Source organism: Vulpes lagopus, chromosome 8 (genome assembly GCF_018345385.1).
Source record: "Vulpes lagopus strain Blue_001 chromosome 8, ASM1834538v1, whole genome shotgun sequence".
In the NCBI taxonomy this organism is placed as follows: domain Eukaryota; kingdom Metazoa; phylum Chordata; class Mammalia; order Carnivora; family Canidae; genus Vulpes; species Vulpes lagopus.
This window is the reverse complement of record NC_054831.1, coordinates 84,439,032-84,727,389: the sequence shown is the minus strand read 5'-3', so window position 1 is coordinate 84,727,389 and position 288,358 is coordinate 84,439,032. Positions and strand designations below refer to the sequence as shown.

Genomic DNA, 288,358 nt, shown 5'->3' with positions numbered 1-288,358 from the left:
GAGACATGCGCCAAGTGTGTTATAAGCACAATGAACAAGTCTAAGGCAGATAAGATCTTTGCATCCTGTGTGTTTTAAACAACTGCAGGGCTGGGGGCATTGAGGATGGAGGAGCATAGAACCTTCCTGAGTCCGTCCTGCTCTCTCCTCAGCTCTGGAAGAGTGGGCCAGAACCTGGGGCAGAACTGGGCAAGAAAAGCAGAGGTTAAAAACAAACAAGCAAACAAACAAACAAACAAAAACAATGAGCAGAGTTCAGACAGATGTACAGAAGACACTGCCCTGTAAGGCCTTGGCTTTGGGGGTGAGCTGGCGTGCTGGGGCAAGAGCAATGGTAGCCCAGCTAATCCACCTCCTATAGGCTCTGGAGGCAGTCAGACTAAGTATGAGTCCTGACACTGTCACTTAGAAACTGTGTGGCTTTGGGAGGTCACTGAAGTGCTCTGGGCCTCAGTTGCCTCATTTGTAAAATGGGTTCATTAAACTTCACAAGTTTGTGAGGATTTAAAAAGATAACAGATGGAAAGTGATGTGATGTTCTTTGCGTGGCTGCTGCGGTGGCTCCTGGCACTGTCATTAATGATGGCTTGGAGATAAGGCCACACAGAGTTGCATGGAGTTTGGCCAGCCCCCAGATGGGGGTCAGCCAGGTCAACTAGGGGAGGTTCCCTCCCTGCACTTGCTGATAATGACACTGGGTCCTTGGGCCCTGATACAGGAAGCTCAGAGGTCCTGCAGGGGAGAGTCACCCATGCTGAGCTCACTCCAGCATCCCACCTGCTTACCTGGCCAGCCTGTGACATGATGGGGACCTCTTCTCCTGAGGCCGCATAATCTCTTTTCTTCCCTCTCATGGCTTCTGTCTTTAACTTTTGCCAATGCCACAGCCCAGCTTCTAGGGGCCAGGGAGCCAGAGAGGAGAAGGTGGGAGCTGGGGGAATGAGACAGAGGAGGCTCTTCAATTGCAAAGAGGAAGGGGTCATCTTTGTCTTTTTAATCTCAGGCAGAAATGGGTGATATATTTGCTAGTGGACTTAAGATACTGGTCCCCACACCCTGAAAGTGCTGCCCTTGAAGGCACAACACTGCTAATAAGAGAATGGACGCTTTCACAAAGAAATAAAAATTGTTAACTTAAACCAGAGTCTGCAGTTCAGGTGGCTGACCAGCACCCATTTCCAGGGTCAGGGGCTGTGCTTCTCTGTCCCCTCCCTTCCTTGTCCCCTGAGAGTGGCCAGGGCTGGGCTGGGGGAGGGCAGTGGTGCTGACTGGGACTCAGGTTGGGGCTGAAGTCCTGCCCCTCAGCGCTTTCTAGAAACATCAGCCTGAGCAGGGGCCTCTTGAGAACCTATCACTCCCAGGTCCTGTTCCACAGGCAGGATCTTTTGGGTGCAGGTGGGGCCTCTGACTCCATTTCTATTCCTCTCCCCTCCATCCCCATCCAGTTCTCCCACTCTGGGCCTCCAGCCTTCTGAGGGTCTGGAGGAGTGTCCTGGGACCTGGGGACCCCCACTCCAGACCGGCTGGGCAAGGAACAAGCAAGCTTGGGGGGCATTTGGATGGGGGATGGAGGGAAGTTGGCCCCAGTGCGTGTAGCCTCAGGGACTTGCCTATCTGAGCTTTGATTACACTGGAATGTTCCCGGTCCGGTTCACAGTGATGAACTCGGGGAGATTGTGGGAGAGTGTCTGGCTGTCCTAGGTTCCTCAGGCTTAGAAACCCGCAAGCCCTGCCTTTAGGGTCTGTGATTTCTGGCCTGCCCACCCACAGCCCTCTCCTTTTGCTTCTGTCTGCCTCAACTGCATCTCTTAGCAGCCGCAAAGGACTTAGGCTTCTGGGGCTCTGCTCCCCATCCTGCCCCGCCCCCACCGTTGCCACTTTTGACTCACTCATTTAGCTCCTTCTCTTTCTTTAGAACTTCCCTCCAGGAAGCCTCGCTGACCCCTGCCTGTCCCAAGCTGCGTGGGCTGGCTGTCCAGGCCATCTAGCACTCCTGCTCTCTCCAGTGTAGGTGCTTTCTGAACTATCTGTCACCTCTCACCACTGCCACCTGCCTCAGGACAGGGCTGGTGCCATTGCTGGGTCCTGGTGCTTGCATAGGACCTGCATGTGAAAGGTGAAGTGCTCCAGTGGACTTGGTGAGTGAGTGGGGACCACCTCATTCATGGCTTTAGGAGTTCACAATTTATTGTGGGTGTGGGGGGTAAGAGTGGGGGTGACTCTGGTTTCTTCCCAATATCCTGGTTGAGACCCCATTTCTCTTCCCCTTCATCCCAACCCCCTGTCACAAACCTAATAAGGGCTGTGGTACAGCAGAGGGGCTGACCATGGGGCCACATGCCCACTTCGGGGACGCGCTGCAGCTTTCCTCGTCTGTAAAATAGATAATTACAGCACCTTCATTGTGTCGCTTTAAGGACTGAATGTAATAATCTCCAAAAAGACCCTCTTTTTTCCCCCTGGCTACTCTGGACAAGGGGTGACTGTCTTTCCCAAAGGTCTGTGATCTCCTCTGGTGAGGGGTGGGTGCTGGCGGGGCACCCTATTTGCAGCACTTCTGTACCCCTCATTCCCACTATGCCCTCTGTAGGGTCACACCTTCCCACGGTGCAGAAGCCAGGGCAGTTCTGGGTCATGTGGCAGGGGTGCCTAGGTGGGCTCCTGGACACATGGCACAAACAAGTGGCTGCAGTGGAAGGTCCTCTGCTCACTTTTATTTGGCTTTGGGCTCAGAGGGCACCTCTGACCTTCTAGGTGGGTCCTCAGTCTCATGACTACCTGCCTGCCAGGTGCCAGGGTCTGGAAAATCACCACCTAGGCCCAATGAGAGGTGTGGTGGGGGCAGTAGAGTCGGTTAGCCCAAGTGCCGGGGGAGCTCAGCCATCAGAAATATGGGCAAGCTGCTGTCACCTGGTCATGATATCTGGAGGCCTCATTGTCCACCCATCAGGCCACCATCTCCAAGACCAGAAAGACAATCTGTATGGAGGCAGGATGAATTTGACCAAGGGTGGAGGCCAGCATGGCACCAACCTCTTCTCTTCCTCCAGTGCCCTGGGGGATAGTAGGTAGGAAGGATGGAACATATGAACCCTGGAGACAAATAGGCATCAATTTTAATCCTAACTAGCCATGTGTGACCTTGGGCTGGTAATTTCATTTCTCTGAGCCTCAGTTTCCCAAGCTATAAAATGGGGATAATGACAGCACATGTCTCTTAGAAAGTTGTAAGGATCGATTCTGAAAATTCACATAATTCACTGAGCTCAGAGTACATATCTTAAGAGAATAATAAATGGTGATATTACTATTATTACTGCATCCCTAGCATCTACCCAGGATACTTTAATGCTGTCCAACCTAACAGAGTCAGAATTAGCTGAACATTCATCATGCCTTAAAGAGGGGCTCAATTACCCGATGTGAAAAGACAAGAGGGCCCACCAGGTGCTAAGGCAGAAGCCACTCTCGTTTGCTCCCCACCCCTTGCCTGGAGCCCCAGGCTTGTGTGTGTGTGTGTGTGGCGGGGGGATCCTGCTGCTATCTTTACCTCTTCCATGTTCAAAAGCTCAAGGGAGGACTTGCTGCATCTTCTGATGTGGGAAACTCAGACAAGTGGGCAGCCCTACTGACCAAAAGCCAAGGGTCCGGGCCTGAAGGCCACAGGGCACCCCAGCTCAAGAATGGAGTGAGATCCAAGCCCAACCAGAAAAGTGATAACAGGGATCACACCTTTGCTCAGTGCATCCTTCTGGCTTTGCACTGGGGATTCTCCAACTTTCCTCTCCATTTGTCCATGCCCCTTGGACAAAGACATCAGCAGCAGAAGAGGCCCCTCTGCCTGTGCTGGCGGCCTTCGGGGGCACCCAAATCCAGCTACAAAGCTTTGTAGCCACTGTGGAGGTGGAGTAGCTGGCAGCGGGGAGGCTGAGAGACCCACATCCCTCATAGCCTGCGCCACAAAGGAAAACCGGGACATCAAGCATTCCACCAGGTCCCAGGCTCTGGCTTCACAACGTGGAGGTTACACCTGCCCCCACGACACACACATCAGTCTCATCCACATCTGTAGAGACAAAAGGAAGCAACATGCAAAGGACACAACTTCCTGGGGTCTAGCCCACCTCATTTCCTCAAGGCTGCGTCTGGTTACTGTGTGGCTATGGCAAGGGCACCTGCATGTCAGTTGGTAGACCCTGACATTCCCAGGCAGGCCACCCTGCAGTTCCCTCTTGAGGAGACCAAGGAGGATGAGGGAGAGGCTATGCCCAAGGACATAGGTCAGCTGGTGGCCCTGGCCACGCTGTTGCCCCTTAAAGCTGAGGCCTAAGTCAAGCTCCCCACAGTGGACAGCACTCACCTCCACCCCCTCCAGGTACCAGCCATGGGTGGTACTGGACTCCCCACTGCCATTCAGAGGGAGTAGAGGGCTCCTCAGCCTTCTCTGAGCCAGTCCACAGGTGGGATGAGCTACAGAGGGGCTGCCTCTAGCCTCTTTGCTGTGGTCCCAGTGTTCCCAGGGGAGGGGAGAGCCCCCCTCCCCCAGCTATCTGGGCAGTGCAGTCCTTACCTGGAGGCAGGGTAGCCAGTCCCACCCAGACGCAGGCCAGAATGTGTGGTGGAAGAGGAACCAAAGCTAGGTGGATCCAGGTGTTTAGAGTGGCTGTCTTGTCGGATAAGTTCCAGGCCAGGGTCTTTGCTGGCCCTCTCCTGAGGGGTGAGGGTGGGGGATTTATCCTGGCCAGGTCTTGTGTAATGAGATGGTCAGAGAGACGATGGAGTGGCAGGAAGTGTGAATATGAATGTGCCCCAGCTCTTTGCTCCTCTCCTAGAGGTTCTTTTGTTAAATGCCCCAATCCCAGCTCCTGGGATGTGGTTTGAGAGGCTGGGACACAGCGGCTCCACTTCCTGAAGGCCCATCCACCTGCTGACCTGGGAACTTGAATCAGTGGCCATGAGGGGTACTGAGACCTCCTGACACCAATCAATAGGTACCAAGGAAAGGTGCCTGGCATCCCCAGAGATGGAACCATGTGGAGGGGCTGGCAGGTTTCCTGGATGTGGGGGTGATGGTTAGGGTATAGGGAGGAGCATCCTGGAAGCTCTGGGGTCATGTTTTAGAAGAAAGGCAAGCACCATACCCAGACCCTCACCTCCCACTAAGACTTTCTCCCTAACCTTTTTATATGTACTTAAAGGATCCTGTGACTCTCTTTATCATACTTGTAATTCTCTACTTGGTTTGATTAATTAGTCTGTCTCCCCTATGGGCCATGAGTCTAGGAGGTGGTACTATTAGGATGGCTGGGGCTAGCTTTTCTTCTTCACTGATTCCCTTAGCACTTGGCATGGGCCCTGGCATATAGTTGGTGTTTAATACACATTTGGTAAAGTAATGAATTTCAGGGAGCATTCCTCCATCACATACCACAAGCTCTCCAAGGGCAGGGACCACTTCTGGTGATTTTGTATCCCTGACCCTGGTGCCTGGCACAAAGTAGGGACCCACTAAATTGCGTGGGATGGAAGACTTGCTGGGAGTGAGAGTGAGGCAAGAGGAGTCTTTCCAGGGGTGTTAATGAGACTCGTGTCTTCCCTTCTCATCTTGAGAAGGCAGGGAGGACACAGCCTCCTCCTCTAGGTAAGTCTCCTGGTAACAAAGGGCTCCCCAGCAGGGCTGAGAACGGAGAGGGTAGTACTGATTCAGAAGCAAAAGGGAGTTGAGCCTTGAAGGGGCTCAACTAGGGGTGCTCTTCCAGGCAGGTTGCTGCATTTGGGTAAATGGGGAAGCTCTGTGGGAGCCACATGTGAAGAGCATTCACTAGTGGGAAAGCTCAAGGAAGAGCTGGGTAGCAGCAGCACAGTAGGCATCTGGGCCAGGAACTGAGGCCATGTCAAGCAGGCTATTCAACAGACACTCCTAAGGTTGAGGACTTGGGGCCAGAGCCCCCACAAGTGCCACTCTTCCAGATCTGAGGGTCTTATGGTCACAGGAGATCTGGATTTCAGGCCATTCCTTGCCTTCACAGAGCCAGGAAGTCTCAGACACACATGGGGCAGAGGGCCAGGGGTCGGATGTCATGCTGGACATGCAGTGGATGCCCGAAACTCTCAGCAGAGTGTGAGCACTGTGTCCTGGGAGGTGAGGCACCCTCAGGGCTGCAGTCACCCAGAGTCTCTGATTTCTGAGCCTACCTTCCGTGTTCAGATAAACAGAGGAGAAGGAGGAGGGAAAGAGTTTCCTGGGACCCAGATCCTGGATGCTAAACAGATTTGGAGTTGGCAGCCCAGCCCCAAATCTCAGAGCTTAAAAGTGACTTGCCATTTAGTGATTACCCCTCCGAGCTGACAAACCAGTTTTATTTTGTCTGCTGGTGGGCAGAAGAATGCACTAATTTGGGAACCTCTCCCCAAAGGTTTGTCTGAGCATCTCTCTGACCTACGTGAATCAGAATAAAGACTGATACGTACCTGCCCTTGTACTCCTACTGTGGAAATCTGTGCTGGATGGTAGGATTTGAAACCAGAGCTTATGTGCATATAGAGACATCATTTAACCTTTCATTCTTGCTCTGAGTTTTGCAAAAAACCCCAAATCAAACCAAACTGAACCTAAATGTGGGTGACTGACCAGCAGGCAACTAGATAGGTACTATTTCAGGGACACCTTAGTGGCTCAGTGGGTTAATCTACAGTCTCTTGGTTTCAGCTCAGGGTGGTGAGATCCAGGTCTGTCCTCCCCAGCACTCGGTGCTGGGTGTGGAGTCTGCTTAAGATTCTCTGTGACTCTCTGCCCTTTGCCCCTTGCTCTCTCTCTCTCCTAAATAAATAGGAGGTACTGTTTCAAAGACTCCCTTTGAAATGAAACATAAACTTGACCTTCTTTTATTCAATGATAAAACTATATACCCAAAATAGATGCAGGCTAGTGAGTGGACACTGAGAGGATCTCTCTCTCTCTCTCTCTCTCTCTCTCTCTCACACACACACACACACACACACACATTTATCAACTCTGGCAGGCCTGACATGTTTTGATAAAGGCTGACTTGGACTTGAGTCCAAAGAATGGAACTCTTTTTCTATGTAAACAGCATCTCATCAAGAGGAGAGATCCCGGGGCATCTGGATGGCTCAGTCCGTGGAGCATCCAACTCTGGAGCTGGGGTTGTGAGTTCCGTCGCACATTGGGTGTAGAGATTACTTAAAACCTTTGGGGGAGGGGAACACCTAAAGATCCCCAGCAGCGCCGAGGCGGGAGGGCGAGGGCAAGTCTTCTTGAGCCGTGGAGCCCACAGGCGTACCAAAATAGGTCCTCACCACTAGCTGACCCAGAGGGGGAGTCGGTCGACGTGTGCAGCTGCAGGCCCACTTTTTTGTTTTGTTTTCCTAAAGCCAAACGTGACCGCTTCAGTAGGTGACCGCAGCGGGGGTGGCGTGTGTCTTGGAGGCCCGCACGGTGGAGCGGGGTGAGGCGGGCTCCGACAGGTGCAGGGGCGGAACGTGCGTGCCCGCCGGCCTCGCGCGGGGTCTCCCCAGGCGTGGGCATCCGGGCGGCCCGGGCCGCAGGGCGCGCCCGCGGCCGCCTCGGAGGGGTTGGGAGAAGGCGTGGGGCCGAGCTGCGTCCTCCCTCGCCCCGTCCTTCAATGCTAGCGTCCTCCATTTGCTGCGCCCGGGGTGCGGCCTACTCAGCCACCCGCAATCCGGGCGGCCGCCTGAGCAGAGCCCGGGCTGCCGAGAGGGCGGCCGCAGGGGCGGGAAGGCCAGCAAGCCCGGTGCGCGCCGAGCCGGGCGCGCTGGCGGCTCCGCCACCTGTGAGGGCGCCCGGCGGCTGCGCCCCGCCAGGCCCGGGGCTCCCGGAGCGGCCGAACCGGCCTGAGGGCGAGGCTGCAAGCAGCGGCCCGGCCCGGCCGCAGCGGCGGCGGCGAGAGCAGAGGCAGCCGTGGCGGGCGCGCCTTCCCCGGCCCGGCCTCCCGGAGCGCAGCGCCCGCGCGCCCGGCGTCCCAAGAGCGGGCGGGCACCCTCTTCGCCCCCTGGCGGCGCCGCGGACTCTCCGGGCGCCGCCGCCGCCGCAGCGGAATGAGCTGTCCACAGCAGCACCGGCGCCGCCCGAGGTCCCGCCAGAATCTGTCCCGGGGCTGCGAAGCCGGAGGCAGGCGGCCCGCGCAGACTCGGGGAACGGCGGGAGGCGACCCCGGTGAGGTTTGGGGGTTTCCCCTGGATCCGCGTCCTCCACGTCTCACGTGGGCTTCTCCGCCAGCGTGATGACGGACGCCCGGGGACCTCATCCCCTACTGGTCCTCCCTCCTCTCACCCAGTCTCTCGGGAAGTAAAAGCCATTCTCTCGTTTTTATTTATTCTGGGCAGGGTCCCCACATCTCCCCTCCTTCTGCAGTGACCTGACAATGATAACTTTGGCCAACTTAGCCACCGCAGGACCCGCCCCACCGAGACCGTGCGGCCGCGGAGGCTCTGAGGCCGTGCTAGGAGGTCATCCAAAGATCAGCATTCAACACGGTCCCCAGTGCCCCTTGGGAGCGCGGCACTGCCCCAGGTATAGTGGGAGATCAACGTTCTTGCCCTCTAGGTACTTCCAATCTCAGAAGGCAAGGACACTCAGGAGACTACTGGCACAGCAAGTGGCCTGGCAGGAGCAGGAGCTCCAGGGGGAGGGCATGCTGGGGGTGGGCCGGAGAGTGAACACTGGAGCCATTCGAGTTTGCTGAATGGGCAAGATTTGGAAGAAGGAGGGAGGGAAGAAGACAGTCCCGGTCCAATGTGGAGGGGAGGGCTGCTGTGGAAGAGTTGGGGTGGCCCATCCCAGAGGCTGCGTAAAGGTTGGCTTTTGCAGTGGGAAAGGCAGAGGGAGGAGAGCTGGGAGCTGGGAGCCCCCCTGGGAAACGGCAGCCAAGGCTTGCTCTGATGTGCAAGCCTCTCCTCTGGGTGAGGAGGGATGCCGCTTGCTGTCTAAGGGGTGTGTATGCAGGTGGGAAAGCAAAAGGCAGTTGGGCCATACACTACAAAGCAAAGCAAAGCTTAGGTTAGATGCAGAGGTTTCTGTCGGGCGAAGGAAGCCCAGGTTATGGGAGGCAGACAGACAGCTGCAGCTAGGTCCGAAGGCGAAGAGATGAAAGAGTGAGGGGAAGCGCGCCGGTGATGTAGCGCTGGGAGGGGAACCCGGCTAGGCTGCCTCCGGGGGGCGGGGAGCAGGCCCCGGGCAGGCGCCACCTAAGGGCCAGCAGGGGGCGCAGGGCCCTCAGGACCTCACATCTCTTCCTAGAGGGCCGCAGTGACAATCTGGCTGCCCTGATTTCTCCCTTTCCCCATTCCACTTTCTTACCGAATACATCTTAGGTAATTGGAAACCCCTCCCGCCCAGTCTTTGGTTCTGTACAGAAAATGTGGCAAACCTAGAATGAAACCTGCGGACCTCCCTGTGCCCTCCTGCCCAAATCTGTCCAGGTCAGAGGGCTGCTGTTATCCTGCCTCATTTTTTACTTAGGCCACCTTTCTGGCGGCTGGAGACAGACTAACCACTGGGTCTTGTTTTAGTGGCATGACTTCCCACTTGGCCTTGGCTTCCAGAAAGGCCTGCCCATACCTGGGGCTGCACTGTTTCATGGTGACCTCTCAACCTAACTCTGGGACAGGCTCTCATGGAGACATGGGGTCAAGCCTGGCAGACAGACTGAAGAGCCCAGACACTGGCTCTGCTGGCTGCTGGCACTTCCACGAGGAAGGCTGAGGTCGTTCAGGTGATGAGCCAGGAGAGTCAGGGCTGGCTGGCCAGAGGGGTTTTGGGGGAATGGGACACCTTGCAGCTCAGAAGTAAGACAGGGCAGGCTGTGCACTGCTCGTCAGGCATGGCAGCCCAGGAGGAGGCAGAGAGAGAGGGCAAGCACTGTTACCAAATCCTGCCACGGTGATGGCTCTGTCAGGGCACTCCACAGGAGAGGGCCTGAAGAGGAAGCACCATCTGGAAGAAGGGCCAGAATCAGAAGTCATCTAAGAGTGGGATAGGGGTATGGTATGTGCAGAACTGGGCTGAGGAGGGGAAGGGTCTTGGCCTAGCATGGCCACACTGGTGCTCCTCTGCCAGTGCTCCTTTGCCCAGGCCAGGTTTCCTCACCTTTGCAGTTAAATCACAGCTAAAAGAGAGCTTCCGTTTATTCATGCTCTGCTTGCATTCCTCCAGTGTCAGCCACCCTCCACTTTCTCCCTCTTCTATCAGAAGCCTGGTGGAACTAGGGAGACACCTGCCTACTTTGTTCATGAATGATGCTTATGTGCATGTGCAGGGGGCGTGCATCCCTTGTAGCATCTGCTGCCATTACCCACTTCTCCGTAGGAATATATCCCATAGGGGCACATGGTCTCTCAGCCACCTTTCCCTGTGGCCCCCTTGTAAAATTTACAAACACAGCTATCAATCTCCACGTCCTTATTAGGTGCCACGTGCTGTGGTAGGTATATCAGGTGAATGACCTCATTTGTTCCTCTTAGGAGCTCAGGGGCTCATCATCCCTACTCTTTGCTTCCGGTTCCCAACCCCAGGCAGGCGCAAGGGGTTGAAGTCTGTTCCCTAAGCTGATATAGAGTACACAGTCCAGTCTTGGCGTCACTCACTGTGTGGTGGCTCAGTAAATATTAATTAACTCTGAGGACAAGCTGCACTTTGACTCATCTCTGGCTAATTAAATAAACCTGCCATGTAAATCAGCAGTGGGGACAAAGAGATATTGGGCTGTGCTGAAAAGAAATTGGGCTGAGGGTCAGGTGGCCTTCAGGCAGAAATCTACCTTGGCCTGCTCTGTCTCTCTTTGTGTTCTTTGAAGCTAGGGCCAGAATGGTGGGAATGAGGAGTAACCTACTTCTCAGAGAAAGCCTCAGCCCTGAAGTCCTGGAGAACAGGGATGAGGGAGGCACTATGCCCACTGTGTCATGCAGGGCCACAACCATGTGGGAACCAAGACAGAGCTGCCCGGGCTTCCCTGCTCCTCACCCACTATATCCCCATCCCTGAGGCATCCCATTCTGGAGGTTGTGGGTAAGCTGTGGGAGACCTGGGGCCCAGGAAAGACATGCTGTGAGAGACCCTTCCCACAGTACCTGGAAGTTTGAGCCTGGCAGGGCTGGGGGGCACCTCACCAGGTTCTGCTTCCTTCTGCTCCTTCCCCAAGAAAATGAGCCACAGCAATGTCCCGGATTATCTGGAGGCCTGCCTCCCACTCTGACCAACCTAGGGCAGGCCTCTTCACCTCAGCAGGCCTGGACTCTACTTTGTCAAATAGGGAAATAGCAATGTCAACCCCACAGTGGGGGCTGTGCACAAAGGAAGGGCTCAGTGAGTGGTAGCTATTCAATGATGACAATAATGATTGTATCCGGTTCATAACAGCCAACTGTATCCCCCAGTGACATTGGGCTGTCTTGAGATACAGTCAGGGTAGCTACTGTGTTTAGCCTTAAGCTGTCACTTTGAAGGTGGTTATTCTTTATGTGGAAGAAGAGACAACATCATCCCAAAATAATGTCAGGATGTGAATATATAAGAATAAAATGAGATAAGGTCGGGGTGAGGGCAGGGGCACAGTGAGTGTGAGTTGCTGAGAGAGGATGTAACAGTGTGCCCCTTACCCTCCCCTCATGTGGGAGCCCTCATCCCTCTGGGCTTGCCTGTCCCTTCCCTTGCCCTGGGCTTGAGTTCCCAGCACTAGCATGGCTCAGAAGGTTAAGGCCAACTTTGGGGGCCTGTGGTTCATTCAAGCAGATCCCCACACTGTCCTCTACTAGCGGGAGCCACACCCATCACCATGGTGGGCCACAGGAGTCCTACAGGGTCCACTAGAGCTGCCAGGCAGGTACAGGACAAACATTTGTATCCAATGCATTGGAACAGATCAAATGTGGTTCTCAAAAGTTCAGACTTGCAAGCTTTGGAGAAGGCCCAGGTTTGGCTCCTTTTAACTCCAAACAAATTCTTGTGGGATGTTGCAATTACTTGTGACAATCCCTCTCCCTGCCTGGGACTTTGATTTCAGATTTAGACATGTCAAACTGGGTGGCTGGCTGGGCCTTGAGCAGCTTTGGGGGTAGGGTAGGGGAGAGCCAGGGAAAAAATCTTTGCAGCACATTGTGTCTAAAAGAAAGATCTCAAGGAATCAGACACTGTAGCTCTGTTTGTGTTACCAGAACTTTTTCAGCCACTGCGGCAGATTTCCTGTCCCCAAAACTGGTTTACTATGCTGGAATGGCTCATCCTGTCCTTTGAAACACAAATGTCTAGAAATCATCTTCTGTAATAGTCTTATGTTAGAATAACTTTCCAATCACTGTTAAAATTCTGCAGTCCCAACCCTGAAATCTTGTCCTCCGGATAAGTAGCAGATGAAGATTTGTCAAGGCCAGGGGATGTTTTAGTGGTAACTTGTGCTGACCTGACCCCAAAGGAGTCCAGAAGCAGGAGGGGGTGATTCAGAGAGAGCCAAGTGGTCATAGAGACAAGAGAAGAGAATGGCTGGGCAAAGTGTGTCTGGGTATCTGGGACCCTCTCTGGGTACTGAGTACATACGCAAGCACTCTGGGCAAACTGCCTATGTCTTTGTGTTGCTACTGTACCTGGCTTTAAAGCATAGCTATTTTGGGGATGAGGCAGGATCCCAAGTTGGGCTGCTCTTTTTCTACTTCCCAGCCACCAACCTGGCCTGAGAGCCCACACAACCTTAGATCTGGCTCCTTTGGCTTTCAGAGTGGCAACAGAACTGCTGGATACTGCTGTCCCTGAAAGGGTTTTGAGCAGAAGGGCCTTCTTTGCTTCACCCCTAGGCTTTTGACAGTCAGTTGGACCTAACAGCCTTCCTCCTGAGGCTGATGTATATGACAGAAATCAAGGATCATAAATGGCTAGGAATTACTAGACGCTCTGTGGTATCCAGGCTGATGTGCAGAGTCATAGGTTGCTACCTGTTGGCAGATCTGGAGTCATAAGCTCCTGCCTTTAGTGTGAGTATCTGGCATAGAATCACTAATACTTCTATTCCCTCAAATACCCTGTGAGTTCTTCTCTCCTTCCATCCATCTTGTGGGGACGAAGCTTAGAAATTACATGCAACAAGATGAGAAGAGAGGTCAGAATGAGGGGTTGTGTTTCAGGCCAACCAGATTGCTCCCCCCTCGCCCCCCGCCTGACTAAAGGAAACATCGAGCTGTCCTACTCTAGATTAGAAACATTGCAATTCCTTAGGGAGCAAGATGAGAAGGGAGATTCTGGGAAGGGGATGTAAAGGCAGGGAATAAAGGAGATAGGATAATCCCCTTGGAGTTCTTCTGAGTCTTAGAAAGATAAAGCTTGGAATGCCTGAGCAAAAGCAAATGCTCAGCTGCTTCACTCATATCTGAGTAGGAAGAGGGAGTGAATAAGCTAGAATCATAGGACATGGCAATAAGAGGATCTGGTGGCTCAGGGCACCAGCCAAGGGATGCTGAGGGGACTGCAAGCATCAGCAAAAGAGGGAATGTCTTCCCCAGAGGCCTTTAAGAACATAGCTGAGACATTCTGTTTCTGGATGAGAAGACTCAACATTATAAAGATATCCACTCTCTCCAACTTAATTTATATAATAAAATCAAATCCCAACCAAATTCCTAATAGGACTTGTTAAATGAAATTTGATAAGCTGATTAGAAAGTATATCTAGAAGGATAAAATATGTACAAATAATAAAACAACTTTGAGGGAAAAAACAAAGGAGAAAAATATATTGTATTAAAACATACTCTAGGGATCCCTGGGTGGCGCAGCGGTTTGGCTCCTGCCTTTGGCCCAGGGCGCGATCCTGGAGACCCGGGATCGAATCCCACATCGGGCTCCCGGTGCATGGAGCCTGCTTCTCCCTCCGCCTGTGTCTCTGCCTCTCTCTCTCTCTCTCTGTGTGACTATCATAAATAAATAAAAAATTAAAAAAAATAAAAAAAAACATACTCTATTGGCTAACTGAATTTACATTAAAAGAAAAAAGAAAAAAAAATTCTCAAAAACTACAACTGACACGGTGTGCTACTGGTCCAAGGACTATGAAACAGTTCAATGCCATGAAACTGAGAATCCAGAAACAGTCACATGTATTTATGGGAATTCTGAATATGATAAGAGTAGTATTTCAAGTCACTGGGAAATAGATGGCCTATAGAATAATTCTGGACAGCATGTGACCCTGTGGAACAAAAATGAGATTCCTAACTCACACCATATATGAAAACAAATTCCAGATGGATTAAAGAACTAACAAAGAAACACAACTATAAAAGAAATACAAGACAATATGGGAGAATATGTTTATTATCTAAGGATAGGGAAGCCTTATTTAAAGACCATAAAATACCAAGGCCTAAAGGAGAGGACTGATACATCTCATCAGAATAAAAAGCCTCTGTATCACCCAAGGAAGCCTTAAGGTTAGGAGGACTAGTCAGCTGGACTGAGGGGTGGCTTGTTCTGCCTACAAGTGGACCGCGAGATCAGATGGCCTTTGAGGTCTATCTCTTCCCTCACAATTCCTTCTCAGAAGTCACGATTTGGGAGGAAGCAAATAAACACCAGAGGATGGCTTACTCCCCATTGTTTACCATCCCCAGGGCCCTATAATCAAGAGGCAATTTAATTCACGTCATAGTTATTAAGAGCTAGCTTAAAATGAGTGGGTTAAGGGGATATCCAGTGACGATGGATATGTCTATGTCCTTGAATGAGTTGAGTGGCCTTGTGTGGTCTGATGGCTTCAAGTCAGAGGCCTGTGTCCTGGAGACTTGACTATTTCATGTTTAGAGAACAAGGCCTCCCAAGCAAAGTGAAACTCTTGTCCTGTGGAGCCTTCTTCAGCCGATTCACTCTATGGGGATCAGGCTCTCCTCCTGGGGGAGCCCAGGGAACCACTGTGCTCTTGTCCTCTCAGTCTATACTACTCACTTACGACCTGACTCTGAGCTCAGAGCATGTCTGCCTGATTCGGGCAGGAGGACAGCCAGGGCTTGGGAAACCTCTGATTCATTCTAATGCCATCTGCTAAGCTGGGCTGAGCACATGGACCTGAGGTTTGAGAGGAGGATGGAAAGTCTCAGCAGGGCAGTAGATGCCATCTTTGAACATGAACAAGAAACTACAACAAAGAATGATGGGTATTGACAACAGCAGGATACAATATCAGGACTGCTTAGAATAGGAGCTTAGGCTCTGTGATGGAATCATATTCCAAAAAGCATCAGATAATCTCACAGGCCCCAAGTAGGCTTTCAGAGACTCCGTTCAGAATTTGTAGGGTGAGAAGTAAGGAGTAAGCAAGTACAGCTGGAAGTAAGACCAAGGCACCTGACCCTCCTCCCCAACCCTAAGGAAGAATGCCACAGGGGTAAGAAGAAGCCACCAGGCTCCAGGAAGTTAAAAAAATAGACTATGGACCTTAGATTTAATGTCTTCAAAAGAAAGGAAACAACTTGACATCAGGACACTATCTATGGCTGAGTAGTGATTATGTATCAAACTTTCAGATGAGGGCGACATAATGAGATTCTTGCATCCCCTACCGCTATGACCACCAAAACAACTTGAGAAGCACCCAACCCTATCTCCCGGTTCTGAGATGATGCCAGATCAGACCCTCATACTGTAGCACAATATATGACAGTTTAGAGTGCCTTAAAAGATTGTAACCAAATTTAAGGGAAAAGAGTTATTTAGCTACCTCAAAACTACCAACTTCCCAAGTGGCTATGGCAGGCTCCAACCAGCCAACACATGTCCAACACAGAAGGCAGCTCTCTTTCCTCAGAGCCTCAGCAATCCTTTCAGCCCTTCTCACTAACAGTCCAATCAATCAGCGGGCTGAAGCTTCTTAGAGACCCCTAGAGGAGGGTTCTCTTTCTACTTTCAGATCAGGACCAGAGATTCTGAATCTATTTGAGCCATGACTTCCCTTAAGAGTTTTGAAGAAAAATACGGATCCTCTTCTTAGAAAAATGTACATTGCACATGCAGGTGTAACTTTGTATAAATTTTCAGGAGCTTTATAGAACACCCCCCCGCCCCCCACCCAACACCCAAGCCCCAGTTTAAGAATTTGCCCCAAAGGTAAGTCACTCCTTTTTTTCTTACGCAAGAGCTGTTTCCCAGGGCTGATTAACTGCTATCTTAGATGTCCAACAGGTGAATTAATATTCAGCATTGACCTCTAGTCATCTCATACCCTTGGCAGATGGCAGTCTCTGCTGTTGCCTTTAGCCAGAAGGAAGCAGAGTCCCTAGACAGAGACCACATTTTGTTTTTCAAAAAAGCACTCATATTTACCACCACCAGAAAATCTCAGACACCCCAGGTCCAGAACAGAGACACAAAATAACAGACCGGGGGATCCCTGGGCGGCTCAGCGGTTTGGCGCCACCTTCAGCCCAGGGCGTGATCCTGGAGTCCCGGGATAGAGTCCCATGTCAGGCTCCCTGCATGGAGCCTGCTTCTCCCTCTGCCTGTGTCTCTGCCTCTCTCTCTCTCTCTCTCTCTGTGTGTGTGTCTCTCATGAATAAATAAATAAAATCTTAAAAAAAAAAACAGACCAAAATAAATCTGGTTCAGTATACAAGTAAGTCTGTGAAGTCAGAGCTATGGACTGATCCCCCCTGGACTGGCAGGAGAGAGGTATGAGGGTAGGCCTGTACCTAAGCTGAAATGGGAAGGGGTCAGAACAGCTTGCTTTCTCTTTAGCTAAATGCAGACTAGCTATTCATTCTAGAGCCATCTGCTCTTTGCATGGTTCCTCTACCTAGAATGCAGAGGCTGCTCGAAGCAGTGCTCCTATTGACTACTCCATTTCCACATTTCTCTCCCTTTTTCCAATAACAACCACAACAGCACAGTGACAAGGATGATGATAATGACTTATTGAACACGAGTCTGTGCCAAGAACTGTGCTATAAGCTCTTGACATAAATTACTTCATTTAATCTTCCCAACAATCAAATGAGGTAGGCACTCTTATTCTATTTACAGGTGAGGAAATTGAGACTAAGAGAGATAAGGTAGCATTGCTTAAGGCACAGAGCTAGTGAGTGACAGGACAGAACCTGGATTTGCACGTAGGCCTGATTTCAAACCTAATACCCTTTTTCTTTTAAAGTAGGCTCCAGGGATCCCTGGGTGGCGCAGCGGTTTGGCGCCTGCCTTTGGCCCAGGGTGCGATCCTGGAGACCCGGGATCGAATCCCACGTCAGGCTCCCGGTGCATGGAGCCTGCTTCTCCCTCTGCCTGTGTCTCTGCCTCTCTCTCTCTCTCTGTATGACTATCATAAATAAATAAATAATAATAAAAAGAATAAAGTAGGCTCCATGCCCATTGTGTAGCCCAGTGTGGGCCTGAATTTACAACCCTGAGATCAAGACCTGTCTGAGATCAAAAGTCAGATACTTAACCAACTGAGCCACCCAGGTGCCTCCCAGACCTAATACTTTTAACCCCTGCCTCCATCCTCCTTTCCAAAAGACTAGGACTCAAAGACCTTGGAAACCCTCCAGAGTGAGAGTCTGGTCTCCCAAGTTCTTGCTCCTCACTCCCCCCTCCCCATCCTCTGCTCACCATGCAGCAGCCTGGTTCTCCTCAAGGACTCACTTTATGGAGAAGTGGTTAGAAACCCTCAAACTCTATATCCTCTGTCTGACTTAGCTATGATTGTATGACTCCATAGCCTGGAGCCGAAATTTATTTTAAACTCAGCTGAGCTCAGGAGCCTCATTTCCTCCTCAGGTTTAGAATCAAGGAGGAAGGCTCTTTTCTGTTTCTTCTCTGTAGAGTTGTTGTGGGGGAGGGGAGGTCACCACTCCCATCTTAAAGACTTGGGGGATGGCCAAGGAACAGAGAGTAGAAGATCTGGGATTCAGTGAAATGTCACCAATGATGCTGGTGCTCTGTGGAGGCCACACATTTCTGGATATCTCCTACCTCTCAGCATTTAGAAACAGGGCACATCACCTCTCGCTGATAGCTAGTCTCCTCCCTCCTCTCAATGAGTGAGTTACCGGCTCATCAAGTGAAAAGCCCAGGTGAATGTGGCCAAAGGGCCCCCAAATGCATGCTGAGTGGCTAGACCCCCAGCTAATGATGCTCTGGGGAGTTTTGGGGGGCAGAGTGGACATTAAGGTATCTGTTGAGTCTGGGGTTATTGTCCTTTCCCCAGAACCTCATCTAGAGACAAAATTGCTAGGGAGAGGAGATACTGAGCCCTATACAGAGGTGGGAGATAGAGGATGCTAAGGAAGGTTGGCAGCAGGCAAAGAAAATCATCTCATACCCAGGGCCCCTGTCCTATGTCACCTGTGGGCCAGTGGTGAGAGTAAAGAGTGACAATACTTGCATTCAAAGTGGATGAGGAATTTAGCCCCAGAGGCACAGCTGACTTTCAGAAATGGCCTGTACTTGCTGGAGTCCAGTCATTTAGGTAAGAGATGTTTACTGTCTGCCACGTGCCAGACTAATTCAGACACCGGGGATGCTTTAGTGAGTCCTGCCCTTGTGGCAATAGCCTATCAACAGAAAAAGATAGAAAAGTCACTCTTGTACAGTGATAGGTGCTAGGAAGAAAACTGAAATAGAGTAGTGAGGGAGAGTAATTGGAGGGACCATCACATAATTTGGGTCATCAGAGGGAGCCTCATTGAAGCAAGAACATGCAAGCTTAGGCCTGATTAGGACAAGGGCCAGCTGTGTGGGGATGTGGAGGGAAGTACTTTTCAGGCAGGAGGAAGACTTTAGATTTTTTTAAAATTTATTTATTCATAGAGATGCTGAGGGAGAAGAGAGCCCGACATGGGACTTGATCCAGGGTCTCCAGGATCACGCCTTGGGCTGCAGGCGGCGCTAAACCCCTGCGCCACCTGGGCTGCCCCTAGGCAGGAGGAAGACTAAAGCCAAAGACTCTTAGGTGGCAAGGGGCTCCACGCACTCAAGGTACAGGAAGATTACCATTTGACTTAAGAGAAGTGAACAGGGAGGTAAAAGGTAAGAGACAAAGCTGGAGAGTTAGACAGGGGCTGGCTCAGAAGAACCTTGAAACCATATTTACAAGCAGGCTGTCGTGTGGAGAATGGATTGCAGGGGGCAAGGAACAGCAGTAAGGAGACCAGAGAGGAGGTAGTTAGGGAGAAAATGGGTGACCTCACAATCTGTTGTCCAAAATAGGACACTTGTGCAGGTGAATGGGGGGGGGATGCTACAAACTATCAGTTACAACTGGCAGAGCCAGGACTGGCCATTGACAGAACTCTACCTGCAATCAGCCAGCTCCAGCCAGGATTACCACAGGAAGTCTAGCAGTTTTTAACAGTTCTGCTCTGAAACACAGAGCTCCCAACCCTAGGAGAAAGAATCACTTTTCTATTTGGTCCCAGGCTCCTGGCCTGGTGCCCCATGCCTGAGCATTTGGTTTTTGTCTAGAGGCCATGGGTTACAGTTGCAGCACATACATGGAGCGTGCTCTTTTCCCTGTGCGCTCTGGTGCACTCTGGGCAACAACCAACAGTACACAGATGAAAGAACAAACAGGGGAGAGGGTGGCTGGGTGGCTCAGTTGGTTAAATGTCCAACAATGATCTCAGGGTCGTGAGTACGGAGGATGAGGGCCCCACACTGGGCATGGAGACTACGAAGAGAAGAGAAGAGAAGAGAAGAGAAGAGAAGAGAAGAGAAGAGAAGAGAAGAGAAGAGAAGAGAAGAGAAGAGAAGAGAAGAAAAATAGGGAGATGTGGCCACCCCTTCTGGAGGTGGTATCCAGGGGGTAGAAGCCAGAGAGGGATGGGCAAACTCAAAGTCGCAGAACAAGGATTCTTAACTTGGCCCACAGGGGGATCTGTGAAGCAAGCGAGAGGGCCATAAGCTTTCACCCAGATTCTCAAACCTAAGACTCGAAAAGACATACAGAACCTTGCTTCAGAGAGCAGTGGCTCTCACGCTTCCACGCACGTGCCTTAGGGTCACCTGGTGGGCTTGTTACAACAGGGATAGCTGGGCCCCTGAAGAGCAAGGTGGAGGTTCTGATTCAGTTCATTCCAGAGTTAGGCCCAGGAATTTGCATTCCTAACAATTTTTAAGGGAATGCTCAATGCTCTTGATCCAGGAGCCACATTCTAAGAATCACTGCTACAGAGGATACAAAACACATGAAGGGTTCCAGTTTAAATGATGAACTTCTTTTCAGACAAGAGTTCTAATACATGCCACAGCCATCTAAACCACCCCAAGTCCCTGGGAATTTCATATTTTATTTTTGGAAGAGGCCCTTGGAGAGTGACAGACTCTGGACCTCCCCTTGGAGGTCAGGAAGCATCTGGAAAATAGCATTTTTAGAGGATGCAGGAAAGTGCCTTCAGAAACATAAAAGTCCTAAGCGTAACTCTGAGCTAGAAACTACAGGACTAGGCCTGGCTGATCCAATTACTAGGCCAATACTGGTGAACAGTGAGGTTTTGGGAATCTGGGCAGACCCGAATCCTTTCCTAAAGGCTGCCTCCTGATCCTTTATGAGCCTATATCTGAACCCAGATGGGCCCAGATAGGCAGTGTGCTGTGAGCAGGACAGGGTGTCTTTTGGGGGCCAGCCTTGGGGACATAGAAAGAAACCAACAACTCCATTAGACGGAATTCAGGGGCTCCATTCACAGAGCTCTTCGGTCAAGTCATTGTGGTGAGGGTGTCAAGAAGCAAGAGTAATATTTAGGGCTGTGTAAGAGCGGTGGAGAGGCCTGGAAGGGCTATTGCCAGCTTTCCTCAGCCCTGCTCTGAGTAAGTCACTCCCCCATAAAAGAAGACAGAGGGTGGGGGGATAGGGGGTCGGAGGGTGGATGGAAATGTGAATTCATTAATGAATCAACTGTCAGAACAGGAAGTGTGGCTTTTGAGCTCTATAGGGAAAATAAGCTTTGCCATCCAGCTAAATACATCCTGAGGTGAGGCAATGTCAAAGTTAGGGGGACTCTACATGTTAGGAGAGGAGGCGGAACCTGATAGGGTAAGCAACACGCCAGAATGACTGAGACCAAGGGTGTGCTCTGGCATCAGCCTGGCAGAATTTGTGACTTGAATTCTGACTGTGTGGCCCTGGGCATGTTACTTAATCTCTCTGTGCCCTCAGTTTCCCTCTTCTGTAAAATGGGGGTAAATAGTACCTATCCCATAGTGTTGTAGTAAGAATTAAATAAAATAGCCTTGATAAAACACTTGGTTTGGTGCCTTGCATATTTTAAGAATTCAATGTTAGTTTAAATAATAAAAAACAGTAGTGGGCTTGGAACAATTTAAGATGGTAGCAGTAAAGACCCACCCTTAGTGTCACTGCCAGGGACACAAAAAGTGGAAGTAGGTTAGACCCACTGCCAATCTTCCCAGGAGGATGACAAAGAAACTCTTGCTTCCTGGGGAAGGTATAAGGTATGAGCTGGGTATGCAAGGAGAATCCAGATTCCTAGGATGGTGGTAGGTTAAGAGACCTCTCAAGCTGTAAGGTGGGTCTAGCCTGCTCTTTTAAACACTGCAACATTCACTGACTCTGTTTTGTGACATTTCTTCACTGCCCACCTCTGTCAAATGGCCTGATTTGAACAAACCAAAATAAATAAAAATCAATGTTGATAAGGGACTGGAACAACATTACTAAAAACATTCTGGAGACTTGCAATATGAAGGGAGAATCCCCATTTTCAGGGGGAAAAAAAGTGGCTCCTCTTCCTCAAGTTCCAGAAGTGTGGGGGGATGGTGCTGAAGTGAAAGCAGTGGTGATGTGTGCTGGCCCTGAGGTTAGCTAGCAGTCAAACAGTGAAAAAGAGATCTCTTCTTTCCTCTGATCCTGAATGAGCAGAACCTCTTCCAAATCCTGTATGTTAAATCAAAAAGTCCTGTCTGCTTAAAAAGAAATTCTTACTGGAACTAGGAACAAAGAGATTTCTAAAAACCATGCAAAAGAGCCAAAGTAAATGACATACCACATGGTTAAATAAAAGTTAACATCTATTAGAGGTGGGGGTAGGAAGAGTTTGCCAATTACATCACTTTAGAAAACAAAGAGCTAAATAAGTATGACAAATAGTTCTGTTGAACCTGCTGGGCCTCTTTCTTGAGGGTCTCCTGTGGCACTATAAGCCTTGTCCTGTAGTTCGGCAATCGTCACCTGTAGCCTTACAGAAGTCCACTACTTGCTCTTTAAAATGACCACAGGGTATATTTAATCATAGTCCCATCTGGAGTCTTTAAAAGAGTAATAAAGTCACAGATAGTGAGGAAGGGGCCTAGCTTCTGACTTTTCCTTCCCTTATACTTACCGCAAATCATGGCTATAGAGTTTCCACCTCAAGCTCCTATATCTAGAGAGCCCAGTTCTTCAAAAGGGACCCAAGGGTTTGTCTGGTTCCACCTTGAGCCCAGAAGGGAATCTGGTCTCCTTTTCAGGAAGTACTCACCTGTTCTGTGTGTGCTTCCCAAATTAAAAGCCCTGCAGAACTCAAGGAAAACTTTCTTCGCATCCCACCTATCTCCTCCAAACAGTAACAGCCTCAGCTTTAAGTTTTCATAAGTAAAGTTTCTGCATTATTTTTATTGGAATGGTGGTTGTCAGATGAAGAAGCTAGTCCAACAGCTAGTCTGCTGTTCTCTACGAGGGCAGGCCACTTGAGCAAGAAAAAAACCTTTAACAGCAAGAGCAAAACTTTCTTGGGATTCGCCCAGGAAAGCCTGAAACTGTAATACTATGATCTTGAAATATTTTTATGGCCATGCATCAGTTTTTAAAAAATAACCAGTCACGTACATATAAATAACACTGAAAACTTTTCTATGGCGTGATTTTTGGCAGGTATCTTGTCCCTGCAACTGCAACCACTTGTTCCAAGCCTCCTTATATCCAGCCTAAAGTAAGTGAAAGCATCAGCAAAGATAAAATGAGGAGAAAGCAGAAATAAAACTTGCAACGCTATTCTCAAGGTTGGGGAAAATGTGGGCACCTGGATAGCTCAGTCAGTTAAGCTGTTACTGGTCTGCCTTCGGATCAGGTAATGATCCCAGCCCCCATCAGGCTCCCTGCTCAATGGAGAGTCTGCTTCTCCCTCTCCCTCCCCCCTTGCTTGTTCTCTTTCTCTCTCTCAACTAAATAAAATCTTAAAAACAAAAACCAAAACCACAGGTTGGGGAAAATGTCATACACCTAAGGCCTTCGGTGTTTTTTTGTTTTGTTTTGTTTTTTAACTAGATGTCAAAACTGGGATTTTTTGGGGTCCAATAATCTAATCTTCTATAAGAAAACCCCATTAAAACTATTCTGAAGGATCACATCTGAGCCACATTTTCATTGGTAACTTCATTCTCTACCACTCCACTCACTAGGAAAACAGTTTTGAAAGGATCTAAATCATAACCTCTAATTTCTGCAGAAGATTCTCTTCTCGTTTAGTCAAGTACTCTTTGGTAAGTCTTCCACTAACCTAAACCAACTTCAAATTTTTGTGATGGGCTAGAGAATTTTAAAAACTGACTCAAAAAAATAGGCAAGTCATTCACATAAAATCTTTAGAATAAATAAATGTATTTTAAAATAAAATAGAAAGTAAAGTTTTCCAATGTGAGAGAGCACACTTAAAGCTTGCAGCCAGTTAACGATCAAGCAAGTATGCCTGTTACTGAGTCCTAAAAATGGTTTACATAAAAAAAAAAGCAAGAGCAACCAGATCCCCCCAAAGACACTGAAACAAAAGACTGATCTGTTTATATAGTCACATGAAAAATAAACATCTTTATTTTTTTGCCTACTTTATTTCATTTTTTTTCAAATAAAATTTAAATCTGTACAAAGTATACTGTTACAGTATATATTTTGTAAGAATCAATGCCTAAAAGAATCACAATACTTCAATAAGCAGTACAGCAGACCTCGCTAGTTTCAGCTTTGATATTGAACAAACTCAAGCCGGCTGATGCACAACACATTTGCTTGGTTTCCACATGGTGAGTTCCCAGCACTGAGATGGGAGCACATGACAGCAAGTATGGTTATATTACAGCCCGACACACTGCGCTTCTTCATGTGATAATAACTGCACATATTTAATACAGAATGCTCAAATTTATTTTTTAAATTGCATTTGCTTACTTCTTAGTTGGCAAAATTCAGCATTCTTAATGGGGTCCTCAAACAGTGCAAATTAATGGTATTCTACTAATTGGCACATCTCCAATAAGGATTAACTTGTAAACTCAAAGAATATCACAACTTTGGCCTAAATTTTAACTAATATACATCTGGTCCATTTAACCAAAGTCAGTTTGGAAAGATATTAAAGAACAATTCTATATTTGAAAGGATACTGTTTTGACCATTCTTTAGAGAAGTAAATTTTTAAATTGTCATTAAAATGTTTTACTATAAAAATTTTACAAACTTGATTAGAAATTTCAAGATTATGATTCACAGCAGACAAATACAAACTTTATATTCCAACAATACCTACTCTTAGACTTTCAAACAGTGCACAACCATGTCAGCTGTGTTAACTAAAATTCTGAACAGTGTACTAAATTTATAAGTGGTGCTGGGTCTAGCAAGTGTAAATACACAGTATATTTTAATGAAAAGAATTGTCTTCTTTATACTTTATTTGTTTTCCCATAAGGAAACATTAATGTTTACATTCTTTAATAAAGTTAATCTTACATCAGAATATAACTTAATACTGTCAGCAACAGGGACCACACACAGTAAATAAGAAGCACATTTAAAATAAGTCTGAATTCACATAGATTAACATTTGTTGGTTAATAAAATATTGACAGTATTACAATCTTACAATATTTACAGTAAGAAAAATCTAGAGCAATATATACCTTTCACAGCAGGATTCCTTTTTTTTTTTTTTTAATTATTTCTTCCAGTTTGGGATTGTGTATACATGAAAAGCTCAAATAAAGCAACTCTGCAATATAATCTTAAAATAATGGCTACCGGGGGGAAATTCTATCACAACCATTGAAAATAATGGTGACTTTTCACGGAGTCTGTGGCATCTGAGAACCCAGTTAATTAACCAAAGTCTTGCCCCAACCAGCCTCAGTTACCCAGATTAAAGCTGCAGAACTCCGGCCTTCCCTGACTGCTGAAAACCCAACAGATTTTTCTCAACATGCTGTAAGAAAAGAGGGAGATAGGTTTCAATTCACACCTCATGGTTGGAAGCCTCCACCAGTGCATATTCCCCAACTTATGCTAAAAGGGCCCTGCTTCACTTCCAAAGCATCACAAGAGTTCCCCTCTCACTACAGGACACTTTGATTTGCTCACTCCTTCCTCAACTCCTGTGCATTAAGATAAGGCATGAACTTGGCCCATATAATACACGCCAGCATCTTACTTGGGACCAGGGCAAAGAAACAGACTAATGCAGTTTGCACTGAGGTCAACAGGGAAAATGGGAAGCGATGCACATTTCCAATTAGAATGGCAAGAAGAAGACCCACATCCCTAAACTGGAATTTGGCCAGGGCCTCAGAGTTAGCACCCCCTCTCTGAGTACCACAAGCGACTAAGGATGTATGCTCTGGGCTTCCTCCAAGAGAGAGCATCTACAGTAAGTAACACTATGTGGGACATTAGTTCAGTGATGACTCCCAAGAAAAGAGATACAATTCTTGAATCTGGGGCTGTCCACAGCACCTGAGGTCACTCATCTGAGCTGTGACCTGACCTGTCCCAACCCTGCTTACTTTAAGAGATCTGATGGGCACAGAGCACTCCGGGATATGGCTGCTGGCTACTTTGGACTCTAGATCTCACAGGTAATCAACAGGTATCTGGGATTGAATTAGCAAACTGTACCATAGCTCCTTAAACAGACACTGTCAGGTTTGAAATCATGTCAAGCATGAATCTTCACTGTCAGGTCAGAAATCAAAGTGGGTATCTTCCCACATCAGCCAAGGTTATTTTGTCAAAACCTTAGAGGAGTTGGACAGTTTTTCATGTTCCAAGTGATTAGTTTACTTAGTCAAGCTGGATTGGCAAACCAGACTGATCTATTTAGCTAGTTTTGTGTTTTTTTGCTTTTTGTTTTTTTTATTCTTATGTATGTGTTAACCCAAAGCTGTTGTATTTGGGCTAAATACACTGACAGAGAAAATTCAAACAACAAAAGTTTTCAGCAAACTTCTGTGGTATTTTCTTTTTGGAAGTCAATGCAAGATCTAAAGGTATTTCTACCCAACAAAGTCTGTTTAAGTGTTTAATGTTATTTCCTTTTTGGTCCTATACAGAATGCTATGACTTCTATATAGGTCTGAATGCTGCTCCATGTAGATTCCTTCTGTATATCTAAAAATATATACTTTTCAGTAGTTCAATACATGGTTAATCTTCCCACAGAGGAAGATTTTTGTAATCACAAGTTGCAAAGTAGAAAAAAATCTCCTTTCTAAGAAAGGAAATACACTTTCCTATTATACACTTTTGAAGAAGCCCAAAGGCATGCACCAAAAATCATTATGAAAACTAATACATGCATTAAAATGGTGTAAAGTTAGACTTAAAGTGCTGTTTCTCAATTTTTAAATTTGGAAAAGACATTTTGTCAGTTGACTCAAAGATCTCCCCTCACGCGCCCCCCCCCCCCAACTCCATGGCATTAAGAGAGAAAAGTAAAAAGTATGCATAAATCTTTAAACTATTCTTTACATAGGGGAAAGGACAGATACAACAACTACTCTATTTATAAACTGGATTCCCAGTTTTAAATAAAACCAATATTTACTGGCAAAAATTGTCAAAGCTAATACATCCAAACAAATGTTACTAGTAAATAATGTTCTACATAGAGAATAATTTACTTTGGTTTTATGTACCTTCTCACAAATAATACTGGTGTCCCGTACGTCACCGAACTGATGTGTTCCAGCAAAGTTGTAAGGCAAATCTTTTTTTTTTTCCCAGTGACATCTTTTTTTCTAATAGACAAAACTAAAATCTTTTGGTGAGGAAGGGGTTAAGATAATGGTTAACCCCTTGGCATCCTGAGCATTGTGGTTTATCAAACTCTACCCTGCCAGAAGCTGTCAGGCACCCTGACCCCTGCCTTGAACCAGGAATGGCTCCCACATCTAGAGATGCCCTGACTTCTTATAAATAGCTCTCGAACATTGCTTCTTTTTTCCTTCTGTCTGGATGTCTAACAAAGCTGGTTGCAATGTCACATTTTGCTAGTAGGGGCCACCATCTCACAATAATTCCAATCTGAAACGTTTTAAGCCAATAGTTCTTAATTTCATTAATTGAATTTTTTTTTACTATAGAGTTGACTCAGAGCAGAGATCCTTAACTTGGGTTTCAGATGTGTGATGCCCCTGAGGTTGTATGGAAAATTATTGGTGTATGTGCATTTTTTTTTCTGGGGAGAGGGTCCATCACTTTCATCAGATTATCAAAGGTATCTGTGATCTCAAAAAGGGGTTACAGGGACTTAGAGGGATACCCGTAATTCATTTTACACTAGGGCTGGGAAATGGGGGCAGAAAACTAAAAATGGCCTCAAAAAAAGGGGGCCAAATTACTGATCTTTTCCCTTTATTCAAATTTGGGAAATAAGTGCTTCAACCTAGGAAAAATAATTAATTAAGCTGATTAAACTCCATTAAATAAGCAAAGCCACTTTCTAAAATATTTTCATTTTGCACATATGGTAAGTTTAGTCTCCAAGAAAAGGTTTGGAGATTGAATTTTTCTCTTTTCCCTAAGGAAATTCATAAACATAATGCTGATCAACATCCACATTTAAAAGATCTGACAATCTAAAACTTAAGATAATTCTAATACAATAAGCCTTTAATTTACGATTTTGGGTAAAAGATTATCTAGAGTTAAATATACATTTGTCAATCATCATTCCCCAAAATTGGTCCATAGTTAGACAATTACCAGGCACAATTCCACTAGATAAACCTAAAATTTGAACAAAGGAAGTTTAACTTTCTATCCCAATTCAACACAAAACCACAAGGTTCTACAATAAAGGCCAGCCACAAACATTCACACTATGTCATAGAGGACTTACTCATTTCAATACATCACTGAATTATCAACAGAATTTGCAAACATGAGATCCAGAATGACCACCAAAACATGCTGAGAAGAGCATGTCAAGAATTAAAACACCATCCTCTGCCCCCACCCCCCCTCCCATTGAGAAACACACTCAGGCATTCCAAAAATAAACCAGATCTAAAGACAGGCCTCTCACTTGTTAGTTTTAAGTATGAAGAGCCCAAAAGGATATGGGAAAGGGAATATAAAATGAAATAATAACTTACAAAAATTAATTTTAACAAAAACGCATTTGTTCTATTGACAAAACTATTGACTTTTTTTTTTTTTTTTTTTTGCAATTTTGAACACTGTGTTATACAATCTCACGAAAACAAAAAATATGTTCACAGGTACACATTTTGTTTTCCTATCCTTCCTAGAGCACATCTTGAGGTTATAAGAATGCTTCTTAGTTAAAATAAAGTCTCTTATCCCTTGCCACCCTCCCCCCCTCAAAAAGTGAGTGAACCTTGAATTCCAAAAAGGAATATTCATTTAACGTAATTATTTCAATACCAGTTATATCACATAGACCATGATGAAACTCTATGAGCATTATGGAAAACTACATGAAAGAGGGAGCTGTCACTTGCCACCCACTTCACTTCCAGCTTTTTAAGCCAATACTCGGCTAGACTCAGATCTCATTGACTTTAGTGACAACAAATCAACACTCCAAAACCAGGCCATCTCAGGCTGGAAGCTGGATCTCCAGACATTGTTTCATATACACACACATATATATGTATTTTCTACTCTAAGCTTTCACTTTGTCTATTCAAATAGTTTAATAAAGCTCACATTTATAAAGGATTATATTGGCAAATAAAGGCCCATATTAAAAACTTTATCAAAACAAATTTTTTGTTCTACATAGCTAACACTAAGAAATATTTTCTTGGACTTATAAAGCATATTTAATTGCATATAAGTTTTGCTTTGGGTGGGATATTGAAAACAATTCTGTAAGAAATTAGAAAAGACTAGAAACAAAAGTGAAAGTGACTAGTCTTAACTTTCAAAAAATCAAGTGCAAAGATAAATAGTGCAAATAATGAAAACTAGAAATTTTATAGGCAACTTTACATCTTTCCTGCTTTTGCACTTTTACATATTGATAACTTTATAAACCCTAACAACTGTATGCAGCATGGAAATGGGCTATCATTTATCTCCATTGACTAGACTCAAGGAAGCCTTTCAAAGGCAGTCATTTAAATCACTGGTTCTTGAGTAGGTTTGGGAATTCACTTTTTAAAAAACAGTTCCTAAGTGAGGGGCTATTTTAGAAGGCTTTACACAGACTTCAATAAGTTATAGAATGTAATTGTATCATAATTTAAAGTTGGTAAGATGGGAAAAGCATACTAAGTGCTAACTCTAAAAAATAAATTATAATAAAAATAACTCTATTGTTAATGAACTTGACTTTGTAAAAAAAAAAAAAAGTTACTTTCCAGATACAAAATCAAAACCTCTTTTTTTAGCTAAGAAATTTTATCACTAATGTATAGGGATTTGGGTACAATGAAATAAATAATGTCAGGATCACTGAAAAGAAGTCCATATTAAACTAAAAATGAGTCCAAATACACTTGAATTATATAATCTATAAAACAAAATATTACAGCAATTCTTTATCTTAAATAATTAAAAATGTTCCTGGGATACTGGGAACAGAAATCTAAATACTATCAGTTCATCCTACAAAGAACATAAGAACTTCCAAGATATACTAAATTATATTAATATTATATGCCACCACTAAAAACACTGGGGAATTCCATAATTTTAAAGTAACAGAGAAAGTGGAAATACAAACAGAAATTTGAGCTTAAGGGGGTACATTGTCTAAATTGAAAAATACAGTATTATAGAGGGTCTCATAAGGTCTACAGTCTTAAAAGATGGGACTGCAAATGTAAAAGAAATGGAAAAGATACCTAAAATTGCAGTTCAGTGTTTTTACCTAGTTTACTCTTTTGTAAGAAATTAATATGGACCAAAGGCTCAAGGTTCTGTAAAATCAAGATAGGATATGGATCTTTGTGAACTGTAAAATCAAATGATTTACTCTAAGGGCCCTTTTCAAAAGTAAAGCTAAACTACAGTATAACATGAGCCCAGGAAAATAGTCTGTATAACAAATATTTCTGATAATTTAAAAATTGTAACTGAAAAAGTTTGAAATTTTCTTCTTTCCCTTGAAATAGCAAGTCCCCAGTACCAACATGCTTTGACCAGAGAAGCTGTCATTCCATAATTGTGCTATTTAATTTGTCCAGAAAAGCAAATATCCTACACCTGAAAGCAGATTTGTATAATGCATCATCATCATAACATCTAGCTACAGACCAACAGCTTTCTCATAACCAGCAAGGGACCCATTTTCTCTGGCTTATTGAAACTTCATTAGTGAAGATCAACTTCATTGTCCTTAGCAAACAGCGCTCATTTAAGACTCCATTTTAGTATCCTTCCCTACCTCCAATAAAAATTTCTCCCACTTTACCTTCAAATCATTCCCTTATAGAACTCTCACACTCCCATGCATGAACACATTAAACAGTTCTTCCCTTTCTGCTCTCAAATTTCCAAACCAGTAAATATCAGCCCCCAGTAACTTACCTAAAATACACATACTTCTTACTCTCTTCAATACACAAATTTCTTAACAATTTCACCGCTCTTCTGATTGCCAACTTAAGACTATGGGGAAAATAGCAGGCAGAAAAACTGCCCAATTAGCTCATTATACAGAAATCTTTCTGAGATCAGTTAGCCATGTGCTAAGGCAGGAGCCAGCAATTTCTTCACTTTCCCTTTAAAGGGGTAAGTTTGAGTGTTACTGGCAGGCCTATGGCAAGAAGAATAAAGATGGAGAGAGAAACAAGGAAAAAGGAGGATGGGCGGGGGAAAAAAAAGCCAAATGTATACGGTAGGGAGGTAGGTCAAATGCCACCAACAACTACCGACGCTGGAAACTGCCAATCCACTCCAGCTGAATGAGAGCTTGACCCAATACCAACATGTGTCCAATAATTCATTAGCTGATACTCCTAACTGGTTGAGCTAGTCAAGGTGAATACATTAAGTCATCTGTCCCATAAGTTTGCTACTTCACAATAAGGACATCTTAAGTCCTCTGAGGATCCTTCTGTTTTAATCCAGTTTAGACTAAAACAGATGTTAAAAAGAGTACTTCCATGATTCTCAAAACTCCAGAATATAAAGATTTGGTCCTTGAACTTGGAGGCCTCTTGAATTATTAAAGTGCACCCGAAATCAAGACAATTAAATTCTTAGCTAAAGTTTTCCCCATGAAATGCTATAAAATTTTAATCAATAAGAAAATTGTTAATAATCATCAAAACAAAGTATGCTTTCATGAAAAATTCAAAAATCTTGCAATTCCAAAATGAGTAAAATATATCTGGTCCTTAAAAATGAACTTTATTTTACATCGAAGATCACCACCATGTTTCTACCTATCAAACAAGACAATTTTCCACAAAAGCAAAGCACATCAGGGGAAAAAAAGAAAAGAAAAATACAAATACCAAACGTAATGTAGGGACAAAATAAAAATACATGAGTAACTATGAAATTTTTTAAAGAAAAGGATTTCTAACAAATGACCTTTGCCATACTCAAGCTTTCCTAAAGACATAAATTACCTAGACCATTCAACATCAAAACTTGGTAGTCAATTTAGCAGCTGTAAGATGACAAATTGTTGGCTTAAAACCATTATCTTTTACTATTCTCTTGGCTGTTTTTCCATTATGAAATTCTACCTGACATGATAATGCTAGTTTAGATGATCTTCACTTAACCCATAATAAAGAAATTTCTCTTTGAAAAGAGTCTATCAAATGGCCTAGGCCTTAAATTTAGGTTTTTAGGATCAAATAACTCCCTAAATATTAAAATCAGCTTTTCTTAAAAATATATTGCAAATTCTCTATGGTAATTAAAGCAGCTAGATGGAAACAGTAATTATAATAGCAGTGATCATTTTAGTTTAATAGTGTACCCTATTACAAATGGTTTAAATTCAGTTAATTTGCAATTAAAAACCCAGAAATATTATACATACATTATAATAATAATGTATGATTTAAACATGGATACATTTTAACAGAAAACTGCATAAATCAGTGAATTTACTCACTTAAGCGATTCCAATAAATTCTTTCTTATTCATTCCACTCCCATGAAAAAGTATGTATCTCTCCAAATTATTAAAATATTCAAATTTAAGGATAACCAACTATAAAATTTATACTCAGTTATCACCAATTGTTCTATACCTAAGTTGCTAAAAATTCCCTTTTTTAGCATCCTTTTACGTAGAAAGCAGGATCTCATTCTGATACTGAAAAAACTCAGAAAAGGGAAAAAAGTCATTAGATTTGGTATCTTATTTTTTTTAATGGAGAAAAATATTAAAAGTATGTTCACATGTAAAATAAAATGAATTGTGGAGTTATGAAAACAACTACAGCAACAACTTCAGAAATCTCCATTCTAAAATCACCTGGAAGCGTGTGTGCATGCGTGTGAAATATGAAAAACTGAGTGGGAATATTGAAGAAGAAAGGGTGAACCATACGTGGGAGATAGAAGTAATAATCATGCCCATGGTGAGCTCACCATGGCTGGCATGTAACCCAAAATGTCATAAAAGAAAAATATGTTTAGAAAGCTTCAACAGTGCCCAATGCAAAATGTTAAAGCACAGAAACAATGAATGAGATAACCCTCACAAACATCAAATTCTGTATGAAAATAGGAAGAAAAAAAACTGACATGCATCTTTTCAATACCAAATCTTAACTGACTCAAAGATTATATAAAGTGTTTGGGGCCATGGTACCCACCCAGATTCTCATTATCAACGGACTTATCTTTTCCCCTCCCTTCCACCCAAATTTAGTACAGTGTTCCTGCAGAAAAAGTATAGCATTCCTATATTAATAAGAGTAAGAAATGAAAACAGTGAGTACAACTGATATAGATCCATTGACTTTTATTACAAATGTACTTGATCACTTGGCTTCAAAAAGTTTAAAATCAATACCCTATTTTCTGTATGCCAGTACAAAGCAAACTTTTACAAATTAAATACCTAAAAATTTGACAAAAATATTAAAATTTGATGAAAAACAATTATAAAAATCCTTAATCTTTCTCTCTTCAAAAAGGAGGCAGTCTTCCCAGTCCTATTATACAATATTAATAATATTCACCATTTTTAGAATAGGTAGCTAAATTATACTTTTCTGTTAGCATACAAAACTCTTAGACTAATAGATTTCATTTGTATATGCTCCAGTTAAGTTTGTGAATGCCATCTGATTGCAATATAATCAACTATCTTTAATTGAGTCCTAATTTACACTTATTTAATAATTTGCATAGTTTAAAAGGGATAAAGGTTATTCTACAACTAATTATCATAGGCTATTACAGTGCTATTTTTCAAGGCAATAAGTATTTGCTCCCAAATGAAATTATCTGTCTTCTTTAGGCAGGGGTTAAAATTACTAGCAGCTTTCTCCATTACCTGAAAAATCAAATTGGAATAGTTATCCTTCTCTAGATGTGAAGACCTAAAAAACAGATTGATATATTTTCCACTTTGAGTCAAATTTCAACCCCTGCATGGGACTAGAAAGTGAGACTTTCAAGGTTTTTATTTCCCTGTTGGTTTTGGTTTCTACTCTCCATGGCTTTTAGGAAGCTGGGAAAGTTTGTCTTTCCTGACTCACATTGTCTCTCCTTTCCATTTGGCAAATATTCATCTACCTTCAATCTGTATCTAGTAGAGGAAAAGCCGACATGGCTTTTCTTATGAACTTCCTTTGTTGTCAAAGGCATGTATGATTTCTACAGTTCTGGTTAGTTAACTTTAGCTCCCTCTGTGGCTGGATGACTGCTGCTTCTAACATCAGCATGATAAATAGGAGGCACAAATAAAAAGTAGCTTAAAAAAAAGATTTGGTGATTTAAAAAAAAAAAAAAAAAGAACAACACCAAACACACACACACATATGGGCATTTCAAATCTGGTGGCTGATCTCTGGATTAAATTACTTGACAGTGTCTCTCATTGTAAAGAACGTCAATATTGCAATGCATTTCAAGTTTTCTGTTATACTTAGGCAAATAATATAGTTTAACCAAGCTCTTGGACCTTAATCGTAAGACAAAGCAGATCATTAAAAATAAGGCATACATCTCAGGAATTAAGTTTTGTTTGCTTGTTTTTGGCACATTTGATCATACTGTCTTCTGTGAATAACACATATGGTCAAATATACCATTTCCTTTTTCATTTCAGCACAAACAGGGTTTACCAACTAGTAAAATAAAAACAAGGAAAAACTCCAACATAAAACACTGATATAGAACCTTGGTAATGTACCGAGCACCTGGGAGGAAGGGTAGGGAAAGGATGAAACAGTATAGGAAAGGGAAGGCTGGGAGGGTGCTTGGGGAGGTAAAGTGAGATGCAAAAAAGAGCATCTTTATACAGTCACTTAGTCTTTTCTAAGATCACCTCTTAAGTCTTAAAAGATTTGCATGTGGATTTCTTTTTAAACCCACTGACCATAAATCAGACACTGGTTCCAAAATCTTAGTAAGATTGTGTTTAACTGTTATAGTGTAAAGACAATTGCACAATACATGTGCTTATTGATCCGGTAGGATTCCAAGCAGAATCTGAAGTCTGTAGGTAAGAAAGGCTTCACTTTAGGTAACTATGACCCTAAAGAAAACCTCATGAAAGAACTCGCATCTCAAAGAAAGGACACTTTGCCTAAGTTTGCTGTGTTTTTGTTGACTTGCACTACTTATTGCTGGCTACTATGAAACACTGATCTAGGAGTACTCCAACAACCTGTAGTACAAGGCTTAACTTTAAGAAGCTATAGTAAACAAGAGACAAAATCAAAGCAATTCTCTTTCCTAACTAGTAACAGCACAGAGAATGCAGTCTTTTCCAAATCACAGTAAAAGTACAGTGAACAAAACAGCTCAACAAACCTTAAGACAAAAAAGTGCAGGTTATTAATGTTTACATGCAGTTGATAAGCATTCCAAATGTCACATTATGCACTGTAAAAGCTCAACTTTACTATATGGAAATAAGAAAAATGCACCTTGGGGGAAGGGGAAAAGCAATTTAATAATTTCCAGTGATTTTTGTAAGTAAAGAAATTCCTAACTATTGTACGGTCACCTCATATTTAACATTGTATGAATATTAAAAGCAAACAATTTAATGGGAAAATGCACAGTACAATGGAAATAGCTTGTTATTCAACACATACAGTAGATCTCAAAAACAAAGACAACACACTCAACCAGGGAGCTTAAAATATCAAATCAAAACCCAAAGAACCAGCAGAAGAAAAAAAAAATCCTTCAAAAAGACAAATCTTTCACCTTCCTAGGCCAATGCTTTACAATGTGAGAAGCACTGATACCTTCCAGCTCCTACAGGTGGTGTCTTCTACATACAGCAGTAAGATCTATATGGCTGGATTTGCCAAGAAACAATTCCATCCCCAGAACTCTCTATATCAGACAAGATCCTTTTTTTTTTTAACCAAAATATTTTCTACAGAATTCCAAACCAAAATGTACTGTTTAAGGCATCTTTTTTTTTTATAACATTTTCTCTTCACTCAAAGATGATAGTCATGCAGCAGTTTAATGATAAAAATATATTAATATTTTACTATACAGCAGCAAGAAGTTAGTTGTCAATTAAAAGCACACGAACATCTTTAAATGAAAACCTGTAAAAGACTATCGTTACAAACAATTTCAGTTTGGAGGACACCAGCTTGGGAAAGTGCTCTCCTAAGCTTTGCATTTTCATACCCTACACCTTGAATATATGAGTTATAGAACACACTTTTGATAGAAGGCTTGTACACTTGGGGAACACAAATACACTTAGCATATAATGTAGCCAGTAATAACTAGCACCACAGCTACATGGAAATCCTTTACACATACCAACTTGGCTTTCACTTTTAAAATGAAACTCAGAATCCATGGCTCAGTAGGATAACTATAATTGTGTTGCTCTGCTTTTTAACAGGTCTACATAAGTTAATAGCACTGGCAAAAATCAAAGAATAGCTTCAGACCTCTTACTAGTTTAGGAGACAGTGCTAGTGACCACAAATAGACTCGCTACCTGATGTCCAAGTACAGGTTCACTGGAAATTGCTGCACGTTAGTTTTTAAAATCTTTCTACACATAATAAAAAAAATATATTATGAACGATACATCTCATATACACAATAATGACAAAACACCTACTCAGTCAAAGCAAACAGATGCAGAAAAATATCATGGGAGATTTCCTTTTTCTTTCTTTCTCTTTTTCCTTTTACTATCTGAATAACTTTGGTTCCAACCATAAAAATCACAACTTAGCAAATTTCATTTAAATGCCTTTTTTAATAATTTCTTCATGTTCACAGAAGTTTCACTGACCATTTTTATGTTTAAGGTCCAGATGCAATGCATATTGTATAAAAGAGAGCACTTATTGTTTACCTTGCATGAATTAAACCTACGTACCTTTAACTCTACAAACTTCTGCATAACATTTAGACAAAGCTCAGACACACAGCATGCCTAGCCCTCATATATATACACATCTCTAATCACAGGTATATAGGGTGTCAAATATACTATAATAACCTCCATGTAAGGTTTGAAATTTGGTAACAAAATGAGAAAAACTAAAAATATTATTTTACGTGTTCTAAAATATCTCTTTTTTTTTGTGCTAAAGTCAAATGTTAGCTCAACATGAAAAGGACTTTTATATAATTCAGCAATATTATAATCTTGACCATTTTGCAAACACTTTTAATAATAATAGCTTAAACGTGTACAAAAGTTCTTGGTTAATTAGGGAAATAAACACTCAGTTCTTTATATTTTTTAATCAAGTAGGAAACACAGTTCATATAATGTTATTACTTTTTGTATTTTTTTTGTTTTTTGTTTTTAGCAGCTGCTTACTGTTTTATATGGTGGATAAAGTGGACAACATCCAGCGATGGGTGGCAAGTCAAGAAGAGAAACTGTCAGTTGGTGGAGGTTCTGTGGGTGGTGCTCCCTTGGAGTTAACAGTTATTTCTTTTTTTTTTTAACTTTTTAACTTTTTATTTTCTCTCTTTCTTTACAGTATATTTTCTGTGTGTGGCTGTGTGTGTGTGTATGTGTGTGTGTATGCATGTGTGTGTGGGTTTTTTCCATTCAGTTTGATCAATCTTCTTCCCCTTCTTCCTCCCCCTGCAGCAACAGGGTGGCAGCGGCGGTCTCCTCCTGCTGCTGCTGCTGCTGCTGGTGGAGCTGCTCACAGGCAGCTCGCTTCTCCCTCTGCTTCTCTTGAATCTTCTTCATCTCCTCCGAGTACTTGCAGAAGGTGTGTCCGAACTTGGCCCACACCTTGTAGGGCACGGTGATGGAGTTGCGGTAGGTGGGCTTCACCTCGCTCACTCGCATAAACACGCCGTACTTGTTGGAGCCCACATCGAAGAAGAAGCGCTTGTTGTCCACAGTCAAGGAGGTGCCCTCGGGCAGCTCGGCCGGCTCCTCCTCCACTCCGTAGTCATCGATGAGCTTGGCCAGAGCGTCGCGGAACTCGATGAGCCCCTGTGCGGGCAGCGCAATGGTCTGGCCCTGTGTGGAGCCCAGGCCGGGCCCCCGGTTGACCGTCTGGCGGATGCGCAGGAAGCGGCCGCGCTGGTTCTCCTTGAGATCCATGTAGTACTTGCGGTTCTCGCGCACCAGGAACTCGCTCTTGAGCGCCCGGCGCGGCTCGTCCTGCGCCTGGGCCAGGTCGGGAGGCTGGCTGGGGCCCAGCTGCGCGTAGTGCTCGATGAAGTCGCCCAGGTAGTCGCGGAACTCCACGGCCACTGACATGGAGAGAGTGAGGCGGCTCTTGTTGCCGCCCGCGCCCACCTCAGCGATCTTCAGGAAGCGGCCCTTGGCGTTCTGCTTCACGTCCAGGTAGAAGCGCTTGTTCTGGATGTCCACCCGCTTGGAGGCCAGCTCCTGCGTCTCGTGCTGCAGCCCCCCCGGGGCCCCGCCGCCGCCGCCGCCACTGCCGCCGCCGCCCCCGCCGCCACCACCGCCCCCGCCGGAGCCCGAGCCCGAGCCCGGGTGCCCCAGGGAGCCGCCCGAGCCCAGCGCCGCACCACCCTGCTCGCTGCCGCTGTCTCGGTCCGCCATGATGCTGCGCTCCGCCGCCGCGCCGCCGCCGCCGCCGCCTGCCGCTCCGCCCGCCGCCTCAGTCGCCTCAGCCGCCGCTGCTTTCCCTCCCCGGCTCCGCCTGCTGCCGCCGCAACCCCCACAGCCAGTCAGCCACTCTCGCGAGATCTGCGGGAGAGACGAGACCCGGTAACAGGGCACTGACTCCCCAGTACAGTAGCAGGGCGCCCTACTGTACGCGCCCACCCGCCCGCCGGCACGTGACATGCGCCCCCTCCCTGATGCCAGCCCCCTGCCCGCCCGCCCGCCAGGCGGCGCCCACCCGCCGGCCCTCACCCCACACCCCTGGCTGGGGGGGGGGGGTTGTGGGACGCGCCGCGTCGCAGCTGCTGCCGCCACCACCACTGTGGCTGTCGCTGTTGGCCAGACCCTGGGCGGCCTCGGCCCAGGGAGTTGGGGGACCAGGGGTGAGAAGGGGACTGCCATACTAAGCACAGGGAGCAGGCCTGAGCCCTGCTTTTCAGTGACCCCAAAGAGAGGATGTAGGGGGAAGGGCCTGTGAAGCGCAACTGAGCTCACTGCAGACAGGGGACACCGAGTCACGGCCACCCCCTTCCTTGTGGGGCCCAGCCAGACCCAAACCCAAACCCAGACAGGCCCACCCATTGCCTGACTGGGCTGTCTCCTACCGCAGAGCCCTGGCCGCAGAGGCGGGCAAGGAACAGGAGAGGTGGTGCGGCGGTAAACCTTAGCTGCAGAAGGGGCTGCCTGGGATGAGGACGGGGCGCCGGCAGCAGTGGCGCGGAGGAGCAGACACCTAGCCCGTCCCTCCCCTCGCTCCCGCCGCTCCCCCTCCCCGCGCAAGGCAGCGGCTCTGGCCTCAGATGATCCCGCTCCCCCCTCCCCCCAACCGCAGCCCCGCACAGTCGGGCGGGCGGCGGGCGGCGGGCGGGCGCACTCACCGGCAAGGGGGGGGGGGGGAGCTGAGCATAGGACAGCAGCCGCACCGGGGCCCGGGTGCCCGCAGTGCCTGTTCCTGTTGGCTCTGCCCTTCCCCCCAAGCAACAATCAAAAAGAAACCCCACACTCACCCAAAAACCTTCAACCAGCCCCCTTTGGGACCACAAATGCCCGCCTGCCTCCCCCTCCTCCTTCGGAGATTTGGGGAAGGGGGGCACCCTGCTCAAGGCTGAGCCCAGCCTGGGTTGCCGGCCAGCTCCGCGGATGAACCAGGCCCTGCCGAGCTTTCAGCCCCCAACTCACTCTTCCCCTCTGGAAGGACCCAGAATGGAGGAGAAAACCAAGCAAGATTTAGGAAATTCACGAGCTAAAAATGTCAGGAATTTCCTGGGAAACGCAGTTCCTTACGGGTTTCATTAACACAGGTCGCTCTCCCCTTTCACCCCTCCTCCCAGAAACAACTAAGTGTCAAAGAGAGCTCCCACCCCTCAAAAAGTAAAACATTAAGTAAGTAATGGTTTTTAGGTGGACAGCTAGTTTACCAACCATGAATTAACCAATGAATCTTTGGATAGTGACAGCCAAAGGGGGTCCCTGGTCTCTCAAAGGGACTCGGAAATAAGTGAATTCTACTTTCCTAGATCTAAATCATCATCTGGGGCCTGTTTTCTTTCTCCTAGATATACAGCAAATGCTCATACTCCCTCCCTGCAGTCTATAGTTCTAACAGTCGAAGGAAAGCTAAGGCCTATCTCCAGGGGAACTCCTGCCAATCCCCCTACATTCTCCTTATCACCTTCCGTAAGGGGCTCGGGATACTCACAGCTTTACTCCTGGCTTTCTCAAACAATGGATTGCTGCCTCTATCCTTAGAAAAATTTGTCTGTCCCATCTGTGGGCTCCATTCCCACTGAACATCCCTCAACCCCCAAAGTAAGGAGCCTTCCTTCCCTCTTTTAGCCCCAGAGACTGTTGAGTACATAGTTGTTCAGGCTTCCTGGAAAAGAAAGGGGTAGAGAGGACTAATGATCAAGAAACCTAGACTAGTCTAAGACATAAGCCTTTCAATGCCTGAGCCCTCAAAGCCCCCTAATATATCCTTTCATCACCTAGGCAAACCTGCCTGCTAAGTATTCACAGCTTCCTTCTTCTTTTAGCCGGGGCCCCGTTTTAGCCAGCAGAAGCTTCTTTGGATCTGGGCTGATGTTTGCTACTTCCCGCTAAAGAGCAAGAAACAGGGCAAAGCACGATGGCTACCAAAGAGTAAACTGGAGTGGCCCTGTGGGAACCAGCCCCAGAACCACCCACCCATCCAGTGGTCCTTGAAATGGTTCCCTGAAGAGGAGGCCCATTCTGAGAGAAAGAAATCCAGACTTTGGGCCCCATAAAGAATTTCTCCTTAGTTGGGCAGGGGCATTCTCCAGCATTGCGTAGTACACTTTTAGTGCGGATTTTTCTGAACTCCCTCCCTTGTCCCCAAGTCTGCAGGGAAGGGAAGAGAAGACCTGTTGGTGAACTTCCCACCCGGCAAAATTTCAAGTGAGAAAAAGGCAGTGGCACCTCCAAGCTCACACAGTAGCAATCAGGACCCTGGATAGACCCTGGCCCCAAACTGGGACATAAAGGATGAGTGGCAGGGTCTCCGAACAGAGCAGAGCCGGGTATTATACTCCCAGCTGTAAAATGAGGCTAAGATCTGTTTAAGTCTGATATAGAAGAGCCGCTGTTCTTCTTCTCAGGTTTACCTTGCGCAGAACCAAGCTCTTGCCCCTTTAAGAGAGCTAACAGGAGCAAGAAGCCCAAAGAGATTGCGACGAGGGGGCACGGGCTTATGGGTCCCTGCCATTCTTTTACGCTAATGACTGCTTTCTCCAGGACAGAAAACCAGGGTTTAAAACTTCTTGGACCAACTTTAGAGTCTAAATTTCTTCACTGTCCCAAACTTTTACATCCAGGGTTCTGAAACAGTTTGAGTTTGGGAACACCCTGATTTTCTGAAAAAGTGTCTGTCACCAGAAACTGAGTTCTTAGTTCCCCAGCGCAGAGGCAAATGATGAAGTTTCTAGGCAAAACACAAGTTAAATATCATTTGCATGCTTACTCTGGGAATTTTAAGCTCAAATCAGCAAATGACTGAGACCTGGATCTCTCCACATAAATAGGCACTTATGTTATGCTATTTATTATATATATACAAAATTTCTGCCATTATATACCAGTTTCTCTATTTTACAAATGGTATCTAAAAGGTAAACAAGGTTAACAATGGCTTTTCCAAAAACAATTCAATGATAAGTGGGATATTTAGCACATTTTCACTACTCAAAAAGTTAATTTCAGGATAAGCCTGTAAATGTGGGGCTTTGGTCAGACTGGGGAGGGGATGGTGGTGAAAGGCGGCTTTCCTTAGGTTAGATAATATAGTAGCCTTAAAAGGCAGCCGGGGAAGAATGAATATTGACTCGAAAGTCTTAAAAAGTTTAGAACCTTCAAAAGAATTTCAAAGTTAGATTTGCATCTTAACATTGAAACTCCATTAGAAAATTTGTAGATTTGAAAAGACTTCTAGCCATTTGTTAATTACCTAAATAATATACTTAGTAAATGAAAAGTCAGTTCCAGTGTCTGGCTTTTTGAATTTGTTATTTTGAAACAAACAGTTGTAAAATTAAATTGATAATTTCAATACAATATGGGAAAGGCAAAGGGGAAACGAAATATATCAATATGCAGCAAAATATCTGTGTTAATTAAAATTCGTCAAAAATATTCCCTTTCTACTCAAAGTTTGCTTATTTTAAAAAATCTGATGTCTTTATATTTCTTGTGCTCTTTTATTAATACTACACACACATTTTGAGAACAGAGATTGCTTTATTTTCAATCCCCACTATCTCTGTCGTTAACAAACCCTTACTAACAAAAAATTGTTCACAAGTGAAACAAACATTAGACAAAACAAGAAGGAAAAAAGCTCCACTTTTCCTCAGCCTGAACTATGGGTGATTCTAAATAATTTAGTTTTGAAAAGTAAAAATTAACACACACATTTATAAAATAAACTTGGAAGGAGGGAATCTACCTCTGGGTAATAAACCCTTTTGACTATATGGAGTTCCCAACAGACAATATGCTGATTAATACCACAGATTACCAAAATAAAAGAGAAGCAAGAACATTAGAAATTGTGTTTTCAAGTGCTACTTTAAATGCCTTTTTAAAACTAGACAATTATCTTCAATATCCAAATCATTAAAACTAAGTGGAATGTTGAATTCCAAGTGTTCATAGTGGAGGAATTACCCATTTCTTCTCATGGCTATCTTCCAGGAAAATGAAGGGTAAATGTTCACGTTTAACAACAAAGACTAATAGTAATAGTATTTCATCAATTATTTTTTAAATGCACATTGTCCTTCTATAGCTCACCTAATCTGTAAAATTATACCTCTCCAATGCTATTTTAATGTTTAAAGATATGAATTAAACATCCAAAATCTAAAGAGAACAATCCATGTGACAGAACCCTCGCATTTCACAAAATGTTTTCATTCTAAGCATTTGCAAAAGAGTTAAATAAACGTAGCACGCATTCTAAATTCGATCAAAGATTCCAAGAACCCGATATTTTATGTACCCAAAAGGCCCAAACAGAACCGATGCAAATGTCAATAGCTCATTCTCTTCCGGCTGATGCTTAAAAGGTTTTACTAGTACCCAAAGGAATGAAATCAGCAACTCTCCACACTCTAGTCAACAGTCCAATTTTCAAAGCAGCAATTCGCAAACGTTAGTTTGGGCTGGAAGCAGTGGGGGGTCTTGAAGTAATAAAAAAAATTCCTTTTCTCCTCTGACAGTCTACCAAAAGAAGTCAAACCAAATTCCGTCTATTGTAAAGCACTGGGACCTCCCTTCCAAGGACACGGGAAACAAGCATAGACACCGCTGCCAAAAAGCTCTCCGAAAGCACCTGGCCCGACAGAACGAATTAGAACCCTCAAGAGGGTCCCTCACAGACAGCGGAAATGAAGGTGGCATTAATTCAGGGGCAGACAGCAACGAGCCAAAGAAAGTTGCCCTAGCCGGACTTGGGCCTTTCTCTACCCAAGTTCAGAATCAAGGCAGATATATTTGTGAGGGTCCCTTCTACAGACATATCAGCTGCCTCCGGAGCCCACTGTCGCTCAAAGGTAAGACCCCCAACTTCGCATCCGTTCCTTTTGCCCCCGAACAAAGGCAGACGAAGCTGTAGAGCTGACCTAGCTCCGTGGGGCTGCGAAAATGCCTTGTTCGGGCCACTCATCCTTGGGCCTGCCTTCATTTGCGATGTCAGTACCAATGTATTATTTTTTATTTTTACAACGCATCCTGGGCGGGTGTATGCATTGCGGGGGTGGGGGTTGAACAGAGGAGAGGAGGGGTTGGTAGTGAAGCCTAGAACCCTCCTTCTTCTCCCCTCCTGCCAGGGCTGCTGTGCAGGGAGTGTCAGCCACGTTTGGCGCACTGTCCCAGGCCCGGGGCGAAGGTGGTCAGGAGAAATGGGGCTTAGGGATTGCTAAGCAAACGGCACCACTGGTGGTCTACAAGCGTCTGCGGAGGTAGGATTGTCTTTTTTTTTTTTTCCCCCTTTTATTAAGTGGCGTGTGATTTTGTTCTTTTTTGGAGGTGGGAGTTCGTTCGTTCGTTCGTGCGCTACGGGGGGGGGGGGGGGGGAATGTTGCTGCACTGCCAGAGTCCCCGGAGGGAGGGTGCGAGGATGTCTACAATGGTACAGTAATTATTCCTGGGGCATAAGAGCGCAATTAGAGGGGACGGGGTGGGCGGCACCTCGAGTTGTGGCAGTGGCAGCACGGAAGGTCGCGAGGGGCTTACCCGGGCGGGCGGGCGCTGTCCTGCCGCAGGTGAGGGAGGGCGCGGGCTGGAGGGAGGGAGGGCGCGCGCGAGGCAGGCGCTAGGCTGGCGCGAGGAAAGGGGGAGGGGAGCAGGGAGAGGAGGACGCGCGCGCGCACACCTGTCCTGGACAGCGGCGCGAGCCGAGCGGCGCCTCACTCCGGCTCCGCCGGCTGAGGAGGAAGGAGGGCAGGCTGGCGGGCGGGGGCGGGACGCCGAGGGGAGGAGGAGGAGGCGGCTCGGACGGCTGGCTCGGCTCTCGCTCGTTCTCCCTCCCGCGGGCAAGTTCGGCTCACACCCTGCCTCTCCCGCTCACTCACAGCCCCCTTGGCTCTCCCTCCTCCTCCTCCTTCCCCTGCGGGATCCGCTCGTCGCCGCCGCAGACGGCAAGTCGTGGCAGCCAGACGTCGGCGCGTAACCCGGCGCTCCGTGCGTGACTCCGAGCGACGTCAGCGCGCGTTCCGCGTTACCCACCATCTCTCCCCCATCCTCCCCCCGTGGCTCGCGCCCTCCGCCCTCGCGTCCCTCCGTTTCAGTTGCCGTGGCGGCGGGCGGCGAGCGCGCTCCCGCCGCCTCCCTCTTGCGCGTGCGCGCGCCTTCTCCGCCGTTGGCGCGTCAGCAGCCGGCGGCCGAGGCCTTGAGGCGCGTCCGAGGAGAGGGCTGCCTGTGGCCTCTTCGCCCGCACTTCCTCCACTCACCGCCCGTGGCGCCCCTAGGAGGACTCAATCCACCGTTGGGCTTTGAAGGCTGGAGCGAGGCTCAGGCGGGGCAAGAACCCCGTTGGGCCTGCATCAGCTCCAACTTAGGGCCCTAAGCGGCGTTACTGGTGCAGCTACCACCCTGTCGCCCTCTCCCCCCGCCCCCGTTCCGCCCGCACGTCTCGGGAGGCGATAGGCCTTTCATCTCCCGGGAGGGTCTCACCTTGGCCTTCAGTCGCCCGCCGAGAGGGCTAGAAGGGCAGAATTAGCATAAAAAAGAAAGCAGCGAGACCACGTTCAGGCTCTAGCCCCAGGAATCCTTGACAGGAAGCGTGGGGCTGCTGCCCAGCCTCCCACGCAGTGTAGGTGAAGCTGGGCCCCTTTGAGGGACTGTGACTAAGGACAAAACCCTGATAAATATTATTTATGCGTCCTTGGGCTGAGAGGGAGAAAGTGGAAGAGACGAGTTATTTTTCATAAATTGCTACGCAAGAACGAAATGCAGAACTATTAAATGTCCTTTAAGAGTTTTCTTGAAATCTTACCAGTTTGACAGGATTTTTGGTGCATAGCAACTTTTCCCCCTCACTTTGTATGCTGTCACATCTCCCATCGTGTAACACCGCGTACGTGGAAGATGGATCAATTAAAGATTATCAGCTGCAAATAAATAGAAGGTGTCATTTATTTAAATAGGTCTCAGAGAAATTAGTCTGCACTTTAGAAAAATTTAGTCACTGTCCTAACTTATTTAACTGAGTATATTTTATTTCGAAGTTACCTTGCAATACACAGTAAAATATCCTTTTAATAGGCAGTATTAGACTTTTAAACTCATTTATTATAGGCCCAGACCTTTTTTTTAAGGAAGCTTATCTAGTTAAGCCTCTGAGGCAAGTAGGAGTGAGATGAAATTAACCCCATTTTATAGATGAGAAAATCGAGTTACAAAAATGTAAGTCAGTTGTTCAGAGTTGCAAGGAGTCTGTCACCGATAGAGGGAAACACCTTAGGTCTTTTATTACCTACTTTATCCACTAAGCCAAAAATCCCTCAATTGTTTACTTGTAGGTGTCTTTGGATGCCCCTCTCCCCCTCCCCATGTATTATAAGCAGTGCTTAATTTGGTAGGTATTCCTGGAGACCCCCAATCCCAGAGGACTCTGGTTTGAGGTTGGAATTTTCTGCCATAGAAAACTATAGCTGAGCAATAAGTTATTGTGAAACAATTCGGATTCCATACTAACAGCAAAATGTTTATTAATCCCTAGTTAGGGGTAAAATTTTTTAGACAGGTTTAAGAATGATGGGTCATTTCTTTTGAATTGCTTCTTTATTCACCTCATCTTTAGGTGGCAGCACTACTATATAAATATCTTTAAAACTACAGTCTTCTGCAACTTGATATCCTAAAGAGTGTTTTGTCCTAAATACATCCAACTCTATTGTGGAGATTAGAAATATGAAATCATACCTGAGAATTAGAATACTTAAGAAGTTCTAGAGGAGGAAAAGCAAAGACTTTCAAAAGAGAAATTAATACATGGAGTTACTGAAGGAAAAGATTTGAAGGTTTTTAAAAAGCTTTTTTTTTTTTAGCTGTATAAGGAGCAAGTAGCATCTTCACTCTAAACCTGATCTTGTATTGAACCAGCACAAAATAACCTTTCAAAGCAAACCATAGTTTCTCAATACTGCATATTAAGAATTTTATAAGTTTAAACTTGCTAGTTGTATAGTTGCTAGTATTCTAACTACAATTTTATTTTTTAATTAAGTGCTATACCCAACGTTGCACTTGAACTCATGACCTCCAAATCAAGAGTCGCATGTTCTACCGACTGAGCCAGCCAGGTACCTGTACTTACAATTTTAGATTTGGGGTGCAATTTTCTTCATTAAACTGCATCAAGCTTGTGAGAATCCCAAATAGCACCTTACTGTTGACCCATGTGGAAGAGAAGAACTCTTCTTGGCTCCTTTCTTTGCTTCCTAAATTGTTCATATACAAACTAAACCACCATTACTCAAACTCAAAAAAGTGGTAATTTCAGCTAAACTATATATAAACTGATAGCAACTCACAGATATCCTATATCTTATTGCTGCAGTGTTTGAGGGTAATAAATTGTGATGTATGGGGCTATTTGGATAAAAAATTCTCTAAGTAGAACTTTATCATAATTTTGTGTATTTACAGTAGTTCTCTCTGTACCCCTTTGTCCAAGCTACCAAACAAAATTGAATTTACATGCGTTTCAAAATAGACTGCATTAGATTTATGGTATGCACTATGAAAGAATATAGAAGTATGACCATCAGGAGTGGGAGAGCACATTATTTCTGGGTAGAGGATGAAGGGTTAATAAAGTCTTTCTTGATGGCAGCTTCCATCTTTCTCAGGTTAAACTTGGAGAGAGTCTCAAGCAAACTGGTAGAGCCCAAACTCAGCAGTATTCTGTTAAGATTTTTAAGCTCTCTGGTGCCAGCAAATCATGCAGCCTGGGGGCCTTTGCTCCAAACTTCTGCCAACTCCATTTTGGCAGTAGGGTGTTCTGTTGAACAAAGTTTGCACGTGTTTGGGGTGTGAAGTGGTTCCTCAGGCATTTATCTGGTTTTATTCCAGTTTGGGGACTTGAAGACAAGAGTCAGAAGCACGAGACTTGTCTAGTTCATATGTGCCCTGACAGACTATGTTAGTTATCTTGAATTTCCCCTTAAGCAAGGGCAGGTTTTTCTTTGTTGGTGTAGAATTTATTGAAGTGGACCGCTTACTTCTTAAATGCTGACATGATCTTGAACCAGTTCTCAAAAGCAGGTAAGCAGAACCCTCTCTTGTTGAGGGCACAGAGCTGTGGCAAATCACTCTTCATCCTCCTACCTACATTATCACCATATATCGCTTAAGAGCAAAAAGGCGAGTAATTATTTAACTTGATCTCACTGTCATAATTATGAGCCTCTGATCTTTTTGGTATTGATTGTCTGGTTTCATCTTTTTTACCTACTTTTTCCCGTCCCAGAGTCATTGGTTAACACCACTTGACCCAGATATGTGTGCTAATTCGTGTTATTTCAGGGAGCCTCTCTTCCTGTGGGAAACATATACATTCACAATTTCCATTATTTGTTTCAAATAATCCTGATAGAAAATCCTTCCATAATCTGGGTTAACAGAGTTTGAAAGCCATTAAACTGCTATTGGATTTTTTTTTCTTTTTTGTTTTTGTCTTCCTAGTTTAAGAGTAATGGAAAGAAAAAAGTGCAAAAGTAAAGGTTACAGATAGATATTGGAATGATGCTATTACTTTTAACCATGATCAGTGGAATGTCAATTTGTAAGATATAGTATGGTAACTTGAAAATGGTTGTTATATTTGATACTTTTACCAAGAGTGTGGCCTAAATTCCAATTTGCACCTTTCCCAAGTCAAAACTGCCCTATGGGAGAAGTTAGAAAGGAAAAGGAAACCTGGGCCTTTCCAAGGAGTGAATCTATCTGGAATGAAAGTACTATTGAATGTTATTGCACATTTTATGATGACCCAAAATTCCTTTGTTTACTTTAAAATATAAATGAGCTGTTATTTTACTACCTGGAGCAGTGTGTACATACAACCAGATTACACTGCCCTCTGAAGCTAATTTAGACGATTTTTATAACCAAATGCAGTGGCACTTTGCAATTAGATGATCAGTTGGTTTCTTTCAGTAGTGAGTAAAATACATCAAGGGAAAAATCAAGATAATCCTCCCTGGGAAAAATACAAAGTAAGTTCTTTCTTTAATATTTTGTGCTCTAGTATTTTTATCTTTAAGTATATTTTTTCTTATCTACTTAGATACTCAAAATTAATTATTAAATGTAAATGGAATGTAAGTATATTGATTAGTTTTTTTACTTCCTAGCTAGTAAATCGATATTTACTTGATAAATATGTTTATAGAGAAGAAATCCTTTTATTAACCTTTAACGTTTATTTTTTTTAGTAATCACTATACCCAAGGTGGGGCTCAATCTCACGACCTCGAGATCAAGAGTCACATGCTCTTCCGACTGACACAGCCAGGCACCCCGAGAAGAAATGTTTTTAAATTACTCTTCTGGAATTCTATTTATGTGTATATATATATTCTATAAACATATTACAGGTGATGTTTAGATGGCATTTTATTTATTTATTTTTGCCTCGAATTTCCTTTTGGAAAGTATTACCTGCTATATGAAGACAAGTTCTCAGAACTCACCACTGTTTATCAGTCAAGCTTATTTTCTTAAATCATTTATTGAACAATATCAACTGCCTGTTTGCCAGCCATCATAGCAGGTGCTTCAACATAACCAAATCCCTGTTCCTATAGAGTTTCCAGTTTAGTAAGACAGAAGACAGGTAATAAACAAATATATAATGCTGGATAGTGATAAGTACTAAAAAGAAAAGAAATGCAGTAAAGGGGCAAGAGTTCATTGTGTGATTGTGTGTGTGCATGCCTCCCACCCGATATTTTAAATAGCATGATCAAGGAATGTTGAGGAAGTAACATTGGGGCAGAGAGCTGAAATAGTCATGAGAATATCTAGGGAGATGTTCTAGACATAATGAAAAATTTATGCCTCATAAAGTCACCCAACTATAATCCAGGTAACAACCCATGTGGCAACTATGTATACATCTTTTTTTTTTTCTTAAGGGAGAAAAACTCTTCAAATTTCCTGTGTACACATTAGGTTTTCAGAAAAGTTTATCATTTAATATCATTATTGCTCTGTATTTCCCATGGTTATTATTCCATTACTTAATACAGTAAGATTTATGGTAGATAAAGCTTCACAATTCCTTATCTGCAATTCCAAATTCCAAAACATTTTTTTTTCTTAATTTTTTGGTGTAAAAACTGATCTGAACTGACATGACTCTATTTAAAGTCTTCATTATTCCATTTGGTGTGATATTGATGCATTTCATTATGGAAACGTGTTTGATTAGAGGCCACTGCCAGGACAACATAGGCTATGTAAAATATAGATGGCATAATATGTTACATTTCTAAAATATAAAAAAAAAATTAATTCAGAAACCTATCTGGCCCCAAGAATTTTGGATAAAGAATTGCATATCTACCAGATTTATTTTTGTTTCTCTCATTAAATATCATTATTGATGTTAATCTTTAGATATCTTTTATTCAAAGTATAATGTTTATATAGTGCTTTTATTATGTACATGGCACTATGTAAATATATTAGCTCATAAACTCCTCACAACAGCCTTATGAGTAAGTTTTACTTTCCTCATTTTACGAATGAGAAAACTAAGGTGCAGACAGATTAAGGAAACTGCCAAAATCACACAGTTACTAAGTGACAGAGCTAAGAATTGAACCTAGACAATTTTCCTTCCTAGCTTGCATTCTTTGCCAATAAACTAACTCTCCCTCTTCCTATCCCTTTCTCTCTCTCCTCTGCTTTGGAGAAGTTTAAATATCAGCCCTTTCTAAAAGCATGGTTTTTTTACTATGAAATATCATACGTCAAAATTTTACATTTTCTTTACAAATATCCTTCAACATATTTTTTTTTCATTTTATTTTATTTGGCCCTGGTGCAATTTCAGCCAATTTGTTTTCAATTGAGATCACAGATTTACTTATCCTCATTCTCAGTCTGATAGACTCTCATGTTAACCTCATCTTTAACCACCCTTTTCTTCACTGAATATCCTTGCATAATGATGAAACACCTCCCTTATTATTATGGCCTTGTCAGATGTCAGATCACATTTAAAAATTTGCATCTCGTTTAATGAGAAGTACCACCTGCTAAATAAAGCTCTGTCACTGATGTGTAGGTTTCTTTCACTCAATGGATTACATAACTGCTTCAGACCACTTTATTCTAGGCATATTAAACTCACATTTTTGAATTGAAACTGATTTGGTTTTCATTAGTTTGTCCTCAGGTAAGAATTCTCCACTACCTATTAGAAACTGGGATCATTTTTATATTGATTCATTGATTGATTGCAAGATTGAGTATATTTTATGAAGTTACCGAAAGACTATCATAACTGTGTAACACAGGGTCACTTTGAGTAAGTATATTATATTGAACTTTCCAAGTATCTATTCTTGATCATCCTAGAAATACATTGTGAGACATTAAAACAAGTCACTTTAGTTCTCTGTGAAAATGAATATGTTGCCCTTGAATACAAAGATGAAGGTTCTGACACACACACTCAATGAAACATTATCTTTTGTGTAATGTTGATAGACTTGTTCTGATCCAAACAATTTCTCAGAAGTCATTCAGCAGCTCATGTTTGCCAAGTTTAGGGATGTAGTCAATGGCCACCAGAGCTAAAATGGAATCAAACCCATCAATTTTACCTCATTAGCATCATTTTGAACCAATGGAGCCAACAAGTCAGTTATTAAATTGCTGAGAAGGAAAAAGGAGACTAAATATATATGTGAATTGAGATTGGTGATAAAGTACACCGTTTATATAAAAAATTGAAGACTTTACGAAGGATTACCTTCTGGACCTTTCTGCCTCTATCTCCTGAGGGATCAAGAAGATGACCTTTTCTCCAAGACCATGTTGAGGAGACACAGCTTGTCTCCAGCTAGTTCCTCTGAAATACTCTACATTGGTAGTATCCAACAAAATCTTTGAGGCACACCATATTTACCAAAGTGTAACAGTGTCTTGGAGGTGAAAATTTCATATTTATAGTTCATTCATCTCAACTGATTATAAGCAATGACTTCAATGAATTCAAGTGATGAATAACAGCTCTTCTGTTTTTCCTAACCATTAGTTAAGAGATTCCTCCTCCATTCAGTGTGGTAGTCAAGAACATGGTTGGGGTAATCCAAGTTTTCTGATTCAAAACTCTGCTCTCAGATTCCTAACTATGTGATTTTGGGCAAATTACTTCATCTCTATAGGTCCGTTTCCTCATGTGTTTGAAATGTGTTTGATTAGCGGTCACTCTAATACCAAATAAGGTATTACCTTATTCTTAATACCATAAGAAATGCCAAATAAGGATGTTAATATCAACAGCCACATAGGTATAGTATGAAGATTGAATTAGTTAATTCATAAAAAGCATTTACAAGAGGATCTGGCACATAGTAAGTGCTCCATAAATGTGAACTCCCACCCTGTGGCACTAACTTTTCCTACCTCTCTTAAGATCCAAGCCAAGTTCTTGGTCTCTGTCTGTCTCTATGTCTCTTTTCTTCATTCAAGTCACAGGCCTTGACCTGATTAAAACTCCTCTTCCTCATAACTAGATTAATCAACTGCATTGTTCTCAAAAACCTTCAAGTATTCTTTCCTTTTCTTGATTTTGGACGACTATACTTCCTCTATCTGAATACCCCTTAATGGCTTCTCTAGGTAGTGTGTCTTCCATGTACACATTGAAAGGTTTTTCCTCATTACTACAATATCAGTTCCTTGAGAGTAGGGACTGTATCTCAATTACTCTATTACTCCAGTGCCTCCCCTCCCTGCTGCACAGTTTATGTTAAAGAAAAGTTTGTTGAATAAATAAATTCATTTGGCCTTTGTATTTTCTGCCCATTTTGTCCTGGGTATTCTATTCTGAACCTCCAGGTTTCCTGAAAGTTCTCTTGTTCCTTTTACATCTGGAAATTTTAAGTTCACCTGGTAATGCTGAGATCCCATCCTGGATCATCACAGTTTTTTGACTGACAGATATAAGAGGTTCATTTTGCCACACAATCCATTCATTTGTTAGAAAGAAATTTCTCATTTAATTCTCCTAGATTTTGAAATTAAATTACTTAAATTAATTAAATTAAATCACTTATAATCTCTTGGCTCCAGCTAGGACAATTATCCTCTTTAAAATCTATCATTAGATGGGATCCCTGGGTGGCGCAACGGTTTGGCGCCTGCCTTTGGCCCAGGGTGCGATCCTGGAGACCCGGGATCGAATCCCACATCAGGCTCCCGGTGCATGGAGCCTGCTTCTTCCTCAGCCTGTGTCTCTGCCTCTCTCTCTCTCTCTCTGTGACTATCATAAATAAATAAAATTTAAAAAAAAATTAAAATCTATCATTAGGGATCCCTGGGTGGCGCAGCGGTTTGGCGCCGGCCTTTGGCCCAGGGCAGGATCCTGGAGACCCGGGATCGAATCCCACATCAGGTTCCCAGTGCATGGAGCCTGCCTTCTCCCTCTGCCTGTGTCTCTGCCCCTCTCTCTCTCTCTCTCTCTCTCTCTCTGTGACTAAATAAATAAATAAATAAATAAATAAATAAAAACACTGTGAGTAAAATATAAAGACTTCAAAAAGCAATGGACTTCTTAAAAAATTTAAAAAAATAAAAAAATAAAAAAAATAAAATCTATCATTATCTTTGAGAGAGGGATTCTATTTTGTAGAACTCTTCATCTGATTACTTATTTGAAGATATGGCCATACTACCTTCAGTTTCTTTACCTGCAGAATAAGCATCAGCTTCAGGTGCCTGGCTGGCTCAGTTGTTGGAGCATGTGACTCTTGATTTGGGGGTTGTGAATTCAAGTTCCACACTGGTTATGGAGATTACTACTAAAAAAGAAGCAGCAGAAACAGCAGCAGCAGCAGCAGCAGCAGCCCTCTCTCACTTGGAGTAGGTCAGGATGAACTAGATCAATCTCTTAACATTTTTCTTTTTAAGACATACAAAAGACCTATGTAACACATGTATTAGCTATAAAGCTTAATAATATATGATAATATAATGAACTATCCAATCAAGAACTAGGAACATTTCCTAATAACTTGCATCTACCTCCACCTGGGCTTCTCCTCTATCTCTTCCTTTGTCCTCAAGGGTGCCCAGTGTCCTGAATTTCATGCTTATCTTTCCATTGCTGTATTCTTTTTAAAATTTAGTTTTATGACAAGTGTACCTATGCTAAAACAATATTTTGTTTGACCCATATGTTTTTGAGCTTTAGAAAAATGCTGTCAGCATGGGAGAAGATATTTGCAAATGACACATCAGAAAAAGAGCTAGATTCCAAAATCTATAAGAGTTTATTAACACCCAAAGAACAAATAATCCAATCAAGAAATGGAAGAAGACATGAACAGACATTTCTCCAAAGAAGACATACAAATGGCCAACAGACACATCAAAAATGCTCAACATCACTCGGCAATAGGGAAACACAAATCAAAACCACAATGAGATGCCACCTCACAATGATCAAAATGGCTAAAATGAGCAACTCAGAAAATGATAGATGTTGGATAGAATGCAGAGAAAGGGGAACGCTCTTACACTGTTGGTGAGAATGCAAGCTGGTACAGCCACTCTGGAAAACGGTATGGGGGTTCCTCAAAAAGTTAAAAATAGAGCTATCCTATGATCCAGCAATTGTACTACTAGGTGTTTACCCCAAAGATACAAATGTGGTGATCTAATGGGGTACTTGCACCCCAATGTTTATAGCAGCAATGTCCATGATAGCCAAACTATGGAAAGAGCCCAGATGTCCATTGACAGATGGATAGACAAAGAAGATATGAGATATATATATATATCTTGCCATTGAAATCTTGCCATTGAAATCTTGCCATTTGCAACGATGTTGATGGGACTAGAGGTTATTATGCTAAGCAAAATAAGTAATTCAGAGAAAGACAAATACCGTATGATTTCACTCATAATGTGGAATTTAAGAAACAAAACAGAGGAGCATAGGGGAAAGGAAGGGAAAAAAAACAACACAAAATTAGAGAGGGAGACAAACCATAAGAGATTCTTAATCATAGGAAACACACTGAAGGTTGCTGGAGGGGAGGCGGATAGAGGGATGGGGTAACTAGATGATGGGCATTAAGGAGGGCATATGATGTAATGAACACTGGGTGTTATAGAAAACTGATGAATCACTGACCTCTATCTCTGAAACTAACATATGTTAATTAATTGAATTTAAATTTAAAAAAAGAAAAAAGAAAAAAGAAAAAAGAAAAAAGAAAAAAGAAAAAAGAAAAATGCTGTCATCCAATATATAGTTTTCTGGGATTTCCTCCCTGTTTTTTGCCCTTTTTACTCAACACTATGTTGCCAATATTCATTCATGTTGTATATAATGATTGTTGATTTTCAGTATCATTTTCAATATCATTCTATTATATGAATATATTGCAGTTTACTCTTATATTGATAAAGAGTTGAGTTGTTTCTAGCCTTTTAAAAAATTATAAACATCATTGCTATAAAAATTCTTATGTATGCCTCCTGGTCATACATGTGAAGTGTTTCTCCTGGTTATATATCTAAGATTAGGATTGCTGCGTTGGAGAGTATACAAATATTCAACTTTGTGAGATAAGTAATGCCAAATAGTTTTCAATTCTCTCACAGTTTACAAGAATCCTACTTACTCCCAATATTTGGTATTGTTACATGTAACTTTTGCCAATCTGGTGGGGGTGACATGTTATATATCTGCTTTTAATAGGATGGAAGAAGGAGTCCTCTTAAAGCTTTCTAAACTTCCTCTTTCTTTCTATATATTAAGAGCTTGCAGCCTCATTTGACATTACTGTGCTTGGGAGTTCCTTTGAGAGAAAATATTTATTTGTGTGATAGTTTCTGCTAATGGTATAGAAACTGAGATGGGATGGAGTCTGCTAACTGGATAGTTTACATGTTGCTTTTAAGTTGATCTTGCATACACATACTAAAATTTCTTGTTAATGCTCTACAGAAATGGAAATTACATTCTTTAATATTGGCCCATTAATTGGATCTTGAGTTTACTGCAAAACTATTTTAAATAAAAGCTTTCTTCAATCTGTTGATCTGGAATATTTCCACTGAATCAAATTTAGTAAATACATCTTTGTATATTTCTTTGTATTTTAGTTATACCAAAGAGATCCAACTTACCTTCTTTTGATACAGTTACATTTACATGATGTAGCACAAATTGATCTCTATTTATATAGCTAAAGGAATTTCAAAACTCCAAATGATTATCTTACTCCTGTTACCCACTGAGCTGACCCAAACATGTTAGCCAGGGAAATAACTCCAAACAGATGGTGCTGATACACTGTGCCCTAAAATGTGTGGGGTTTTTTTTTAATTGAAAAAGCCATCTTGTATATAAATAGTTTTCATCAATAACTAAAAACATATAGAGATGAAAAAGAAGAATTCAAGACAAATGGCAATATATATATATATTTTTAAAGAACTTGTGTTTTAAAGCCCCTTGTGTTTATTGTCTTTAAAAACAAACACCAGTTTGTCATTTGCCTATTTTTTCTTGCCTTTGAATGAAAGATTTTTGAGGGGGGGGGGCTGTGTATTTGTTTTATGTTTCTTATGTTTCTTTATTATATTGTTAAATATAGTATTATATCCCAAAGGGAACTCAGAATATTAATTGAGTGCAAAAGTCCCTGCTGTACCATTAATATTTGTTGACTAACAAAATGACTGAGTGAATATTCATGACCAAACCATAAGAAAGTTGTAGCTACTTTCTTTCCTATGGTACAGCATTTATTATTGGAAACAATCATCCATCAGGGTGAATACATTTATGTCAGGTGAGTGTTTTTCAACTTTATTTATATAGCTAACACTGTATTTAGTCAAGTTGCTATCAGCCATTGGTTTCTTTAAGTCCAAGTGTTAAGCTTCATTTCCTCATTCCTATAATGCCAGGTATTCACATTCTGTATTGATCAAGGGACATCAGGTGCTTCTGTGACAAGACTGACTTCTTCCACAAGCTCCCTCTAAGTAATGCCTTTTCTTTGTATCATGCATCATGTGAGAGATTTTTTGTTGTTTGTTTGCTTTTGGTATTTTGTAAGTGGTGATCTATAAGATGGGGCAAATCCAGAGGTTAAGTCTTTACTTCTCACATGAATTGCAACATGACAACATCCTTACCTGTAGTAGCCAGCCTGCAAGATGGCCCTCAGTGATTCCTACTTCCTGGTATTCAAATTCTTGTGTGTTCCCCCTCCCCTATATTGTACATGGGTTGGTCTGTATAACCAACAGAATGTGGCAGAAGTAGTGGTATGTCACTCGTAAGATTAGGTTATAAAAGACTGTAAGAACCCAGGGGCCACAGGCCAAATCAGAACCTCAGCTGGTTCTATAAGGTACTTTCACTGAGACTGGGAAGTGCCAACCCAGATCCTGAGCCAAAAAGGCCCAAGTCTTTCTTGGACCTTGAAAAGTAAAAGACAGAAAAACGTGTATATGTAAATAGAAGTAAGTAGGAATTTTACTAAAAGATAGCGGGAAAAAGAGAGCACCTAATAAAAAGAAATGAAATACTGACAGAGGCTTGTACATGGTTGAATCTTAAAAAAATCCTAAGGGAAAGAAGCCAGTCACAAAAGACCAGATATTGTATGATACTATTTGTATGTAATGTCCAGAATAGGTGAATTTATAGACACAGAAGATAGATTGATAGTTGCCTAGAACTGTAGGGATGTGAGTAGGGGGAGCTTGGGGTATGATAGCTTAGTTCAGAGTTTCTTTTGGAAGTAATGAAAATGTTTAACATTGAGTGTGGTAATAACTGGAAAACTGTAAATATACTAAAGCTATTCACTCGTATATTTTGAATGGGTCAGTCATAGTATATGAATTATATCTCAATAAAGCTGTTAAAAAAAAGACTTTGGCTTCCATTTTGGGCTTTCTAGCTCTTCCATCACTTCCAACACTCTGGAGGAAGCCAGCTTCCATGTTTTGAGGACACTTAGACAACCCATTCATGGAAAGGCTTATGTAGTGAGGAAACTTGTGAATGATATTTGCTAGTTAGTTTGTAGCTTCCTATTATGAGTGATATTAGGCTATTCAATATGTTTATTTTTATTTGAGAGAGAGAGAGAGAGCAGGAGGGGTGGAAGAAGGAGAGGGAGAGAGAGAATCCTCAAGCAGACTGCCTACTGAGGATGGAGCCGGTGGTGGGGCTCAATCCCAGGACCCCAAATTCATGACCTGAAATGAAATCAAGAGCTGGCAGCTTAGCTGACTGAGCCAACTAGGCACCTTAAGCCAAATTTAATATTTTTAAAGACATTTGTAGGAGGATAACAAGAAATATAAACATGAAATCCATATTCCATGACATTAAGAGACATCTTTAACCCCAATGTATAGTACATGAAGGCCAAAAGTGATCGAGAAATGACAAATGACTTAACAAGCCAGAGAATGGTAAAACTTAGAGACTGCAGAGGAAAAAGACAACAGTAACAAGCACATGGATTTGTTCCATGGAACCTGAGAATGCCACAGGATTTGGAGGGGTGAAGAATATATGCAGGCATATTGTGGGTTTAGTTCCAAACTGCTTCACTAAAGAAAGTATCCCAATACTTTCTTAACCAGTGCAAATAAAAGTTATGTTTATACTATTACTGTAAGTATGCAATAGCACTATGTCTAAAAAGCGAATGTACATACCTTAATTTAAAAATGCTTGATTGCTAAAAAATGCTAACCATAATCTGAGCTTTCAGTGGCTCATAATCACTGATTATAGATCACTGTAACAAATATAATAAGGAAAAAGTTAGAAATATCACAATAATTACCAAAATGTGGGGCATCTGGGTAGCTCAGTGGTTGAGTGTCTGCCTTTGGCTCAGGTCGTGATCCCGGGGTCCTGGGATTGAATCCTGCATTAGGCTACCCACAGGGAGCCTGCTTCTCCCTCTGCCTGTGTCTCTGCCTCTCTGTGTCTCTCATAAATATATAAATAAAATATTAAAAAAAAAAAAAAGAATTACCAAAGTGTAACACAGAGACATTAAGTGAGCAAATGCTGTTGGAAAAATGGTGCCGATAGGTTTGTTCAACACAGGGTTGCCACAAACCATTGATTTGTAAAAAACATTCTCTCAGCTAGCCCATTAATTTCCTTTATATCTTGCTCAAAAGTAATCTTTTTTTTAAAGTTTTTATTTATTTATTCATGAGAGACACAGAGAGAGAGAGAAGCAGAGACATAGGCAGAGGGAGAAGCAGGCTCCACACAGGGAGCTCAGTGTGGGACTCGAATCTAGATCCAGGGATCACACCCTTAGCCAAAGGCAGACACTCAACCACTGAGCCACCCAGGGGTCCTGCTCAAAAGTAATCTTAACAGAGAGACCTTCCATGGTCACCCTATATTAAATAGCACCCATCATCATCATCTTCCTTAACTTGCTTTATTTGTGTCACAGCATATGGTTAGAGATGTTATATATTTACTTGCCTAATTATTATGTATCTACCTTGACTAAAACGTAAGTTGTTGCTGACAAAGACTTTCTCTGTTTGTGCTCACTACTGTATCTTCAGCACCTACTATAGCATCTGGTACACAGTAGATACATGATGAAAATTCGTTAGCTGAATGAATCAATCAATACACTCAAAAGTGTTGATAATATGCTTTTTCTCTTTTAATTAGTTAATATGATTAGTTATCACAATAAATTCTCTGATCTCAAACTATTCTTGCATTCCTGATGTGATCCTACTCAGTCTGGTATTTAATTTTTAAAAAATGCTTCTGAATTTTATTTGCTAGTATTTTAGTTAATATTTTCTCAGTAGCTTTTTAAAAATTGTGGCACCTTTGTCAGATTTTGTTTTTGTATTTACTTTGGATTGAAATAAATGAATGTCTTTTTTTCCCTCCTCAAGGCAGCCTAGATTTATTTTGCTAACAGAAGAGAGATGAGTTTGCTCTATTTTGTATAACCAGGATTATTTCAGCCCATATTGTTCTTTACTGTCTGAGACTGAGTTTTCTCTCAACTTTTCTTTTAAATGTATTTCTTTTGTAAAAAAAAAAAAAAAAGATTTTATTTATTTGTGTGTGTGTGTGTGTGTGTGTGAGAGAGAGAGAGAGAGAGAGAGCATGAGCAGGGAGAAAGGCAGAGGAGGAGGGGGGGAGGGAAAGAGAAAGGGAGAGAATCTCAAGCAGACTCCATGCAAAGCCCAACACGAGGCTGAATCTCACAACCCTGAGATCACAACCTGAGCCAAAACCAAGAGTCAGACACTTAACTGATTGTGCCACCCTCTCACCTCCAATATTTAACTGATATTTAATTGATGACTAAAGATAATTGTTAGGAATATCATTTCTATGTGTTGGCACAGTGATACCCTCATTGGCTGTTGGGAGTAAGTAGGTATGTTTACTGTGACCTGAAAGACACCCAGACTTGCTATGCATTTTAAATTTTGTCAGCATTCTCATTTTTGCTGTTCCTTCTTGTCTTTTCTCTCAGAAATCTGCATGTTTATTTGTTCCTTATCATCTCCCATGGGTTCTAAAAATAACCCACTTGTTAAAATTGTGCCTAAGATAAAAGTCAATAGGCTTTAGCCTGAAGGAATCCTTTGTGGCAAAATGAAAGACATTAACAAGTTTTGACATCTTTTTTGGTTGTTTAGTTTTTTCCTGTATGCTTACTATTCTATTCTACATTACTATGCTATTAGATAGAATATAAGAAGAAAGGCAATACAGAGTTACCTGGGTTCAAATCATGGCTAATTCTGGGCTTTTGGGCAAGAAGCATAAATTTTCTAAGCCTCAGCAAAATGGGGAGAACGATTATATTTACTGCATATGGTTGTTATAAGGCATAAGTGGCTGAATACATGTAAAACACTTAGAATGGTGCCTAGAAGATAGCCCCCGAGTTTAACTTTTATTATTATTATTACTATATTCCCAGAGTAGCTTTGCCTGGTATTCTTCAAGTGCCTGATGAACACAGATGAAGATGTTCAAGGCTCTATTGAAATGTTTTTGCATCTTAAGTTTGGTGTTATAATTTTATAGTATTAACAGCATCCTTATCATATTACCCTTAGCCCTCTATAAGACTCTACTTAGCTAGGCCAGTCTATTTATTTCTCCTAAACCATCATGTATATTTGCAACTTTCCTGCATTGGGGGATGTACTCTTATCCAACTTCTCTCCAAATGCTACCCATCCTTTGAATTCTTCATGGAATCTGTCCTGGATATATCAATCTTTCCCTTTTGAGAATTCATAACTAAACTTCTCAAGTAAGTATATATAAGGATGCAAATAAATGAAAATGATTTATCTAGGAATTACCTTCAATTCTGTGTGTGTGCAGGTATGTGTATGAAATAATGTGCAAACTATGACATCTTAACTATCAGGGTGCACATTATTGTGATATGATGAACAATTTATAGTTACATACCATTGTACTGAGGCACCATCACTGAGATCTGCCAATCTAGGCAAATCATCTGGTCCTTGTCTTAGATCAGAGATCTTGTGCTGTGAACTTGTACTGTATTATTTTTTTCTAATGTATTAATTTTATATAATTTAAAAATAATCACAAGATTGGAAAGTGTGATTGAAAGTTTTACGGCTATAGAACTTAATCCCAACCAAGTGAGAAATTTCTTTCTCTGCATTAAGTAGGCAGTCAATAAATATTTATAAATGAAGGAATCAAAAGAAACTAGTGATGGGGAAATACTATAAAAAATAGTTTCCAGATAATTATAGTGGAAATTTAACAGATCTATTAAGGAAAAAAAGAGCCTTCCTATTATTAAACTTGCCTTACTCTGGTATTCCCACAGTGTTTTATTCACATTTTTATTACTGCATTTACAGTGTTGGATTATAATTTATGTTTAAAAATAACTGTCTCCTTTTCTAAACTGTGAACAATTAGAGCACAGCATCTGGATCTTATTCCTTCTTATAATCCTGGGACACATTGACAGTTGATTTTGAGATTAAAATATTATTTTTTTTCTCTGATAAAAGGATATCTCTCCTTACTCCTTTGTTCTCAAATATATATATATATATATATATATATATATATATATATATATATATAAAGATTTTATTTATTCATTCATGAGAGACACAGAGAGAGAGAGAGGCAGAGACACAGGCAGAGGGAGAAGCAGGCAGGGAGCCCCACGCGGGACTCAATCCCAGGTCTCTAGGATCACATCCTGGGCCGAAGGCAGGCGCCAAACCACTGAGCCACCCGGGCTGCCCTCTCAAATATATATATATATATATATTTTTTTTTTCCTCTCAAATATATTTTAACTCAGTTTTCCTTCTCATTCATCTACAGTAGAAGCAGTGGGTAAAGCTGGCTGATTTTGATTTGATCAAAGAGGGGCACTTGGAGAACAATCCATTAAGTATCTGACTCTTGGTTTTTGGCTCAGGTATTGATCTCAGGGTCATGAGATCAAGCCACACATCAGGCTCTGTGCACAGTAGGGAGTCGGCTTGAGGATTCTCTCCTTCTGCCCCTCCTCCAATTTGTACTCACACTCTCTAAAGTAAATAAATAGATCTTCTTAAAAAATAGACAAAGAACTTGAATAGATATGTCTCCAAAGAATATATACAAATGGACAACAAGAACATGACAAGATGCTCAACATCATTAGTCATTAGGGAAATGTGAATCAAAACCAAAATGAGATAATACTTCACATTCACTAGGGTGATCAGTAAAAAACAACAATAATTTTTTTAAAAGGAGGGGGTGCCTGGCTGGTTCAGTCAGAAAAGTATGCAACTCTTGATCTCAGGATCATGACTTTGAGCCCTGTGTTGGTATAGATTACTTAAATGAATTAAAAAAAAAAAGAATTTAAAGCAACATCAACAGAAAATAACAAGTGTTAATGAAGATGTGAAGTAATTGGAACTCTCCTACATTGCTGATGGGAACGTAAGTGGATGAAGCCTACTGTGGAAAAGTTTGGCAGTTCCTGAAGAAGTTAAATATAGAATTACATATGATCTGATAATTCTACTTCTGGATATATATCCCAAAGAACAGAAAACAGATGTTCAAATAAAGACTTGTACATGAATATTCAAAGCAGCCAAAAGGTAGAGGCAACCCAAATATCCACCAACAGATGAACTGATAAACAAAATATGATATATCCATATGAAATTTTACTCAGTCATAACAAGGAATAAATACTAATATATGCTACAACCTGGATGAAGCTTGAAAACATTACACTTAGTGAAAGAAGCTAAGCACAAAAGGTCAAATATTCTATTTATATGAAATACCTAAAATAGGCAAATCTGGATACTGATACAAGTCAGTTTCTATGGCCCAATGGAGACAGAGAGCAGATTAGTGGTGCCAGGGGCTAAGGGAAGGAGGGAAGAGGAAATTACTGCTTAACGGGTACAAGATTTTTGTTGGGGATGATGAAAAAGTTCTGAAATTGGATGATGTTGACTGTTGCACAACATTGTAAATGTACTTAATACTACTGAATTGTATACTTTATTTTTTTTGAATTGTATACTTTAAAAAGTTAAATGGTAAACTGTATGTTATATATATTTTACCACAATAAAAAAAAGTAACACCTTACCCTTTGACCCAGGAATTTCAAATTTAGGAATCTACTAAGAGGAAATAATAGGATGGATAAAAAGATATAGCCCCCCCTCCCCAAAAAAAAGTCCAGCTGGGACAGTCCAGAATTAGAGTTAGCCAAGTAAATTATGATATCTCCATATTATGGAATACTGTGAAGTTATCAAAAATCATATTGGATAATATTTTATGTACCGGAGGAATGTTCTGGATAATATGTCTAACAAACAGAAACATAGATCACAGAACAGATATAGTGATTTTTTTTTTTTTAAGATTTTATTGTTTAAGAGAGAGGGAAAGAGTGGGGAGAAGCAGAGGGGAAGGAAGAAGGACAAGCATATTCTGCACAGAGCCAGATGTGGGGCTGGATATGGGGCTGGACGTGGGGCTTGATCCTAGGACCCTGAGATCATGACCTGAACTGAAACCAGGAGTTGGATGCTTAACCAACTGAGCCACACAAGAGCCCCTATAAGGATTACCTTTTCAACAAGATAAAAATTATTGTGAAGGGACCAGAAGGATATACACAAAAAAGTTAGCCATGGTCATTTTTGGTTGCTGAGGTTATTATAGGTGAGTTTTCATAGTGTTCCTTTAATTTCATGTGTATTTTCTAGGTTTGATACTTTGAAAATGAGTTACTTTTGTAACTTGAAAAGAATAAACAGGGGCTCCTGAGTGGCTCAGTCTGTTAAGCATCTGCTTTTACTTCAGGTCATGGTCCCAGGATCCTGGGATGGAGCCCTGAGTCCTCCTGGCTCCCTGCTCCTTGGGGAGCCTGCTTCTCCATCTCCCTCTGCCTTTCCCCCTGCTTGTACTCTTCTGTGCTCTCTCTCTCGCAAATAAATAAATATACTTAAAAAAAAAGAATTAACCATGAGTTCTATTTACAGCAAGGAAGCTATCCCAGGATCATTATAAAAATCTAGAAAAATCGCATTTATGGGAGAAAATAAAAAGCACTTAGCATCCAACTACTTAATGAGAAATACTATAATTGGCATATTTTCTTTGTTTTCTTTTCTTTTCCTTTTTAAAAAGATTTTATTTATTTATTCATGAGAGACACAGAGAGGCAGAGACATAGGTAGAGAGAAAAGCAGGCTCCCTGTGTGGAGCCTGATGCGGAACTCAATCCCAGGACCCCAGGATCTTGCCCTGAGCCAAAGGCAGATACTCAACCACTGAGCCACCTAGGCATCCCTGGCGTGTTTTCTTTCATATGCATTACTGCTTATACCTGCACTCACTTTGTGTGTGTGTGTGTGTGTGTGTGTGTGTGAGTTAGTAAATCGTATATAGAATATATTAATTACTTCAGTTACTATACATCAATCACTGTAAATTAATAATCAATATAAAAGGACTGCATGACCATCGTAAATGTGGTTACAGAAGTACTTTATAAAAGTCTACGGGTCCCACAATACTTCCTCAAGACCATTATAAACAAGTAACTAAGGCCCCCAACTCTATGGTCAACTAATATTTGACAAAGCAGAAAAGACTATCCACTGGAAAAAGGACAGTCTCTTCAATAAATGGTGCTGGGAAAATTGGACAGCCACGTGCAGAAGAATGAAACTAGACCATTCTTTTACACCATACACAAAGATAAACTCAAAATGGATGAAAGATCTAAATGTGAGACAAGAATCCATCAAAATCCTAGAGGAGAACAGGCAACATCCTTTTTGAACTTGGCCACAGCAACTTCTTGCAAGATACATCCATGAAGGCAAGGGAAACAAAAGCAAAAAATGAATTATTGGTACTTAAGCAAGATAAAAAGTTTCTGCACAGCAAAAGAAACAGTCAACAAAACAAAAGACAACCTACAGAATGGGAGAAGATATTTGCAAATGACCTATCAGATAAAGGGCTAGTGTCAAAAATCTATAAAGAACTTATTAAACTTAACAGCAAAGAAACAAATAATCCAATCATGAAATGGGTAAAAGACATGAACAGAAACTTCACCAAAGAAGACATTACACGTGGCCAGCAAGCACATGAGAAAATGCTCTGCATCACTGGCCATCAGGGAAATACAAATCAAAACCACAATGAGATACCACCTCACACCAGTGAGAATGGGGAAAATTAACAAGGCAGGAAACAACAAATGTTGGAGAGGATGTGGAGAAAGGGGAACCCTCTTGCACTGTTGGTGGGAATGTGAACTGGTACAGCCACTCTGGAAAACTGCTGTAGAGGTTCCTCAAGGAGTTAAAAATAGACCTGCCCAAGACCCAGCAATTGCACTGCTGGGGATTTACCCCAAAGATACAGATGCAGTGAAACGGCAGGACACCTGCACCCCGATGTTTATAGCAGCAATGTCCACAATAGCCAAACTGTGGAAGGAGCCTCGGTGTCCATCGAAAGATGACTGGATAAAGAAGATGTGGTCTATGTATACAATGGAATATTCCTCAGCCATTAGAAGTGACAAATAGCCACCATTTGCTTTGATGTGGATAGAACTGGAGGGTATTATGCTGAGTGAAGTAAGTCAATCGGAGAAGGACAAACATTATATGTTCTCATTCATTTGGGGAATATAAAAAAATAGTGAAAGGGAATAAAGGGGAAAAAAGAGAAAATGAGTGGGAAGTATCAGTGAGGTTGACAGAACATGAGAGACTCCTAACTCTGGGAAACGAACAAGGGGTAGTGGAAAGGGAGGTGGGCAGGGGGGAAATGGGGTGACTGGGTGACAGGACTGAAGGGGGCACTTGATGGAATGAGAACTGTGTGTTATGCTATATGTTGGCAAATCGAACTCCAAAAAAATATATACAAAATAATAAACAAGTGACTACTAATATTGATATTGTTTCAGAAAAATTTGATCATAAACAAATATCAGACACACACATATATGTATGTATACTTTGTTTTACCTAAATTGGATCATAATATTTATACTGTTCTGAAATGTAGATTATTTAATAATACATCTTAGAAATATTTCTATATTGTTACATAAAAATATATTTTACTCTCTTTAGTAGTGTCGTTGGAGTTTCACATAGTATGAATCTACCATAATATATTTGTTTATTTTCCACTTGAATATTTTTATTTTTTAAAATTTATTTAAATTCAATTAATTAACATATGATGTATTTTTGGTTTCAGAGGTGGAGATCAGTCATTCATCAGTCTTCTACAACACTCAGTGCTCACTGGCCCACTGGTTTGTTTCTTTAGATGAAATTCTGTAAGGTGGAGATCAGTCATTCATCAGTCTTCTACAACACTCAGTGCTCATTACATCACATGTCCTCCTTAATGCCCTCACCTAGTTGTCCCATTGCCCCACCCCTTCCTCCCCAGCAACCCTCAGCTTGTTTCCTATGATTAAGAGTCTCTTATGGTTTGTCTCCCTTTCTGATTCCATTTTGTTTTATTTTTTCCTTTCTTCCCCTATGATCCTGTTATCTTTCTTAAATTCCACACGAGTAAGATCAAATGATAATTGTCTTTCTCTGATTGACTTATTTCACTTAGCATAATACTATCTGTTCCATCCGTGTCATTGCAAATGGCAAGATTTAATTTTTTTGATGGCAGAGTAGAGTCCATTGTGTGTGTGTGTGTGTGTATCACATTTTCTTTATCCATTAATCTGTCAATGGATATACCATAATATATTTATCCAGTTTCCTAATGATTGACATTAGGTTACTTCCAAGATTTTTCCGGTGCCTCTGAGAACAATGGTAAGAGAGCCTCTCTGCTCCTATATCTCTGCATTCTTGTCATAGTATTTCTCTAGATACACATGACATTTTAAAGGAAGAAATGATAAGGCTTAGTGACAGGTTGGCCAGAAGCTTGATTTGATCAATTCAACCAAGTGTTGAATTGAGCATCAATTCCTACTAACCAAATATACAAAGCCGAATTATCAACCAGGACCACTGCATTAAATTATACAGAGGTGAATCTGTTTGAAAATAGAAATTCATTGTCCAGAGCACCCCTTTTCTTGGTTACAAATTATCCAATCACCAGAAAGTTGCTTCAAGAACTGGATATTTTAATTAAGGTTAAATGGACTAAGGGGATTTTTTTTCAAGTTGTGAATGATTGAGTCACACTTCTTCACTGAACTCTCTACCTGTCACACAGATTGCAAGGCTCACACCCTCTGGTTCTCTTAGACAGTGCTGGAGGCATGTTGATGTATTTCGCCTTTTCTGCTCTACTCATTTAAGCAACTCAGTAATGAACTTGCCCTTATCTGTGATATCAATGTTCATCATTGTGAGCTCTATCATATTTTGTGCTGGCAGCACCCTGCCCACTGGTTTGTTTCTTTAGATGAAATTCTGTGTGGTGTTCATACCAGAATGCTCTTTTTCCTTTTCTGAGTTCTTTCAGCTTCCAGAGGGCTGAGGGAGAATGGAAAGCAACAGTCCTTCCTTTCCTCCTTCCTAATCGGTTCTACATCCACTTCTCCCTAGATGGAGAAATCACTTAAGTACAACTGTCAGGCTTCCCACCCTCTAAGTGCTGACTTGTAGAAGGAAAAGTAGTTTTAGCTGCTAGGGGCTCTTGGCCCAAATTTCTACAAGAATGGTAGTGAAAGGGGGTGGCTATTTCAGTCATGAGTGATTTCTCCAAGGCTAAATCCATAAATATTAAACGCCAATTTTGTGGTGGTAAATGCCACCAAATTGGATTGCTTTTAAAACTCTGCATAACCCTGGCAAATATAATTTCAGCTCCTTCTCACACTGTGGTCTCCTTTTACTTACACCATACTTTGACAGAGAAAGAATGGAACAAGCTTCATTTTGATTCATGAATGTTGTTTTTATTCTAAATGCCCCCTGTGAGGGGAATGCAAATGGACACAAGATATATGCAAATTTACTTGCATACCCAGAGAAGGCAAATGAGGCTTAGTTCTTAGATTCCTTGATCAGGCTCCCTGGGTGAGAAGGCTAAGGAAAGAGGTGTCTGTAACTGAATTACAGAGAACGTCATGTTTGAGAAGGGAGAGGAGAGATGTTGGCTGCCATACAGCTCCCAGCATTCCAGAACCTGCATATAAAAGTGAGTGCAGCTGCCAAGCCAAGGGAAGGAGCTCAATGAAAGAACGGCCTTCACTGGCATGAGGGTGCCCAGGGCACAGGATGCATACAGCAGGATAAAATGGAGTCTCCCACTTTTCTGCTTTAGGTCTTGACCCCAAATCCCTGCATGAGTTTTTAAACTACTATCTCTTCCCTGCCTCATCTCTCTTTTTTACAACCCGGACAGGACTAGGGTGTGGTGAGTGAAGCACAAAATTTAAGGGAAACTAAAAACCCCAGCAATCAAAATAATGTTTTAATGTAATATTCTTTAAAAAGTCAAAATCAATGCAAAAAATCCATAACGAATACAATGTCAACATTGTTAGTAGAGACAGAATTCTTTCTTCCTTGCCGAATTCTACCCGGCCTCAGTCACTTCACCCTGAACCTGACCTGGTTCCAATAAAGCTTTATTTGCAAAGCTGGTGGCTGGCTGTGGTTTGCCAATTTGATTTTTTCAACTATTGCATTAAAATATTATTTATTTGATCACTGAGTCTTGGAGGACACCTCTTAAATTTGGTGCCCAAAGAAGTTGTGTCACTCAGCTTACCCTAGTGCTGGCTCTGTTTTGCCCCTTCTTTTCTTCTTTTTAACCTTATAATGATTCTATTTGTGAACAAGCTCCCTCCTGAACTTGGTTTTATGTGAGAAACGGGAATATGTAGGAATTATGGGGTTTTTACAGAAAGCTTTTCCCATCCCATCTTCTTTTTTGCCTTCTTTCTCTGAGATCAGTTCCCTGGCAAAACATTCTTAACTGTCCTTTTCTGTTCTCTTGCAGTTTTACTTTTCTTTTCCAGGCAGTGCTTCCTGAATTTCTCCATCCCAGCTAAGCTTTGTCATCTGTTGTCTCCAAAAGCCCTTGGATTCCTCTACTGATTTTAGACAGCTAGAGGAGACACTGATTTGCTCTGCTTATGACAGAGGTTCTTATGCCTGATCCATGTCCATGCCCACCGTGGGCTAAGGTGGCTGAGGGAAAATAGGCATTGTGTATATGCTGTGACAGAGACACGTCAACATATCCCTGAGGTACCTAATGCCCATGCTGTGTTTATAAAAAAGAATTTATTAATGTTCTTTACTTTGGGTTACCTTAGCATGTATGTTCTACTCTACGTTTGTATCACAATGGACTAACATCCTAAATTTTTTTTTAAAAAGATTTTATTGGGGAATCCCTGGGTGGCTCAGCAGTTTAGCGCCTGCCTTCGGCCCAAGGCATGATCCTGGAGTCCCCGGATCGAGTCCCACGTTGGGCTCCCTGCATGGAACCTGCTTCTCCCTCTGCCTGTGTCTCTGCCTCTGTGTGTGTGTCTTTCGTGAATAACTAAATAAAATCTTTTTTTTAAAGATTTTATTTAGTTATTCACAAGAGACACACACAGAGAGAGAGAGAGGCATTACTCCCTGAGAGAGCAAAGAGATGATCCCAGGGTCTTGGGGTGGAGTAGCACATATGGCTCCCTGCTCAGCAGGATGTCTGCTTCTTCCCCTCCCTCTCCTTCTGCTTGTGCTCTCTCTGTCTCTCAAATAAATTAATAAAATCTTAAAAAAAAATAACCACACCTTAAAAATAATAATAACCACCATAATATGTTTGGTGAATCTACAGATCTGAACAATTTCTTTTTTTTTTAAGATTTTTATTTTATTATTTATTCATGACACACACACACACAGAGGCAGAGATACAGGCAGAGGGAGAAGCAGGCTCCCTGCTGGGAGCCTGATGTGGGACTTGATCCCGAAGTCCTGGGATCATGCCCTGAGCCAAAAGCAGACACTCAACCACTGAGCCACCCAGGCATCCCAATCTGAATAATTTCTGACTTCTAAGGACCACAAAGAGAATATGATGCACTTAGAGCATAATGTTAAGAAATAGACTTAAGTGAAGTTTGGGTTGCTTTTTAATTTCCACTAATAGTCATCAGTCCCTTGTTCTTATTTCTAGGTGTTAATGGGAAATAATCTTCTTCCCACCCTAAATAACTGTGCTTTGCATGTTTAAAACACCAGCTCTGGAGGCGCCTGGGTGGATCAGTTGGTTGAGTGACTGCCTTAGGCTCAGGTCATGATCCCAGGGTCCTGGCATCCAGACCTCTCCCTCCACCCAAATCCCCCCAAACCTCCCATCAGAGGGGAGCCTGCTCTTCCCCCTGCCTCTGCCCCTCCCCCTCAGCTCCTGTTCTCTCTCACTCTCAAATAAATAAAATCTTAAAAAATCAAACAACCCACCAGTTCTGGCACTGGTCCTCATGGGTTTTAGGAGATTGGCAAAACCCAGAAGAGCAGTTTTTTCCTATTTTCTGTTTGGTGCTCAGTTTTCATTCTATCAGATTTCTTGGGGGAAAAGTCTCATCACCTATGCAATTATTTTATTTCTCTACCCTCTTGGCAAAAACTAGCAGGGAAAGATAAAAGAGAATCATGACGACATTGTACACATAGCCTTTCCTAATCATGAGTTTCCCTGGTAGTTTGCTTTGCAATCCGAAGCTGAAAATTCCCCCAGCTTCTATCACTTCTTTCTAATCACTGGTTAATATCATTAAAATTGCTTTCTCTAGACAAGAGGTTGGCAAAGTGTGGCCTACAGGCTTGCCACCTGTCTTTATAAATAAAGTTTTATTGGAACTCAGCTATATTCATTTGTTTACCTCTTGCACGTGGCTGCTTTCCTGCTACAGTGGCAAAGTTGGGTCATTGAGATGAAGATCATATGACCCAAAAGTTTAAAACATTCATTATCTTGCCCTATAAGAAAAAAGTTATGAGGGGGATCCCTGGGTGGCTCAGTGGTTTAGTGCCTGCCTTCCGCCCAGGGCGTGATCCTGGAGTTCCGGGATTGAGTCCCACATTGGGCTTCCTGCATGGAGCCTGCTTCTCCCTCTGCCTATGTCTCTGCCTCTCTCTATGTCTCTCATGAATAAATAAATAAAATCATAAAAAAAAAAGTTATGAACCCACTGCTCTACAGGACCTAAAGTTTTCAGCTTTGTATTAGTTATCTATTGCCGAATCACAAATTACCCTCAAATTTAGTAGCTTAAAACAACATTTAGTGTTTCACAGTTTTTGTGGGTCAATTCAGAAGTGGCTTAACGACGTTGTTCTGATTCAGGGTCTCTCAGGATGTAGTCAAAACCTTGGCTAGGGCTCCAATTATTTGAAGGCTTGACCAGAGCTAAGCGATATACTTCCAAGATGGTTCTCTCACGTGGCTGTTAGTAAAAGGCATTATTTCCTTGTTAGCTGTTGGCAGGAAGTTTCAGTTCCTTGCCACATGGACCTCTCCACAGGACTACTTGAATGTCCTCACAACGTACCAACCGGCTTCCCCTCACCAAGTGATCCAAACAAGAGCAAAGAGAAGACTGTAACATCTTATGAAGTAATCTCAGAAGTCATACACCCTTAATTATGCCATATTCTTTTTTTCTAGAAGGAAGTCACCAAGTTTTTGTCCACACTCAAAGAGAGGAGACTTAAGCTTCACCTTTTAAAGAAAAGTGTATGGAAAAATTTATGGATTTTAAAACCACCAAGCTTAATTTCAAACTATTTTTAAGGTTTATTTGTTTTGCTTTTAAGTCCTATAAGAGAAGTTGACAGACTTTTTCTGTAAAGGGACAGGCTAGTACATATTTTTGGCTTTGTGGAACATATGGTCTCTGTTGCAGGTACTCAACTCTGTATCAGGAAAGTAGCCATAGATAATTGGTAAATGAATGGGCATGGCTGGGTTCAAGTAAATTTTTATTTATGAAAATAGGCAAGGAGTTTGGATTATGCCCCACAAACTATAGTTTGCCAACCCTAGTCCACAAGATTCATTTTCTTTTTCTTATTCATTTTTTATTTTATTATTTTTTAAAGATTCTATTTATTTATTCATGAGAGACACACAGAGAGAGGCAGAGACACAGGCAGAGGGGGAAGCAAGCTCCATGCAGGGAGCCCAATGTAAAACTCGATCCTGGGACTCCAGGATAATGATCTGAGCCAGTGGCAGATGCTCAACCACTGAGCCATCCAGGCATCCATCTTATTCATTTTTTAAAAAGTAGGTTCCATGTCTGACATAGGCCTTGAACTCACAACCCTGAGATTAAGAGTTGCATGCTCTCCCAGGCAACTCCAGAAGATTATTTTCAAGAACACAAATCAAAGAATTGAGTCACACAGAGGACACAAAATTTAAAGCCGGAACATGTGCATCTTTGACCTTTCCCAACCAGGTAATATTCTCCTCCAGAAGATATTCTTTATACTTCTTTTTATTCTCTTTTATCATTTAATAAGATTCTAAGCATGCAGTTGCTATTTAATTATTCATTGTTATTTATTTTTAAAGATTTACTTATTTATTTGGCGGGGGCAGAGGAAGAGAATCTCAAGAAGACTCCCTTCTGAGTGCAAAGCTGGATGCAGGGCTCAATCTCATGATCCAGGAGATCATGACCCAAGCTGAAACCAAGAGTCTGATGCTTAACTGACTGAACCACCCAGGCACCCCAATTGTTTGTTATTTAATGAGTTGATAACATTCCATCGTATGACTATGCTATAATATTGAACCAATTGTTTCTAGTCTTTGTTAGTACAAATAAGCTGCAATGAGCATATATATAGAAACATATATACACACACATACACACACACACACGAGTATATTCTAGGAAAGAGTCTTAGAAGTATAATAGTCAAAGATCATGTATACTTTGTGATGAAAAGGAATTTCAAAATAAAGTTAATTTATTTCACATAATATATGTACAATAGTTCAGAATAAAAAAGATATATAAGGTGCCATAAACTTTATTTACAGACTTGTAGCTGCTCTGTGATTTTTTAAAAAGATTTTATTTATGTATTTATGTATGTGTGTGTTTATTTATTTATTTATTTATTTATTGAGAGTGAGCAGGGGGAGGGGCAAAGGGAGAGAGAGAGAGAGAATCTCGAGCAGACTCTGCACTGAGCCCAAATGTGGGGCTCGATCTTATGACCCTGAGATCATGACCCAACTGAAATCAAGATTTGTATGCTCAACCAACTGAGCTACTCAGGTACCCTGCTGTGTGATTTTTTATAGAGCTCTGTATGCTCTTCCTATGTAAAGTAGTCCAATTGAAGGCTGAGATGTCCTTTGTACCTGTTGTTAGTTAAGGTTAGGTCACAGAGCAAGCAGACACTAAATAAGTCTCCTGTTGAAATGCCGTCAGGGACTTCTTGAGATGCTTCACAGAACTTTCACGTTTCCTAGAGCATGCTACAGAAAGCACCACTAGCACTGCCCTTACACCAAAAATGCCCATCTTCAAAGTCCCTGTTAGAACACAAATATATTCAGGAGGCAGCCTATCCCCTTATCTCACCAGAATGTCAGTGCATCCTATGGCAGGTGCCAAATGACTAGCCTTGTATCAGTGCATTAAGAAAGGGCAACATTTATTTTAAAGATTCTTTTTTTTTTTTAATTTAAGATTTTATCTATTTCTTAGAGAGAAAGAGAGCAAGGAAGGGAGAGAGAATCCCAAACAGACTGTGCTGGGCATACAGAGCCAGACATGGGACTCGATCTCACCACCCCAAGATCATGAACCTAGCCAAAATCAAGAGTTAGATTCTCAACCGACTGAGCCACCCAGGCACCCCAAGGAGTCATTCTTTATTAAAAGAATTATTGTGAGGGAGTGGTGCCTGGGTGGCTCGCTGGGTTGAGTGTCTTACTCTTCATTTCAACTTGGGTCATGGTCTTGGGGTAGGGAGATTGAGCTCCTCATCTTTCATGCTCAGCAAGAAGTTTTCTTGAGATTCTCTGACTCTCCCTCTGCCCCTCACCCTGCTTGTGTGCTGTCTCTCTAAAATAAATAAATCTTCAAAAAAAGAAAAGAAAAGAAAATTATTGTGGGCACGAGGGAAGAAAGGCATTAAAATGTATCAGGTACTTAATAAGTATCAGATTTTTTCCTCATGCTTCCTGCTCAAGTAGATGTTATTTTTTTCTTTCACAGATGAGGAAACATGCTCAGAGGATTTATTGACTTTCTGGTCAAAAAGCTAGTAAGTCGGGATCGCTGGGGGGCGCAGCGGTTTAGCGCCTGCCTTTGGCCCAGGGCGCGATCCTGGAGACCGGGGATCGAATCCCACGTCGGGCTCCCGGTGCATGGAGCCTGCTTCTCCCTCTGCCTATGTCTCTGCCTCTCTCTCTCTCCCTCCGTGACTATCATAAATAAATAAAAAAAAAATTAAAAAAAAAAAAAAGCTAGTAAGTCTTGATCAGAATTGATCTGAATTGGGGTTTTCCTAACTCCAGAGTGCTTTCTGCTATGTGATGCTGCCTCCCAATGTGCTCTGAATGCATTGATATTCTCAAGATAGAAACATAGAAGGCTTCATGCATTGATATTCTCAAGATAGAAACATAGAAGGCTTCAGGGCACTGATTTCCCTAGACTGGCTTTGTGACACTAAGGAATTTCAGGAGAATTTTCATCATTTGCTCTGTTTCGCTCTGTCCAAGAAAAAAGAAGTAGAGGCTGTCCATTAGAAAGCAGACTTTCCAGCAGGTGAAAGAAAGCTAGCAGAAGAGCTGGATGGGCTAACAAAAATAATAACTTTAGAGTTGAGAGAAACGGGGTGATTTAATTTAGTCACATTCTCTGGTCATTATGCTAATTAGAAGAAATAAAAAGGGAAAACAGGAAGAGAAGGCAAATGAAAGGAGAGGTATCTTTCCTATCCTTTCCTATCCTTTTCCCATAATAATTATGGGGATAACCAAGAAAAGTGAAACTAGTTGCTATTTATAGTCCCATTGAGGCAAAAATCAAAATTGAAATTTCTTTGCTGGGCATCCCTGGTGGCTCAGCAGTTTAGCGCCACCTTCAGCCTTGGGTGTGATCCTGGAGATCTGGAATCTAGTCCCATGTCTGGCTCCCTGTATGGAGTCTGCTTCTCCCTCTGGCTGTGTCTCTGCCTCTCTCTCTGTGTGTGTCTGTCATGAAAGAATAAATAAAATCTTAAGAAAAAAAAGAAATTTCTTTGCTGTGCCCTCTTTATGACTTGTCTTTTGAGGAAAAATCTATTTGACTGTATTTGTTTCTCCACCCAAAAAATAATAGAAAAAACTTTGTGATTCTAATAACTACTTTTATCCCTGTCCTAGCAGATAGCCAGCCCCTGGATTATATTTCTTCCTAATCTATGGTATCATATAGATGAACATATATATTATAATGAAAAGCTAGGGTAAAGCTTCACTTATTTGGACTCTAGTAGTTCAAATTTATTTATTTATTTATTTATTTATTTATTTATTTATTTATTTTAAGATTTTATTTATTCATGAGAGACACAGAGAGAGAGGCAGCAGCATAGGGAGAGAGAAAAGCAGGCACCCTCTGGGGAGTCTGATGGGGGACTCAATCCCAGGACCCCGGGATCATGACCTGAGCCAAAGCAGATGCTCAACCACTGAGCCACCCACATGCCCCCAAATTTAAAATAAAAAATCACTGTCATAGGTTGTGCTGAAATTTACATCACTGGGAATATGGATTCTAAAAAAAGACAATTAAGTCATTGAACAGACAAATAGAGATATTCAGCTCATGTAAGGGGGTTATTACCTGTAAGCAATTTAACACGTATTTCATATTTATTACTTCAGTCTGAATTCAGAACAAAAAAGTTGACTTTATTCAGTAAATAAACTCTTGTTTACATTACATTAAATAACAATTGAAAAAATCCCTAAGGGAATACTATACAGCCTTCAAGCAGTTTTTTTGAAATACTGAAAGTAACAGGCTGAAAAGTAATTTCTGGAAGGAAGGATTTTGCCAAAAGGACGCAGAGAATTAGGGTCTAGAAAATATTCCTGGAATTGACACGTAAGAAGTTTTTTGGTGACATCCAGAGGTTAGTTTTGGTAGTGTGGTATGAATGGAAGCAAAATTTCAGAGATTTAAAGATGAGGAAGTAGTAAGGAAATGAGGCTTCCAGAGAATATTTATTCCAAATATCTGTCAGAGAAATAAGGAGAAAACATATAGGAACAATAGGGGAAATGCAGTAGGTGCCAGTGAAGATTTTTGCTAAACAATGAGAGACTTCTGCATGATTGAATGCAGTGGAAGATGACCACGTTGGAAAGGGATGGGAAGGAATAGTATTAAAAGGCTGGGTAGAAAAAGAAAAAAAAGTAATAAATCAGGTTTTGCAAGATAAAAACAAATTCTGCTCTTTGAAAGACAAGTGGAGAGAAGGAAAAGACAAGCTGCCCACTGGGAAGAACAACTTTAAAAGCACATATCTGAGGGATGCCTGGGGAGTGCAGGCAGTTAAACAACCAACTCTTCCTCTCCACTTCGGTCATGATCTCAGAGTTGTGAGATTGAGACCCAAGTTGTGCTCTTGCTCAGCACAGAGTCCGCTTAAGAGTCTCTCTCCTTCTCCCTGTCTCCCTCCTCTCTCTCCCTAAAATAAATAAATAAATCTTAAAAACAAACAAACCCTATCTGATAAAGTTTTGTTAACCGGAATATGTTAAGATTCCCTAAACTCAATAATAAGCAAACAATTCAGGAAAGAAAAAATAGGCAAAACATCTGAACGGACACTTTATAAAAGAAAACAGATGACACTTAAGTACACGAAAAGATGCCCGACCATTTTAGTCATTGGGAAAGTGCAATTTAAAATTACAATGAGATACCCCTGCACACCTAGTAGAATGGCTTAAATTAATACAGCAGTAATTATAGCAACTGATAATGTCAAACGCTGGTGAGGATACAGAACAACTGGGATTCTTATATGTTGCTAGTGGGAATGCAGTGTGCTACAGCCACTTTGGGGAACAGTTTGGCAATTTCCTTTAAAGTTAAACTTGCATTTGCTGTATGATCGAAAAATCTTACTCCTAGGTATTTACCCAAGAGAAATGAAGACCTGGAAAGTAATATTTGTAGCAGCTTTGTCCACATTTTCCACAAACTGGAAACAAATCACAGTACACCTATACAGTGGAATGCTCCGCAGTAAAAAGAATCAAACTACTGATACATGAAACAAGGTAAATCACTCTGAAAAGCATTATGTTCTGTGAAAGGAGCCAAATTCAAAAGACTACATACTATATGATTCTATTTATGTGATATTTGGAAAAGGAAAAACTATAGAGACAGAAATCTAATCAGCGGTTGCCAGAGGAACTTTGTAGGGTGATAGAAATACTGTATCTCTTGATTGTTGTAACGATTGTATGCTGTATAAGTTTGTCCATATTCATACACATTAAAAGGGTGAATTTCTCTATATATAAATTATACCTCTATCAACTTAAAAAGTCTTTTTAAGGCTGGATAGAGAATATTTCCTTGACAAGAGTAGGACACTTGAGCATGTAGATTTTTTCTTGCTTTAAAGTTTTGCATACATACACGGTTCCTCTACCAAGGAGTCTCCTTTTACCTTATTTCCCAAATAACTCCTTATTCTCCTTGGGATTTCAGGAAAGCATGACTTCTCCCTGGAATGTTTTCCCTGAATTCGCAAACTAGGTTAATTTTTTCTACTATGTGTTCCGAATAGCACCCTTATCTAATCTCTCTGGCTGGGTGGGTCACACTCTATTGTAACTGCTTATTGAATTGTCTTTTTCCCCCTTTATGCTGTAAGCTTCATGAGGGAAGAGCATCCTTCTTACTTAACTATTATATCCTTGCATTTAGCACAGAGCCAGGAAGAATATTTGTTGAATGAATGGGGACAAAGCAGAAGGTTTGAAATGCCTTGATGTGAAATTGAATATTAAATTGATAAGGGGTGATGGGGCACCTGGGCGGCTCAGTGGTTGAGTGTCTGCCTTCGCACAGGGTGTGATCCCGGGGTCCTGGGATCGAGTCTCGCATTGGGATCCCAGCAGGGACCCTGCTTCTCCCTCTGCCTGTGTCTCTGCCTCTCTCTGTGTCTCTCATGAATAAAAATAAAATCTTTAAAAAATTGATAAGGGATGAAAAAATGTGTAAGTTATCTCCCCAACTGCATCTCTGGCCCTGACCTCTAACCTAATGTTCCACCAGCATAATGCTGATTGTCCTTGTGATATTTTCACATGGATGTCCTGCTCTTACTCTGGCCTTAATATTTCTAAGCAGAAGTAATTTTCCCCTTCCTCAATTTGATTCAAATGGAATTCTTTCCCTAATTATTCTATTTCTGAAAGTAGTATCTCTATTTTTATAGACTTTCAAAGGAGAACGTTAGAATTGCATTAACTTGTCCTTCTATTTGCTATCTTATATAATTTTATATAAAAATGTGTAATTCCTTCTTTTATTATTTTCAGTTTTTTAAAGATTTTATTTATTCATGAGAGACACAGGCAGAGGGAGAATCAGGCTCTCCATGGGGAACCCGATATGGGTCTTCATCCCAAGACCTCAGGATCATACCCTGAGCTGAAGGCTCAACTACCGAGCCACCCAGGCACCCCTAATTCCTTCTTTTAAAATATTTTTCGGGATCCCTGGGTGGCGCAGCGGTTTGGCGCCTGCCTTTGGCCCAGGGCGCGATCCTGGAGACCCGGGATCAAATCCCACATCGGGCTCCCGGTGCATGGAGCCTGCTTCTCCCTCTGCCTATGTCTCTGCCTCTCTCTCTCTCTGTGACTATCATAAATAAATAAAAATTAAAAAAAAAACTTGATTTAAAAAAATAATAATAAAATAAAATATTTTTCATTCTCGTTGGCTTTTCATTTCCAGTGATGTTCTTATAGAGCCCTGTCTGGGCAGAGAGGCAGGCACCAAACAAGGAAACACACATTCAAATATGGAATTATGACTTATGGTAAGTACATGGAGGAACAAACAGAGTGCTTTTATAGAATTATGGGATGGGAAGGACCTAATCTCCCACAAAGGGAAACTCTTGTCAGAAGATCATTTAAGATCATTACGCTTAGGCAAACAAGGAGAGAATGGGAAGAATAGAAATAACACTATACTGAATTGAAAGAGAATAATGTGTGTAGAATTTGAAGTGGGAAAGAAATTGGTGTTCAGTTATAACCTGTTCCCAGAGCTGAAAGAAGACGATTGCTGGAAGGCAGTTGAGCAGTGGGGAAGAGTGGCATGGCGGACCCTTGAAAAGCACTTGGGGACCAGAGCATGCTGACTATCATAGGCTATGATACAGGACTTGTATGCTATCCTTTCTACTGTGAAGCTACCGAAAGATTTTAATCAAGGGAATAACATAATCCAAAAAGTAATGCTAAGCAAGGAAATCATTAAACACAGCAGCATCTCTTAATATATATTGATTGTAAACGAGATTAACAGTGATATTAAAGCCTAACTTGAGAAGATATGGAAACGAAAATACTAGATAACAGCAATGAACAAGATGAGAGGTAGGATGATTGGCTATAAAGCTTTCTAAGGCTCTTTTGTTTTTAAATTTTATATATTTATTCATGAGAGACACACAGAGAAAGGCAGAGACATAGGCAGAGGGAGAAGCAGGCTCCCTGCGGGAAGCTCAATGTGTGACTAGATCCCAGGACCCCAGGATCATGCCCTGGGCCAAAGGCAGATGCTCAACCACTGAGCCATTCAGGTGCCTCTATTTTTAAAGATCTTATTTATTTATTTGAGAGAGAGAGAGAGAGAGAAGCAGATTCCCTACTGATTGGAAAGCCCCATGCAGGGCTTGATCCCAGAACCCTGAGATCATGACCTGAACCGAAGGCAGATGCTTAACCACTGAGCCACCCAGGCGCTCCAGCTGAGGCTCTTGGTTGTTCAAGGAAGAGTATAGATAAATTAACTTTAGACCTTGTAATATACATGTTAAAAATGTAAGGAGAATTACCAAAAGGATAAAAATATAATATGAAGACTCTAAACCAATGAGGGTGAAGAAAAAGAATAGAGAAAGCCAGATCAACCTGATAGAAGAAATACAAGGAGGGGAAAAAAGAAGCCGAGAAATAGCACTGTCAATTAAAAAAAGTATCAGAATTGTTGTAATAACTCATGTCAGTAATTTCAATATATAAATAGATGAAAGTTGTCACTTAAAAATCAGAACTGCTCCTACTAGATAATAGTACAAAAATGTAGCTACATGCTGTTTACCACAGACACAGCTAGAACATAAACTAATGAATGGGAAAATATTACCCCAAAAGATGTTAGTATGGTAATATGAATGCCAGACAAAATAGCCTTTAAAGTGAAAAGTATTGCTCAGAATAAATATTTTCTAAAAATAAAAGGAATAATAAAACAATGAAAGACTAATTCACCAAGGAGCTATAGCAATTCTGAATCTGTATGTAACTCATAATATAAGGCAAAAATGTCATTGATAGCATTGCAAGAAATCAACAACTCTTCAACTACACGGGAGTTATTTTTTTTAACCCCGTTTCCTACAGAAACAGAAAAACTGACGAAATACTAATAAGAATATAGGAGATATGAACAACACAATTAATAAGCTTGATTTAATGGAGATAGCTAGAATACTTCACCGAAAAGAGAGTACATGTACTTCTTAAGTATTTATAGAGTATTTATAAAATTTATAGAGTACTTATAAAATTTTACTGCAAAGCCAGTCTCAAGAAGTAACAAAAGGGTTGATATCATACAGACTACTTTTTTTTTTACTGTAATAGAACAAAACTAGAGATCAACAGCACAAAGCTCCATGCCACAATAGAAGGACTTTAGTTTCTGCCTTCAGCACTTAGTTGGATGGTAGTGCTGTAGTGTCATTCGCTGAGATAGGAAGGTCTGAAGGAGGAAAAAGTTTCTAAGCTGGATGAAAATGAAGTTGGAGCAACGATGAGTAAGTTCAGGGATGTCTGGCCAACCTGATGAGCTATTGGGACAGATGTACCTCAACTGATTCACCAAACGTAGATGTAATGCGTCTGCGGTGACCACACTTCTTTTCAAAGAGCCCTTTTTCTATTTTGGGATTTTGTAAATTGGAGTTTGAAAATCATCTATTTACATTAATATTACCAGTTAGTTGGTTATGCTGCCACCTTGTGGTTAAATTTAGGATAGCAGCAGATGTCTTCTCATTAGATGAACTCCCGTACACTTGCTTTAATTTTTTTTTTAATTTATTTTTTATGATAGTCACAGAGAGAGAGAGAGAGAGGGGCAGAGACACAGGCAGAGGGAGAAGCAGGCTCCATGCACCGGGAGCCCGACGTGGGATTCGATCCCGGGTCTCCAGGATCGCGCCCTGGGCCAAAGGCAGGCGCCAAACCGCTGCGCCACCCAGGGATCCCTGTACACTTGCTTTAAATCAAAGAAAGTAAAGATTGGAAAACCATAGGTGTCATTGTTCAGAATACCGTCAAAGCTTAATACACAAAAAGTATACAAATAGCCAATATCTATTGAATGCTTACTATGTGCTAGACACAATTGTAAGTTCTTTACATGCACGACCCATTTAATACGACAACCCTGTAAAGACTGTTACGCCTACTTGAAGAGGTTGGAGCATAGAAAAATAAGTAATTGACTTAAGCTGACATAGACACTAAATAATAGAGTTGAAATTTTAAAATATATGGTAAAATTCTGCAACTCTTAAGCTTAAGTACAGTAAATATTGTTTAAATCAGGAAAAATGTTTAAATAATCTAAATATTTAACAATAAGGAAATGGCCCACAAACTCTAGAGTGTAGTCTGATAGAATGTTCACAGAGATTTTTAAAAAATATTTTATTTATTCATTCATGAGAGACACACAGAGAGAGGCAGAGACACAGGCAGAGGGAGAAGCAGGCTCCACGCAGGGAGCCTGAGGTGGGACTCAATCCCAGGTCTCTAGGATCACGCCCTGGACTGAAGATGGCGCTAAACTGCTGAGCCACAGGGGCAGCCCTCTTTACAGACATTTTAAGTGATATTCAGAGACTATATAAGAACATGGGAGAAATCCCTGGATGGCTCAGCGGTTTAGCACCTGCCTTTGGCCCAGGGCGCGATCCCGGACCGAGTCCTGCGTCAGGCTCCCGGCATGGAGCCTGCTTCTCCCTCTGCCTGTGTCTCTGCCTCTCTCTATCATGAATAAATAAATAAAATCTTAAAAAAAAAAAAAAAGGGAGACTATAATATGAAATACCCAGCCAATGTTATTCACACCATATTAGTTATAATCAATATGTGACACTCTAGCATGTTTTTTAATTTTTTAAGTTTTAAAAATTTACTTGGAAATAACTTCAAAATTACAGGGAGTAGCAAAAATAAATGTAGTACAAGGAACACTTGTATACCCTTCACAAAGATCTGCCTACTGTTATCATTCAATCCTATTTGCTTTATCATTCATTCTCTCTCCCTCTCTCTCTCTCTCTCTCTCTCTCTCTTTCTCTCGTCTCACCACACACACACACACACACACACACACACGCACAATGTTTTTTTCTGAATCATTTGAGGGGTAAGTTATATACATTATAGTTTTTTGCCCCTAAATACTTCATTATGGAATTTTGAAGAACAGGCTTTGCTAAACAGTTGTTAACTTCATAAAGTCGCATGGGTATAGTACTTTTATCCAATTTATTGCCCATAATCCACATTTTTTTACTTGATCTAGTAATGTGCCTCATAGGTTATTCCCCTTCTAGAACAGGTTCAATTTCAGGGTCAGGTAGAGCATTTTTTAGTTGTCATATCTCCTAAATATGGAAGATTTCCCAGCCTTTGTCTTTTTTTTTTTACATTGACATTTTTGAAGTTTGTAATATGTCTGCACCTCCCACCTTTTTAGAAAATAGAACACTTTGTTTATATTGATTATTAAGGAAACTACTTCTAGCAGGAATACTGCATAGATGCTGTTGTAGACTTCTCATGGTATTACATCTGGATGTATGTGGTGTTCATCTGTTCCTCGTAGGAGATATTAATTTTGATCACCCAGTCAAGGTGGTGCTTGACTTCCCCACTATATGATTAACTTTTCTTTTTCTTTCTTACAACTACTAAAAAATTGGGGAAGGGTGGGTGAGATGGTTTAAGACATGCAAATATTCTATTCTTCATTCTTCACCAAAATTTCCTCTAGATTTAGCATCTTTTTTGTTTTTTTAAGGATTTATCCATTCACCCCAGGGAGAGAGAGACAGAGACAGAGTATGAGTTGGGGGAGGGGCAAAAGGAGAGGGAGAGAAATCACCAAGCACACTCCCTGCTGAGTGAGGAGCTGGACATGGGGCTCCATCCAGGACCCTGAGATCATGACCTGAGCCCGAAATCAAGAGTCCATCACTCTTCTGACTGAGCCACCCAGGTACCTTTAGATGTAGCTTCTTTGATGGTTCTTCCTTTATCCAATATTTACTATGAAGTTTGCAAAATGATGATTTTCCAATTTGCTCCCTGTCCACATATACCAGTTATCCCCCACAAGGCTTCTTTATGATTTTCACGAGCCCTATACTCTTTGTCTTCATGGGCCCCTTTCTCCATAAACATTTTTTTAAATTATATTTTATGACTGTGTTTGTATAAAGATGAAAATGATCCAGGCTGGATTAATTGTTACTACACTTAGTTTTCTTTTGATTTCGTTTGTTTGTTCATTTTGTTTTAAGTAGGCTCCACGCCCAGCATGCACCCCAAAGTAGGGCTTGAACTCATGACTCTGAGATCAGGACCTGAATTGATATCAAGAGTTGGACGCTAAACGAATTGAGCCACCCATGCACCCCAGTCTTCTGATTCCTTTTAAAAGAAATAAAAATCAAAACACTTTCATGGGCCTTTAAAACTATCCCAGGCTTTGGGGCACCTGGCTGGTCTAGTCAGTACAGCATGCAACTCTTGATCTCTGAGTTTTGAGTTCAAACCTCATGTTGGGCCTGGAGCCAACTTAAAAAAAAAAGTATCATGGGTTTTAGACACTGTGCATAGTGGATAAGTTGGTTCTGGGCTCTCAGCATTCTGTTCTGAGTAAAAGAGCTCCTTTCTCCTTCATTTATCTATTTATCATCTATCTCTTAGTGATATAGGTGTAGGCTCCTAGATTGCTATTTTTAAAAAGTTTCTAATTCATTTTTACTTAGTTTGGTGCTTAAATTGTCCCAGATTTGGCCACTGGTAGCTTCTTCAAATTAGTCCCCAAGTCCTTGCAACACATTCCCATAATCTCTTAGCACTTATTTTCTGGCATAATAAGATGTTCTGGGTTCCAATTGTACCTATCTTACCCCAGCCCCAGAACCGGCCATTTTTTGAAGGAGTCCAGGTTCTCTTGAGTGGAGAATGGTATTGGAAACCAAGATCTGGGCACTAGGCATGCTCATTGCTATTGGGTTGTATTTGTTTTTTGAAACTTTGAATAGCCAGATCAGGGAGATACAGGCATGTAAATATACATGGGCACATACATAAACACATATATACACACACATATTCACATTTTATTTATTTATTTATTTTTATATTCACATTTTAGAAATCATGAGTTCACATTAGTTTCCTTAAGTCCAGCCCATCTCCACAGGATTCTTTCTTGTCTTCCTCCATTCCATACTTCCATGCCCCTTCTACAGTGAGAAACTTGGCTCTCAAGAATAGCAACACATTTACTCATTTGCTCAATCCTAGGTTATGTCTAAAATAGTTTCAGAATGCTTTGCCCATAACAGGATAAAGAACAGCCTTACTAAAGAGTTAAGGATTTGTTTGCACTTTTCTCTCTCCACCCTCTTCAAAACTGGGATATATTGTGTTCATAAGTTCCTTGGGTTAGTTCATTCTGCTCAATTTTTTTTCCCATTCACTGTGGTTATAGTAGTCATTTGAAATAAATTGCCTCCATTTGTTTCATTAGTTTTGCCTTCCCTTCTTATTGATTAGATTTTTGAATATGTTAATATTTGATATTACCATACTTTAAAAGTCAAAACTATACAAAAAGTTACACTCAGAGAAGGATGACTCCCTTCTGTGTCCCTTCCATTCATTCTCCCACCCTTACTCCCTGTGGGAAACACACCTCCCTGATTTCTAGTTTATCCTGCCTTGGTTTCTCTTTGTAATGGTAATGTGTTTTTTTTTTTTTAAGATTTTATTTATTTATTCATGAGAGACACAGGGAGAGAGAGAGGCAGAGACACAGGCAAAGAGAGAAGCAGGCTCCACAAAGGGAGCCCGACCTGGAACTGGATCCTGGGTCCCCAGGATCAGGCCCTGGGCTGAAGGCGGCGCTAAACCGCTGAGCCACCCCGGCTGCCCGATAATGTGTATTTTCTTATTGTTCCTTTCTCCTTATACAAAAGGTAGCATATTATATATGCTCTTTTGCTTTTTTGAAAAGATGTTATTTATTTATTTGTTTGTTTGGTTATTTAAGGGGTGAGGGAGGAGAAGGCAGGAAGAGGAGCAGAGGGCAAGGGGCAAGTAGGCTACATACCCAGCACAGAGCCCAACACAGAGCTAGATCTCACAACCATGAGATGATGACTGAGCAGAAACAAGAGTCAGACACTTACCTACTGAGCCTCCCAGGCACCTGTGCATGTTGCTTTTTGCACTTAATATGTCCTGGAAATCGGGCAGCCTGGGTGGCTCAGCGGTTTAGTGCCACCTTCACCCCAGGGCGTGATCCTAGAGACCTGGGATCAAGTCCCAAGTCGGGCTTGCTGCATGGAGCCTACTTCTCCCTCTGCCTGTGTCTCTGCCCCACCCCCACCCCCCATGACTATCACTAATAAATAAATAAAATCTTAAAAATATGTGTCCAGGAAATCATTCTAGATCAGTTCATGGAGATCGTTGTCCTCCTCCTTCTTCAGAGTTGTATAATACTCCAATGAATGGATGTACTATCATTTTTTTTAATTTATTTATGATAGTCACACAGAAAGACAGAGAGAAGCAGAGACACAGGCAGAGGGAGAAGCAGGCTCCATGCACCGGGAGCCCGACGTGGGATTCGATCCGGGGTCTCCCGGATTGCGCCCTAGGCCAAAGGCAGGCGCCAAACCGCTGCGCCACCCAGGGATCCCTGTACTATCATTTTGAAATAACCTTTTTCACTTAGATATTTAGGTAATTTCCAATATTTTGAAATTACAAATAATGCTGCAATGTTCATGTGTGTTTTTATGTTCTTGTTCATGGATATTTTTATATTATTGGAGTTGTAATTCAGGATAAATTTGCTGAATTTATCAAATTGCTGTGTTAGAGCAGGAATTTTCTATATGGTTTTGCCACATTCCCCCAGTAATCTATGAGAACCTCTGTTTTCCTATATCTTTACCAACAGAGTGTCTTGTCAAACTTTTAATTTTTGGGGGGGGTGGGGTACATGGGTGGCTTAGGGCATGATCCTGGGCTCCCCCATGGGGAGCCTGCTTCTCCCTCTGCTTATGTTTCTGCCTCCCTGTGTGTGTGTCTCTTATGAATAAATAAATTTTTAAAAATCTTTTAATATTTTGCCAATCTAGTGAGTGAGAAATACTTCAATATGCTTTCATAATTTACATATCTTTTATGTATGAAGTTGAACATCTTTTTATATATTTAAAAACCATTTTTGTGTGTTTCTTTGTGAATTTTCTGTTCATGCCTCATGCCTCTTTTTCTCCATTTTAAGGAGTTTTTTTAAAAAGACTTTATTTATTCGTGAGAGACACACAGAGAAAGGCAGAGACATAGGCAGAGGGAGAAGCAGGCTCCATACAGGGAGCCCGATGTGGGACTCCATCCCAGGACTCTAGGATTATGCCCCGGGCCAAAGGCAGGCGCTCAACCACTGAGCCACCCAGGCTTCTCATTAAGGAGGTTTTTAAAAAGTAAATTTAAAATCTTGGCCCTCTATTGGTAATACGTACTGTGATTATTATATCCCATCTTGTTATTTGTCTTTTGACTTTGCTTACTATGTTTTGTTGTACAAAACATTGTTATGGGGATCCCTGGGTGGTGCAGCAGTTTGGCGCCTGCCTTTGGCCCAGGGCGCGATCCTGGAGACCCGGGATCGAATCCCACGTCAGGCTCCCGGTGCATGGAGCCTGCTTCTCCCTCTGCCTGTGTCTCTGCCTCTCTCTCTCTCTGTGACTATCACAAATTAAAAAAATTAAAAAAAAAAAAGAACCAAAACATTGTTATGTTTATGTGGTCAAATTTATTAATGTTTTATTTTTCTTGCCTCTATATTTAAAATTATAGTTAGAAAGCCTTTCCCTATACAGAATTTAAAGAGGAGTTCACCCAAATTTTCTTCTAGAACATGTATAGTATTTATTTATTTACAGTTAAAGCTCTGATCCACTTAGTGTTTATTCTTGTACATGGTGTGAAGAATGGATTTAATTTTACTTTTTTTTTCAAATGGCTCTCTTTTTAAAAGATTTTATTTATTTGTTTGTTTGTTTGTTCATCTGAGAGAGAGAGAGTGCACAGGGGGAGGGTCAGAGGGAGAGGGAGAGAGAGAATCCCAAGTGGACTCCATGCTGAGCACCGAGGCTGTCCAGGAGCTCAATCCCACGACTCCAAGATCATGATCCAAGCTGAAAGCAAGAGTCAGTTGCTTAACCAACTAAGCCACCCAGATGCCCCATCAAATGGGTCTCATATTAAAAAACAAACCACTTAGAAGATAATTCTTTGAAATATGAGCAATTGATTTTTTCTTTTCTCTTTTTCTCTATATTCCAAGTTTTCATTAATAAACTTTCTCTTTTTCTAACAAAGGAGGATAAACTTCTGAAAAATAATACAAAATTGTAACAAGGACATTGGCATTTTGGAGGTCATGAGTCCCACTAACTTTGCTTTCATCCTCAGAACATGGATAGTGCCTACAGTTTTTATGGCATAGCTCAGGACTTCATTTACACTTTCTTGCCTTATTTCTATTGTGGATTTCTTGAGGTCAAAACTATTGATTAAGGTAACAGTGGCTGTGTATCTCATAAGTGCACATATATTTGCTGGGCAAAATTCTCCAATTTTTACTTGACTGTATATGGTAATTACTTTTACATGCCCTTGGACATTTCTGTTTATCTAACAGTGTCAAGTAAATAGTGGTATACTTATTAATTGATTCAGATGTTCCAACTTGGACCAGAGACAGTGGCAGTAGATTTAATTTTATTTCTTTTTCTCCTTTGCCTATGCTCCAAACAATATTTTTCATATGTATATATTACAGCCTTAATAGAAAGATTGCAATTAATTAACACACTTTCACAGAGGAGAGACCACAGAGACTTAGAAAGTGGAGGACATAGTTTTCAATATGTTTTTTTTATTCATTTGAGTTATTGAGTTATTTGTGTTATTTTATTTATTTTATCTTGCTCAAAATGAAATTTAGAAGTTTATTTATTACACTTTTCTTTATGCAAGAGTGGGTTCTATAAAAGTTTTGTGTAGGTAATTTTTTAGTTAACTGTATCATAATTTCAATGTTGGTCAATTGGTGATAGACAAGAACATGCATGTGTGTATTGGTATATAGAAGTTCAAATACATACACACAACCCATCACCAAGACTAACTGGACTGCTTGTTCCTCTTCTGCAAACCAAATTTAAATTTTATGTTTCGTTTATACTTTTCCTCCATGGCTTTTGCTGCTATTTATTCAAAGGTGATGGTATCCACAACAAATTTTAGGGAGGAGGACACACGGTATGATTTATCCAGGGACTGGCACCCTTTTAGGAATGCCACTTTATGGTTGTCTTTGCCTGATATACTTTTCTCCTCATCCTCCTGGTAAGATCCCGTTTATCCTTTAGAAACTCTCTTCCTGGGGATCCCTGGGTGGCTCAGCGGTTTAGCGCCTGCCTTTGGCCCAGGGCGCGATCCTGGAGACCCAGGATAGAATCCCACGTCGGGCTCCCGGTGCATGGAGCCTGCTTCTCCCTCCTTCTGTGTCTCTGCCTCTCTCTCTCTCTATGTCTATCATAAATAAATAAATCTTTAAAACACAAAAAATAAATAAATAAATGCATAAAAAATTTTAAAAAAATTAAAAAAATCCTCCTTTAAAAAAAAAAAGAAACTCTCTTCCTCACCATCATCTTTGTGTTTCTTTTTTTAAAAGATTTTTTAAAATTTATTCATTTATGAAAGATTTTTTAAAATTTATTCATTTATGAAAGACAGAGAGAGAGAGAGAGAGAGAGAGAGAGACAGGCAGAGACACAGGCAGAGGGAGAAGCAGGCTCCATGCCGGGAGCCCAATGTGGGACTTGATCTCGGGTCTCCAGGATCATGCCCTGGGCCAAAGGCAGGCACTAAACCACTAAGCGACCCCGGGATCCCCCTCCTTTGTGTTTCTTGAGAGAATTAATTCATCCTCGGTACTGATGCCTGGGAAATACTAACAATTTGAGTCTGATCAGAAGAGGAGAGCCAGAAAGGAGACTTTAAGTGAAATGGTGTGGATAGAAACCCATTGGGAGTGGGTTGGGGTCATAGTAGATGAAAAGTGGAGACAGTTGGGGCACCTGGGTGGCTCAGTCCGTTAAGCATCCAATTTTTAATTTCTGCTCAGGTCTTGCTCGTGAGGTTATGGGATCGAGCCCCACATCATGCTCTATGCTCAGCAGGGAATCTGCTTGAGATTCTCTCTCTCTTTCTCCCTCTGCACCTCCCCCTGCTCTCTCTCAAATAAAGAAATAAGTCATTAAAAAAAGAAAAAAGAAAGTGGAGACACCTAATTCAGGAAGTTTTGCTATGAATGGAAACAAGAAAAGGAGACAATAAGTGAAGGGAATATGAAGTCAGAGAAGTTTTTTTTTCTTTTAATAGATGATATAAAGGTATGTTTGCCTCTGATGGGAATGAGTCAAAAGATGGGAAAAAGTTGATGATGAAGCACCAGAAAAAGATAACTGAGTGGTGCTTGAAAAGGCAAGAAAAGAGAGGATCTGGAACACAACTGGCAATGTTGGCTTTTGATAGGAACAGGAACAGTTGTTCCAATGTGAGAGAGGAAAGGCAGAGAGTGAGTCCAGGCATGGAAATGTTGGTGTGCTTCATAGTGGGAAGAAGGGGGAAGGCCAGTCAGTTTTCTTTCTTCTACCACAACATAGTTGAGTTCATCAAAACAAACTATGTGCTTACCATTACCTATAAGGTACACAAAGGAAGTAAGCTACATAGTCTCTAGATATTCTTGCCTAAGATACTGTTTTTTTTTTTTAAGATACTGTTTTAATATCACTTGCCTTTTAACAAACTACTTCCAAATTTATGGGCTTAAAACAATTTATTATTTCTCACCATTTTGGAAATCGGGTGGTTCTTCTGTTTCATGTGGTTCGGCTGAGGTGCAGAGAATGGTGGAATGTCCCAGATGGCCTCACTCTCATGGCTGGCAGTTGGTGCTGGCTGCTAGCGGGAAGCTTAGCTGGGGCTGTCAGCCAGGGGCCCTGCTCTTCTGCATGTGGCTCTTTCCACACAGATGCTTGGGCTTCCTCACAGTATGGTGGCCTTAAGGGAGAAGGACATCTTACATGTCAAACTGCTTGGCTGTTTGGAAAGCATTCAATACAAGGGTAGTTTTCAGCTTTTGGGACCACATTTTAAAATTTACCGATAAAATCTATAGCTGGGAAGCCATATCCATAATTTGTCTTGTTAATTAAAACTGTCAGATAAGAATTTTTTTAAAAATATTTATTCATTTATTTTAGAGAGAGTGAGAGAAAGAGTGTATGGGTAGGGGGAGAGGCAGAGGGAGAGACTCTCCAAGCAGGATCCCCCAGGAGCATGGAGTGGATGAGAGGCTCCATCCCACTAACCATGAAGAGTCAGATGCTTAATGGACTGAGCCACCCAGGTGCCCCAAGTATTCTTTTTTTTAAATTTTTTAAAAAATATTTTACTTATTTATTCATGAGAGACACACAGAGAGAGAGAGAGAGGTAGAGAAGCAGGCAGAGGGAGAAGCAGGCTCCATGCAGGGAGCCCGACATGGGACTTGATCCCGGGACTCCAGGATCACACCCTGGGCCAAAGGTAGGCACTAAACCACTGAGCCACCCAGGGATCCCCTGCCCCAAGTATTCTTAACAATAGCAACAACAGCTGTGATTTTTCTCAGACCCAGAAAATAAGCAAAGCTTTATTTTTCCTTTGGTGACTTGCATCTCTTTATCCAGGTAGATAAGTGCCACCTCGGGGTGTCTGGGTGCCTCAGTCAGTTAAACATCTGCCTTCAGCTCAGGTCATGATCCAGGAGTCCTGGGATCAAACCCTGTGTAGGGCTCCCTGCTCTACAGGGAGTCAACTTCTCCCTCTGCCACTCCCCCTACTCATGGTCTATCTCTTGCTCTCTCTCTCTCTCTCTCTCTCTCTCATAAATAAATAAACAAATAAATAAATAAATAAAATCTTTTTTAAAAATGCCACCTGTCACCAAGATTCCTCTTCTTTTTCTGTGCACATGGCAGATTTATCCTGACTACAAAATTTTAAAGCCTTATTTTTTCCCCAATACCAGTTATGGCATTTTTTGGATGTTTTTGTCATATAAAAAAAATAAGGGGAACATTGAAAAAATGATCACCCACAGGGGAAATGAAGAGCTCTTGCTTCTGAACTCCATGGATATGAACACAGTCAATGTGAAATTATACTCAAAGCTTTGTGTTCCTGAGAGAATGGTGAAAAGGAGAGCTGAAAAAGTTGTATGTTCCTGAGTAAGAAACAGTGGAGTCAGGAAAATATAAAACAGAGCTAACTGATTGATTAAAAAAAAAATGTCCTCCCTCTGCTTGTGTCTCTGCCTCTCTCTATGTCTATCATGAATAAATATATAAAATCTTTAAAAAAATAGAAAATAAATTTTTAAAAATGTAGCTTCTAGGAAGAGCCACTTAGCCTCTAGAGTTTTCCATTTCAAAAACACCTGAATTGTAAGCTTTATAATTCATTTTAAAAGGCATTCTGTTTTTCCCTGGATGTATATCACAAAATTACATACTAAAAAATACCCGAGGGGTACCTAGGTATCTCAGTCAGTTAAGCATCTGCCTTCGGCTCAGGTCAAGGTCTCGCCTCCAGCGAGCCTGGAGCCTCACATTGGGCTTCCTGCTCAGTGGGGAGTCTGCTTCTCCCTCTCCCTCTGCTCCTCCCCTAGCTCTTGTGCTCTCTCACTCTCTCTCAAATGAATAAATAAAATATTTTTAAAAATACCTGAAATTGAATAGAAAGTTCCACTAAAAAAAATGTCATTTTGGTCAGGAGGTAGTTGGTAGGGGAGACAGTCCATGTGATACTGTAGACCTTGGAGTATACCTGCATTGTTATGTTTACTAGAAATTATGGTTCTGACTTGGAAAACTTTATCTCTGCCACAGTTTCTGTATGGTATAACACTTTCTCTACTTTTTTTTTTTAAAGGTTTTATTTATTTGCTCATGAGAGACACAGAGAGAGAGGCAGAGGCAGAGGCAGAGGGAGAAGCAGGCTCCCTGTGGGGAGACCGACGTGGGACTCCATCCCAGGACCCCAGGATCATGCCCTGAGCTGAAGGCAGATGCTCAACCACTGAGCCACCCAGGTGCCCCACACTTTTCCTACTTTTGCCTGCAAAATCCCCTTTCCAGACCTTAGGATTTTCTTTCATATCTGAGGCCTCCTGCAGAGCATGTCTAATAAAACTTTCTAAAATGATGGAAATCTATATTTTCACTGTTTAATATAGTAACCTCTAGTCATATATGGTGATTGAGCGCTTGAAATGTGGCTAGTACAATGAGGAACAGAATTTAAAATTTCATTTAGTTTTAATTGCTTACAGTTAATTTTTGAATAGCAACATGTGGGTAATGGCTACCATATTGGACAGGACAGCCTGCTGTCTCACTTGTTGCTCACAAAATTCTGCTCACCTTTTTCTCTAGAATCTGAAAAAAAAAACTGAGCTGCAATATCATAATTCAGTAATGGACATAGCCCTATCATAGCTTTTATTTGTAGTAATTTGATTAATGTCTCTATCCCTCATTGGATCACAAGCTTCTAGGGGCAAAGGCTAAGTTTGTTTTTTCTTACTTTTATGTTATGCTCAGCACCTAGTCCAGTAGCTGGAACACAATAGACATTCAATAAATAAATCAGTACATGAATGAATTTAAAAATATCCATATACCTTTGGTATAAATGATGCCTCCACTATCTACTGTGTGTGTGTGTGTGAGAGAGAGAGAGAGACAGAGAGACAGACAGAGAGACAGAGAGATAGAGAGAGGTTTCTAGAGAATGATCTAAAGATGCAGACAGGAAAGCAAGGCCAGGTTATTACAGAGCATTACAGTTGGCTACAGAGTACTTTGGAATCAGAAAATTGGCTTTATTAACAATAAGACTCTTCTTAAGCATTCACTATAGGCCAGACAATATCCAAAGTACTTTATGTGAAGTATCTTATATAATCCTCTTAAGATGACCCTCGGAATAAGTACTATTATTCCCCCCATTCACAGATGGCTCAGAGGAAAAGAGGAGTCACTTACCAAGGTAAGTAGTAGAGGAAGCATTTAAATCCAAGCAATCTGACTTTGGAGCCTACCTTCTTCACCACAATGCTGTATTGCTTTCTGTTTGATTGTGTCCATATGGTGACAGAAGATTAGTGACCTCAAATGTCTGCATCAAGCTTTTGTCTACATTTAAGCCTCAGTAAGGCAGTGTCTCCTGGAGGTTTAGGCCTCTTTCCAGAGGTGCAGGGGGAAGGAGGTGGGGGCATAAGAACTGAGAATGATAGGATATGAAAATCTGCACAGGATTTCTTTTCTAAGCAATCAAACAAATGTTTCTACTTTTAGGATTTTTTTTTTTGCCTTATACATAATAAAGGGGAAATAAACCCCTTTCTTTAATAAAATGAAGGACAAAATAATCAACCCTCACTCCTCCAAATCTCTGTTCTAGTAAGAAAGGTCAATGAAAGCTTGAAACCTCAGAGTTACTTTAGCCTGATTGTCAATTCTAGTTTTATTTGGCTTTCTCTCCTCCCCTCCCCTCAACTCTATCACATACTTAGTGCTCCATACATAGTTGATAGTTGATATTTCTATTCAGTTGTTTAATTGTTTCATGTAAGTATATCTCCTCTTCTAGTGCTAATTATACTCAGCGTGCCACCATTTCCACATACCACCCCACCTCCCACCAGATTCACTCTCCACCCACCCAGTGCTGCTCTGAACCCTGGAGCACCAACCTCTGTGGGATATCACCTCTGGCTTCCATTGGGTTCAGCAGAATCTTGCATAGGGCTAGGCAGAAGAGGAAGATATTGGGGATTTCTTCTCTTCTTTCCCCCCTACTTTGTGCCAGGTTCTTGTAGTGACTGCCAACAACACCCCCCACATTGTTCTAGCACTCACTGGGATCCTATAACTGCTTCCTCACCTTGCCCCTGCATGTCCAGGGAAGGGAAGGTTTTAACAAACTCTTCCCAGTCCCTGGGTGCCTCTACTTACCTTTTGTTTCTTTTAGATCTGCCCACATCCTTGTAAATAGTCACTTTAGTGAAGTATTTTCAGTAAATTGTTTCAAGTACAATTTTATTTCCTTGTTGAGATCCTGCTTGATATATTTCCCCCCTGGTAGTCTTTCAAATTTCTTAAATGCATGGAAGAAGCCTGGACTTCCAAATAGGTATAAGATTAAATAGGCTTCAGGTAGACTGTCCCACAGATTGCATCATGAAATTTTATCACTTTTTCCAATACCATTTGGAGAGAGAGAGAGACTCTGAATATGACAGACATGCATACCCTGTTATATGTATCAGAGATAGCTTATCTAGTGTTTTCACAGCTCGAAATGACCTCAGGATTATTCATTGCCTTGGGATTGATCATCAAGCAACCTTGTGACTACTAGATGGGTTTCCTAGGTAGCTTGATCCAGAGAAAGGGGTACTTTGGAGCTTGGACACCAACATTTCAGACCCCGAAAAAAGTACAGTCTTCTCTTATATTAATCAAATTGTTATTTTTAAAGAGAGAGAAAGAATACAGTTGTCCATCTTTCCCTTCCCACATACATACTACCATTTTACTTTTTGGCTTGCATTTCTCAAATATGCATCTTTTGCTGTTGTTGTTTTGTTTTGCTTATGGCTTGAGCTTTATGTTAAGATGAAGATTTTTGTTACCCAAATCTATAAGCTAATCTGTTTCTTTACTTTGACATTGTATCTACATTCCTGTCTTCATTCCAGTTATAATGGAAGGATCACTTTTCATCTCAAAGAGCAGCCCCCTTCTCTGTGCTCTTGTGCTCATCTTCTCTTGTCTTCCAAAGAAGCTCCCTCTTCAGTTATGCCCTTTCTCCCACAACAATTTCTTTCTCCTTATTGGAACATTCCCATCAGTGTAGAAGCATCCTTTACCATCTCCTGTTTTGGTAAGAACATTCCCTTGACTCTACATTCCCCTCCCAGCTAGTGCTTCATTACTCTGCTTGTCTGCCCAGCAAAACTTTTTGAAAAAGTTGTTTTTACTGGCTGTCACTACTTCCTTACCTTTCATTGACTCCATCCTGGCTTACTGGAAGGAAGCCATCACTCCACTGAAAAAACTTTAGTCAAGGTCACAAACGAACTCCATGTTGGTAAATTCTATTGCTCTTTCTCATCCTCAGCCTCTTATAAACATTGGATACAGATGACTGGTTTGTCTTTAAAATACTTTCTTCTTGGCTTCCATTTGCTCAGTCTCCTTTCCTGGCTCATCCCCCTCTATTCAATCTCTAAAAGTTGGGTTGCTCCGGGGCTAAGTTCTAGACTTGAGCCACCCACATGTGGCTAGTGTGAAATAAGATTTTCTTTAAGTATAAAATGTGCTCTGAATTTCAAAAGCTTAAATGTGAAAAAAGCATATAAAATATCTCATTAAAATGTATTATATGAGTATCTATTGAAATAATACTTTGCGTATATTTGGGTTTTTATTTTTAGAGAGGGAGAGCACAGGGAGAGGGGCAGAAGTAAAAGAAGAGAGAGAATCTTAAGCATGCTCCACACGTAGCACGGAGCCCCATGCAGGACTTGATTCCATAACCCCAAGGTCATGACCCAAGCCAAAATCAAGAGTCACACCCAACTGACTGAGCCACTCAGGTGCCCCCTGGATATTTTGGGTTATTAAAATTCATTTCATTTGTTTCTTTTTACTTTTTAAATGAGGCTATAAGAAAATTCAAAATTACATAGGGTCTCACATATATCTCTATTGGACAGTAGTTCTAGATCATTTTCTCTACCAAATTTCTCATTTCATCATTATTCAGTTCCATAGCTTTACATAACATCCATGTGTTGACTCCCCAGCTCAGACCTTGAACTCCAACCTCTCGCTTGAGGTCCACACTTAATCTATGCAGCTGATATGTGAATTCCCACCCTCGTGTCTAATAGGTATCTGAGATGTTAGCATGTCAAAACTAGAATTGTCTATTTCCTCCAACCCTTTTATGTTACTTGCTGAGTTTCCCATCCCGATCTGTCCAGTTACTCAAGCCAAAATTTGAGTCATCCTCAATTGCTTTATTTTCTGTACTCACTTCACCCAATCTTCTAGCAAGTCTTGTTGGTTCTACCTTTAAATTACATTTTGAATTCCATCCATTTTTCATCTCCTCTGCCACTACCTCAGTCTAAGCCACTGTCACCTCCTACCCACACTACTGTAACAGCTTCCTAACTGCTCTATTTGCTTCCACTCTTACAATCATTACAGTCTGCCCCATATTTAAGAGTGCATCTCTTTTGTACGTACACCAGACCATGTCTTTCCGCTCACTCAAGTCCCCCAATGACCTCCCATTGTACTTAGAATAAAATCCAAACCTACTGTAGTGTACAAGGCTCAGCCTAGTCTGATCCCTACTGATCACCCTAACCTCATTCCATGCCACCCTTTCCCCCTTACTATAACAATTTCCAACCTCACTGGCCTTCCTTCCATACTTTGATCATGTTGAGTTTGTTATTGCCTCTTGTATGCTGTTCTTCCCTCTGCCTCAAACGCTCTGCCCCTGGAGTTTTGTATGACAACTCCTCTTCCTCCTTCAGATCTTAGCTCAAATACTGCCTTTGTAGAGAGACCATCACCATCCCTGCAAGTGGCAGTCTGTCCAAGTCATGTCCAATCTAATCATACTCACAAAATCTCTTTCTCTTTTCTTTGTCTTCCTAAAATGTTTTATGTCGTTGTTTCCTTTTTAGCATCTACCCCCTTTCAGAGTATAAGCACTTCAAGAGCAGAGATCTCACATGTCTTATTTGCACTTGTCTTCTCAGTGTCTCATATAAAGCTTGGTCCAGAGTAGGCACTAAAAATAGTTTTGAGTGATAAATGCAAAATAAATATGAATCAAATGGATTTTTTGAAAGAAGGAATGAATGAAACCTTTTTGGGAATAAGTAACTTCATTTTGGAATGAATAGTGTAGGATGTTTTATAAACTAAGGCACGGCTTAAGGAGATAATGCATTAGGCCTTAATAGATATTAACTCCTTAGTGGAATTGAGCTTGTCATATTCTGCAAACATTGAGAACCTAGCATTTTCCCAGCAAACTCTTTCTGCCCTCAGAATTGGGAGAGTTGAAAGAATGGAGGGTCACTGAGCCTGAGAGGCAAAGTGGGTGACATTACAGGAGAAATGTGTGTGTGTGTGTGTGTGTGTGTGTGTGTGTTGGCGGTGGGCAGGGAGAGGTCAAGAGCAAGTGCTACCTCTTGATTTTAATTTTGCCTAATTTTTAACTCTAGCTAACAGGAATCCTGACAATTATTTCTTTAGCATCAGTATGCATAGTAGGTTTTCAATAAATGTTTTCTGGTAGAATGAATAAATGAGCTTATAAATTGGAATGAAAATTCAAGAAAGGTGAAGTATTAACATTTTTGACCATTTATGAGGTAGAGACAAGGTTGAATTGGACACTCCAAGATACAGTAGCCCAAGGATTTGGGAATAAGAGAACACTTTCTTCTTCTTGGCCTGCTTTATGCCCCCAGAGCTGAATCAACCTCAGAGTTTCTGTTGACCTCAGGAGAGGATTCCAAATACACAAATCAGGAAAACAGAGGGAAGCAAAATCTCTGAATGTTAACCAGCAAAGACATCCAGCTTGAGGACATTTCATTTTTCCCCAGTACCAATTAGATATGCTCTGCCATGTAAAAGAAAACTAATGATGGTGTGAAGTGTGAACAGATTATCTGATCAGGTCTGATAATACAGACCAGAATATCTGTGTTCAGATTATACCTCTGCTGTGGTCTATTTTAGCGAGTTTCTGGATTTGAATCTAAAAGTGGTATCTGGAAAAGAGATAATAATTTGTGCTCATATAGCACTTTTCATCTAAAGGTCTCCAAGCACTTTATGAAGAAATAAGTACTATTATCCCAGATGGAAGAACTCAGACAGAGGGGTTGCTGCCCTTTTCAGGAAATTGGAGAGTAGAAGCCCTTGGACTCCTGACATAGCCCTAGGCTAGTAATTATTGAATCATGTCCTCTCTTCATTGGGAGCTGGGTCTTTTTTTTTTTTTAATTTTTTATTTATTTATGATAGTCACAGAGAGAGAGAGAGAGAGGCAGAGACACAGGCAGAGGGAGAAGCAGGCTCCATGCACCGGGAGCCTGATGTGGGATTCGATCCCGGGTCTCCAGGATCACGCCCTGGGCCAAAGGCAGGCGCTAAACCGCTGCGCCACCCAGGGATCCCGGGAGCTGGGTCTTTCAATGATGTGGCTTCTTAAAAATGCATACATGCATACATGCATGCATATATCAAGTAGAACCTTAGGCTCTAAGGTTCTAAAATCTTAAGATTTTTAGCATGTGTTCAAAACACATGAAAATAGGGCAGCCCGGTGGCTCAGCGGTTTAGCGCTGCCTTTGGCCCAGGGCGTGATCCTGGAGAACCAGGATTGAGTCCCACATCAGGTTCCCTGCATGGAGCCTGCTTCTCCCTCTGGCTGTGTCTCTGCCTCTCCCTCCCTCTCTCTCTCTCTCTCTCTCTCTCTCTCTCTTTCTCTTTGTCTTTCATGAATAAATAAATAATAAACAAAATCTTTTAAAAAATATGAAAATGGCTAGTTTTAAAATGTTCAGCTCAGGTAAAGTCCAGCTACTTAAAGTAAGAAAAGTGGTTAGTCTAGGCAGAGTAATAATAGCTAACATAGGCCAGGCATTATTTTAAGTAGGCTACATATATTATTATATTTAAGACTCACTATAATCATAGCGAGGTAGAACATGTTATCACCCTACCCAGTTTACAGTTGAGGCAACTGAGATGCAGAGAAGTGAAGTAACTAGGCCAGAATGTCAGTGAAGCAAGTGGCAGAGCTGGAATTCAGATGTAGACCATATGAGCCTGGGGCCCACATGCTAAGCCAGTTACTCTGTGCTGGATACTGTAAAGCTTGTTGCAGGGATTATCTCACTGAATCCTCAAAAACCCCTACATTGTAGATACACTGTCACCTCAATATAATTGTGGGGAGGAAACACAGGCTTAGAAAGGTGAAGTGACCTGCTCAAGCTCACATTCTGGTAGGGGTGGGGCCAGGATTTTGAACCGTGGACAAAATAGCAACAGGTAAGGAGTTGGGTTTTTAGAGCCGTCTTTGCCACTAACTAGGCTTTGTGACATTGAGCAAATCACCTCATCTCTATGGCCTCTGTCTACCTCCGTGAAAGAAGGCTATCGGGCTACATTGCCACTAAATTCCTTCCCAGTGCTAATATTCTCGGATTCTCAGTATCTGTTTTCTATTCCGTCCCTTGTTTTAAAATCCTCGGAGGAAAAGAAATTAACCACACAGAACCCAAGAGTGACTCTGGAAGCCAAATTTAGAAAACAGATCTCAAAAGCAGAAAAATGAAGTTTACAAAATGCCTTTATTTAGAAAACGAGACTGTCCTGTAGTGTTTAGCTTGATAAGTGAGACTTGGTGACCACACAGAGACCATACACATCTCCTTGACAAGCCAGGTCTCCTGGTCAGAGCGACTCATATAACCTGGTCGAGTGGCCATTTCTGGCCATTGAATCAACTAAAGCTGGAAGAAGCCCATCTTGTGTAGGAGGGACTGGAAGAAGAAGCCAAACTTTTCATGTGGGTGTTCTATCTTGAATTCAGAATGTCTATACCATTCTGTCTACTTCTGTTTTTATTCTCAGTGATTATTATATAGTGACACAGCCCACTGCTACCATGAACCAGTTTTTTTCAGAACCTGGTGGGGAGCCATGGTGTAGTCAACAGGTCTGGCTTTCCATTTTTTCGTGTTATTCTTTTCAAAAGTGTAAGCTTGATCCAAAAGAAACAAATTTATTACCTTGAAGAGATATCTATGCTCCCATGCTCATTGCAGTATTGTTCACAATAGCCACGGTATAGAAACACCCCAATGTCCATCAATGAATGACTGGATAAAGATGTGATATATCTCTCTTTATAAAATTGTTATTCAGTCTTAAAAAAGAAGAAAATGCTGCCATTGGCAACACCATGAGTGAATCTAGAGTGTATTATGCTAGGTGAAATGAGCCAGACAGAAAGACAAATACTACATGGTATCATTTCTATGTGGAATCTCAAAACAAAACAAACCAAGACAAAATAAAACAATGAGATAAAATGAATTGCAGGTCAGACTTATAGAAAGAATAGAATGATGGTTGCCTTGGGCTGAGGAGAGATTGGTAAATGGGTACAAACTCTCAGTTATAAAATGAATAAGCTCTTAGGATCTAATGTATACATGGTGACTATAGTTGATTACACTGTATTGTATAATCAAAATTTATAAATGGAATTTAAATGTTCTTACCAAAAAAACAAAGTAAATATATGGGGTGATGGATGTAGCAATTAACTCAATTCTAGGAATCCTTCTACAACGTATATGTCTATCAAATCTTTGCCTTGTACACTTTAAATATGTTACAGTTTTGTCAATTGTACCTCCATAAAGCTGAAAAAATAAAAAGCAAATGAAAGAAAAAAAATAAAACTGACCGAGAAGCTCCCAAAAATGTGAGCTTGAGTTTGTGATAAATCTTGGCCCTACCCATGGCTTTGTGATCTTCAGAAAGTCACTTCAATTCTCAGTGTCTCAATTTTCCTCATCTTTTTTGTAAAGTGATACTTACAACCCTTGTTCTCTAGTGGTGTAAATTGTAAATAGTGTGCCACTGGTGGAAGTAGTTGGGAGAAATCAGAGACCTTTCAGACGACAATGCAGTGAGGCAGAGAGCCGTGGAGGTGGTGTGCACAAAGCAAGTGTTTTGGCAATGGACAAGCCTGGATGGGAATCCCAACTCTGCCTGTCATTTGGGTGAGTTATTAAACCTCTATAAGTCTCCTCAATTTGTAAAATGCAAAGCTGTTGAGTTATGGAAATATAAACATGAAGCTCCCAACAAACAATAGGCCATTAATAAATGTGGCTATTATTATTTTTACTATCAATTACTGAATTATGATGAATAGTTAGCAGGTTCAGAATATCAAGATTTATTTTCTAAAACATATGTACTAATTCACTTTGATCCCCAGGAAAGAGCCAATATAGAATTGGGTTGTCCTAGGAAACCAAATACTGTATTTTTCCACACAAAATGCTTGAGATTAATTCTGGAAGCGTATCCTCATATACATCACACCCTGAGAAAGCCTGGACAGGTATTTCTCTTCTCCTTAGAAATCTCTGCCTAAGTCCCCCCTTCTGTGAGCACAGGAATTCTAGTAGTCTGTTGGGTTCTCAAAACTTAACTTGCATTCTAAAGAGGGTAAAATTTTAATGCACTAATTCCCAACTCTTTTTAGCATGAGAATCTAATTTGAAAGCAAAAATAATTTCAAGGAATCCCATAAAATAACAGTTCTATTTTAAGTAGCTTAAAAAATTTTTTTTAAAGATTTTATTTATTTATTCACAAGAGACACAAAAAGAAAGAGGCAGAGGGAGGAGCAGGAATTCTTTTTAAAAAAAAGATTTATTTATTTATTCATGAGAGACACAGAGAGAGAGAGAGAGGCAGAGACACAGGCAGAGGGAAAAGCAGGCTCCATTGAGGGAGCCCAACGTGGGACTCAATCCCAGGTCTCCAGGATCAGGCCCTGGGCTGAAGGTGGCGCTAAACCGCTGAGCCACCCAGGCTGCCCCTTAAGTAGCTTTTGACTGAGAACCTACATGGTAAAAATTTAGCAATGGTAAGAAGTTAGAGGATCCTCTCAAACATGTTTTTTGAGTACGTAGTATAGTATAGTAGCCTGATAGAAAATTCACAAGGTACAAAAGGGAATAGAACTTGCACTCTACTCTGCCACGCAGTGCCCTTCCCAGAGCCAACTGTTGTTTCAATTTCTGCTGTGTCCTTTCAAAGGTAATCTATGCTTTATAAATACTTGCATATATGTCCTTTACCAAAAGACAAAACGATAGCAGATCTTTCCACTGTTCTTCATACTTAACAATGTCTTACACTTTCAACTGGATATGTGAAAAAAAGAGAGAATGGGTATTTTTATTCATCACAGTCCCATCTACTATTGAAAAGTTAGATTGTATTTATTAATATACAGAAAGTCCAAACATAATTAACTACATGTCGCTTAGAGATTCTCAATGCTAATATGGGGAACCACTGGTAGAATAAAGTTATCGGTGATATTCAACATTAATTTTGGCCCCTACTCTGTATCAGGCATTGTTCTAAGCACTTTACACTTGTAACCTCACATAATCTACATCCTTCAAATTCTTCTCAGCTCAGTTTTTTTCTTTTTCTTTTTTTTAAAGATTTTATTTATTTATTAGAGACAGAGAGAGAGAGAGGCAGAGACACAGGCAGAGGGAGAAGCAGGCTCCACGCAGGGAGCCTGACGTGGGACTCGATCCCGGGTCTCCAGGATCATGCCCTGGGCTGAAGGTGGCGCTAAACCACTGAGCCACCGGGGCTGCCCTCAGCTCAGTTTTAAACGTTATCTCCTCAGAGAAGTTTTCTACGATCCAAGTACACCTGCCCTCTCCCCTTTCCATCAGTCCTTATCATTTCATCCTGTTTATTTCCTTCAGGAGATGAAGGGCTTTACCTAATTAGTTACCTATTTGTCTACTTGTTTACTGTTGTCTTCTCAACCATACGGGCTTTATGAGCAAGGACAGTGTTGGTTTGGCTCCCTGCAGCATATCCAGCAGCAGTGCCATGTCTCTGGGATTGGCACAGAGGAGCCATTCATTGGATATTTATTAATTGGATATTAAGAACATGAGCAAAACCCGGCTTTATGAGGTAGACCCTACTGTTATCTCTATTATACAGGTGAGGAAACTAAGACCTAGGGAGAAAAACAGGCTTGTTCCAAAGTTACTAAATTACAGAATTGGTTTGAAACCCAGCTCTGCTTGACTTCCAGAGCCAAGCCCTTCACCACTACTCTGTTGTCAGAAATGGGGGACTAAGTCCCTCCTCCTCCCCAGGACTGTTTGCTCCATTGGAAAATGAGGGGGTGAAGTTAGCACTATTCCTCACAGTGATGTTCTGTGACGTAGGAGATAGTGATCTATGAAAATGGAAAGGTGGATGTGGAAGGGACCAACAAAATTGGCCTGATGCCTTTAAGAGGGATGAAAAAAGAGGGATATTTTAAAAAAAGATTTTATTTATTTATTCATGAGAGACACACAGAAAGAGGCAGAGACACAGGCAGAGGGAGAAGCAGGCTCCACACAGGGAGCCCTATGTGGGACTTGATCCCAGGAACCCGGGATCACGACCTGAGCCAAAGCAGACACTCAACCACTGAGCCACCTAGGTGCACCAAGAAAGATTTTTGATTCTTTTCTTCCTTCCCTCCTTTCTTCACTGAAAATTTGCTGATCTTTACTTTATGCCAGGCACTGTGTCTGACATCCATTTGGATATAATGGGCTCTGAAGACTAAAAGGACATACATAGTCCTGCCATTAAGGTGCCTAGTCTGATGGCTCTAATGCAGACTTACTAACAGCTACTTTTAGTATAGGTTAGTGCCATAATAGTAATATGTATGAGGCACATGGCTACATGAAAGAGAAAGGGATTAATTCCATCATGTCACATACATCATTGCTTGGGATGGAGGTGGATGTATAAGGAAGGGAGGCATGAGGTATAATGCTGAGCTGGGCCTTGGGGTAAGAATCACTTTCCAGATGGGCAAGGCTGAGGTGAGGCTTTTGGACGCAAGAGACACTATATGCAGAAGCACAGCACAAAACAGCACATTGTGCTGAATTTCTAGGGTAGAGGGTTGGCTCCCAGAGTACGGAGCTGGTTAGGTAGACGGAGCCCATGAAGAGTCATGCTGAAGAGTTTGGACTTGACTCCTGAGAGCAGTGGCATAGCCAACTCATATTTACATTTTATTTTTAGAAGGATGACTCTGACAGTGGTAGGACTGGAAGAGGCTGATGAGGCAGGCAGTGGGGGAACTAGTTAGGAGGCTTTGCAGTAGTCCAGGTGGGAGATGATGAACACTCAGACCTAAGGCATTCACAACAGAGTTGGAGAGGAGCTAGATATGCTGGAGACTTTTTAAAAGGTACAGCAGAGAGACTTGGTGATTGATTGGCTAAAACAGAATGAGAGGAGACTAAGGGACTTATTGGAATGGATCAGGTGGCCAAGTATCAAATGCTGCCATTAACAAGTATAGGAATGGGTGGGAGAAACGATGCTGTTGGCTTTGGATATTAAATTAAGTTTGAGGTGTTTCTTAGCCAGCAGAAAGGTCTAGCTGTGTCCTTCCTTTCCAGAATAGCGGTCTAAGCCTGAGCCAGACATCCCTGGGCCCATTTCCTGCAGGGCCCAGGCAGGGATAAAACTTTCCAAGACCTGAGTGGAATTCCTGAGCTCCACATCCTTCAAGGATATACTCTGGGAATTGAAAACTCCCTAGAGCTGACAGGAGGAGAATGGATGATGGATTTGCTTCTTAAAATCAGACGTTGGCTCCAGTGGATCAAACTTTCCTGCCCCTCGCAAGGACCAGACTTTTAAAAAGGCAACCATTTCCTACGGAGAAGCCTCTGGCCCTGACAGGCTCTGGCTCTGGAGTTGGCCCCCAAGAAGCCCCCACTTCCCATGGGAACAGCTTTTTAAAAGATGAGGTTGTACAGCATGTAGCCTGGTCCTGCCTGGCCGGTGCAGAAAGCCCAGAAGACTCTCGGGGACTGGACCCGCTGCAGCCACCACGCTCAGTTAGGTGTCCCCAATGCCGAGACAAGACTGCACGTCGCCCTAACTCTTTCCAAAATGACTGGACTGGAATCCTTCTTCACCTCCACTTGAATCCCTAGAGCTCACTAGGCGGTGGCAGGGACCGAACACGTGGGCTGGTTGAGGGGCGGGCCTCTGGGGTCCTCCCGGGGAAGGGGACAACCTAGGAGGTGGCAATCTCCCTGGCTGTTCCAGCCGCTGGCCGAAGGCAGGGGCACGCCCTGTGTCCCACTCCCACGTTCATAGGACAGTGCCAGAATTCTTTTTCTCTACTCCGCCCTCTCCCCACGTACTCTCCCACTGTCCTGCCCATAAATCGCAGGAGCAAAGGTAGAACGATCCCTCCCGCGCCCCTGCGGGCCGAGAAACCGGGCGCTAAAGCAGTGCAGTCTCGAGCTCCCCCTGCAGAAGCGGCGCTCCTCACTCGGTTCGGGGGTAGAGGGGGCGCGAGAGAGCAAGTGGGCGGGCGTCCTATTCTCCGCATCCTCCTCCAGGTCCTGGCGCGCAGGGTGGGAGCGCCGCGCGGCTCCGCGCTGCGCATCGCGGCCGGCTCGCCGCCGCCTGTCCCCTGCCCTGGCTGGGCCGCCTCCCCCGGCTGCCGGCGGAGGGCTACGAGGCGCTAACGTTACGCTGTTTCCGGTTTTCTAGCGGGCTCTGTTTCCCCTCCCAAGGCGGCGGCGGCGGAGCGGCGGAGCCCCCCAAATGGCCTGGCCAGATGCGGCAGGTTTGCTGCTCAGCGCTGCCGCCGCCGCCACTGGAGAAGGCTCGGTGCAGCAGCTACAGCGACAGCAGCAGCAGCAGCGGCAGCAGCGAGAGGAGCAGCAGCAGCAGCAGCAGCGAGAGGAGCAGCAGCAGCAGCAGCGGCGGCGGCGGCAGCAGCAGCAGGAGCAGCAGCAACAGCAGCATCTCCCGTCCCGCTGCGCCCCCAGAGCCGCGGCCGCCGCAGCAGCCGCAGCCCCGCAGCCCCGCAGCCCGGAGAGCCGCCGCCCGCTCTCGAGCCGCAGCCGCCGGCGGCATGAGGCACGACCCGGCCCCCGGCTTCTCCATGCTGCTCTTCGGTGTGTCGCTCGCTTGCTACTCGCCTAGCCTCAAGTCGGTGCAGGACCAGGCATACAAGGCGCCCGTGGTGGTGGAGGGCAAGGTACAGGGGCTGGCCCCGGCCGGCGGCTCCGGCTCCAACAGCACCCGCGAGCCGCCCGCCTCGGGTCGGGTGGCGCTGGTGAAGGTGCTGGACAAGTGGCCGCTCCGGAGCGGGGGGCTGCAGCGCGAGCAGGTGATCAGCGTGGGCTCCTGTGCGCCGCTCGAAAGGAACCAGCGCTACATCTTTTTCCTGGAGCCCACGGAGCAGCCTCTAGTCTTTAAGACGGCCTTTGCCCCCATCGACACGAACGGCAAAAACCTCAAGAAAGAGGTGGGCAAGATCCTGTGCACTGACTGCGGTGAGTCGCCCCCTCCCTCTGCTAGGGAAAGGGGGGAGGGGCGAGGTGGTGGAAAATGGGGGTGGGGCGGGGAGGTGCTGCAGGTGCCCAGGCCTGGCAGCGCCCGGCTGCTGGGGGGTGGGGCCGCCCCTGGGCAGGGCGCCTGGCCCGGGTGGGTGAGGGGGTTGGGGTCGGGGAGAAGGAGGATCAGGCTCAAAGTGTGCCAGGGGTGGGGGGCGGGGGAAGGCGCTGGCTTGTGCCAGCAGCGATCTGCGGCTGATGTATGGCATGTGGAGCTGGAAAGCTGCCATCATAGCCCAGTAGCGGCAGGAAAAACGGAGAAGTCCGGGTGGTGCTGGCCCGAGGCTCGGTGAGTCAGGAGTGACCCTCGGAGGCCTCGCCTGCCCAGCTCCCACGAGCCTGCCTCATTCCGGCTGGCCAGGGTCTGCAGGAGCAGCTGGCCAGACTCTCAGATGGTGAAGGCCTCCGCTCACAAGTTCTCCCAGGGAATGGTGCCCCCGCCCCCTCCTGCCTCTCCCGGGCTCCGGGTTCTGCTCATCCACACCGCTGGCGCAGGCAGAGTTGGACTTTTTCTGCTACTGTTTTCGTCCTCCGTGTGGCTCGGGGGTTTTCTTCACCGTGATTGCCTATCTGTGCGAGGCGGTGAGCACAGCCTTCTCTTAGCCTCCAGGACAAGGGAGCAGACCCATCTTTCCGCTGTTTTCTGAGAGATTTTACTAGATCCGTTGATTGTGATGACAATGACATAGAGTAACAACTTCTGCTGAATGCTGTAAGTTCGAGCTCTGACATCTTACTGGCAGGATGTGTTGACTGCATCTCTCAGCCTTCTGATGTTGGGCGCAGCCCAGGAATGCAGGTGATCAGAAACAAAACACTGAAGTCCCTGGATCTCCGTAGTCGGAGTGGAGGTCTCGCCTGTCCAAAGTCAAAGACATATCAGCTTACGGGCTTTTGTTTCTCATCTCTGAACCCAGTACTTATTTTTCAGAGAGAAATTTCAAACCACATCGTCCTCATACTGGAGTATTTGGGGCTAGCTTGTCTTGTGGCTATTCCTTTTGTCCCAACTAAGGCTGATTTTGGTGCTTGCTGTGTGTGTGACTCTGAGCTGTGTAGTCACTGAATTATGATAGATGTCCTGAACTGTTGTCGAAGTTGGCATGTTTACCAGTTTACCAAGGGGTTCTAGATAGGCTTTGAGAAGCAAAGAATGTGGAACAGCTCATAGGAAGTTTTGCTGCCCTCATCTTTTTAGATCAATGCCTTTGACTTTTTGAAGCTTTCCTCCTCTGACCCCATCCCCCCGCCCTTGTCCTTCAAGAGACAAATTTTCATGGAGTAGTGGCAGTGTATCTGGGCACTATGTTAAACTGTGGCCATTTCAATCAGAAGAATCGTGAAGTATCTTAATAAGGAGGGGAAAACTTTGGTGGTAACAGCAATTTCTCTCTCTGACGTTGTTCTGAGGAATCCTGTTGACTGCTCTTTAATGTTGATTTCGTGCTCTTAAGTGTTTTATGATAACAAGTCAGGACCAGTTAGGAGTTTCTAATTTTTTATTTTGTTAAGGATTTTATCTGAGATCCTGAGGGGAGCTGTGGAACTGTATTGTGCAGTGGGCAATAGATAGTAAAAACATTTATTGAGCCTTGTCCAAGGACAGCTTCTGTTTTGGTTTTCAGTGTGTTGCTCCTGACTGAACATGCATGGTACACATCACCACATAATCCCTGGTCTGGTCCACTGAGACCCAATGGTCTTTGTCAGATAATCCCTTGTCTTCCTCCTCCTACTTCTCCCCTTCCCTCCTTAGCAATTATACCTTGTTTGTTTTGGTGAGAGTTTGAGAGTTGAATGTAGAGATCATGAACAATTTGGAGGTCAGAAATACTGTTGTGTGCTTTCAGGTTACCATCACCGTATTTTATTGAAGTAGCATGTGTAGTAGCAGAGTTCTCGGCAAATACTGCAATCCCTGCTAAAGAGAAGGCCCTCCCACCCTGCAAATTGCCAAGGAGCAGGAGTGAGTCTTGAAGTAAACACTTGAGAATGCAAACAATTTGGGTTTGAGTTGATAGCATATAGATCTGTGTCAGTTTGGGAGGGGGCGTTTTATATAAGGGGATTAGAAATTAAAAGACATACTTGTAAGAGGAAATTTATGGAACTGGTGACTAGTCGCCAGAGCATAAACTGCATTTTCTTATTTTTTACTATGGGGTTAAGGAAAATATGCACTGGTGATAGTATATTAAATAAGGAAACAAATCATCCTAACTAACCACAACACCTTCCTTGTGTTCAGCAGGAAATAACTAACAAATTCATTTTCTGTTTTCTATCTCTAAAGAAAGCCCTCTGGGCCACAGGGTCATTGGGAACATTTTCTCCTTGGAGCAGATTTGCCCATTGCAAAATAGGGAAACTGGCACTCAGAAACTGTCATCATGCCGGTTATGTTGAGCAACTGTGGTTGAATTGTTACTTTGTTTAGCCAGTTTTAGCTCTGAATGTGTCTGAGCTGTGGTTCCTAGGGAGATCATCTAGAAAGGTGTGTATTTTGGTGGGCCAGGACTTTGGGCCAATGCATCATATGAAGGGATATTGAGCTTAAAAGTTAGCACATGCTTCAGTAGCATCAATGAAGGGTCATACCAGACCCTTTCTAGAAAGTCCTTATGAATGGCTAATTTCACTGCCACTGTGTAATATTGATTTGAAGCCTGTGAAGTCTGGCTGGAATAGCAATATCTGCCAGAGGGGTATTTTTATAGATCTCATGTGTATCATTCATCCAAAATTACTACCTCTGGTGGTAAAGAGTTGAGTAAAATCTTTGCATTTCTAAGAAGCTTGCATTCAGGGAGGTGTTTTATGTGCCTTCTGTGGCAGGGAGAGGAAAAAGAGTTAGGAAGGAGGCTTAGGGATTAGCAACTCGGTACAATGCTATAAAAGCATCCTGTTCTGCAAATAGTCCTGCTTTTTTTTTTTTTTTTAGTCGTGCATTTTTAACAATGGTCGCATATATTTTGGTATAATCACACCCTATCTTGCTGCTTTCCTATATATATGGTTTTAAGCTGTTTCTTTGTTGCATAGACACAGCAGATAGCGTAAAAAAAAAATCATTCTTCCTTTGGGACTTTCTGATTTCAGTTTTCTTCCAATGTATAGTATCCTTTGTTGTTAAAGATGGAAAAGGTGTATTCCAGGGGGACTTTACCTTCTTTAGGATAGTTTTTAATTAATTTGACAACTAGATTCACGTATTAGAGAAAGGTGGTTCACAAAAATTGAGTATAGCAAAAGCAACTGCATATTTTTAAAATGCTGTTTATTTAAAGAATCTTTTCTTCTCTAGCCAGCTGGAAACCCAGCTGTGCTGCAGCTTGAAGATGGGAAAGTGAAACTAGTCTAGAAACTGACCATTCCTAGTGGGGAGGACAAGCCTGGGTTATAGATTGAGGGGTAGAATTACCACCATAATGTCATTAGTAGCTGCTTTCCTCAGCAGATTGAAGTTCTTGGGGGGCGGAAACCATATCTTATCTTTGAGGTCCTTTTCCTACCTCTCCTGGCCCCTGATGTTGGTACTGTGCCTGGTGTATACAGAGACTCTCCTAAGTGTCTTTTGAGTGGATAAAGTCAAGTGAAGTTGAAAAAGCAAGGCTCCAGACTAATGCTAAAACAATCTTTTTTTTTTTTAATTTAATTTTATTTATGATAGTCACAGAGAGAGAGAGAGGCAGAGACACAGGCAGAGGGAGGAGAAGCAGGCTCCATGCACCGGGAGCCCGACGTGGGATTCGATCCCGGGTCGCGCCCTGGGCCAACGGAAGGCGCCAAACCGCTGCGCCACCCAGGGATCCCCTGCTAAAGCAATCTTAACTCTTCCATCTGTGACACCAAGTCTTGTTCTGAAAAACTAAGTTTGATGATTGCCTTTACCTGTCGCTATGGGAACCTTTTTTCCAAAGGATGGTTATCAACTAGAGTACTTAACCACAATGTGCTTCATCATTGTGCTGATTAGTGTTAATGGGATTTGAGTAGAGGAGAATAAAGGTCTTGCTGAAGAGGACCCACCCTTTTTTTTTTTTTTTTTGAGAGTAGATTACCACTCCCTCACTCTCAAAACAAAAATAAAAATAAAACAACTATCAGTTTGAATTAACAAATATTTTGGGAGCTAGAGAGGGTGGTATATGAACTAAGTAGGTGACTAAGGTGACTAACTTCTTGGTCCCAATCCTATTTTCCATCTTTTATTATCTAGGACATTTTCATCTTATTTCCTCTTTCTTTTTTTTTTTTTTTTAAGAATTATTTATTTATTCATGAGAGACACAGAGAGAGGCAGAGACATAGGCAGAGTGAGAAGCAGGCTTCCTGCCATGAGCCAGATGTGGGACTTGATTCCGGATCCCGGGATCACGACCTGAGCCAAAGACTCAACCACTGAGCCACCCAGGGGCCCCTCGTCTTATTTCCCAGTAGCAAATGCATTGTTAGGTTTCTTTCTTCCCCCTTTATAAAATTATATTTATATACCTCAATCCAGAAAGTGCATATGAATATGCGGTCCAAAGTCTCCCTCTCAGCCCTGTCCTCAGCTATCTATTCCTAAGGCAATTGAAAAAGAACATATTCTTAAATGTGTACTTTTCTAAAAGCAAAATGTTTGTTAGAGTAGTATGTTTTTCTCTTAACAGATGGAAAATGTTAATTTTGCCACTAAGTCAATTTTATGGTAAATTCTTCCCAAGTAATATATATATATATTTATATATATACAAAATATATGTGTATATATTATATATATAAAATATACGTGTATATATTACATATATGTGTATGTTATATATAACATATATATATAAATATATATATAACATATATATATATATATATATACACACATTTTTTTTTAACCTAACTCAAGATCTTAATCACTACCCCCACTTCACAAATAGAACCCTAAAAAAAAAAAAAAAAAAAAAAAAAAAAAAACAAATAGAACCCTAAGGTCAGGAATAAAAATACCAAGTTGTTTTCAGATACTTTGCCATTAAGAAGTTTTCTGTGACAGTGGATTTTGTGATGAGTCGTAACTGGAATCATTGAATAGATGGAAGGATTTGTCACTGAGCTTCAGGGCAGCAGATCTGCCCTTACAGCAATTCCTACTGTTTCACACTCTTGATAATCTCACAACAGAATCCACGTGAAAAATCATATGATTCCATATGTGGAAAGAGAAAACCCCACAGTGCGGGATTGCTTTGATTTTTCATTTAGAAGTCAAGACAAAGACTCCAGTTGCTGATGAAGAGTTTGATTTTGACTATATTCCTATACTGCTGGTACAATTCTAGGAGGAATTATCCACTTGAATACTACTTTGAAGTACCTTTAAGGTAACCGATTTGAAAGCGGTGTTAAAATTTCAGAGTATCAGGAAATTGCCACTTGAATACTTGGGAAAAAAAAGCAAATATGGAAATGAAAATGGTGGAAGGTTCTAACCCTCTAAATCCTGGTGGCTTAGTGGCATCTGGCAATTTTGCACCTTGATTTGGAAAAGGAACGATGGTATCAATGTCCCTTGTGCTGTCTTTAACCACTTGTTCTGGGGTCTTTTGAAGGTCTGAAGTGGTGGTAATATAATTTGAACCAAAAATAAAAGAATTTTCCCTCCAGATTTTGAGTTTGGAAGGCATGTGTTTGAAATGGGGGATTTTTGTCTTACTTGTTTCTAGTAATTAACCTTCTCTTCCCACTCACTTATTGGAATTAGCACATAGAAATAAGGTCAGTTTATGAATTTCAAGAGACATATAGGGAACTCTTTAGAAAACTGGGGAAGGTAGGTGAATTGACTGTGGAAGTGCTAGCTTATGACAAGTTTGTGAAATTAGACTCCTTTTTTAAAAAAAGATTTTATTTATTTATTCATGAGAGACACAGAGAAAGAGAGAGGCAGAGACACAGGCAGAGGGAGAAGCAGGATCCATGCAGGGAGCCCGACACGAGACTAGATCCCAGGACCCCAGGATCACATCCCAGGCCGAAGACAGGCGCTAAACCGCTGAGCCACCTAGGGATCCCCTAGACTCCTTTTAAAACAGCAGTGTACCCAAGTGAATCTTGGTGTGCTTGGAGCTCCACGTGCTATATGGGACCTGTAGCAAACCTGGAGGATGATTACAAGGCATTACAATGACATGCAAGAGGACATCCTGTACTCAGCAAAGAGCTGCGAAGCTTTTGCAATCTGGGGTCAAAAGACGGAGATTCACATTGATGGAGAGCATCCACTGTTAATCAGCTGTGATATTTTTTGGTAATTATGAAACGGGGTTAAGTTAAGGAACCTTTTTTCTCTGGCTAGTTGAGTCCGGTCAAGTGTGGCATCTGAACTCCATTCTGCAGCAGCATTCCCTTCCCATTCTGTGCTTATAGTGAGATCCAAGTAGCCTCTCCAGGGACCTTCTCTGGGACAGAGCCTGTTAACCCCCTCCCTTTATCCCTGCTCAGGACCTGATTGTGCTGCTTGCCTCCTGGGGTGGGCTGGAGGTAGGTGGTTAATACTGCATTTAGCCTTGTAGATCTCTCCAGAGTGGTGGGGTATCTATCCTAGAGGTTTCTATATTCTACTAGAAAACTCCCTCCCCCAAAATGTGATGTTCAGGTTGCTTTTTATTCTGTCTTCAGAAACAGAATCTTTAATGGTTCTCCTTTGCTTTTTCATAGATTTCCTGCCTTGCGCTGATGACATTGGCTTACCCCTCCTCTTCCCTCCCTGATCTGTTTATTCAGACTGAGGATCTATCTTTGGGCTAGGATGTTTTACTTCGTCTCGATCTTGATATTGGTCCAACTAACAGAAGCCAAACTGAGCTAACATTCCTCAGAAGTGAGTGAGAGGAGGGCAGCCCGGGTGGCTCAGCGGTTTAGCGCCTGCCTTCGGCCCGGGGCGTGATCCTGGAGATTCAGGATGGAGTCCCACATCAGGCTCCCTGTGTGGAGTCTGCTTCTCCCTCTGCCCGTGTCTCTGCCTTTCTCTCTCTCTCTCTCATTAATAAATAAATAAAATCTCAAAAAAATAAAGAATTGCTACTTCAGGGTAGTTGTATCAGACACAATCCCTGTCATCAAGTGGTTTACAGTCTAGAAGGACAAAGATAGAGCAGCACTTTAGTCCAGAGTACAGTAAATGCCATAAGATATACTAGCATAGTGCTTTGGGGAGTAGAGGAATCATCTTAGCGAAAAAGAAGATCTTAGAGGAGTAAACAAAGTTTCTTGGAGAAGTAGTTTGAGATGGGATTCTAATATTCAGAGATAGTTGAGGTACAGATGGTACGGGGATAGACAGATGGACTGATTAAATTAAAGGAGAGAGCAGCATTTTCTTTAGTAGAGGGGTATGCTTACGGTATACAAAATAACCAGAATGAAAGAGAGAACTGGATGAGGAATCTGGAGAGGTCGGAGATGGTAATATTTTCAACTGTCATGAATGCTAGGCTGTTGACTTTATTTGTAATTATATAAGTAGTATTTGAAGGCTTATGTTAAAAAAGCTATTCAGTAATGTTTTGTAGTTATCAGTGAATGGGTCTTCCACATACTGTGTTAAATTTATCCCTAAGTATTTCATGTTTTCTGGATGCTACTGTTAAGGGTATTTTTTTGTTTTCCAGTGATTAATTGCTAGCATATAGAAAGATAATTTGTAAAATATTGGCTTTGTATCCTGTGACCTTAATAAATTCGCTTATTAGTTTTAGTAATTTGCATAGGTTTCTTCGGATTTTTTTTTCTATGTACATGACTAACTTGTCAGTGAAAAAAAGACAGTTTTACTTTTTCCTTTTTAATCTGTCTTTATTTCTTTTTCTTTCCTTATTGCACTGGCTAGGGCTGCCAGGGACAATGTTGAATAGAGCAATGAGGACAAACAACCTTGTTCTATCATGGTGGAAAGCATTTGGACTTTCGCTATTTTTAAAAATTATTTTTAAATTTATTTTTAACTATTTGTGAGCGACACAGAGAGAGAGAGGCAGAGGGAGAAGCAGGCTCCCTGGGGGGTGCCCGATGCAGGACTCGATCCCAGGACCCCAGGATCACAACCTGAGCTGAAGGCAGATGTTCAACCACTGAGTCACCCAGGTGCCCCTCAGACTTTCACTATTAATTACAAAGTTAGCTGAAGATTTTTTGTATGGTGTAATGACTAAGAATTTGGGCTCCACAGCAATATGGACCTGAGTTTGGAAACCATCTTTTGCATTTCTAGCCAGGTGATATTGGGTCAATTATTGCTTGTGTCTTAGCTTCCTATAAAATGGGGATAATGATAGCACTTAATAGAATAGCTGTTAGTATTAAATGAGATAATACATGTAGAATGATTAACACACACCCAGTAATAAATGTTTAAGAAAAGTTAATTATTAACAAAATCTTATTAGACCAATGTGAGCAGGAAGGCTAGTAAGTGAAGATTTTAAGTTCTAGAAGGGGACTACAGGCAGGCAAAGGGGAAAATTTTCACTAGCCACTATTTTTTATAAAAGATTTTATCTATTTATTCATAAGAGACAGAGAGAGAGAGAGAGAGGCAGAGACACAGGCAGAGGGAGAAGCCCGATGTGGGAGTCAATCCCAGGACTGTGGGATCACTCCCTGAGCCGAAGGCAGATGCTCAACCATTGAACACCCCCCAGGTGTCCCCACCCACTATATTTTAACCCAGGTGTTCCTGTTTATTTCAGCTGAGAGTCCCTGAGCTGGGCTGGCGGAGGTGGTGAGAAGAGAGTGGGTTATATACGTAGATTCAGTGTAGGGAAGTTTATGTGAGTTCAGGGTATGAATGCTGATCCTGTGGAGGTCCCAAGTAGGCTGTCAGTCTTGATGTATCCATGGGTCTCTGTTGGTCAATATTCCAAGAATCTCACAGATAGGTATTGCTTTTCTCAGTTTCACAAATGGAAAGACTATGATCCATACTCCAAAGTGTCCCTTTTCCAAATCTCAGCATGCTTGTGGGGTCACTCAAGAGTCCAAGATCTGAAGTCCTGCCCGGCATGCTTTTTAACTATCACAGTCTCATCTGTTATTAGGAGGAGCTGCTCAAAGTCCCTGGAAATTGGTGGAAAGTGTCTTTTTCCTTACCTCACCCATCCCCTCCCCCCCAAAGAAAGCAGGTTTCTGACTCATCCTGCTTTGATTTAGGGGTTTCCAGCGCTGGGGAGAGATTCACACTGCTTCATTCATACTCTTTCCTTGTTTCTATACTGGGTTGGTGTGGATCTAGTGGCTGAACAGGGTCAGAGGGGTAGAGGTGTGGGCATGTAACAGGTGGCCTTTTTGGAGTTTGTGGGGCTTAATTTTAATTGTACCTAATTGATTGACATGTGGAACCTGATGAAAGTATGAATCTTTGCTCCTTAAATATTTGTGGGACTACTCCTCGCTTTGGCTTCTTCCTCTAAATATTTGTCAGGTATTGTTAACCATCAGATCCTGGGCTGGCTGCATGTCCCTAAGCTCATATTCTCCCATTATTTTCTTATTCTTACAGTTTTAGTATTTATGGCCTGTACCATGTATATGACACTTATTATTTAATGCCAAGCATTGTTAATTACCTTTTGATGGGTCAGTATCTTATTTCCTTCACCTGATAGTAAGATCTTTGGGGGCAGTATCTTAGTATATGACAGAATAAATATTTGGTTGGTGGCTATTGCCAAGAAAGAAGGGGGTGAGTGGGTCCTTTTGCCTTTTCTACTGATCACTTTTGCCCTAGACTCAAGGTTCCTCAAATGACAGCCCAGACTAAGGGAATAGAGCAATCATAGAAAGTATCCTCAGACATTTTGAGAAAGGGCAGAATTTGGCTTCTCTGTTATGTTTTCGTTCAGTTTTTTTTTTTCCTTGATAGTTTGTAGCATTTTGCGGGTAACTCTTCTCTTTTCTCAAGTTGTAGAATTATGATTAGGTGGTTTTCCTCACACATGTTAATATTTTGGCTTGTGTTTCCTTTCTGTCTTTTGGTTAGTTGGCAATCTGCAAAAAGTTCTCCAGTTTCACTTGCCAGAGGAGCTTTTTGGACGTTCCCCATTCGGGTTTCTCACTGAGGTGTCCACTTGGACTTGGTTACTTTACCTGTTCATGCTTCAGGCTGAATACCTTGAGAGGTAAGAGGTATGACCAGGTGTCATTTGTAGTAAGCTGAGGCCACCAATTAGCTGTCGTTGTATCTCTTTGACCTAGTAGACAGCTTGGGGGCTTCTGGAGGCTAGGACTAGTTCTTATATCAGATTTGTTTCCTGAAAGGGTAAGGAAAGAGGGAACCCAGTGTTTCTTCATGTCTCTCTTTGGCATTCATTCTTTACCATATCCTTAAAATGAGGCATTTTCTTTTATATCTGCTTGGCTAATGTATTAGGTAAGGGTTGGGGGTGGCTCTCAAGAGGGGTTTCTCTTCTAGCTCCAAGTGCCTAAGGACTACCAGCTGCCACTTTGCACAAGGCTGTGACACCCAGCTTCCTCGAGTCAATCCCTTCCACTGATGCCTGTGGCCATAAGTATAATCTCAGTACAGGTACCCCTCTACAGTTCCTTAGTGATGAATTTTGCAAACACTGCTCAACTGATGACTCTGTTTTGGAGGAATTTTGTATGGTTTGGAGAGGAAGGCTTATTTACCATTTGGGATGGAACAAGTAAATTAAGTAGATCTATCATGTATGGTTTCCTGTCTCTGAATGCAAAAAATAACAGCAAGCCTGCATCCAGTGCAACTTTCCTAGTATTGTTATTGGTTGATTGGATTTCCGGGAACAAAATAATAAAAAGAAGAATTTTTTAAAAAGGAAGGAACAAGTCTCAGACCACAATGTGATCCAACTATCATAGAGTAAAGCTAAGGCCCATAAGTGAAGAGTCTCTTTCAAAAGACACGGGGGCTTCCAAAGGCAGCCTGTGTGCTGCTTACTCTTAGTTGGTTTCCTTTTCATAGTCTATTCATGTGGGTTTACTTTTGAGAACCTCTTACTTGGGGTTCCAACTCTCCAACCTTACCCCTCTGTACTCTCTACTTAGGTCTGCTGTTATACTTGCTTTTGTCATCATTGTAATAGCTGATCCTCAGCACCTATTCCCAAGAACAAGAGAAGTTGCCAGAAGTTTCTAGTGCAAACTTTCCAACCCTTCCTTGGACTTTAGGTCTGATGGACCTAGTGGAAAGATAATGAACAAGGCTTGTGAGAGGGACCTATGAGATTAGAATGACATATGACAAATCTGGCCGAGTTCTTCTCAGGTCTAGTTCTGTTTTTTTGTTTTTTTGTTTTTTTCCATGAAAGCCTCTCCCATACTTACAGGTTTCATTTGCAAAAGGGAACACTTTCTCCAAATCGGCCAGTAACATTCACGGGGCCTCCTAGTGACATGTATGTGAAATTGTCTTGGCCAAGTACCAATAGTAATTCAGATGGCACCCCCAGGGCTGGGCTACCGGGAAAGAATCTAACTTGTACATTGAAGGGAGGCACACAGATGGCCCCCAGATTAGGAGGGAGCTTCCTGTCTTTGTTTCTCATTATGCAAATTATCTGAGTAGGTTTCTACTGTGCATGGTCTGCACTCATCTAACCGAGAGGGTGAATGCGAGAGGGTGAATGCGAGCAGGAGCTGAGACCACTAGTTCCCTTGGGAATATTGTTTTCCCATCTGCCAGTTATTACCCCGCCCCCCCACAACCCCTGCAGCTTCTACTTTGCCCCACACTGCATGTGGACTTCTGGCTTCTTCTGTGTGATGTCACAGCCTCAGGGCCTCTGGGTGAATGAGCCTTAGGCCTGGAGCTTGTTGTATAGCATGAGGATTAAAGGCATTGTTTTAGATTCCTTATGTGAAGGAATCACATCAAGTGGATAAAAGGTCATAGAGATTGATGGTCTTCAATAGGTCACACTCCCAAACCATATTTTTTTAAACTGAGTATGCAAGCTTACTTTCCTCATCTCTCAAGTTAAATAATAGCCTAGTCATTTCAGAGGAGGGGTGCATGTCCTCATTGGTTTTTGTTTTTTTTTTAAGATTTTATTTATTTGAGGGAGAGAGAGAGCAGGGGGAGGGACAGAGGGAGAAGCAGACTCCCCGCTGAGCAGGGAGGCGGGGAGTCTCCCCACCCCATCCAAACTCGGGGCTCTATCCCAGGACCCTGAGATCATGACCTGAGTGGAAGTCAGGAGAGTAACTGACTGAGCCCCCCAGACACTCTAAACCCCCCCCAACACTCATGCCATCACTGTAAGAGGAAAGTAGAAATGGGCAGTAGTGCTGCTCGGGCCCCAGGTCTCTGAGGGCAATCCTCTGTGGGTACTACTCTCTATTCTATGGGTCAGAGATTCCTTTCTGTGGAAGGGTTTGTGACTGACACCTGTGAGTCTGGGGAATGGCTCATGGCTGGATGGCTGTGGACCCATTCACCCTTAAAGATGGAATCCGCTCTGTGGATCCTGCTATGGGTTTGTCCAGTGATGCTGTGAGTGCGGGGTTTGGTTCTTTCCTGTCGCACTTCCTTCTTCTGTCGTTCCATCGTTAGCTCTTCTTTGGACCATCTTGGGAAGGGGTACAGTTCCTAAGGGGCTGTCCTTGGTTCTCAATGAATGGTTTCTGTTCTGAAGTTTCAACTACTTATTGCATCACAGTTAAGACAGCATGCTCCAGAGCCGACTTTGAATCCTGGCTCTGTGACTTACTAGCTGTATAACTTTGGGCAAATTAATTAACCTCTTTTTGCCTCTGGTTCCCCACCTATAAGATGGGGCTAATAATAGTACCTAACTAATGACACCAGGGTAAGCTTTCAGCGAATTCCTCCTCCACATAAAGTGCTCCAAAAAGTACCTGCTTGGAGACAGCCTTCAATGCAGGCTAGCAGAAATTACTTTTATAGACATGTCTGTTGTTGTAGAAAGAAAATGTTGGATTCAGGCTGATTTTTATTGAAATCTTGGCTATGTTCCCCTACCAGCTATGGGAACTTGGGAAAAGTTGCTTAATTTTTTGGAGTCCCTGTTTCCAATTGCCTGTGGCATATTGTTTTAGGCATCTGTTGCTGAGTAAAAAAACTGCCCCAAAATGCAGTGGCTTCAAGCAGCAATACTTCTTTGTCATTATCTCTCATTGTCCTGGGGATTGACTGGGCTCAGCTAGGAGGTTAGTATCTTTCATGTAAATTTTGGTCACAGGGTGGCCAAGCAGTCAGTCAGTAGTGAGACTGCGTCACTTCAAAGTTTCCTCTGGCCATGTTTAGAAGTTATTGCTGGCTGTTCTCATCTGGAAGCTTAGTTGGAGTTCAGGGCAGGGGACTTTGCCTGGGAGCATCCCAAGAGAAAGCCAGGTAAAAGCAGAGTTGTGTTTTATAATCTAGCCTCAGAAATCACTTCTACTATATTTTGTCTGTTAGAAGAGAGTTAGTGACTAAGCCCTGACCAGGTTCAAGGGGAGCAGAATTAGACTACTTCTTGGTGGAAGGATTGTCAAAGACTTCATGAATATGTTTTGAAACCATTACAGTCTGCTTTCTTCTTTTCTTTTTAAAATTTATTTGAGAGCGAGAGAGAGAGAAAGGGAGAGAGAAGAGAGAATCCCAAGCAGATTCTGCACAGGGCTTGATCTCACAACCCTGAGATCATGACCTGAGCTGAAACCAAGAGTTGACCGCTTAACTGATAGGTGAGGTGCCCCTATGGTGTGCTTTCTGTTCACAAACTAATTTTTTTAAGATTTTATTTATTTATTCATGACACACACACACACACACAACAACAGAGAGAGAGAGAGAGAGAGAGAGAGGCAGAGACACAGGCAGAGGGAGAAGCAGGCTCCATGCAGGGAGCCCGACGTGGGACTTGATCCAGGGTCTCCAGGATCATGCCCTGGGCTGAAGGCAGTGCTAAACACCTATGCCACCCGGGCTGCCCCTGTTCACAAACTATTGATGTGAAAAATACACTCGTCCTCACCTGAAATCGTCCTCCTTCAAAAAAGTCTCATCTATTATGGCACCAGGCTCAAGCTTAGGGGCCAGCGTCTCATCCTCTAAATCAGGTGTAGGTACAGATGAGGTTTTTCTAAGGCGGTTCCTTGGGTACAGCCACTTGAGTCTTGCTCCTCCTGATGTGAAGAGGTGAACTATAGAAACAAATTATCTGACTCCGCACTGCCAACCCTCCACTACCATATAATGCTGGAATAGATGTAGGGTGACTGCTGTAGATGCAGGGTGACCACTATAGATACCCCCTTTTAAAAATTGGTAATACTTAAACATTGACTTTTTCCTAGTCTGGGATCCAGTCTAGAATCTCCTATCACATTTAGCTGTCATGTCTCCTTGGCCTTCTCTCTGAGGTAGACATTTCCATTTAGAAAGGGGGAAACAGCAGCCACTAGTGCATCAGCAGTTCTGAGATCCAGCCTGGCACATGAATAGGCTCAGTCCTACTGTCTGGGAATGATTCTCTACCATTCTTGGTTCTACCCTATGGGCTCCTGGTTTTGCCCCCTAAATTATCCTTTTTTTTTCCATAAAATATGGCCTGTGTCTGCAGCTAAGGACTTTTCTCAGTGTTCTGTGTTCTTTTAGATGATGATCACTCAGGTGCACCTCCAAGAGGAGACACAGGAAAGACAAAACACCCCCAAGGGTTACTATACTCACAGATCCAAGATGGATCTGGATCAAGAGGAAGTACCACGTTTTGGGCAGGTAGGCAGAAGACAGAAAAGCACAGACCGCAAGAGGCCAGAAACCTTACTGGGATTTCCTTGGGAATGAGAGAGCCAGGGCAGGGAGAATTGTTTCAGGCCAGTTTGAATAATTCTGGTGGACTCTAAGCTTTAAGAGTGGTGCCTGCTTGCCTGGTCCCTAGTCCTAGGATGATTAAGGGGCAGATAGAGGAGGTATGGCTCTGAATTGGTTAGTTTGCATATCAAAGGCATGCTCCTGGTTGAATCCTTTGTTATCTCTAAGAGGTGGCTAGCCCTGATGGGGCAGCATCTCCAGACAGAAAGGGTTTTTAAGATGTCAAACCTTCATGTTATCTAGAAAACAAAAACTATATTATAGTACTCTCAGCCTGCTTCCTACTTATAGATGTTTGGGGGCTCAAAGGCTTTTCATCTTGCAGTGCTGGGTCCCTTTTAGACCGTGTTCTGGCTAGTACACTTCTTTTTCAGAATGTGTGGTTTGCCTGTGAATCTTATTGGGGTTCATGGGGTTAGACAAAAGCCATGCTCTCAGATCTTACCAAGATAAGCTCTTCTCTGCCTTGAGCTCCCTGTGGGCTGCTGTACAACAACACCCTTCAGATTAGTGTAATCCCTATTCTTGAATGGAAAGGACCTGGGAGGCATGTCCTTAAGATCATTAGAGGGCCTCTTATCTGTCTCAAAGTTTCTTTAAGACATTGCTTTTTTAAACATTTTTCTGAGGTCTTAACAAAGAATGGACGAGGGATGAGGAGGCATTCAGAATGCCTCAAACTGCATTCATTATTCCCTTACCGCATTCCTATGTTGTATAGGAGTGTCCATCTTAGGTAGTGACACTGATCTAGTCTTCAAGACCATCAGGAACCTCAAAATTGGTCGTCTTTGTTTCCTTTCTTGCCTTCACCCCTGTGTCTAGTACATGGTCAAGTTCATGGCAATTTTTACTACTGCAGTGTCTTCAATCCAATTCTTTTCATTCATGATGCTCTAGTTGGGTAGTTGAATGTCACCTACCCTGTCATAGTAGCTGCTAAATGGAATTTCCCATTTTCAGAGTCTCCACTCTCTTCTATCATCTTGCCTGGAATGAGCTTTCTAAAGCAAAGTAATTATGGCTGCCCAACCCAGAAGTCTTCATTAGCTTCCTATTGCTTGTAGAATAAAGTGAAAATGTCTTCACATGACATGAAGGGTCTTCCACCGTTTGGCCCCCCACTGCCTTTAAGCTTGGCAGCCTGCTTGGCCACCCTTATTCTTTGCTGTAGCCAGGATGTACTGTTTTGAAAATTTGGGAGACATTTTGCCTTTTTTCCTCTTTAGTGCTTTTGTGCATTCTGTTTCCTTGGCTTGGTATGCTTTTCCTTTCTTTCTCAGCTGCTAGCCTCCTCGTCCTTCAGAGTTCAGCTCAGATCCCACTTCTCAAAGCTTTTTCTGATCCCCTCAGTCTGAATGAATCACGGCTTCCTTTATGTTTCTGTAGCAGTTCATAGCCCTTTTGTAATCGTAGCAGTCTATTCTATCATTTAGCCTCATTAGAGAGGGAAGCAAGCATATGTGTCTGTGGTCTCTAGACTATGAGCTTCCTGTGTGTAAGACAGAACTGCAGCAAAGGGTGTATCAGACTTATTTTTTTGTGCCTTTGTAAAGTTAGATGGCTAACGACTGCTAGATGACCTGTAGAGAAAAGGACTTTTACTTTAGGATTAGAGCCGGCCATTAGACTAAGCATCTAGTTCATGGAAGGAGATTGGCTTAGGTGTATTACATGTTAGCAGGAATATATGAAAATGGTAAATTGAGGCAGCTATTTTAGATGAAAATAGGGGCTTGGTTTAGTTACAGAGTGCTATACCAGACTCTTCACTATTATTGCTGCTACTGTTTATAACAAGAAAAAACAAATCTCTGATGTGTGGACTAGAGACTGTATTTTATTAGCCTCTGAGGGGAATACCTTGATTATTCAGGGTACTAATTACTAAACACCTAAGATGAGTCAGGGTTAGGAGAATTGAGCTGGTTTTCTTTCTTTTTTAATTTATTATTATTATTATTTTTTACAATTTTTTTTTAATTTTTTAAAATTTATTTATGATAGTCACACACACACACACACACACACACACACACACACACAGGCAGAGATATAGGCAGAGGGAGAAGCAGGCTCCATGCACCGGGAGCCCGATGTGGGATTCGATCCCGGGTCTCCAGGATCGTGCCCTGGGCCAAAGGCAGGCGCCAAACCACTGCGCCACCCAGGGATCCCTCCTTTTTTTTTTTTTTTTTTTAAATATTTTATTTATTCATGAGAGACACAGAGAGAAAGGCAGAGATACAGGCAGAGGGACAAGCAGGCTCCCTGTGAAGAGCCCGATGTGGGACTCAATCCCAGGACCCCAGGATCATGACCTGAGCCAAAGGCAGACGCTCAACCACTGAATCACCCAGGTGTCCTGAGAATTGAGCTGTTTTGTACACTGGTGTACGTCATGGTACTTGGCATATTAGAGGATCTCAATAGATACTACTGGAGGGGAGAAGGGTGAAGAAGTGATTTTTTTCCTCCTCTGTGACTCTCAGGTACCTACATGTGCCATTCCCAGGGATCACAGCTGGAGAGCCAGTTCAAAACCAGCCAAAGTTAAGAAAAGTCTTATTCATTGCAAGTAATTTATCCAGGATCCTCTTGATACTCAGAGCTTTCTGCGTTGCCACAGATGAGTGCAGGCCTCTAGGGTATTTGGATGTAGACATCATGATTGGTAGCAAGTGAGTGGCAGAATTACAATTGAAATCAGGCAGTCAGAAGTGACAGGAACTTCTTTTAGGTGGCCAGGAGGAGTCTGGGCCAAGTCCTAGTCAAGGAAGAGGAGACTTTTCAGACGTTGTCAGGTTTCTGATGGTTGTTTTGCTTCTAAATGATGAGAGCCCTTCCTGGAAATCAGTCTTCTCCATTCCCAGTCTCGGCCCACTGCTTTCTGTATGGCCTTGTGTAGCCTGTACTCACACCCTGAGCTTTGTTTTGAGCTGACAAATGCTTGTTTCTTCTTCAGTCATGAGAATTGGGGAGGAGAGAGTGCTACAAGCCAACTAGGTAAGTGGCATGGCATCAAAATAGAGCCTGCATGGGTTTATAGCTTTTCTGTGAACATTTTAATAAAATCCCAGACTGAGGAACAATCTGGACGTCTGGAGTGCTGAATTTCACTCTTGAAGTTGGACTTCGGAGTATCACAAACATCCATGAGTTTGTGATTGTGATAATTAGATGGGAGAGGTTGGGGCAATATAGGAAGATGATGGGGGCCCGACGGCTTCCTGCCTTTGAAATCCACAAAGGAAGTAAAATGGGGAAAATGATAAATAGTTGATCAGAAAATGGGGAGTGCCCCTCCTACATTAGGACAGCTGGCTCAGTGATAAAGATGTTTTACTGCTAATGGCCCTCAGGACCAGATGCTGTGAAAATGGAAGTTAAACTCTGATTTTGGACAAGTCTCTCCCTGCAGGGAGGGCAGTGTAGCCTCCTCTCTGCCATTGCCCAGCTGTGGATTCCTCCAAGAAGTTTCAAGGGTCTTGAGAGAAGAGACTCATTGGGCCCAGGTCACTGGATTCCAGGGGAGGGGTAGATGGCAGTTGGCAGGTGCCTCAGGGCACGTGGGATTGCATCTGCTTGACCTTTGGCTTGTCCTTGGAGACTCTGCCTGCCTGTTTTTGGTAGGGCGAGTTCAAGGTGACCTCCCTCCATTCCACAGATAGGAGAGTTGGCCTGCTTGGTCTCTCCGTATCCCTGAGAAACCGATTTTGCTACAGAACTGGGTGAACCATATGGCAGCCTAGATTACAGTGATTGTTGGCGTTTGTCAACAGAGAGAACAGGCTTTTTGGCTATAGCAGATCCCCCAGGTAGGATTGCCACACCATCTGTGAACAGAGCATATAGAATCAGCTAGATGAGTATACGGTCCCGTTCTCATTCATTCCCTGCCTCCTAAACAAAGGGAGAGGTAAGTCTGTCATCAAATATTGGCTAATAGCTAATAGTACTTTAGTTCCTTTATTGTTCTTTTCTTTGAAGGAAGCTAGAAAGGTCTGGTAGTCATGTATCTTACTCTTGAGGGTGTATAGTCTAGTTGAGGATATCAGGTCAACATGAACCAATAACACACGACATAAAGCAAAAGATATATAGTAATTACAAAAAAGGAAAATAGACTATAGAATTCAGAGATGAGGAGGATCAGTTGGGGCTGAAATTTTCCAGAACAGAGTTAGGACTGGAGTTTAGTCTTGAAGAATGAATGGGTTTTTGGGATTTAGGAGGATAAGAAAAAGGCTTCTAGGCCCAAAGAACAATATGAGCAGAGGTAGAGACAAGCAAGATGTCTTTACAGGACCATGAGGAGATTAGTGTGGTTGGGGTAGAGATACAGGGGAGATAAGATTAGGAAAGCAGGGCAGGACCAGATTAAAGACGGTCTCCAGAGACAGGCCAAGGAGCATGGACTTGGTTCTGGAGGTGATATGGCTGCATTGTAGGTACTGGTGCAGAGATACGATATGAAGAGAGGAATGTTTGCAAATACATTATATACACAATTCAGAGTGGACTGGAGTTGGGGAGAGATATATGTTTCAGAGATCAAGGAGGGAGTTATAAAGTCCTTGAAGCCATGGCAACTAGGTGAAGAGGCAGGGAAAGTATGCTGTTTCTTTCCAGAATCTGTAAGATTTGATCAGGAACTGGGTAGCAGCTGGGAAAAGGCTCATGAAGCGGGGGAAAGGGCTCATGAAGCGGAGAAAAGGGTCAAAGTTGAATCTTGGAAAGCTGATGAGAAAAAGGATAATGCCATTAGCAGAAATGGAGAAGTTGTGAGGAAATGTGAATTTAAGTAGGAAAATGACGAGTTGGCAGTGATTTTATTTACTTAACAAACACTTATGTGACACTTCTTAGGAACCTGGCACTGTACTAACCACTTCATAATAATGTTCACTCATTCAGCTCTCATCATAAACATATAAAAGAAATACTTTGTTATCATCCTCTTGATCACAAAGGGGAAATCTCAAGCATGGAGAGGTTAAAGAATTTGCCCAGCATCAGGAAGCTATCAATAAATGGCAGATCCAGCATTCTGAACCCAGGCCTTTACTCTAGCCTCCCCCTTATTAATGGGAGACCCATGTAGAAACTGTAATAGGCTGTAAGACATCAAATATTTGTTAAATCTTTCTTTTGTGCAGAACTCTTTTCAGGAAATGTAATAATTGGCATGATATGGATATAACATTAAGGAGCCAGTACAGGTCTAGGGAGTGAAGAGTGATTGTCCAATTGTTAAGGGGCACTAAATTTTGTGCTATGAGAAGGTATCTATCATATATAAAGAAGCAAGGGACAAATGCATATCTGGTTAGAGATATCAGAAAAGACTGAATAGGAAGGAGATGGGTTTGTAGATCTGCCTTGAAAGATAGGTCAAGTTGGACTTTGATAGTTGGTGGTAGGAGAAAGGGTCATTCTATATAGAGAGAAAAGCTTGAATAACATGATGGAAGAAAGTTCAAAACATATTTTGGGACCAACACAGGGCACCGTATCTACCTCAGTAAATGTTTGTCTTGGAATGGGGAGTGGTTTTAGTGAGACTACAGTGTAGAATTGGACAGCAGGGAGAGGGGGCTTGCTCCCTGAAGAGACGGCTGGGGCCCATGAGAGGAGCATAATCATGATGTAGAATTACAAGTCAACAGCATACGAATGAGGAGGGAGTAGCTGATGCCATGAGGGCAGAGGACTCCTGGAGGGAAGCTGAGAGCTGAGGATGGAGCCTTTTTGTTTTATGCATGCTGATATGTAAGCTAGTCTGTCTTCTTTTGGGATGAGCCCAGTATTTTCTTTCTTTTTTTTTTTTTAATTTTATTTATTTTTTATTTTTTTTTAATTTTTATTTACTTATGATAGTCACAGAGAGAGAGAGAGAGAGAGAGGCAGAGACATAGGCAGAGGGAGAAGCAGGCTCCATGCACCGGGAGCCTGATGTGGGATTCGATCCCGGGTCTCCAGGATCGCGCCCTGGGCCAAAGGCAGGCGCCAAACCACTGTGCCACCCAGGGATCCCGAGCCCAGTATTTTCTAAACTAAGGCCTGGTGGCTTGCTGGCTGTGGTGGTTTGTCTCCTAGATTGAGTGGAAGACCATTTCTGGCTTTCTGCCTCTGCTCTTCAGAGGTCTTTCACCACCTGGAGTAAGTGAATTTCTCATTGTCACTGTTTCCTAAGTAGATATAGACTGGACTCCTAGGCCCCTTCTGCCTGGACTGAAGGAATTAAGGTATGACACCATATGCATGTTACAGGTGCAGAGGTGATATTTCCCTGAAATATCATAGGGAACCCTGGGTTCCCTATGTGGCATGAAACCTTTGTGGTTGAGATTGCTCTCTCTGATGTCAAGGGCAGTTACTTCCAGAAGACTGGCAGAGCATGGTGTGTTCCAGTACTCCATAGCCCTTTAGGCCTTTAAGGATCATTCTAAGGAAAACAGTGTTGAGCAGGGATAGAATTTAAGAATACAGAGGCCAGGCATTACTTGTGAACTTCTTCAGTGGACATGCTGGAATGATCCTAATCTCACACTTCATCTCGTAAAACAGCACAGTGGTAGGAGAGAGATAACGCTTTAAACTCCCAATTTGTCACTTACTAGCCCTGTGACCTTGGGACAACTGACCTTTGTGAGCCTTTCTCCTTCACTGGGAAATAGGGTTAATGGTATTTGCTTTTCTTTCCTAACAAAGGTATAAATAATGTCTGTGAAAGCGCTTTGAGATTGCAAAGTGCTCTATCAGAATGTGCTGTTATTATTACAACTACTAGCCAGTTTGCTCATGCTCAGTCTTAAAGATTAATGTCCTGAGAGTGCCTTTTGCATAACCTCTTCATACTCCTTCTGCCAAGGACATCTAGGGCAGGGCCATGGAGTGGAAGTTTGACGCATGGCACTGAGTATTTCCCTAGGCAGACCCATTGGCTGTGTGAAGCACTTTCCCTACCCTGAACACGAACATCTCAAATCGGGCCGTGCCTGACAGTTGATGGCATGGTAGATATGATGAAATCAGCTAACTCTTTTCTTGGAACCAGGCAAGTCACATATACAAAACTCTCTTCTTTCTTCCTACATGAAAAGCTATTTTATCTCAACCTTTGCCAGAGAAGATCTTGCTGAAATGCATGGGGGCATTTTGCTGCCTCAGCGCTTGTAGGGCTTAGTCTGCCCTTGAATGTCTTGCCTTGTGTCATGGTTATCCTTTCTCATGGCACCGACCTCTGTAAGCAGGAATGTATCTGCCCTGATCTTGGGATGCATCCTGTTTCTTGATTGGGGAAAAAAAGAAAAATCTTGATGACCATTTTGTCATTGATTTCCTGGCTTTCCAAAAGTGGAAGGCAAGATGCATTTTGGTTAATGGGATAGTTTCTATTACCCTGGGTTTGACTGTATTGGGCTCTGGTGCATTAGAAGGTGAGGAGCTGGGCCTCCTGTCTGTATCCTGCAAACCCCTAACATAAACCTTTCCAGCGCTGGGACAACCACTACACCCTCCTTGGAGCTTCTCTCTTCAGAATGAATCTGTTCTTGTTTTCTTTTACCTTTGGAAAGATCTTCAGATTCAACTGCAAATTCAGAGCTCTTTCTTAGTACCAATTCTTGTTGTTTCAGCGGTTTTTGTTTTGTTTTTTAAAGATTTTATTTATTTATTTATTTATTTATTTATTTATTTATTTATTTATTCATGGAAGACAGAGAGAGAGAGGCAGGGACATATAGGCAGAGGGAGAAGCAGGCTCCCCACAGGGAGCCTGACTCAGGACTCGATCCTGTGACCCTGGAATCACGCACTGAGCTGAAGGCAGATGCTCAACCACTGAGCCACCCAGGTGCCCCTGTTTCAGTGTCTTTATTGATGATTTAGGGAAGGGCTTTTTTCCTTTCAGTTGAATGGCAAGGAGACTCCTGAGCCACTGTGCCTCTTGTTGTCTGCCTTGTGCTCAGGGAATGCAGACCTTGTAGTTCCACATGTAAATGGTCAGAGGTAAAGATGGGTAAGAAAGAGGCGCTGACATTTGGTGAGCACGTACTCTTACAGACATTACTTCATTTGATTCTCACAACAGCCTAGGAAGGTGGCCTTCTCTTCAGATGTTACATACAGGAACCTGAGTCTCAACAATTCAGTGAGTTCCAAGCTGGTCACACTGGCTAGAAGTGATGGAACTAATCTGAAGCCATGCTTTCCAGGCAGGACCAGTCTGAAAACAAAGAGTGGCAATAAGGGGATTACTTGCACTTACTGATTACCTAGACATTCCCTCCTGGCTAATGTGGAGATGCAAGAGATGACTGGACAGGGTTCTTTGAAGAGTTCTGTGGGTTTTTTTCCCTGCGCAATTCTGGGAATGGGCTGATGACCCTGGCTCTTGGCTGGAGCTCTCCCATGGCTCAGCCTCTGATTGGCCCTCTGGCCTCTGCTTCCAGAGCCTCCTGATTCAGGTCAGATGCCTCCTGGTGCCCTAGAAATAACAGGGTTTCTAGCCCAGCGTGCCTCCCTGGAGCCCCTCGGCCTGCTAGGCCAGCACTTGCAGCGCCTCTCCCCAAAGCTGTGTTTATTTCTATTATGTCATTTGCTTATTATAGGCTGTCTGCTAAGTGTCAGCTATCACTTCCCCGTGGTTCCCTGCCTTTTCTTCTCCCTGTCTTCCCCAGTGCTTTGGGGACTGTGGGCGACAGGGACCCAGGAGGAACATTCTAAATAGGTTCCTTGTACAGTTCTTCATTAGGAATTAAGCTTTTCTGTTGATTTTTCCCTAAGGGATGGGCTTTTGTTAGAAGTGCTGGCGCCGTCAGTGAGTAGCTTCTCGGGTCCAGGGAAGGAGTGCCTCAAAGGATTGAAAAGAGAGCAAACCTTGAGGGTGGGTGGGTGGGTGGGTGGGGGAAGGGGTGGGTTTGGATCTGCCGAGGTCAAGTGCTGACCTGGGATTTGGCAGCTTCTGTGTTTTGGTCTTCTGCTTCCTGTGACCTTGGCAAGCACTTGTCCTCTTAAATCTTTGTGTCCTTGTGCTGTTTGTACACTTTGCACTAAGAGATGCTTACTGAATTCTGGTCCCAGAGTCAGAGCTGTAGTTAAAGACAGTAAAATGGAGAAATTGGCCCAGAATCCAGCTTGGGGAACTGGAGGTCAGGTGCACGGGGGAGGCATCACGCCCTAGACAGTTGCATGTAAAATAAGAGCTCGGTCTATTAGGCAGCAGGGCAGCCTCTGCCCCCTTCCAAAGTTACCTGTGGGAACAAGTGGGGCTGTTTCTCCCTCCCCACACTCCCACCTGACCCTCTGTCCGTGTGCTGGTGCTTTGTGACTTCTCTTCTACTCCATTGCCGTCTGCAGTCATTTCCGCAGATTGGGCTTGGTTCCCCGGGGGCTGTCTCCCCGGGAGCCCTGGGCATCTCCTGAAGGCGGCTGGGCTGCAAGCAGCTCCCGTGTGGCCTCATTCTGACTCGAGCCCAGGGCAGAGGAAGGGCATGTGTCTTGTACCGGGTGCCAAAATGGGACCTACAGAGGTTGTTGGCTTCCTGGGGTCTGCATTGCTCACTAGCAACCCATGGCCCTATAGCTTTGGGGGTTGGCTTGGGAAAGCATTAGCAGGGCTGACTTTAGGTCCGATGAACAAAAACGGACTGGCGTGCTCGCTCATTCTCACCTCCTCCCCACTGATGCAGAGGAGCTGCCCTTGTGCAAGGCCTGCCCCACCCTGTGGTCCATCCCTCCCATCTTCCTGGATCCGCACACTGCGACTGTCTCTTCCCTGTCTTTGTCTCTCTACATGTCCATGCACCGACATCTCTCCCATCTGCAGCTCCCATCCGGCTTTCTGTGCTCACTCCAGCCAGACTTCTGGAAGAACTGTTTATACCTCTCATCCCTCTTACACCACCCCTGCTGGCCCCTGTTTGACGTCCTCCTCCCTTCCCCCTCCATCAGAGTGAACTCCCAAGTCCCTGAACACTCAGCCTGTCCCAGACTGAACTAATAATCTCACCCACTTCCCACACCTCTAACAGGGTCCCCTGGCTTAACCACGTTGGTTGTACTTTGTTGCGTTCTTCTTTCTGCCTGAACAACACCCCTCCACTCACCCCTGCAGTGCATCATCTTGTTACTTTCCCCCCTAAATCTCTCTTGAATCTCTTTCTTCAGTGACAGCATCCATGTCAGATACTGATTGGCTTTCACCTGTTTTTTTTAGCGATTTGTGCCCCTTAGAGTCATTCTTCACATCGTGGGCTTTTAAAAACACACATCCGGTCAGATTTCACTGGGCCACCCTAACTCTGCTCCAATCTCTTTCTTTAACCTTAACACATACTACCAGCGCATCCCTCTCATGTCCTGCAGGCCCTGTGTGGTCTCATCGGTGTCGACATCGCCAATATCATCTCCACCTCATGTTCTTCACTGGGTGCTTGGGTCACACTGGCTTTGATGAGACAGGGCTCCTGCCTCAGGGCATTTGTATGTGTTCATTCCTGTCTCTGAAATGCCCTTCCTTCCATCCTTCTGCACTCTGCTGAGATGTTACTTCCTTCCAGAAGGCTTTCTGAAACTCCAGACTAGGCGACAGGTATATGCTACATCTGCTCACACTGTGCCACCATCATTTCCTTATCTTTCTAGTACTTATTTGGGGTAATAACCAGGACATTGTTTGACATTGGCTATCTAGCTCCCTGCTAGACCACAAACTCCTGAGAACAGAGACTGTGTGTGTCACAAACAGTCCTAGCACAGTGCCTGACACATAGGGGGCACGAGGATTGTTCCTTATGAATGAATTACAGTTGAGCTGGGGAGGAGGGGATTGAGATGAATTTGCAGGGAGGTGTATGCAGACAAGGTTGTCCTCCCAAACTGTCAAGTTCGAGAAGTCAATAATAGAGTTTTCAAAGAATCACGTCGCTAGCTTATCTGGTTCAGAATTTTAGTTTTAAATACGAGAAGATGAAGGCTCAGAGAGGGAAGCCACTTGCTCAAGGTCAGAGAATGAGGTAGTAAGAGTTCAAACTCCTGCCTGACTTCCAGGTTGGCACTTGCTCTCTTCTGCACCACCCCCTCCCTGCCTCTCATACAGGTGACAGGCTCTACGTTCTCCAGTTCTGAGCAAGGCTCTGGAGTCAGGAAGGTGAGTCGCTTCCTCCCCACTGTGAGTGAGGGTGGCAGGTAGGAGCAGCCTATCCCACAGCTGTGGCTTCAGGAGCCATTGGCCTCCCCTCCCCTTGAGGGTTAGCAATGAGTGATGGGCTGCAAAGGCATCTAAGCCAACGCCAGCCTTACCTGGTGAGATGTGGAGCCCTGAAAGGAGAAACACAAGGGATGTGTTTGTTGAAGTAACTTGATTTTCCAGTTTCTAGGTTATCAGAATTTGAGGACTGAAAGCCTGACATTGGAGCTAAAGCTTCTGGGAGCCTGGATTGTGTCTGTTCCTTGTGGGCTCACTGTGCACCTGCCTGAGAACTCCACCTGTGTGGTCTGAGGGTGAAGGCTTCGTTGAAGCATACAGGGAAGGGCTTCTTCAGTAAGGCGTCCCTTCCTCCGTCGGGTTTATGTCCTTCTCACTCAGAATTCCATCCTGTAAGATCTAGAAATGGAAGACTCCAGGCTAGGAGTGGCTGTGCAGGAAACAGGATATTTAGAATATAAACTATAGAATGCTGGCACCTCACATTTCCAGTCTCCCCTCACTCATCTTCAGTTTTTTTCTCTATCTTTCCCCCTTCTACTTAACCATTAAATCTCCGTGACTACCCCGGGAATGGAGGACATGGAGATGAGGAAGTCACATCTCTGCCCATGGGAAGCTCATAGCTTAGTGATAGACCACTCATTTCTTCATTCACTCGTTCATACAATATTTAGTAGGCATTTATCATGTGCTAGGCATTATAATAGGCCTCTTCACTCATTCAGCATTATTTGAGTTCTTCCTGTAGATCAGAACTCCTTCCAGGTGATCGGAATATTGAGCAACAAAAATCTTTGCCTTCATGGAATTTACTTTCTAATGGGGAGAGACCAATAATATAGACTATACATAATAAATAAGTAAGTTAGTGTTTTGAATGGGGTAAATACCATAAAAAGAAAAAAAATGAATGGAAAGGGGTAAAGAGAGTGCATGGGTGGGTTGCAGTTTTAACTAGGGTGGATATGGTAGCCCTAACTTACAAAAGTGACGATAGAGTGGAGACTTGCAGGAGGCGAGGGAGTTAGACTTATGGATATCTTGGTGAAAGAAATATCAGGCAGAGAGAATTTGATCTAGGGTGGAGGCATGCCTGGCAAGTCCAGGGAACAGCAAAAACGTCCTTATATCTGGAGTGGAATGAGCTGAGTTTAGAGAGGCAATGGGTGCCAGATCATGTAGGGACTTGTAGGCCATTGTGAAGATTTGGGATTTTCTTTTTGTGAAAACCAGATCCACTGGAGGGTTTTGAGTACAGAATCTATTTGATCCGATGCACATTTGAAAGGAATCACAGAGCCTCCCATGTTGAGAATAGACTTTTGGGAGCAAGGGAGAAAACAGAGAAACCAGTTAGGAGGTCACTGCAAACATCTAGGAAGGAGATAGTGGTTTCTCTGTGTATTGTGGTAGCAAAGGAAGGGATGAGGAGAGGTTGGAAGCTAATAGAGGAAATGGAATCAGGAGGGTTTTAATTTTATTTTTTTATTATGGTAAAATATACATAAAATTTACTATTTTACCAATTAAAAAGCATATAATTCAGTGGCACTAAGTACATTCACATTTTTGGGCAACTGTCATCACCATCCATTTCCAGAACTTCTTCATCTTCCCAAACTGACAGTCTGTTATCATTTTTTTTTTAAGATGAGAGAGTTCATATCATGTTTCTGTGCTGGTGGGAATGATCCAGTTGAGAAAGGGAAGTTACTGATGTAGGAGGGCAAGTGGAGATTGTTGGACTGATTTCCTAGAGTAGGGGAGTGGTGAGATCTGGAGTACAAGCAGAGGGGTTGGCTCTGGCACCATAGATAGTTCATCTTAGTAATGAGAATGCAGGCAGGATTATGTGTACAGATGCCGATAGGTGCATAAATGTGTTGAGAGTCTATGAAAACTCTTCTCTGGTTGCTCATTTTCTCAGTGAAGGAGGAAACAGTCATTGGCTGAGAGATTGGGGTAGGAATGTTAGAGGTTTGAGGAGGAAGAAGGTGTAAAGCAGTTAACTAGGTGAGTGAATAGATTAAACTAGGGAATAAAAGTATCATTGTCAGGGCACACCTTCTTCTTTTTTTTTAGATTTTATTTATTTATTTGATAGAGAGCACAAGCAGGGGGAGCAGGAGAAGGAGAAGCAGGCTCCCCACAGAGCAGGGAGCTGGGGCTTGGGGCTCAATCCCAGGATCCTGGGATCATGACCTGAGCCAAAGGCAGACACTTAACTGACTGAGCCACCCAGGCATCCCTGGAAGTGCCCATCTTTGGATCATGGTCATGAATTTAAAGATCAGTCTGTGTGTTTGTGGGCTTTTCTTCAGGTGCATTCAATTGCCTGAATGTAAATACTGGGTTGGATCTAACTAAGATTGTGGTTTAACAAAGTGAGGAAAAGGAATTATTATAAAGATTGATTTTGAGTGTAAGGTGGGAAGGAAGGGAAGAGGGACACAATATTCACTATGAGGACCCAGGAAAGATGGTTGCATCAATCGACTAGGTAAAAGAATTATTGGGGTCCCAACCCTAGAGGGACTGAGCTGGAAAGTGATTGGAGAGTGGGATGTTTACATTCAAGATCATGGAGAGGTTGCAATTTCTAGTGATGACAGGGACTATACAGTGGGTGAATAAGTCAGTGACTAGAGAAGAGTGGAGCACAAGAATGCTAGAGAGAAAAAATTAAAGGAACCGAGAAGCCAAGATACTGGCAGGAATCACTTGATAAGTGTAATGACATTTCTAGAAGTTAAGATTGGACTAGTATATTACACATATGAATAACAGACATGTGTCCTGCCCTCAAAGAATGTGCAGTTGAACCCAGGAGATAAGCAAGTCAAAAGCATTGGCAGCATAATGTGGTAAGTGCTGTGATTGGAAAAGTGCAGGGGAGGGCAGCACAGATGGAGGACACCTGAGCCCAGCCCTGGGGGCTGCAAAGTCTTCCTGGAGCAAAGAGATTTATGTGGGGACTTTTAAGAACAAATGGAAGGTAAAGAGAGGAAAAGTACTCCAGAAAGGGGGAACAGTATAGGCAAAGGGATAAACACAAGGCTGGGGCGTGCTAGAGTAACTGGAAGAACATCTTATTGCAGGTGCCACGCACAGTGGTGCTAGAGGAGCTTAAGGTGAGGTGAGTGGGGTCATCGTGCTGGGCTTTGGGGCAGTATTAAGGAGTTATGCTTTATTCCATGAGCAGTGAGAGAGGTGTCGATGGACGGGGGGGATAGAAGACAGTGTTGAGGACCGCTTAATAGATGAGGGACATTCGACTGGGGCCCTTGTGCGAGCTGTCTATGGCTGCAAAACAAATTACCCTGAAACTTAGTGGCTTATAGCAACAAACATCTATTTTCTCGCAGTTTCTGTGGGTCAGGAATCCGGATGTGACTTGGCTAAATTTTCAGACCTAGGAATTTTACAAGACTACAGTTAAGGTGGCAGCTAGGGCTACAGTCATCTCAAGACAGAACGGGAGGCTTTCAGGCTCACTCACCTGGCCATCAGTAGGCTTCAGGCCATCAGGTCCTCCCTTACTGGCTACAGGCCACAGACATCAGTTCCTTGCTACATGGGTGGCATCATGACATGGCACCTGACTTCCTTCAGAGCAAGCAAGGGAGAGAGCACTAGACAGCAGGCAAGCTTCAAGTCAGTCTTTTAATGACCCAACTACAGAATTCACGTATCATCCCTTTCACTATATTCCATTTGGTAGAACCGAGTCTCTAGGTCCAGCCCTCACTCCAGGGGAGATGTTGCATAGGGCAGCAACATTAGGAGGCAGCAGCATTGGGGGCCAGCTCAGGTGCTGCAGTCATAAGCCTCAAGGAGGGCTAAGGAGTTGCCAGAGAGACAGATGAGGAACAACTAGGAAAAGATGGCACAGAAGAATTTTCAGGAAGAGGGAGTGACACCGACAATGACATGTAGGCATGCAGTGCATGAAGTGTCCAAAGTGGTGGAAGTTACCTCCGTGAAGACCCATCGGAAAGGATCTTGTGTACTGTGCTGAGAAGTTTGGTCTTTACTCTTCATACCAGGAGAAAATCCCTTGAAGGCTTTTATGTAGGAGAGTGACCTAATTAGTTTTGGTCTCCGGCTGAGTGGGGACCTTTGGGAGTGGGAGCGGCGGGTGACAGGGCGCCCTCCAGTGGATGAAGAAGAGGGCCTGAATCAAGTTAATGGCTGTAGGCCTTGAGAAGGGGAGCAGATTCAAAAGATATTTAACCAATTAGGAACAAGTCTTGGAGGATTTCCTAGGAGAGCAAGGATGGATCAGATGCTTTTGAAGTTCTCCACTTGGATCATAGAGGGTCCTGGCCGGAAGTGAAGATACATAATCCAGCACGAGTAAGATGCTGTTCCTTGCAGATGGGACAGGGATGTGAACTAAGGTACACATGCCCAGTTCTGTTTGCTGACAGTAAAAAAATATTTAGTTGGAAGCCATTTTAAAAAATGTTATTTATTTATTCATGAGAGACACAGAGAGAGAAGCAGAGACATAGGCAGAGGGGGAAGCAGGCTCCCTGCAGGGAGCCCAATGCGGGACTTGATCCCAGCATCCTGGGATCATGCCCTGAGCCGAAGGCACACACTCAACCACTGAGCCACCCAGGCATCCCTGGAAGCAATTTTTTGAAGTGCTTCCTGTGTATAGGACATCAGAGAGTTTGGGGGAATACAGAGTACAAGGCTCTACTCCTGAAGAGCCTTCAGCCTCTTTCCAGGCAGAAGTGATCAGGTTCGGATTTGGGACATTGTCACTGTGAGGCAGGGCAGATGAGAGACTCCACGTGCATCCACACCCCTGCAGCAGTGGCACCCCAGGATGCTGCTGGTTTCTCTGTGGGTCTTCGATGATGGGTGAGCCCTCATAATATCAGAGGACTGTTGAGCTTCCACTTCTGTTGGTTTGGGAAGGCCTTTCATCCCCACCTTATCACATTCTGGAACAGCCTCCCAGTACTCCTGGGCCACTTAGTGTCACCCCAAGATAGCCCTGGGCTCACAGTTAGCATTTGGCTCCAGCAGGGTTCCTGGTGCCTGAGTGAGTGGAGCAGCACAGTGGTGTTACTGCACACTGCAGTGAACTCTGCAGCATCAGGAAGTTTGTGTGCCATTTTGCTAGCATCTTCTGGGGATAGAGTAGGATCAGATTGGAGGGTGAGCTTTTCGTGGCTCCTAAGTGCCAGAGAGAATTGTTACCAAATATGTACCAGGGCTCTGTAATTGTTTGGAACACATTATCTCATTCAATCCTCACCACAATCCTAGGAAGTTGTACTATTGCTATTATCTTATGTCTATATCCTATATTTCCCCTACATAGGGAAGTGAGACTCAGAGATGTTAGTGACTCCCCTGAAAGCCACATAGCTAGTTAGAAGTACAGGCAGGCCTGTCTGCCTGCAGATTCCATATCCTAATCATATTACCATACTCTTCCTGTCCTCATGATTTTATTTTTTTGAGTCTGTTGATCTTGTCTCTGATCCTGTCATTTGTCAGAAGATTATTTTCCCCCTGCTGCTGGGGCCCATAGGCTCTTCTTTTTCTTTGTAGGTTTTAATTTGGTATTGAGTCCTGACCCATCTGGAATTTATTGCAGTATATATAAATCTCATTTGGTTGTGCTTCCTTGGTCACAAACCAAAGTTAGATTCTCCAAAGGTAGCTCAAGTAAAGATGAGTTTATCAGAGGGAACCCTGGGGTGCTGAGGAGTAAGGGATCTCAAAGCAATCCTTGAGTAGGGTTGACCTATAACAGGGCTGGACCTGGCAGAGACTAGATCAGACCTAAATAGTATGTGCCTCGCTCAGTTTCTGACATATCATAGGTGCTCAGTAAATATTTATTGAATAGGTACAGCAAACAGTCAAGTGGTACACTCTGCAGTGAAAGGGGCCTGTAGCAATGCCAGTGGGACCAGAGCCCTTTAGTTTCTGCTGAAATCAGGTTCACTAGGCTCCTTGAAGGATATGGCAGTAGCACCACTAGAGAGTCATACTTGTTGTGGGACACGTCTCTAATTTCCTCACACATCTTCTGGCTAGACTCTGAGCATGTCCTCACTGGCTGCAGCCAGGTGGGAGACACAGATCGTCTGCCCATTGTGTCCACATTCCTGTGTGGATCCCTCCACACCAGTTCTCATGTGAGATGTCACTAGAGAGTAACAACATCCTCTGATGAGACTATTGTCCTACAGCAGTGGACTTCCTGGTAACTAGAAAAAAGGAAGGACTAGAGGGATGGGAGATCTGGGTTCAGATATTGGCTCTGTTATAGCTGTGTGACTTGGACCTGATACTTAGCTTCTTTGGGACTTGGTTTCTTGATCTATAAAAGACAGAGTTTGGTTGAGATTCCTCCAGGCTCTTGAGTCCTTAGGGGTTGCTAAGTTGGGCCCGAGGTCACAGGGAAGAGAATGCTGGCATCACATTCCTCTTCCCTGGAAACTCATGAATAGGTCCAAGCAGGTGGCCTCTTTGAAGGAGGACAGTTTCCAAGAGGGGGAAGAGTCTCTTTCAGGGTTTGGGTGGGACTCTCTCCTTTCCTTTTACTCTAAAGATACTTGGAAGCTGAGTCTGGCATGGTCAGCTGGGACTCTTGAGGTGCCGGGAGTGAAGATGCAGAGGAATGACACGCACATAGGCCCACAATGCTCGCTCTGGCAGCCTCGTGATCACAGTGTGCCACTTGCACTCCTGCCTTCTTCCCTGGGCTCATCTCCTCCGTTTGAGTTCTTGATCCCAAGCTGTGTCCCACTGGCGTTTGTTGTGGCTCTGGAGTAAAATACAATTTATTTTTCTCTGGCTGGGAGTGGAAGGTTGCTTAATATTAGTAATAATGTCGTTGGTGCTGTGTGCTCCAGGGCATGTTAACTGCCAAGTCAAATCCCGTTGGAAGCAGAAGGTGCTACCGCTCGCCTAGGATGGGAAACGAGTTGGAGGTTCCTGATGTAGTTTTCAGTCACCTGAGCTTTTTATTTAAAAAAAAATTTTTTTTAAACATTTTATTTATTTATTCATAGACACACACACACACACACACACACACAGAGAGAGAGAGAGAGAGAGAGAGAGAGAGAGAGAGGCAGAGACACAGGCAGAGGGAGAAGCAGGCTCCACGCAGGGAGCCTGATGTGGGACTCGATCTCCAGGATCACGCCCTGGGCTGGAGGCGGCGCTAAACCCACTGAGCCACCAGGGCTGCCCCCCACCTGAGCTTGTTAAAGATGCAGTGGTGAGGGAATAAATCTGTGGTTCCCTCCTCTTAGCGCAGAGTTTTCAACAGTGGCACTGGCCTTTGGAGCCAAATAGTTCTTCATTGTGGGGGTTCTGTGTGGTGCATTGTAAGACGTTTAGCAGCAGTAGCGCCCCTCCTCCTGCAGTTAGGACAACAAAAATGTCTTCAGACAAGCCAACTGTCCCCAGGGGGCAAAATCGCCCCAGTTAAGAACCGCTGTCCTCAAGCTACTACTGCATACGTGCTGGTACCTTGTGACACAAGCAAAGCTTTTGAGAATCCCGGTCTTCGTTTTTGGTTTCACTTCTGACTCACTGAAGATCCTAAGGCGATGAGACTCTGTAACTCTGTTTATTCCCCTATAAAATGGGGTTATCCATTTTCCTTATTAAGATAGTAATTGATGTTTGTTGAAAACAAGTTAGAAGCAGCATTAAAGTATACAGAAGCAAATCTAAAGAGATTTGTCTTAGATTTGTCTCTTTAGATTTGCTAGCATCTCAAATACCTAGAGATAACTATGATTAAGGTGTATTTTCTTCCTCCATTTTTTTTTAAATTTTTTTTTTAAATTTTTATTTATTTATGATAGTCACAGAGAGATAGAGAGAGGCAGAGACACAGGCAGAGGGAGAAGCAGGCTCCATGCACCGGGAGCCCGACGTGGGATTCGATCCCGGGTCTCCAGGATCGCGCCCTGGGCCAAAGGCAGGCGCCAAACCGCTGCGCCACCCAGGGATCCCTCTTCCTCCATTTTTAATTTGCATACCTCTCCCCTTTCATACCACCTAGAGACCAAATCAGGATCATATCAGAGTAGATGGCAAACCGTTCTTAGGAAATGTGATTTTTTAGTGTACACATAGAGGGCCATCTTATGCAGGTCATGTATTTTATTTAATCAATTTTTGGTTGTATGACATTGATTGTGTCAGTTTCTTACTACAGGAGCTAATACTGGGAGAGCAACCTTGTGCATGAATCTTTGTGTGCAACTCTGTTTTCTTTAGGATAATTCCTAGAAGTGGAATTGCTGGGTCAGAGGGTGGAAACATTTTTTACGGCTTCAGGTATATATTATCTGGTTGCCTTCTGTAATGGTTGTGCCATTTCATACCAGCAGTGTATGAGAGAACCAAATTGGGGCAATCTGTACTTTAAAAAAGCTTTCTTCAACACCTCGGGCTTCTGCTGAAGCTGAACAAATCCCCACTTTATTTGTAACATTGCACAAGAGCCCTAAAAGCACAGTGGTGGTCTGCTCTCATGGTGCAGCTGGGCTGAACATGTACTGACCAGGATCAGTGACAGATAGCATATTCTAGAATTATTGACAGAACTAAGACCCAAGACTAGAGGGCCCATGGCAGATCATGCCATATGAGAATCCTGTCTTTTTGGCCTGGCCCCAAGATTGGGTGATGTGCACTAATGGCCCTACCTGACCAGTCTTCTGAAGGAGCCACTGATTTTCACAGCCTCTGACCTAGACATGTGTGGCACGTAGTTTTTTAAAGTAGGAATCCAGTGGCCTACGTGGGAGGTATAGAGAGAGTCACATCTGAGGTGGAGCTGGCTAGAAGGAATTTTGCTAGTGTCAGCCTTCTCTCTCTGGCCCTGACCTGCACCCTACACTCTCCCATTCTTCCCCCCAGCCTCCTGGATGCATCCTGGGCACTCTTGGTGAAAGAACATGGAGTAGGTATAATTTCTAATTTTGACCCAGAGCCTACAATGTTTGAGGTGCTGCGGATAGACTTGGCAATGGGGTGGGCACAGGGCACCTGAGATATTGGACTTGACCTTGTTGGCCTTTCTGGTCTTGGCAACCCAAAGCACTCCTGCCATGGCTGTCTCTGTCTAAGAATGTAGTCACTGTGGGACTGGAAGATAAACAGAGTCAGGCCATGATGCAGTCAGAGAGAGAGAGAGAGAGACAGGTTTTGAGACCAAGCCTTTTCTCCTTTGTTATAGGGACAGATGCTTGGAGGAAGGCCAATGTTGGCCCTGCCACATGGCTGGGGTGACCAAGTCTGGGCGAGCACCCACCTCTAGTCTCTGACCACCTCTCTGGCTAGTGGAAGTGAAGGTGAAGTTCTCTGGTGAACTGTTAACCGGTGCTCGTGAATGACAATTTCACCTCTATCATCAGGTCCTTTGATGTTCACAGGAAGACCTCTCATCTGTGTAAAGAAGGATGTTTAAAGCTTGTGGAGGGGTCTTTCCTTTGAAATTCTTACTTCTGTGCTTGGGGAGCTGAAGATCTAAAGGATATTTTGTGGGGAGACCTACCCAATGCCACATTTCCTGAGACCATATCAGGTTCACCTTGTTCTGTAGTAAAACTGAGGGAAAGGTACCTGAAATTGTGGGATGGTATTTGATCAATGGTAAATCTAGAGATATAATCTATCTTTTTAAACTTTTTATCTTGGACTAATTTTAGACTCATAGAAAAGTTGCAAAAATAGTACAGAGAAATGCCGTACACCCCTCATCCAACTTTCCCTACTATTAACATCTTACGTAACCGTAGTAAAATGATCAAAACTGGGGAATTAACATCAGTGCGATGCTATCCACTGCAATATATGCCTTATTTAAATTTCCTCAGTTTTCCACTCATCCTTTTCCTGCTCCATGGGCCTCCCTATGACCCACACATTGCATTTAGTTCTTAACTCCTGTCTTCTTTAATTTTTTAAATAGCTTTTTGATCTCTCCTTGTTTTTTATGATCTGGACAATTTTGAAGAGTGTTGATCAGCTATTTTGAAGAATGTACCTCAGTTTAGATTGTCCTTTTTTCTCATCACTGAAGTTTTGCCTTTTTGATGAGATTACCACAGAAATGAGGCTGTGTCCTCAGTGTGTCCTACAGGTGATGACAACCTGGATCGTTTGGTTAGGTGGTGTCTGCTGAATGTCTCCACTATAAAGTTACTACTGTTCCCTTTATAGTCAATAAATATCTTGGAGGGCAGCCCCAGTGGTGCAGTGGTTTAGTGCTGCCTGCAGCCCAGGGCCTGATCCTGGAGACCCAGGATCGAGTCCCACGTCGGGCTCCCTGCGTGGAGCCTGCTTCTCCTTCTGCCTGTGTCTCTGCCTCTCTCTCTCTCTCTCTGTGTCTCTCATGAATAAATAAATAAAATCTTTAAAAAAAAAAAAATAAATAAATAAATAAATAAATATCTTGGAGATATACTTTGAAACTATGCAAATTCTTTTGCTCTTCCAACTTTTGACTGCTAATCTTGGCATCTAATGGTGGATCCTCTTGGCAACAGTTGTTTGTAGTGTTTGCCTGATGATACTTTTCTATTTCTGTATTTGTGAACTATAGAATACTATGTACTGAGAGTAGAGCTAAAGACATAATCTTGACAGGATGGATTATTCCTTGATTAAGTCTTTATTCAAGAACAGTAGCTCTTTCCAAAAATGTGATCTATTTCTCTTTATGCCCCTGTATATTAGTTTCCTGTTGGTATTCACAGAAAATGTGCAAAAATAGTACAGAAGGTTCCTGTACACCCCTCACCATCTTCCCCTAAGGTGAACATGTTATATAACCATAGTAGAATTAGCAAAAGTAGGAAATTACCTCGTTCATAGGAAGGCTATACAATCAAGCAAGAGATACTGGTGGGGTCTGGATATATTTTGAGGTAGGATGTAGAGGCTTTGTGAAAGGATTGGATGCGGACGGAGTATGAGAAGAGGAGGAGTGCACTTCGGCGCCAAGATGTTTGACATGAACAACTGGTCCTACCGTTTTTTGAATTGAAGAAGATTACAAGAGACAGCCAGGCTATTTTGCTCAGCAACTGACAAACTCCCCTTTTCTCATCACCTCCCCGATTATCCACTTGATCCAAGCTACCATTATTTCTTGCCTCGTTGTTTTAATAGTCTCCAAATTGGTCTCTCTGCTTCCACCCTTACCCCCTCTTCAGTCTGTTTTGAACACTGCCACAAAATTAACCAAAATATGAAAAATAAGTCAGGTCCTATGAGTCTTCTGCTCAGAGCCTCCTCTGGCTCTCTTTGTCACTAGAGCAAGGTGAACAAAGGCCCGCTTGCATGGCTTGGTCTGTTGTCTCTGACCCCAGCATTGCCTTCTCCCCTCATTTCTCCATCTTTACTGCTCATGATTGTCCTTGTTATTTCCTGAATCTGCCAGACTTCTTCCTGCCTCTGCACATCTGTGTGTGTTGTTTGCTCTGTTTTGTTATTGTATTCGCCGCTGTATGCTTCACCTAGAAATCTGCATGGGTTGTTCCCTTGCTTCCTTCACTCTTCAAATGTGACCTCCTTAACAAGCACTTCTTAGGCCATCCTATCTACAATCGTAACTCCTGTACCACTTCCTGTCCCTTTTTCTGTTTTATTTTTCACCTAGCTCTTGTCACTATCTAACATCACTGGATGTTTTACTGATTCATTTTCTAAATGTTGTCTGTCTCCTTCCACTAAAATTGCAGACTCCAAGGGGACAAGGATTTTTGTCTTTTTTGTTCTCTGCCACATCTCTTGGGTGTAGAATAGTGCCTGGCAAATAGCAGGTGCTCAATAAATGCTTGTGGAAATGAATGAATATCTGCCTTTAGAATCGGTCTATATATTTATCAATTGCTTTCTGAGGTATACAAGACATTAGGCTACATGTTTAAGCAGATAAAAAGAATTTTCAGATATGGCCTATATCTTCACACTGCGTGGAATTTGGTTGGGCATAAGATACCCAAGGTGTGAAAAGATGACTAATGGTATCATCGTAGGCTGTAAATGTATATTAAATCCTATAAAGTACAGGGCCCAGTGGTGGGTACAAGGGCAAGCAAATATGTAAGACAGTTTCTTCCTTCAAGCTCTTCTAGCCCTAGTGGTGATGACCCAAAGAAAAGTAAGCTCTACCTAACTAGATGAGCCAAGTGCCCACCATCTAGTATGGATGTCCCAGAAGAACAGCTGTGCTGGGTGTGGGGGATGTCATCAGCAAGACCAGCAGTCGCAGGCTTCATGTAAGGTCTCACCTTAACACCTTGGCTCTAGAAAATCCAGGGGATCCGAGAGGTCCCATGTAGCCAGGACACAGGCCGTGTGGACGGGGAAAAGGCAGAAGATGAGGCTGGTAAAGTAGGTCACGGAGAGTGGTGAAGGAAGGACCTTGAATGCTGTGTTCAGGAGTTTGAACTGCATTCTATAGGTGGTGAGGAGCCCCTCAAAAGTGTTGGAAAAGGAGATTAGCATGGTACCTTGTGATATGGGTGCATGTCTGACGATGGTTAGAAAGGACTGAAGGTAGGGAGGGTGGTTCAGAAGCTCCTGCAGTAATCTGGGAAAGCTGGAAGCCCAGAGCACAACAGAAGGTGTCAAAAAGAAAGAAGGGAATGGATTGGAGAGCCAGTTTGAAGGGAGAATTGGTACACCTGGGTGAATAATTATTTGTGAGGTCAGGGAGGATCTGTTGAAGGTAATGCTGAGTCTTCTGACTTGGGTGACTGGATGGGTTAAAGAACACAGAAGGTAGGGTTGGAGGTTGGGAGTGCAGGAGTTAGGAGGGTGGAGGCGATGGGAGAGAGAAGGGGGTCCACGTCGTCATCCCGGTTGGTCTGCTCTGACCTCACCAAGTTCCCTGATGTTTGGCTACCGAATCCATAAGGTTGCTGAGCCAGGGGAAAGTGCACCTGTCCCCAGGATGACTCCATGAGCCCCCGGGTCAGAGCTGCTGATCTGTTCACTGCCTCCAGGTGTGAGGAGCAGCATAAACGAAGCCAATCCTGGCAGCAGGCAGGAGGAGGTGTGGCGCCTGGGGAGCATCTCTGGGACCTCGGAAGGGAGCCGACAGGGAGCAAGAAGAAGGCTTGCAGTGCCTGGGAGCCAGGTTCAGCTCAGCTCTATTTTGGGTGACAACATTTACAATGTTCCTTCACCCAGAATCATTCCGCCTGCCTGCCCGCCTTCAGCGTTTCCAGCTGATGGATTCTCACGCCTACTTCACAACTGGCTTGGATCAGGGGCTTTCTGTCTTCCTGATTGCTTCTCCTCGGACCCTCCTCACCATTCAGCAGGATGCCCAAAGCCCTGGGGTGGCCAGCATACCATGCTTGGTCACTCCTAGCTCTTTAGCAGCAGCAGAATCAGAGGTGCAGAAGCTGGAGGTGAAGATGGGTGGGGTGAACGTCAAAGTTCAGGCACAGAGGTATGTAGGCAGCTGACTTGTGTTTCTGTGCTTCACTTCCTCTAAGAGACCAAGTTACTGAGAGAGGAAATGCTTGATAAATGAGAATATTTTGTGTTTCCTCATCTCTTGTCTAAGAACCTCCTGGCACAAGATCTGGAGTCTACTGCTGTCCTAGATTATCCCCTTATCAAATCCATGGACATTTATAGGTCATGTTTTGGGCTTTGCAGATAGAGTGTGGAAGGGACAAAGGTCATTCTTTTAAAATTAAAAACTTATAGGTGTTCACACATTCATTATAGAAAATCCATGAGAGTATTAAAAAAAAAGTATTAAAAAAAAAAGAATGAAAAAAAAAAAAAAAAAGAATGACAGTGACCCATGATCCCATTACCTAGAGAACAATGGTTAGTTATTCTGATAACTGTCTTTTCCTGCACACCTGTGTGTGTATTTTCCTGTGTGTGTGTGTGTGTGTGGCACATGTACATGCCATCTTTCCCTAGGTTTCCTTGAATGGGTACAGAATGGGACACATGCTCTCAGCACCAAAGTGTTCTCACCCAAAATGTATTTCGCATGTAGTTTGGGAGATTCCCTCCTACAACTCTCCTCCTTTTTCCAAAGTGAAATCATGCTCCTTGTAAAAGACTGTTGGTTCTTCTAGGAAGGGGTAAGGTTTGGCGGAGCTCAGCATGGGACAGTGTGCAGTGGGGAAGATGCAGTTGGGGTTGTATAATAATCTTGCTTCCTGAATAATGATTCCAGAGAGCCACAGAGCACCAGTCAGTGTTAGGTCCCTTCCCTCTGTCTCTGAACCTTGCTTGGGGCGGGGTGGTGGTGGTGGTGGTGGTGGTGGTGGTGGCTTTGCAGCCCAATGAGCTGGCTTCACCGTCCAGTTGAGTAACCAGACCTGGTGGTGAACAGAGAATTACAAGAAGGCTTTTCAGAATAATGTGTCATGCCTTGAATAAAAGATGCCAAGTCACCACAGAACTCTCTAACCAGCTTATAAGCACCAGATTCTCTGCTGATGTTTTTGATTTGGGTTCACCTGAAAGGCAGAATCTGAGGTGAGGACTTGGAAATGGATAGTTTTTTTGGAGAGGGAATCCCATGAAGCAGGAAGGAGGAAACAGCATGAGTCGGGGTCAAGGCAAGGGAGCAGAGAAGGCCAACACAAGGGTGTGGTACTCAGGGATCCTATCATGTGCAGCAGGGACTCAGTTCTTCCAGGACTTTCTGGAAATCACAGAATGCCTCCTGGAACCATCTGCTGGCAGGATGGGTGGCTGGAGCATTTGCCCGCTAGCTCCCATTCCCCACTGACTGAGCATTGTCCTGCATGTCAACAAAGGCCTCAAGAGGCTATGTGCTTGAGGGGGAACCCTGTCCTCGGGAGGTAGATCTGAGCTCATGCAGAACAGTATGGAAATCGGGTGGGCCAAGGGAGTGTGATGGGCAGCTTGGGCGGCTTCTGATACAATTTAGAAATCTAGAAACCTTCTTGGTTTCACTGATTTGAGCAAGTTTCCTCAATGTTCCCCTGTCTTGTTTCCTCTTCCTATTTCCCTTGTTCCTGCGTTTCTCTGTTCTTACCCCATATTCCAAGTCACAGTATATTCCTTTGACTCTGGGCAGTGGAAGGGGTTTGTTTGTTTTTCAGTAACTCTCAAATTCTGAAATCCTTAGCTGTGATTCTTATTCAGCCTTGTCAAAAGCAAGGGTTGGGTCTCCTGGGAATTGAGGTTCCCCACCATAGGTGGGGTTCTTCTGCACTTCTTGCTGCATCCCCAGGAGACACCAGACTTGGAGGAAGACGGAGATGAGGAGAGTAGAAGGGGGAGACAAGTTATCTTGAGCTGCACCCCTCGGCTATGTAGGGCTCTGATGTGGCATTGGTCTGCCAGGAAACCCTACAAATCACTGAGTGTGTACCTGAGATGGAGCAGTGGCTGGCTTTGCAGGGCTTTCTTGGCTTCTGGTTTTGTTTAAATATGTAAGTATTAACCACAATGAAGACATTCCTGCAGCCCTCTGAGGCTTGTTTAGAACCATGTTCTGACCTGTTAGCTTTTTTTGTAGGCAGCATTAGTATTAGTGTGTCATTCTTTGAGTGTAGAAACCAGAAGCTAGAGAAGGTTAAGTGATTTACCCAAAGCTATGTCATTTTTCACTGGTGGCAGAGAACTCTAGAACGTGGGCCTCCTGACTTCCTCAAGTTCTTGGCTTTCTGTTACCCACCTGCACCCTGCCCCCTGCCCACCAACATTTTATTCCTTGCTCTATTGCTAACTTCACACCTCTTGATTGTAGCTCTAGAGGGACAGTGTCTGTGCTTTATTTCTCACATAACTCACTGCTTTCAGCCCAGGTCTAGTGCACTGCAGGCATTTCACAAAAACTTCCTGATGTCCCTGGACATACAATGTTCTGAGTAACTGAGCACCAAAAAGGAGGATTAACTTTGGCCCTTCACCAGGTAGGATCTGGCCCACGGCATCCCATAGGACCACTTGAGAGGGAGCCCCACTGGGAAGTTCTGCCTTCTTGCTAAATAGGATTCACCTGCTACCTTTTTCTGGCCATTTGCTTCATTCCAGGGTCTGTCATGGGCCAAGTGAGGGCATCCTCACTGACCACCAAGCCCTTGCTCCGGCGGGTGACTTCCATCTATTTCTGCTCTTTGGCCTTTGATGCCCAACATGGCAGAACGGCTCTGCTGTATCTGTCCTTCACCCAGGATTAGGCAGGGGTGTTATCCCTTAATCTCTGGAGCCAGTCTGCTTTGTTAACCTTTGTTCTCCTCCTTCCTTCACTAAAGAGCATGGAAAGTGCTGTTGGGGTTTGGAGGCAACTCACTGCTTAGACAGACACCTTCAGAGCAGTGCCCACAAACCATGTGTTAGATGTTCTTTGTAAGATTATTCCATTTATTCCTGCTGGTTGTTGAGTTGTCATAGTTTTGAATATTGAGGGCCCAGGAGGTGAGGCAGGGTATGGAGTTCTAGCAGTGCCTTTGGATGGGCAAAGGAAGGGTAGGCTCTTAACCTTGTTCCTCATTCCCAATGATTACCCATAAGCCCTGATTAAAATTGAAGGAGATCCCTCCTCCACCTGCCACACCATTTCCCATCAGACCTTTAAATGAAATAACCTAACGAATATTATTGACTGCTAGTCACAGGTGCCATCATTTGGGGACTGCAAAGAAGTATTCAGTGTGTTCTCTGCCTTCAGGCAGTGTCTGGTATAACTGGAGACACAAGGACACATGAGGAGGACCAGGCCAGGCAGGGTTTAAGTGCCCAAGGAAGGACACAACCACAGAGCAGGAGATCAGAGTATTTGGAAGGGAGAGGAAGCACTTTGGATGGATATGGACAAGAGAGGCCTTCCTGGCAGAAGTGAGATTTGAGTCAGGTCTCTGAAGTCACACACTGTTCTCAAAGTGAGTGTTGTAGGTATATCCCTTTGGAGTAGGACTTTATTGCACATTTTTAACACATTCAGCACCAGCAGAAACATTAGGATTCTAGGGGTGAGGTGACTGAGTTCCTAGATATTCACTCTACTATTATTTATGATAGCCAAAGATTGGGGACAACCTAAATATCGAACAAGGGGACATTGGTTAACTAGACTGTGGTCTCTAACATCTCCTCATGTTGTGGAATACCAGGCAACCATCATACATCATTTTTGCAGAATTTTACTTACATCAAAAACATGTTCACAGTAGGGGCACCTGGGTGGCTCAGTCAGTTAAGCACCTGCCTTCAGCTCAGGTCACGATCCCAGGATCTGGGATTGAGCCCCACATCGGGCTCCCTGCTCGGCAGGGAGGGAGCCTGTTTCTCCCTCTCCTCCCTGGCTCTTGCTCTCTGTCGCTCTCTCGAGCAAATAAATAAAATCTTTTTTAAAAAAAATGTTCAGAGTAGATTGCCCCATGGAAAAAAAAATGGGTTCTAAAATAATATGTCCAGTATGATTCTATTTATATTTGTTAACATAATAACATGCTAAAACATGACTGTTTCATTAATCTTTTTGCTTATCCATTTTCCGATTTTTGCTACGTATGTGTTAACTTGCAAATAAAATAACTCTGATGTTTCCCCTTTACTTTAGGTAACATAGGTGGAATGCCCTATAGCAATTGTTGGGGAGACAGGTCCAGTGGGTCACATGTCCCTTTTTTCTGTGGGGATAGGCCCTTGACTCACTCTGGTCTTCAGTTCCTGAAAAGACAAGTTAGCTGGCCGGGGCTGGGGGCCACTGGGCAGCCTGCTTATTTCTGACTCAGAGAGCCAAGCCTCGCAGGAAGCTCTAAGTGTTCCCCCTAGTTATGGAAACCCTAGGCACATGGCAGCTGAGGTTGGATTGTCCTGTCGGCATATGTGGGAGCCATATTTTTTAAATCCAGCCTTCTTCATACTTTGTATTTTAGTCAGGGAATCACTGCTGCCCACTGTCTAGCTAATTACAGTGCTGGGTAGAAAAAGGTGCTTTTGAGATTCTGAGCCAGTCTGGGAAAAAGTTATGAGACAAGAATCACAGAATCCATCTCTTCGCAGTAGCGGTGGGGGCCAGGGTCTCTGTTCCCTGAAAAGCTCCTTCAGATGACCTATTTGGTCTAGACTCTGTCTGTCTCAGCAATAGCTGTCATCTGAATGTCATGTTAGGAGATTGGGTGCTTCCTTTTCCTTCACCATCAGCAGGTTTGAGATTAATGTATACTATATTCTAATTTGAATGCTAATTAGTGTTTTAAAAATACCCCTTTATCACCTCATTTCCCAAAACTAAAACCTTCTATCTCTTCTTATTGCCTCTAGGCTCAAGTCTAGACTCCTCAGCCTGGCCTCCAAAGGCCTTCCACATTCCGACCCAACCCTCCTGCATACTCTTATTCCAACTACTGACCTTAAACCCTCTATAGTTCATTAGAGCCAGCCCATTGATTCCCTGGCCCCCATTTGCCTCCTCTCTGAACTGTCCTTCATTTCATGGAATCCAGTTCTCCTCTTCTTTGTCAGGCCAACTGAAGTCCTTCCTCCCCAAGTCTTCCCAGACTCCTGGTGTTGCACACTGATCCCTCCTGGGTCAGACACTTTTAGCACTAGGGTCTCAGATGCTTTCTTTGCCGTATTTTTTAAAAATTGTGATAAAACCCAAAGAACGAAATTTACCCTCATAACCATTCCTACGTATAGTTCAGTCATGTGAAGTCTGCTCACATCGTTATGCAACAGATCTCTAGAACTTTTTCATCATGCAAAATTAAAACTAGACCCATGACACACCAACTCTTCATCTTGCTTGATGTTTTATCAAGGACCATGTTGTAATATCATAAATGCACAACTATTTATTCACCTAGCATTCAGTAGGTGCCAGTGTTCATGCAAATCCTTGGTAGGTTCTAGGAAGGATATGAAACTGGGTGAGACATAGCCACCAAATGTGAAGAGTTCACTTTATCATTGGTGTATGTCTTCTTTCTCTCTGAATAGGTGATAAGAGAGGGAGCTACCTTCTTATGAGCCACAACAATTCCTTTTATTGGAGCCAGTCAGAATATTGTGACTAAATAAATGCAGATGTAGTCTTTGGGCTCCTGTGATACCCAGGATAGGACTGGGTGTACACTTACTGTGTATTATTTGCCAATTGCAGAGGCTGATGCTGATTTCAGAGTATTCGAGGGGTCTTTATGTGCTTTTAACTAGACTGTGAATTCTTTAAAGGAGAATTTCATGCGTTCTTTCATCATAACAAGGTTACTTTTCTTATTTGTCTTCTCATAAACACAATAGGTGCTTGTCAAAGAAATTTTAAAAAACAAAGAATGCAGACAAGCAAAGAACATAAATCCCAGGAATAGATATAGTCTCACTCTTCCAGAGATGACTGCTAATTCTGTGCTGCTGTCCTTCCAGATGTTTCTTTTCAGATTCAGACACACATACAGATGATTTTTTTTTTTTTTAGCAAAAATCAAATCCTTTCATAGGTACATACTCCTTTGATCAGCTTAATGTGGCTTGACTATCTTTACCCATAAATAAATTGCTGTAATATGTTAGGTACCAGTTTAGACATTAGGAACAGAGCAATGAACAAAACTTGCTTAAAGCTTACATTGTGGGGGGATCCCTGGGTGGCGCAGTGGTTTGGCGCCTGCCTTTGGCCCAGGGCGCGATCCTGGAGACCCGGGATCGAATCCCATGTCGGGTTCCCGGTGCATGGAGCCTGCTTCTCCCTCTGCCTGTGTCTCTGCCTCTCTCCCTCTCTCTCTGTGTGACTATCATAAATAAAGAAAAATTAAAAAAAAAAAAAAGCTTACATTGTGGGTTGAGATGGGGGGAGGGATGACAATAAAATGAACAAATGAACAGAATAATTCCAGGTACTGGAAGGGTTATTAAAAATACATGAGAGTGACAAGGGAGCTTCCTATGTAGAGATCAGAGGAAGAACATTCCAGAGAGAACAGCTAATATAAGGACCAAACCTCAAGAGTAAACTTTGGCACATCTGAAGAACCATAACAAAGCCAGAATGGTTAAAACAGCGGGGAAGAGGGAAATTTGTGTGTTAAGTCAGAGAGGTAGATGTAGATGGAGGCCCTCGTTGGGCCCTATTAGCTATGGCCATGAGTTTGGATTTTATTCTAAGGTCAGTGAGATACTGTTGGAGGGAAGGGGCACAATTTGATCTGTTTTAGGAATATTGCTTTCCATAAATTTAACTTACCTCATTAACAGATTAAAACCTCACATAACCATTTCATTAGATTTAAAGAAAACTTTTGATAAAAATCAATACCTAACAGAAGAAAACAACACATAATAAGTGATCTGGTGTCTTTGCCAAGTAGATTGTGAGGGGATGGAGGAAAAGAATTCAAAAGACATATTTCAAAATTAAGTAAATGCACGTTACTAAGTGAAAGAACCCAATCTGAAAAGGCTACAAACTGCATGTTCCAACTATATGATATTTTGGAAAAGGCAAGACCATGGAAGCAATAAAAAGATCAGTGGTTGCCAGGGGTTGGGTGGGGGAAGGAATAAATAGGCAGAGCACAGAGGATTTTTAAGGCAGTGAAAATACTGTGTATGGTACCATAATGATGGATACCTATCATCATACATTTGTCCAAACTCATAGGATATACAACACCAAGAGTGAGCCATAATGTAAACTACAAACTGTGAGTGATAATGATAATGTCAGTAGGTTTATCACTTTAACAAATGTACCACTCTGGCGGAGAATGGTGATAGTGGGGAAGGGGCAGGGAGCATGTGTGGGGGCAGGGAGCATATGGGAGGGAACCCTCCGTACCTTCCTCTCAATTTTGCTGTGAACCTAATAACTGCTCTAAAAAAGTAGTCTTAATAAAAAAATTAAAACTAAAAAAAGTTGAAAAAATTAGTCAAAACTAGGGGCACCTGGGTGGCCCAGTTGGTTGAGTGGCCAGCTCTTGGTTTTGACTCAGGTGGTGATCTCGGGGTCCTGGGATTGAGCCCTGCTATGGGCTCTGGCCTCAGTGGGAAGTCTTCTTGTGGTTTCTCTTCTGCCTTCTGCCTCCCCCACTGCTAGTCCTTGCTTTCTCCAGCTTGCTCCCTCTCAAATAAATAAATAAACAAATCTTTAAAAAACTAGGCAAAACTAAACCATAGTGTTTAGAGATTCATGTTTTGGTAATAAATTACCCCTCAGAAAGTAAGGAGGTGATTACCAAAAAGTCAGAACAGTTACTCTTAGGTAGGAAGAGGGAAGGGCCTATAAATAGAAGAGAGACACATGGCGGGCTTTTGGGGTGGCTAGTTTGGTCTCCTTTCATGAATGGTGGTTACAAAAGTGTTAGTCTTTTTTAAAAAATATTTTATTTATTTATTCATGAGAGACACACAGAGAGAGGCAGAGACACAGGCAGAGGGAGAAGCAGGCTTCCTGCAGGGAGCCAGATATGGGACTCAATCCCAGGATTCCTGGATCATGCCAGAGACAGTTGCTCAACCACTGAGGCACCCAGGCATCCCACAAAAGTGTTAGTCTTATAATAATTAAGTTGTATATTTGTTTGGTGCTGTTTTCTATATTTGTGTTATTTTAGCTATAAAAAAAAGTTTTAAAAAACTCAACAGCCACTCATGATAAAATGGGATGAAAGAGAACTTTCATCCCACCAGATAAGAGTGACTATAAAAATACGAGAGTAAACATTTTCCTAAATGGGGAAATGTTGCAAGTATTCACTTTAAAACCAGGGATGAAGCAAGTATGCTCATTATCACCAGTGCAAAAATTCAAGAAAAATCAGTGAGAGGCATAAGAATTAGAGAAGAGATAAAAGTCATGATTTGTATTGTGTCATTATTTGCATAGAAAACCCTGAACAATATACAAATTATTAGAAATAGAATTTGCCAAGTGAACTTGATACAAGATTAATATGTAAAAGTAATCTGCATTCTATATACCAACAACAAGCTAGAAAACAAAGAGAAGATGCATTAAAAACACTCTCAGAGAACATCGAATACTTAAGATCTTGTACAAGTCATCCATGGGGGAAAAACGTGTGTAATTTCATTAAGAGGTCTTAAAAGGAGAATTAACAAATGAAGGAAGGTACTACACTCCCAGATAGGAAAACATAATACCCTAAAGATTGCAGTTCTTCACTTTTCCTTTATTTGACCTACAGACTCCAGTGAAAACCCCAACAGGGTTTTGCCTGTTATTTGATAGGGATTCTGAAATTTTGAAGGCAAAGTAGAGAGAAGAGACTTGCTCTGCCACCCACCAGGACTCAATAGGACACTAAGGTGATCAAGACCGTGTGGTCTTTGGCATGAGACTAAACAAAGCAAAAACACCAATAAAATGGATTATAGAGCTCACAGATAGGGAATTTTGATGTATGACAGAAGTAGAATGTCAAATCAGTAGGGAAATTTAAAAAACTATATGATAAATGGACTTGAAAAAATTCATATGCAAAAAGGTGAAATTGGATGCCTGCCTTACACCATATGCAAAACATCAACTCCAGATGGCTTGAGGATTGAAATACAAAAAAACCCCACAACTTTAAACCTTTTAGTAGGTAACGTAGGTGATTATCTTATAGAATTTGAGTAAGGAAGGATTTTTAAATAAGACCCAGAGGAATGCCTAGGAGGCTCAGGGTGGCTCAGTTGGTTAAGCATCTGCCTTCACTCAGGTAATGGTCCCAGGAGTCTGCTTCTCCCTCTCCCTCTGCCCACCCCCTACCAACTCTTGTCCTCTCTCTCCGCCCCCCCCCAAATAAATAAAATAAAACAAAAAATAAAAGGACCTCTGGGAATATTTCTTGAGTAACCCAACTACTGTATTGCTATCCAATAGAACTGTCTATGATGAGGGAAATGTTCCAGATCCGTGTTGTTCAATATGGTAGCCATTAGCCACATGTGGCTATTGAGCACTTGAAATGTTATCAGTGTAACCGAGGGACTGAATTTGAAATTTTTATTTATTTTTAATTAATTTAAATTGCCTCCTGTGGCTAGTGGCTACTATATTTGGATAGTGCAGCTCCAGATGCTCTGAGGGGACATGAACCTGAGTAATTAATTGATTAATTCTTTGATATGCCTGCTTAACCTTTACCCAAGTGATTCAGAAAAATTGCCAGGTTTGTTAGAAATCCCCAGGGCTTTTTGAGGTTTGGGGATAGGCAAAGTCTGAGTGGAAGACTCTAGGCATTAAAGAAGGGAAGAGTTCTCTTTGATCCATGTGTTAAGGAGCCTTTCCCAAGGAAGAGATTATACCATCTCATATCCTAGACTATATGCTCTGGGGAAGGATCCCATACAGGAATTCAAAACTCTAAGGATGCCCACTGGAGGAAGCAGGAGAAATGCTCTCTGAATGGTAAGGATCCTGGCCAGAGGGAGACTGAACAATCGCAAAAATCATTCCAGAGGAAATTGCTAGAAAGATATATGTTCCCTCAACTGCCAATGAGACCACTCTGAATACAGAGCTCTGGATGGAGAAAAAAAAGAAGGAATAAACCTCCCTGATGGGCATGGCTTCATACTGCTAGTGGCAGACAAAGCACTATAACCCTTCAAGAAGGTAATTTGAGGGACGCCTGGGTGGCTCAGTGGTTGAGCGTCTGCCTTCAGCTCAGGGCATGATCTCCAGTCCAGCGATTGAGTCCCACATTGGGCTCCCTGCGGGGAACCTGCTTCTCCCTCTGCCTATGTTTCTGCCTCTTTCTCTGTGTCTCTCATGAATAAATAAATAAAATCCTTTTTTTTTTTAAAAAAAAGGTAGTTTGATAATATGTATCATAAGCCATGTTAAATGCACATATCTTTGGTATAATAATTTCACTTCTGGAAGTTGCACTTAAGAAGTTAATTTAGAAAAAAAGTTAATTTAGATATATGAAGATTAAGGTACAAGGATACTCATTTTAGACCTTTTTATGGAGCAAAAAATATTGTGAGCAATTGAGATTACAAGAGCTGATTGTTGGATCCCTGGGTGGCGCAGCGGTTTGGCGCCTGCCTTTGGCCCAGGGCGCGATCCTGGAGACCCGGGATCGAATCCCACGTCAGGCTCCCGGTGCATGGAGCCTGCTTCTCCCTCTGCCTGTGTCTCTGCCTCTCTCTCTATCTCTCTGTGACTATCATAAATAAATAAAAATTAAAAAAAAAATGATTACAAGAGCTGATTGTTAAATAAATTATAGTAGCTTCATATAATAGAATATTCCTTACCTCCCACCTCTAAGCCATCAGAGCAAGTCCTCTATCACTTCCCAAATATATTCTGACTCTGTCCATTACTCTCCATCACAACTGCCACCATCTGGGTGCAAAGCGCCACCCAAGTACAAAGCACCACCCAGCCTCCTACTTGGTCACCCTGCTTCTACCTTTACCCCCTTCAACCCATTCTCCACATAGCAGCCAGAGCTAGCTAGCTTGCCAACCAGCTACCTAGGTAACTGTTTTAACACAATAAGCCCTCATAAATCTACCACCTAAGTAAAGAGATAGCAACTTGACAGTCACCTACATCCAACCATTTAGCAACTCAGCCAACCCATGTCCTTATCTCCTTACATGCCAGGCAGCCATCATCCTGAATTCTCATTCCCTTGCTTTCCTTTTTATGTAGTATTACTGCATCCACAAAAATTCCCAAGTACACATTTTTATTAAAGTTATTTATAGTTTAATAAAAGGACATCATGTGGTATGCAATGTTTTTTGCCCTTACAGTATTCTGCTAACATTCATGCTTATTGTCACATATAACTATAGTTCATTCATTTGCATTGCTGTCTAATATTCTGTTGTGTTTTTAGACCTAGTTTATCGAATCTCTCATTGATAGGCATGTAAGACTTTCTAGGTTGTTACTGGAAACAATACATTCTGGTCCATATCCTTTATTGCACATGTACAAGAGTTCCTCTTGGATAGATTCCTAGGAGTGGAATATCTGCATTATAGGGTATGTGAATGTTAAAACTTGACTGTTTAACAATTTACACTTCCATCAGCAGTTTTGAAGATCCTGTGGCTGCAATTCCTTTCTGACACCTGGTATTATAGGTATTATAAAACTTTCAGTTTTTGCCAATCAAATGGGTGCTAAAAATTTTCTAGTTGTTGTCTCAACTTACACCTCCCTTGTCACTAATGATACTGAACATCTCTTCCAATTTTTGTTGATCTTAAGTGTTTCCTGTTCTGTGAAATGCTTGTTATGGCACTTTCCTATTTTAAAAAACTGGGTCATTTGGGCTTTTTTTTTTTTTCTTAAGTAGGCTCCATGCTGGGCATGGAGCCCAACATGGGACTTGAACTCATGTCCCTGAAATCAAGGCCAGAGCTGAAATAAAGATTTGGGTACTTACCCAACAGAGTCACCCAGCTGCCCCAATTTGGGTTTTTCGTATTAATTTGTTGGAATAATTTTTGTGCATCTCTGACACTAATCCTTTGCTGGTTGTGTATGCAACAAAGATCTTTTCCCAGTTTGTAACTTGCCTTTTCACTTTCTTTAAGGTGACTTTTGATATATAGAAATTCTTAATATTACTATGGCTAAAGTTGTCTAATTTTGTAGTCAATAGTTTCTGGGTCTTATTTTTTTAAAAAAATATTTTATTTATTTGGAAGAGAGAGTGAGAGAGAGCAGGAACAGGAGGTGGGTAGGGAGGTAGGGTGAGGGAGAAGCAGGCTCCTCACTGAGCAGGGAGCCTGACTTGAAGCTCGATACCAGGACCCTGGGACCATGACCTGAGCCGAAGGCAGACACTTAACCAACTGAGCCAACCAAGTGCTCCCAGGGGTCCTTTTAGATGTGGGATCAGAATGGTCATTGAGGGTGGGTGGAAGTTCTTGGTATCAATTGACATGACTTGCTAGATTGTTGCTGATCTGGAAATCAGTTTTAATTATATCTAGGTTCTTTTTACCTTTTCTTCTTTGGCCTTGAGCAGAGGACTCTAGTTCTATGACAGTTATATCTTAAGAACTATGTGTATGTATATTTTATAAGATAAACCTGATCACTAGTTCATGACATTGACTGACCTAGGCCAAAGCCATTTTCCTCTACTGCAGGGGCTGGACGGGAAATCCCAGGGGCCGCTCCTGATGTGCAGGCAGGCTGTGGTTTCGCTTAGGTTTGCAGTGGCTGAAGAGAAGAACATCACAGCGAAGCCAGGTACTCAGAGTTCTTCATTCCTTCCTGTCACCTCTGTTTCTTCTTGCAAGAATGAGGATGACACTGCTCCTAAGCCTTCTAGAATTGCGAGAAAGGGGTGCTTAAGGGTGATGATGTTCCAAATTGTTTTCTTCCTACCATCCTAGGGCCGTGGTTAGTTAGCATCCGCCTATGTCCCTTCCCTGCATATGTCCAGACCCTGCCATGAGAAGCGCTCTTCCCAGTGACCTAAATATAGCTCTGGGAGCCCCAAATGCCATATTCTAGTCTTGGCTTGTGCACTGACTCATGGTATGAGTCTATGTAAGTCACTTCCCCTCTCCTCCCAATGGGTCATCAGGTGGAGGAGGGATAATGGCCCTGAGTCACCTCCCAGACAGGAGCTAATTAGGGCTCATGGAGGCAAAGAAATGGCAAGTTGAACGAGCAATGGGAGGAGCGGGACTCTAGGGGGGCGCTGAGGAGGGGCCTGGCTTTCACGCCGCCTGGGCACTCTGCCTGCTCAGACCCAGAAACCAAGATCATGGGTGGCCTCAGGTGGCCTCCTTAGACCTTCATGAATTACATACAAGAGTGTGTGGGTACCAGCCTGCATGCATTTTTCTGCAGGGGGCCCATAACTTTCATCAGATTCTCGGAGAGTTAAGTAACCCCAAAGAGGTTCAGGTTCTGAATCACTGCCTTAGGAAGTCCTACTTCTTGGCCCTCTTTGGCGCTGAAGAGAGGAGATGCATTCTTGCCTGGGGAGGGGCAGTGAAAGCCTGGAGGTCAGATGGCAGCTTCTCTGAGTGGAGCTCCTAGAACAACCTGTGCAGAAGGACCTGCTGACCAAGTACTTACTGAGCCCCTACCAACTGCCTAGCACCATGGCAGGCTCTTGAGGTGGAATCAAAATGCTTTTTGGCTCCCATGCACTACCCCTGAGGTCTGACCATCCCAGATTTCTGGCCCCTAGTGAGACTGGTGTCTGTGTGGGTACATTCCAGAAGACAAAAGTGGAGTGCATGTGCCCAAGTAAGGTGAGCTGTGCAAGTCTCCAGGCTGAAAGTAAAAGCCTGACTCAGTGATGGGAAAGTGGTCGTCTAGGGAGGCTCTATAGTGCAGCAGAAGGCTTATAAGCTAGGTCTGAGGACACCTGGGTCTGGATCCTGATGTTGACCTTCAATCACTCTGTGACACTGGTTGTTGCTTAGCTTCTCATCGCTTATTATGCTCTTTGTAAAATGGGTTAACTTCCCCTGTCCTAGATACTGACAGTGGCTGTTATGGAAAATAAAAAAAGAATTTCATGAAAATTAGCATTTGTTCTGTTTTCCTTTTTTTTTAAAGTATAAATGCCCATTATAGAAAATATTGAAAACCAAGAAACACATCATGAAAAAAGAAAAATGATTCACTGTTTTATCATGCCAAAATACATCCTCTTGTAAGTCTTGCTAATTTTCCTTCCAAACTATTTATCCTTGCATATGTTTTTTTCTCCTTACTAGAGCTTAATGTTATAATTTTATATACTACTTTTTCTCGCATATTATCATATAGTGACTATTTATTTACCCATACCATTAATTGTTCTTTGGAAACCTGAATTTAATGGCTGATGTTCTATCATTTGAAAGAACTAAACTTTTTAAAAACAAATATCCAAGTGTAGACCATTTATAATGTACCACTCCAGATATTTCCTTTTAATAAATAATACTTTGTTGAACAACTTTGTATATAAACTTTAGTATTAATTGCTTTCCTTATAATAACTTCTTAGAATTGAGGTTTCAGGGCCAAAGTGTAAAGCTGGTCCAGTTAAACACACACACATACACACATACAAGTGCAAGGCATTGATGAGAATGATGAATTCATGTGGACTTAATATCCTTCTCTCCCTACTGCAGTCGAGGTATTTCTGAGTGTGTGAGGTAGATGTCTCCATGATCCTGGTGGAGATCTAAAAGTGGAGATATAATTTTACAATAGGATTAGTGCCTACTTCTCTTGTAGAATTGTCTAATGCTAGGAAAACAATTTATGGTAAGAAAGTTTTCAGAATGAGAGGGGAGGGAGTTTAGGCCACGTTTTTTCATTAAATAAAAAACTAAAACTAAAACTAAATGTTTAAACTCTGGGGTCCAGTCAATACAATACCCTATGTGACCTGTCAATGATATGAGCCAGTCACATTATTTCTCCGGTTTGGGGAGACTAATCTTTAACCTCCCTGACATGAAGGAATGCTGGGAACATGTAATGAAATTGTGTGTGTGTGTGCATGTGTGTGTGTGTGTGTGCGTGTGTGTGTGTGTGTGTGAACTCATTGAACATATCACAATGTAGTAAAGGTTGTTCTTTTGCCTTTCTCATCAAGAGACTGGAGGCTGACAGGAGAAACAGAGGTGATGAAGGCAAGTTGTCTGAGGCATAAGAGGGAAGTGAGGCTAGGAAACCTCATGAGGAGAGTCTGGGAAGCTCTACAGGGAAAAGTCTTCAAGAGGAGCAGCCCCATGATGGGCCAGGCCTTTAGGCTGGGCCTTTGGCTGGACTCACTGTCTTGGGGACCATTCCCGGACTAAGACACTGATGCCTCCCAAGAAGCAGAGACCTTGTCATCTGACACTGGGTACCTTGGGATTCAACTCTCTGGAAGGCAGCTTTAGTGGTTTGTCTGGTCAAACTCACAGCCACCTTCTCTTTCAGATCTTAAGATAGGCTGGCTCCTACCCTGTGGGAATGGGGAAAGAGGAATGGAGGAGGCCACCCTGGCCCAGCTGCTTACCTTCAGCACAGAGACTGTGAGAATCATGACAGAACATTTTGCATGACATGGATCCTCCCTGTCCACAGGAATGTGCAACACTCCCCAGCCTGCAGCAGCCAGAGACCTAGTGTCATAAACAGAGGCTGTGGTACTGAGCAGTCGGGGCAAGTTAATCCCCCAGACGTCAGAGCCTGGCCTGGCAGAGATGGGAGCAGGGCTGATAAAGCCTGATGAAGGGGAGCTTGAGAGCAGAGGCGTGGCAAACAGGGTGCTATGCACCCCCCTTAAGGCAGTTTCTGACACAGGCAGATGATAAAAGCCCACCCGTGGATAAGACCTCTTCTCAGCCTGTTTAGAGTACTGTGCCAAGGGGCTGGTCTTCAGAGGAGATGGGACGATGGTACCTGAAACCCAAAAAAGAAATGATTATTGGCAATTCCTGAGCCCACCCTGGACCAGGTGAAATATAGAACAGTTCCGATATGTCTCAGCTCCCAGAGAGTTTGAACCTGGTCGTATGGTCCTCGTGGGCACTCTGCTGGTGCTTGTGCAACTCTCCTGTTCTAGCTGACTACAACTAGAAGGAAAGCAGCTAATGAGCAACGTGCGATGCTATAAATGGGCTTGGGCACGTGATGCAGGCTGGGAGCACTGTAGGAGTTCAGAAAAGGCAGAGATCAGTGTGGGCTGAAGCGATTAGAGCAGGCTTCACGGAGAACAGGCCAGGACCCAGTGCTGCTGTGAAGGGGGAGGAAGGAGGAAGGGAGCGCTTTTAGTGGGGAGGAGAGCAGGCCGGACAGCAGAGAGGCTGGCGCACTGGGTACCCAGGATGTGCAGGGATGCGTGGGTAGAGGAGTGGTGGGAGGGCGGGGAGGCAGGCAGATTGTAGACTGTTTTGAATTCCAGGCAGAGGACTTTCGTCTTGGTTCTATAGCAAATAGAGAGTAGAAAGAACCCGTAGTGTGAGGAAATGTAGGAAGCCTTGCCTTGCTGATTACTCCCACTGAATTAATTCCTTTTTGCCCTCCGTGAGGCCTGCTAACCCCTGAGCCTTGTAAGGTGGCTCCTGAGCTCTGTGGCTGCCTCGGCCTTGGAGTTAGCTGCACACCCTTGCTTCTCCTGCCACGCCACCAGATACTGCTCTGGTCCTTGTTTTTCTCCACACTGGTGTCTCCTCTAGGGCTGGCAGCTTGGGGCTTGTCAGCACTGGGGGCAGGAGAGAGGACAGACACACTGAGGACTTGTCCTAAGCTAGGGCTGGGACATGGACATGAGTGGCACCCAGGCTCTGTCGTTGGAGCTCAGCTTGGTGGCACCAGATGAAGTACCATGTGGATGGAGAGTGCGCCAGGCCGCTGGTTGTCTCCGATGCGAAACTGAGTCTTTCTCACAGCCTGTTGGAACCATGGAGCTCTCGATGGAGCCCTGGGAGTTCTGAGACCTTGACTACGTCCTTACTTCCTAGGCATCTAGGTAGGTGAAAACCAGAACTTCAGCCCAGCTCTACAGAGCCACCTCGACTCTCTGGATTAGCACCCCAGTGTTGAGGGAAGGGGGAAGGTGGCAGCGGCATGACTGATACCGGCCAGCGAGGTAGCTGAAGGTTCTAGAAGAGTCCCACTCAAGGGAGATCCAGAGCGGGGAGAGAAATGGTTGCTGGGAAGGCTGGCTGGCTCCCCCTCCAGGGCTGTGAGGGTGGGTGAGCTACATTTTCCCACCTGCAAACTGTAGCCCTAGGTTTGGGAAGAAGGGTTTCAAGCTCCCTCTGAAAGAACTTTGGAGGAGCAGGGATGACCAGGGGGCAGGGCCCAGACCAAGATCAGTAGGCCTCTAGGGCTGGTGTGGGGCATGCGCAGCTGCCAGGTGCTCAGCTGCAGCCCTCTCTGCTGGAGCCTGAGAGCACATGCAGCTAGCCCAGCCTGACTCCCACTGGCTCCCTTCTGGGCTTCCAGGTCTGGATCAGTCACCACAGGGAGCCCTTCCTGGGGAGCCGCCACCACTATTGATGCCTCTGCCAACTCCTCACAGCCATGGCTGCGCCCCAGGAGCTGAGACTTAGCAGCTCCCTCCCTCTCCTGCCCCCTCTGAGAAGCATTTACAGAAACCTCTGCACAACCAGCTGCTGGTAGGGGGTAATCAGGTTGAGAGTTGTTGATTTTAGCCATTTGAGAAAGAAAAGTAGGAGGGAGATTCCCTAGGGAAAAGGAGCTGCCTGGAGGTTCCAGAAAGTCCAGGGTGCAGAGGGCTAGGAAGAAGAGACAGGGAAAAAAATTGGAAGAAAAATTCTGTACTGAAGCCAAGTGATTGTGGAAGTTGGTGTTGGCATTGTGTAGAGTCCTTCTAGTCTGAGGAGATGGTTTTCTCCCCAAAGTGGCCCCAACTCTTCAAAACCAGTCTTGCCCTACAGAACTCTTTGGAGCTGGAGGTGCCAGGCCATCAGAGAACTTGGACTTCTCTTGGAAGATGGATAGTCTCACAGCACCTCACCCTTCGAGAATACCTGTCTAGGAATAGTGGCCGTGGGAGTGGGGTAGTCCCACATGGGAGGGGACATACTACAACCAGCCTTGTGCTGGGGCAGAGCTTCTTTGCCTGAGCTTTATTCCTGTGGGTTTGAGGTTGGACTTCTCTGTAAAGAGGTTCTCTTTCTCTTGGAGACAGCCTTGCGAAGAGCACAATAAGGTAGAAGGGAGATAGAATGGGGGCACCTGGGTGGCTTGGCCGGTGAAGCATCTGACACTTGATCTCAGCTCAGGTCTGGATCTCAGGGTTGTGAGTTTGAGCCCTGTTGTTGGGCTCTGTGCTGGGTATGGAGCCTACTTAATAAAATTAATTAATTAACTTAAATTAATTTTTTAAAAGAAGGAAGATTGAACATTTGGGGGATGCAGTGAACATGCTGTGAATTAGACAGAGAAATCCATCCCCACCTCCACCCCGGCCAAATTGCTGGGGCTGAATGTCTTTGGGACAACTGTTTGGCTTGATCTGAAGCCAGGTACCCGCCTCAAGTAAGGGATAGCTAAGCTGCCTCACCTGAGTCCTGGACCCCAGGATGGCTGAGTTCTTCCAGTGTGGGGAGAGTTCAGGGGCTACTGTCACCAAAGCCACCTGCCCCAGATGTTCAGGGAACAAGAGGAAGGAAGAGACAGTGATAGGCAGAAATGGCATGGGAGGTGGCTATGTGGAAGGGCTGTGATGGAATCTGATGGGTCTTAGGGTTTGGTTTTGTTCTGACTTCCCTAAGCTTTGTGGTTTTCCATAAAGTATTCTCTCAGATAATCTCTTATATTATCTAAGTTATATAATATATAATACTGCACTGAAAAATGACCTCAAAACCTAGTGGGCCCAAACAGCAAAAATCACTTGTCATCTGGCTGTTTCTGTGCACCGAGAATCCAGGTACAACTCAGCCAGGTGCTTTTGGCTCGTGGTTTTCCAGGAGGTGGCAGCGCAGCCGGCTTCCAACACCGTAGATGTCTCAAGGTCTAAGTGGGCCTGAGGGGTGGGCTTTGCAGCTCCCTCACATGTTGTTGGGAGGCTTTGGCAGATCTGCTTCTGAGCTTACCCAATGCAACTTCCCGTCGGGCTCCTTTACAACCTGGCAGCTAGCTGTCCCCAGCACAGAGAGCCCAGTCTTTCTATACCCTAATCTCAGACCTGACATCACATCGCTGGCCAGTTTCAGTTTGTTAGTAGCAAGTCAGTAAGTCCAATGTACACCTACGGGGAGAAGATGACACAGAGTGTGATTGCCAAGAGGCAGGGATTCTTGGGGACATTTGAGAGGCTGCCTGCCTCTCCCCTTACACCTCTGCTCCAGACAGGGAGAAACGGTCTGCAGCTAAGGACGAAAGCAGCTTGAGAAGGGAAGGTCTCTGCCCAGCACCATGGAGATACTAAATGGTAGATGATTAGAATTGGAACCTTGACCTTGGGGACTGTATGACTTCAGATTTAGTAATCTTCTCCTGAGCCCTGGATACCTGTCAATCTCATTGCCTATCAATATTCATGCTTGGGAATTGGAGCAGGCTTGAGCTGGCTGACTGAGTGTTCAGGGCTTGGACGCTGTGCGACTTGCCGCCTGATGCTTTCTGGCTCTTTCCAGAGTCTCAGGGACATGGCTCATAATCATTGCCTTCAATAACAAGCCCCATTTCTACTATGCTCCTTTCAATTTTTTTAAATAAACCCTTTTTGTGAGAAATTTTAGATTTACAGAAAAATTGTGAGGATAGTCCAGAGTGTCCCCATATATCCCAAACCAATTTACCCTGTTGTTAACCTCTTTCACTAGTGTGGTACATTTGTTATGATTACTGAAGCAATATCAACACCTTATTAGCTAAAGTCCATCCTTTATTCATATTTTCTTCTTACCTCTTTGTAGTTGAGCCAAGCACTGGGCTAGACATTATTGTGCTGAATTCTTAGACCCGTCCTATAAGATTGGCACTATTATTATCTCTGTGTTGCCGAGGAAGGGAAGGGAGATACAAAGAGATGAAGTCACTTGGCGAGATCACAGAGCTGTGTGTAGAAGCAGAGTGAGCATTTGAACTGTGTTCTCTCTCGCTCCCATGTAAGTGCTCTTAACCATTTATACTGCTCTTCCTCCCTCTCATTCTCAGACTCCTGCTTCTACCAAAGGAATCGTACACATAAGCACTAACATCTGGCCTGACCCTTAGGGCCTAAGCTTCTGGAAAGATAAGAAGATGCCAGGAGAATGACAGCCTTTTAATGACCTCTTTCAGCCCTCAGCCTTCTCATCTGTGGAATGATAGGATTAGATGAATGACCCTGGGTCTCCTCTGCCTCTGACTTTTTGCAACCTTGTCAGTCTGTTCCAGAGCCTTTGGCTGGAGGCTTGGCAGGGGTAGGGGGTGCTGCCGGTTGAAAAACTGGGGAAAAATGGGCCCAGGCTGCCTCCCCAGGCGCCAAGCATCATTGGCACCTGGGGAATGAGCCTGAAGATGGGTGGGATAGATTTGACTTTGCGGAGAATCAATCACTTGGCTGCCCCACAAGGGAAGATCCTGAGGCTACAGCTCCATATTTGAGCTAACTCCCCTGAACTACTCCAAGAGCCTTCAGGGCTAAGGCCTCTAGAGAAACCACTCTGAGCAATAGTTTTTTTTTCTCAAACATTAAAGAAACCCGCTCTTTGAGGAGCGTAGACTCTACGCAAAAAAATTCATTTATTCATTAAAATCCTGACTGGTCAGGATCCTAGAGGCAGTGTCCTGGAGTGGTGAAGGACATGGACTTGAAAGTCCTCTAGACCCTCCAGCCTCTCACAGGCTGGTGACCTTGGACCATCTCTCAACCTCTCTGTGTGTCCATTTCTACATTTGTGACGTAAGGAAAATGTAAAGATAGCTACTTTGTGGACTCGTTCTTCAGATTTAATGTCATTTAGGTAAAATGCTTACTTAGGCCCATAAATGTTTAATAAGTGGCAGTTAGGGCATCTGAGTGGCTCAGTGGTTGAGTGTCTGCTCTTGGCTCAGTGTGTGATCCTGGAGTCCAGGGACTGAGTCCTGCATCAGGCAGGGAACCTGCTTCTCCCTCTGCCTGTGTCTCTGCCTTTCTCTCTCTGTCTCTCATGAATAAATAAATAATCTTTAAAAATAAGTGGCAGTTATTTTTAGGATTTGTTGGAATAGAACTATTTTGCTTGCAGCTCTAAAAAATATTCTTTTTTGACTCTGAGGTCTGTTGCCCTTTTGGAATTCCAAGCGGTTAGAAACACCAGTTGCTGAGAAGGACTTCAGCCCTAGGATACAGGGGGCTTCACTCATATTACTGAGGTGGGGGTGGGGTGGGGATGGGAATCTACTAAATCTCACTGACTCTTCCCTTCTCCACCAGCTGCAAAGAAAGCCTGTCGCCTTGGCAGGACAGTCCCAGCCCAGTTCTGCCTGCCCCAGCCCACCTGCCTCAGTGCTGTCTGAAATTCTCCAGGGAATTTCTGGGGAAATTCTCTGGGGCTCTGGAGGGCCACCCTCCCCTGTGTAATGAGGTGAACAGGACTGTCCACGGGGTTCCTCCTGCAGCATACCTCCCGGACCTGGCACCTACTCTCTGTCAGCTGCTCGGGACTCAGCTCCAGTGCACTCTACTGGCCTGGGGTCCCTGACATTGTGCTCAGGAGGCATAGTGAGAGCAGCCCCACCATGATAGCAGAACCAGGGCCAGGGTGGAGGCCTGGGCCCAGCTGGGCCACACAGCAGGGTCAGCTCCCATAGCAGGAGGCTCCCATCTGTGCCTGTCAGGCCCTGGGAGCTAGCAGAATAGGGACAGAGGGACCTCCCTATGAGTTCTTGCAGGGCTGGGAGAGGTGTTTTCCTCCTCCTCCTTCTTCCTTTTTACCAGAAGATAGAGCATCAGAGAGGCTGGACTTGATTTTAATGCCAAGTTGAAGGCTGCTAGGATTAGAATCGGCTGAGTGATTCTAAGAGATTTAAGAAGCAAGAGGTATAGGGACATTCCTTTGTTGCTGAGGGTGGCCTACACATTATACACATGTAGTGCATATGATAGACATTTGCAACACACACATGAGGTACTTGTGGATCAGCATTTTCAAGAAACCTCTTTTCCAGAGGCAGGTTGGCTGCCAGCCCACATAGGAGGCCCGTGGCCCACATACAGATCAGGAAATGGGTTTTCCACACCCAGGGAACATTTGTGGCATCTAAGGAGTCGATCTATGGGCCTGTCCCCCTCTGGGTTTAGGGCGGAAGTGACCTGGACCTGTGACCTGGCAGCAGAGGCCTCCTAAGGGCAGGGGCCCCTGGCCCCTTCCCATTTGGAGAGCTGCTGTCCCCAGGCTTAGTGCTGAGAACGTTGGTCCCGAGTTTGGGGTGGAGGATTAGGCCATTTCTGAGGCCTGTACCCCATGTGGAGAAGATGTAGGGGATGGTAACAGCTGAGGTAGAGGAACAGTTTGGAATTTAAAATTTTTAACAATTTAGATGTTGACTGGCAGGAAAAAACTATTGGTAAATTATTCTATTAAGAAATATATAATTATAACCCTAGCTGAAAGGATGATTGTCCTGCTTCTGTCCCCCTGCCCTCAGAGACCCTGGCTCCCTGCTATTTTATGGTCTAGGTGGCAGCTCACAATCCTCAGATTCACATGCTGCCAACTTAACCCAGACCCCCTCTTTGCAGGCCCCGGGGCCTTCTCCCCATCTGGTTGGGTTGAAGCATTTTGGAGTACCCTGTTGCCTTCCACGGGCAATTTCATCCTCAGTTGGCTGGGGACAGGGATACTCCCCTTGGGGATGAGGGAGGAGAAGAGGAAAGGGGGGGAACTGGAATCCTTTTTGCATTATAACTTCTTGTGGCAGTTTTCTCAGTGAAGAGGGAGAACCCGAGTGAGGAAATGGAATGAAACTTTTTTGGGGTGGGGGCATATATTTCCAAGACTTGGGATCATTTCTCCTTAATGAAACCATTTTATCCCCTAGACAAAACAGGGCCAGGGAGGACTATGTATCTGGGAATTGCCAGCTCATTTTTCTTTTCCTTTTTTTTTTTTTTTTAAAGATTTAATTTATTTATTCATGAAAGAGAGAGACAGAGAGAGAGAGAGAGAGAGAGAGAGAGGCAGAGACACAGGCAGAGGGAGAAGCAGGCTCCATGCAGGGAGCCTGACGTGGGACTCAATTCTGGGTCTCCAGGATCAGGCCCTGGGCTGAAAGCGGCGCTAAACTGCTGAGCCTCCTGGGCTGCCCATCTTTTCTTTTTTTTTAATTTAAAAATTACACAAGAGGGATGCCTGGATGGCTCAGTCAGTTGAGTGTCCGACTCTTGATCTCGGCTCAGGTCTTGATCTCATGGTTGTTGAGATTGGCACAGCATGGAGCCTACTGAAAAAAAAATTAATTTAAAAATAAAAATAAATAAAAATAAAAATTACACAAGAAGTGCTTAATGTAGGTAAGTTAGAAAGTATGGAGGATATAACAACAACAAAAACCCAGAACATTCATCATTTCACCAAGCAGTGAAACTGGGAACATTTTGGAGTAAATTCCTCTAGACCTTTTGCTGCATATTAAAGATTGTTTTTAAAAATGGGACAATAAAAAAAAATAAAAATGGGACAATACTATACCTACTGTCTCATAACCTGTCCCTTTTTTTCATTTAAAAGTATGTAGGAACATCTTTCCTTGGCAACACTGTATTTTTATGCCATTATTTTAAAAGGTTGCACAGTATTTCACTGTCTGGAGACAACTATAATTTATTTTATCAATTATTTATTAGAAATGTAGTTAATTTTAATTTTTTTTTTTGCTATTCCATTTGTGTTTCTAGATGACTTTTTTTTTTTTTTTTTTTTTACATATTCTTATTTCCTCTCCAGATGGAACCGTAGGGACTAAAGACACCTTTTAAGGCTTATGATGCTTGTTGCTAAATTACAAATCAGAAAAAAAATTGTACCAATTTATGCTTCACCACCAGTGTTGGTCTATTTGTGCACACCTTACTAATGTTATTTTTTACCTTTAATATATGATATGCAAAATGTTATTTCATTTTGATTTGCTTTGATTGCTACTTAGGCTGAACATTTTAATGTGTTTAACAGTTTGTGTTTCTGTCTGAGCATTTTTCTCTTGAGGTATCTGTCTTTTCCTACTGTTTTACAAGTTTGTATTCTCACAAGAGCATTAGCCCATTTTGTTTGATAAATGTTGCATACAGTAGTTTTTCTAGTTCATCATCTGCATTTGGTTTTGTGACTTTTTTGACATGAAGATTTTTAAGGTAGTAAACATCTTAGTATTTATTTTTGAGCTGCCTTTTGATCTATGCTTAAAGAGACTTTTCTACTTCTGTGTTACACAAACATGCACCTAAATGTTCTAGTGTTTTATTTAAAATTTAAATCTTTTAACTATCCACAATTTATTTTTTTGTGTTGTAAGAATGGTATTTTAAAAATTTTAGTTAACTTTTTATCCTAGCACCTTATTGGACAATCCATCTTTTCTCTCTTAATATGAAGTTTCATTTACATTCTATATGTATTTATAATATGACACTTAAAGATTTTACTTATTTACTTTAGAGAAAGCGGGGGCAGGGAGAGGGAGAGAAAGAAACTTGAGTATACTTTGCAGTGAGCTCTGAGCCCAACCTGGGGCTCAATCTCATGACCCTGATATCATGACCTGAGCTGAAACCAAAGATCAGACTCTTAACCAACTGAGCCACCTAGGTGCCCTTATAATATTACATTTTATATAAGCACTGGCACCCTTAATGAGGGCACAATTGTTTCTTGCCTTTAAAACATATTCTACTGATCAATGTATTCTGATGCCTTAGCCACACTCTTTAAAAAATTCCAGTTAACATACAGTGTAATATTAGTTTTAGGTGTACAATACAATGATTCAGCACTTCCACACATCAAAACAAGTGTACTCCTTAATCCGCATCACCTACTTCCCTCATCCTCTCACCCACCTCCCCTCTGTTAACCATCAGTTTGTTCTCTATAGTTATAGAGTATGTTTCTTGGTTTGTCTCTTTATCTCTGTTTCTCTTTGCTCATTTGTTCTGTTCCTTAAATTCCACATATGAGTGAAATATGATATTCATCTTTGACTGACTTACTTGCTTAGCAGAACACTCTCTAACTCCATCCATGTCTTTGCAAATGGAAAGGTTTCCTTCTTTTATGGCTGAGTAATATTCCATTGAGTGTGTATATACCACATCTTCTTTATCCACTCATCAATCGATGGACATTTAGGCTGTTTCTATAATTTGGCTGTAATACATAATGCTGCTATAAACAACGGGGTGCAGGTATCCCTTCAAATTAGTGTGTTTGTGTCCTTTGGGTAAATATCCAGTATTGCAGTTGCTGGATTGTAGGGTAGATCTATTTTTACTTTTTGAGAAACTTCGGTACTGTTTCCTAGAGTGCCTGCCATGGTCCCCATTCCCACAGTGCACGAAGGTTCCCCTTTCCCCACATCCTCACCAACACTTGTTTCCTGTGTTGTTCATTTTAGCCATTCTGACAGGTGTGAGCTGGTGTCTCATTGTAGTTCTGATTTGCATTTCCCTGCCTCATCCACATTTTAAATTATTGTAGCTTTATAGTACCTTTTATTATCTGACAGTGCTAGTGCCCTTTTAATTTTTTTCTTGGCTTTTCTCAAACGTTTATTCCTCCAGATGAGTTTGAGAATCAGTTATGCCCTTGGGATTTTGATTGGAACAGTGTTAAATTTAGAGGCTAACTTGGGAAGATTTACATCATCAAATACTACAGTTTTCTATGAATTCTTGTCTTTTTGTTTTTTTTCCTTTAGCAGAGTTAGAGCATGGTTTTCTGTTAGTAGATCCTATACATTTCTGACTTATTCCCATCGTTTTATGTTTTTATTGACATTATTAATGGAACGGTTTTGTCATCCTATTTTCTGATTGTATATTACTTATATACAGGAGGAGTTTTGCTTTTGATACGTTGATTTTGTAACTGGAGGGGAAAATATGCTGTCTTCCGGTTTTGCCTTTGGTAGGTTTGTGCCAAAGGCGTGTTTGACCTAATTTGAGGCTATTTAATTTCCTTCTGGATCTGGGCCATAGCTCCTCCCGGTTATTCCCTGTGGTTGTAGCAGAGAGTTTGGGGAAGCAATGGCCAGCACAGTTGGCTCCTTGTCAGCTGCCTCCCGAGGCCAGGCGTGTTGTGAAACAGATGCCCAGCGCATTCTTTCCCTTCTCCTGCTCCAGCCATTTGGATGCTGGGGAAGAAGCCACTCACCATCTAGTGAAAAATAGGTGCATGTACCAAAGCCAAGGCAACACATAGAGGCCCCAGAGGAGGGAGTATTTAAATTAAATTTGGTGCCAAGCCTCGGAGCTCTCAGAAAACCCTTGAAGGCCTATAAATGCCATTTGCTTGGATTCTGGGGTGGCCAAAGGCATCTGAGGTGATTTTTACTGTGACTCAAAGGCAGGGTCAGATCAGCTCTTTTCCCTTCACGTTGGAGAAGCTGGGATCAGGCAGGCTGGATGGACTCCAAGAAGGTACTGTTGCAGCTCTGTGCTCCTTCTAAGAAGGACAGACACTTCATTAACGTTCGAGTCTCAAGGCAAAAAAAAAAGGAACTTGCTTGTCTTCGTTTTTACGTCTGAAGCAAACACATCAGAGGGATTGTGTGGCTAGCGTGAAGGAGTGTCAGCAGGTTTTACACATCCTACTTTTGTTAAGTGTGGAGATTAATGATGCCATTTCTTCTTCTTTTTTTTTTAATGATGCCATTTCTGTCTGATGTTACCACTTGGGATTATTTCCCAGGGATGAACCCCAATTCCACCCTCCTATCTTTGCACCCCCACCCCCACCCATGCCCTCCCTTCCTTGCTCTCTGGTCTTTCCTGCATAGGGCAGCATGCTGGAGGAGAAAGTAGCCCCAGAGATGCCCTGGAGAGGGTCAGCCAGTGGAGGGACACAGAGGCTAGAGTGGTTAGGGAAAGACCTGGAGGGATGGGGGAGGAGAGTGTGGACCTGGAAGGCTAGAGTGCTCAGTGAAACAACCTTTATTTGGTGCGGGGCCCAAATAAGCCTTGCCTGCATTTTCTGGTGCCTGGCTCTGAGTGTCCCCCTAGTGGGAAGTGGGGACATTGCTCTAGTCCTGGTGGCCCCATAAAGGCCATCTCCTTATGATAGGGAGTTTTAACATCGTGGCCTGAAAAGTCCAGTCACATGCCCAGACCTAGCCGCTGCCCAAACCACATCATTTTCTCTATGCCCTTCCTTTTACCACCAGAAGCCAATGGAAATCTATGTCGTTCTCCTAGTCTCCAGAAGAAGGAAACACCGTCGCCTTGGTTGGTATTTTACTCTAGTGTTTTGAGCCGTCTTGTTTCCAGAATGTTCTATTTTGCAGCCAGCCCAGTCTTCTTGCAAAATAAAACTGTCATCCTGTGGCATGACTTAGACAATGTGGAGAGCAGCCACCTTTTTTTTTTTTCTTTTGTAGAACACTTTAGGGACTTAAAAGATTGTTTGTCTTTGAACTTTTGCCAGCACAATTAAGTAAAAATCATATTTGTAAAGTGACAAGTACAATGCCTGGCATAGAGTGAAATCATGTTGGTTGTTTCTATTGCCATTATTTGTACTATTATTTTTAGATCCCGATGGAACACCCAGTTTAACAAATATAATTTGTGTGTCCACTGAAGGTAGAGAATTGCTCCAATAATGCTAGAAAGGGAATGTATTTCCCTTGCCCTTCCTCTTTGAAAGGCAAAGGTAGTCTAAGCCAAAGGCCATCATATATTATCTGGGGTGGGCCTCGAGGCTCACTACCCCCTCTAAACTCTAAAATCTTTCAGGGCAAGTGTAATGTCTTACTTTTGCAATCTCCATTATCTAGCCTAGGGCTGATTCAATAAATGTTTATAAAGAAAGGTAGGAAGAGAAGAAAAGCTGTTGTGACATATCAGCTTTGGAAGGGACAGTAAGATCCCTGTACAGAAAAAATGGCCTTCTAGCTTCTCTGCCAACTAGTGATTCCGCCTTGCTTGAACACACCTACTGCCTGAAAGCTCACTCTTTTTGAAGGCTGCCAGGGGGGTCAACTCTAATTACTAGGAATATTCCTTCTCTTGAGATAGAATCTGCTTCCCCTTAACTTTTACCTGTTAGTCTTCTGTCTATTGACCTATGAGAATACATTTTGTACATCCTTCATCTTCTAGCCTTGGACAGCCAGCAGCCAAGGGGCTGAGTGAGTCCCCGCGGTCAGCAACAGGGACGGATCCTATGTGAGCTCCAGAATCCTCCACCCCTGCTTTCCACCAGGTGGCAGGGCACTACCTGTGGGAGCCTCCTCTCCAGTACCTTCCTCTGCTCTCCACCAGATGGCGGGGCAGGCTTTGTATCCTGTCTTGCACTGTCCTCTGGAAGGGGGCCCCTCCCCGGCAGAGGGGATAGGGAACCCTCCTAAAGGTCTCCTGCCTCCCTCCCCATGTAGGGCCAGCTGATACCTCTGCTGCCCTGTGGGGAGCGATGGAGCAGGCTCTTAGTGGCCTTGCTGTACAGTGCAGCATGTCAGAGATTCACCATGTCGCTCATCAGAGTGGAGTCTAGAAGATAGCCTGATGGGGGCAGGCCCTTACTGCAGGTTAGCTGAATGGAGATCTCCTGGTGTGGCTGGTCAGCTGGTGCTCCAGCTGGAAAGCACTCCTCCTCCCTTTCCAGTCTTCCTTCCTCCTTCCAGATCTGAGTAGGTCTTGAAGGGAAGCTGCTGCTCTCTCTCTGGCCCTCCCTCCTCGGTGCTGATCTACCAGATTCCTGACTCCACACGACTGGGATTAAGGCCAATCCTGAGGCTGACTTGCAGGACTGGACCCAAGACAAGTTCCCCTGGGCTGTTCCCCTGGGGAGAATGTTCAAATCCCGGGCTGCTTGTAAACTCTTGGGGCTCCAGATCCCAGCTGCCCCCCAGAGCCAGCCCTCTCAGCTCAGGGCCCAGGCCCACCGAGTCCCTTTCTTTTTGTATTTTGTCAACAGCTTGCTTCCATGCCCCTCTCCTAACTTCTTCCCCAGCAGTCTGATGGATGTGATCCTGGACCCAGCCTTGGTATTCCATCCAGGTGTGCCATCAGAGTGGGAAGCCGTCCGAAGAGACTGTCAGCATCGACTAGGAAAGCAGAGGGATATCACTCAGTGGCCTGGGGGCATCCACACAGCCTCCTCCCCACTGGATCCAAGCACTGGCAGGAAACAAGTGACCATGTAGTCCTGTCCTCCTTTTTTTTAAAAAAGATATTATTTATTTATTCATGAGAGAGAGAGAGAGAGAGAGGCAGAGATATAGGCAGAGGGAGAAGCAGGCTCCTCGCAGGGAGCCCGATGTGGGACTTGATCCCGGGACCCCAGAATCATGCCCTAAGCCTAAAGCAGATGCTCAACCACTGAGCCACCCGGGCGCCCCTGTTCTCCTTTTATAGGTAAGAACATCAAGGACAGTTTTGAAGACTTTTCCAAAGCTCCATGAGAGGTTGGTGGCTGATCTCTGGCTAGACCTTGGGCCTTCCTCATCTCTGATGGGGTCTTGCTTCTGCAGGACCCTAGGTTACCAGCCTCTCCTTGGAAGTGTCTCTGCTTTTCCTTGCATGGGGTCACCAGCTGTCTCCAGGGCCCACATCATACATGGCAGCAGCGTTTTCGCCACTTCTGTTCTCTGAGCTGGTAGGAGGATGCCTTTGGCCATGGTGGCCTTTTTGAACTGTAGGATATGGAAGGAGGGGGAAAGAGTCTTGCTTTTTGTCTTCAGTAGAGAGACTCTCCTGACAGAAGGGGAGTTATCTGGATTCTGAGCCTGCCTGAATGTGCTTCTCTTCCTCTGCCCAGGAACAACACTTCTTGGGCCTCTACATTGTGCCCAGGGCTGAGCAGGACAGGGACCAGTAACAGTGGTTCCTGGAGGTGCTTAGAATGGACAGAGGCAGCTGACTCTAAATAGCTACGATGGCTCCCGAGATTCTGGGCCCAGCACCACTCTGTGCTTCCTCCTCTCCTGGCACTGCCCTTCACCCTCTCCCCTGTGGAGAGTATGGAGTACGTACAGAGGCCCCTCTCACACTGCCCATGGGACTGACATCTCCAGTCTCCTGCCACCTTTGGGGAGTGATGTCTCAAAGCAGAAAGCAATGGATTATCTGTCTACCCAGAGCCACTGAGGCAGGTTGGGCACCCTGCACGACCCATCTCCCCTCAGGTCTCTTCCTCAAGCAGCTCCATACTGTCCTACCCTCCATAAGGATGGAGAGAAGGCCACTCGCTCTCTGCTGAGCAGCTGTGTGCTGCGCATCCATTCCTGAGTACTTAAGGAATTGTCTAACAGCTCCATTCTTTCACTTTTCTGCTCACGGCCTGCTTGGTGGCTCTCCACGCCGTCCTCCAGGGCCTCCTGCTTGCCTTCCCAGCCCCTCCCAGGATCTCCCCATCTCACTGGCCACCCTGGATCTCTCTCCTTTCCCTACAAAGGCCACACAGCCTCTTACTTCTAGACTCTAGCATGTACCCATACCTCTTGATAAAATCTCCTCCTCCTCTTTGCTTCCCCCTACGTTTGCTGGCTAATCCATACCACTCCTAGAGCTCACTTTGGAAATCCCTCTTCCAGGAGACCTTCTCAGCTCTCTCGGACAGGCCTAGGTCCTCTGTTCTTATCTCTGGTGGCACTTGTCAGACTGAGTTGTATCTGTTTGTTTCCTGATATGTCTTCCTTACCAAAGCACTATGTCCTTAAGGGAAGGGGCCAAGGTTTGGGGTTTTGTTTTTGAATTTTGTGGAGGTGCCCTCAGCTCCAAGAGTCCCAAAATGGGTGCTCAGGATTGATTTGTGGGATATAGTAGGAGCTGACAGGTGGATGAAGAGCAGGTAGGACTTCTTTGGAAAACTTCCTTGCATTCCTGTCCTAGATTATCTAGCTCTTTAGAAATATTTCTTTCCAATATTTTTGGATAGTGGAGGTTCTGTGGGCAGAAACCATTAATTCATCAATTCATTCAGTAAATATCACGAAACCCTTCCTATGCACCAAGCACCGTGCTGACATTGGGACACAACAGTAAAATAAGACATAGTCTTATTTTATAAGTTCCTAAACTCCTGGAACTTATATCCTAGTGGAAGAAACAATAAACAAGCAAATAGAAAGAAACCACAATTACATATGGTGATCAGTTCTAGAAAGGACTACCTCAGCTATTTTGGGTCCTGTGACAATCACAGGAGGGCTGGGCCTCCGAAGCTCTCTGCCCCGGGAGCTGGCACACCTGTTCCTCTGCAGAAGCCTTGAGCTCCTGCATTCACACCTCGGCTGGGTTTACCTCGGAGTACTGTCCTTAGCAAGAGCATGCTGATGAGTATTCCTAGGAGCTTTCTCTTTTAGCACTGACTGCATTGAGGCTGATAGGCTCTCTGGAGTGGGAAGATGTATCAGGGCAGAAAGGGTAACCCCTTGCTTTGGTGTCGGAGGGTCTGGACTCAGCAGGAGTGGCAGGGTCCTTCCATTGGGGGTCTGGTTGGGTGAAATGTTTGCTCCCTGATTGCACACTGGAGTAGGAGCAGGACTGGTGTGGGATGGCATGAGAGCCGCAGCCTCCTGGTGGCACCTGGAACTGCTGCCACTGCCAGCACCACCCAGAAGCATCCTGTCACTGCTTTGGGCCCAGGCTAGACTGGTGAATGCAGTGCCTCCAGATCTGTTGGAAGCTTGGCTGGCTTGGGCTGCTTTCTCCTCTGAACAGCTGTTTGCCTTCTTGGAAAACTGGTGGCTTTTGTTTGGGTGAACACATGTGAGACAGTTGGGGTGTCCCTCTGGAGTGCTCTGTCCCCTGACCTGGAAATTAGTGAACTGTGTAGCCCTCTGGGTTTCTTGGGGGTCTTAGCAGGGAGCACGTGCTAGCCTGTGTCCAGGGCAAAGGGAACTTGGCTTTGTGTAGGGGGGAGGCTGGAAGGGCAGCCTGACCATGTGGGGTTAATAAGGTGGTGGCAGAGTCCCTGCCCCAGGGCAGCGCTGACGTGTCTCCTGCCACCAACATCCATAGGGCCCTTTTGTTTCCCCTTTGGCTGGGAGAGTGGATGCCAGTTGCAGGTTAGAGGCTCCTGTTGGCCTGAGGCCAGAAACGCCACTCTCTCCCAGGGAGACACAGTGGCCTCTCTCTGACATTCAGACACAAACCATCCCTCCCGGCATGAGCTTGGCCTCTACTGGCTCAGGATAGATGGGCTATGCCAGAGGGAACAAGGGCCACAGGGCAAGTTGAAGAGGACCCTCGCCTCTCCCTGGTCTGGATGGGACTCAGCCAGTTCACTAACTTCAGAGACTGAATGGAGTGGAGGTTGAGAAACAGAAGTCCCATAGATTCTAGGGGTCCCCTGACCCTGATTCAAGGGTCTGGGTCCAGCCTCCTTTGTCCTTTGGTCCTGTCCACAAATGCCTATGCCCAGAGAGCTGGTCTGCACTCCCGGAGCATCCATGTGACAATGTTCGTGCCTGAGAGAAAGGGCATGTTTATGGTAGTGTTCGGAAACATGTGATTGTGAGTGCATGTGCTCATGATTATCTGTGTCTCAGCCTCAAGGGGATTTGTGTCCCTGGAGGCCCTGAGTGCCTCTGTGAATGAGACCAGGCTGGGACGTGTGTTTATGACAGGCTGCTATGGGCACCCACATGTGCGTATCTTTGTTTCTGTGTGACTAACCACATATTCTCTCTGGAGCTGTTTCCCCACACCGGGAAGGGGATACTTGGCAGAGTCCTGAGAGAGTAGGGTACACAGCAGAGGGCCCATTTGGGACTAGAACATGATATTTTCTAGTGCCTTTCTTTGATCTGCTTTTCTTCCCATCCTTCCTTAATCTCTCACCTTAGTCTTGGCCTGAGGTATATGGGGGAAGAGAAGACCCTAAAAAGGCTTTGGTTCTGCCAAATTTGGGGGCCAGGCATGGCTGGGCTTGTCCAACTGTCAGAGAAGTGAGAAATTGAGCAGCACAGAGAGAGATATTATAGTTCCTGGAACAGAGCTCCTTTTTTTTTTTTTTTTAACTTGTTCTTTTTTCCTGGCTTGGAAATAATAGGTCTTCAATCTGAGATTAGGAGAAAAAGAAACAACCAGATAAGGAACTAGTTTGAACAAAGACAAGTTGCTGGATGTGGACAACACCTCCTGTTGCGATGGTGGTTCTTCATGCTGGGGTGGAGGTTGAGGGAGCAGGGAGCAGTGCAGTAGCATTCACCTTTCCCTCCACACCAGGCCTAGGGAGAGGTAGGACAGCAAGCGAGATAAAGGTCAGGCTCTGGAGGCAGGCAGACCTGTGCTTTATCAGCCAGACTTCACCTCTCCAAGTCTTGGCTTCCTCTTCTGTGACCTATAGGGTGGTTGTGAAGACCAAATACAAATATCCACATATGGTGTTTGGCACAGTGTCTATCACATGGTAAGCATAAGTGATACATATGTGGAGAGGGCTCAGTTCTTTTCATGTATCAGGATCATGGGCATGAAGATGAGGACAATTTTTAGGACATAGATCATAACAGTCTGCAGAAGTAACCTTCTAGATCAAAAGATACCAGAAAGGATGCCAACCTGGTTAAGAGAGGGATGGGTTTAGTCACAGGGGCTGGCACTTATGCCTTATTTGTACACACAAGCACATGTGTGTGTGCACACGTGCATGTCGTAGGGTTTAGAAGGCGATGAGAAAACATATCGCCCCAGAGCAATAAACGCTCTGAAGACACAAAAGCACTAAGAAATTATAACCCATGGTTTTTTGTTTGTTTGGCTTTTTTATTTTTTGGATACCTGTTTTTAAAGTAAGAATATGTTCTAAGAATATGTCCAGATAACCCTAAACAGTGGGTAGACATCTAGCCTGTCAGCTTATTACATGTGTTCATGTGTGTCGAGAGACTGCTATTGCATGGAGCTCCAAGTGTTGGGCTTGTCTGGAAACCAGTGGTTCGTTTGTTCATTCATTCACCCTCCTTTCATTGATTTGATGATAGCTCTGGAGCCCCTCATGTATGGGCCATGTTACTCACGGGAAGTGTGGACCTACAGAGAAAGAAACTGTTGACATCGAAATTAGAGAAAAGAAATAAGCTTCTGGTCCACAGAAGGCTTTTAGAGGACTCCATCTTGCCTATGAACTGGAGAAGTTGCATATTTAAACTGCAGCAGGTAGGATTCAGGCTAGACTTGAATTCAACAAAGACTTGGCACTGGTGGTAAAGAATAGCTTTCTGACATGGTCAGGCATAGTCAGATGCCCCATTTGTTGGGATCTGGCCTGCCTGGGGCAAAGCGGTGGACTAGGTGACCTCTTGAGGACCCCTCCACACCCGGGCGTCTAGAATATTCCTCTAACTTAGTTACTGACTTACTCTAAGACCTCGGACAGATGACTAAGCACTAATGAGCCTCAGTTTCCTTCTCTTTTAAATCGTGATGGGAGTATTTCCTTTCAGTTCCTCCCTGCCTCCCAGGGCTTGGGAAGGTCAAGGAGCCTACCTCTGCAAAATTGCTTAGATTTCTGAAGAAGGGGCCCCAATTTTTAGCTCTAAGGAGTCTCTGTGAACTGACTTCCCTAACCACCCCCATGGTGCATCCTGAATCCATGTGCTTCCCTTGCTGCCCAGAATCCCCAAAGCACTCTCCATCTCCCCTCAAGCCTGTGTGCCCCATAGGAACAGAATCTTCTGGCCATGCCAAGCGACCCCTCTCCTCTATTTCTTACTGGTGCCATGACCCCTGCCCAGAATGCTCTCCTCCGTCTCCTCCTACAGTTTCCCATTCTGTCCTGACTGCTTCAAGCCTGCTGGGTTTTGGCCAGCCCTCTTCCCATTGGAGGTTCAGTGTTTCCCCCCTCCATCCTCCATAGATTGTCTCCAGAAGTGTTCCTCTTTTCACGCTTGCTTTAGCTATCCCCTGTTTTGGCACTTGTGTCTGCCTCATGACCTGCAATTAGGGTTTAGGAGCATTGATGGAAGAAAGGGCTCTTGAGAACTGGGCTTGTGCATAGTAGGAACTTGAGGTGGGTGGAGAGGTGGGAAGGGTCCCAGGAAGCCAAGGACTAATTCTTGGGACCAGACAGACAGGTAGATTGGGAGAGGCCTGCAGACCACCCTTGCCACCAGTGCCTCCTGCCATCTGGCCATCCAGCCACCCAGTGACCTGTTGTTCTTTGGGTTGGTTAGGAAAGCCAGAGCTCTGGTAAGGGGGATACACTTTGGGAAGCCAGCTGGCATTTGCCTAGGGCTGCCTTGGCCCCAAGTCATCCTGGCATCTAGGAGGAGTTTGCACATCCCTAGGCCAGGGCTAAGGTGGGGACAGAAGCTATTGCAGAGGCTTCCTGGAAGTGGACTGAGCTGCCAAGAAAAGAGCCCTTATTACAGGAGGCCAGGGATATCAGCTGCTGTTTGGCTTCACCAGCCCCCCTTCTACCTCCAGTTCCCAGAGCCAATCCCAGTCTAGAAACTAAACTAGTGATACAAAACAGGAGTGGCCCAATAGGATCTCTGGAGGGGGGCTTACTTATGGAAAATTCCCTTCCCTGTGTAAGCTTCCCATTAGAGCTTCTCAGGGGGAGGGGTGACCTGCGGCATCTGACCAGATGTGGAGGTGGGGGGGGGGTGGACGTCCAGCTGATGCTGACTGTTCCCTTCTGCGTCTCTGTCCCTGAGCTGGTGAGAGAGGGAGGACCCGGCCTTGGGGAATGTTTTATTCTTCTGGTTGCTGTAGCCCAAGACCACGGCTTCGTTTCTAAGCAGGCTTGACTGTCCTCTGGAGGGATGTGTCACACACATATCGGAGTCCTGGCAGAAGTCGGGGGCAGGGAGCTCCAGGGGTGGATCCAGGGGGCTGGGATTCTCAGGGTGACAGGGCAGTAGGGGTTCAACCCAGAGAGAGGACACCCTGCAGGAAGCTTGGTCCCAGAAGATGCACTAGTATAGTAGGGCAGGTGAGGGCACCAGCCAGGGCTCCCTCTTCTCCCCAAAGCATGGATCCACTCAGCCCCACCCCCCACCCCCAGCTGGCAAGGCCTAGAACCGTAAACAGCTTGAGTCAGAGCTGGGCACCAGCTTACGAGCGTGTTGCTTCTGTCATTAGCTGTAATAGCAGCATCTCGGCCTGCTGCTGGTGCCTTTCATCCAAGCATCTCAAAGAACTTGACAGAACAGCAAAGGGTCCTATTATCTCCATATTACTAATGGAGAAACCGAGGCCCAGACGAGCCTGGCAACTTTTTGAGGCTTAAATGGAGGAGGTGGCAGGAGGCTACAAATGGGGAGGTTCTGTCCTGCTTAGGAAGTAGGTTCTGGGTTCTTTGGTATCCACTTGTTTATTCTTTCTTCCCTCAGTTGCTGATATTGATTAGGTAACAGCAGTAATGGTAGCGACAACTTACATAGTAGTGCTTCCTGTGAACCAGAGGGGAGAAGTGCTGGTATTATTTCCATTTACAGATGAGGAAACTGAGGTTGGGTAACTTGCAGGTCAGACAGCTAATAAGTGATAGCGTCAGGATCCAAACCCCAGAAGTCAGTGCCAGAATTTTGACTTCAAAATTACATTACCGCTCCGGACTGTGCCTAGGGCAGAGTTGTGCCAAGGCGGAACTCCATGCTCAGCTCCGTCCCCTTCTCTGCCTCCTTGGGAGATTGGTCTAGGGAGTGACATCCCAGGAACCATGGCTGCAACGGTGGTTACAGGGATGTTGTAGAGGAGGATCCTGGTTGGACCTTGTTTCTGGTGAATTAGAGCCTGGGACCTAGGGGAAGGGGTGAAGTATCACCCACCCCTATGCATTTTCCCTCAGTGCCAGCTATCCAGGAGCTGGAGAGGGTGGGGGTTGGAGCTACCTGGGGCAGTGGCGGGTACAGTGAGTGCATTCTTTGATGAGAGCCAGCCACCCTCTCCGTCTAAGACAGGAAAGGAGTCTTTGTCCCTGTGTCCAACCCTCGCCTCTCCGATACCTGCCTTATTCTCAGGGGTGTGCAAGGCCAGGCACAGCCCTGGATGGCTTCTTGTCCTGGCTTCCCGGAGGCCCAAACACTGTGGTCCAGTCTTCTCTGCAGCATTTCTGGGGAGGGGGTGACAGCGGGATAAAAGCCAACCTGGAGATCTGGTTCTGCCAGAGCTTGCTGTGGGGGCTAAGGCAAGTCATTTATGGCCTCCAATGGGCCTCGGTTTCCTCACTTGGAAAATGAGGATGTTAATCCAGTGCTGTGCCTAACTGCTTGGTTCTTGGATGTCTAGAAGAGAAAGTCTCTTGAGAGATGCCTGGGTACCTTGCAGGCACAGGCAGTGGACAGAAGCAGGGGCAGGAAATATTGGGAAGTCATGCTAGACAAGCCCACTGGCCATTTCTAGTGCATGCTTCTATTTCAGCTATTTGCAACTTTCTGAAAAGTTCATGGTTTGGGGATTTTTTTTTTTTGGTCATTTTTTCCATATTTGGTCATGGCCTGGAGCAACGATTTTTGGAAAGATAGAGTAAAAACCCCTTCAGCTGTTTGTGAGCATTGGAAACACCCACAAAAAAATATCCTTTTTCCATTTAGAAGAAACAACAACATAGTTCTGTTTTCTTTTTCAGCTCAAATAACTCTCAAACAACTCCAAAGACTTCAAACTTGGCTAGTAATTAATCCTTAATGAAGGGGACTGTACAGTGTGTGCTCTGCGGAGTTTGGAAAAGAGTGGTTTCAAATTCAGAAAATTGTTGATGCTTGAAAAAACTCTGCATTCTTTTCTTGCTTGCTGGCCCTCACGCCCTCTACGGCAGTCCCCTCGTCAATAAAGCTAGAGTGGACCCTGAGTCTAGAACCATAACTCCTGTGGGAGTGGTTGGGAAGGACGTGGCCACATCTCCTGCCTGAAGATGGCAGCCATATCCTATCCCACTCTGAATGGTGTTTGCCTGTCACCCCGCCTAACAGATTGACGCTGAGCAAAGGTGGAGTCAGGCCTTGCACTGCTTTGCAAGATGAAGTGAACTGGTCTTTAGAAAGCTTATGTTTGAGGTTCTTATCCCAGGAAGTTTCTGGGAGGCATCTTAGAGTCTAGAGTAGTCACTAGTTCCAGAGTCCTGGGACCAATGGTGGTGGTGGTGGTGGTGGTGGTAGGGAATCCAGAAGGGCCAACCTCTGAGGAACCAAGTGACCATGGCTCACATGCCCAGAGGAAGTGGCGGGGGGGGTGGGGGTCTCCCCTGGGCTCCATCCCTTAGAAATTAGTGTTGGGGGCCTCTTTCCTCTCTGCTACCCCCTCCCCCAGTCCCTCTTCTTTCAGACACTCCCTAGCCCTGACTATTCCAGCTGGGAAGAGGACATGCCTTCTTCTGAATGCCCTTCCTCACTCTGACATCTGCACATGCGTACCTGCAGCTCATGGCAGTGAGCGCTTCTCCACTAGGAGACGGGCTCTCTTCCCTCTGCAGATCAAGGCTGTGATTGGAGTGGGTGTTTTAGGTCCTGGAGTGGAGTGATGGAGGCAGCACTGTGGTTGGAAGCCTGATGCCTGAGGCCTAAGTCTGCTAGATGCACCACTTGCCTCCTACCTGCCCCTGACAGACATCTCCTCTCCTTCTCGGCTGCCTTACCTGGATAGCATACGAGCAGGGCTGTGCCCACTCCACAGCCCCCTGCAGGCCCAGGGATTGGACTTGGCCTCATGCTCTCAAGGTTCTTCATGTGAATGTGCATGCACATATATGTGTATGTACATACACACGCACACCAGATTTTTTTCTTTTTTTTTTTTTTTTACCGATTTTGACATTTAGGCCATGGGGACCAGGTAGTTCCTAACTCTGAGGAGCAAGAGAATAAACTGATTCTGGGGTGGGCCACATCCAGATGTGAGAAGCCATTTGGCCAACCCTGAGGGTCCTGAGGAACAGGGGAGTTAAGCAGGCAGGGGCATGAATGGAAAGAACTTCAGAAGTTTCTGCCAGCTGGGAGGGTGGAGGATGGACCTTGAACTTTCCTACCAGCCGATGCCAGGATGTCATTTTCTTACATCTGGTTCCACATCTGGAACCAGCCAGATGTTCATTTCAAAGTGCTGATGAGGCCTGCCCTGATTGCCTCAGGGAGAAGGCCATTTGGTGACACGGTCTCCAGACCTTGTCATCTCCAGATGGTAGCCCATATTTCCACTGATTCTCTGGGCACACCCACTGGACCATGCAGCCCGGGAGAGGTCTGGGTTAGCTGCCTGGAGGGAGGCTTTGCCTTAGACCCCTTGTCAGGTACTAGAACCTGAAGTACACTTAAATTTCCTGCAAGACAGCTTTTGGACTCCCTGCCTTGCCTCCTTGAACTTGCACATTCCGCCTGTTGCAATTTCAGCACTTGTTGCCCAGCTGCTTTGACATCTGACAGCCACGTGACCATGGCTCCCATGGTCAGTTTCTGACCCTTGACTGTTGAAAGCAGAGTAAGTGTCTATTAGAAGAGGCCACTCTTCTCCCCCTTCTCCATCTGTAGGACCCAACTCTGGCCCATCTGGACACTCAGATCCTCTTCCTCAGCTTCAAAGAGGAAGGAGCAAGAGCCAGCAATCCTTTGAGAAGCCTGGGCTATGGATGGAGGAGAGGCAACAGATGGATCCTGTCCTCAAGGAGCTTGGAGTCTTGAGGATGAGAGGGGCCCTCTGAGCCCTTACCTTAGAGGGAAGTCATAGTCCTGTGTTTCATGAATGTTGATACCCAAAAGCCCAGAAGGTCAGAGAAGGGAGAGAACACTGCAAGTTGGGGGTCAGGGGAGGCTTCCTGGAGGAAGCACTAGTTAGTCTGGAGCCTTCTAACCTGACTTCTTCGGGTCCACAGTTACTGTAATATGTGTGAGGGCGAGGGTGACTGGGTAGTTTGCAGGGCAGACAGTGATTCCCTCAAGCTGGAGAGAGACAAGTGGACACAGAGAGCGCTATGGATGATGGGAGAATTGCTGAGTCGCATGCATTTGTTTCTTATTCTTCTTGGCTTAGGCTCCCTTCCCCAGCCTCCAGAACCAGCCCTGAAGTAGGGTCAGCACCCTCCTGTCTCAGCATCCACTTCCTCCTCTGCAGTACCTTTGCAGGGCTTTCCTTCTCCTCCCATGTGTCGCCAGCAGGTTGACAGGTGGCACAATTCTGTTTGCAGGGGGAGAAACTAAGTGTCAGGGCATCTGAGTGCTTGTCCTCAGGCTGCCCGTGACCGGGTGCTGACCCAGGCTCCACTGCACTTTCTAGAGCGCAGCATGCTTTGGTTATATCACCTGGCCCAAGACGTTTGTGGGACCCCTGCTCCAGGCACAGCCTGGTGCGATCCCTGGTCTGCTCTAGGAGCATCTGATACCTACTTATCAATAACAATTATTGATAACAATTGAAAAAAAGGCCATAGTAGAAGATACCAGATTATAAAGCTGTGACTCAAGTCTGGCAGATGTGAAACAGTTAAAATAGTTCCAGGCACATGTGTTGACAGCCAAAATGAGCAGTGCAGCTCCTGCCATGATTCCCTGTTGTGCATGGGACTCAGCCCGAGCATCCCAGTCCAGTTTACACAGCCCCTCCAGATCCCTCTCCTGCCAAATCTCTCTAGTCTCAGTGTTCCCCGGTCTTTCTCCCAATCATGACCCTACTGAACTCACTGCGGTTTCCAAATCCGTTGTTCTTCCTCCCCTCACGCTTACACGTACCTTTTGCAACACCTCTCCCTCCATCCACCTGCTAACTCCTATTCAGCTTTAAGATGCCTGCTTATTTATCACCTCCTCCAAGAAGCCCTCCCAGATCCTAAGTGCTGGTCTTACTCCTGCTCTAGTAGTGCTATGTGCATAGGTACCCTGAGCTTGGCTTCCGCACACCCCCTCATAACTGTCCTTTACTTGTTTGATTCTCTCCAGACTGTAAGCTCTTTGAGGATAGGACAGTAACTGTCTTATTCTCCATTTCACCCCTGCTGCCTACTGTGGTGCCTGGCATCGTGTAGAGTGCCCGACACATACTTTTGGAACAGAAGGACGTTGAACTGGTAAATACTCTGTGCCAGGCTTTGTTCCAGGCTCTTTCTAGTTTTGTCTTTACAGAAGCCCTATGAGATGGGCACTATCACACTCTAGTTTTAGTGATGAGTGGAATGTAAAAGAGGAATAGTCACGAGCTGGTGGAGACAAGAAGGCCTTTTATGTTACAAGAACTGCATGAGCAAAGGTAGAAAGGGACTTGGGTAGGATACACCACAGGCACCTTTGTGAAGAGTAGCTGGAGCAGAGGGCTTGGTCTAGGGACTGTGGTAGTGAGAATTGATGAGGCCCAGAGCAACTGAATCACAGAGAATCTTTACATTTGAGCTCAGAGGTTTATCCTGATTTAGGCCATGGAAAGCCACTGCCACTTTCTCAGCAGGAGATTGGTGGGGTAGGATTTGGCAATGATGTTGATGAATGAATGAGGAGGGAAAATAACAGGCAAGCCCTCCAGAAGGAGGGTGTTGGCATAACTCCCCTCTGATCCTGTTCCTCCAGCCATTTAGACTCTTCCCTCTCATCACTGCCCACTTCAGGCACTGACACAGGTCTCCCGCGGCCCCAGCCTGCCTCCCTCCTGGCTTGGCTGAGGCTGGCTGCTCAGGGCCGTGACCGTGACCCAGGCTGGGCTGGATTTCTCCTCCACGATCACTTCTGCTAATGAGAAGCAGTTGTGCTTGCCTCGAGCATGTAGGAGGTAGAGGGAGAGGATGGCCAGCCCAGCCCCTCGCTCACTTCTGTGTGTCTCCCACCCTTCTCTGGGTCTCATACATAAGTGGCTTCCAACTGGCTCCTCCTCTTCCCCCACCAGGTCAGCAGCCTGCCTGCCCTCAATGCTGACCCATCCTTCCATGCTCTCTTTGGGGTTTCAGAGCAGAGATGTTGCCTGGGGGTGAGGGTGAGGGTCATGTTCCTTGAGTGACTGTAAGCCCATAGTCAGGGATCCCTTTCACAATTCTCTCCTGCTGTTTGCCACTTTCTCCTTGTTCTTTCTGTTGTCACATGAAGGGCTTGGGCCATGTGGGCTCTGAGGTCCTTCTGGTGCTCATGTGATTCTTCTCTGTTTTCCCCTCTCTACTGCAGCTTCTCAGGGGCCTGGGACCTCCTTAGCTGAAGAGGACATGTCTTGTCCTTTTTTCCTCATCTAGTCAAATTCCTCTTATCTTTTGGGACTCCTCCTCCAGGAAGCCTGCTGTGACCAACCCACCTCATCAGTGTTCCAGAAAAAGCCCAAGCCCAATGACCCCAGGTGGGAAGGAGGTCCAGTCCCAATGTCTTGGCTTTGCATCTTTGTGGCTCCTCTGGACCTTTCTCTCAGGTTGAGGAGGGAGGGGAGAAGGGTGGGGTGCAGATGGGAGAGGGGATGGTGGAGAGGGGATTGAGTACACAGACATTCCAGTGCTTTCCCTGCTGGAAGCATCCAGAATACCCAGTTTAAGGAAGGCTGAAGAAGGAGGCCCAGAGTTATTCTCTGGCTCACTTCTAGCTCTTCCCAGACTCAGGCTCCCCCTTCCCCCAGATCCATTAACCCTTAAAGCTCAGTCACAAAGCCTTTTTTTGGGCTTTAGTAGCTCCTCTGCAGGGTGGGAGCCACACCTTGCAGCTCAGCCCCCCAGTCCTCAAAAGCATGTGCACGGCTAGGGCCCAGGGTTAAGTGCTAGCTAGCTCAGACCTTCTCCCCAGCTTGCCAGAAAGTGTGTCAGAGGCCTGCTGACACCTCTCAGGACCTTGCTCTTTTCTTCTCTCTTCACTGAGGCCTTTTTTTTTTTCTTTTTATGGTGATGCTGTTGATGTTGCACATATTCCAGAGTAATATGTTCAGGATTAGGCTGCACAATGAGGTTATGACTCCCTCCTGTGCAGCCCCTACGCAGGGGAGCTTGCCCTCCATCTGGTCGGTGTACATCTGGCTCAGGCTCGCAGCTGGCCAGATGTTGCATCCCTCTGAACCCAGGCCCACAGCCACCTCTACTAGGGGCTGGAGCTGCACACGCCCACAAACCCCCCACCCCCTTGTGTTCAGAGCACTGAAGCACTGAGGTCATCTAGCTCTCAGAGGGGAGCTTGGCCTTGGTGCAATTATACACCCCGCTGGCTCCACTCCGTGGTAAGGCAGGCAGGCTTTTGGGACACAGCTGCGGAGGTCTGCACATATCAGGTTCCCTGCTTCCAGCCCAGACAGGCTAGTGGGGAGGACCTGCTTGAAACCAGGCTCTGAGTCTGGAGCCCACCCCTACCCCCTCCAGGGCCAGCTGCTCTCAGCAAGTTCTTGGCATGCTTATTTTGAGGCACTCAGGGCCCTAAGCCACATGAGCACCCCAGTCTCATATGGAGGCTCCCCTCTAACCTTCTGCTGCTCATCCACCTTCTTCCCACCCTTGTCTCCTTGTCCTCTCTCTCTCCCACCTTTTGTAGTCCATGGCTCATGCGGTTTAAAGGACAGAAAGTACAGAGACTGAGCGCCCTGGACTCTCAGGTAATTGAGAGGTGATCTGCCAAGTTTGTTTGCCCACCGGTGTTGGCAGAGACTGGGCAGGCAGATCTGGGGAGGCAAAGGAGACAGGCATTTACTGGGTGCCAACTGTGCATCAGACACTGATCTAGGTGCTTTAAATATATTCACTTAGTTAATCCTTGCAACCACCTTTGTTTTGCACCTATCTTTGTTTTACACATGAGGAAAGCATGGTTCAGAAAGGTTAAATCTCTTGCCCAAGGTGACATGGCTAGAAAGAGGTAGAGCCAGAATCCTAAACCTCGCCTCTTTGACTGCAGATCACACACCCTTGTGCCATGCTGTGTCCCTGGCAGCTTAGCCACTGAGTGCCTCGACCCATCCGCAGGTCCTCCTTTTTAGCCACTGCATCCTCTGGATCTTCCACAGAGGAGACCCTGAAGCTGTGAGCTTTGGCCTTCCTGCCAGGCCAGGCAGGGCTGCCAGGGTGAGCCCAGGGGAGTGGGGGGGAGGTGGGGCGGGGTGGGAGGGGGCGGGGGTTGCAGAGCATGTAGCCGGGATGCTGGGCCGCAGTTGTAGTGTTTGCAACCAGTGGGTTTTCTGCCTGGTTGGTCAAGGGCCTGGGGACTGAGGTTCCACAAACACAATTAGGAGTTGAGAAAACTGGGTGGTGTAGGATGAAAGGCAGGCAGATGGGCTGAGGAGGCATCTGTGGGGAACTTGGGAGTTTTCCATGGCTGTGGGGCAGAAGGCACCTCATTAGAGGGAAAGAAGGGAGCCACAGAGCCCAGGCTGCTATTGTCGCCTTATCATTCCATCAGCCCTCCAAAGGGCTCCCAGCAGATGGAACATTCCAGCAGCACCTCCCAGGGGCCCCTCTTTCTGACCGCAGAATGTGGCATCCTAGAGGGATGGTGGCTCGGGGGGGCTTGGCAGTGGGGTGGCAGCAAGCAGCCTCCAGCCTGACCATGACTGACTCCAGTCACTGATTCCAGGTATCATGGCAGCTCCAGTACTTGGTTGCCCTGGTCTTGGAGAGCAGGAACAGTGGCCTCACCCCTCCCTCACCTGATCCCAGTCCATACCACCCAACCACACACATACACACACACACACACACACACACACACACACACACACACACAATTTCCCTCCTGACCCTACCTACAAATAAAACCACTGCTCTGCATCTGTGCCTGCCTCAAACAGAACTGTCATTACAGAGATGAAGCTGAAGCACAGAGAAGGTAAGTGATTGTCCAAGGTCACACAGCCAGCAATTTCATCATCCTCTCAGTCTGCATCCAGAGCCCAGCCCACCACAGGGAGACATCATGAAGCAGTGGGGAATCATCCTGACCAGACTGAAAACCCAGCCCTGCCTCTTCTCTGTGCTGTGACTCGATATATTGGAGCCACAGTTTCCTCTTCCGTGACCTTGCACGTTTGCAGGAAGGAGTAGAGACAACGTAGCAGGTGCTCAATAAATCGGAGCTGCCATTGGCAGCAGTGCCCAGGATGCTGGCTGGGTTAGTGCTTGGAATGCAGCTGAGATGGTGGCTGGAATGGTGGCAGGGATATTCAAAGTGCTGGTAACAAATGATATGTGGATTTCTGTTTGGGGGACCGGAGGGGTCCATTCAGGTGAGGTTTCTTAGGAGGTCCAGAGCTGACTTCTTCCCCGCCTCTACATGTGTTGGGATAAGGTAGCCCCAGGGCTGATATGACCAGATGTCAGGTGTAGTGAGATGTTTGGACCCACATTCTTTTCTAGCTGTGGAGGGTAATTTGCCCCAGGAAAGGAGGCAGCTGTGCTTGCAGGCATCTGCAGGAGGAATGGTCAGCCTGGGGATGTCCACAGCTACCCCCTCCCTGGTTCCCCAGCTTTGGAACACCATAACACAGTTTTGGGACCAGCACCTTTCTAAAGAGGTGGGAATGGGGAGGTGCTCTTAGGTTTCATTGAAAGGAAAGACTTCAGCACTCTCCACTTCGGGTATTTTCTGTTTGGGAAGAAGCTAAGGGTACTACAGAAGGCATATTATACCCGCGGGGTGTGAGAGAAGTATTGGTACCACTAGGGGCTGCATTCCATCTCCCAGGGGATGGGCAAACACTCCAGCAAACACCCTAGGGCCAGTAAAGAGGGTTCAGCCAGTCAGGGACAAGGCCAGCATTGACCATCTGTGTCCTGGCATTGGGAGTTTCATCTCTGGTGTGCAGCTCATTCCAGCTGACCTTTTGGGGGACATGTTAGAAGTGTTGAAACAGCCTGGCTCAAAGGCGACTCTACCCTGGGGAGCCTGAAATTCTTTTTCTACTAATGATCCTTTGAAATAATCCTTTTAATCAGGTTTCCCCTAGGAAGAGTCTGGGACACCACTGTCTTAACAAATTTTCACTTGTCTCTCTGTCAAGATGGGCTGGTCCTAGCAACAATTTGCTGTTTAGACAGAGCAGGAGCCATGCAAAGAATGTAGCAACTCTAGCGGCCCTTTGGGAGACCTTCTGCACTGACCAGCCCACTGCCCTAGCTTTGAGGGCGTCTGTTATTTCCTTTTCTTGTACTCTAAAACTGAGGTGGGCAGGGCTTGTGTAGAGGGAGCTGGTAAATACAAACACACAGCCATGGCCAGATACCCAGCAGGACCTCATTTTGAAAAAATCACCTATGCTGGAAAACTGAGAGATGGGACTTTTGCGGGCTTGAGGAAAACTGCACCAAATATTAGTCATATTGGATCATTCTTTAGCCGGAGATGCTCTTCTTAAGTAAAATGTAAATTCTCTAGTTAAAATAAAATAGAAGCACAGAAGAAAGAAATAGCATAGAAGTCCGGCAAGACAATGAGCAACACGTTTATAATGATTATCCTCAGGTGGTAGAAGTTCTAGTGATTTTTATGTCTTATTTGTATCTACCCGTGAATTACTTTTTTAAAAAATTTTATTATTTGAGAGAGAGTGAAAGAGAGAGCACAAGAGGGACAGAGGGAGAAGGAGAAGCAGACTTCTTGATGAGCAGGGAACTGGACTTGGGGCTTAATCCCAGGACCCTGGGATCATGACCTGAGCCCAAAGGCAGATGCTTAACCAACTGAGCCACCCAGGCGCCAATGTGAATGACTTTTGAAATGAGAAAGGAATTTATTTCCAGTTTCCCTAAAGGACAATCACATGATGACATCATTCATTTGTGCTTCAGTAAAAGTTAGTTCTGGGTCTTTTCCTAAAAGCAGGATAAGCTAGAGGAATGAAAATCATTTCTGAATCCTTACACCTAATGTAGTATACCATACCTGGTAGATAACAGGACCAGCAAATGTCCATGGAATTAATTGATCAATGGATTTTTAAGGACTGATAAAGAAGTGGAAAGGATAGAAATTTGGTAGAGGTAAGACTGAGCCTCCAGGAGATCCTTTGATATGCAGAGCAGAGGCTGTTTTCTCTGAAATGGGAAGGGGAGACAGGAGACCACTTCTGGTGGTCAAATGAGTCCTATCAATTCCATTCTTCCCTGAAGTGCCTGCAGTATGGATCTTTGGGGAACCCTATCGACAAACTTGAGTGGTCTGGTCTTGGGAGCCTCAGGGATGTTAGGACACACATACTTTGATAGTTAGTGGGACATGGCTGCCCTTGACCACCTAAGTTGCCTGTATTGGGAGAATCTGAAATCAAATTCTATAAAATCCACCTTCTGAGCATCCCTCCATTCTACCAGTTCTCTTCATCCTCACTGTCACTACCTTTATCTCACCTGGAATTACGGCAATAGCCTGCTAACTGGTCTAACTCCAGTCTTAGCATTTATTCTCCAAAGAGTAAATCTTAACATGCAGAAATGATCTTATCATTATACTGCTTAAAACAATTCAGGAGCTTCTCATAGCATTCAGGATAAAGTCCAGACTCCTAAGTGTGAGGGTCTGCAATGAAGATTAGAGACTGCATCGCAGGTGCCCACTAAATGAGAGCTGCTCTTGGCAGCAGTGGCCAGGATGTTGGCTGAGCTAGTAGTCAGGACATAGGCTGGGATAGGGGCTGAGATGATGCACTGGAATGGTGGCAGTGGTCATTAAAGTGATGGTAACAGTGATTCGTGAAGTGACCTCTGGTTTGGGGTCAAGAGGGGTACATTCAGGTGATGAGGTCTCTCCAGACAGGCACAGGGGAACTTCTTCCCCACCACCAGAAGTGTTGATATGTGAGACTCTTGAGGTTGGATGTGACCAGATGTCAAGTGCAATGGGATTGTGTGGATCCTGGCTCAATTCTGGCTGTGGAGAGTATTAACCCCAGGAAAGGAGTCTGCTGTCTGTTTTGGAATGGCCCAGCAAGCTACATTTTTACATTGGGTAGAATAGAGAACAGCTTTATTGAGATATAATTCATATACTATGCAATTCACCCATTCAAAGGGTATGATTCATTGGTTTTTAATATATTCACAGAGTTGTGCAATCATCGCTACAATCAATTTTAGAGCATTTTCATCACTCCAAAGAGAAACCCATACTTTTTAGCTTTCTACCACCCCCCAGCCCTAGGCAACCACTAATTAGCTTTTTGTTGCTATAGATTTGTCTATTCTGGACTTTCCATATAAATAGAATTATGCAATATGTAGTCTTTTGTGACTGGTTTCTTTCACTTAGCTTCATATTTTCAAAGTTATCCATGTTGTAATTGGTATCAATACTTTGTTCCTTTTTATTGCCAAATAATATTCCATTGTATGTCTATGTGTGTATATACACACATTTTGTCTATCCGTTCATCGGTAGACGGACGGTTGGGGTATTTCTTCTTTTTCACTATTATGAATAATCCTTCTTTGAACATTTGTGTATAAGTTTTTATAGGAATGTTATGTTTCCATTTCTCTTTAGTGCATACCCATCAGGGAGTGGGATTCCTCAGGCACATGGTAACTCTGTTTAACCTTTTGAGGAACTTCCAGGCAGTTTTCCAAAGCAGCTACTCCATTTTACACTCCCAGCAGTGATGTGTGAGGGTTCCAGTTTCTCCATATATTCACCAATATTTGTTATCACCTGACTTTTTTATTCTAGTCATCCTAGTGGGTGTGAGATTTGCATTTCCCTATTGACTAATGATGGCGAGCATCTTTTCATATGCTTACTGGGCCTCCTTTATCTTCTTGGGTGAAATATTTACTCAAGTCCTTTGCTCATTTTTAAATCAGGTTGTTTGTTTTTGCTGTTGTTGAGTTGCTTTTTGCCCATTCAAAAATTTTTAAATTTTGACCAATTCAAAATTGAGTTGTGTTTACCTTTTTAGTTTTGAATTACAAGCATTATGTGTACATTTGGGGAGTATTGCCATCTAAACAGTATTAAGACTTCTGATTTATGAGCATAGGATGTGTTTCCATCTAATATTTAGATCTTTCATTTCTTTCTGCAATGTATTTTGTAATTTTGAGAGTTTAAGTTCTGCCCTTGATTTGTTACATTTATCCCTAGGTATTTTATTCTTTTTGATGCTATTATAAATGGAAGTATTTTCTTAATTTCACTTTTGGATTGTTCATTGCAAGTATATATTACATGTACAGAAATACAATTTATATATATATACATGTATATATATGTTATCAAATTATATATGTATATATATAAATATATACATATATGTATGTATATACATATACATACCTATGTGTATATACATACATATGTATGTATATACATATATTTATATGTGTGTATATATGTTAATAAATTTTTTATATGTGTGTGTATATATATATATATAATTACAAATACAAGGAATCTGTATCTTATACCTTTAAACTTGCTGAACTTGTTCATTAGCCCTCAGAGTTTTTCTTACCAAACTCCATAGAATTTTCTCTGCAAGTTTGTGCTATTTGTAAGTAGAGTTAGGTTTTATCAAAATTTCTTACCTAGAGGCACCTGGATGGCTCAATGGTTGAGCCAGGTCTGCCTTTGGCTCCAAGTCATGATTCTGGTGTCCTGGGATCGAGCCCCACATCAGGCTCCCTGCAGGAAGCCTCCTTCTCCCTCTGCCTATGTCTTTGCCTCGCTCTGTGTTTCTCATGAATAAATAAATAAAATCTTAAAAAAATTCTTACCTATATATTTTTCATGGTTGAAAAACCTAAGCATACTTTTGTGACTTGTGAAAATTTTATGAACTTCAAATTTTTAGTACCCATAAATAAAGCTGTTTTGGAATGCATAGCCATGCTGTCCATTTGTTCACATATTTTCTGTGACTACTTTTGTCTTACAATAGCAGAGTTGAGCCATTGCAATACAGACCATATATGATGCTGTTATCACTTTGCTTTGCTCCACTACAAACCAGTGATGCCCTTATAATTTGACAGTGTTTCAAGTGAAATTCATATCACTATTGTGTGGCACTCTATTTACTATTAACAGTGCACAGTTATCCTGTCAAAACAAGAAAAAAAGAGAAAAGTGGACTTTGAATGTCATACTTTTGAGGCCACGGTGGACTGTGGATTATTTTGTTATCAAATTAAACGATGAAGAATATTTATTCTGCATTTATTATGCATTATAGCTATGCTATAAGAACACAAAGTACATTAGCACTACCAAACTAAATATTCCTCACAATCTCCAAGTCACAGGAAAACAATGGTTAGAAAAATTAGAACATTTAAAATGGACTATCACAGCAGAATTCTTCACAAAGATAAAAAATAAAAATCAAGCTGTAACCAAAGTAAGTTTCCAAGGGGCTCATTTGTCAGCAAAGCAAGGAAAGCTGTTTACAAATGGCAAGTTAATTAAATCATGTTTGATTGTAGCAACCAAAGAATATGTCCAGAGAAAATAAACACACATAAAGACTATAAGCCTTTGGGCAAGAATAGTTGTTCAAAGAGCTGAAGACATTGAGAACAACATAACTAGTAAACTAAGAGACAAGCAAATGATTTCAAGTGGTTTTCCTTGGCTCTGGATGAGTTGACAGATGTTAATGATACTGTACAGTTATTACTGTTTATTTAAGGAATCAATGCCAAGTTTGAAGTGACTGGAGAATTGGCCCCAAAGAATAGTCTGCATAAAGCAAATACAGGTGAGAACAGTTGAGAAAACACTAGTTTAGTACAACCTGAAGTGGAATCTGCTAAGATGTGTTGCAAGTAATAATGGCAAAAATATTCCAGAGAAGGAGCACCTGGGTAGCTGGGTCAGTTCAGTGTCCAACTCTTGATCTCAGCCAGTCTTAATCTCAGGGTCGTGAGCTCAAGTCCCATGTTCTACTCCACACTGGCTGCTTTAAAAAATGTTTTTAAAAATATATGTGTAGAGCATAAAGAGGCTTAGTTGGGTAAATTCACAAAACTTGTGAAAATGTAAAAGGTGTTTAAAGCGTATAGTTAGTCACTGTATTATTCACTGGCAAGCATTTGTGGAAAATATTTAATCTATCATGTGTTAATCAACCAGTAACATCAACAGCGGACTTCATATATATATATTTATCAATACAAATATATCAATATCGATAGACTATATGTACTCTTGAGAATTTAACCATTGACAGTTCTGCAAATTTTCATCAGAAATAAGAGCCAAGGGCAGCCCCGGTGGCCCAGTGGTTTGGCGCCACCTTTGGTCCAGGGTGTGATCCTGGCGACCAGGATCGGGTCCCACGTCAGGCTCCCTGCATGGAACCTGCTTCTCCCTCTGCCTGTGTCTCTGCCTCTCTCTCTCTGTCTCTCTCTCTCTCTCTCTCTCTGTGTGTGTCTGTCATGAATAAATAAATAAAAATCTTTAAAAAAAAAAAGAAATAAGAGCCAAATCTGTAACTTCTCCTATCATATAGCAGTTTGATGGCTTAACAATAGTAAAGCTTTGCTGTGATATTTTTGAGTTCAGAGCTGAGAGAAATTTTTTTGAATCAGAAAAATTGTCCCTGGCACTGTTATCAAACAGTGAATGGCTTCAGAATTTAGCTTTTGCTGAGGACTTGAAAATAGTTATTGATGAATCAAGCCTAAAATTACAAGACAAAACAATAGTTATGTGTGAAGTTTTTATTCTGGTAAAATAATCCCAACCACAACGAATGTTGTTTGAATCACAAGTAATGTCAAACTGCTTTATGTGCTTCCCGTGCTATCAGAAGTGGGCTATCTCCATTCCCACACAAGTTGCAGGGAGGTATTTTCTGAGCTCAAACTATAGTTCCATCTGTGTTTCTTCTAACGTTGATGCAAACTCAAAGGAAATTTCCATATTTCAAAATTCATTTAACTGTGCAATTGAGGAGCTTCCACCTAACCTTCAATTGGACGTGACTAATCTGCAATGTAATGATAGGCCAAGAGGCAAATAGCAAGAGAAGAACCTAATAGAATTCTATAAATACCTTCGAGGTGATGAATATGCTCAAGTAAAATCATATGTTCATAAACTGGTATCAGTATTTGGCAGTACTTATCTGTGTGAAAAGGCATTTTCAAAGATGGAATATGTAAAATCTCATTACAGATCAGTGTCACCAGGTGAATTTGCCATCAGTTTCAAGGGTGGAATGCTCACTTTGTATCCCAATTAAGTGAAATGTTATCCCCTCCTCCGGCCCCAGAGAAGAATTCCATAATTCTCATTAGTAGACCTGTATTACAAAATACTGTATTCAAGTCTTATATTTCTAATTTTATCAAAAAAACGTTGGAGGGGCACCTGGGTGGCCCATTCTGTTAAGCGTCAGACTCTTGATTTTGGCTCGGGTCATGATCTTAGAATCACAGGATGGAGCCCTGTGTTGGGCTCTGCACTAGCAGGGATTATGCCGGACATTCTCTCCCTTTCTCTCTGCCGCTCCTCCTGATCACATGCACGTGTGCTCTCTCACTCTCAAAAAATAAATATTTTTTTTTAAGTATGGAAATTCATCTTTTTCTCTTCTTATATAAATACCTAAAATATATCATTGATTTTGCCTCTGGGCCAACAAAGTCTAAAATATCTACTACCTGGCACTCTAGCTTGCAAGATGAAAACCGAGCCCTGATTTCCCAACCTCATCTTTGTCCCTTAACCTTGTAGCTCCACAGGACTACCTGTAGTTGCTTGATGCCACCTTTTTTTTTTTCCATGCCCAGTGTAGAGCCCAGGGCAGGGCTTGAACTCATGACCCTGAGATCAAGACCTGAGCTGAGATCAAGAGTCAGACACTTAAGTGACTGAGCCGCCCACATGCCCTGTTACATTTTCTCTCTTGGGATCTTTGCACATGCTTGTTCCTTCTGCATGGAATGCTCGTCCACTTTTCCCCCACATCCATTGGTTGACTATTGTCCTTCAGGTCTTACCTTAGATATGACTTTTTCAAGAAAATATTTACTGATACCTCCCACCAACATGAGATTGATATCCCTCCTATGAACGTCCACAGCATCCTCTATCTCCCCTATCTCAGTAATCTTTTTAAAAATGTGCATGGCAGAAAGTACAAGAATGCATGATGGAAAATAAAGTTTTCTGTCTGTTTCAGACTCCAGACACTGAATTCTTCTTCATAGAGGCTACCACTATTACATTTTCTTGGGTATCCTTCTAGAGATTCTCAGCCTGTGTAGGGCATGCATATAGGTTCTCTCTCTCTCTTTCTCTTCCTTTCTTCTTAAAAATTTATTTATTTATTTATTTATTTATTTACAAGCATACTATACATATAGTCTGAATCTGGGTGTTTTGCCCTCTACCTACTATAAACTTAGAAGTTTATTCCATATATAGAACTGCATCAGCCTTTTAAAAAAATTAAAATACAAAAAATTTGCGCCGGCGTTTATATCCAATAAACACCAGTGGTAAATGCATGGTTCTATTAGTTTTGGCAAGTGTATACAGTCATGTGAAATGCTACTACAGTCATGTTATAGGACATTTCCATTACCCCAGAAAGTTCCCGCATGCCCCAGGCAATCACTGTCACTATAGCTTAAGTTTTTATTTCTAGAATTTCATTTCAGTGGAATCACCACGTATAGATTGTTTTGTGTCTGGTTTCTTGTGATAAGCATGTTTCTGAGATTCACCCATGTTATTATGTGTATTATGTGCCTTCCACTTTATTGCTAAGTAATATTTCATTGTATGGATGTGCCACAATGTGTTTATCCACTCACCTATTGGTGGACATTTTAATTGTTTCCAGTTTGGGGCAATCAAAGCTACTAGAATGTTTGTGTATATGTTTTATTTTTCTTGGATAAATATGGAGGAATGGCATGCCAGGGTGGTATGGTGGTAGTATTTAAATCTTTTAAGAAACTACCAAGCTGTACCATTTACTATTCCAGCAGTTTATGAGAATTACAATTATTGCACATCCTCCCCAATCTTTTCTGTGATCAATCTTCCTAATTTTGGCCATTGTGATATATATACAGTGTATTCTCACTGTGGTTTTTCATTTGCATTTCCCTGATAGAAAATGATGTTAGCCATCTTTCCATGTGCTTCTTTACCATTGGCATATCTTTTTTGGTAAAGTGCTCAAACCTTTTGCCCATTTTTAAATGGAGTTGTTTGTCTTTATATTACTTAGATATAACAATTTTTTATATTCTAAATATAGTCCCTTTGTCAGGTAGGTTTTATAGTTTTTCTCCCCAAGCTGTGGTTGGTCTGTTTATTTTCATAACATTGTCATTTGAAGAGCAGAAGTTTTTAATTTCAAAGTCCAAATTATTATCTTTTATTTTGCCTTTTGTATTTTTGAGTTCTGTTTAAGAAATCTTTGCCAGGGTCAGTTGGGTGGCTCAGTGGTTGAGCATCTGCCTTTGGCTCAGGTTGTGATCCCAGGTTTCTGGGATCGAGTCCCACATCGGACTCCCTGTGAGGAGCCTGCTTCTCCCTCTGCCTGTGTCTCTGCCTCTCTCTCTCTATGTCTATCATGAATAAATAAATAAATAAATCTTTTAAAAAAAATCTTTCTCAAACCCAAGGTCACTAAGAATCTCCCCTATGCTTAAGTTTTTTAGTTTTAGCTCTTATACTTAGGTCTATGACCCATTTGAGTCACTTTCTCTATATGTAATGGGAGGTGAGAGTCAAGGTTTGTTTTTTTATATATGACTATCCAGTTGTTCCAGCACAATTTGTTGAAAAGGTTGTTCTATCCCCCCAAGAATTCCCTTGAATTGCCTTGGGACCTTTGTCAAAAATCTACTGATCATATGTGTGTAGATCTATTTCTGGATACTCCATTGTGTTTTACTAATCTTCATATCTATTTTCATGCCAGTATCACATTGTCTTGATTTTTATAGCTTCATAAGAAATCTCTGAGAAGTCAAGTAGTATAAATTTCCTAATATTTTTTTCTTTCTTTCTTTTTTATTTTCTTTTTCAAATTTTGGCTTTGGCTCTCCTGGGTGCATTGCATTTTCCACATGCATCTTAGAATCAGCTTATCAATTTCTGCTAAAAAGTCTCCTTGAAGTTTGACTAGTATTTCATGGAATTGATAGATCAATTTAGAGAGGAATTACATTTTAACAATATTAAGTCTTCTGATCTCTGGACACAATCTTTTTTTAAATTTTAATCCGGTATAGTTAACATACAGTGTTATATTAATTTCAGGTTTACAATATAGTAATTCAGCAATTCCACACATCACCCAGTGCTTTGTATACAAGTGCACTCCTTAATCCCCATCACTTATTTCCCCTTTTCCCCCACCCCCCTCTCCTCTGGTAATAATCAGTTTGTTCTCTATAGCTAAGAGTCTGTTTCTTGGTTTGCCTCTCTCTTTCATATTTTTTTTTCTTTTTTAAGTAACTACACCCAATGTGGGGCTTGAACTTACAACTCCAAGATCAAGTCACTTGTGCCATCAACTGAGCCAGCCAGGTGCTCCTCCTTCTCTCTCATTTTTCTCTTTGCTTGTTTTGTTTCTTAAATTCCACATATGATTAAAATCATATGGTATTTGTCTTTCTCTGACTTATTTTGCTTAACATTTTACTCTCTAGCTCCATCCATATTGTTGCAAATGGCGAGATTTCATTCTTTTTATAGCTGAATAATATTCCATTGCATACATATACCACATCTTCTTTATCCATTCATCTATGGATGGTTTCTTGGGTTGCTTCCATAATTTGGCTATTGTAAATAATGCTGCTATAAACATAGAGGTGCACGTATCCCTTTGAATTAGTGGTTTGTATTTTTGTGGTAAATGGTAGTGCAATTGCTAGATTATAGGCAGTTCTATTTTTAATTTTTGAACCTCCCCATATTGTTTTCCACAGTGACTGCAACCACTTTACATTCCTACCAACAGTGCAAGAGGGTTCCTTTTTCTCTATATCCTCACCAATATGTGGTGTTTCTTGTGTTTTTTATTTTAGCCATTCTGACAGGTGTGAGATGATACCTCATTGTAGTTTTCATTTGTATTTCCCTGATGATTAGTGATGTTGAGCTTCTTCTCTTGTGTCTGTTGGCCATCTGGACATCTTCTTTGGAGAAATGTCTGTTCATGTCTTCTGCCCATTTTTTAATTGGATTATTCAGTTTTTGGGTGTGGGGTTGTATAAGATCTTTATGTATTCCTGATACTAACCCTTTATTGGATATGTTATTTGCAAATATCTTCTCCCATTCTGTATGCTACCTTTTAGTTTTGTTGATTGTTTCCTTTGCTGTGCAGAAGATTTTTATTTGGAGGTAGTCCCAATAGTTTATTTTTGTTTTTATTTCCCTTGCCTCAGGAGACAGATCCAGAAAAATGTTGCTATGGCCAATGCCAGAGACGTCGTTGCTTATAGTCTCTTCAGGATTTTTATGGTTTCAGGTCTCACGTTTAAATGTTCAATCTACTTTGAGTTTATTTTTGTGTATGGTGTAAGAAAGTAGTCTGGTTTCATTCTTCTGCATGAGGCTGACCGGTTTATGAACACAATCTTTATTATTTCCTTTTTTCTGGGCTTACCCTGCTATTTTTCTAGTTTCTTAAGGTGGGAGCTTAGATCATGGATTGAGACCTTTCTTCTCTTCTCACATAAGGATTTAATTCCATAATTTTTTCTCTAAGTACTGCTTAAGCCATATCCCACAAATTTTGATGTTATATTTTCATTTTCGTTTAATTCCAAATATTTTCTAATTTTCCTTGTGATTTCTTCTTTGATTCATGGGTTATTTAGAAGTGTATTGTTTAATTTATAAGTGTTTGAGGATTTTCCATATAACTTTCTGTTACTGGTTTCTAATTTAATTTTTTTAATTGTATGATTTAAACCTCTGTATGATGTGAATCTTTTAAAAATTTATGAAGATTTGTATTATGACCCAGAATATGATCTAGCTTGGTAAATATTCTGTATGTGCTTGAAACAAGTATGTTCTATTATTGTTAGAGTGTTCCATGTGGAGTGTTCCAAGTGGAGTGTTCCATGAATGTTAATTGGGATAATTGGGGTTTTGTTCTATTTTTTTTAAGATTATTTATTTATTTATTCAGAGAGACAGAGAGAGAGAGACAGAGACAGAGACACAGGCAGAGGGAGAAGCAGGCTCCATGCAGGGAGCCTGACATGGGACTCAATCCCAGGTCTCCAGGATCACACCCCAGGCTGCAGGCGGCGCTGAACTGCTGCGCCACCGGGGCTGCCCTTGTTCTATTTGATAGCTATTTCCAGTCTTTTGCTATTAAAATATCAGGGACCATTATTAGTTCCTGTAAGTGAAAAGTGCTTGGTCAAATGGTATGTGCATTTAAAGTTTTTGTAGATATTACCAAATTTCCCTCCATATTGGTTATAGCCATCTACATTTCACCAGCAAGGTATGAGAACTATCATAGCACCTATTTCATGGCTTGCTTTACCCACTAGATTCATGGCTCATCACTATATTCGCAGCATGTGGCAAAGGCCTACACACCTTGTCTCTCCCTACTTTGTGCTTCTTCAAAATAACTCCGTTGTTCTCTCTCCGTTGTCCCTTTTGGGCTCACTCTTTAAACTTGACCCCAGCATTTCCCTTATGGCTTGGGAAGAGGGGAAGGGTCTGCTCTCTACCTTTTGCCCTCATACCCTGTGTTCAAGAACCTACTCTCATCCCACCTTGGGCAGACTGACTTTCTGGATGACTGTAACCCACAGAGATCTTATCTCTGAACTGCTGCATTCAATGTTGGGCCCTGCAACCTAGCACTCGGTCATATCCTGTTTGCTTGCTAATGTTCATGTAATTTGTATTTCCAGCTAGATTATAATAAACTCTTTGAGTATTTGTGATTATATATATATATATGTGTTTTTTTTTTCTCTTGACTATCAGCAAATTGGCTCCCTCTGTGTGACTGATCTTATCCTAGGGACTTGGTACTATCTTCACCATGGCTTTGTAAAGTATCATTTTCCTCATTTTACATATGAGGAACCTGAGGTTCAGCGAGGTTAGATGGTGAATCTTAAGTTATCAGCTAGTGAGAATGAATGATTAGGCCAGCATTCAAACTCAGATCTATCTGACCCAAAGCTCTTGTGCCCTTAGCTTTTTGTTCTGGTTGGATTTGTAACCTCTTGTCCTTGCTGGCCACCAGTCTGGCACCCTATGGGACAAGGCCAGATAAAATGGTTCTTTGGGTGGTGTCTGGTAGCCCAGAATTCTCTGCAAACCTCTTGTCACTGCAGATAGAAGCCCATGCCTACCTGTTGCTTTAGTCCAGACTACCTTTTCCCTCAGGACCCGCCTATGGGGTGCCCCCTCCATGAACCCCTACTTGGTAGCCCATATGGTCTTTGTAGGCCCCTGGTGACTTGCCCCAGTCATTTTTGGCAAGTGGGGCCTTGAGCAGGGCCAGCAGCAGACAGAGAGTATCCTGGAGCCAGTGAGGCATGCACTTTATCATCAGAAGCACAAGTGTGATCTAGAGATGGAAAGCAGGCTTCCTGCCAGGAGAAGAAACACAAACTAAAGAGAACCTGTCTAAAAGTTTGAACTGAACTCTGCTACTTTTCTGTCTTTGAGATCTGGAGGACTTTTGTTCTCTTGTTGAATCCTTTTCCAAACATACCATACAAGTGGCTAAAACAGATAAAACATAAACTCTCTCTGCAGAGAGCTTCCTAAAGAATAAGAAACATCTTTCTTTCAGTGCTATGCACATGTGATCACTTCTTCGCTGCTTAGCCAAGTCCTTTGGTTTACGCCAGCAAACTGGGAGGAAAAAACGTTTTTTTGTTTTTTGTTTTTTTGGTTTTTTTTAAGTCACTCACCTCCCTTCCCCCAGGGAAAGCATGAAACAGCAAATTTTGTAAAAACAGGCCAGTCATGCTTTGGGTTTAGGTTTGAGGGGTTGGGGGGAGGGGAAAGCCAGTCCTGACAAGGAGTGGGAGAGATTTAGGAAAAGAGAAAAGTGCTATGGGCAAACACTCTATTCCTGGTTTGTTCCATAAACAACCTTATTAAAATATCAGCACAGAAGCCCTCTCTGACATTAATGGGATATCTAGGGTTAAGAATTCTGTTGAAAGTATTCAACAAATGAGCAGTGAATGTTTCAGTTAGTGATTCTTTTCCTTTGTCCCCAAGGTAGAGTCAGAATTGACTAGAATATGGAGACAACTCCAGTGACCTAGGAGAGGCTTATGAGGTACCATGCCCACCCAGAGGAAGGAGGCTGAACATTGGGGATATCCTCGAGAAGATATGGTACCCAGTCTTTTGACAAGGAGGAGAAGCAATTCTGTGGTTGAAAACATTTTGAGAAAAACTTACAAGTAGCCTCCTGTGGGTACCATTTCCTTAGTACTCAGATGGAAGTGTGGCTTCTCTGCTTGGCAGACATTTCTGTACAACTGTGACCACTCTTCATACCTTCCTTCTGAAAAGTTTGGAGCCCACACCCAATCTCATGAATTCCCTTGCATTCCCTAGGAAACAGGAATTACAAATTCATTCATTTGATAAGCACCCCCTGTATGAATACTCCCCGGTATTAGGTGCTAGTAGTACAATGAGGAATGAGAAAAATTTTCTGTAAGTCCAAAATTATAGTCTACTTAGAGCAGTGAGGCCACAGGAATCATTGTAGTTGAAGGCAAGACATGCTTTGTTGGAGGGAAGATACAGTTGATCTTGATCCTGTTTTTTTAGGGGTGAGTACGTTTAGAAATAGCCAAGAGGGCCAGAGTAAGCAATGTTGGGAAGGCATAAGACATGTTTGGAAACCATGTGGCCAGAACAATGAGAGAAGACACAGTATGGGCGCCTTGAATGGCAAGTAATAGGATATAGACATAGGAGAACTGATTGAGCAATCAAAAATGCTATTGGGCAGAGAAATGACAAGATAAAAGCTTTTTAGGGCAGATTAACCCAGCTACTTTGTATGGGACTTTTTGGACTGTAGTGGACTAGAGAGCCTGGATGAAGTGGGGAAGTTGGGAGACTCTGAAAGGCTTGATTGTGGTGGTTATGATGAGGTTAAGTAGAGAGGCAGGGGCAGATGTGCTAGAGGAACATCATGCTGGCAGGATTCACCAGACACAGCCAGTGACTAGATGTGATGGCAAGCTGTCAGAGACAGCTCCTGATTTTCAGCTCCAATGGCCAAGAAGATGCTGAGGCAGGTAATAGAAGTCAGAGAGTCAAGAGTCAGAAGCTTGCAGGCTTTGGGAGAAGATGCTAGGTTCCATTTGTAGTGTCTGAGCTTCATCTTCCAGGGTCAGGTGCACAACTGGAGTTAAGAACACAAGATTGACCATTAAGAAAGGCCAGAGTGGGAGGTACACTTGGGTTGTCCTTGGAGAAGCGATGCTTATTGAGATGGAGTTGAGAAGTAAATAACCAAAGCCCAACCTAACACCTGGCCCAGAACAAGGCTGAAATGCTCATGGAAGGGAGGAAGAACTGAATGGGTGAATGAGCCAAGGGCAGAATCCTGAGAAGCACTTGCATGGACAGAGTGAGAGGAAAAGGAACAGTCTCTTAGAGAAGAAGAGAGAGAATATGTCTTCAAAAACTAATAGAGGGGCACCTGGTTGGCTCAGTGGTTGAGCATCTGCCTTCAGTTCAGGGCGTAATCCCCGGGGTCCCGGGATCAAGTCCCACAGGAAGCCTGCTTCTCCCTCTGCCTATGCCTCTGCCTCTCTCTGTGTGTTTCTCATGAATAAAAAAAAAAAAAAAAAGCTAGTAGGACCAGGAGAGTACTCTGGGACAAGAGGTTTTGGGAGGGAAAGTTTCAGAAAGGAGGTGGCCCACTGTGTTCATTGCTACAGAAAAGTGAAAATCTTGGGAAGGCCGTCTTCATTTCTGTGAATTGGGCAAGTCCCACAGCTTGCCTCAGGTTTGGGACTCAGGGCCTGGGCATTCGTACTCATCTTGTTATCTTTCTTGCTTTGACAAGATGGCTACCCCAGGCGCAAGAGTATTGCTGACTGATGGCCAGAGAGCTCTTTGATGCCCCTTGCCTCTGCCAGTGGTGGAGGACTATAGGGCAAGCAGGGGTTGATAGTGTGAGGATGGGGATGGTTCCATTTTCAAACATAATGAGGCTTCTCCCAGGGCAAGGGGCAGAGAAGAGATATAGCCCCTATCTCTAAAATTCCATATCTTGGCATCCCAGAGAAAGGATAGACAAAGGTGCAAGCTGGTAGCCATCCCATCCAAGACCAGTGAAGTCATTCGGGGAAGGTTTTCTCTGGACATGGGATATGGGGCAAGTGGGGCCAGAGAGTATTCAAAACTCATCTATAGGCTTTGCCAGATTTCTTTCTTATGATTTTTATTTTCCTGTCTTATGATTTTTATTTTCCTGTATTATATGTTCTTTGAGGAACAGTCCCATAGCCTCTAAGCAAGGAAGCAGAGAGCCTCAGGTACAGGAGGGAGATTAAAGGTGGGGTGAGGGGTTGGAGTGGGGAGAATAGTTGCCTGGAACTCACGGCAGTGAAGTTTCCAAACAGGATGGGGTAATAGGGCAGGGGTAAGGCATCTGGGCCCAGAGTGAGCCAAGAATAACCACAGTAGGGAGCGGGGCAGGGAGGAGAGACTGCTACTCCCACTCGTAAGTTCTCCCAGTATGGTCTCCCAGAGAGGCAGCTGTGACCCTTGCCAGGTACCACATCCTTTTATTAGGTTCTTCTAGGCCTCTTGGAAGAGCACTGTTTGAAAATTTGACTGCAGAGAAGAAATGAAGATCAGGCTACAGGAGGGACATCGCAGCAGAGGAGTCCTGGTAGTGGGTGACTGGCACAAGGCCCTCCGCTCCATCCCCTCAGGAGCCAAGCAGCTTTTCTTCCTTCCATGGTCACAGAGGGTGCTACATCTGCCTGGTGGAAGGCCTGGATGGAATGTGCTTAGAATGGAAGGTGAGCTCAGGTCACCTAACGGATGGGGCCCATTGCATTCACTTTGGAATGGAAGTAGTTCTAGATAGTGACTTCAGACCTCCCAGAAGAGATGGAGCAGGAGTTTCATCCCTGGAGGGGTTTACTGAGCAGTCACAGGTGGGCTAGCGGCAGCCTCGCCTGAGCATGGAGTCTGGAGGCTGACTGCTTCAAACATAAGAAAGTAGGGGATCCCTGGGTGGCTCAGCAGTTTGGCGCCTGCCTTCAGCCCAGGGCATGCTCCTGGAGACCTGGGATTGCTTCCCATATTAGGCTCCCTGCATGGGGCCTGCTTGTCCTTCTGCCTGTGTCTCTGCACCCCTGCCTTGTGTGTGTGTGTGTCTCATGAATAAATAAATAAAATCTTAAGAAAAAAGAAAGAAAGTAGAACAGCACAGTTAGATTGCTTTCCTGCCCAGAGGTGTCCCTGAACTCCTTTGAGTCCTGCTCATCCCTGCTCACATACACCTGGTGGAAGCCATGCCTGTGTCCTCTGTGTAGACCATTCAGACAGGAGCTGCACTCCTGAGATAATAAGCATAGCACCATCACTCACTGCAGCCAGCCAGTGATCTGAGAAGCAGGGAGAATCAGGAAGGGGTGGCTACCATGGAGGGCCATTGAGAGCCAGGCTTACATGGTCATACGTGACTGAGCAGAACCATGCCTGCCCTGTATGAACAGCTCCCTGCAGAGGGCTCAATACGTGTTTTTCTTCCCCTGCTGCCTCTGTGGTGTCATCTTTCCTGGTTGACACCCATGGCGGCCTCAGCAAGTACAGAGGGAAATGTGGAATGCAGAGTGAGATGCCCGTACCCATGCATACTGACCCTAGCGGAGGGGCTGGAGCATGGGTGACGTGGCACATTATCTCTTGGGGACCTGAAGAAGTAAATCTGTTGTGGGTGATAAAGGCTCCTTTACTCTCTTCCTGTGTCAGAGGAAGGCCTGGGCCCTCCGCACACCCTGCTGCCATGTTAGCGGTGATGGGATGACTCAGCGGCTGCAGTGGCTGCATTTGCTATACCTGCCCAGTGTGTGTGGCAGGGCAGGGGTGGGGGTGGGAATGACTGAGGTGGAAGGAAACAGGGTGGAGGTGTCCTGGACAGCAGGAATGGGCCCTCCCAGCTGGCAGGAGCAGCCTGCCTACATCCGTGGATGGCTGTTTGGAAGACCTGGTGGAGTGGGCAAAGTGGTGGGGCCTGCTGGGCTAAGCTGGGGAATAGTGCCCTGCCACCTCCCTCAAGCTCTCCACTCCTGCAGACCCTCATGCAGCCCTCTGGAGCCTTGCTGCAGGCTTGGCCTGCCACCCCTGCCAACTCTGCCAGCCCGCTGCTGCTTCCCTCAGCTGGGTTTGGCTGCCAGGCCTTGGCTTTTTCCCCTTGACTAGTTGGCGTAAGGGCTCCCTATTCTCAGCAGCCCCCCAACACATTACAAGGGTCTATGCTATTAGCAGAGTAGAAGGACTTCTGAAGAGGCTTCTAGCCTAGCTGGTGGTAGAAATCAAAGGAAATAATCCCCGGGAAGAGTGATTGCTTTTCCTGGCCACTGAGCTACAAGGTCCCCTCCCCATGACCTTCAGTGGGCCCCAGACCTTGGGATCTGGGGTCGTTAGTGCTTGAGGAGCATTGTCTCAGCCTCCCACCCATGTAGAAACTTCTTGAAGGCAGAAGTGGGGTCTCCCCACCAAAACAGTGGCAAGAGCTGTACTGAGTTTGTGTGGAACAGACAGGCACCCAGTAGATCCTTCAGTGCAGCATCATTTTGAACATAGGGCTTTCAGTCTGTAGGAATGGTTCTATCTTGACACTGGTGTTTAGTCAGGACTTAGCTCCTGACCAAGAAAACAAGAAAGAAGACAACCAGACACTGGAAGTTAGATGAACTGACGGACCGCACTATCCCTGCTCGTTTCTGATCCCCCCCACCCCCAACTCTTACCCCACTGTGAGCCTTCCTTGACCTCTGGGCCATCCTCTCCGTCCTGCCTCCTAGTGCCTTCCTCTGGGCCCTTCCTAGTCTTCACCACATATCCTCCGGTCACCGTGTCCTCTCAGGATCCCCACACCAGTGTTTTCAGTCTTCTACCTGACTCTGCACCAAAGAAGGTGTGAGCAGCCTATGCTTTGCCTTCCTCCAAGGGGTGGACTCCAAGTGAACCATGGTCTTGGTTCCAGAAATAGCAACAAGGAGACACCAATGAGGCCCTGGAAAGAGGAGGTGGCTGATGGAAACCGTGCCAAGCCCCGGTGGCCCAGGGAAGCCTTACAGAAAGATTCTGGAGGAAAGAGGAGATTAGCTGAGCCTTCCCAAAGAAGACGAGTAAAGAAAACGGAGAAATATTTCCTTTAAAAGGGAGCAAGAGCAGATGGAAAGAGGGTTTATATTAATGAAATCTCCGGATATTAAGGATGAAATGAATGCCAGAGAAGGTTATTATCATTTCATTAGAACACAAAGGAAGAAACAAACACGTTATTATGTGAAACCAAGAAGTTATGAACAAGGGAATCCAGCAGGGAAGTTATTAGCTGGGTTAATTAAAACAGAACAAGCCGGTTGAGTAATTCCGTCTGTAGGACACAACAAGGAAGGCATAATTCATCACCCTTAAGAAAAATATTCAGCGTTTTTTTCTTTTTCTCGTTTACCAGAAATTCTGTACTCTTGATATTGTCTCACAAACCAAAAAGATTTATTCTTGTCAAAACTTAATTGATTTAGCACCAGGATATTGTATGAAAGAAAGTTCGGTTCTGATCTGAAGAGATGGAAATCCACCAGAGGCTCTTGGGCCCAGACAGCCATGGCCCTTCCCCTCTCAAGGGGCACGGGCTGCTCAAAGATCCTTCCAGTGCCAGGCCTGCAGGGTGATGGGAGGTGGTGACAGAAGGTGCAGTGAGGCCTCTCTCACCCCATCCTAGTGATCCCAGGCAGAGCTGGACTGGGCCTGGTTTGCTTGCTGTCTTTTCTCTGCTTCCTCTCACCATGCTGCAGCTGGGAGTCCTTGGCACCACACATGCTCCCTGGAGCTGTCAGAGCCAGTCTTTCCAGCTAACCCCGCTGGCAGCCAGCTCAAAGGGGAAATGACCAACAGGACTGCTGTGGCAGCATCGAGGTATCTGCTTCGAGGGGTCTGGGATCCACTTGTTTGATCAGAGCTTATATATGTGAGCTGCTGCCACCTTCAAGGAGCATAAAGGTCCCCAATGTGACAGTCCCTAGCAGACCAAAAGGATCCTATCAGCCTTTTTTAGGGTTTTGCTGGTCTCTTGTTGGCCTTAGGAATTACAACTGGGTCTCTGGGTTTGGCTGAGCCCTTGGAGGTTGATCTCTAAGGTCTTTTTCTCAAATTAAGTACCAAAGAGCCAGAGCTCCCAAGATCTTTGGCACAGGTGTAGACGTGAAAGCTGGAAGGGGCCCTCCTGAGGGCATAATCCATCCAAACTCTTTGTCGGGGAGGAAGTAACTGGGTCCCAGAGAGAGAGAAGGAGAGAGAGAGAAAGAGGGAAGGAGAATCTGAAATCTGTCTGAGGCCACAGAGCTAATTAGTGGTGGAGCAGGACCCGCACCGAGGTTTCTCAGCAAGTCCTGGTGGCTCACTTGAGCACTGTGTGCATGCTGTGTCCTATTTCAGGAATGTCCACCACAGACATGCTCAAAAGACCACTGGAGCATACAAGATACATTTTAAGGAGAGATAATGGGGTGTAAACATAATTGTTTCATAATTGTCATTTGCTGGAAGTTAATAAACTTTATTTTTTAGAGCAGTTTTAAGTGCATGGAAGTACAGAGATTTCCCTTCTGTCCCCTCCCCGCACATGCAGCTGCTACTCCGCTAATGACATGCCCCACCACAGTGGTACGTTTGCTGCAGTTGATAAACCCACACTGCACCGCATTATCACTCAAAGTCCATAGTTCACATCCAGTTTCATTCCTGGTGTTGCTCATATTTGGGGTGTTAACAGAGGCATAGTGATGTGTACCTACCACTGTAGTACCACACACAACAGCTTCTCTGCCCCACATCCTCTGTACCCTGCCTATTCATCCCTTCCTCCTCTGGATCCCCTGGCAACTCTGATCTTTTTACTGTCTCCACCGTTTTGTCTTTTCCGGGATGTCCTATACTTGGAATCATAGGTGTAGCCTTTTAAGATTGGCTACCTTGATTCAGCAATATGCATTTAAGCTTGCTCTATGTCTTTTTATGGCTTGATAGTTCATTTCTTTTTAGCGCTGAATAATGTTCCATTGTCTGGATCTCCCAGTTCATTTATTCATTCACCTACTGAAGGACATCTTGGTTGCTTCCAAGTTTTGGCAATTATGAATAAAACTGCTATGAACAACCCTATCCTGGTTTTTGTGTGAACATAAGTTTTGAATTCATTCTGGTAAATACCATGATTGCTGGATTATGTAATAAGAGTATATTCAGTTTTGTAAGAAACAGCTGAACTCTCTTTCCAAGTGGCTGTACCATTTTGCATCCCCACCAGCAATGAATGAGAGTTCCTATTGCTCCACATCTTTGCCAGCATTTGGTGTTGTCAGTGTTCTGGATTTTGGCCATTCTAACAGGTGTGAAGTAGTATTACATTGTGTGAATTTGTAATTACCTAATGACATATGATGTTTAAAAACTTTCATATGCTTACTTGCCATCTCTATATCCCCTGTGGTGAGATATCTGTTCAGGTGTTTTGCTCATTTAAAATTCTTTAAGAAAAAATAAATAAATAAAAATTAAAAAAAAATCTTTAAGAGTTCCTTGTATAGGGCAGCCCGGGTGGCTTAGCGGTTTGGTGCCTGCCTTGGGCCCAGGGCCTGATCCTGGAGTCCCAGGATCGAGTCCCACGTCAGGCTCCCTGAGTGGAGCCTGCTTCTCCCTCTGCCTGTGTCTCTGCCTCTCTCTGTGTGTGTGTCTCTCATGAATAAATAAATAATTTTTTAAAAAAGAGTTCTTTGTACATTTTGCATAAAAGTGCTTATCACATCTGTCTTTTGTAAATATTTTCTCCAGTTTGTGGCTTCTCTTCTCATTTTCTTGACATTTTCACAGAACAGAATTTTGTTTTTGTTTTTGTTTTTTTTTATTAAGATATAAATCACATAACATTGTGTAAGTTTAAGGTACTCAACATGTTGATTTGATACACATATATTGCGGTATGCTTACTCTGTAACATTGGCTGATACATCCATGATGTCACATAATTATCATTTTTTATGATGAGAACATTTAGAAGTTTTTAATGTTAATGAACCCTAGCTTATCAATTCTTTCTCTTTTTTTAGCCATTTAAGGATTTTTTTAAAAGATTTTATTTATTTATTCATGAGAGACAGAGAGAGAGAGAGAGGCAGAGACATAGGCAGAGGGAGAAGCAGGCTCCAAACAGGGAGCCCAATGAAAGGCTTGATCCTGGAATTCCAGGATCACGCCCTGAGCCAAAAGGAGACACTCAACCACTGAACCACCCAGGAGTCCCTCAATCATTTCTTTCATGGATCATGCCTTCAGTGGTGTATCTAGAAAGTCATTGTCAAATCCAAGGTCATCTAGAATTTCTTCTGTATTATCTTCTAGAAATTTATAATTTTGCATTTTACATTTAAATATATCATCCATTTTGAGATAATTGTGAAAGGTGTATGATCTATGCTTAGACTGATTTTTTTGCACGTAGATATTCCAGCACCATTTGTTGAAAAAGCTATTGTTTTTCCATTGTAGCTTTATAGGAAGTCTTGATTTGAATAATGTCAGCCCTCTGAATTAGTTCTCTTTCAATGTTGAGTTGGCTATTGTGAGACTTTTGCCTCTCCATATAAACTTTAGATTCAGTTTGTCAATATCCACTAAATAACTTACTGGAATTTTTTGATTGGAATTGCATCAAATTGGGAAGAACAGACATCTTGACAAAACTGAATCTTCCTATCCATGAACATGGAATATTCCTCCATTTATTTAGTTCTTCACATTCCACTTGTTCATTGGTAGTACATAGGAAAGTGACTACTTTTGCATATTAAGAACCCAGTTTTCCTGCAACCTGATTATAGTGTAACCACTTTGTCATTTGTTTTTAAAACAGAAACCTTCTCAAAGGATGGTAGCTAAACTTTTTTTAGTTTTATGTACTTCTCTTTGGGCTTTCCTATATGCAGTGTCCTCTGCCTGGAACAATCTCCTCTCCCTTCAATCTCCACTCCAGACATCCCCTTCTTCGTACCTAATTAATGTCTTCAAGTCTTAAAGAAGCCATGTTTTATACCGAGAAGGCTTCCCTTACCTTGGTGAGTGTGGGTTAACTGATCACCCCCTGCTTCCTTCCTCTTCTGAAATATGGAATCCCTGCCCTCAACAGATTTACAGTTTACTTGGGAGACAAGCCACAGAGATGAAAATAATAATTATAAACATTTAGCACTAATCTAAAGACTTAGCCTGGATTAATTCAGTCCTCACAAAAGTGAGGTTTAATGAGAATCAGTATCCTCCTCAGCATATAAAATAAAATCCAGACAATTTAGGTTGGCACATAAGCCTTCACATCAGGATCCACTTCTTCTTTGCCAAGCTAAGCTGATTTTTCTCACTATATCACCTTGTTATAGTCTGCACATTCTTATCTTTGAACACTTGTATATGCTGTTCTCCCTGTTTGAAATAGTCTCTACTCTCTTTGGTTTGGGTGAGATTTACCCATCTATCAGGACCCAGCCAGAGTCTCATTCTTTCTTTCATGACCACTCCATCCTCCATAGTTCTATAGTACTCATTTTCTAGACCACTCAGTTTTATAATGAACCTAAGCCAGTTTGCAGGAAGAAAACTTATGGAACACCAAACATGTAAATCCTTACTACCCTCTACAGCCTCTCTGATTTTGGCTGAGAGCCTTGAACGGCTGTCTCTGGTGTGGTCTCTGCCTTTGTTCAGTTGCTGTATTTTATTTACAATCTTGTACACCAACATAGTCAACATATTTGTCATTGAAGTGGTTACCTAATGTTCCATGCTTCTCTTTTTGAGCCCTGCAGTGTGTATTCTAATTCAATTTTGTTTTCACAAATATTTGCATGTCAAGTATGTGCAAGAGACCACGACTCTTGTCTGTTAGTATGGCGATTACAAGAGCTTCAAGACCAGGCTTATCTTCAACATCACTGTATCCCCACTGTGCTCAGCTTGCATCTGCTGGGTGCTCGGAGAGCCCTGCTTATTTGAAGTAAACTATCAAAAGCCAGGCTTTTCGCCATGCAACTTGCCCCCCCTACCACCACCTCTACCCTAACACAAACTAAACCCATAAGGGCTAAGATGTGGAATGAGAGAATATCCAGTACCCTTTTCCAGATGCCTGATGACTCTAACATTGCATCCCTCATCTTGTCACCTCCCATGGCTCTCCAACACCCCCCTGCCCCCGAGTATCATTTAGCTACAGGGATTCAGGAACCTTGAAGATCATTTTCTCAAGCAGCTAGTGCATACAAACTAAACATAAGGACCAGGTCCCTGGCAAGTGCTTCTGCTCTTAGTAACACAGAGCCATATGGGGCCCAAGGGGTCATGGGGAAGGGAGAGTTAGTGAGCCCATACCTACCATTCTCCTGACTTTTAGTGTAAGCTCAAAAAACTCAGAATTGCCTGCTGGATCTGTACTCAGACTGCAGAAACGTGGCCTGGCCCCTCTGCCCTTGGGAGGGGAAGCATTTTAGAAACACACTGTGCTCTCTTTCACGGGCAGGCATGACTAGCTTTAAGCCAAAGGTTTACCTGAAAACTCATTTTGAGAGAAAGGAAAAGAGATATTCAAGAGCAATTACTTGCTTTACAAAACAATTTGAGAAGGGTTTCTTTCAAAGGAACACAGTCCCATCAGGCACTGAAGTGTGATCCAGGGGTCAACTCTTCAGAACAATGATTTGATATTCATTCCCAGCCCCCACCACCCACCCATCCCCCTTTGGAAGTTTTCACTCTTCTGGCTATTTATTCAGTGTTTGCTACTCTACCTACTGTATTCTCAGAGAATCCTTCTAGCTCTTTTCCCACCCACTGTTTTGATTCTTCCTGGCCTCTAAATATGGGCCTGCCTCAGCCTTCCTTTCTCTGTCTGCACTTTCTCCTGCAGGCTCGCTGGCCCCAATCCCTTTAATGATGCTCTTCAGTAGCCACTTCTGAAACCTTATCAATCCCGACCTCTAGAGCCTACTCCAGTGCCATCTCTTCAGATGTCTGCTACACATGTCCTGCTGGCAGCCGAAACCACATCTTGGACCCTCACTTTTCTTGTCTGTTATATGGGGATAGTAATGCCCTCTCCACCTCAGTAAGAGGACTAAATGAAGCAAGGGATGTGGAAGCATGTTATAAGCAGTGGAAGGGCATACAGGAACGAGTGTAATCATGTAATCATGTTATCATGTAAATCATGGTTTTATCATCTTTGGATTTTTATGGGTCACTATAACCACTCCATCATCTTCATCCTTATATCTCTCATCCATCCTTTTATCTCACTTCTTGAGAGTACCACCTAGCTTAAGCCCTTTCTTGTACTGCTTAGCCTGGCTCTAGAGCCTCTAAGGCAGTGGTTCTCAGACCGCAATCTGTGTAAGAATCACTGAGAGGAACTGATGAGAAATGCAACTGCAGTATCTAACCATGGTGCAGGGACAACTGGATATCTGCACACAAAAGAATACCTCATGCTATATACAAAAATTAACATGTGCCAAAAATAAGAATGTGTGAGCTCAAAGTACAAGACTCATAGAAGGAAAAATAGGCATAAATCTTTATGACCCTGGATTAGATAATGGTTTCTAAGATGTGACACCTAAAGCACAAGCAACCAAAGAAAAAAACATAAGGTATAGCCAGACCGTGGAATATTATTTAGCCATGAAAAAGAATGAAGTACTGACACATGCTACAACATGGATGAACCTTGAAAACAGTATTTTAAGTGAAAGGAGCCGGTCATGGGAGATGACATATGATGTGATTGCATTCCTGTGAAATGTCCAAGAGAGGCAGATCTATAGAGACAGGAGGTTGATCTGTGGTCTCCTAGAACTGCAAGTAATGAGAGAAGAGAAATAACAATATAGAGAATTTCTTTCGGGAGTGATGAAAAAGATCCTAAAATTGAACGTAGTGATGGCTGTACATCTCTGTGAATATACCAGAAACAGTGAATTGTACACTTCACGTGGGTCACTTGTTTGGTATGTACATTATATCTCAATTAACTTTAAAAATACAGTTATAAGTAGAAAAAAAATGGTGGGGAGAGGTTACAGAAAGCTTTAAATGCCAAGCTGAGCAGTGGGGACTGGATTACCTAAGGCCAGTTTTTTCCAAGTGTGCTTCACATACCATCTGCATCGGAATAGTTACAAATACCAAGTCTGGCCCCGCCCCAAAGACTGTGATTCAGAACATATTGTATAGGATCAATATTCCACATTTGCAGCAAGCAGCCCAGGGCAGCTGTAAAAGGTGGCTACCATTGTAAAAAATGTTGCACTGGTCAATCTTGCTGCTTCCAGACTCTTCCTGCTCCATCCTGCCCTGCACATTGCTGCCAGAAGAGCTTCCAAGAGGATAACTTTGGTTGGGTCACCTCTTTGCTTCAAAACCATCTATGTTCTCTCATTTTCTTGGCATGAGCTCTAAGAGCTCCAAGCCATCTGGTCCCCATCTCTCTGCCCAGGCTTATCTCCCATGACTCCCTACATGAGTCTTTTATGGCAGTCAGACTGGAATGCTCATCATTCTGTGAACCCACTTTGCAGGTTCCCACTCTCAAGCCTTTGCCTAGGCTGTGCCATTTCCCAGGAAAGCATTTCCCACGCTCCCTTCTAATCTTTTGCAATGTGAATGTCACCATGATTCTTTCACTTTAGCTAGATGATCATCGGAAATTTACCACCCAGCCTTTCATAAACATTTAAGCTATGTAATTCTGCTTGTAAATTGGATAACAATACTCAGAGTTGTTACGAGAGAGCACATGTCGATCAGGGAGCCAGCGGGACACATGGTAGCACTTGAACAGGGCCTTCGGTGCAGAGGATGTAAGCAATGGTGGTAGCACTGGCATGCTGGGAGCCCAATGTGGGTGGCAGGGTCTCCCGAGGAGTTCAGTGTCCTCCCTGGGGACCCAGAGATCAGGGGTCCACCCCAGACACCACTGTAATGTGGGCAGGACCTGGGAGGCCCTGGCCACCACCGAGCCTGTCAAGCCTTCATGGCTCGGCTGGCGCCGGCTCCTCACAGTAGCTGGAAATGGCTATGCAGAATCCTCATTTCCACTGGTGACCCCGAGCACAAAGATTCCCCACCCCATTGTCCACCAAATCACCCCGTCTCCACGGCGGGAGAGAAGACTAGAGAGTGAATTATAGCCCATTTGTTAACGAGCTCTTAAAAATAAAATGATGATTGTCAGATAATTATTTTACAGTGCAACAGGAGCCCCCTTGCAACCATTTCAGTAATTACATTAAGCCATTCTATTTGTAAGAAGCTAATAGGAAACAAACCATTAATTAGCATTTTGTCTTTCCTCCCACTGCCCCTTCCCCCTTGAATGAGAGAGAGCCAGGGTGCAGCCAGAGGGGTAGAAGAGACTAAGAGACACAAGAGCCAAGGCTCACTGGGAGGGAGAAATGAAGAGCTATGGCAGGGACCAGCAGTTTTGTGATTCCAGTGTGACCAGCCCCAGTGCCTACCATGGCTTAGGACCCAAGTAGTGGGTCCCTGGTATGGCCATGTCCACTCCTTTGGACCTGGAGTGGAACAGCCAGTAGCTGTAAAGCAAGCTGAACCTGACATGGGGCCTCGGAGCCTGTGGGTGGGGCAGGCGGGCACCTGGGCAAACAGAACTAAAGCAATGAACAGGAATGAATCAAAGACAGCTTAAATATGCAGAAATGCAGCTCATACCTCTGGGCAAAAATAATCCTGGAGTTATGTAATGGATGGGAGGGATAGAAGAGGAGTGTACACCAGTTTGAGTGAATGAGATGGTGAGGGACAGAGGGGAGAGGAGAAGATTGAGTGGGAGGATCCTAGGGGATTTGGCAGAGGAGCTCCTGAAGCTACTGTTTTAGGGTGGTTGTGCATGTGTGTCTGTGTGCAGATCAGGAAGCGGGTGTCATTCTTTGTGGAACCCCAGCACACAGCTAGAAGAAGGTAGCTCTAAGTGATGCTGAGTTCTATGCCTGGGGGCCCTTAAGGCTACTCCAGATGTATGGGCTCCCTGTTCCTGAGGCGGGAGGGATAGGGGCACAGCCCAAGGGCACAGGTGGGCATTCAAGGCAGCGGTTCCCCTGATAATTCAGTGCACCTCCCTCTGGACTTCCCGCTCCCACCCCCCTCCTCACATCTCACCACCAGCCCTTGCTGCCAAGTGGAATATCCCTCTTCTTTTCATAGGAAGCCCACTTTGACTGACCACCCCGGGTTATCTTAGCTCTCTCCCCAAGAACATTCTAGGGTATTTGGTCTCAACTGTTGGAAGGAAGTGGTCCATAAATTGCTGCTGCTGTCTGAGGCGGTGATTTTTGTTCATCTTTAAAAGTGTCATCTTCCCTCTAGATTGTGAGCTCTCAAGGACAGAATCTTTGTATCTCACAGTGCCAAGCACCTTGCCCATCACCTAGCAAGGACTGAGAGAGCAATGTCAGAGCCCAGGGAGCAAAGGCAAGGCAGAGGAGAGGGCACAGGGGCTCTGGTGGGGCTCTCCTCAGCCGTCTGTTGAAGCCAGTGGCTACCAGGTGAACCCCAGAGACTAGGGGGTGGGTGGGTGGTGTTGGAGCTGCCCACTGATTTAAAAGGATAAAATCACATAAAGGAAGCACTTGGCTGGACATCAGTCAGAACCCCAGAACAATGTGCGTAATTAGACAAAAGCTTGTGGGAGACACTTCGCTGACCACAGTTTCCAGAACCCACAGCTCTGGAGTGGCTGGAAGAGGGAGTCAGAATCACCAGAAGACTGGGTATGACAGGGGCAGAGCATAGGAAACAGATTTAGGGGTGACTACCATCCAAGAGGACCATCTAGGTCACCAGCCTTGTCATTCTCTTCTTCCTCTTCATCGCTGGTGATTTGATGCCGTAGCCTGGAGCCCTAGGAAGACTACAGGAATTCTGCAGTGTCCGATGGCCAAGTGCAGTGCTCAGAGCTCCTGAGGCCATGTGTGTGTTAATGCTGGTGCCCATGGCTCCCCCACATGCATCCACAGATTGGGTTTAGAAGAGTAGAGATTTCTGGAAACCAGTGGTTGACCTTCTAAAAGTAGGAAGGCAGTTTCTTTTTTTTTTTTTAAAAGATTTATTTTTATTTATGAGAGAGAGAGAGAGAAAGACAGAGACACAGGCAGAAGGAGAAGCAGGCTCCATGCAGGGAGCCCGATGTGGGACTTGATCCCGGGACTCCAGGATCACGCCCTGGGCCAAAGGCAGGTGGGAAACCGCTGAGCCACCCAGGGATCCCCAAGGAAGGCAGTTTCTAGAGGGCCAGCTACAAGGGCAGTAGCTTGTGGCAAGGGATGAGGTTCTCATAGTCCAGAACAGATCTGGAGCCTCAGAACTCTTCTTTGAAGGTTTATTGCTAGAACAGCCCCTTGGGGAGTATTTCAGTTTCCCTTGGTTCATTCACAGGTAAGTGCCACCGAGACCAGGGGAGAATAGTACTTCTCAAGAACCGCCAGCAAAATCTGACTGGGCTGAAAAGAGAACTCAGGTCTCCTGGCCCCATCTTGACAGCATCCCTACTTGGAATTTGTATATCCTGTTCCTGGGTGAATTCTGCTATTCACAGCTCCGCGGCATTCCAAGATCCCACAGCCTAGACATCTTGGTGGTCTTGCTTTGTAATCAGTGCTAGAACTTTCATAAGCTGTGACCAGGGCCTCTAAGGAAAAGGAGGGCTGATTTGGGGTAGTAAGAAAAAAGAGGACAGAGCCAGAGTTGGGACGTCAGGCTCCTAGAGGCCAGACGTAGCCACTGGGAAGTTAGCATCTGTGAAGTTGTCCATTGGGAATTTCCAAGAGACCTACATGGGCACCGGCATCCAGGCCAGGCCAGGCAAGCTGGGCTGTGGTCCTAGGACCAGCCAAGCCTAGGGTGGCAGGGCTGAGCTGGGTAGGGCTAGGCTGGGAGAGAGGGCTGGGCTGAGAGAGAAGAGAATTTTTTGCCTCCAGGCTCATAAATGCCTATATTGGGCAAGGCCTCTTGTTTCCTTGGGCTGTGACCAGGAGTCTCTCCAAATCTGCCAGCCTCGCATAAATTCTCTCCCTCTGCCCAGAAAGGGAGCAGCCTTCTAGAGGAGCCCTCTCAGTCTTCAAGTTGATGAGGTATGGGCATCGGTGCCTCCAGCCTTACCTCCTGAGCAAATGGAGAAATGTAAGCAAACTCCAAGTAAAAGGGCTGGCTCTTCATTCCCCTTGCTGTACCAGGACAGGACCCACAGGGCTGAGGACAACTGCTTCTGGAAAACACGGCTCCCATGAGGCACTGATCCATGCCGTCGCTGTGTCCCCCAGGGTGGTAGCTAAGCCCTGGCACATGGTCCCCACAGCCCCCAGGCCAACAAACAGTCATTATGTCATTACATAAATAAATTACGTACTTAGGACTTGGTGTGTGAGCGCCAGTTATTATTACTGCTGCGTAACTATACAGTTAACCTGAAGGGGAAGGCAGGCAGGAGGCCTGGGGGTGATCCCCAACCCTGGGAAAGTTCCGCGGGCTCCCACCTCGGGGGGATTGTGGCTCTGGGTTACACAAGATGAAGTGCTGGAGTCTCCCAGGTATCTCGATGAAGATGAGACAGCTTAGCCCAAGGCCGTCTCCTGGAAGAGGCTGGCAGGGCCTGATGCCGGGGGCTGTCTGCCAGCCCAGTCCATGCCCACAGCCTAACAGATGGGCTCATAGACGGCCCAGTTCCGCCAGGCCAAGAGGCCAATACAGGAAAGGGCTGAGGGAGAGCATGGGGCCCCAGGGGGAAGGGCCTGTGACCCAAGATTATCTCTTCCCCATCTTCAGGCCTGGGGACCACTCCCTCATCTGCTCCCAGCCATCTCCCCTCTTGCTGGCAAGCTTGGAACCTCAGGAACCTCAGATGGGGGATCTCTGGAGGTCATCTAGTCCAACCTCGAACTTCCCAGAAAAGGAGGCAGGCCAAAGAGGGAAAAGGACTTGCCCAAGGGTCAAGGCTGCGGGACATGGCCGCAGTGCCCCAGCCTACCTCCTGCCTGCCTCTCTTCAACATCCCTCCTTTGTCTTCTCCCACTCCTGCCTCCTGCTCCTCCCTCATCATTGGGCCGCTCTACTTCCTCCCTTCCTCTCTCTCTCCTGCTTCCTGCCCTGTCCAGGCCTGCCTGTTGCCTCACCTCTCCCCTCCTTTACTCTCCCATTGCTGCCTGGGCTTTCTTCTCCCGGCCCCTGGAGCTACAGGAGGCTCCCCACTCTTTGGCCCATGCTTTCTGCTCTTTCCTGGTCCCTCCCCGGGCTCATCCCGGGATAGGCTAGCCCCTTCCCTTCCACCTCCTTCTCTCTTCTAAGAGGGTTCAGAATGAAGGAAAAAGAGACCAAACACTCAAGCCAGGAGCAGGAATTCCCTTCTGGGTTTGGGGTGGGGCTGGGTGAGCCAAAGCACGAGGAGCCTCCTAAATGGTGAGAATGAAGACAGAGGGGCCCACCAGCAGCAGCCCCCTCCCCCCACCCTCCACCCCTCCTACCCCTGCAGCCTGGGCTCTGGACCAGCTGACCTGTGTCCCCTGGGAACAAAAGGAAAGGGGATGGAGGGCATCCATCAAAAGGGCATGTCAGGAAGGTGTGGCTCATTGCCTTAGCAGTGCTGGCATGGCCTCTGAGCCTAAGGAGCTAACCCAGGCCTGGCCTTGGCATTTCTGGAAGTCCAAAAATGACTTCCTTATCCACTTAGTGAAATCCCAATGGGAAAGTCCTGTGGGCACCCCCTTCTTTATTTTATTTTTTTTTTTGAAAGGAGAAATCAAGTCTTGTTCAGACCATCACAGTCGAGGGGGGACTAGTTTGGAGCCCAGGTGGGTTGACTGATTTCCAGCTCTCTGCTGGCCTAAGGCTCAGTGAAGTTCACACACCAAGGTGTGCATGTAAGTGTACATGCTGAGCAGGTAGGCACAGTTCTGAAGGGAACATTCAGGGTGTACAGGTCCGTGTTTTGGCTCCAAAGGTATTTGCATCTTGCAATCAAAGGCTTTTCTCCAAGGATCTTGAGCAGCCCCATTCTCTCTCACCCAGATTCTTGTGGCCTTCCCGGGCTGGTGGACAGAGGGATCCAGGGGCACTTCTCACTGTGTAGCCTGAGTCCCTATATGGAAAGTGATCTGTTCGGGTTAACCTCATTTCAGGGGCAAAACTGCATCCAAGCCCAGATGTCTCAGCATTTAACCCAGCCCTTCTGGTCCAGACCATGGAGCCCCTTTCTTTTGGGCTGCCCTGTTCTCTGCAAGCTGTGTGAGGGAGGTAGAGGCAGGAGTGAACTTGCGTGAAGGAGAAGAAATCCATCAGGGATTTCTGAAGCTACAGGGATCCTGAAGCTATGGCCAGGGTGCAGCTTCAGCCAGAGGTGCTCTCCAGGTCTGGTGAGCTGGGACTGGCCCTCACTCCTTGCTCCCTGGGGCATGCCTGGCTCCAGCCAGGATCCTGCTGAGTCCTAGTTGTGTCCTAGAGTCCCTGGGCGGAGTGGGCTTCCCAGGCCTTGTGTAATCCCCCAGGGAGCGGGGGTTTTCTCTGGTCCTGCAGGGAGTGGCATATTGATCTATTTCCTCCTCTGGCAGCCTCGGCGGGCCAGCGGTGGGGAATGACGAATGACGAAAGAGAGACTTGTGACTTGGAGACACTGAGGTGGGGTGGCTGAGGGTGATGGTATCCTCATCCTCAAGGGCTTTTGACTCCTGGGCAAACATACTTGGTTCTGAGGTAGCTCAGGGATGACTTTTGCTGGAGCAAGATGTGGTCTTTAAAAGGACTGCTTCGGGCTTTCCCCAGCTTGACTTGCTTCTGGGGGATTCCCACTGGTCAGGGAGTCGAAAGGGAGGAGGCAAAGGCCAGCTTGGTTCCAAGACCCCTTTTCAGGAAAACTGATCCTCTCGGAGCCCTAAAGTCTCAGATGGGGGTAAGAGTAGTGTGGTTTTCTTTCCTCTTTTCACTCAAAGGCATTTTTGCACATGACTCAAACAAGTCTAAACTTTCCCAAACTTCAAAGTTTGCCCATGGCACAGCCTCAAAGTGGAGGAGAAAATGTTAGAAAGGAAAAAAAAGAAGTTTGTAAGCCAGTTAAACATTGTGTTTTTGCTCCTTAAAGTAATTGAATTAACTTGTTATGTTACTATTAGTGTCTCATTGTGAAACCAGGGTCGGAGAGAGGCTCCTTCTCTGGGTGATGTGGTCTCTAGGCCAGGCCCATCCAGGCTTCAGTTCCCTCCCAAAGGAGGTTGTACAAGGCATTGCACAACCTGTGGTAATAGGAAGGGGTTCTTCTGGGGTCATTTTCAGGCTCCTGGCAGGAGCTCTGGTCCAGGCTGGGAGGGCTCCAAGTGCCTGCTGTTCTCCTTCACCCAAGCAGCCTCTGCTATAAGGGCAAGCCTGCCTTCTAGGACCGTGTGGCTCTTGCCACCTGCCTGTCACCTTAGCACTGAGCCTTGGTCACAGGTCCTCAGAGACTGTGCACGTCCTGAGGCCAGCAGTCAGTCTTGAAGAGGCCCTTTCGCTACTCTCTGTCCTTTTCCATATCTTCTTGAGCTACAACATGGACTGTGCTTAGGGGTATGGGCTCTGGGTACCTAAATGCATAGGCTCCTGATTCCATCCCACTGCTTACTAGTTGTTTGACTTGGACAAATAAAAATAACTTCAACTCTCTGCACCTGTTTCCTTATCTGCAAAATGGGGATACCAGTAGACTTACATCATAGCTCTATTGTGAGGAAGTGTAGACTAAGGATATAATGTTAGCTGCTCTTACTACTACTGTTATCACTGCCTATCCCCTGGTTCAGGCCTCCTTACCTGACTGACCCTCACAATGCTCATGGCCTGGTACAGAACTATTTAATGGTTGATCTGTTTAACTAGCTCTCTTGCCTCCACACTTTTCTCATGTATCCTGCACACTCCAGTCCGATTAATTTTTTTAATGCATACATCCCTCCCTTGCTCAAAAAAATCATTAGTGAATTTCTAGTATTTCCTAATAGTCCAAAAGTGTCAGCCTGGCAGGCAGAGTATATATCTGGCTTGTGGATAAGCACTGTAGTGTAATGATGAACAGCATGGCCCCTAGTGAGGTGGCTACAGCGTGGGTCCTTGCTCTGCAGCTTTCTGGTCACACGACACTGAATGAATAATTTCATCGTCCCCAGTCTTTGTTTCTTCTTCGTAAACCTACCACACAAGAGGGCTCTGGGGATTACAAGAACTAAAATGGATAGTATGCTTAGCACTCTGCTTTAAGCTCTGGCGTACACTAAATGTCCAGAAAGTGTTTGCTATGTTAATTATTAGTAGTTCCCATAGTTGCTTAACATAAACCTGCTCTGCACATGGTCTCCTGAGCAAACCTCCAGGGCATGCATCCTCGGAGTCCTTGCCATAGCTCATCCACTGGATAGCCCTCGCCTGCCCCCATCAAAATCCTCCTCATGTTTAAAGACTTTCTTCAAGCCCCACCTCCCTCAGGACCGCACCAGGAAACTTCAGCCCAAGGAGACTGACTGCTTGTGCCCCTTTGAATTACCATGGGTTTTCTTTTTTCCTCTCCCCCTCTTTTTTTTCTTAAGATCTATTTATTTATTTGAGAGAGAGAGAGACAGAGAGACAGAAATGGAAGACGTGCCAGAGGGGCAGAGGGAGAGGGAGAGAGAATCTCAGCCACGTTCCGTTCTGAGCACAGAGCCCATCATAAGGCTCCATCTCACAACCCTGAGATCACGACCCAGGCAGAAACCAAGAGTCAGATGCTTAACCGACTGTGCCACTCAGGCACCCCAAATTACCATGGCTTTTCTAATTCCTATCATGCACTGATACAAAGCCATGAGCTGTCTTGGACTGCCAAGCAAGCTCTACCCAGGAGAACCTATCTTCAGCTGGCCCACAGCCTTCCACTTGGAGCCATTTTGTCTTGCTTCCACCCTTGGCCATTCTTCACTAGCAGGATGGATCACTCATCCGGCTTCCAGGGAGGTCCAGACCACCTACCCTATGCCAGGTGCTGGGCTCTCAGCCCTATGGGGGCCTGACTCTAGTGGGAGACACACAGGTAATTAAAACCAATACAAAGTGATATGGTCTTATAAAGATACATGAAATTACTAAGGAAGCAGAAGACTTGATCACTGACCTCTCCCACCCTGCTCAAAAGCTTGTGGTAGCAGACCATCCTGTGGTAGCACACCATTGCATGCTCAGGGGTTTTTTTTTTATGAGCCTACAACGTTCTATTTGCTCTAACCACTGGTTGCCTCCTCTCCAGGTTTCTTTTGCTCCATGTGACACCCCCCCCCACCCACACACACCCTATTGACATACACATATACCTTAAATGCAGAGACACACACCATGCACACATACCCTGTACATATGCACACACCCTTACACAGTCATATACACATACACGCACACACCCCTCAGCACACCAACCACCTTTTTGTTTTACAAAGGCAAGAAGGTTCCTTCCTGCCCCACGGCCCTGGATGTGCTGTTACTTCTCCCAGGAATGCTCTTCCCCTCAGTCCAGCCAACTCCCAGTCATTCTTCGATTCCCAGTTTAAATGCTTCCTCAGGAAAGCCTTCCCTCACTGCACTGTTTCCTCTGTAGACCTGTAGGTCAAGATAAAGGAGCATTTGTTGAATGAATATGTCCCCTTAATATTTATTTATTTTTTAAAAGATTTTATTTATTTATTCATGAGAGACACAGGAAGAGAGAGAGGCAGAGGCACAGGCAGAGGGAGAAGCAGGCTCCCTGCAGGGGGAGCCCGATATGGGACTCCATCCTGGGACCCCAGGATTACACCCTGGACTGAAGGCAGGTGCTAAACCGCTGAGCCACCCAGTCGTCCCTGTCCCCTTAGTATTTAACACAGAGTTTAACGGTTCGCTGTCTGTGTGATCAGTTGTTTGTCTATCCCCCCAAGACTGTCTGTAACCTTGCTCACTGCCAATCCCCAGCACCATGCCTGAGACCTAGTGAGGCTTACTAACATATTTGCTAAATGAAGGAATAGAGAGGTTGGCCAAGAAGGGGGAAGGCCACTCTGGGCAGAGAGAGGAGTATGTGCAAAGATAAGAGAGATGACAGTAGAGTGTGTGTGGCTTATAGGTAAATGTGGCTAAGGCACAGGATTCAGGGCTAAAAGGCTCTGAACTGGGGCCCAATGCAGTAGGGCTCTGAATACCAGTGAGGCATGTAGGTTGAACCTGCATGTGTTTTGGAAAGTTCTGTCTGAGGCCTTGAGGAGGTCAGAACTGAGGGGGCAAGACTTCAAGAAGATCAAATTGTGTAGGACAGGAGGAGGGAGTGAACGGAGGCAGTTGGTGGTTGGTGGGGGAGAAGTGGAAGCTGAATGGGCAGGAGGCTGGAGCAGGAGTGAAACCTGGGCTTGGCCTCCAGCTCTGGCTCTGCCCAGGACCCCTCATTGCCCACCTCACAGAGAACCATGCTCCATGAATCAAGCGGAGTGCTCACTTGGGGACGTGGGAAGGGGGATAGGGCTTATACTTGGTCTCTCCAGAACTGGCCCCCATGGGACAGGCTTGAGGCCCCAAGAGCACCAGAGATGAGCCCTCTGAATGGGCATTGCTTCCATCTCCTCCCTCTATGTGTCTATTCGCTCATCCTCAGTGTGGCCTCAAGGTCTGGCCAGGCCCCCAGGCAGCCCTGGAGCCCCCCCAGTCCCTGGCCTTGACCCAGAGTCCTGGCTTCTCCAGGCTTTCCTAAGGAGGACACTCCAGAGAAGCCTTGGGACCCTGTCCTTATGAGGCAGAAGAGTGGCTGAGATGATCTTTGACTCTGATTCCAGTTGGGATGGCTGTAAGGGGACACCTCAGGCAGAGAGAGGCAGGCAAACCGCAGGCTCAGGCTTTCTGGGAGCCAGAAGAGGGAGAGCCTTTGCTGTGTAACCCTTTCAGCACCACACCCAGGCTGGAGCGGAGATTCTGTCCTTTCTGGCAGCTCTTGCCCAGTGGCTTGTGGGAGGTGGGGGGTGCTGGGTGGAGGGGTGTCAGTGTCTGAACTCACCTTCACAGGCCTTGAAGAGAGGAGCCAGCTGTGCCTGCAGCCTGGACTGTCAGAGTGTGTGTGGGAGGGGAGCTCCAAGCCACCTGGGGCACCCAGGTTGCTTCAGGCAGCAGCCTGCCTTGGCTGAGAGGGACTCAGGGCCAGACTCCTGCCGCCAAGCACCAACGGTGGCTGCATAAAAAGTACTCCCTAGATGGTGATATCCCTTGGGGTTGAGGCCAGAGGCCTTCAGAGAGGAGGAGGCACAAACAAACTGCCTGTATGACTCTGGGGGGCCCACAAAGCCCTGGAGAAAAACTGCAAGAATCAAGAGCATATCCTTCCCCACTGGGGTGGCCTGTGGGCTTCATTTCGGTCAGTCCCTTCCTGGCTGCTCTGGCTGTCTCCCCACCCCAATGCTGTCCTTAGCCTGGCCCTCGCTGGGGGCTCTCTACTCCGCCCTCCCCCATCATGGCTGGGTCCCCAGCCCAGCCAAGCCCCCTCTCCTGGTACGGGATCTGTGGCGCTCCGTCTGGGCACCGATCCTGCCCGGCTCTGTGGGCGGAGGAGGGGGTCCAGGGCCCGGACCGGGCGTCTGCAGCCCCCCAAGCAGCCTGCAGGGGTGGGGGGGGCGCGGGCGGCGGGCGCGGGAGGGGAAGAGTTAAGGCCGGCTGCTCCCCTCCCCCGGAGGGTGTGACCGCCCTATAAGAAAGGCGCCGCGCTCGGGCACCGGGGCTGCAGGCTGCGGGGGCGCCGCGCGCCGGCGGAGAGCGGAGGCCGCCCCTGCTTCCCGCGCCTCGCGTGCGTCCCACCGCCTGGGACCCGGGGCAGAATGTCGGAGTCCAGGAGGAGGGGCCGAGGCCGAGGCAAGAAGCACCGAGAGGGGAGGAAGCGGGAGCGGGAGCCCGAACCTGGGGAGAAAGGTAGGGCACCTCGGCGCACCCAGAAAGCCCGTTTCCCAGAGAGAAACCTGCCCCCCGCTCACGCGTCCCCAGGTCCGCGCTGGAGAGTCTGGAGCCGCGCGAGCCGCGCCCGGGTGACAGGCACCGGAGGGGCGTGGGTGCTTGCGGGACAGCGGGGCTCCGGGGCCGGGAAGGCGTGGGACTGCGCGCCCGGAGTCCGTGGGGGGCTGTGCGCGCCTGTCCCCGGGGCCTGGCCTGTAGACGAGGAGCCCCGAGTGAGTGGAGGGATGGACCGGGGGTCACGGACCCAAAACGGACCGGTAGACGCGGGGCCGGGCCTGGCCTGGCTCGGAGCGCTCCGGGAGCTGTCACTGCCTCTGCTGCCGCCGAGTGTGCTCCAGGCGCACTCCCACCCGTGTGCCACACCCCCGGGAGTTCCGCTCAGCCATTGGAGCACGGGCAGAGGCGCCTGCCAGCTCCGGAGGCTCTGAGGGGATGCCCTGTTCAGGGGTAAGCGCTGGGGCCGTGGGGAGCCATGGCTTCTCCATGGATATTTCCCCCAGAATGGACCAGGCATCAGGCGTGGTGGCCCTCTGGCCTTCAGGAGTGATCCCTTGGACCCTTGGGGTCTGTGCCCAGGGAGGAGGCGGAGAAGGGTGAGCAGAGCCCTGTGCTGACACCCACTTGGGTGCCCTCCCTGAGCCGCCACAGAGTAGAGGAGGAAAGGCCCCACGGAGTGCTCTGGTCTGGGTGAGTCTAGGGTGTGTGGGTCCTCCCTTGTAGAATGAGGCTTGAGTTATTGGGGCACAGTCAGGAAACCCTGGATTCTTACTTTTCTCTTCAGGCAAGTGTGTTATTAATGACTAATGTGTACTAGGCAGAGGGCTAGGCATGCTCCATTCCATTTTTCTCCTCATAACAACCTCGGGTGCAGGTGGTTCCTCACCCCATTTTACAGAGGAAACAACTGAGGCCTACTGAGGTTAAAGGCCCAAAGTACGTTCCAGACATAGGTCTGGAAGTTTCAGATCAGCATTCTCTGGATAGTGCTGTCCATTTTGCTGGATTCCTGTCCCCTCACTAGAGTTCCTGTGAGAGCTACATTTTAAAAAGGGCTTCAAAAGAGCACTGGGTTGGGATTTGGGAGGCTTCAAGAGTGGTCGAGGATATGGCCAAATCTCTTTCCTTTTCTAAATTTCTATATAATGAGGGGGGAAGGGTAGCAAGGTAGTCTCTGAGGTCTCTCTGTTAGGTAGAGCCAGGACTCAAACGTTGCCTTCAGCCTGGTAGAAAGTAGGAGCTAGGGATATTGAAAGGCCAGCACTATGTTGTCTTCTTTATAAGGATCGCCCCTTGGGGCCCCTAGGTGGCTCAGTCAGTTAAGGCTCCTACTCTTGATCTTGGCTTAGGTCATGGTTTTGGGGTCGTGGGATTGAGCCCCACATGGAGCCCCTCTGCATCAAGCCCTGTGTCATGCTCCATGCTCAGTGGGGAGTCTGCCTGGGATTCTCTCTCTCTCCCTCTGCTCCTACCTGCCCTCCATGCTCAACTCTCTCCTTCTCTCTCTCTGTCTCTCAAATGAATAAATAAATCTTAAAAAAAGAAAAAGAACGCCTCTTTGCCTATCTCTGCTAGGCAACCATGTCTAGGAGTCCACCCTAAGGAAACAGACACTATGGTCTGCCCTGAGTAGTATGTGGGTCAGCAGAAGCTGGGCATGTGTAGTGTAGGATTAGCTCCCAATCTGAGACCTGAAGAATTTCAGGGTGCCTATTTTCAGGGTCAGAATTTATGAATTTGGCTCAGTGATCTGCCCCTTTTCTCCCCCTCCCTACCCACCGCAAACACATCCAATCATGGGCACCTTGGAAGGCTGACTAGTTAAGGCTACCTTCCCCAATGTCAAGGGAGCCACTTGGTGGGCTTCAGTGGGTGAGAATCAATAGTGCCAAAGAAATGAGAATGCCTACTGCCAAGGGTAGAGTATGCTTTAGGGCAGAGGTGGGACTAGACTATGAGTAGAAGAGTCCACAGGCCTCTCAACAATCTCTTCCAAAATCTTCTACTCCTGTGAGCAAGTATCATCGTGATGTCTAACTGTAGTCTTTCCTGCTTTTTTCTTCTCTGCTTCGTCTTATTCCCTGCTTCTGAGGGGAAAGCCAGCTCTTCAGAATGACTTCCTTCAGGGAGCTGGCTGGTGAGCAGACACCAAACAGACCTAAGGCCTGGGCTAGAGGAACTTTGGAGACCTGGGACTCTCTGGAATGGAGAAGTCATGGGGGAGGGTCATGTTCCAAAACAAGGTATCAAGAGAAAGTATCACATCAGTGAGAGGCACCATTCTTAAGCTTATGATGTGACTAGGGGGTCTGATTTCAAACCCAATAGAATCAGTGCTTAAGTCAACAGTGGCCTGGAGAGCTAGAGACCTTCCTCATAATTTCCCCCAGGCCCACCTGAGGCTGCAGGGTCCTCTTATTACATGCTCAGAGCACCCCAATGGCAAAGAACATGGGCACTGGGCAGCTGCATGGGGCGGGGGCAGGGGGGATCTTAGCCACATTTGGTTGAAAGACTAGGAGGTGCAGACACGGAGAGTTAGTTACCCACTAAAATCTTCAGCTTAGATGGCTGGGTGTGATGGGGTAGGATCTGGAAAGTGGGAGGGAGAAAGGAAGAAGGAGAAGGGGATATTAATGAGTTGGCTCCACACCCACCCACCACACATCCAGCAGCCTCTATCTCCTTCTTGGCAAACAGCAGGAGGAGTACCCCAAACACACACACCCAGGCCACCCTGGGGAAATAGGCTTCTCTTCTGCCTCAGCAGAGGAGTGCCAGGTGGGGCTGACTGCAGGTATGAGCTCCACTCCATGACTTAGTGGGAGTTAGTGGGGCTGAAGCCTGCTGTCCCTACCTGGGGCCAGTACCTCCCACCCCTCATTTCCCTTTACACCCGGGGACTGAGGAGGTAGGTAGCTGGCATGGCCTTGCCAGCAGTATTAAGAGGAGGTAATAAACTTACTTACTGTACCTGGGGTCTGCCTCTTTGTGACCCCAGGCACTACCCTCCCTCCATGGGCTCCTAGAAATGGGTTCTGCTCTCAACTCTTACTTTCTCCATGCAAGGGCAGAGCCTCAGCCCACAGGCCCTGTGTCTCTGAGTATCCCAAAGTGAAGAGAGCTATGAGATTGGCATTGTGGGGGAGAGAGCTGGCCCCAAAGAAACTGATAACCCCTGAAGGGGGCTATTATGGTTTTGAAGGACTTCAGAATTAGATTCTAAGTCACTGGCCTTTTCTGTGTACCCTCCTGAAAGACCAATCAGGGATGGATGGAAAAGGCCCCTCCGCTGGAACACCTTGTGAATTGGGAAGTTGCGTCTGCCCATAGAAGAACAGGGGCCACACTTTGGTCTTCAGCCCGGGTGTCCTGGAGTATGAAGGTGGATTAGCATCACCAGCTGAGAACTCTGGACACATCTCATTTGAATGGGCACAAAGAAATCCGTGCAAGTTCTTTCTCTCCCATCTTTCCCGTCTCCTGCCTCTGGTAAAAAGAGTACCCAGACTTCTAGGAAAAACTACTCTTTAGGCTGTCCTGGGTTGGGTCCGAGGTGGCTCTGTGCCCACATGCACATGTCTGAGCTGCACCTGTCGGTTGTTTTGGCAGTCTCCAACTCTGGCCTTGGCTCCAAGCTGACCCTGCTGAGCTAGGCACCTATAGTGGTCCTCCTGGCACTCTGGGGCTCAGCATGTGCCTCATGCTCTGCTCCAGCTCCCTGGCACCAGAGAGTTCGTTAGGATCAATACTAACAAGCAGAGAGTGACTTTGTACTTTTGCAGCAGTCTTTCATCCTGGCAGCTCAAAGCAGTTTATAGACCAGGACTCGTCGGCCCTCAGCCCGGGTCTCAGGCACCCAGCACGGGGGATGAGGGGACAGAGACTGGCACAGCAGTAAGGATGGGGTAGAGCAGTGAGTCACCTGGGGTGTGGTGGGGGAACTGGGTGGCCACTAGGTCTGGGATGGAAGTGAAATCAGACTGAGGGCTTCAAGCTGCACACAGAGGGGATGTTCTGCCTTTAAAAAGTATGAGCTGGTGCCTTCCTTCAGGCCTGCTGACCTGTGTGGACTCCATGAGCTAGCTGCTGGAGGAAGAAGCAGCAGCTTTGTGGGAAGCAGAGGTCCTCAGGCTCAAATACTGGCAGGAGTCCCCAGCTGACTCCTATTACTGCCTTCTGCCCTTGGTTCAGGAGCTCCACAGCCAAGTTAGGGCAGCCCTGACCTTAGAGTGGGCAAGCCTGAGCTCTGGCTGGAGGTGGGCTTCCCAGTGTGGATGCCCATGCCTGGTCAGCCCCACTCCCCTTCCTGGCTTCCTCTGCTCTCCGGCCCACAAGGCTGACCTGAAAGGACAGCTGGCATAGAGAAGAGAGGGTTGGGGGTTTTTTGTGTTTTTTTATTTTAAAGCTAGCAAAGCATTGCAAAAACTTGAGGCCTGGAGCCCATCAGAATCACGTTCCCATTGTACTTGCCCACCATTTCTGAGCCTGTAGCACACCATTTAGAACTTAGCAGAGTCTAGTGCAATGCGTCCTCCCTGTCTTCCTCCAATGCAGCCTTGGCGCAGCCATTTACAAAGATGTCCAGGTCCTGGCCACGTGGTAACCCTACAAACACAGGTGCTTTCACTCTTGTCAATTCACTTCTGCAAACTTCCACTGAGCTTCTGTTCCATGAACAAATCACAGCCCCTGCCCTCAGGAAGTTCAGAGAGATCTTTGCACAAATACCTGTGATTAGGACCAAGTGTAGGGACATCCGAGTGGCTCAGTGGTTGAGCGCCTGCCTTTGGCCCAAGGCATGATCCTGGGGTCCCAGGATTGAGTCCCACATCAGATTCCCTGCGTGGAGCCCGCTTCTCTCTCTGCCTTGTGTCTCTGCCTCTCTGTGTCTCTCATGAATAAATAAATAAAATCTTAAAAAAAAAAAAAAAAAAGAACCAAGTGTAAAGCCAGAGAAGTGGACACTGTATGGTGAGGAGGAGAATTTGTTCTCCTGGGAAGGTGTCGAGAGGGCTTCACAGAAGAGGAGACATTTGAGTGGAATCCAGATTCCGGGCAAGAAAGGGCCTTCCTTCTAAGAGGTAGGATCATGTTCACACCCAACCTGCTGTGGAGGTGAGGGAGAGCAGCTTTCCTTCACTGAGCACTTACTACCTGCCAGGACTGGTTCTAGGAAGCCTGGGTATTATTTTATCATCCCCACTTTACAGGCGAGAAAACGGAAGCAAGAAGAGTTCATGAGTTGCCCGTGATATGGCCATGAATTAGTGGAGGTGTCACCGGGCTCAGGTCTGCCCCCTGCCCTACCTCACATGCACACATCACCTGTCTCTGGGCTCTTCCAGTTTGTGTCCCCCAAGAAAATCAGTGAGGGACATAGGATGCTCTATTAGTCCATGTATAGGAGTGGGTCCTTCCTGTCACCTCAAGCCAGCCAGATAGTAAGTTCCTGGGCTCTTGGGCAGGGTAGGGGATACAGAATGAGCAGGTTAAGTCCTGGTGACTTGAGGAGCTTGCGGCGTGACAGTGGCAGTAAGGCGTGAACAGGAACCATGGAGCACTGACACGAGAGGGCAGCCCCAAGGCCCTGAGGTTGTACCCACAGGCAAGTGTTCCTGGAAGACTGAGGTTTTAGGGTCAAGCGGCCAAGCCAAAACACAAGCACATGGTCCGGAGGGTCCAGCTAGATCTGGCACAAGTTTGGGTGGTTTTCTGGTCCTATTGAGTCCTTTGTGCAAAGGGTCAATGTTCAAATCAGCAGGAGCCTGATTTAAGGCATAAACTGGGAACTTGCTAGAAATGCAAATTCTTGGGTCCCACCGCCGGCCAACAGAAACTGGTGCTGGGGCCACTCTGTATGTTGTAGCCAGTCCTCTGGTTGATTGTGATGGTGAAATATGGGAACCATTGGTGGAGCTGGGCAGCTAGCCTCCCAGACCAGAGTCCTGTAGGGGGCCTGTCAGGCTCACGGATATTGAACCAACCTCTCAGGGCCAGACATGGTTCTTGGGGGCTACAGGCCATCATTGGGGAATGGGGTTGCCACCTGGTAGGACAAGGTAGGCATGGTCAGACCTAACTGCAGTTGCAAGGCTGCCCCTGGCCAGGGCTGACACAGAATGGAGAGGAGAGACTCATTCCCATTGGAGGAATCTGGGAGGCTTCCTGGAGGAGATGGAGTTCCAATAGACCTTGGAGGATGGAAGGACTGTGGTGGAGGGCTCTGACGGGCTGGGCTAAGGAAAGCACTTGAACAAATGTGCATAACAGAGGATGCTGGGAAATAAGGTGCAGTCCTGAAACTATGCTGCCCTACACAGTGTGGGGGGTGGAGAGACCGACCAGGCCAAAAAGTGGGTTCGCTGAAGGTCAGGCTTGTGAGTTTAGACTTATCTGAAACAGCCTTATCTGCCATTTCTGGTGCAGTCAGGTGAGGCTGGATCTGAGCTCATGGTGCAATCCCTTCACTGTACAGACAGGGAAACCGAGGCCCAGAAAAAGATATCCATACACCAACAAGGCAAAGGGTTTGGCAGTTCCAGGCCAAGAACAAGAGCAGCAGTTTTGGAGGCACTGCCCCCTCTCTGGTCCCCCGTAGCCTCATGTCTCCACCCTCATATACAGTGATCCAGTCAAGAATTTCTCAGAGTTCCTTGAGTGCACTGTGATCTCATGCCTCGGTCTCTTGAACCTATCATTCCCTTTGCCTGGAGCAATATTTCCCTTCTTTTGGCTAACTCCTGTTATCCTTCTGACTCTGCTTCCTCCGCAAGGTGCATCCCGCCCCAGGATAAGGAGGGAGGGTCAGGGGCATCCTCTGTGCCTGCCCCCAGCACCTCCCCATCCCAGTGCCCATCCCACTGTATGTGCAACACCCTACTCAGCTAGAATCTCCACCAGGGCCAAAACCATGTCAGCTTGACCCTCAGCATCTGACATGTGCCGAGTGTCCAATTCGTACTTGAGTGCACAAACAAAGGAGAACATTCCCAAGCCCTTTCACTCCCATACACAGGGACCCTTCTGGCCCCTCTCTTAATTGAAGAGGGCAGTCTTGTGGAAAGAGGCTGCCCTGGCTGAGCTTCCCACTTGCGGCCAGGGGCCCCTTGGTGGTTGGGCAGTCTGGTGGACCAGGCAAGAGCAGTCCTTGGCAAAGTCCCTATTTTATTTTTTTTATTTTTTTATTTTTTTTAAAGATTTTATTTATTTATTCATAGAGACAGAGAGAGAGAGAGAGAGAGAGAGAGAGGCAGAGACACAGGCAGAGGGAGAAGCAGGCATCATACAGAGAGCCTGATGTGGGACTTGATCCAGGGTCTCCAGGATCACGCCCTGGGCTGCAGGCGGCGCTAAACCGCTGCACCACCGGGGCTGCCCAAAGTCCCTATTTTATCACCTGCTTTGCTGTCCTGGGGGAGATGTCTGTCTGGACAAAGGAGGAAGGAGAGCACTGAGTCAGGAGGCAGCGTTGGGAGGGAAGGGTCTCTGAGATGAGCCATGGAAGGGCCCCACCCTCCCCTGAGTGCTTGCAGCCGTCTTGTTCTGGGCCCCTGTGAAGTACCACCAGTCACAATCCAGTCCTACATCGTTAATTGGCCAATGAGCAATGAAGAGTGAGCACCTACTCAGTGCCAGGTGCCAGGAATAGAATGATTCTCCAATGCATCCTATCCCCGAGGTCCCCACAGTCTAGAAAGTCAAGAACTCAGTCTTCTCCAAGATGGGAAGCCCCAAATATAGGGCAGGGGAAATGCTCAGGGGGGTCTGTGTGAGGCGGAGTTTGCTCCTGGCTGGGTGGTCTGGAGAAGGGCATTGGCACCAGAGTTGATCCTGAGGCATCCTGAGGCGCTGCCACTTATGGAACTCTCTATTCCGGGTACTGTGCAGCTCTTGACAGACCTCACCCCCGTTTAATTCCAGCCACAATCATGAGGTGGGTGAGATTGTCCCTGTTTTACAGACAAGGAAATAAAGGCTCAGAAAAGTTAAGTAACTTTATTGGTTACACAAGACACTGGGCAGAGCCAGGATGCAACCCAAGAGCAGTCTGACCCCACAGCCTGTGTGTGTGACCCTCTCAGCTGTGCTTCTGTGTGGGGAATGGAGTGGCGGGGGAGCAGGAGCAGAGGTGCAGAGGCAGGCAGGATACAGAACAGGCAGAGTTGGGGGGCGGCCAGCGATTTGGTTTGCCTGGAATATACCATTCCTGAAGGGAAGTGATAGGGGGAAAAGCAGACAGGTATGTAGGGGAAGGGGGCCAAGTCCCTGGCCCAGCAAGCTTCCCTCAAGGACCCGGCTCTCAGCCAGGGCAGGCAGTGGCCTTTCTTCTGTAGACATCATGGGGCCATGGGAAGTTTCAGAAGGATAGAGAGGCACTCAGGGGAGAATCTTCCCTATGTTCACAGCTAGTGGATTGGTAGTCGGGGTGCTGGGAGCAGTATGCCCTGGAGCAGGACCTGGCAGACTGGAAGGGTTAGGAAGATATGAGGCTTGGTGGAAGGTGAATGCTCTCGAACCCTGGAGAGAGTCAAGAGAGACACAGTTGTCACAGGTGACAAGGGGACTAGAAGGGGGGAACCCAGGAGAAAGGGTGGTCTTAAGTGAAATGGGGAAACTGGTTTCCCACATGTTCTGTTTGAGCCAGCAACTAAATATCCAGGCATTTGGGGTTAGTTCCTCCCACTACTCCCCTCACCCCACAACCCCCCACCCCGAGGCGCCATCTCTCCTTAGCCTGGACCACAAGGCCCGCATTTCAGCCCTCCAAGCCCGGAGAATGCCTATGCAGGCTCTCCATGCTTGTTGATGGGCTTGCAGGGGAGGAGGCTTGGCCTCTGGCAACCTGGGCCCCCTGCACGCACCGTGGAATCTGCATTCACTGAGCACATGGGCAAGTATCTTGCTTGTATGGTGCCTGCTAAGACCTCCCCCCTCCCCTCCTCCCCGAAATCCAGTGTTTCTTGGAATTCTTTTATTTTTATCTTAAAAATCCCCATCATATGTCTCTTTGCTTTAATACAAAGATGCCGCTTTTTCTTACTCGTGAGCTTGGCAGAGCCTGCCAAAAGCAGCCCTGAGATCATCCTGCGGCTTTGCATGTACCCCAGTCTGAAAAGCCGGTCTTGTCTGGTGTGTGAGGTGCTTCCCCTTTCTCCACCCCCACTCCATTTCCTCATGACCCAAAGCTTCAGAAACAACTTTCTTCAGCCAAGCCAAGGAGGTGGGAAGAGCAGGCCCATCCTGAAGGGGGTCGGGGCTCTGGGATCTCCTTGGCTCTCTCTCTGGGTTCCCTGAGCAAGGGGCCGCCCTCGTGCAGCAGCTGCAGGCGCCCCCCACCAAGGCTTCTCTGGGCCTGGACCCGAGACTTGGGCCTGGAGCCCAGCCTTCCCCAGCGGGGAGATTAAACAGCTTGGGCAAACGGTAAAGGCCTTCCAGTGCTGTCCTCTCTGCTCTGTCCACCCTTCCACCAGCAGTGGAAGGGGTGAGTGTGGTAAGAAGCCTTCCATCCCTCCGTACAGAGCTTTCTCTTCCTCCCTTCCTCTAAAGGAGGCAGAGAGCGGTTTACAGATGAGTCAGCTGAGGCCCAGAGAGGCCAAACCACTTACCTAAGAGCAGAAGCTGGGAAATCGGGAGATGGAGACAAAGAGCTAAACTGCAGTGTTCCCAGCTAGCTGCTCTTCCCTCTCCTGCCGTGCTGCTACAGCTGTGCTTCATCTGTGCTAACTCTGGGTGTCTGTACCCCAAGTACTGGGAGGAACCCAGGGAGACTGCGTGTCTGTGCTGAGTACCAGCTGCTGCCCAGCAATGGGCACCTTTGCCCTGTGAACCGTGTCTCCCAGACATAGGTGACATCCCTTGACACCCCCTCCCCCAAATCTCTGCTACTCATGTTCCCGTATCTCAGGCCTGAGCCCCCCCTGGAGGCCAAGCATCTCTGCCGTGGTGGGGCCCCAGGGAAGCCAGCGTTTCTGTCAGGGTGCCTGACTTCTGGTGGAGGGGGTAGAGGGGCCAGGGAGCCTGGTGGTCAGGCCAGGCATGTTTATGCTCTGCACATGTACCATAGGGTTGGTATAGGATGGGTGCTCCTAGATGAGCAGGAGAAGCTCTAAGGCGGGAGTGGTCTCTGGTGGTGTTGGAACTCCCAAGCTTTGTCTCCTCCTCCTCCCTCCCTCCTCCTCCCTCTGTACTGGCCCTTCTGGAACAGGCTCTGCCTCCCCTCTTAGCTCCCTTCCCCAGCTGGCCCTGGCCCTGGTTCTCCACCTTGTACTGAGGTAGCTGGTGTAGAGCTGAAAGCCCATCAGGCCTGGGCTGGTTCTCACTGATACAAGGAAATGGTCCCCTGTGAGGCTCTGCCCCCTGCCAGTATCAGTGGAGCCCTAGGCAGGAGGCAGAGCCCGAGTCAAGGGCAGGAGCCATGTTGTGTGCCTCAGCACCATATCCCTGATGCCAGGTAGGTGCCTGATACATCAGAAGGATCATTAGAGGTGGGCATTTGTTGGATGGTTGTGAGAATAGGGCAGGGCAAGCCCAGGCACCAGGCTGGTTGGCTGAGGAGATGTGGCTCAGCCAAGGGGCCCAGCAGGGCACACACTCCCTTTGGAGGGCCTGGCCTGTGAGTATGAATAGCTCTTCTGCGGGCCACAGGGAGGATACCTGGCTACCTGTTTCACAGAGAAGGCTCTCTGTGCCCATTTAAACCAGCTGCATTTTTAGCTGCTCTATTCTTTCTCATTTGAACTTGGAGTCTGTAATTAACCTCCAATAGGCTGCAGTCACTTTATGGATAGGAAAGGGGTGGGGAGGGGGCCAGCCCGCAGCCAACTAGCAGCGTGACAGTGGGAGACTTTGATGCCAGGCAGGCTGGCCGCATTGTCTCCAGGTGTTGCCCTGCAAAGGGGACTGCTCAGCCTTAGTCATGAGGTGAGGATCATTAACCCTTTTAAGAGTCCGCTCCCCCTGCCCCCCCAACCCCCGGTTGCTAGGAGGGAGGCTGGGTCAGGTCCTCCCCGGCTGGGCTGCCTGGCTCTGTCCTGGGCGTCTGTCTTGCCCTCAGATCTCAGCAGGCTCCGCACCCACCGCCCACTACCGAGAGGAATGAGGTCAAGCTGCTGGCAGCAGCGGTACCTCCTGGCCTCGGGGCTGGGATGTGGGAATAGAGCAGTCCTGACTGTTGTTGCTGTTGTTATCTTCAGTGTGACGCTTGGTGGGGATTCCCTCTTGAGCAGATACAGGCTGGATGCCCTCGCTTGACATCAGGTGATAAGGAAGCAGAAGCCACCAGATACCCCATGTGTGGCCCAGCTTGTGGCAATTGTGATCTATCTTAAGGTTCTACAGGACTCATCCTCAAGGGAAATCTCTCTGTGGCAGTCTGGGTCATCCTTGAGAGATCTTCCTCTTGTTATTGTAAAGCTGCCAAAGGAGATGTTCCCATATCCCCAATCCAGAGAGCCCTAGTCCTGCTGCTTAGATGGGCACTGTGCCAGGAGGAAGGGAGCTGGCTGGCTGAGGAGCTCTCAGGGAGCATGGAAGCTCAGCAGAGAGGGCTGGGTCCGAGGAGGAGACCTCAAGAGAGGTAAAGGGAGGGCTGCTCAACATCCAAAGGCCACCTAGGCCATCAGCTTGCTGCCTGCCCTTCCACCTACGGGCAAGGAGCAGGCACAGGGAAGCAGGGTATCAGTGACCGTCTTGGGACCTCCTTTGTTGTACACACAGACCCCCCTCTTCTACCTGATGTCTCTCATCTGTGTGCCGGGGGGTCTTTGAGCATCCTTTCTCTATGTGGGGAAATGCAGACTCTCGGGACTGTGGCTCCTCCCTTTGGCTATAAAGCTGAATTTGCAGAGTTTATTATAGTATTGTTAACATTAGCAGAATGTTGGAGACAACCTAACCAATTCATCTGAACAATGAGACATTATATGACCATTAAAATGATTTAGATTTGTATTTCTAGATTTGGGAAAATGTTTTTACAATATATTTACTAAAGAGTCGGGTATAAAACATTTTAGAAAAGTCTTGCAGGAGGTACTTGAAAATGTTGACAGTGGCTTTTTCCCTGGTGGTAACTGAATGGGTTTAAAGTGCCTTTCTTTTCCGTTACTTGTATAATTTTCTACAATAAAAATGTATTTCTTATGTAACAAAACAATAACAGAGAGGGACAAACTAAACTCCTTGAGGGGTGGGAGGGGTTGCTTCTTACATGGCCAGATCATTTCTGTCCAGAACAAAGCACAGAAACTGGCCTACAGTAGGCACTCAGTAAACACACGTCAACTGACTGGGAGTGCGTGCCTGCCCACTGGGCTGCTCCAGCTCTTCCCCTGACAAATCCTATCCAAACCAGGAAGCCTATTCCTCTGCTTGTTTTAGCTCTGCCCCAAGACCTTCTTGGGACACAGTACCATGATCTCCGTATCTCACAACAGCTTTGCATTTTGGGTCCTCAGCCATATCACCATCAGACAATACTATATCAGCCATCAGACAATACTAGATCCAGCTCAGAAAGAGTGTCCAGGCAGGAGTCAGAGTTGACCCACTCATGTCTTAGGCCCCATAAGCACTACCTCCCAGTCCTCAAAAGTCTGCTGTGTGAACAGCCTCTTTCGCCTAGTCCTGGGTGTCTCAAGGGGCTGGTACTGGATTCAGAAGCTGGAAGCCACAGTGGAAGAAGCAGTGTGGCTCAGTGTAAGAATGACCTTAAAATGTACAAAGTAAGATCGACTTATTGCCTGACTTGTAAGCCTCTGATATTTTCCCATTGTATTTACCAAACAAATCTGGGTATCTTGGAGAGCTTGTCCATGCCTCTCACCATAGAAAGCCTAAGGAGGCTCTGGGCCCAGGAGTGAGAGTACAGGGGTCCTCTGGGTGTTGTTCTGAGTGCCACCTCAAGGGTCTTCTTTTTCCGGTCTCCTGAGCTCCTTCCTGAGTCCCTCCCCTCAAGGGACTTGCCTGATTTAAAAAAAAAAAAATGCAGCCTGTTCTCAGGGTCCTATTCCCTTTCAAAAAGCTCATCTTTGGCTTTCAGAGAGCTGTGAACTAATATTTCTGTGAACAGGGACCAGGACTAGACACCGTTAGAGCAGGGGGCATGGTTTTTAGTATCTCAGATGAGTCTTGTGAGGAACTGTTAATAGATGTGAAAGAAGACTCTTTGTAAAGAAGGTGGGGAAAAAAAAAAGAACGTGGCATGATTCAAATGTATGGTTATTTTTATTTTACCATCCTTTAAACCAGTCCTGTTGAATAGGACTATAATGCAATCCAAATAGGCACATAAGAAGTAAAAAAAAAGGGGGGGGGGGCAAAACAAATCCAGATCCAGACTTCTTGTGCTGGCTCATACAGCCTCACATCGGTCATGGGGTCTGCCTCTCTAGGGTCCTCTCCTACTACCCCTACCTTCCAGAATCTTCCAGCCACATGGGCCTCTTTTAGCCTTTGAACTCACCAAGCTCCCTCTCCTACTACCCCTACCTTCCAGAATCTTCCAGCCACATGGGCCTCTTTTAGCCTTTGAACTCACCAAGCTCATTCCCACCTCGAGATCTTTATCCAGCTACTTATTACTGCCTCATGGTCCCTATTGATTATTTGCTGTTGTCTATCCTCCTCCCTAAAACTTGAGTTCTGTGGGCAACCCGGTGGCTTAGCGGTTTAGTGCCACCTTCAGCCCAGGGCAGGATCCTAGAGACCCAGATCAAGTCCCATGTCAGGCTCCCTGCATGGAGCCTGCTTTTCCCTCTGCCTGTGTCTCTGCCTCTCTCTCTCTCTCTCTCTCTCTCTCTCTCTCTCTCTCTCTGTGTCTCTCATGAATAAATAAATAAAATCTTTAATTAAAAAAAAAAAAAACTTGAGTTCCCTAAGAGCAGGAATCTTACCTGTCTTGGTCACTACTGTATATTAGGACCCAGAACAGTGCCTGGCACGCAGTAAGTTGAATGAATGAACAAATGAGGAACAAGTGAACTAGATGGGGTTGTTCTGAAGTGAGTATACTATCAAGAAGTGGCTGTCAGGTCACGGAGGATTCTCACCAGACAGAGTAGGCTCCTTATGATCTGTAATGCGATCCTGGATTTTCTACTGGGGACAAGGAATGCCTTTGCAGCCCCCAGTTCCTCAGGCTCCCTAAAATGAGGTCATGCCTGCTGTTTCTGGGGTCAGTCTGTCACCATGCCCTCCCCATCACCACCACCATTAGCAATGGTCCCAATCCATGCATAGTATTGTATCAGGACTCGTGTCAGGGGGATCCCTGGATGGCTCAGTGGTTTAGCACCTGCCTTTGGCCCAGGGCGCGATCCTGGAGTCCCAGGATCGAGTCACACATCAGGCTCCCGGCATGGAACCTGCTTCTCCCTCCTCCTGTGTCTCTGCCTCTCTCTCTCTCTCTCTATGTATATCATAAATAAATAAATCTTTAAAAAAAAAAAAAAAAAAGGACTCGTGTCAGGAAACAAGGTAGTAGAGTGACCACCATTTCTTCCCACCATGTGGGTGGAAGACAGGAGGCCCCCTTGTCTTAGAACTGCAAGAAAGGTCAGTACTCCCCATGCGGTGGGGGGAGGCACTCTAGAACTTGAGAGGAGCTCTCTATGTCCCCAGTTAATGAGAAGGAGGAGGAGACTAGTTGGAGGTCACTAGTTGATCAGAAGGTTGTTAGATCACCAGGTGTCAACCCAACTTTAGAGGAAAGCCACCCATGAAGATGTTTGGCACCAGTCCTTGAACTGTATACTTACAATATGTGCACTTTCCTTTATGCTATATATCATATGTTTTTAAAACCCACACACCTGGACCTGCTTTCACGAGTTCTGCTTCAGAAGATCTAGGATATGTTCCAGGCACCTACATAATTCTTAAAGCTTCCTCTGTGGTTCTCAGTAGCATCTAAGGTTAAGAAGTATTGATAAGAAGTATAGGGATCCCAGAGAAAGCAGATGAAGGAGAGTGTGATGTACGTAGGGGGCAAGGATGCTGAGGCAGGACTTTAGTCACACTTAGAATAATGATATTCCAGAAAGTCCAACAGACTAATAGGTTGATCAACACATAAAACCTCTGGGTGTCCAAAAAAATACCCCAAAACCAGCATTAAAAATTGTAAGAAGCAGGTAATTAGGGAAAAAATATATATAGCAAAAGGTTAATAGCCTTGGTATTTATTTTAAAAACCTTTTACAGATCAATAAGATGAGCACCCAATAGAAAAACAGAGTACAGACATGAACAGGCAGTTCAAAAAGAAGAAATACAATGAGACAATACATTTATGAAAAGTGGTCAGCCTCACCAGGAATCAAATAAATGCAAACTACAACAACAAAGAGACGTTATCTTTTGCCTAGCTAATTGGCGAAGATTAACTATGTGATAATACCTCATGTTAGGGAGGGTGTGGAAAAAACAGGCACTGTCATTCACCAGTGGGAGTGCAAATTGGTGCAACCTTTCCAGAAGGCAATTTGGCAATGCTTAAAGCTGAGGAAGATCTCATACCCTTTTGATGCAGCAATTCCACTTTTAGGAAGATTGCCCTAGGAAATTATTGTAGATAGTAATAAGCAGTAATAGCTAACCTTTGTTAAATGCTCTGTGCAAGCCAGGCTTTATGTGCATTGTTTCAGACAATCCTTACAGCTGCCATCCCATGAGGTCAGAGCTGTGATGATCACCCGTATTTCACAGATGAGGAAACTGAGGCACAAAAGGACTAGGTCAGCGACCTGAGGACAAAAAGCTAAGTAGCAAAGCCTGGTTTTGAATCTAGGCAGTCTGAGTCAAGAGCCGCACTGCCTGTCCAGCAATACATGCTAGATGTGTGCGAAGGATGAACACTGTGTGCCCTAGCTGGGCACACTGAATATATGTACTGGATGAAGCTGGGCCTGTTTGTAATGAGGTGGCAGTGGGGAGAAAACATGCTGAATACTCCAGGAGAGGAACTGGTTACATCAATTACGGCACACCAATAAAGGAATATTATGCAACCATGAAAATGTTTAAAAATATGTGTGTGAATACAAGAGTTTTTTGTCTAGGCATAAAATGTCTCTGAAATGATATAAAAGCAACTGATAAAATTGATTGCCTTCTACAAAGGCAACTGTGTGACTGTGGTCAGAAGTTAGAGGGAGACTTGTGTTGTTGTTGTTTTTTTTAAGATTTTATTTATTTATGAGAGACAGAGAAAGAGAGGCAGGCAGAGACACAGGCAGAGGGAGAAGCAGGCTCCATGCAGGGAGCCCGACGTGGGACTCTATCCCGGGTCTCCAGGATCACAGCCTGGCTGAAGGCGGCACTAAACCGCTGAGCCACCCCGGCTGCCCAGAGACTTGTGTTTTTAAGTCAGAAAGCCTTTTACACTTCTTGGATTTTGAATTATGTTACTGATGCTGATCCTATTTATTTACAATGCACGTGTATGGGTGTGTATCTTACTTCTGGGTAAAATTGAGTATTTTTGTTTTCTTTTATACACATCTGTATTTTTTAATTTTCTAGAATGAACAAAGCATTTCATAAGCACTGTCATTTTTGAGTCTATGTAATATCATTTTTGAAGCTTCAGGAGCTCTTTCTCTTTCTGCTCTCTCCCCCCAGGCACCTTCTCCCATCTAACTGCCTGCTTCTAAGCAGCCATGCAGGCGTAGTTTCTGTGAGGGAACCCTGGCGATAGCCAGGCCCTCTTGGCTGCCTTCCTCCAGAGTCAGCCGAGACGGGACCGTTCATTCCCGAGACAATTCCCTGGCCCTAACAGACCCTCCCTTCTGCTGATGGAAGAATTTCAGTTATTTTCTCCATTCCCCCAAAAGAGACACAGGCTGTAAAAGCAGACACCAGCCTGCTACAGGCCCATTGTGTTGCAAACACAAATACCTGTGCTTCGGATCTGCTCTGTAGCTGCCTGGCTGCCTGGCTATGTGACCTTGGTCAAGTTTCTTAACCTCTCTGAGTCTCATCTTCCCCATCTATGTCGGCAATGACACTTGCCTCACAGAGCTCAGGGAGCAAACGAGAGCATGCATGAAAGAATTGTGTAACCTATAAAGGGCTGCCCAGTGGAAATTATTACATACCCCAGCAGGAAACATGGGCTTGCCCTTACCTTCCTGAGAACAGAGTACTTTTTCCTTTTTTTTTTTTGGTTGTCAAGGGGAGGGCAGCAAAGAAATGAAGCATGGGAGACCTGGGCATGTGGAAATAGAATTCTGTGTAAGAAAAATAGGAGAAGGGCCACCTGGGTGGCTCAATGGTTGAGTGTCTGCCTTTGGCTCAGGTCATGATCCCAGGGTCCTGGGATCGAGTTCCACATCAGGCTCCCCTCAAGAGCCTGCTTCTCCCTCTGCATGTCTCTGCCTCTCTCTCTGTGTGTGTCTTTCATGAACAAATAAATAAAAATCTTAAAAAAAAAAAAAAGAGAAGAGAGAGGAGAAGAGAAGAAGAAAGAGAGAAGAGAAGAGAAGAGAAGAGAAGAGAAGAGAAGAGAAGAGAAGAGAAGAGAAGAGAAGAGAAGAGGAGAGAAGAGAAAAGAAAAGAGAAAGAAGAGAAGAAAAGAAAAATGGGAGAAGCTGCTGAGCCTAGCATTTGCCTGCAGCCCTAGTGGGGCCTGTGTCCCCCAGTATAGCCCCAGGCCTTGTCCTCCAGATGGCTGCTCCACCTGACCCATTCACATCAGCCTACCTCTCCAGACCATGTGATTCTCCTAAGCCACAATGCTGACTCTGCCTGGCTCACCTCCCTTCCTGCCACTCCTAGGGTCTTAGCATCCCTTAGCTCTTGACTAAGTTAGCTCTTCCCCCAATCTGGATTGAGGTCCTTCCTCTGGTTTCAGCACCTCCAAGCCTCCAGGGGCCATGCTGTGATGCTAATGCCAGGTTACGGCCCTTCTGCCAGACCGACCTCCCTAAGGGCAGGAGCTGTGTCTGTCATCTTGGTCCTCCTGTGTCCTCTGGGCCCAGCCTAGGCCTGGGCATCTGGGACAGGAGTTAGATCATGAGCATCTGAGTCAAGGGGACCTGGGTTTGAATTCCCAGTTCACCTGGAGAAAGTGACTTCTGCACTCTTAGCCTCAGTTTTCCCCATCTGTAAGGGGGTTTCATCATTGCAGTGAACTCATGGGTTTCTTTTCCTAAGCTAATGTATCGAAAGCCCCAAGTATCATTGCAAGTGTGAAGGAAGCTTCATAGGTAGTAGCTACATTGACACCACCGCGGACCCTCTGTGAACAGTAATTGAACTGAACTGAGAAATGACACCAGGAGGGGAGGCTCCTCAGGCCACCCTTCCACCTCCTGAAGACAGTGGCCTTCCTTCTGCTGCTCGTGCTTGGCACTGCACCCCTGCCACTGTGCTCACCTCCCTGCCTTGTACCCCACAGCCACCCGGCCCAAGCTGAAGAAGATGAAGAGCCAGACCGGACAGGTGGGTGAGAAGCAGTCACTGAAGTGCGAGGCAGCAGCGGGCAATCCTCAGCCCTCCTACCGCTGGTTCAAGGATGGCAAGGAGCTCAACCGCAGCCGGGACATCCGCATCAAGTATGGCAACGGCAGGTAAGATGCTCCCCTCCCTCTCTCACCCCTCCCTCTGTCCACCAGGCTGCCCTCACCCTTCCTGAAAAGGGGGACCAACTTCAGTCCTCCCTCCTGGCCCTGCCCCATTTCTCCTTGCGGTTCCAGGCCCCTCTGGCTTTGGTGGTCCGGTGTCTTGCTGACTGTGAATGTTTAATGAAGATCTTTGAAGGCAATTGGATTATCAAACTCAGCTTTACCTATGCAAGTCCCCTCTTGTCCCTAAAACTTCCCAAAGGATCTGCCCCAGTGTCTGAAAGCCCCCCATTTGGCAACCTTTGGTGAAAGACAGACTCCAGGATGCATCTGGGCAGCCCTGAGTGATGACTTCCACCTCCCTCTCTCTCCACCACCAACTCTCTCCCATCACTTCCCTTCTCAAAGCTTTCCCTCCACCCCTGTGCCTGTCGCTCTTTCAGCTGCTGCCTGTCCCGCTTCTACCCTGCACCATCATCCAGGGCCAGTCCCATGTCCACTGACTCCACCCTGTCATCTTCCATGCCTCTCTGCCCTGCTGGAATCTGCCTTCTAAATACACTCCCATGCTACCTATGGCTGTGGCTCTTGAGAGCCCTGGTGACCTCAGAGCTTCCCAGCCCCATGCCTCCAGGCCTCACTGCAGCCACTGGCATGGGTGCCACTGGCTCTGTGGCCCCTGCGGCCCCCCTCCTGGTCCTCCTGTCCCTCTGACCACTCTCTCTCAGTCACCATCAGTACTGGAACTCTCCAGTCTTGGGGGCTCCCCTCCTCTCCTCTCCACTTGTAGGTAATTTTACCCTTTCCTAGCTGATAACCTTGTCTCCAGTTTCATGACATTTTGTTTGTACCTGAGTTCCAGACCCATGCTGCTGGCTGAATATGGGATCCCACCCCTGGGATACCTACAGACGGTTCTAATCCTGTATGGCCCAAGTCTAGTGTCTCCCCCTCATCCCCTCTGGCCCTGCTGCACCCTTCTGTGCTCCCCTCTCAGCTGTGGCAGAACCAGACCTCCTGCTGCATGACACCTGCTCCCATGCCATCCCTGCCCACAGGAAACACTGCTCTCTGCCCTGTGTGTTCTTATCTGCTCTCCTGCCTCCAGCTTCTTTCCCTCCCCTGGGCATCCCCACTTTTCCTGGGCCACAGACCCCTTTGTGAGTTCATCTCTGTATCTAACATGTACATATCGAATATCAATGGTGTGCCAGGCACTCTGCCAGAGGCTGGACGTACACCAGAAACTGAACCAGACATGGTCCCTCCCATCCTTCATAGAGCTTCCAGTCTAGCTTCCAGTACAGACTGTGGTAAAGGCCTTCACCTTTTTCTTCCAAAAAAATGTGCCTTATCCACCCAGTTTTGCTTACAGTTCTAGAGATCCACTGATCCCTGTGACCCTAGCAGGGGATGATCTTTCTAACAAGGACACATATCTGATCAGTCACTCACTTACTTGACAGATTTTTTTTTTTTAGATTTTATTTGTTTATTCCTGAGAGACACAGAGAGAGAGAGGCCGAGATAGGCCGAGGGAGAAGCAGGCTCCCTATGGGGAGTCCGATGTGGGACTTGATCCCAGGACCCCGGGATCACAACCTGAGGCAGATGCTCAACTGCTGAGCCACCCAGGTGCACCTTACTTGACACATTTTGAGCTACAGCCCAGGCCTCAGGCCCTTCCACCGCCCCTCTTCATCACTGCCATGCTGTTCCCCAATACTGCACCACTCCTCATCCCTGTCTTTTCCTTTCCTGATCCCAGACTTGGGCCCAAGCTGTTCCCTGCGCTGGCAGCTCCCCCTTCCCCAACCTTGTCCCTGGCAAAGTTCTCCAGGCTCAGATTAAATGTCCTATCCTCTGGGACACCTTCCTGAACCCTCCAGGCAGCTCTTCTGGTCCCCTCAGGGGGTCTTAGACATGATTTCATTGCACCTCGGGGTGTTGTCTCTCTCTCTAATATGAGAGAGCTTTAGAGGTTAGATGCCGCCTGCATACGCCCTTCTGCCCTATATGGCCTGGCACAGATCTGCCTTCAGTGTTGAATTAATGAGAATCTTGCAGGACGAGTACTCTTCTTCTGGGTACAAGGTGACATTAGGACTGGACAGGACACCCTTTGGGTTGACCTAGACTTTAAGCAAGTTACCATCCTGGTCATCCTGACATGTGGGTTTTCCAGTCCAGAAACAGGGCCAGGGCAAGTCTTTCTGTTCTGGGTATTGGGGACCCCTAGGAGCCTGAAGTGTGACCTGGCCCTCTTCCTGTCAGGGCCCTGTCCCATTTGCTGCACTCCTGAAACTTCCTCAATCCACCAGTCTGCCCCTGGGCTCCCAGCAGGAGTTGATGGGGTGGAATGAGCTCTGATAGAGAACTTATAATTTCCCTGCTGTGGCAAAGAGGGCTACCACCTGCACATGCGCACACACTTCCCCTGCATGGGGGCCAGGGACTTAAGCAGGCGTCTTCTCTCTGGCAGAATCTTCTCTTTCATTCTGCCCACACTGCAGCTTGCCCTTTGGTGATCCTAGCCCTCCACTGGCCAGGCCACCCTCCTTCCTGAAATGGCTCTTGGCCTGCAGAGGCCCTCTCCCCAGCTTGTACTGTCTCTGAGGCTGCCACATTGAGGTGTCTCACCCAGGCCTTCCTGTGCCAAAAGAAAACCAGCCCCCCAAGCCCTGAGCACAGGGCCCTCCCCTGCAGAACCACATGTTCCCTTATGTATGAGGGCAAGCTGGAACAGGCCCCTCAGGCAGGCAGCATGAGGTAGGCACTGAGGAAACTGTGTGGACGGGTGGAGGATACAGCCGCCCAGATCCCGTCCCTGCCAGCACAAAACTGGCTAAGAGAGGGGGGAGGGGCGTGCATTGCAGGGGCAGGCCCAGATCAGTGTGGCACACAGGCATCGGGCCTACCAGGAAGGTGGGACCGGGTCCTGCCTGAATCCTCAGGGTCTCTGTCTGGAGCTAGGAGTGACGAGAGAATGCAGTGGCTCCTGCTCCTTCAGGGCTGAGGGACCCATAGAGCCCCTACCCTGCAGCTCTGACCTCAGGACCTTGTGTGCAAGTCTGGGGTCCCCTTCCTGGAACTGGCCAGATCATCACACAGCTGAGAAACTAAGGTGCCCCTTGCCATTTCCTCAGAGGAAAGGGCCTCTCCTCGAGCCCTGGACCAACTTTCCACAGATCTCACCTGCCTCATGTGGAAAGGCCTTCCTGCCATTTCCAGTCTTTGTCCCCCCAGATATCTGTGAGCCTTACTCCACCTTCCCTGCTACACAGGATGTGGTATAAGGGGGGCTCCTTTGAATCCAGCTGTGGGTGACAGGGAGGTTCTAGCTCTGTGCCCCCTATAGCTTGACCCTGCGACCCTCAGGTAGTTTCCTGCTCTGTTCCTCTAGTGTCAGGGAGTTGCTTGTGGCCCAGAAGTGAGAGAAGCCTGGTCCTGGGGCAGTTGGGCTTTGTGGCATCTAATTAGGCTGGAGCCAGGAAGGAGATGCTATTTTAGCCAGAGGGGCCTCCAGGGCTCTGTTTAATGAAGAGAACAAACTTGAATTGACAGAAGAGGATTGTAGGCAGACACCAAGCCAAGGAGACAGACTGGCTTGAGCTGGAAAGGGTTGGAGGGATAGGGTCACGGAGGAAGGGGGAGAGCCAGGGTGGGGGGTGCGAGGCAGACAGCTGTCGCCTAAACATCAGCAAGGACATCACCACAGCAACAAAGCCTATTGACAAGACAACGTCATGGATCCTTATTTAAAGGATCTTGGAGTGAGGAGGTTTGGGAAGAGGCCCTCCAGAGGCAGCGGTGAGCCTAGGACACAGGCTCCCAAAGCACAGCCCCAGGGTGATGGGGGTCAGTTTGCTGGCTCCCCTGCCCCTCCCGTGGCCCAGTGTCACCTCCCCATCCTTTCTCCAAGAGCGTCGTGGCTCTAATGTTCATCCCAGGGCTCAGGGCAGTGGTAGCTGTATTACCCCAGCTCCCATTCCACCACCCCTCCAACACACTACACATATTCTGGGAATCTGGCATTTTAATTTGGGACTAAAAAGTGGAGGAGGTTACATCATGTAAAGAAATTTTTATGCTACTTCTTGTTTCTCCCTGCGGGCCAGGCTGGGGTACTAGGCTTTATCCAGAGCTCAGATGGGCCCCTGAAGAGCACTGCGGCCCAGGGAGGGACAGGAGGTATGTACAGACCCTGCAGAGTCCAGGCACCCTGGGGCAGGTGCAGAGAAACCCTGAGAAAGAAGGGGAGCTTTGGCAGGGTCTTCAGAAAGAAGAGGGGAACCAGAGCCTAGTACCCTGGAGTCACACACAGCACAACCCCTACTGCCCAGCCTGGCCCCACAACTTTCAGCATGCAGGGACTGGCTACAAAGTCCTTTGCAGAGGGGGCTAGCCTCCCAGCCTCTGGCTCTAGGAAATAGTCCATGAGCCACTGAGGGGCCCGTGTCCTCACCAACTCCAGCTCCTCGTCCATCTCTGCTATTGCCTTGCCAGGTCCCTTTGGACAAATCCAGAGGCTCCTCTAGGGTTCAGTTTTCCCATCTGGACTGCCTGTCTACCTCCAGGTTAGCCATGAGGGTCAAGTCAGGCCCTGAGGATCAGGATCTGTTTGTTCCCTTGAGGTATCCAAGCTCCTACCACAAAGAAGAAGGCACTCAGTAACATTAATTACATGGATGGATGGATGGATGGATGGATGGATGGATGGACGGATGGATGGATGAAACTAAAGCCCCTAGGAGAAGCCACAGAGTAACCTAATGGCAGGGCCAGGGTGAAGGCCAGGGAAGCCACTGGGAGGCTGGGACTGGGAGGCTGGGCACCCTTGCCATGAGAGCCTTTTAACCTGAGGCCTGCAGGTACCTGGGAGCAGGCCTTCTGTATCTAGAGCAGCAGGCAACCACTTCTAGGGGCAGGCAGAGGTAACTGGTGAGGCAGTGGCTGCCCTGTTTTGAAGAGTGGCGGGGGGGAGCCTGAAAAGAGAGAGGTAGCCATCTGACTTCCTTAGGAGACTCCACTTTCCTCCTCCAGAAAAAGGCTACAGAGAACGTGCAGCCCTAGAGAAGTAGACATGAGGACACAGAGATTTAGAGACCTGTGTACAGCCACTGGCTCTACCCTGTGTTGCCCCCCGGGTCTCCCTGCATCTCGGGGGACTCAGCATTGTACCCGGCATGTAATGGACTTCTCATCCACCCTGCACAGCCACTGTGGCTCTGTGGGGAGAAATGACGCGCAGTGACCACTGGGGAGCCACAGCTAGCCTGGGCCTTGGCTCACATCTCTCCCCTCTTATCACCCTCCCCCCCCCAACCAGAAAGAACTCTCGACTCCAGTTCAACAAGGTGAAGGTGGAGGATGCTGGGGAGTATGTCTGTGAGGCCGAGAACATCCTGGGGAAGGACACGGTCCGGGGCCGGCTCCACGTCAACAGCGGTAGGTGGTCCCCCAACAAAGGGAGGGGTCCTACAGGGGTCTGAGGGGCAGGCCAGTCACACCCTCAGCCCTCAGGAGGCCCACACATGATCCATCTTGCACTTGACTCCCCTCCCTCCTGCTGCTGCCATATCAAGCCCCAAGATCTGAGCCGATTCAGAGAAATGCAGTCAAAGCATAAATGTTTAGCTTTGTTATCTGGGCCTGGAAGAGCCGCCAGCTCTCATTTTAAATATCCTGAAAACTAAATATTTTGAAATCAAGAGGTGGGGGTGGGGGAAGGATATTTTTAGAAGGCAATTATGGGAGGCTGGGCTGCCAAGAGTGGGGCGTCAGGGAGAGGCAGGCCCCGGGCGTGTGGGAGCTGACTGCCTGTTGCTCTGCTGGGTACCTGGGTGCAGGCAGCCATCTCCCCAGGGCCACAGCCAGGGGGCTTGTGTGTTGGCCCCTATGGGCAGCCTCTTTCCAGGGATGGCAGACCCTCCTCCCACAGGTGGGCCTCTCCCTTAAAAACAGGCAGGGTCAAAACCCCACAGCACCCTCAGCTTCCCGCCTGCACCATGGCAGCTCTAGTGGCAGCTTGCAGGCAGCCTGGCTTCCCCTCACTGGGAAGTGGCCAGAGCTGCCTGTCTGTAGGCCGCATGCCTCCACTGGAGCCCAGGGACTCCAAATCCCACACGTGGCTTTCCTCCCCCCAACACCCACACTCTGAGCATTCCTTTGGCTACCTGGTTATTTGGGTTCCTTTCCAGTCCTGCCCCTGTAGGTCTAATATCTGCCTCTGCCTGCCTGTACTTTAACCAGGCAGCCCTCCAGTACTCCCTGAATCCAGCATTATCTATGGAGAATGTGGAACGTTCCCTGCCCCAGGACCTTCAGAGAAAAACCTGGCACATACCCTGTCTGTCCTATATTGTGAGCCCCTGCCCCCCATTTTCCCAGCCCCTCAGGCTCCTTGTTTCCCTTACCACTGTATCTTAAAGGCCCAAGTCTCCAAGTCTTGGTCTGTCTCCTTTCTGGATCTTTCTCACGTCTGTACCTCCCACTCCAACCCTACCTCCGAGGCAACCCAGCCCAGGTTTCATCTCTATTCACCTAAACCAGAGCAACAGCCTCTAAAGATGCTTTCATCTTGTCTTGCCCCCACCTCGTGGTGCCACAGAACCAGGACTTTTTCCCACAGCCCAGCTCACACCAACCTGGCCCGAACCATCTTTCCAGCCCTCACTGTGTCAGTCCCTTACGGTCCATTCTTAGCCTTCCCCTCCTGCCCTCTCTCCCAGGCTACCATCCTCCCTGACCCCACCATCACACCACAGTGTCATTCCCAGCTCACGCCCTGCTCCCAGGCCACTTCTTGGCCAACTGTGGTCTTGTGTACTTCCTGAATCCTATTAGATCATTTTTCAAATCTCATACTGCTGCCAAACTTTCTATGCAAGCGTGACATCTGCAGTGGAATTGAGAGCCAGGAGTGGGGGAGCAGGGATGGTACCTTCTCCCCCAGAAGTGACAGGAAGAGCTACTGCTTCCTGAGAGCATGCAGGTGCCACATTCCTTACTATCTCTTGAGCCCTGACAAACCCGCGGTGTAGCTCATAAGTTAATGAGACAAGCTCAAAGAGGCTAAATATTCTGCCACAAGTCTAACTGATGGTTAATGAGAGAGCTTGTGACATGACAATAGTTAGCAGACACAGACTGGGAGCTCCGTGGGACTATGTCTTGCCAATTGCCACTCTAGCCCCCAGACTTTGCACAGTGCCTGGCTCTTAGTAGGCACCTGGTAAATAATATAGAAAAGGACTTATAACCTGCTCCAAGGCCTTTCCTGATTCCCACATTGCCCCAGTGGAGGTACCCGGGCCCCCTGCTCTTCCCAACCTGTCCCAAGCCCAGGAAAACGGACCATGCTAAGTGTCCAGCACCTGTTACCTCCAGCCAGTGCGTGCAAACATCTTTTTTTGGGAAGATATTTATAGATCCACTTCAGACTTGATGTTTCTTGTTTTATTATTTGACATTTAAAAGCGGGGTGCCCAGCTGGCCATCAGGAGAGCACATAATTCTTGTTCTTGGGGTCCTGAGTTTGTTGGGTGGAGAGATCACTTAATTTTTTAAAAAGTAACTGACAAGAACACAGCTTAAAACTATCTTAAGAAACTTATTCATTGGTTTATAAAACTGAAAAATCCAGAGGTAGAACCGACCCCAGACCTAACAGAATCCAGAGTAGGGTTCAGGATGTCCTCTCCCACTGTGCGTCGTCTTCATTCTCTCCTACAATAGAATGGGCTTCTCCCAGGTTTGGAGACTAGAGAGGAAAGAAGAGGCCACGGCCTCAGACATCTCCAGGTTTACATCATCCCAGCCTCCCAGCTGGAGGAAAAAGAGAGAGCTTTTTCTCTGTGTCACTCACATGACTCCAGCGATGGATGCTAATTGATCTTGCTTCTTAGTTCATGTGCCCCGGGTGGCCCCTTCGCCATACTCAGGGGATACGGTGGCATCCTTGCCAGGCTGGTGCATGTGCAGAGGGCGTTCTGAGAGGCAGGGTCATGGGGTGATGGCCCTGCCACAACTACACATGGGGCGCCTTCGTAGAGGGATGCTATGAGCAGAATACAAGGAAGGGGCTGCCATGCAGAACACCATAGTAGCAGCCTCTGTCCTGTGCTGGGCGTGGGCTCTGAAGCTGGAGACCCTTCAGAGGAGCTGCAGCCCTGTGCCACACCTGAGCTGCCATCAGCCCTCAGCAGCGCATGCTCTGGTCAGTTAGGGAACCGGGCAGTGGAGGTTTAGGCTGGGTTCCGGGGGCTTCCCGAGGGGCTCCTTGCCTCCCCAGCCTGAGAGCAGCAGGGCAGAGCTGCAGAGAGTCCAGAGCTTCAGTCTCTTCCAAGCTCTGTCATCCTGGGAGAGTTACCCCACCTTGCTTGTCTTCCATTTCCCCATCTGAGGCTGAGCCCAGATATCTCTAGACTCTTCCCCTGCAAAATTCTAGGTTTCTGAGTTGAGGCAGAAATCCTGTACACGTAGCCCCCACAACACACATATACATCATCTGTTGCCCAGGTCAGTGCACGGCCGTCCTTACCCTTGACATGGGGCAGTAAACAGAGCCACTGCAGGGGATCAGGAGGCCACTATGGGGAGACATTTCCACAGGCAGAGATGCCCAGGCTCCTTGTTTACCCATGGAACCCAGGAGACCTGCAGCAACCACACCCTGGGGAGGAGGTGGAGGGTGGGTAGCGGGCAGCTATGCCTGCCCCCTATGACTCATCCTGAGGTGGGTTGGCTTGGCCCGCCCAGGCCCCAGGGAAGCCAAGGCTACAGTGGTGGGGTGGCCAGAAGAGAGCATGGGAGGGCTCAAGGAGCAGTGGCTGCCCATGAGGCATCGCTGTGACTCTTGACTGCCTACCTTGGCTCTGTTCCCTCAGAGCTTGAAGCTCCTTCCCCAAATCAGAGCAGACCCTTCTTGCAGTCAGTCTCTGATAGCTCACAAGAGACTGCCTCCCTGGTTACCTGGGAGGAGGAGAAGTCAGCAAGAAGTTTGTGGTGCTTTTAATAAAACAATCAGCTTGGTCCAACCCACCTCTGAGTTAGAGAACCCAGCTGCCTCATCCCCAGCTGAAAGAGATCTTGGGAATGTCCCAAGGAGGCTGTACCAGTCCCAGGATATCAAGCTGGGCCTAGCTTTACCCCAGAGGGGAGGCAAATTTGACCTGGAGTATCACAGGACCATGGACACCCTGGGCCTCTCCCTCACCTGGGGGCTTAGAAAGGCTAGCTGTTTAATCACACACACACACACACACACACACACACACACACACCTGCTTTCTTGCTCACATGTTCAGCAAGACCCTCTTCTGAGCTCTGGAGAGTCATAGTCTTGGCTCCCAGCAAAGTCCCTCAAAGTTCCTGGCAGGAAGCCAAAACCCAAACTCAAAGCATCTGCCTATTCTAACATATGAAAGAGGATAGATAGGCAACTTTACCCACAGGAAACAGGGCGTACTGGACAGGTGGGAGGGAGCCTTGATGAAGAAAGATTATTTGATCTGGGCCTTGAAAGAGAAGTGGAGGTTTCTCCATTGGTGATGGAGAAGAGCAATTACAGTGGCCAGCAACAGGGAGAGCATATTGCCCATGAGCTCCCCTCCTGGCCCTTCCCTCTTCAAAGCCTCAAAAAGCTCACTCCCACCAAGACACTACTGGCTGATAGAGCCCTCCTGGGCTTACTCTTCTAGGCATTTTTTATTTTAATTCTAATATAATGAACGTGCAGTATTGTATCAGTTTCAGGTGTACAATACAGTGATTCAACAATTCTTTACTTTACCTTGTGCCCACCTCAAATGTACTTCTCATCCTCATCACCTATTTCACCCATCCCTCCACCCACATCCCCCCTGGTCACCCTCAGTTTGTTTGCTATAGTTAAGAGTCTGGTTTGTCTCTTTTTTCTTTGTTCTGTTGTTCTGTTTCTTAAGCCCCACATATGAGTGAAATCATGGCATTTGTCTTTCTCTAACCAATTTCACTTAGCATTGTACTTCTAGACCCATCTAAGTTGCAAATGACAAGATTTCATTCCTTTTTATGCCTGAATAATATTCCATTATATATCACATTTTCTTTATCTGTCCATCTATGGATGGACACTTGGGTTTCTTCCAGATCTTGGCTATTATAAATGCTGGAATAAACATAGGGGTGCACATATCTTTTTGAATTAGTGTTTTCATGTTCTTTAGGTAAATACCTCATAGTGGAATCACTGGATCATATGGTGATTCTAGTTTTAATATTTTCACACTATTTAACACAGCAGCTGCATCAATTTACATTCCCACCAACAGTGCATGAGGGTTCCTTTTTTTCTTCAACCTTGCCAACACATGTTGTTCCTTATGTTTTTGATTTTAGTCATTCTCCCAGGCATTTAAAAAAATTTTTTTTAGATTTTATTTATTTGACAGAAAGAGTGAGAGCAGGGGAAGAAGGAGAAGTAGGCTCTTTGCTGAGCAGGGAGCCCGATGTGGGGCTCAATCCCAGGATCCTGGGATCATGACCTCAGCCAAAGGCAGACAACTAAATAACTGAGACATCCAGGCACCCCCAGACACTTTTTTAAAATCAGATTTTTAAGATACAATTTATAGACCATAACATTCACCCTTTTTAAATTCAGTGGTTTTTAGAATATTCACAAGGTTAAACAGCCATCACCATTAATTCCAAAACATTTTCATCACCTCAAAACAAACCCTATGCCGATTAGCATTCACTCCCTATTCCCCCATTCCCCTCCTGCTGACCACAAATCTCTTTTCTGCTTCTACAGATTTACCTAATCTGGACATTTCATATAAATGGCCATATATTGTAGGACTCTGGTTTCTTGCACTTACCATAATGTTTTTGAGGTTCATCCATATTGTAAAATATGTTAGTACTTCTTTTCATGGCTGCATGATATTCCATTATATGGCTATACCGCATTTTGTTTATCACATTCAGTATTTTGGGTTGTTGGGTCATCCAAGATGTTTCCCCATTTGGTCTTTCATAAATAATGCTGCTATAATATTCATTAGCAAGTTTTTGTGTGCACATAGTTCTCTTGGGTATATACCTAACAGTGGAATTGCCTGGCCGTATGGTAACTCTGTATTTAATTTTTCAAGTGTTTCAAAGTGGCTGTACCATTTTACACTCCCCCCAGCAGGGTACGGGGATTTCAAATTCTCCACGTCTTCACTACCACTTGATAATCATCCATCTTCATGAATATAGCCATCTGAGGGGGTGTGAAGTGGTATCTCACTGTGGTTTTCATTTGCCTTTCCCCAGTGACCTTCCAGAAAGATTTGCATTTAATAGGAGACAATGCTTTAGTCTATGGAAAAGTTCTCATGATAAGGCCAAGTTGACCAGACCAGCTCCTGGGATGGTAGTAAGAAGGTACCTTACTCCGAAGAATCAGATGTTCACTTGCTCATTACAAATATTTGTATTTGTATTGTATTTGTATACAAATACTTGTTAGGCACCTGTTACATGTAACACACTACTCTAAACATTGGCGTTCATTGGTGAATAAGACAGACATGGACTCTGCCCAGATGAAGCTTACATTCTGGTGGAGGAGCTTGTCATTTAGTTAGGTTAGAATAAGTACTATAAGTATGAGTGAATGCAGCTAAGAGAAGAAGTAAGGGAGGAGCCTGAGCAGCCTCTCTGGGACACCATTATTTTGAAAATCCTGGACAGGAAGACACCTGGCTTATTAGAGGAACTGGACTAAGCTAGTATAGTCTGAAGATACTTCAAGAGAAGGACAGGACATTAAATGTGAAAGGTGGGATACCCAGATTAGACCTGGGGAGGAGTTGGGGGACTTTATTCTGTGGGTAAATGGAAGCCACCGGAGGGTTTTGAAAATAGAAGGGATAGATCGCTTTTACATGTTTTAAAGACCACTTTGACAGCAGTAAAGCAAAAAGGTGAGAGAGGAAGGCAAGAGTGAGGGCAGAAAGACCAGTGATGAGGCTGTTGTGGCCATCCAAGAAAGAGACCATGGAGACCTGGGCTGGGAAGTGGTAGGGACACATGGACGGAGCCTTGTGAGCAGGTAGAAAGGTAGATGGATGGATGGATGGATGGATGGATGGATGGAGAAAACAACAGAGGAGAATAAATTAAAGGTGCCCTCCACGTCTTTGGTTTGTGCTGCTCAGTCACTGTGATGAGTAAGCCTGGGGAAGCAAGTGGCCTGGCACATGATCAGGAGCCCCGCATGATTTGGGGAGACCAGGGGCCATCCCAGTGGGGGTGTCAAGGGAGCAGCCAGAGTCTCCAACTTGGAGTCTTTATGTCACCTTCACTTCCCCAAACACAAGAGAATACAGTGAAAAAATATAGATTTGCTAACAAGGAAGTGTAGAAGTGCTGCCTTGGGAGTCCACGTGTGCTGGAACAGCGTGAACTTCCATCTTCAGTGTGGAAGTCTCATTGGCGTGGGCCTTCACCACCAGCAGGGCTGGGCTCCAGTGACTTGGGAAGGCCCTGCTATAACAGGGGGTGGCCTCAAGGTACTTCTTTCTGAGCTGGGAAGACCTGTGGTCATTTCCTCTGACCCGTCTGTCACTGGCTCCCCCACCGTCCACACTTTTTGCCTTTCTGGGCCTGGGGCCCAGTCCTCATGATGACACGGCTCTGAAAGCAGAGGCTGTGCATCCCAGCCGAGGCCCCATCTTCTTCCAAGAGTCGTCCTCTGCCTCCTAAGGCCTCCATGAGCATAAATATGCATGTGGACAGGCCCACGTATTATAGCCACAGCCCCCGCCACCATCGTCACTACTGTCCCCTGCCCACTTGACATAGCAGCGGGCAGTCTGCCCCCTACAACCACAGAGGTCATCAGCTGGGCTCAGCTGGGCTGAGACTTCTCTGCCTCAGTCAGTGCCTATGAGAGGACCAAGCCTATGGTCCACATCACATTTTGCACCCGTCCATTTATGTCAGGCCTTGGTGCTGACACGTTCTTCCTCCATGAGGGCCTAGCTGGCTGGTGAGAATGCTCAACCAGGCATCAGGAGTCCCAGGGGCTTGTTACAACACACCCTGTGACTCTGGCAGGCATTCCCTCTGGTCTTTTCCTTCACTCCTCCTCAGCAGTGTAACACAGGGCAGGGCAACCTCTGGTGTCCTCTTGAGCAAAGGATTTCACAACTCATAGACAAGGTCACCTCAGCTGTTTCTCTTTCCTGTCCCATTTCTGGTTCTCGGGGTCTTCTTGACCCAGAGCGGGCAGAGACCAGCAGAGGCCTCCTGTCCCAGCTGAGTGTGGGTTGCGCGTTGAGTGGAGACGTCCTCGGGGATGGGGCTTGGGGGTGCCAGAGTGGAGGGAAAGTGGGAGCGGGTCCTGCCCACCAGGTTTTATCAGCGAGTTCTTCAGACATATACAGAGTGACGCTGTGTATACACTCCCAGCCCCGCGCTCCATCTGTCTCCCACATGTCTAAACACTGAGGGCGCCAAGTGCCTGCCCCCCTCCGCCTCTCAATCCCATCCCCACAGGGGGCCGGTAGGGACTCTGTACCCCCTGAAGAGATGGGAGCAACCGAGGAAGGGTGGCTCACCTCGGGCAGGAGGCCACTGCCGGGTGGAAGCGGGAGATCCTCTGAGCCTCTGAGGGTCGAAGTGCTACCCAGCCTGAATACGCTGCCTCGGGAATTAGCTCACAGATGAAAACCAATACTGGGGCCCAGACTTTTTACTTGCTTTCTGGATGCCATCCCCTGAACTTGTGTGCAGGGGGTACAGAACTTGTGTTATTTTCATTCATCGAATGAATCTGATCCATTGGATGTGCAATCCAGGTCAGCAGCCTTAAAGCCCCAGCTCACTCTTACCCGGTGTCCACGTCCCAGCCACCCTGCAGGCCTCTTCCAAGCCCACCTCCTCTCCAGCAACCTGACCTCCTGGATTTATCGCCAGGGCTGTCGAGGCCTCGAGGCTCCCTTCAGATGCAGCAGCTGACTATGTGGGGGAGGATGGGGCTGCCTGATGAGGGCAGAGACAAAGAAAACTCTGGGTGCTCACAGAGAGGGGCAGAGTGGCCTTTGTAGCAGTCCCGAGAGGCTGGTCCCCTCTGGGACAAAGGAGGAAGACATGAAAGCCAAGATTCTCTCCCCCCTCCCCTGTCCACCCCCACCCCCACCCCGTCTCTCTCTATCTTAGAGAATGAGTATCCAGAAGGTGGCATTCCCCTCAAAGCCCAGCTCGCTTCCAGCTACCTCCTGGACTACCTCAAGATCCCAAGCAGTGTAGAGGTCTCCTCCCTGCACCCCTGTGACTTTGTTCCCCACGGAAGACATGAGGTCTCATCCACCTATGGTGAAGCCCCTAGAAAGGCAAGCCAGACGTGGGCTCTTACCTGTTAGAAGAAGGACTTTTCTGCTAGGTCCTCATCCCCTCCCAAATAAAGAAAATCTTCCTATCCTTTAGAGGTGGGAAGACATTGGCCCAGAGTACAGGCGCCAAGTGTTGCTGGGCAAACAGTCCGAACTCCTGGTGGCCTCCTCTCTGCCTTGCTGGTGACTGGTAGGAACCACCAGACCTTCCTTCTCCAGCTACTCCTGCAGTTCCTGATCTTCCAGCTTTGAGAGGGGCCATGAAGCACCGTGTGAAAGAGGTGGTTCCTGGGGCCCAGAGGTGGTCTCAGTGTGTCACTGGCACGTGTCTCTCATACCTCCAGTGAGTACCACTCTGTCATCCTGGTCGGGGCACGCCCGAAAGTGCAACGAGACAGCCAAGTCCTATTGTGTCAACGGAGGTGTCTGCTACTACATTGAGGGCATCAACCAGCTCTCCTGCAAGTAAGTGACCAGTGCGGGCGGCTCTGGGGGCAAGAGTAGCGTGAGGCTGGGCAGGAGCAGAGGGCTCTAGGAAAAGCGGGCTTCCAGCCATGGACAGGGGGTCCCCAAGGGGTTTAGACAGGGAGGTTTGCCCCTCTCCCTAGCTCTTTCCGGGAATATAGGGAGATGTAAACTCTTAAGTGCTCGGGCTTCTGCAGTGCCAGTTTCTCAGGCCCCAACCCACTCCATCTCCAAGTGTCCACCCTTTCACCAACAACTTTTAGGGAGATGGGGATTCCAATCTATGCCCTAGGTACTGGGCTCTCTCTCTCTCTCTCTCTCTCTCCCCTCTCTCCCTCCCTCTCGCTGTCTCCCCCGCCCCTGTCTCCCCCCTCCCTTCTCTTTCTCCCCCAGTCTCTCAGCAACTCTCCAAACTGTTCTGACAAACATTTCCCAGGGTGTGTCTCTCCCAGCAGTGAGGAGCTTGGCAGGGTCAGGCAAAGCACAATGCCCAGAGCCTCAGTTGTGGAGGGTCTGCTCTAATAGCCTTGAGGGGAGACAAGGACCATCCAGTGCTCGCCTCAAGACCTGGCTGCTTTCCTTGCCTGGTGTCCAGATATGCCCTGGGTGCTGCTTATTCTGCTTCAGACCCCAGCCCCTCTCTATGGGGAGAAAGGACACCACTCTGGTGTGGCCTAAAATGGAGGAGGTCAGGATTGAGGAGAAGCTTGAGTTGGGGCTTCTCTTCCTCTAGCCAGGCAAGGCTACTCAGCAGGATCTCCATCCTCCTCCCCTTAGCAAACAGGGCAGGTGGGAGCACAGTAATCCAGGAGGGCTTGTTCAGGTCCAGCTCGGTCCTAGTCAAGCAACTGGGCCCCTGAGGGAGTCTCTGGTGGCTGAATACGGAGCCAAAGGGAGAGCTCAGTGAGGGCAGCACAGGTTCTGGCCAGATCCTGAGGAGGGGCGGAGGCACTAGTTAACAACTTTGGGTTTTCAAAGCACCCCAAGCCTAGGGCCCAGGCAAGGTGCCAGAGTTGCCCCATTCACGAGGCATCTGGGCAAAGGCCACCAGAGTGTTGGTGGAAATTCAGAGAGGGGGGCATTTGCTCTCCCCACAGACAACGTCAGATTCAGCACTTCTCAGCTCTCCTGCCTCTGGGCTCCAGCTCCAGAGCTGCATCTCCCCATTGCCGAGGGCCTTAGCCTGAGTTCCCTCCACCTCACAGGGTGATAATGAGAGGCCGAGCCTTTTCCACATTCCCCTCAGTGTTAGGCTAGACGGTCCAGACAGCCAGGCAGATGGGTGCCTCTTGCCCCAGCTGGCCTCCTCTGCTGGCTTCTCCCAGCCCCACCCTTCACCTGCTGCCATCCCTCGGCTGGCCTCCCCCATCCGGAATTGCAGGGGACTGTCCCAGCAGCAACAGCAGACCCCTCAGGGAAGTTCTCAGCCTGGACTCAGCAGCTCCTCATCCTTCCCCTTCTTCTGCCTCTCAGAGGGCTGCCACATTCATGCAACAGACCCCAGGGAACATTCTAGCCAGGAAAATGCTCTGAGCCCTCTGCAATAGATCTATAGAAACTCACAAGGGTTCTGGTGGACCTCACAGACTTCACCCAGCCCTGTAGGCCCCTCTTTTACCCCTCAACACACACATACACACACACACACACACACACACACACACACAGACACCAGGCCTCTTCTTTTCCTTAGCCCCCCTGGACCCCAGAACTTTGAAAGAATCCAGCAGCCTCAAGTGAGATCAGCCCTGGCTCCAGGCAGGAGAGGTTTCAGCCACACAGGATGGGTGCCGGGGCCAAGGAAGGCCACGGGGGCCCAGGGCTCAGTGCGAGTGTACAGTGTGGAGTGAGATGCGATGATCTAGGTGGGTTTGCACAGAGTCCTGCCAGCCAGGCCATAGGAGCCTCTAAGTCACACCCAGCTAAATCTGAGATTCTCTCAGAGAGCAGGAGCCTAAATCACTGTGAAGATGGGGTCCTGTGGGCAACTGGGGTTCACCGCTTACAACGCGAAGTTAGTACCCAAAATCACTACCTCCCCATTTCAACCTGCCCTAGGTCAGCCCCAGCCAGGGCTCCTGGAACCAACTTTCCGGACTCCCTGAGCCCCCAGGGGAGAGGGGCGTCCCTGGTGAGGATCACTCTCAGGAGGGCAGGTCCTCAGAGCTGTGCTGGAGAAGGACAGGGGGGAGGGGGGCAGGGTGGAACCCAGAGGCCATTCTGGGGGCGGGGGAACGGGGAGGGAGAGGGGGGGCAGGCTTCTTGGGATTCCTGATGACACCTGAATGGAATAAAAAGGAAAGAATCTAGGCAATGGAACTCACGTCTTACCATTTGTGCTGTTTGTTTACTTTTTATTTTGATTTTTTTGCATTTCCGCTTAGCTTGGATAATGAAACTAGACTGGTCAGTTTCATTCCAGTTTCTATAAAAATCAGTTTTCCTTCCTGGTTTTCTGACACTTGTTGTTGTGTATTGGTTCAGAGCCCTGCAGGGAGTGTTGGAAAGCAGGCACACTCCGTCCCCTCCTGTTTTTCTGGAATTCAGAGCCAAAATAAACAGTGTCACAGATACTGGATTTTGTTTTTAGAAAACTTAGGAGGATTTGAAAATGGGGGTCCAAATCAAGGTGACTGTCTCCTGTCTGGGCCAGACAGAGGCCTCTGCACGTCTTGCTGCTTTCTCCTCTTCTCTCCATGTTTTTGTAGAGCACGGTTGGTGCGTGACTCTTGGGGACTGGTTCAGGGGATGATGACAGAACAAGACTCTCTTTCCAGCCCTGTGCACATACCAGCGGCATGCCTCCTTCTCCCATCAAGCTCATCCCCCGCCCCTCCTGCCCCCCACCCCCTCCCCATGTTCAGATGGTTCTCCCATCCCATACCCATCTGCCTGCTCATCCTCTCCACATCTCCACCCCACTCTTCATGAGGCCAGAGACCCTTCACCCCCTCCAGTGCCCGGGGCACACCCTCATCCTTCATCCTCCCCCTCCCCCGGGTGAGGGCAGCACACATGGCATTATCCCCAGGCTACCAAAAGGAGAAACTGAGGCCCGGGAGGTGGGTTAGAAATGGGGAGGCAGAGTCCAAACCTCTCTGTCACCCCAGGTACAGCCCATGGGCTCTCCTCTCTGCCCATCTCACCTCTGCTCTTCTCCAGCCCTGGGCACAGACCCTCCCATAGTCAGAGCTGATGACTTGGGGGAGGGCTGAGAAAGCTACGACCTGCCGCTCCTTCTAATTTGTCCCCTGTGCCCCTGAAACTCACAGGGCCCATCCTGTTTTAGTGGGAACCTACCCACTACCAGGCAGCTCCCGACATGGGGTCAGAACCCCCTCATTGTTGGTAGGTTTATTTAGCCCGTGCCCTGTTACTTGGTCCTGAGTGCAGGGTAGCAAGGCTCTAGGCCCAGCCTCAGAATCTTCCCCAGGGAAGCCCCGGGCTCCTGGACATGGCCCATTCTCAATAAGTAGGGGTAAGGAGGGTCCAGGAGCCTGCTAGAAAGATCTGGTACCCAAAGAACAGTATACAGTGTCAGTCCCCAAACTCCTGCGCTGTGCCCTTCCCCCAGCCTTTCCTTTTGTTCAGCCAGCAGGGAACACACTTTCCCAGGGCAGGAAGATCAAGACCATATTTCTCAACTCCAGGGGGCACACTCATGTCATAGACTGAGCACCCAGAGCTGTACAACTCAGTAGCCATGAAAGATAGAATATAGTCGGTTTAGTCCAGGCTGGTGCAGGATCAGAGATGCAGGGATACACTTACTTATCGGTGTCCAAGAGCCATAGGACAGCTTCCCTGACTGTCAGCAGTGGGAATAAATTTCCGCTTTGGCCCCCTCCTGTCCCTGCACTACCCCATTCTCTCTCTGAAACACACACACACACACACACACACACACACACACACACGAGCCAGGCTAATCTCAGACATTGGACACAGTCAAACCTATCTCTTTCTTATTCCTTTGCGGATTCCAAGAGTCATTTTGGCAACTTCCTGAGTCTTTATCCTCCTCTCCAAAGGTGCTGCTGCTTTAAAACTCACTTCTCCTCTCCAGCCCCCATCCCAAGTGGACATCAGTCTCTGAGAGCTGAGGAAGGAGAGCTGAGCCTGCCTGGAGCTTTTTGGGAAGCCTTAGCAAATACCTTCATTTTCCTGGGATGGGATGCTTAGATCAGAGAAGGATGCATTGACAGGATGGTAGCCTCCTCCTCCTCCTCCGAGCCACCCTGTTCAACAGGACGAGTGTGCATCAAGTTCCATTGTAAACTCCCCCACTCCTGCCACATTCTCCAGACACACTTCCCAGCCCTCCACCACTGCCCACTGGCCAGGCGGGCCTCCACAGACACTGCCACCACTGCAAGGACTAGCCTCCTGCCTCCCCAGAGGGAAATGCCATCAAGGCCCAGAGAAGTTCCAGCTGTCTGCCCACCAACCATTCCCAGTCCCCCAGGCTAGATGGGGGCAACGGGATTTCTGTGAGTGTCCATCACAGCCAACGGCAGCCGTCCCCTATAAGCTCAAGGGGTTGCTGATGGTTGATATCCACGAGAATGCTAAGAGGTAGAGTACACTCACCTCTTGAGGAAGTTTACTGATTCATGTTGAGCAATGACCTATTCTTGAAGGAATACCGGTGATAGGGTTACCTCATTTCCTAAAGAAGAAGAGACAGAGGCAGCCCAAACCCATCTCTGAGTAGGGGCTGGGGGTGGGATGGTCAGTCTGGCCCTGTCTCTAAGCTTCCCTTAGGGTATCTGGCCTTGCTGGGGTTTGGAAGATAGTACAGGGCTGGGCATGTATCTCGGAAATCTGCAAGACAGGGACCCCCTTGAGAGGAGAGTGGCGGCCAGAGAACAGAAGAAAATGGATCTTGAGGGTAGAGACATGGCCAGGGAGAGTGGGTGGTGCTCTGCAGCTACAGAGGACCCAACACGCGAGAACGCACTCCCAGAGCCAGGCACTGATGGAGTAGCAGGTCGTGGGGGAAAGGACAGGCACCCCAGGCAGCCAGGAGACCCCTGACTGGAAGAGGTTTCAGGGTCCTCAGGGAGCCTGCTTCAGCCCTCCCCTCCACCCTGTGACTGTGGTTCTTGCACCCCTACACCTGGCCTGGGCAGGCCAGCTTTGAGCTGCTGGTAATTCCAGCTCCTCTTCAGCCTCACCTGTTCACCACTAAGCCTCTTACCCCATGTATTGCTCCAGGGCAGCCTTCCCCAAACCATGTTCACAAGGGTTCCTCAGGAAACATCTTCCATGGTCAAATAAATTTGGGACACACTGGAATATTTGGCTCTTTCCTCCTACAAAACTTCTCCTAGCCTTTCATATGCCAGCGTGTGCTGTAGCTCTACAAAGAAGCCTGGGAATGGATTTCCTAGATTTATTTGGCCACAGAACCCTCTTTGAGAGAACAGATGAAACATCTCCAAGGTCACTTTTGTCATGGGCACACAGTCTGGGAACAACATTCCCGAAGTTCTCCTTTGAGCTTTCTGGGGGCTGTTTCATGGATGAGAAAACCTGCCCAGGGCCCTCGAGAGAAGCCGTTGGTAGGGCCTGGAAGGAGTGGCTTTGCAGAATTTGTTTTCTGGAAGGCTCCCAGCACCCTGCCTGACTGCCTGGCACCAAGGGGCTACCGTTCTTTTTGGGGTCCCAAGCAGGTCAGAAGGAAAGTCTCAATGGACCACAGGACAGTTAGGGATGAGGTTCCCAATTTCCCCACCCACTTCCCTAAATCATCCTCCTCTCTGCCCCACCCCTGCCCCCCACCACCCACGGAGCAACATCAATTAGAGAGATTTGGAAGATTGAGCCCTTCCCCCAGCCCCGACTCCAGCCCCTGCAGTGACGAGTGTGCCCCAGTGCCCAACTTGGTTTTCTCATTCATCACTGTGCACTTTGATTTCTAACCTGAGCCTCGTGGATGATGCCAGTTTGTTCTGTGATTTTTCCCCTTTTCCTTCTCCAGATGTCCAAACGGATTCTTCGGACAGAGATGTTTGGAGAAACTGCCTTTGCGATTGTACATGCCAGATCCTAAGCAAAGTATGTTTGAAGATACAAACACAAGTCCCTGCTCCTTAGAAAGCTTCCGGGTGCAGTCCCTTCCAATTAGGGCATAGGGCCAGGGGTGTTGGTTGTTTTGATCTTTGGCTGTTTTGTTTTGGTTTGGTTTTTCTGTTTTGTTTTGTTTTGTTTTGCTTTGTTTTTCATTTTTGGCCTAATCCTTGGGTTTAAAGTTCAGGGCTGCAGGTAAGGGGCAGAGTGGCCAGGCCAGTACAAGCGGTAACGGTGGCAAGGAACCCAGCTGGCATCGGCAGGAGCCCGTGCCGGGGTGTTGTGATGCCTGTGTCTTGCTATCCTGGCTCTCTCTTTCTGGTTTTCTTTCTTTTGGTAGGTGTCCTGTGGGATACACCGGGGACAGGTGTCAGCAGTTCGCAATGGTCAACTTCTCCAGTATGTCTCTTTCTTCTATTTCTTTCCTTCCCTGGTGACTGGCAATCTCCCCGTGCGGGAGGGCTGGGGCCTTGCTTAGCGAGACTGGGTGGGGGGGGCATGGGGGAGGAGGTATGGGGGGAGTGGTGGTGTCCCGGGCTCCTCTTAGTCTTCAGGGCTCACTAAAAGCCTATTCCGAGGAGACGGATGTGCCCCCTGCCACCCCCACCCCACCCCCCCTCTCTTTGCTGCATCCTCTCTACAGGCGACTGGAGCCACACTCAGGTCTCGGCAGCACCTCCCAGGTCAGGCAGCCTGACCAGCAGTGGGAGAGACAGCAGAGCCCTCGCCTGCCTTATAAGGCCTGTTTAAGGAGGTCACATACTGGTGGGGCCAGGCTGTGAATGTGCGCACATTTGTGTGTGCCAGTATGTTTGAGAGAAATGGGCTCTCTGAAAGAGCCTATCTTCGGGTCTGGCCAGAGTTTGTTTGGTTTTGATTTGGGGTGATGGGGGAGAGTGGGGAACTGGGAATTGAGGAAGAACAAGCCCCAAGGCAGTGGTTCCCATGGAAGCCAGAGAGACGGGAGACATCTCCTGGGCTCCAGGACAGGGTGGTGTGGGGGTTTGCACTCTGCTGAAAGAGAGAGGGCATGAGGATTCAAGGGATAATTGGTGATTCTCTCCAGGTCCTCTCTGGTCTGAGTCCCCATCCAGGACTTCATTCCTTTCTTTTCTTCTACTTGAGGTTGAACCTTCTGGTTTGCATAGTTAGCTGGGAAAAAAATATGAGCACCGCAGCAGAAAGATGAGGCCATAACTGTGGAGCGTTTTGAGGCCGGGAGCAATTTCTTCAAGTGCCACCAGGTGGAGGTGGAGCAGAGCAAAAAGCCCCAGGCCAGACTCTGGACCTCCAGACTCTGTTTGGGGGCCCAGCAGTCAGCTAGCCTGCAAGCCAGGATGAGGTCAGCCATCCTCCAGAGCAGTCTAAGCCCCAGCTCGGCCCACCCCCACATCCCCCTCTCCAAGGAGGACAGCTGGGTCCCATGAAGAATTAGAAGCTAAAGAGATGGTGCCTGGGCAGAGAGAGGTGGAGCTCCAGAAGAGGCCCAGAGAGCACAATGGGGGTTGGGGGGACGGCCAGGAAGCATTTAGGTGGCCCTTTGGAGTAAAAGGGTTTGTGGGTTTGGGACTCAGGGCAGAGTAATGAGTCTTCCCAATCCTCCTTAGGCCACATCACAAAAGCCTAGAAATCATTGCCTCCTTCTCCCTGCTAGAGCCTGGAAGCCAAGACTTAAAGAGAAAAGTAGAGGCCCCCAGGGAGGTGGGGGCTGGGCAGCCAGGATGGTCAGCTGTCTTCACAGAGTGTGGGAGGCAGCACTCGGCCCCTCGGGTTGGAGGCCAGGAAGGAAAGCTGTGGGGATAAGAGCAGAGCTGTGGACAGGGCATGTGGTCCAATAGAATGTTGCAGAGCCCAGGTTCCCGGAAGAATTGCTAAGTCAGATCCAGCCCCACTGCAGGACCATAGATCAGGAGGGGCCTCAGCAGGAAACAGAGCGGCGCTGAGGCTAAGGAGCAGGGGAGAGAGGCGGTGGAGGGCCTGTTCCTTTCCCCTCTCAGTCCCAGAGCCTCCCTGGCTTATGGGACTGTTCTGGAAAGGGAGTCCCATACCATCATGAATCAAAGGAGCAGAGCCTCCAGAATTCGGCCATTGGCCAAGCTTCTCTGCCAGCTGGGCTGCTTCAGCTTTCAGCTCAGAGCTGCTTAGAGGGTCAGCAGGACCTTGGCCGGGGCGGGGGGGTGGGCGGGGGTAAAGAAAAAGCCTAGAAATGCTGCCACAGGCCTTTCCGCCTAGTGTTATCAGGATCATGGCTGTTACCTTTTCATGGAGGATTTATGTTCTTCACATACTCTGCCCAGAGCACTTTGTATACTGTTCTATCATATACTTGAAAAGGTAGTTAAAAAAAATGCAAGCTGAAGTGTTCATTCAGGCTTTGGATTCACACAGATCTGAATAAAGATGCCAGCTGCTGAGCTCACTAGTTTTGGGGCCTCATGGAACCTCTCTGAGTTTGTTTTCTCACCTGCAAAATGGGGATAGTAACGTTTACACCTGGAGGGGTGCCAGTGAGGACGAAGTGCAGTGATACGTAAGGAGGCCTTATCAAGAGCCTGCTGCTGTAGTTGGAGGGCAGCTTAGCACCTCTCCCAGCTACTGCTGGTGTGGGGCAGGGGGCAGAAGGACCAGCTCTAGTGTCCTGGAGGCTGGCTCCCAGCAAGTCCTGAGCCAAGTGTCTGACATTGCCCCTCTGCCCAGACAGCCTAGACCAGATTATCTTTTGCAGTGGCCATGGAAATGGAGCCTCTGGCCACAAAAGCTCTTTGAAGCTTCTCCTTCTTCCCCTGACAGCCCCTCCATTTCCCAAGAGTCAAACTTTGTGGATCTATATATCCCTCAAGTGAAAGAACACACACAGCTATGGACATCTACACAAACACATAAGCATATACTCACATGTGCAAACACATTCACACATACCCAAACACACAAGCATGTGCCTGCATTCACATGCAAAACACATACATTTGCTCACCCCTGTACACACCTGTGCAGATGCATGAGCATGTGTTCTCGTCAGGGGCCCCACATCATGGCCTCCTTGGCCAGGACCCTGTAACTGTGTATCACAGGACATGTCCAGGATGATGACTTTGTGTATTGTCCGATAACCTAGCCCTCTTGGGAGTCCAGCATCAGGTTGCCATGGTCATGGGTCAGTATGCCAATTTCTGCTGGTAAGACCTGTCTGTGATTCGGTGGTACCACTCCCTACAGGCTGAGTGGCAGCCTATGAACATGATGAGTGGGAGACCTCTTTGACAGGAGCAGACTTAGCCACAGGCCCCTCAGACTGTATCCCTGGTGAGAGGGAAGTAGGGCTGCCTTCCTGGAGACCATGACCTCACCTGTCCTGTTGGCCACCACTGGTCCCCCCCCCCAATGGGACCGGCCTTTGACTGAAAGGGAAGGTCACTGAGGAGGCCCAGAAGCTGCTGTCACTATTATTTGGTTCCCAGGGCAGGGACACAGAAGAAAAGTCCTCAATGGCTTTCAGCCTCATTCGCTTCTCCAGGTGGTCATTCTCATGACCAGCCAGTCAGACCCAGGGACTCAATCAGCAGGACTAGCACAGGACTTCCTCCTGCTGATGGTTCCCATGCTCTCCTTCCTCTAGAGGAGATGAGAACGTCAGAACACAATCTTACCTCCTCCCTGGGTCTCATGAGCTGCCTGTATACACAGGGAGGCCACAGACTGGGCTCCTGTATGTGCACTGAGTGGCCCGCTCTGTGGGCTTCTCACATCTTCCTCTTACTGTGTACAGCCACTTTTGACAGATGAGGAAACAGAGACTAGACTTGCCCACATGCACCACAGCAAGTTAGGGACAAACAGACTCAGAGCCAATGGATGGGTGCTGGCTACATGAGAATGGTAGGTGAACTTTTCAGAAACACTGTAGAGATTTCTGGGCTCCCACCCCAGGCCCTGATCCCATTGTCCTGGATGATTCTGAAGCAAGCCAGGTGGCAGAGCTCCCAGAGACCCAGTTTTAAGAGAGAAGAGATAAGAGGTGGAAAGGCTGGGTGCACTTGGAGACGCAGTGGGTCTGGGGCAGGGCTGGCCCTTGGGCAGGGGCCCTTTGATCTAACCCCTCTATGGTGTGGGTGCCCACCTCACAGGGCTCTGGAAACACACACTTACAATACGATTCCACTTCAAAAAGTGCAACTGGCCCACCATCTGACACCCACATGTTCTACAGGTGAATGCACTGGGCTCTATCTACAAGTAGCAGTTTGCTTTTCTAAGTAGTGAAATCTGACTCAAACCCCAGGGCCTAGGCCCTGTGGGCTTCTAGGGTGTTGCAAGTGTCATGTGGAGAAATGACCTGCTGCCTGGAGCTTCCTCCTCTCCCCATATACTCAAGCGTCTCCATGCCCAGGCTCCCTGTAGATGAGCAGGCCAACCACACCTCTGGAGGCAGGATGCAGCCAAGGGCCAGCCTGAGCAGCCCCATGCCCTTGTTCTGAACAGAGAAGAGGGCCTAATGAATGAGCTCAGCGCTGAGCAGGCAGTCTCCAGGCGGGGCATGAGAATATGGAAATCCTGGCACTGGAGCCAGGGTGAGGCAGGGAAATAGGGACTCCTCAGACCACCAACCCCACTCACCTCTCTTCCCTGGGACACCTGCCAACTGACTTTCGCGCCTCTGCCTCCCCACCAGGTACTAACCCCACAACTCATCTCTAAAGAACCTGCCCTGCCTGCTGATCCTAACATTTCCTCTCTCCACCCTCCTTCAGGGGTCTTGGGGACTGAATGCCAGGGTGGGGGCTCAGGAGGCTGGGAGGGGACACCACTAACCTGCTTTCACCTCACAGGCTGGCTGCTGGTGTCTGAAGAGTCCTGACCAACGTTTCTCTCTCTCTCTCTCTCTCTCTCTCTCTCTCTCTCTCCCTCTCTCTCTCCTGCCCTCCCCCGCCCTCCCCACTCCTCCATCTCTCTCTGTATCTCTCCCTCCATCCTTTCCCCTCTGTGACCCTCTTCTCTTCTGCACTGCCAGAGCACCTTGGATTTGAACTAAAGGGTATGGAGCTCTATGTATCGGTCAGTGCCATCCACACCACTCCTCTCCGCAGCCTCTGACACCATGTGTGCTGGACGTTTAGTTTCCTTCCCCCAAAATGGAAAAGGGATGATTCCAAAAATCTCCTCTGGCCCCACCAAGATGTCCTATCATAAACTATATTGATCTGGGGGAGACAAGGAGCTCAGAAGAGCAGAGCACCCTAGGGTTCAGACTGTGTGCCCTGTGTACAGTGGCAGCCCCTTGCCTGAGGCTGGTCACTGGGAGGCCTCACGGGGGAGGAACAGCCTGAGCTGTGCTACCCAGTAGGTTGGCCGGACAACAGTCGGGCCCCTGCAGAGCTGGTGTCCAGAAGCCACAGAATCCTGGCTTGGAGAGTTGTGCAGAGGGGCATCCTCTTCAGTTTAACTCTAATCTTCCTTTCTGTTCCCACTTCCATTTCCATGGCTTTCCATTCTGCACTGCACTGGCAGCTGAGAACACCTGTGTGCCTCTGGCCCCTGCCCTGTGTCTGTCTACCAGGCTTTGCCATCTGCTTGAGGCTGTCACTCCCTCCATGAACTGTCTCCACAATGGCAGGCGTGTTCGCCTGTGGGCAAGACAAGCCAGGGTCTAGGGCAAGCTGGCCTTTGGTACTTGCCCTCCTGCTCCCTGGCTCAGAACCTCACTTACCTCCCACTACTGCCCTCTGGGCCCTGGGAGACACCTTGAGTGGGAAGGGACCTGAAGGGGTCATCTGTCCTCTCTCTGTGCTGGGAGGCTCCACCCCAACCTCAAATGTCCAGACATGTTACAGCAGGAAAAATGCAGGGGCTCAGAAGGGTCGAGGCTTTGGTGGGGTCAGATGCAGTGCAGAACCTGCAGTATGAAAAGGCTGTTCTGGAGGCAGGTCTGGGGAGGCACTAGCTCCCTCACCACCTAGCCCCTATCAGCTCTTCTCAGAAGACAGAGCTCAAAGTCTATGCAAGAGTGTGTCTGTCTGCTGCCAGTGATGGGTTGGGAGGAGAAGGGCTGAGTCTGCGTGGTGTGTATGATCCTGGCAGGGGTATGTGAGGCAGACCTGCAGGGGTGTGTATGTTGTGGGGGGTGGAGATGTCACATACCCTGTGAGGCCTCCCAGTACAGGATGCTGAGTGCATGAAGGTGTGCAGCGGGACATCTTTGTGTTAAGGGCTGAGCATCGTGCAGGTGGCACTGTGAGGGTGTGAAGGTGAATGTGAGTGGGCTCAAATACGTCTGTGTTTGTAACGGTGGTCTGTATGTCCATTCCTGCACCAACTCAACAAGCATCTACTGAACCCCAGAATTTGCCAGACTGGTGATCTGGCATACAGAGTCCCTGCCCTCCCGGTGCTCAAATTCACAGGATGAGACAGACAACAAACAGGAAAGATATCAGGTGGTGGTAAGTGCCATGCCAAATAAAAGAAGGTGATGGGACGGTGCCTAGCTGGGGAGGGAGTTACCTTAGCTAAGTGGCCAGGAAAGGCTTCTGCGATGGGGTAACATGTGGGTTAAAACCTGATGGAAAGTAGGCAACCCTGCAGACAGCGGGGGGAGTGTTTGAGGAGGGGACACGGCAAGTTAGGGATAGTGTGGTTGGACTGAGCTTGCCTTAATCAATGGGTAGAAGGAATGCCAGCAACTCTGGTCACAGCAGACATGAGGACTGGACCACCAATGGGACGTAATAGGAAGGCTGGGACAGTACCTTGGCCTCCTAGACCATATTGGGTGTTTGGTTTGGACTCAAGTTGCAGGGGGCAGCCATTGTGAGTTTTAAGAAAATAAGTAAATGGTCTGCTGGCTTTGGGGCAAAGAACAGACTGGGCTGAGGGACAGGCTGGGAGGAGTGGAGGCAGAGGTGACCAGCTGTCCAGGTGAGAGTTGACATCACCTTGGACTGAACTAGAAGTGGTGGAAGTGGTCCAAGCCAGACTCTACTTGGGAGGCAGAGCTGAGAAGCACTGCTAAAGCACCAGGTATCAGAGCAGGTGGGAGAAAGGACTCATTGGCAGTGATTCCAAGGTCTGGGGCCAGAGTGACAGGAAAACAGGGGCTGCCACGGACAGGAGGAGAAGGGCAGGGAGCAGGTCTGGAAAGAAGCTGGGGAATCTGTACTTCTGTTTGGCCTTGGCCCTTGGGTAGAGGAGTCTGGAGCTCAGGGAGAAGTCAGGGCAGGAGATACAAATTTGAGAGTCACCTGCATACAGATAGTTTTCACTATCTGAAATCTATCTCATGATAGATTTCACTATCTCACTATCTCATGAGCTGCATGAGATCAGGAGAGGAGAGAGGGCAGGTGGAGGGAAGAAAGCAGCCTGTGAGCTCTGGGCCCTTCCACCTCTGGGCCCACATAGAAAAGTAGGAAACAGCAATTGAAGTAGGAAGCATCAACTGAACAGGTCAGCCAGTGGGGGAGGAGGACACCCAGGAGAGAAGAACCATCCAGGGGGAGTAGGCCAAACCGGGGGAGTCAGCTGTCGGGGAAGCAGATGACTCTGGGACTTTGCAGTAGGACATTGTCGGTGACCATGACCAGAGTGGTCTCAAAGGAGTGATGGAGACAGATATCCCTTTGGAGAGGACTGGGAGGGGGGGACGGTGGGCAGGGATGAGAACTGGAGGCAGGACGTGGATCACAGAGCCCAGAGAGGGGGGTCCAGAGTGGAGGGCTGTTTAAGACTGCATGATGGCGTGTATGTATATGCTTCCCTAGACATGTATGAGAGAACTTTTGTGAAGGTGTCTGTGTACAGATAGGCAGAGTTCTAAAGCTATGTGTGTCTGGAGGGTTTGGACTCCCAGTGTTTGCTAGTGGGTATACACTGGAGGTGCTGCAAACCCAAGGACTTAGGGACATTTCCCAGGGCTCCCTAGGTGTTGGGGTCTGGCCTCCATGTGTCCCTGTACTGGGGAGAGGGAGCTGTGAGAAGGGGCCAGCTGGCAGGTGTAGGAAGGGGCAGGGAGTATCTAGGCTCCTGCTGTCCCCTTTTTCCTTTTCTTCCTCCTTGTTTTCTCTGCTCTAGAAGGGCCGGAGTTGCCCCACCAAGAAATGGGAGGTGGAGGGGATAGTCGGTTCTTTCTGACGGCTTTGAAGCCCAGCCTAGCTCAGCTCCTCTGAAAGGGTGGGGGCTGCTCCGTGAGCACAAGAACTGTTGTAGGCATCAGGGACCATGCTGCCACTCATGGGCTTCTCAAAGCAAAGGGAAAGGCTGGAGTGGGCCAGGGCCATGTGCTTTCTAGGCCCAGGGGTAAACCAAGGTCTTTCTTTCCATGCCCCACTCTATGGGCCTGGTCTGCTCTGTCCCTGCTCCTGGCATCCCTCCTAGGTCCAACCTCTGGGTCTGTCACTGGCCCAGCACAAACTACTCTCCAATTCTTGGCAAAGCTGACACGGCAAACCAGGCCTTTGCCCAGGGTCTACATGTTCACTGCCTTGAAGAACACCTGTGCCCAGCCCATCCAGGCTCTCTGAGGCCATTGTAGAGTCGGTCAAGGTTACTGGTCAAAATGGGTTGCCCCCACTATAGTCTTTGGAATTTCACCTCCATCCTACTCACTTCCATCCCCCTGCATTTTCCATTCACATGCTCTGGGCAGGGTGTACGGTTTGGGAAGGTGAATTTAGGGGTAGTCACTTGGGACCAGATCTGTGGTGGGTAGATTTTGGGGCAACAGAAGGCAATCCAGGAGGGAGGGGCTAGCTGGGGAAGGAGATGCAAGGGGCTGGGAGGCCCTGAGCTGACAAGAGCCCAAAGCTTTGGGGGTGGGAAGGGGGACATCTTTGCATCACTGTCCCCATAGATCTGCCTCCTGCCCTGTTCCCTCACATTCTCTACCTCTGCCTCTGCAGAAGCCGAGGAGCTGTACCAGAAGAGGGTCCTGACTATTACTGGCATCTGTGTGGCACTGCTGGTGGTGGGCATTGTCTGCGTGGTCGCCTACTGCAAGACCAAGTAAGTGCCAGGCACCCGGGCCTGCGGGAGGCCAACTAGGGATGGGCCTCCAGGACTGCTAACACCTCCACCCACCCCGATGTCTGGCCTAACCACCCCCCACCCTCCTGTGCCCCAACAGCCCCTGCAGAGGCCTCTGAGCTGGTACAAGGCCAAAGGGCTGGGCCAAGAAGCAGGAGCAGAGGGAAGAGAAGACAGGCCCCAGAGCAGTGAATAAGAATTGTCAAGAGCACAGGTGTTGGAAGAAGAAAGATCTGGGTTCAAATTCAGCTCTCCCATTTGCCATGACCCTGAGCAAATGGATAGACTTCTCAGAGTCCTCATCTGTAAAGTGGGAATGATCCTAGTATGTACCTTGGAGGACACTGTGTAGGAGCATCTGCCCTGTCAAATAGGCAGGCAGGCAGGCACACTGCAGCTGTGTTGGGCATGGGGAAGCACAGAAAGGCAGGCTACCTTCCCAGGGGACAAAGAGGCCTCAGGAGGGACTGTGTAGTCCCAACCCAGAAGAGAGCTAGGCCAGAACACAGCAAAGATGAGGCTGGGTCACACCTAGGCAGAGGAAAGATGAGGGAAGAACCTCGAGGCAAGGGGAAGAAGGGTGCAGAAAGGGGGTGCTGGGCAATTCCTGTAGAATAGTGCAAGGTAACAGACAAATGCTAGAAAGGATCAATTGTGTTCCAAGAGCATAAGCAGTCCAGACTAGTTGGAGCAAAGGCCCGGGGTCAAGAAGAAGAGAGACAGGACTCTAAGAAGACAGCTGGACGTACAAGGGCACGTAAGGGACCAGGGCATAGGGCATTGAATCCTAAGCTAGGGAGCCTGGATTCATCCTATAAATGATAGGGAGTCCATGACAGTTTTAGAGTGATGTAGTGCAGAAAAAATGACAGGTCTGGGCCTAACCACTACTTAGGGGACTGAGTCCTTCAGTCTTGACTCTTGCTGTGCCTACACATGGAATCTGAGGCCCTGCCAGCCTTGGCAGTTAGAGCTCAAGGAGCCCAGAGGAGACTGGGCCCAACAAGAAAAACTGAGGTCAAGAACTAGGAGAAAAGCAAACCCCTATTCTAAGCTCCAGTGCATTTATTCATTTAATGAACAAACTTTCATTCAGTGCCCTCCTGGATACCAGGCCCTCCACCAGGCACATGGCTGGTGCTCTAAGCAAGGTGTCCAGTGTAACGGGGTACATTTTGGGGGTGCCTAGTCTCAGCTGGAGGCCAAGAAGGGCTTCCCTGAGGTAGAAGCTTTTAGGCTGAGCTTGGAAGAAGAGTAGGAGTTAGCAGCTGAAGAGGCCGACTGTGTTCCAGTGAGTGTAGTGTTATATGCAGAGCTGCAGAGGCCAGAGGCGACCAGCACAGTGAAGGATCAGAACAGAGCCCTCAGAGGCCAGAGCAAGGGTGCGGAGAGGGCCGTGAGAGAGGGCCAGTGCAGTCCTTTCAAGGAGAGTGACGTAATGGATCATTACAGAACAAACATATTGGGTACTTATTATGGCCAAAGTAGAGTAGTCCCACAAGCATAGCTCACCATAGCTCCATGTTTTATTTTCCTCATTGCACTTTACCAAAAGTACCTTGTTCATTAATTTATATGGTTATTATCTGCCTTCCCTACTGGCCTGCAAGCTCCATGGGGGTAGGGATCATGTCTGTCATCTTCTCTGTTTTAAAACAGCATCTGGCACATGGTAAAAACCCAAGAAATAGCGAATGAATGAATGAATGAACCACTGCTTGAGTATTTTATCTGCTCTTAATTCTCAGTGGACTGGGAATGGGAAAGTGGTCACCCACTTCAAGATAAGGAAAGTAAAACATGGAGAGTTTTAAGTAACTGGCCCAGGATTTCACAGCTAGGAATGGTGGAGTTCTAGTCTCTCAGCAGAGCCAAAGCTCAGAACCCATTCGCACAGGTCCTGCCAAATCCAGGCTGGTGGTGCGAGTGGAGGAGGTAGATCAGGAGTGGAGGAGGTAGATCTGCGAGCAGCCGGAGCGCAGGAAGAGCAGTAGCAGGAGAAGGCCCTGGCATCCAGGCAGAAGGAGCAGAGTTCCCCTGGAGGGATAGCTAGGGAACTTCATACACATGTGGGGGGTGGGTACCAGGCTAACACACCCTTCTCCTGTGCAGAAAACAGCGGAAGCAGATGCATAGTCACCTCCGGCAGAACATGTGCCCAGCCCACCAGAACCGGAGCTTGGCCAATGGCCCCAGCCACCCCCGGCTGGACCCTGAGGAGATCCAGATGGCAGATGTGAGTGGTGTTCCCAGAACCCCCTTGGAGCCTTCACTGGCTAGCCAGCCTCGTCATGCCCCATGCAAGGCCAGGCCAGGGCAGCAGCCAGCCCATCTCATGCTCAGCCTTGCCTGCTAGCCTGGCCTCACCAGGATGACTGGCCTCGCTCTACCTACTTCCTAAAGGGGTTGATTTGCTGGGGTCATCGCTGCCCTAACACCAAGTCACTTATCCAGTGGACAACTCCCCAACCTAGAGCTTAGCGCTTTGCTTCTCCATCACCACCTGGAAAGAGGGCCAACTCCATCACCCAGCACTAACTCCTGTCCAACTGTGTCTGTTGCAGTATATCTCCAAGAACGTGCCAGCCACAGACCATGTCATCCGGAGGGAAACCGAGACCACCTTCTCTGGGAGCCACTCCTGTTCTCCTTCTCACCACTGTTCCACAGCCACACCCACCTCCAGCCACAGGTGGGCACCACCCAGGCCCACACAGATTTGCAGACTCCTGCACGCACACCCACAGAAGGCATGCACACATCTTCCTGGAGACATACAAAGAGAACCCCCCCACACCCAGCCAGGCTAGGCTCTGTTTTGAGAGTCCCTGAGTCAGAGGAAGGAAATGGACCAGAACCCACCACTAAACGTTCATCTAGATCCATAGAGGGCCAGATTTCCTCTTTCAGTCTAAACCAGCCTCTGAGAAACAACAGCATCACTATGCTCCCACCTGATGTTTAGTATGGGCACCAAGTTATCGGCGTAAAGTGCCTCCTCATTCAAACACCCAGACCTATTTGATGCCCCCTCCTGAGTTGGCCCATATGAACCTAGTCCACCTTAGCTTCCCTTTCTTTAGAGGTGGGGAGGTCTGCCCCAGCACAAAGGTTCACAGAGCTCAAGCAATAACATGGTTGCCCCCCTTCTTCCCTGGGAAGTGGCATGGAATAGGCAGGGCCCCCATGTGTTGGCCACCAGGGCTGTGTTCTTGACACAGGTGGCTGAAAACCATAGGAGAGGAAGGGTCCCAGACAGGAGGCCCCAGGCCGAGGCCAGGGGGAGCTTGGCTGGTGGCACAGAGGAAAAGAGGCTTGTGCACATGGGAGCTCACCCATCCACAGGACACTCAGCCCTCCTTCTTCCTACAAGATACAACACATTGGCTCAGAGTGAAAAAGGACAGTGCCTGAAATGAAATGAACCAGGGAGAGGATGGGCCTGGGACCCCACCTGCTGGGCTGTCCTGCCCCTTCCTGATCCCTCACCTTTCCTCCATCTGGCTTCTCCAGGCATGAGAGCCACACGTGGAGCCTGGAACGTTCTGAAAGCCTGACCTCCGACTCCCAGTCGGGCATTATGCTGTCATCAGTAGGCACCAGCAAGTGCAATAGCCCGGCGTGTGTGGAGGCCCGGGCACGGCGGGCAGCAGCCTACAGCCTGGAAGAGCGGCGCAGGGCTGCTGGGCCACCTTACCACGACTCCATAGACTCCCTGCGTGACTCCCCACATAGCGAGAGGTCAGTTCCTGCCTTGTGACTCATGCCCCACCTTGGCCAGAGAATGGCACCGCTGACCCAGGGCTGTTCCTGAGGGCACCACAGAGACACTCTAGAGATTCTCATGCCTGTATTTCAGATTGGCCAGCAGGGTCCCTGAAAGGTTCAATGCTCAGCTCAAGGTCATCAGCATGGTCTTGACAGGCTGGGATTGCAGCCGGGCCACTGGACCCTGGTGCGGAGAGGCCATCTGATTTAATTGTCCTACTTGGACACTGTTCAAAGTAGAAGGGGATGTTAATAATTGTACTAGAACATCAGGAACAAAGGGGCTGTTCCAGACATACCAGAACATATGGTAGCCCTACCCTGGTGTCACCCAGAGGCCCCATGTCCTGACAGGAACAGAAAGACACCAAGATCGAGCAGATTGGAGGGTGAGAGGGGAGGCAGTCTGCAAGGAGTGCCGGCTGGGCACGAGCTAAGAGTGACTTCAGGCCCTGGCAGTATCCACAGCAAGACCCAAGGATCAAGACACCAGAGTTTCTGAGGAATGGATGGAGTGAGAACCAGGAAACTCCCCTTGTTCCCTGATTGCATGCCAGGAGTCACAGGAGGCCAGCCCTCCACCTTGCTTAGCCCTCGGCAAGTGGGGTCTGTGGGAGGACAGCAGAGAAAGGTGCATAGTACTGGCAACTCCAGGCAGGAGTAGAGAGAAAATGTTCTCCTGCTCTAACTTAGCCTACTCTGTGTCAGCCCTCCCTTAGCAGGCCTACCTGGAGACCCAGAGATGGCCCACCTGGTTCTTGATCCCGAGGAGCTCTGAGCCACAGACACAAACCAGTGAAGCTTACAGCCACTTATGGAACATACTAGGAACAGGCTATTCTACCAGGGCGAGACCCAGTCTCTGACTACAGGCTCTAGAAAGTAGCCGGGTTTTCCAAGACCAAACTTTCAAAGCCCAACTCCATCACCTATGTGGTTTGGAGCAGGTTGATCACCCCTGTGTTGTGTTTCCTCAGCTGTAGATCATGAAATACAGTACCTGTCACACATGGTTCTTTTGAAGGCCATCAGAGATCCTGTGCATGTAGCTCTCCGATGCCTACCTACCTACACTAGGAGTAGCTATTGTTTTCAGTAGCAATAGGACTTCTTAGTGGTTGGGAGGTAGAGAGACAGGGAGAGCACTCCAGGCAAGGGGAGCATCCTGAGTTGTTCCAGCAGAGGCGCTTGAGAACATGGCTAGTGAGTGAAGTGCCCTGAGCAGGGTGAGCTGTAGGGAAGCGGAGGTGGGCCTGAACAGATAGGCCTGGGCCAGGTAGATGTGGCTGATGGCCATGGGCTCTGCTTAGAATGTGGGCCCTGGATGGGTAAGCAGGAAGGATCCCTTAAGCAAAGTGTGATGTTAAAAGATTGCTCTGGAAATTGCATACAGTGGAGGAGAGGCCCTGGAGTGCATTAATGACTGGAGTGAACAACTAAGCCCAGAATGGAGTAGAGCTGGCTATGGTGTGTGTTTCAGGAGACAGGAACGGTAGCTAATTGGATGTGCATTTGAGAGAGGGAAGACAGGTGATTCTGAAAGACTAATGGGGACTTTATTTTTTTTTTTTTAAGATTTATTTATTTATTTATGACAGACAGAGAGAGAGAGGCAGAGACACAGGAGGAGGGAGAAGCAGGCTCCATTGCTGGGACTCGATCCGGGGACTCCAGAATCCCGCCCTGGGCCAAAGGCAGGCGCTAAACCGCTGAGCCACCCAGGGATTCCCTTAATGGGGACTTTAGAAAGCAACGGGGTCTAAGTTCTGATTCCTGCCCGGCATTGGTTCAAATCCCCACTCCACCACTTCGTGGGGCTATGAACTTTGAGCAAGTCATTTAAATGTTCTGAGTCTGTTTCCTCGTGTGTAGTGTGGGGCTAACAGAAGAGTCTTAGGGAATTCCTGTATTAGATGGTACGCGTCAAATGCCCCAGCCTGAGCCTGACCTAAAGTACCCATTCCGAAATAGTGGTGACTGTGGGCATCCCCCACACCCAACGGGCTCCTTCACGGAGCATCATCAGGCCCTGGCACGTTCCGTTTGATTCGTTTAAGGAATCATCCTAACAACGCCATGGAATGAGCACTGTGGTGACCCCCGCTTAACAGATAAGCAACCCGAGCCTGGGAGAGGTTAAGGAGAGTGCGTCAGGTCAGTGAGGATTCTTGCAGGCGGGGTTCCCGGGCCAGACCGCGGCTTCCCGTTGGGATCCACCCCTTCCACGGGGCGCGGAGCCCCGGCCCACGCCTCTGCCTCTCCCCACAGGTACGTGTCAGCACTGACCACGCCCGCGCGCCTCTCGCCCGTGGACTTCCACTACTCGCTGGCCACGCAGGTGCCGACTTTCGAGATCACGTCTCCCAACTCGGCGCACGCCGTGTCTCTACCGCCGGCCGCGCCCATCAGCTACCGCCTGGCGGAGCAGCAGCCGCTACTACGACAGCCGGCGCCCCCGGGCCCAGGGCCCGGGCCCGGCGCGGACATGCAGCGCAGCTACGACAGCTACTACTACCCTGCAGCGGGGCCCGGGCCGGGGCCGGGGCCGGGGCCGGGGCCGGGGCCGCGGCGCGGGGCCTGCGCACTGGGCGGCAGCCTAGGCAGCCTGCCCGCCAGCCCCTTCCGCATCCCGGAGGACGACGAGTACGAGACCACGCAGGAGTGCGCGCCCCCGCCCCCGCCCCCGCCCCCGCCGCGCCCGCGCGCCCGCGGCGCGTCCCGCAGGACGTCGGCGGGGCCCCGGCGCTGGCGCCGCTCGCGCCTCAACGGGCTGGCGGCGCAGCGCGCACGCGCGGCGCGGGACTCGCTGTCGCCGAGCAGCGGCTCGGGCGGCGGCTCGGCCTCCGCCTCGGACGACGACGCGGACGGGGCGCTGGCGGCCGAGAGCACGCCCTTCCTCGGCCTGCGCGCGGCGCACGACGCGCTGCGCTCGGACTCGCCGCCGCTCTGCCCGGCGGCCGACAGCAGGACTTACTACTCCCTGGACAGCCGCAGCACGCGGGCCAGCAGCAGACACAGCCGCGGGCCGCCCCCGCGGGGCAAGCAGGACTCGGCGCCCCTCTAGGGGCCCCCGCCGCCCCCTCCGCCTCGCCTGCCCCACTGTCTTTAGGGAGAACAGAGACCACCGCCTGGAGAGAGAAAGGAGGGGAAAAAAGAAATAAAAATATTTTTATTTTCTATAAAAGATAAAAAGTATAACAAAATGTTTTATTTTCATTTTAGCAAAAATTGTCTTATAATACTAGCTAACGGAAAGACGTTTTTATAGGGAAACTATTTATATGTAACATCCTGATTTACAGCTTCAGGAAAAAAAAAAGAAACAACAAAAAAAGACAGATGGGCCAATTTTTTGACTCTTTAATAGAAACCTATATTGTGGTGCCTTTTGCTGTACGCTAATCTGGAGCTCCTGGAGAGAAGTCGGGTTGTGGGGTGGAGTGCGGGGTGGGGGGGGGGGGTAGTCAGGGAGATGTAGGATCTCAAGCTGGCAAGGATGAGAGGAAGCTGGCAAAGAAGAGGCCTGCTGGGTGCTGGTGGGGGCGGGGAGGGGATTACCCTGAGGAAGGAAGTGAGGCCAGGAGTAGCCTTGCCCCCAGGCAGGATCTTGAGTCCCAGACCCATGAAGCTCCTAGGCTTGGAGCTGGAGTTGGGGTCGGGTGACATTCAGGGGGAGACTTGAGTCCCAGCGACAGCAACCAGGACAGGGGAGGGAGCCTCCCCGCTCCTTACAGCTAATAAGGGAGGGGGCACTGAGAAAGGTCTCCCCAACAGTCCCGGCGCCAGGGAGGGGGCAGCTCTGCCAGGGCCCCAAAGTTGCGGCTCCTCCTCACCTATGGCCTCCAGGATGCCCTTCCGTCCTCTGCAGCACCTTCGTTTACAGGTTGTCTTTTCTATTTTATGCCTGCATGTCCTTTGCATTTCAGATTCTTTAGATTGGATGCATGGTCACGCTGGGACCGAGAAGAGCCACTCCACAGTGTATTTGATTCCCCTTTTAGCAATAAAATGACACCAACTCTTCCAGACCCCAAGCCACCTATAACTTCCACTCCCTCTCCACCCCTGTCCTCCCCACCCCCACCCCCACAAAACTGGGTCCACTGCTAATTTGTCAAAAAAGGTAATTGTTTAAAAAAAAAAAAAAAAAACCCAACCAAATGGGAACCCTGCCCTGAAATGTCCAAACACCTGACTGTTGACACTTGAACATTTTTATATTATAAATAAAATCAGAAATAACTCATGTTTGATTGTGTGTGCCTAACCCCCAGATGAGAAGACAGAATGAGGACCTGGGGTGGAGATGGATGGATGCTAGTGTGGAGACTGGAGAGGGCCAAGGTAGTGCCTAGGAGGAAGAGACCTCTAATCTCCCTGGCTCCAGCTCCCAGGACAGGCTGCAACCCTCCTCCTTCTTCCAAGAATATTCACAAGGTATCCCCCCTGGCTGCTGGGGAACCTGGCCAAGGGGCTGATGCATATTCCTCTGCTTTGAGCTCAGCCTCAGAAACCTGGCCCGTTTCCTGCCCTGGAGCTACTGGGGCTGCAATGAGGCAACAATTTCCGGCCTACGTGGGTGAGGAGGGAAGGGTTTTGGGGTTGGCACTGGGGCAGCTGAGGCAAGATGACCCTTGGGGCCTCAGGCATGTCACAGGCAAGGCCTGGACATGCAAGATGGCATAATGGGTACCTTTGGCTGCCAGGAAGACCACAGCTGCTGCAGCTTGTAAGCCCACAGGGTGTTGTGCTATTCCCAAAATCATAGCCCCTCAGAGCCGGGGCCTGTCTAAACCTGCAGTCCCTGATGAGGGCATGGAGAAGACAGATGGAGGTCCAGGGTTAAGAAGACTTTTCTCTCATTGATTCATTTATTAAACCAGTGCCCAGTGCCAGGAATCCTTATGTTCCAGCCAGACACAAGGGAGTCTTCTATCCAAAGGGCTCAGGTGGCTGACAAGTGCGCGCGCATGCGAAAATGTACCCAGAATTACTTCTGGCACATGATGCCTACTAATCGCTAATTTGATGATAATGATGATGGTGGTGGTGGTGGTGGTGGTGGTATCCTGTGCCTTGCATTCTTGAATCACACAGAGTGGCAAAAACTGGATGAAAGGGAGGTGATGGGGAAAAGTAAAGAAAGAACTAAAGTCATTGTGTTCACTGTGGGGGTGCTGGGGGAAAAAGCACTTGTTACAAAGAAACAGAGGAAATAATCAACTAAATGGTATATAGACCTGCAAATCCCTGACCTCTCCCAGGCCCCATCTGGTGATCTCATCCAAATCCCTTTGCTGGCTCTGAGTTTGCTGTTGGCTTTAAAATTTTCTGACAGCCACTAATTCTTCTATGTGACTTCTGACCTCTATGTGAATCCCAATAATTGTGAACGACCTCTTGGTGAATCCATAGGCCTTTCCACAACCCCTCAGTGTCAAATTTGAACCTTCTGAGTTGCTATTATCTTCTAAATTTTTAGTCAGAAACCACCTGTGACTCCAGTGAACCCCAGTAATTGTGACTGACTTCTTGGTGAACCCCCTGGCATTTTCCTGACCCCAGGTACTTGTATCAAATAATTTGGTAGCTTGGTTATCTGCTGTGGACTCTAAAACACCTATGAGAGTCAAGAGTTGAAGGCCAGAGCCTAATCGAATTCACCACCCATTCATTTCACAGTTGTGAATGGGACCTGGAAGCAGGTGTGTCTGGAGAGGCTCTTCTTCCATTCTGCCTCGGGGCATCTTTAGTATAGACCCATCAGGAAGAGGTATAGCCCTGTTTAGTGACTTCCCTACTACCACTTTGTCCACCAGGAGCACTTAGGACATTCAGGCGGCTTCCTGAGTCACTGTCTTCTTCCTCACTCCTCCAGTTCTATCTTCTCTCTTCCAGGTCAGTTTTGGCTTTGTCTCCAGTGCTCCCAAGGTCCCAAATGGTAAAGTGACAGCCTGTCCTCCCCACTAGACTGTGAGCCCCATGTGGACAGGGAGCCGCTCAGTCCTTTCCTCACCACACTATC

General features: G+C 45.8%; 3 protein-coding genes across 8 annotated transcripts; 1 reads left to right on the top strand and 2 right to left on the bottom strand.

Moving 5' to 3' along the window:
- Nucleotides 1-23,787: 23,787 nt before the first annotated feature.
- LOC121496908 (IgA inducing protein) lies at nt 23,788-33,015 on the bottom strand. The gene has a single exon (XM_041765772.1). It carries the CDS (start codon nt 24,117-24,119, stop codon nt 23,958-23,960), a length of 162 nt encoding a protein of 53 aa, XP_041621706.1. The 5' UTR covers nt 24,120-33,015; the 3' UTR covers nt 23,788-23,957.
- Nucleotides 33,016-33,157: 142 nt separating this feature from the next.
- Nucleotides 33,158-44,735, bottom strand: PURA (purine rich element binding protein A). Of its 2 annotated transcripts, none has more exons than XM_041765770.1 (2): nt 44,227-44,735; nt 33,158-38,562 (listed from the first exon to the last, which is right to left on the bottom strand). In XM_041765770.1, the coding sequence occupies exon 2, from the start codon at nt 38,413-38,415 to the stop codon at nt 37,447-37,449; it is 969 nt and encodes a 322-aa protein (XP_041621704.1). In that variant the 5' UTR covers nt 38,416-38,562; nt 44,227-44,735; the 3' UTR covers nt 33,158-37,446. The 2 variants fall into 2 exon arrangements, with proteins under 2 accessions (XP_041621704.1, XP_041621705.1); XM_041765771.1 differs by having other exon boundaries at nt 44,366-44,735.
- A 61,662-nt stretch (nt 44,736-106,397) lies between these two features.
- Nucleotides 106,398-285,641, top strand: NRG2 (neuregulin 2). 5 transcript variants are annotated; one of them, XM_041765179.1, is made up of 11 exons: nt 106,398-107,288; nt 248,476-248,647; nt 253,971-254,089; nt 263,358-263,478; nt 269,891-269,949; nt 274,559-274,582; nt 278,442-278,544; nt 280,678-280,801; nt 281,130-281,257; nt 282,079-282,306; nt 284,602-285,641. In XM_041765179.1, the coding sequence occupies exons 1-11, from the start codon at nt 106,565-106,567 to the stop codon at nt 285,395-285,397; spliced, it is 2,598 nt and encodes an 865-aa protein (XP_041621113.1). In that variant the 5' UTR covers nt 106,398-106,564; the 3' UTR covers nt 285,398-285,641. The 5 variants fall into 5 exon arrangements, with proteins under 5 accessions (XP_041621113.1, XP_041621112.1, XP_041621114.1 ...); XM_041765178.1 differs by lacking the exon at nt 269,891-269,949 and adding an exon at nt 269,462-269,538; XM_041765180.1 differs by lacking the exon at nt 274,559-274,582.
- Nucleotides 285,642-288,358: the final 2,717 nt, after the last annotated feature.

Excerpts from the sequence above, each read along its gene's own strand:
- PURA (XM_041765770.1), bottom strand. The coding sequence starts at position 38,415 with ATGGCGGACCGAGACAGCGGCAGCGAGCAGGGTGGTGCGGCGCTGGGC.
- NRG2 (XM_041765178.1), top strand. The coding sequence starts at position 106,565 with ATGCGGCAGGTTTGCTGCTCAGCGCTGCCGCCGCCGCCACTGGAGAAG. Across the intron at positions 269,539-274,558 it reads CATGCCAGATCCTAAGCAAA|AGCACCTTGGATTTGAACTA; the intron begins GTATGTTTGAAG and ends CTGCACTGCCAG. Across the intron at positions 278,545-280,677 it reads GTCGCCTACTGCAAGACCAA|AAAACAGCGGAAGCAGATGC; the intron begins GTAAGTGCCAGG and ends TCTCCTGTGCAG.
- LOC121496908 (XM_041765772.1), bottom strand. The coding sequence starts at position 24,119 with ATGTGCAGTTATTATCACATGAAGAAGCGCAGTGTGTCGGGCTGTAAT.